The following is a 288,358-nucleotide window of genomic DNA, read 5'->3' as shown; positions in this document are numbered from 1 at the left end:
CTAAAGCATTCTTCAGTTGGTTTCAGCTGTGGCTAAATTCACATAAGTTATGGTAGTTCTTACTTAGTTCCTCATCATCTAGAGTGAACCCATTACACCTCTTAGTTTTCTGTCAAGACTAGGTTTCTACAAAATTTATTAAGATCTGTGGTGAAATATATACCGTTTTCGTAAGGTTCTGCTTGATGGCTAAAAAAATAAATAAATAGAGCACAGAGTAAAATATTATGGTCTGATTAGTAAATATTGCAAACATTTTTATTTTCTTGCTGATTTTTGTTTTTTAATGGTTAATTGAAAGAAATAATACTGGAATTGTCCTTGCTAATCGAGAGTTAGAAGGCTTTAAGTGCTGTAAGGTCTATGCAAAGAAAAATAGCAGTTGCAAGCTTCTTACCACTTCTGGCTATATGAAGAAATACTGAATATGATGGAAAAAGACTCAGCCACTGCTTTATGTTAAAGAAACGCAGACAATCAAATACAAAAAAACGAGCTTGAGGAGGGTGTGCACACAGGCAGGTAACTCAGCTTCAGCCTTTGCACTAGTAGCACACGAAGAGCACATCCTGTGCAAACACAGTCGGCATGGATACAGACGTTTTGCTGATACCTTCATAAAAGTTGTGTTCATAAGAATTGAGTGCCTTCCAGTACCTGATTCTTTTAAGGTACGAAACCCACAGGGTCTAGTACAGAAAAAATAAAATCCACAAATGCAAAGAAGGAGTCTCTAAAAGTTACAATAGAATACATAGATTGGATTCATTCTCTGGTATTTAGAGAGAAAATAAGAGGTCTACAGCTTAGTATAAAACAAAACAAACGAACAAACAAAAAAACAACCAGCCAAACAAAAAAAACCAAACAAACAACAAACAAACAAAAAACCCAAACAAACCAAAACACCAAACAAACCAACACCACACAAACCCAATCAACATGGCTTCTCCAGGTTTTGTCAGATCTCTAAATGAAAACACCCCTTTCACACTGCTCTTTGCCCATTATGACTTCTCAGCTGCCTTTCATAATGTGTGCTTGAAACATGAATCACTGGAATGGCAGCTTTGGACTGGTGTAATGTAGGCTTTATTGTATAGAGCAGAGCTGTTCTTGAACATCACTAAAGTTGGAGGGATTCAGTGGAGAAATAATAACCTCAGACTTAATTAGACTAAATTTCAATTTTAGCATTTTATTTCAGAACTGCATTAACCTCAAAGATGTTAATGTACTGAAATCTGAACACAAGAACATAGTTCAAAGCTGTTAGAAACAATGAACTATGTCAGCAAGTTCTATTAGTGTTATAATAAAATATGAATTTGCCTAGAACATTTCCAGACGGTCATTCTTGTGATAAGGAAGCCAAAGAATGAAATACAGTGATTTAAAGCATGTTCCTGCTGGTTCCTTCACTAGCATCTATTTAGAAGCAGAAACTGATAATGCATTGTCTTCTAATATTGTGTAAATACTGGTAAACAGAAGATAATAATATTGATCTTAAAAAGTGCCCTGTCTCTTATTTGATGAAAGGACATTTCCACCACAGTATTTGGGTTAGATTTCTGAAATATCTTTAGTGATCAGTCAAAATATGTTATGCCTCTACTAAAGCAGTCTATAGAGTTACTGAATTAGGTATTTGTATTAGTGGTAGATTGCTTATGTTGTGTTGTTTTTATTAGGAAGCTTGAAAGAAAATTTAAAGACATTGTAGAGAAGGACTGGTGATCACTCTGTAATGCTAATGTCTTTACAAGTCTTTATTGTAACTTCTACCTTATTAGGACACAATGTTGAAATCTGTTTTCCTTTAAATAAGAGTAATACTGTTTTTACAGAGCTGTGCAGTCCAAAAAAGCACTACTGATTAGTTGTGAACAAAAGGTTTACACTACTGTAATATTCTATCAGATGATTGATTTGATATATTTGGTTAATGCAGTAGTATATCCTCATGAACACACAGGCTCCCAAGAGCTGTGCTACTTCACTGTAGTTGTAGATTTCAGAGAATATGTAATATAAGAAAATATTTTTACTCCCTTTATTCCCTTCCTCTGTATTCATAAAGGCTAGGACTTTTCATTCTCATTAAACTTAAAGAAAATACCCGATTTGATTATGTGAGTTTAAGACCTGGTGTTTTATGACTCACTGTGTATGCTATTTCTCTACTTCTGACCATCGAATAAAATGTGTGCTAAAGCACAGAAACTTAATCTATGTCATGTCAGGTACTAACCGTAGCTGGCTAGCTGATGTGCACAGAGACAAAATCTGCCTATAATAGCACCCGTGAGTTAGTGAATTAATCTAACCTGATGAAGTGTGCCTCCTCAGTGCATAAATCAGTTGGAATAATGTCATTGATATGAAAGGAGGATGTGGAGAAAAAGAAGTTTGAAATGAGCCACAGATGAGAGAAACCTGCTAATGGATAGGGCCTTAATATTAAGTAACTGAGTAGTCAGTGGGAGTCAGTTTTGGCTGTTTGATTTCTTCAAGATTCTGTGGTGTGTATTTTTTATTTTTTAAAAATAATCATATATACTGCCGTATTAAGTGAACCATGATTGCTTTCATCCTTGTGGGCAATGCAAATGTTTTTATTTGCAATACCTTTTAAACATTTCAGTACTTTGAATCACAACCCTTCCTGACTTCAGTTGCCACTTTAGTGTATTTTGACATTATCATAGAATACCTAGAAGAATGCAAACTATCAATAAGAAAATAAATGTTAAACACTTTGGCAATTAAACAATTTATTTGCAACTTATATAGCAAATAATTCTCAGTAATTTACACAAACCTGGCTAATTCAGAACCCTGAATTAGGGTATTTTCCCTACAGAAGAGTTAGAAAATTCAGAACTGTCATGTCACCATGAGGAGTTTGCAGTAACAAAGGGGAAGGATTGCAGAAATCGCCAGTCAGTTCTGTATCATGTTCTGACGCTTTAAATAGTTAATGCATTCCATTCCAGGAAATCTGCTGTGTTACCAAAGCTGGATAATTTGGATACTTTTCTAATTCAGGCCATCATTAGATGTTTATTAGTATAAAGTCATTATTGCTAATTGTTACCTGGAGAATGAATGACCACACAGGACATCAAGTAATTTAATAAATGTAAAATTTTAAACTGTTTTATTCCCTATAGACAAAACCTGATATTTTTTCTGTGGCTCACAACAGGTTTAATGGATACAGAGAGAAGACAGCGCAATAAAGTGTGAAGCAAAACATTAACTGCAAATAAACAGAGGAATTTCTCCTCCGTTATTACAGTTTCAAGCTTTTAAATGGCATGGCATCCTAAATTTATGGGAGCAGTTTAGTGTGCAAAGGTTCTCCAGAGTTCACCCAAAGACCAAGTGGTATTAGAAACATGTATTCTCACAGCAACTCTTTGTGCAATAGAAGCAATATGTTAAAGGAAAAAGGTTTTCATAAAATCCAAATAGGAAATATTTCTTTTTACGTAGTGAGTGACAAAGCAGAATTAGCACTTCTGGTACTGGGTTTTCTCTCAGCTTCAACAGGTAAAAGCTTCTCCTTAGGGCCTGAGGATCTGCTGAAAAGAAGAGCTTACTGGGAGCTACTGATTGTAAAATAAGGTTATAGTTTATAAAAGGGTGAATTTATGAAGATGAAGCAGTCTGCCATGCAGCCAGAAAAAGCAAGGTGTGGTGGGTTGACCTTGGGCAGCTGACAGACACCCACCCTGCTGCTCTTGGTCCCCCTCTTTAGCAAAACAGGGAAAATGAAAAATCAAAAGCTCATGGTCTGAGATAAAGACAGGGAGACTACTTACCAATTATTATCATAGACTCCATGTGCTGCAGGGTAACACCTGCTCTTCCATGGTCTCTCCATGGCTGCAGGTGCTCGCAGGCCTGGAACACCTCCTTCTCCCCTGCCCTTGCTGTTCCAGGGGCCGTTCCTCACACTTTTCTCTCAGTCCGGCAGCTTTTATCCCTCCCCAGAGCTGCTGCCCTTGAGGCATCGCTGCTGCCCTTGAGGCATCGCTGCTCCCTGCCTAGCTCAGCTGTGCCCTGGAACCAGCTGGAACCGGTGATACCTGGCTGTAACCAGCACAGGGCATCCCCTGCTGCTTCTGACACAGGCGGCCCCGCTCCCTCATGCGCGTCTGGAAGCCTACACCTGCTGCAAAAGGTTTTTGGAAATAATGAAGTAAGTTTAAGTTCTTCTATTACGGTATCTGCTGGATTAACATGTGTTACGCTAAAATTACTGTAAGAAGTCTATAAAGAGGTAGAGAATGTAAACCAGATTCAAAATGGCTGCCTTACACAATGGAAACATTGACACTTTTCCATCCCAGTTCAGGGCAATGTGCAAACAAAATCTGAAATACTGAAACCAGGGGTCTTTCTTTTCTGTCACAAATGAAGTGAGTAAATATGATGCTGTAATATTTGTTTGAAATGTGAGATGAAAGGGTAGGTGTTTGGTGCTAGTAGATCCTCTGGAACTTCCCCCCATCTCTGTGTTCTTGTAGTAGAGGTAACTAAAAAAAAAATCACGCTTCATCGCTTTTTCTTTCATCTTCTCATAAAGATGATTAATTTCAAGCTCTTTCAAATATACAGTATTCACCATGCAGGGATAGTAGAAAACCAGGCCCATCTCAGGGAGTTGTTACATACTGGAGAACTTCACTTTTTTCCTTTTTTTTTTTTTCCACCGGTAGGTTCACATCCAAATGACATTAGCTATGCTGTAAATTTCAATTTCCACACTTCTTTCATTCTGTATCTCACTCCCTTTTTCATCTCACCACCTAACTTCCTCAGATTTTAAGTGTAACGAATCTCTAACTCCTGTGAATAAAGGAAAATAGAAAAAGAGGGAACTATCATGAGAGCCTATGAATTTGTGCTTCCCAGGTTCAGAAAGTTGTCTGTGGTTTGATGATATCCAGCCATTTTTGTAGTTATTAGCTCATAGTGATATCCTACGCAACCATTCTCACTGTCCATCAGTAGTTACTGACCCTCAAGATTACAGTGGTGGAAGTGAAAACTAGAAAACTATGAACTGCATAAGGAGTACAGGTTCTGTTTTCTCAAAAGGATTTGTAAAACTGTTGCCACCCTCAGGGTACAAAGTGCTTCTCCACCGAACTTGGTTCAGATCACACCATTTGTATTTCTGTATAATTCTAGTCCAAACAGTTGGCATAAAGCTCATAAGCATTGGTTAGTGTCTGTCAGCTAATTGTTGCGATGTTAGTAAGAATGACCTTGAAACTTCAGTGTAACCTAAAGCATGACCGGGGCTACCTGAGAAAGATGAGGTCTGGCATCTGTATGGCTCACAGAGATACCTCTTATGTTTAAAAAGTTTGGTGAATTTTCTGGATGCTCAGGCAAAAAAGTTGTTTCACAGCAGACTTGTCCTCTGATTGATGTGAAAGCATAATGTGATTGAATATAATTGGTTTTGTTTTCACATGATGATATAATTTGAGAAGCCCTGAAGATTTAAGTTGCTTGGACTGTGCATGTTTTTATGTTTTCAGTCTGAAATAATTAAATGCACAAATAGGCAAGCCCTGTGATACCATTATATAAATGTTTTTTCAAAATAATAACAAAATTGGTTTTTCTGCCTTCACAAGCATGCTGTTGCACTCCTGTCTCCCCAGAAACGTTTGTACAATGGCTTTTCAGCTTTCACTGTCTTTTTAAGAAAATAAATGTTAAAGTTTTGTCTGCAGATATCTGGAACACATAGGTGATACATTTACACAGTATCCAGAAGTGGATCAAAAAACTGAAATGCATGATGTCTCCAGTATTATCCCAGAGAAAGCCCAAGTTCCACAGTGTGGAAGCTGAATTCTGCTGTCCTTAGGCTAGCACTGTGCTGTCACTGGACCAAAGGGCAGAGACCCCAGTTTATTATACAGCACCTCCTCCACCAGGTCATTGCTCCAGGGAAAGCCTCTGTGATGTATTCCTTGGAGGGTGTGTTCCGTATGCTGTCTTCTGTTCATGTGTTTTCAGCTGCATAACCCTGCTATTTTTGATGGTGTTTATTCTTGCATTTGAAGTGGCCATCTTGTCAGGGCTTTTTCCATCTAAAAAAAGGTAGTAAAAACATCAAAATCTTACCATCTGCCTCTAGCTGTTAGACTTCCACAGGATACAGTATCTATCCAAATGTTACCAACTTGCTTTCACTGTTGTGGATAACTTTCCAGATACTGTGTTTGAAAGACAGACATTACAGTTTTTTGTATCTGTATTAATGTATTTTAACCTTAATTGTCTTTTTATCTTCATGTGAAAAAGCCCTGCCCTCCTAAAATCCAGCTTCTGAGTTTCACTGTAATGTTTTCCTACAATGGCATATGGAAGAATCACAGCTTGTGGCCTAGGTAATCAAATACTACAGTTTTTGTGCCCGTCAGTCCTGTATATACTCTTGAAGTTTTAACTGGCAAACGTTAGCCCAGAATCATCTTCATTGACACTTCTGTAAATATTGTGTCACTCAGTGCCATATCTCTTATGGATTACCATGTGGGATTATATATGTTTTGCAGCACTTGCTATTAAATTCTAATGAAAAAAGCGTAAAATCATGACCCATATGTTACAAAAGTTTAGTGGTAATAATTATGAGGTGTTAAAGCTTCATAATGAATTGATTTTTAGTGTAAATATCTGGTATGAAGTTTTGTTTATAATAAATTGTGATGCCATTTGTATATGATGAGTTCTGTTTTGTAAGACTTGCTTAAACCAAACATTATTTGTGAGAAGCAAAAGTGTATTTGTAATGTGCAAGAGAGCAAATGATCTGTTCGTTTTTCGCTGGGGATAACCTGATTCAGCAGCATTGGAAGTGGTTTAACAGATCATGTATTGTTGTCCCCTTGGTTTCCCAGGATCTGTGCGCTCACTTTTTAAATTAAAGTAGCATAAAATAAATTTGCAGTCTTTTTTTGGACCAGAACAACCTCATAAAAATGATCTTGCTTTGCTTCATTACAACACCTGCTTGCAATAAGATGGGAACTTATCTATTTCTGTAATAAAATGCCATGGTCGAGCTGTGCTCTTAATTATCCTGCTAAATAATGGGACACATTTAAAGCCTTTCCACTCCATCTCCCAGTGCTCATTAGTGTCATTTATGAGTTATTTGTCTGCCAGTTTTTGCTTTTCCACAAAAAATGTGTTGAATGCATATTCTGATACAAAATGAATGCATAATTAATAGTCCTTCCTGTATCAGAATTAAAACAAGATCTTTAATAAGAGAAGAAATGCCAGTTGTTTTACTGAAAGGCAATACACTGATAAGTAACCAAGGTATCAGTAATTCAGTGTATCTTCTTGTTGGGGAAAAATGAAGTACCTTGATACAGCAGTTTTAATAGATTAAACAGTAACAATTAGATAATGGTTTTATAACTCCTGTTCACTTGGCATATTGAACAAATGAAGTATTTTTTCGGCTATAGATTTGCATGTGCAGTGCCTGTCAGATAGCTGGTATGGAATGAATGACTGACTAAGAACATGTAGAATGAGTCGAATACTGTAGCTATTAGTCTGCATTCTTAAGCTTGTGATTGTTAGTGGGTAACAGGGAATTAAAACCACTAAACATTTTGATACTAAATATTTTTTATATTCCAGAAACTTAACTAACATCTAGTAAGCTCTTGGGAAGTGTTTACAGTGCTGAGTATGTTAGGAGTGATTGATTAAAACTTCATCAATAGAATGTTAGTATCAATTAAAAGTTTTTAAACTGATAATAGTGTACATCACTGAGCAGTAATCATCAGGAGATGTTAAAATAAAAATACGTATTGGTTTAGTTATCACACTTGAACTGCCTGATATTAAATGACTGGAGGAAAATGTAAAATGGAATTCTGTTAGAGAAAGTATCTAATTTCCTTTAGTACATCGTTCCAGTGTTAAAACTTGCTTAAGAATAAAACCTGCCTTTTGTGGATTGTCTAAACAAATAATGTCACCGGGTTGTGTATACTTCATGAGAGCAGGATGAGATTGAGAATGGTTTTTTTCTTCTCAGGAAGATAAATTATATAACTGACCTAGAAATGGTTTTGACTTGCTCCCAGGTATGTGCATTGTCATAGTGATCCATAGGGCAAATGGGTCAGGATTTCTGTCTGATCAGTATTCAAAACTTACTTAGAAAATAAACAAAAAAAACCCTGCTCTGCAGTCTCAGCAAAGGGCATCACCAGTTCCTATAGTAGTTGGTACCACTGGATCCTATCAGAAATCTGGGACACAAACCCCTTGGAAGCTGACGATAATCCATCTGTGGAAAATCCCCACAAGCCCTGGCAGCGCACGAGTTTGTGTTGACTATGAAAGGTTTAAAGTTAAAAATGACCTTTAAAAAAATATTAAATGTGTTGTAAGCACTTAATCCTGCTATGAAAGACCCTCTGGAGCCTGGCAATATATTGATAAACTGATATCATGAACACCCATCTGAAACCTCAAGGTCTATTCTGTTTTTGGCCCTGTGACACTCAGCTCTTCTTGGGATAAATTTTTAGAGGAATACAAGCTTTTCATCCTGTAGTCTTCAGTGTGGAGGGAAGGAGAAAGCAAGCTAGTCAAAGAGGCTTTCCTGATTTATCTAAGTCCAGAGGATGCCAATCCTGCATTAATGCCAACAGTGAGAGGTCAAGGAAAGCAGAAAAAGCAGAAGTATGTCCTTCTGACTTAGGGTAAATGAGGATCTTGGGCTAATTAATGGCATTATTGTACTAAAGGAGTGGTTACTGGAGTGGCACAGTACAGAGCCTAAATGGCTGGCACCGGCTACTGCATTACCAGCATTTGTCCCATATCAGGAAGGACAAGTTGCTGTCAGGGCAAGCAGCCTGCTGACTGTCCCTTCACATGGCACATTTAGGAAGCAACAATGGCCTTGCCGTGGAAAATGCAGCTAACCTGTGGTCTTGTTAGGGGTTCAAAATCGGATGACGCAGTTCTGAACAGAAAGGCTGCTGAGTTATGTTTAAATAGGTGTCAAGGTCTAGGCTGCCAACTTCTTTGCTGTAGTTCAAACAAGGCAAAAAAGCACCATTTCCACTGACAGCACTGCTACAAAACTCAATTTCCTGTAGGTACTTAAAAGAGCTCTGTTACACAATATAATTTCTATTATTCTGTATAAAATACAGCTTTGTGTTTTAAAGAAGCCAGAGAGCTTTCATATGAGTGTGGTATGTTGTTTTTTTTTTCTTTAACCCCCCCCCCCCCCCCCCCCCCCCCAGTGAACAGGAAAGGAGTTAGAAAAGCAAGAGAGGAAGCAGTGCAGAAGGGAAGGCAGAGAGAACCTCATAGCAGCCTTCCAGTATCTGAAGGGGGCCTATAGGGATGCTGGAGAGGGACTATTCATTGGAGACTGTAGTGACAGGACAAGGGGTAATGGGTTAAAACTTAAACAGGGGAAGTTTAGATTGGATATAAGAAGGAAATTCTTTCCTGTTAGGGTGGTGAGGCACTGGAATGGGTTGCCCAGTGAGGTTGTGAATGTTCCATCCCTGGCAGCGTTCAAGACCAGGTTTGACAAGGCTTTGGGTGATATGATTTAGCATAAGGTGTTCCTGCCCATGGCAGGGGGGTTGGAACTAGATGATCTTAAGGTCCTTTCCAACCCTAACTATTCTATGATGGAATTGCTAGAGGGTGATTGGCCTTTAAGAGTGAATGACTTTTTCTTCATATCTGGTTATTTAGCATTCCTCCAAAGGTGAGAAGATTAACCCTCATGACATGCTGAATCCGGGCTGGTGAGAGGAAAATGGGAATTTTTTCTCTTTTTTTTTTCTTTTTGGTTCTTTAATCAAAGAGATTTGAATCTTGCCGGAAAAAATCCCAGATTGGTATCAAAATGAGTACTGACCACTGCAGACAAACACAGATCTCAGAAACAGAGCCAGGTGACCTGCTCATCATCTTCCTTTGCCTCCCTCTCACCCAAAAGAACGTGACATCGACCTTCAAGAATTACCTGCGTAGCCCAAAATTGACAGGGAAAGAGATGGGACCATTGCAAACCCACTGTTTGATATTCTCTATGAGTCTTAATGCACAAAGTTCCCTGAGCAGAAACAAGTGACTTTAACTCTGTTTTTGACTGTTAAGTTATGCAAAGTTATTTGGGAGGACACAAAGACAAATTGGCTGCAGAGTCATCATCAGTTCAGGGACAAAGGTGGGGATGAGAAGGGAGAAATAAGTAAAATCCTAAATTTTCTGGAAAATACAACTAACTGTATCATCCTCAGGGCTGGGTTAGAATTAATATAATGTAATTTCATTTGGGACTATTTCTGACATCTTTTTGTGACTCCAGTCCCATTGAGATTTTGCACTGAAATCGTTCATTTGAAGTGTGTATCTATTTTGATAAGCTAACAGCATGCTCTGTGGTGACTTGTACTAACTGCCACTTTAAAAACATTCCTGTCTACAATTTGGGGAATTAGCACAGGCCAGAGTTTGTTCCCAAAAAGCAGTTTGAGTATGATCACATGTAGAGGAGTGGTAGGGGGAAAGACATTTGTGAACAGGCCATGCCATTTGACCTAAAGGCTGGACAGCATTTCCTGGCACTGGATAATTTACTGGAACAGACATCACAGAGGGGACCTTCTGGATGTGCTGAAAGCTCATTAATTATGTTCAGCATAAGTAATATTGAACAACAATATGAACACAAATATACTCTAAAACAGAGAAGATGATTTCATATGTGCCTAGTGCAAAGAAATACCTGTAAGTTTTGGAAGTGGAACTAGTGATGTAGATTAAGTGACAAGATCCCAATTTTAGTTGTCTGAATTAATGCTGGGAAAGACAGTGATGTAACCCAGTGTAAAACTGGCAAATATTAGATTAGAATCAGTCTATGAATTCCTATAATTATCGCTTGTCTACTTAACTGAATGTAAGATAACTTCAACTAATTAGGAATATGAAAGAAAAGAAAGATAAGTGTGTACAAACATTACAGCAGAGATTAAAATTCTATTTATATGCTGTTATTTTTAGTGTAGAATTTCAGTACAAAACATTGAAAAAGCAATCTCTTGTAACTTGCAGATCTGTCCTGCAGTTATCTGATTATATATCTAAAAGGATACAGTAAATAAATCCAATCAGAAAACAAAATGCCATAACCCTGGAGACACAAATTAATAGCGCAACATACTACATTTCTATGTTATTTGAATCTGCCCCTCAGCTTTGTGCTTTCAGATTATTAATTTAGTAGAGCACTAACATCTGAAAGAGGATGTGATGTGGAATTGCTTAAGAAATTGATTTAGATGCTTTGATATCTTTAGTGATCTAATAACAGGTATTCCTAATGAAACAAATTGTATATATTTATGTGAATATATCCCATTAAGAAATAACAATTTTGAGTTGTGGGTTTTGGTTTGTGGTTTTTTTTTAATACCAACTGATCATGTTAATGAGAGAAATAAACTCTCAAACATAACAAAGACATTTCACCTTAAAGCAATAAAAATAAATGGAGATGCTGAAAACACTTGGGGATTTACTGTTCTCTCATGCAAATGAGAAGAGCATATCTGAAATAAATCCTGGGTGCATTAAATAATCCTTGCAATAATTATATATGTATGAATAATACAGGGTCTGATATTGATATGTGAGGAAGTAACACCACTGATGCCAGTGAAGTAAATCATATTAAACTTAGAGTAAGAGGAATATAAGTGAGGCCTCAGCATACTAATTGTGCAACAGATGAAAGCTATAAATAAATCTAGACCCATAGCTATGTCAATTAGATGAAAACATATTGTATATAAAGGCCAAACATTAAGAATTGTCCCAGGTCTAACACTTTAGGTTCAGTTTAAGCTCTTCTCCAGTTCTGGAACTGTGCCACCTTCTGGGGAAAAAAAAAAAAAAAAAAAATTAATAAATTATTCAAATTGACTAATAACTGGTCTAAGAAGGAGCTACAGCACTCTGATCTGATTAACAGCAGAGAACTGATTTCCCAGCATGATTAGAAAACATGTAGATTGGCTTTAGAAAAAGAGCTGGTCAAACTGAGTGATCCAAGAGCTGTATTGACTGTATTGTGCCTGTAAAGTAAGTCAGAAATTAGCGAACTAAATACTACACTCACAGGCTTAGCTGTTTTCCCCTCCATCTATCTCTCTTGAATTTATCCTTTTCTTTAAACATTCTTGTTCTATCGTAAGTCTCTGAGAAAGGAATATCATTACAAAGATGTCTTAGTTTTAAAACAGAGTTGTACACTGGGCTGTGAAGTCATAGGTAAATAAGTTACAAATTGCCACAGTATGGAGTGTCAAATTATTTTCACCGCTGCTCCAACAGCTCTAGTGACAATGGAAGACTAAAATGAATAAAATTTTGTCTGCACTTGACTTTAGGTGCACAGTTCAGCTAGAAGAAAAGCAATACCCAACATTATATGATACAGATCTACCATCTATCACAGTATCTAGTAAAAATGCTATTACCATGTTTTGATCATCCCAACTCTATAACTCTTGTACAACTTTCCATATGAAACTTTCCATAATGATTTTAGTACTTTGTACTATGTACCTGACTTACACTGCAGGAACGGGGCTTTGGTTCCACAGGGATTGAATTTGGTGAGCAAGGACTTTGTCTTGGGCATCTCATATAAGTAGTCCATAGATTAGCCTGGAATTATATATCTGAGCATCGTATAAGAGGCAGCTATTTATTTTCTGCTTGTCCTGTATTACTTGATTTCCAGCCAAGTATAAGTGGCCAGCTGTAACACATTTTCAAAATGAGACACTTAATGAACATGTTTAGTGTTAATATAGTTATTTATGCTCTCTCTCACTGTCTTATTGCAGATGATAGGAAAATAACACTATATTGTTGAAAAAGGGTAACTGGGACATGATTTTATGTTGCTAGAAAACAATATTAAATTCAGCAAGTGGGAGTTACTGTTTTAGAAAAATGAACTCTTAAAAAGTATACAAAGACTGCAGGGGGAAAAAAGCTGACAATTAAAGCTTCAAAGAACCATCAAGTACAGTTGGGTGTCAGATATACAGATTTATATGCAACAAAACACCAACAAATAAAAGCACAAAGCAATAAAAAGAGAATTTTGCAATTCTAATTGTTTATTTATTTCATTTTCTACAAGATAGAAAGCACACTTAGAATATATGCATCACCCAAGATACTGCAAAATAAAACATTAGGAACATCTGAATGTAAAGAAGGAATAATCAACATTTTTAATTTCTAAGTGCTATATTATGTGTAAACAAAAGCATATGAATGTGACTGTAAAAGCAGGATAATGCAATTCTTCATGAAAATATCTGAGCTTTGTACAGCAGAGACTCATCTTGCTGCAAAACTGTACTGAGGCCCAGAGAAACAAGTAGCCAAATCCTGTTTGTTTTACTCAGGAGTCCTATTCAGGACTATTTAAAACACAACAGGTATAAGAAGTCCAAAATATATTTTAAAAGCTGTCAAAAATATAAGCTATATTTGAATTTACAAGTAACTACCTGTTAGTTTTTTGTTATTGTACAGTCAAAATAATTTCTGTTTCTGATGCACTTTTCCTTTTTGTTTGAGTTGTTGCTAAAACAACTACTAAAAATAAAATAGGTCTACTCTCAGGGTCATTTTACTAGGTATTTTATCTGACAGTTTAGAGTGGAGATGCAAATAGTTCCTACGTGCTGAGTGTCTGGCTCTTTTAGCTCAAATTCAGAAGCTCTTTCAGGCTCTGAGGCATGTTAGGCCTATTCCCTGCTCAGAGGGTGTGCAGACAAATCCATCATTTATCTGAAGTATGCTATATGATTGTATGCTGAATAATTCTTTTCATTATTTATGATGGACACAAATTGCATGTTATTTTGAACCTTAAAGAAGCAAACCGAGGAAGACCAGGGTATTGAAAAATCGCAAGTTAGGAAGTGGATGAAGCAGGCTGCGTATCACTAGGATGATAAAGCTGAAAACAGACTTTGCTTTGGAAACATAGATCAGAGTATATCAAGACACACCAGAGGAAGTGGTGGGGAGATAACCTTTTGGTTTCTGGAAGACAAATTTCCATGTGATTTAGGGAGGTGATAATATTTGCTGACATCACGTGGTTGCTCTCATTTTGCAGTTGTTTCATGTGAGATGTTACAGTGATGTTCTAAATTAAAAGCTATTTTTTTGTGAAGCAAGGGGAAATTTAATCAATATAATTTTGAGCAGCTGCAGTTCACTAAGTAGAAACAGTTTCATCACCGAAGAATTTTAAATCCAGCTTTTATAACATAACCTGAAGTACATTTGAATATATTCCCTTGGTCTCTGCAGTGCTATAATTCTGCTAAGCTTAATGAAATTTATCTTGTAAAAGACAGTATGCAGTAGATCTTCACTTGTTTATTTCTCAGAAGCTTCCTTTTGTTGAAACATAGGTCATGTAAAACAGTTAAACCTTCCCATACAGGCAAGAAAGATGAAATGTGGAGAATGCAGCACACCACTCGGAATGAAACAGGAGAGGTGCTTCTGTCATTATGATTCAATATAAAGATGCAGTGCTCAACAGCCTTCGCCCTCACTTCTCTGGTTGGGGTTTGCATATAATGTACAAACACCGTATTCAGTCAAGGTTACATGAAGGTTCTCTTCCTCCTTCCAATACACTTTACAGAGATAGGAAGTTTGAAATAATACATGTCATCTCAGGTGTGAACATTGTTCACGAGCTAGTAAATTTCGACAGATAGTTCTGATGTAGCTGGGAGCCTCCAAACATGAAAGATGCCTACAACTGAGCTATACAAGGCGTGTGGGCATCTTGTCTCTATTCAAAACGTATTTTATAGAGGTTCCTGAGTACCTCTGTGGAAACGTGTGCAAGTGTATAGTCCCATATATAGTCCCCAGCACCTGGGCAATTTCCCAAACCTACTAAATATCTTAGACTCACAGAGACAGTATTTTATACTATTTGTCGTAGTCAAAAATCAGAAAGATAATAGAGAAGTAAACCTTAATCTAGTTTCATGTATGATGGTGCTGGGCCGTCTCTGTAACTTATATGAGGAGTTAAAGAGTCCAAATGCCATAAATTGTATCAGTGATGATGCCTTACTTTACCAGTGGCATGGAGTAACAATTACCGAGATACTAAGTCTACTCTGACAACAGCGGTACGTCCTTCTGTCACTCTCTTTGTTTCCTGGCTATGATGGGTTTCTCCTGTGGTAGCACTTGCGCTACTGAATGATTGTTACCAGTATGGCTTTTTTCTGGCTATCAAGCAAAGTTGTTTCTAGGAATATGTATTATGATTAATTTCGGTGTAGGTGTAAATTGGAAGCAAATACATACAGAGTTGTAAATCGAAAGTAAGTAGGCTGTTCTCTGAGAATTTACATGTCAGAAAAACTGTTGTAAGAACATTCATCAGGATCCTGTGCTCTGATTTCCTCTGTACATAAAATTGTTGCTGTAGATGCTCTTCACAGAGCTGGGAAGGAGCAAAGGTGTGGCTTGACGTTATGAATCTGCCTTCTGCACTCAGTCACACATCTCATGATGGTCAAAAGGTGCATTTTGCATGGCAAAACTGAATCCATAGTGAATTGCATATGATTGTTCCAGGTTAAATGAACAACATACATGTTTAGGGCTGAAAGGTCAAAAGAAGTGTCAGTATCACTTTCAGAGTATTTGCAGACTTAAGGTGCAACTGTTTTTTTTCTCACTGTGTGGTTCTTTTTATGCTTCATTATCCTCTTTTTAACTCCGTAACTTTAACTTTGGTTAGAGAGCAATAAATGTTTAATTTTCCTACCTGCTCATTTGCTCCCAGCTTGTGGTTCTCTCCATTACTAATAGCTTTGGTATCATAATGAAGTGATGACACAAGAAATTAAACATTTATTTATTTATTTAGATGGCGATTCTTAGAATAAATAGAATTTAAATAACGTTCTGGACTTGAAAATTGAAGAACACAAAGTCACATTATTCAGGCAAAGATGTTTGCTTTCCCAGTATGTACACCAGTTGAGAATGTAGATTTTGGTTTACCTTTTAGGATCTGCTGAGTTGACTAGATTCTTTAATGAATGTATTAGACATCACCTTCAGATAAGGAATGTTGTGCTTATCTCAAGCTGCAAATCTTAAAACAATTCAGAAGTTCATCTTGGTCACGCGTATTGCTTTATTTACCAAGATGATGGATCTCACTCTGACAGCATCTTCAATTGCTGTGGACAATTTTACCACTGGAAAATGGGTTCCTGTTAGGAAAAAAAAAAATAAAAATCAGCTTTTAACAATTAAAATTGATACGCCAGGGTTTTGTTACACACTGAGAATTTCCTGCACAGAGAAGAGGCTTTGAGATACTTAAAGCTATCACCAAATCAGTATTCTATAATGTAAGTATAAAACAATTTGTTTATTACGCAGAAATTTTCAATACATTTGAAAGTAAACAATTTAATAATTTAACAATTGAAAGGATTACTGAGCTTTAAAGGGGTCAGAGTTCCCACTTACTTCAGAATATCCTTTAGTGTACCTCAGATGGTTGTGTTCACACAGGTCAAGTGTGATTGCATCATAATTAATATGAGACACTTTAATGTAATCTGACCAAAGGTAAAAAAGTCATCTTTCTGACCTTCACTACAGCACTAGTAGCAAATTTTATTTGTTACTTCTCTTTCAAACCTTTTTTTGACTAAAGCTTACACTTAAAAATGTGTTCGAACTTGTATTCAGGACTTCTGCAGCCTGACAGTTAACCCACTGCTATTTATAATTCACTCTAATGAGTAGTGCTATTATAAATGCATCTGACTTCCAGAAACTATACAGATAGTATGAAGGTTTTAACTCAAATAAATATATATCTTGCTTTTAATCATTGTGCTATATTTTTAAAAAATCTGTATGTGTGTTCTGAATTTTTTTTTTATTATTTCCATAAAAACCTCCTATCAGCTGAGAAGTATTTTCAGGTTTCTAAGCTATTTACAAAACACTGGGTATTGTAAGGCTCTACATTCACAATAACTAGATGCCTGTGAATTCTTGTAGCTCAGCAGAAGTCTTCTTGATATCTTACTTAACACCCACATTTTTTTTTCTGTACCAGCAATTTGAATATCAAAACAACCCTTCAAAGTAGATTAAGAAACAATTCAACTTCATAGTATTAATAGGCATGAAATTGGATAATTTGGATTTAATTACATTGCTAAGTTTTCGTTCACAGTTTTATAATTCAAAAAACACCTGTTTATATTAAAATTCAGTACTTTTTTAGTTCAGAATGTTACTCTTTTTCTTTTTTTTTTTTTTTTTTTTTTAATTGTAAAGGAAAAGGAAGGCTGTAGTTATTTGGGATGTTTAGGGAGAGTTTGAAGATACCGAAAATGGTTTGGACAAACCCAATTTATTGTAGCTCTGGAAATGTAAGATCCACTTTACTGCAAATGCAGTCTGAGGAAGGGTATTGGCTAGCAGCAGATTGGCATGAAATTCCCAACTGAAGCAGATAGGGGAAAGTAATTTTATATATCTCCCTTATGTGCATGTGTAATTTTATGACCATTTTAGACTTAGTTTTACAAATTAGTTATTATAAAGTAAGTAAGAAGCTGAACAAGTCTGTGCTCGTATAGAAGAAAGTAATTTATGCCACAGAGATGGGGAAATACACAAGCTTTTTTCCTTCTAATAATATATCTGCTAAAAACTTGTGACTTGACTACATTTCACTGTTATTATCCTAGGGGCACTCAGTCAAGAGTACACTAAATATAATCCCTAATTCCTTATTATGATCTCAGGCAGTGGGATTGTTTTGCTTTGTTGTTCCAGCAGCATGTATGGAGAGTTGAAGGGGAGTCAAGGCACAGTGTGACTGAAAATACAGCAGTTTGTTTAATTATTCAAGTAGATGGGTGAAATTCAGAAGGAAAAATACAGACAATATGAACTTTCAATAGGGCTGTGTAGAAAATAAAAAGATGCTAAAAAAGACATTTGAAGTTTATTTATTCCAAAGTAGAGTCTGTAAAATCAACACCCTTTATCACGAAGCACAATGAAAAATACAGGGATGAGGGCATGAATTAACATTAAAGCAAAACAATTTCAGGAGATACAAAGCATGCCTTGTTCACTGTGGCTGTAGTTTGAACAGTGCTGTGGGTAAAGATGTCGGAACCAATGTTAAAGTCATTCAGGAAGCAATTAGATACCATCCTAGGGGAGCATATGTATTATGAAGGCTAATCCTCTTTAGGCTGAATGGCCTTTTCTCGTATTCAGGATGTTTTATTCACACTGTTGTTGTTCCACAGGATGTACTCCATTGCTTTGCTCTGGCATAAAAAAGTGGTAAAAACAAAATAAAATTTTAGTGGGTTTTTTTCAGAAAGGCTTTTTTAAGTCTTTTTTTTTTTTTTTCCCCTATTGTGTTTTTTATTAACTTCTCTGTTCATATAAATGATTCAAAACCTGTAATTTTTGTATAGACTTAGGTTAAGACATGCAGTGAAAAGGATTGTCATCCCTTTGGGGACAGTTGACACCATCTTCTGCCTCTGTGCTGTTTGTTCCTTGTCAGAATGGATCCAGATTGTTTCTCTCATAATAGGTTTTACCTTGAGATCTGATGCTTCACAATACCAACCCTAAAACTAAATACTGCAGTTTAGAGTAGAAAGCTCAATGCAGCTTCTGTGAGATACCTACTTATAGCAACTTGGAGGTGGTTGGCAAGGCTTTTAAATTTTTCGTTAATTTTATTTTTAGCATAGAAATCTGTTATTCTTTTTTTAGCATGAAATCTTTATTCATCTGTTTCATTCAGATATATCATCAAAGAAGTGAAAAATACATTTTACATTTGACAAGAAGTCATTCTTAGAACTAGACAAGTTTAGATTAAAAAAACCAGGCAAGAGATCACAATCAAACCTTAGATGAGTCTTCTAATAACCTACGGCTACTCCAGCAATTAGATTTATTATTATTATTATTATTATTATTATTTAAGGTGCTTTGGTTATTCTGTCTCACCAACTTCTGTTTCTGACTTTGGTCATGCTATTCTTTGCAGAAGTGGTAAGTGGGTTCTCTTCACCTTCCTTCTCCTTTCCCTCAGCATCTTCAGATTATGCATTTCTGTTTATGTTGTTTGTTTGGGATTTTTTTTAGTGATCATATTCCTTATAGCTAAATGATATCTAAAGGCATTCTTAAAGGACCGCTTAGAGTTCGTGTACATTACATTTTACTCTGTGTACATACATCTTTTTAAACCCACAGCTATGCTTTTAGACGTTTCAGGAGCTCTGCCACATTACAGTCTTTGTAAAAAGGAAACTATGTTCAAAGTAGCTCCATGCAGTTTTGCTTTGTTGCAAATATGCCAATGTAATATTACTTTTATGCTTCCTAATTTGAAATTATAATGGCAATCACAAAAATTATTAGACTGCTATTTCTCGGCTGCAGTTTCATACAATCTCATGGTGATTGCAAATACTCTAGTTTTACAACACTACAATAACACTCATGTCAGCTGAGTTTCTCCAAGCCAACGACAAACACCTGCTCAAACCCATATAGCCCTTAGGGAGGATGAAGGCAAGGGAAATACATCCTGCAGCTCCAATTCAGGCGAGTGAGTTTTCACTGTTCCTTTTTCAGGTACATTTTCTGATCTGGACAATGAGCTCTTTCTGCCATTTAAAATTAACAAAAGCATTTCCTGCTGCAGAAAGCCTGATTTCTGATAACAACATTAGCATTTCCCCAGATTTTAAGACTGTGGTTTCATCAAGCTGTATCTGTTTAAGAGGAATTTTGAAATCTGGATGACTGTTCTCTGTCAGGGCTGAATAACAAGGATCAGAATCACACTGTGTTTATGCAATCCTGTCACCGCAATGGGTAGACTTAAGCTCTAGAGGCAAACAGAAAGTTCATTTTTGGATTTCCTTTTGTTTTTTAAACCAGAAAAAGTCCACCTGGGTGCCCTTAGTAAGGCAGGATGTGTGCTTTGGCTTGTGTCTCTAGATTAACAAGTTTCAGAAAACTCCACTAATTGGGATCAACAGGTATAAAGAAGCAGGTGAAGGAAGATAAATAATGGGGAAAAATGGGATCTGTGGATTGAACATATTTAATACTATACCATTTTAGAAGCTCCTATTTTTTTAAAAAAAAGCAATTCTAAGGTGTTTTTTTTGGAGAAGGATATTTTAAAACTTGAGAGGTTTTCACAGACATTTCATACAATAAGTTTAGATTTTGCTTTTTTAAAAAAAAGAATGCTTAGATGTTACTTAGCTACCTATTCATACGGAGTAATCTTTGGCAGTGATTTTGCCAAGTGCAAGTCTACCTATGCTTACCTATGGAAGTAAGAAATTCAACATTGGACTGTTAAATACATATATATTAGTCACTCTTGAGAATCATGCTACTCCTGTGAGATACAGTGAGTCTTGTCATTGCTTAACTAGGAAGTAAAGCTCTGTGTATCACTATGAAGTGTCTAATGAAATTAGAAACATCTGTTCTTGCAGCTTGTTGCTTCTCCCTTGAGGGGAGAAAGGGAGCAGGATGAATGAAAGAGTAAAGAAAATACATAGCAGAACAGATTTTGGAGGCAAGAGAGCTCTCTGAAGCCTCTTGCTTTCATTTGACTTGTCCTCCAGCCAGAAACTCTTCCCTGCAAGAGGAGAGCAGAGAAAGAAATACTATAAATGGTCCCACAGCACAAGGAGTCCTTGAAAGGCCTTTTGCTGATGTGCTGATTGTCCATGGAAGTTTGTTCTGGCCTGCTGTGAAGGAAATTTCATTGCTCAGGCACTGAATGCTATTTTACCCTCTACAGAGAGTTGCACTGAGCTTCCTGCTGAGTTGACGGGCATTTTCTTATTCTTCATTTGCTGCTGTTTCTGAGACATCCAAATAAGGTTTTCTTTCATGTAGTAATAGCTGCTTCTGCAAGTACTGCATGATCTGCACCCCCTGTCTGTGCCTGGCTAGCTTCACTTGAGCAGAGGTAAGGTATTGATAATAGGCTGTTTTATACAAGCAAGTAACTTACGAGATCCTGATGTAGAGGCTGTTTCTTTGACTAGGTATTGGTAACATTCCGAGTATATATTGCCTCTATCTGTATTTAATTACTACTCTTTACATTTCTTGCATTGCGTAAAAGTTTCCATTGTTTGCCAGGCTCTTATATCAGTAATGGCATACTTCAAAAACTAATTCTCAAGAACAATAGTTGTGGAAGCACTTTTGGATGAAACTGTGGGACATAACCCCAACCACAAGTAAATGGGTATACAAGACATAGTCTGTCAGGCTAATGTTCACATCTAATAAAGCGCCCTTCTATGAAAGTTTGCTTTCACCATTTCTGTTAAATTTTAGTTCCTAATGGGTTTTGCTTGGAATTCTGTTGACACACAAACTGCCCCAACTCATTCATTGCGCCCCTCCGTCTTACTAACTCAAATATGGTTTTGAAAGCCCACTTCTGTTTTTTAAAGGGGATTTAACGTATGATGCTGCCATGTTCACTTGTTACTGATTAATAAATACTGCTTCGTGAAAGGGGATTTACAAATGAATTTACTGTGACGAATAAGAAGGTACAATTCACTAAACACTCTAGGACTCCCTTAAAAAGTTATGCTATATTAAGTATGGAGAGTACAGTTCATCATATATTATACATGGAGATGTGATGGAATCATCGAGCCCAATTTTACAACTGTGTTAAAGCAAAATGATTGATTTTTCAGGAATTCTCATTACTGCAGTATGACAAATCAGTTGAAATCAAACTCGTTAAATAACTGCGTAAACCAAATGTTTATACAAGGTGTTTCCCCCTTATTTAGCATAAGTTCAAAGAATGTTTATTAGCCAGTTTCGCATTCCATGTGCCTTGTGAGTCTGCATCAAATTGCAGGGACATGTGTGTAGGAAGAAATGATGAGGACATCTGCTGACTTAAGAACAACTGACTGGAATGGTAAAAGGAAACAATATGTATTGGAGATCTATGGTTAGGAAAACAAATGAGGATATCAAATGAATACTAAGAAGGAGAGAATCTAGTGTGGAGAAAAAGAGAGAGAGGGAAAGCCAAGGCAAGGCTTTGTATCTGTCAAACTGTTTCTGTCAAAATTGTCAATACTGCCTGTATTTTCTCATGGGGAGGAACTTCAGTCTGAAATGGGAAAAGTTTTGAGTCTGCTAAAACAAAAAAAAAGTTTGGATACTTCCGCAGATTTCATTTTACATAAATATTTAGCCCAATCACAGACTCTAGAGAGTTGAATGTCCTCTGTATCTGTGTGTAAGGTTGTCATAGGTTTGTTATTTTCTGTTTGCAGGGAAGAATGAAAGGTTGGCCTTAAATAGAATAGCTTGTTCTAACCCCATAATCTGCCTTTTCAAACAAGGCTTCACACCACGAGTTTGGGCTGTCTTTCTTTGGTTTCTGGAGGTTTGGGGGTTTCTTTTGATTTCTCCTTCCAGTTGGAGCTTTCCTCCTGGAGTACCTTTCCTGACAGCTTAAGTCTAAGGAAAGAAGAGAGGCTAATTCCTTCCTTACTCAAGCCATTTTCTAGATGAAAAAAAAAGTCCTTTTCTCATTTTCCTCCACATCACCATTGCACATATTTTTTTCTTCCGTAATTAACACACCACTGTGTATTTCCACAACACAAGTGGAAATGAGAGCCCCTGAGGGCTACAGAGCAGTTTCTTGCCCTGTGTGAATATTCAAAATGCACTGCAATAATCAGCACAGGTGTTTCTGAAATTGGGAAGCCATCAAAATTATTCTGTGTTTAATTGCCCTCAGACTCTCCCATCCATCTGTTTAGCTGGTTTGGATCAGTTCATTGGGTGAAACAACAGGTATTGACGGTCTACTGCTAATGGGTCTTGAACACTTCTTTCTTTGTCTCAAGGCATGTTTATGTGATCATGTTTTAGATACAGTTCCAATCTTTTATTGATTCCATCGCTACCATAAAGTGTTTACAAAGCAGTTTTTTTGGCAAAGGAAGGATGGAAGAGGGTAAACCTTGGCCCTTTGTTTTTGTGAGCAAAAATTCCTACAGTATTGTCTCTGCTGCTTTGAAAATCCAAATTAGCATTGCAAATTTCAGTGTATAATTTGTAACATTTTGCAAGTGAGCAAGTGTTAGCAGGGATTCATGGTTTTCAATGTATCAGCACCATGTCAATATGTCAGTACACAAACATGTTTGTGTTTTTAAAGAAACAAATTTATTGACAGACTAATCCTACGTGCCACTAATTGTCTTGGTATCCTGCTATTTCATCGGGGTCTAAGCAAAGTTTGTAAAGTTTATCTAGTTCTAGTCACTAAGTTTGCTTCTTGAATAGTGCTCTTAAAATTTGCTTCTATAGATTTCCGGAACATACTTGTTCTCTCAGTCGTATTTCCAGCAGCAGCTTGGGCAAATTATTATTTTGTGTTGAGTATATCTTGAACACATTTCTTTATAAATACAAACATCTTCTCAAATATCAGACATAGAAATGTTGAGAAAATTTTGAATATATGCTGAAAATATTTCAGACTGCAGCTGCATAGAACTAACACTGAACCTAGTGCTCTGGTATCTTAAGTGTTTATTAGTTCCTTGTAGTGAATTTAAGTGAATCCATGCTGGGCTGACAACTTTGTTATTCCTTTGGGGAGTGAGGGTAACATTTTAGTCTGTGAACCTAGACAAAAACTGAAGCACACTTGCAATGTTCTGCAGTTTTTCACTGATTTGCATTACTTGTGTCTTCAAATGTTTATGTGCAGTTGTCTGATGAGCACATTAGTTATACTGACAATTGATGCAGTGGAAGTTGGAGCATTTCAGGTTTGCTGAACTGGATCAGTCAGATCGTGCAGCTGATAATTAACAAAACCCAAGAAACAGTTAATTCTTAGTAAGAAGCAGAGTTAAATCTCTGTATGGCATATGCACGCCAGAAGCCTTGAGTAAAAATCCCTCTTTGTTTATACCAAAAACCTTTAGCCCTATGATGTTAGACATTTTACTAGAACGCGGCATTTGAAAAAGACTGAGATCTTGCTCGTATAAATACACACACACTCTCTTCTGCATGCAGATATGCTGCAGTATTGCTCGGAAATGCATTAGTCAGAGACTGCATCATCAATAAAGTTTGTGGAGAAATAATGAATGAAGCCTCACGGTATACAAAATATAAACATCTTTATGCACACATTTATACTGTGACAGCTGATATGCTGTTATTCTATACTCAGGAAGCAGAAATTTCTATCAGTGTTTTCAACTTTTGGATGACCAGCTGTCTGCTTTTTAGTTTTGTTTGGTTTTGGTTTTTAAGATGCAATTGTTAACAAGTTATAAATATAAACTGCATTATGGGGTACTGTGTTAATGATACTGGGGCTGTTTGGAGGCAGGACAGAGAGAAGCTCCAGATATAACTAGCTTAATACCAGTATTATTGAAGGGCCCAGTCCTGAGTCCTTATCCAAGACACAGAGATCAAAGAGAATCACACCTCACTAGAAACTTCAAGGCTCAACCAAAAGTAGTTAAACATGTATCACAAACACTGTCCTTGAGTCACCATGAAACTCTTCCTTCATGTGCTCATACAATCAAATTGAGTTTATGAAAAGCAAACTGGCATCTGATAATGGCCACAGAATTCTTTATTTAGCACACCAAACTAAGCTGTTCACACACATCTGTCTGTCTGCTGTTGACTTTCAGCTTAGGAAGGAGACATGACAAGAATGCTTCTATCTTTCTTGTTTAGCTTTTGAACCTTGGAAAAGGCAATAGCTTTACGTTCTGCACTTAGCTGAGGTACTTTCTTCACAACATGTTTTCAGTGTGTGTTGACAGCAACCTTGCCATTCTCACCTTTACATGATGCACCTCCTGGTGCATCTCTACATGATTAAATCTCTCAACAGTTTTTCAAGCAATGATTTACATTAACGAAACTGAATAGTGGCCCCATCAGACCTACTTCAACATTCATTGCAGCCATACAAATGGCACTTGCTTACCATTTGAAATAGGCAAGCAACTTAGATTTTTAGGTCATAGTAATGATACCCAATTTCAGGAAGACTGAACAGCTTTCATTTTAACATGCTAAATCTGTAACGAACAGATTGCAAACATGAAAATAGGAAGCACTTCATATACATGTACTCGCATGCAGACAGTGAATCAGAATCGTAAATGCAGAAGCCCCACACCCTGTATTCTTAAAGTGTAGGTAAGAACTAGGACAAAGAAAGGGTCTTAAAAAAATAAATTAAAAAACAAACAAACAAACAAAAACCAAAACACAAAAAACCCCCAACAAAGCCACCAGAACGCTGTAATGAAGAAAATGACTGCAAGAAAAGATTTCAGCCCCCTGGAACTGGAAGTAGATTTAAAAGAAAAAGTAGGATATTAGCTTCATGCTCTCCAGTTCATACAGGAGAAATGCCAGTGTAATAAATACTTCACAGACTCTTGCGAACTTTAGCCTTGTTTGTGGGTGGTAGCAGGAGAGTGGAGATGTAGAGCCACACATTCCAGTGGTTGTAAACAAATCTAATAGTTTAAAAATTACTATTAGGAGTAACTCCAACAATTAGCTGAGGAAAAAAGAGGAAAATACAGTGTCTGAGTAGCAGTGGGGCAGAAATTCAAACGACCTCAATGGAAAAGAGTTGAAATATCTTGGAGAAGAGGAAGACTGCTGATTTGTCACTCTTTGCTCGAGGGTGTACTTTAGCTTTTGAGGTTTAATGGCAAGCAGACTGGCAGCTCTCCTGAGCATGCAGAGCAATGCTGAATAATAGAAAATGGGTCTGAGGAAATGTGAACTGAGAAAGGAGAGTGGAAAAGGGAGCGAGCAATTCTCGGATCCCTTGTATTAGCAAACACTCAGGATAAAATGCAAGAATAACTCAATTTATGTGAGTCAGGATTTGCTAAGAATTTATGGAAAATTATCCTGACATATCACAAACTGAATATTCTTTCTGTTTTTTTTTTTTCTTCTTTTTTTTTTGGTGTGGCTTTTATTATAGGACAGGTAATGTTGAACAAATGCAAACATGCAACAAATGGCTTCTGTTTGCTAAGTTGGCTTTTGTCTACCCCTCTATTTGCTGAGGTAGTATATATTTTTTCATTTTAATGTAGAAAAGAATAAGACCTGCTCTACTGTGCTTCAGAGCTCTCGAGTAGAATCAACTATCTGGAAAGAAAAGAAATTAATATGTCTCTAAGTTACTTTTACTCTATCTTTGTCCCAGGGTACCTATGGAGGAAAGCCTGTCAGTACTTTCTTCCTATAAGATATACTTTGAAATCTGATCTTCTTTTATAAAGCAGTGTTGTAAGTGGTAGATAACAGTCCTTCAACATAACCCACTGCAAATAAGAGTAAACAGCTGTCTTTGATTACAACTGCAAAACTTGATTAACTGATGAAGTAACCACTCTTCACTGTGTTCCCTGTGGTAAATAAGGTGGATTGTAAGATACTGTTAAACCTTGCCTAGACTATATTCATCCAATCAACCAAACTTGTCAAGGAGCTGAAGGTCAAGAGACTTTGGTATTTTTGTTCGTTTGTTTTTTTTTTTTTCCCTGTCGTCAAAGAAAATCGCTTCCATTTGAAGAGATGTCTAGACCAGCAGTAGCTCTGTGTCCCCCAGTCATTACCCACTAAACTTGTCAGGATTCATGCCTAACAGACACCTTTGAATCATCTAATTTTAGAGCACTTTTTAATAACCATCACTCTTTCCCAAAGAGTACTTGTAGGACATTAGAAATATCTTAATCCTTCTTCAATAATAGAATGGAAGGTAAAAATTTCCACAGCTATCATTATTGGAAGAAATAGTATTATATTGAAAGGATAAAATGTACTTATTCTGTCTAACCCCAAAACCACTTACCGGATATATTTTCTGACACACAGTCTCTGTGACTGTTTGAGCAGCTACCTGACAGGAAGTGTCTAATTTAAGACTGGGTACGTTATTAATTGTCCCATTTTTAGTTTTCCTTCTATGTATGTCAAATAATTGATATTTATAAATGTGAAAAGTGTGTGAGTGGGAAAATACTGGAATTATACAATTAACATCATTTGAATATGGTGTGATTAGTACAGAATGAAGTTTCTGTATTGAAATTCACGTGTTACAAATGCTTGTGTTCAGAATAGCTCCACAAATCCAGTCAGATTTCCAGTTGGAGATCCTCAGCAGATCTCCAACTGTCTCTAGGAGTTAATCTCAATCTCACCTAATACACACCATCTGAACTGTAGTTTTAGACAGTTGTCTGAGCTCCCTCTCAAAATCTAATGCAGACATCTGAAGAACATCATTCCAAAGGACCTGAGTTTAAAAATCTAATGCAGAGAGAAAAAGTAGCTTCTGGAGCTGTGTATGTCTCATCAGTAACTACAGAAAAGACCTACAAACACCTAAAAATAGGCATCTAATAGTTGACTAAGATTGGGTAAAATGAATGTCCTTAAGGACTCCCAAATGCAATTATCAGCACCTCTATGTGAAAAATAAACATGCCCATTGAGCTGTTGGCTGCCTTTCACTGGAGTCAGGCAAATTTGATTAATTATAATTAATTCAAAAAAAGACTGAGTCCTGCAACTCATTAATAATTTCAGAACCTGCATTTTTACACGCTCAGTGTGCTCAGTGCTGCCTGTCCCCATGCTATGTATTTAAAACCACTCCTGTCAAAGATTTATCGAGGAAGAGCATAAACAATTTTCCTTCTGGAAGGCACTATGGTGTGAGATTATAGTTATGCCTTTTAATTCTGCTTCTAGGGTGGCTGGTTTCTAACTTTACCTAGACTCTTTAAGACTAAAATATTTTGCAATAGGTGTGGGCTATGTTTCAAATGAACACCCTTTACATATTAAATAGCGTGAAGCAACGCTCATGGAGGAAGAACTTCATGTATTATTTACCTTTTTTGCATTGTATCAAATGGCTTTAAATCAGATGCTAAATTTTAGATGAGTATTGACATCATTGATATCTTCCATTATAAATAGCTTTTTTGATTGTTCAAACTCCTTGTATAGAACTATGGAGAGGGGCAAGAAATGGACATTTAATTATGTTTAGTTATTTTTCATTATTGTTTGAAAGACATAATATAAGATGTGCTCGGTTGCCTACAGTCTTTTTCAGTGTTGGAAAAGGAGCTCATCACTCTCCAGGCCTGCTCTCGAGATGAAAAGATTATATCCCATTCTATAAAGACATTATTTTACATTTATACAAGTGAAAAGAAAAGCAAGCACTCTATTGAAAGAGAAAGGCATTAAATGATTGATGTTTATTTGTCTAATGTGTTTTGCTTTACAAACTGTGTGTTCTTATGTCTTCAGTAACTAATACATGTTCAAATACATCAGAGTCATGAGTTTATCTTTGTTAGTTCAAAAAATGTGACTGAAATACAGCTAACAAAAATATCCAAACAGACATTACTATTCAGGGGATGATCCGTGGTTCTTCCTTGTTTTTAAGTGAATGATACTCATTTGTAACCAATGATTATATTTGATAATGGCAATAATTTTGCAGAATACATCTAGCAAACCCATTTTGCAGATAACTAAAGTCCTATCACAGCAGGGAATAACTTTTGAAGTAGTGAAGGAAAAAAAGTGGTGAAACAGTAATACTAAGCCAAAAATTACTGTCATGTTCCTTGGCTTTCAATGAACTTTGGAGAAAATTATAATCCTAATCCAGATTTCAGACATTAAGATATTATTATATAAACGCATTACGTTTTCCTCGACTTTAATCTGAACATCAGATGAAACATATTTAAGTATGGTTTATATAATACCAATCAATTAAAAAATTAAGAAAAAACATTCTATTTCAAGAATAAAGTATTACGAGAAAGTCAAGTGCAATCAGAAACAAAAAACTCAACCAACTAACCAAACAGAAAAACTCCAACCACAATACCTACATAGAAATCAGAACATTTGCAACAGAACTTTTCCTCCACAGGGATTTCAGTTTCTTATGTTTAGCATGTGACCTTATAAAAATGATAACAGGAGTCAGCTTCTGAAAATAATACAAGCATCTTATCTGCTGCTTTCTGGAGGCAAACACCAAAATTGAGAGCTGTGTTAAAAAAGTCATAGAGTTTGGTTTTGGTTGGTTTGTAACTTGAGGGAACAGGAGAATATTTTTAGTGTTGAATTGTTTGAGAAGTGATTTTCTTTTCTTTGGCTTTTGAAAAGCATGGAAACTCGGTTTACCTAAGGTTTTCTCTTAGTAACTAGATGTAGAGTCATTTCTTTAATGAACCAGTGACTCTGCTATGGATTTTCAAGGGCAAGACCTAACAGTCTGCCACACTTAATGGAATTTGGTATTTCAGTAGTCTCATGGGTTTCTCATCAGGGTGTGTTTCTAATTTCTGCCTGCACACCAAATATATCCCCTTAACATTCTTTTGAAACATGTGCAGGATACTGTGAATTTGTGCTTGAACTTTTACAATATTTTCAAAGTTATGTGTGTAACAGCATCTTGGACTACATCTTAGCACAGTCTATTCCCTTTCTGCTTCCCTCTTCCCTTCTTCTTTGAGACAAGAACAGCTGTCAGCTACCTTTATCTTCTCTGCAAATGCTATACACTTTATTTATGGCAACAATATTCTGCTTGCTTTTCTTTGAAAGCAGAAGTATTTTTCACCATGGGAGGAGAGTGAGTGTGTGAAAGTATGTGTAATGAGCAAACCTTTTACACGTTCATGTCTTAATCAAAAGATGCAAGTTTGACTTCTCCCAGGCAGAGATGAGAACTGAGATTCAGTTCAAACTCCAACTGAACTGCAAGACAGTCACTGTTTTCAGCAAAGTCAGACCCCAAAACTATGACAGTAGTGCACATGCTGCCGTTTCACTGGGTATGAGACAGCAGTGGCAAGCTGACTGTATTTTGAAAGGATTTGGCATAAACTAAGCAGCTAATGCTTACCAAACTGAGATATTTTTAGGTACCTGCAGGATGAGAACTTGCGTTTTGTAGCAAAATGACTTACGAACTTAAGATGTCCAGAGAGATAATGTACTGCTGAGCATGATTTTAAGGAGTACAACTAAAATAGCTAAAGGAAAACTAAGCCACACTTGAAATGCTATGAGTTCCTTTTTGGCTTTTTTTTTTACCACATAGGGAGCTTGGGGAGCAGTATGAAATTAAGTTGGTTCTACAACCCACATTTTCTACTCGGTCAAGCCCACAAAGCAGAATAAGCCTAATGTACTTTTGTTGAATATTTTTGTGTAAGGATGAACTGTTTTAAAATTGTCATGATTTCTGTGAATATTTCACAAACAGAAAGAAATTTTCTTTGCAAACCATCAGTCTGTTTCAACTTTGTTAAATCCCTGGCATATGTAGATAAACATTTTGAATGAAGTTCTGTTGCTTGTGTTACATATTGTGGATTTTTCAGTATTACATTTGATATGTGTATTGTTCAAGGGTAGCAAGCCAGAGTGAACTTGGCTTTCTGTAGTGGGTGGTATTTAGGAGTATGCTGGCGTACAGACTTGTTCCAGCTGCTTCACCTTCCACTGTTTCCCTCAGTTCAAGAAAAAATCGCACAACTTGCCCTGCAGCAGAGAAAGAAAAATCCTTCTGCCATACAGTCTGTTGCATTTTGTCAGTGGTTTGCATTTAGTCTGTCCCCTTCACCTGCAGTTACATTCAGCCATTTACAGCAGTTGTTCTGAATAATTTGGGACAGTTACTCAGGTTATTACTACCTGACAGAAATTGCCTGGCTTATAATAACATATGTTTTTTTTTATGTTTTCCATGGAATTTTAGCAAATATGGAAATCAGGTGAAAATTATACTATTAATTATCTGTACCTGTCTCCAAATAAATTGAGACAATTAAAATCCCTCGGAGAGATGCAGTGGCATTAAACAGAAGATAATTAGTACAGAGGTGAGAAGAGGTGCTCCTCTTTCTCCAGTTGCCAACCTCAGTGCACAATGGTGCTAAGTTTTAGAGATATTTACTGTCAGATACAATGAAATGTTATATCTAATTTTAGCAACAATCTATTCTCCTAATTAAAAAGTTATTTACAAATTTTATAACATTTTTAATAATGGTAAACCACAAGCTGACATATGGATAGATACCAAATATAACTAGGCAACAATGTACTAGCATAGAAATACGGCTTTGGTATTTGAGTTATTTTTCTGACAAGGCTGGAGAAGATAAGAGGTTCTAAAATAATAGAAAAATAGAAAAATTGAGGGGAGAGTTTTTCTCCCCTTAATTCCTTCTTTCCAAGGGAAGAAGGAGACTGTCAGGGTAAACATATACTTCTTTAGATGAAGCTTTGCTCTGTAGAGCCTTACCTGTCTATGGGCTCGTATATACCTGGTTTGATTTTTGTTGTACTTCTGGGGTTTAGTTTGGTTTTGTTATGAGATCTGGTATGTTATGACCTCCTTTTCAAGATGCTTTTAAAAATAATTCTCAAGTGATTGAGGGCATATTTTTATGCCTGTATGTTGGGTGAATGCATTTTCCAAAAAGGTAAAGCTGGGACATTTGAAATGATGTAGCATTGTGTACAAGACTTCAAGCTGGTTTTAAAATTACTCCATTAGGCATCAAAAGTTGCAGAACACCACACCAATAATACTAGTAAAGTACAGTCTCTTTTTTTCAGAGCTTTGTATGTTTTAGGCAGGCTAAATGCAGTAATTAAAATTTGGTCATGTTTTACATTGATTGACCAAAGTTATTTGAGGGCCTCCGTAATGCTAATGGCTGCTACAGGTTCTGATGTAGAACATCAAGCAGTCAATCAGCTGGAATGATAGCTCAGGACCTTCTGTCAGGGAAAGAAATGTAATAGAAGGACAGAATTAATTGGGGAGACAGTCATCCTTCTAGCTCATACAAGGCTGAGCAGGAAAAAAAAAGAGCCACCAGCTTGTTGTTTTTGTTGTCTGTATGGTTAAGTGAATTGTATTTCTACCTTCCCTTTCTCCATACTGTAGCCTGTACAACTCCATCTTTACTATCTTGGAGTCCTGATTACTATTGGAGTTTTGAACACCAATTTTGTATTTTATTTTAGAAATTAATGCATACCACAAGATTTCTTTTAACCTAAATGAAGATCAAACATTTCAGTGCCCAGGTGGAGTTTTAATCTATTATTTAATGTTTCTGTTTCTTACAGTTGTTTGTAAGTACAGCACTGTGCATATGCTATATGCATACTTGTTTAGTTAGGCTTATTGTTAGTTAATAAGCTTTGTTAGAAGAACCATGTAGGTATGCTGACCTTCCTCATGCTCAATCTTCAACCTGAACTTTGGCTTTTGTTGACTATTTTTGTAGTGTTCATATATGCATCTGAATTCACTGGGTACAACCTTAATAGATATGAAAAAATGGGAATATTTTCTTAAAACAAGCTACTCTCTTACAAATTCCCAACATCTTTTGTTTGCCTGTTGTCAGTTCTAAAGAATTATTATCATTCACTCAGGTCGCGCTATCAGCTTGGAGCTATAATGAAGAAATTGTGCCAGCAATGAATAAATCTTATCCTTTATGGGTTTTTTTTTCCTCTTTTTCTGACGTGTTGAGCAGCATTTCAGATTTATCTGTCCACAATCACAGATACTTTTTTTCTTATTTCTGTTTTGAACTGCTCTCAGATTTTGTGGCAGTTGCTTTGTTCCAGTTCAGAGAAATTTCAGTGTCTCTATAGAGGTCAAAGCTGTTGGTTATTATTACTACATGAAGTACAGGAATCCCAAAGCTCCACTGGCTGCATTAACTCTAGAACTGGATCATCTCATCAGTGTGTGCTTCAAGTTAATGACTGTGGGTGAAGCAGCACTGTGCCATTACAAGAACTGCTGTCAGCACAGAGCTTGTCTTGTTGGGTAAGAAAGGGGTTCTCCATTTCTTTCTCCGCATCTGTCATTTGCATCAGTTCCAAGCTTGCTGCTGTCATCAGATCATCCCAATTTTTTTAAGAATTTGTAAATGGGAGAAACAGCAGTGTTCAAAATTAACTGAAAGTGGCAACTTCAGTAGTTAGTCAGTTACAGTGTACTTTTGTTCTGTCTTCCTAGGTAGCAGGAAGACCAAATAAGTAATAGTAGCATACTTTGTAAAGTGATTGCCTAGTAAGTGTTCTTGACTTCAAGCAACACTTTGGTTTAATTCCAAATGGAAGAAATATATCAAAACATCTAATAAAATATTTTTTGTATTCAAAGGTTCCCAACAATTCCAACAAGCCATTTCCATTTGTGCAGAGTTGGATTGAACTTTAAGAAAAAAAATATAGTTGATTATATTAGGCATTTTGAATTATATTGTCTTTGGAAAACAGACTGGACCATCATCACTTACATGTGTTCTGCTCTATATCTAACATGATTCTTTAATGGACAGAGTGGTGTATTTTCTTCTGACTGCTGGTTGCATTGCCAGGAACTCTTTTCCAGCTTCTGAATGTGTTTCATAACCTAATGCTCTGTGTTTAAATGCTATTGAGAAGGCTGGATATTAAGGCCACAATCTTTAAAGTCTTCCAGAATGTAAGCAGGCCTTTAAAATAGAACACTAAATATTATTTCTAACTCCATGCATCTCACATAATGCTTCAAGTTAATTTACAGAAATACTTGCTCATTATGTGCTGCAAACATTGTATTTCTTGAAGTCTGGGGCCTCATCAGGCGTCTTCTTCTATGGGGCTGTCACATGCCCCTTCCTGCTTTATGTATAAATACTCTAATTTTGCCTTTGTTACTCACTGTGCCATAATCTTTCCTATAGAAGGAATGGAAACTGTCAATAAATCAAGCTAAATTTGTATGTTGTTTTGCAAACATCTGTGTAAGCAGTTTTCCCCTTTTTCAGACATTAAGTTAAAAATCCATACAGTGGTATGACCAGTTGGCTCAGCTGAAGCTTACAGTGTTAGGGGTAAAAAAGGTGGAGATGATGTTGGCTGAGGATAAAGGTAGATGAAAGAAACTGTGGCCAAGACCAGGAATCTGCACATAGCACTTCAGTTTATAGAGGGTGCAATTTATTTTTTTGAAAATATCACATTCACACAGTTTAAGTGTTTAAAGAAATAAATAACATACAGATTTGTGTAATATTTTTTTGTAACAAATTACTGTATTTTTATAGTGCTTACTTTTATACTCTGCTTTCCATTTCTGTTCTTCTAAACATCATTTATTTAACAAAAGAAGCTCACATAATGATCTTGGTTTAATCTTTGAAGTTGGCATATCTTCTTGCCATCTAATGCAACATAATATTCTCTTTATCACCTATTCCCTTTTTCATATTCAAGTTCACTGCAGTTTTGTTTTATACAGAAATCAGTCAGCAGTATCACTTGCAATGCAAAAAGTGATAACGAAAAGCAAGAGATCAATGGGCAGTCTTACAGATGACTTCAAAGAAACAAAGGGTGTGCAAACTAAATCTTTAAAAGCTGCACCTTCCCAAACCACAGGGGTTTGTATTAAACAAAACAAATCAGTTCTTCTAAAGTTCAGCACTGATTAGCACAGATGTCTGTGTTAGTAAGGCACTATCTTACAAAAATGTCTTCAAGAGCTTTTCTTTGGGAAGTGACATACAGATCTTGCTGTTATTTCTCATGAGGCATACAGTGAAATGTCTTATTCTAAGAGCAGAATCAGTTTCAAGAAATAAAGTTTGGAGCCAGACTGTGATCAGAAATCATTCTGATTTGGGATGTGTGTATGATCCAGACTTTGGTTTTCCTAAAGATATCAATAGTTATACAAAATTTAACATCAGAGAGGTTACCTATTTGGTATTCCTTTACAAGATCACTGTGGCTGACTTTCAGGAAACTTTGTTGGTCACGGATCACCACTTAAGTCATCTTTTGGTGGAAAAAAAATGTTAGAGCATTCTGAAATATGTCTTTGTGTTTCTAGAAGATTCAGAGAAGGATGGGTAAAATGGAAAAAGGAGGAATTGAGCACAGGGAAACATTCTGGTTTAGATCAAAGGTTACCCATTTCTCCATGGTCTGCATGGTGTGATTGGTGCATCTGTACTTTGGTAGCAATAATTAGTTCAGTGATGAATCTAAGAGCAACTGTAGGAGAACAGATGGTGCCCCTATTCATCTGGAATTTCTTCCTACTGAGATTTTGTTTATCTCTTGCAGCAGATTCTCGTGTTCATCTCCTTTCTATCTTGAATCAGTGAATCATATTCAACAACTCTAAAACTTATATTGCATTTAATTCAAGACACAATGTGGATACATGGTCAATATAAAAGTAAAAAACAATCACAATTAGTTCTGCAATCTCCTAAGCTTTTCTTGTGGATTTACCTTAGTCATTTTAGTATATTCTTCATCTATGGACTTTTACTTTGAAAGTAAGTTACTAAAATTGCCACATATCTTTTGGCAAACAGTATGCAATTCTCAGCATCACTCCTGATTTTGCCTGCTGATTCAAAACTTTATGTTCAACTGGATTGTAAATGTAGTTTAAATGAAATGTTCAAAATGTTCTAGTTCAAAAGAACAGCTCTAAACTCTGATTATTTACAAATCTTCTCAGTCTCCTAAATTTCAAGAACATCCAGTGATTCACACATGAATATTTTTTGTTAAACAATGAGTTTAGTTTAATGAGTCAGTGAAATTAAAGATTTCTTTTTCTGGCAGTTGGCCCTCCAAATTCAAGGTCATTGCACAGCATTTACATAACTGCAGAGCCAGTCTATCCATATTCTACAGGTGTTGGACATGTTGAAATCACACACGTACTAATTATGTATTTTTAATGTGTAGCAGAAGCCATATTCAAAAGCACGCTTAAAGAAAACAAAGCTATAAGCATATTCAAAGTCACTTTGGGGATATAATTGAGTCATCAAAGCTTTCCACTTTGAGGAGTTCACGTTTACCTTGCTGTTCCGGTGTGCATCTATTTAGCCAAATGCTGTGCTCTACATTTTTGTTCATTAACTGCTTGACATCCTTAAGATTTAAATAATTGCTAAGGATTAATAACTGGGCATTCAGCTGGAATACTTTCAGGATGTCAGCAACAGGATTCATAACTCAAATCCCAAACCCTCTAAACAGCATTTCATTTGATAAATCCTGGGGTTACAGTGTGAAAGGAAAACTCTAATAGCACTAATACAATCAGAAGTGGAAGAAACTAATACAGAAGAATGAGAAAACTGGGAAATCCAAACTTTACTTTGTTTAGAATCTAAAGGTCATGGAAATGGTCCAATTTCTGGAGTTGATGTGCTGCCAAGTGCCTGAGGGAAAAAGCCACCGACCAACCCAAAACCTGAGATTAAAGGAAAAAATAATTTTTTTTTTTAAAAATCCAGCTTTCCTGAAGGATGCAGCAAAGCTGCCTTCAGGTACTTGTGTCACACTTGTTGTAGTGTCACACTTGTTGTATATGTCCTTGTAATGCATGCCTACTCTGTTACGTGCCTTAGCCTTCTAATCGCACAAATAAGGCTGGCTTCTCAAGCAGCATAAGTGGTGGGCAAGCACACCATGTGAAATTAAAGCCCATGGAAACATTCTACTGTAGCCTGGATTTCACTCACCTGCATGTGAGGGGGATCTCCATAATGAGAGAGACGATTGTTTGTATCCTCCTTTGTGCAAAATGACTTTTCACTACTCATAAAGTTTGAGTAGATGAAATACATACTAGGAAGTATCTCCACAAACAGCCTTGGACAGTACTGAAAGTGGGGTACCCTCCTGAACAGATTTCAGTAAGTTACAGAATCATCTCCCAGAGAAAAAGATAGGTGTCCTCTATTACAGTGCATTTTCTGACCTTTTTTTTTTTTTATATATAGTGGTACATAAATCCTTGCAAGCCCACATGCCTGAACACAACTCATGGGGAAGTAAAAACAAAGGGGATTGATCTGGAACTGATAGAAAAAGAAAAATGCAGACATTCAAGGAAAGGAGGTTTTTCAACAATGTTTTCTCTAGAGTTAATAAAACCCCAGTTGGGATTTTTCCTCAGCTGATGAGTTACTTTTGTTTGTACAAATAAGATACCATTTTTAAATAAAAAATATAACTACTGAAATGAATTATAACTGCTGTCATTTTCCTCTGATACTGCTCTTGTGAGCCATTCTGCTCACTATTTCAGTTACCTATGCTTCGTATGTTTCTCATTCATGCATTCCAAGTGCCTAATGTCAGAAATGACTGGTGAATAAATTTGCCTAACTAATTAAAAAAATCTGTGTTTTTATTTGTGTGCGCAGAGGGTGTGTGTTGGCTCTTTCAGCCCACTGAGAGAGTTTAGTCTTTGTTCTTACAGGCAAGGTCTGGGATATTGACTATGTTAATTTTTTTCATGTAAGTGCTTCCAAATGGGTGGACTGAGATTAGAATTTGGCTCTTCAGTATTCTGTGCTAACAAAAGAGCATATTAAATACAGCAGAACATTAATTTATTAGTTGTTCTTTGCTGCTCTTTTTACAATTAAACTTTTGAGCAGAGATGTAGCCAGGTAGGCTCTGATTATTCACTAGTTGGAGGGTACCTAATGTTTCTTCCTTTCCATAAGCAGCTGATAGGGCAGACAAATAGTACACTTGGGGTTTTACCCTAACAAGGACTATGCCTGACATGCAAAGCTGGCCCTCGTGCGTGAGATATGCTGTTGTCCTGACAGTTTAGACACCGTCTCTGTAACAGATGGAGTGTGACCATATTAATGTACAGTGAGGATCTAGTATTGAATTTGACTCCAACTTCCAGTGTACTTCAGCATTATTAAATACAAAATATAATCTAATGTATAATTTATTAATATATACTTTATTTGAAAAGTGGGCTTTTCAAAGAAATAATATATTGTATTGAGCTTCAGAGCCATTTAGAGGTCTCAGGTGTAAACTGTGAATTATCTCTATAGTAAACCATTGAGACTTTCCCTTACAGAGAACCTTTGATCCCATCCAAATTATTTTAACACTATGAGGCCATCTGAACTTTCAAAGTCCTACAGTCTAATAAGTACTAAATTTTCTGTATAACATTTTGTTGGGAAAGAGATGCTATTAAAAATCACAGCCTTTTCATATTTGTATGAGTTATATTCTTTTAGCTCTATCTATTTCCAACGCTAACTATTCTGTAATTCTATGATTTCACAGTAGTTTATATTTTGGTGAAGAAGCATGGCATAATATTTGACAAAAGTATCTGCTTTGCATTCTGGATCAAAACTGGAGATATTTCACAATGAAAGACTTAGATTTCACTCGTTCTTATGTCTTGAGGTTTAGCCAAAAAGTAGCATCCTTTTCTAGACCACTGCAATGAGTTTATATTTTATATATAGACATAATTAAACCTATCCCTGAAGCCTGGTTTTTTTCTTTTTGTTTTGTTGTTGTTATTTATCATGAGTTTTTCTGTGTTTTGATTTGTTTTGTTTTTAATTGGTATAACTCACCTTTTGGGGTTAAAGAAGCGTTGATGTGTATAGCGTCCCATAGCATCTGTTTGCCACCCACAGATTGACTTTCTTAAGATTTCTTAATATGATATAAAATATCATGAGGTTCTGGCTCACGTGAAATGAGTGGCTGCATCTGTTTTTATTATGTACTACAAGAAGTAAGTCCTTGTTGTCAGGCCAAGTGATACAGGTGGGCTTGGCCTTCATGTTGTCTGTGACAACAGACTCTGTATTTCACTGTATTTTGAGCCTGATTGTCTACAAAGGAGTTTGAATACAAGATAACATGTATGCAGCATGATTGATCAGAGGATTAGGATCAGTAGTAAAACAGCAAGTGAATCAACTTGGTAAAATGTATTCACAGATGACGCTACAGTTCTGAGCTTCGCTTTAGCTGGAGCATCCAGCAGTGGTACTAGACTTGCAAATGCCATCACTGGGATTATGGCAGCCCATTTCTTCCAGGCTCATTCTTATATAAGCAGGGTCAGGCAGACTCTAATCCCTAGTTTAAAAAATACACAAACCAAAAACCTGCACTCCTCATAAAACATCTAGGAGTTGTGAGATCTGCTGCATATAATTAATTCATACCTTCAGAATGTGCAGATTTTGCTTATTAGCAGCACAACTCCCCATTCTGCATGTGCATACAGCATGCTTCTCTACCACGTTAAAAGGATAGAGTGTAATTTTCTATTTCAATGTAATTCAAGCAGGGTCATGGAATTAGGTAGTTTCACACTTACACAGGCAGCTAACAGCCTTGAGAAAGAATCTCATCGGCAACACAATTGATTTCTAACTTCTTCCTGAGCAGAGAACCTTCACTGCTTAGATCATGTACAATAAAACTGACATCTGAGGGTAGAGCAAAATATACTCAGCTTTCCTAATCCCTTGGAGGCTTCTGAAATTACTGTCTGAAAACTATAATGAGAATGGGATAATTTGTGACATTTCCCTCTGCTGTTACAAGGTATTGATTTTATGACATTTTCATTTCTTATTATGTATTATGAGCATAAGACATCAAAATGTTAATACCAGATGCATAGAATAAACAAGGGTAGTGCCAGGTAGTACTTTATTTATTTCAATTATTTTTCAGTTTTATGCTGTAGCTATTTTACCAAATCCCTGCAGGCTGTTAGCAGATAAACCATCATTCATAAACTCTGAGAATTCAGAATTAGAGGAGGCAGCCCATACATAAACTTATTTTTTCCATGAAGCCTACCAACCAAGTAAGATAACTTGTCCTCACTATTGCTGAGTTTTGACCTCTCTTGGTTTGCCTAAGACATTAAATTTTTCAGCTGCATTGTCTAATTCAGTCTGTCACTGTCTTGAGGTAGTTGTCATCTTCTTCCTGACATATGAGAGACCTCCTGAAAATGCTAATGCATTCACAGTAAGTCCAATACTGTCACTTGTCCATCTTACTTATCAGGTCTTACTTGTGAGGGCTAAGTTCCCTCTCTTAGTGGTAAAACCATCAAGACAAGGTTATGGAGAAGGCTACCTTGTCAAGACTGTCTTGGAATTCTTCAAGTGTTTGCCTCTTAGCTGTACAATAATAGTCCTGTAATTAGCTTTGCTTACATCTATGTCTGGGATCACCAAAATCATACCTGGCTTTTGGTTTTCTGGAGAAATCCCTGTATATCTCTTCCCCCCTGTTCTTAGTATATCCAGCCCACTCTGTTCATCGTAACATGCGTGATTACACTCAAGGAATGAAAAAGGACTGCAGGTTCAAAAGTTCTGGAAAAACCCTTGGGAGACTATGCTGCATACTGCCAAAAAGGAATGTTATGAATAAGATGTTTGCAGAGAAAAGCACTGTCCAGGATGATGAGTGGCAGCACAATTATGTTTTAAGTAAATGTGTGGCGATAGGATACTAATCGTATGCAAAGTGCTGTTTTCTAGAACTACATTTTTCTGCAAGAAGCCTATACATAAGAGAACCATTTATGATACTATATAGTAAGAGGTAGCTGCACTGTAAGGTGTTAAAAAAAATGTGGATACTTGCAGAGATCATGGCCGGAAGACTGCTGTGCACTGAGGAGATAGTGATCCACATAACAGCTCATCCATGCAGGCCCAGGCCCACTCCATTCTGTTGTGCTGCACAGGTCTCCTGGCCACAGGGTCACCGCTTCCTGCTCCAGGGAAGCTGCTGGCAGCTGCCACTTGATACCAGTGGTCACACCACCCACACAGCCTGGCCTTTAGCTAACAGGGCAGCAAGAAGTTGTGAGAACATCATTTCTGCTGGAGGCTCCCAGCATCTAAACAGGCATAAGACTATCAGTGTTATTCTCTTCTTAATGTATTAGCTCTAATAAATAGCATTACAGAGTCTGGGTGCTTTTTTTACAGAGTTCACAATGAACCAGCACCTTCCAGTGCAAACAGAAATAGGAAGCTATCTGTTACTAACTTAATGTTTAGCTCCAGAATACAGCTGCATGGTATCTCTGGCACATCTCAGTCATTTTTGATTTTTTAATTCCTCCTTGTTTATGAACAGTCTTAATTTAATGTTGGCTGAATCATCACATGCTATCAGATATTCTATTATGCAAATAAGGATAAGACATCATAACCTCCATTGCCTTGTAATCAAAATCAAGACAGCCCCAAAAACTCAATTTTTTTCCCTAATACAATAAAAGTAGTATATTCAAATCTAACCTATACACGTGATGGATATCTCTAAGTTAGCAACTATCTACTTGCAGACATATTATAATCTATAATTATTTCAGACTTATGAAATGTTTCCACTGATTTTAACATGAAGAAGTTATGGAAAGGAACAGATAATCAATCTGAAACCACTCAGAGCTTCCTGACCAAAAGAGAGACACACTCCACAATGTCTGGATCATCTTACCATCACTGTGGGTGTACCCAGTGGATGTAGTGGAAGGAATACTCTTTCTCCTTGGCCATCTGCATTTAAATTGGTACATTATAAGAAAAAAGACAAGCCAACACAGGAAACAAAAAATTTATCCTGTAGTCGATGTGGATAAAATAGATTTTAGTTTGGGATTTGTGGGATTGGGTTTTATTGTTTATTTGGGTATTTTGTGTAAATTCACATTTGGAAAATTAATAACAGATAATGTTGTACCAAAATAAGAACTGAGGTATAAGGGAAAAGAAATTGATCCCTTCATACATTGTGAAGTTGACTACGTTGCAGATATTGTATGTGAACGAGATTTGAATCAAATTTATACAGAGCTTTCTCAAAGAACAGTGTAGTGAAGAGAAGGGAAAAGCAATATCATAATAAGGTCAGAGGATGAGAGAATAACTGAGTTGTCCAGAAAATAAAGTCACACTGGGATCTCAAAAAATGGCATATCATTCCTCTAGGTAATCAAAACCATTCAAAACATATCAGTCCTTTGTGGGAACTTTAAATTTGTCTGAAATAATGCTTTTATAAAGAAAACATTACAACCAGGGAAAAGCTTTCCTTGTATCCCGTACCAATAAAGTCTGAAAAAACGTTATTGAAATTCTTTTTATGTGTACTTCTGAAACAAAATCATTTTGTGTTTCTTTAAAGAAACACAGATTGTGTAGATTTTATCTGATTTATATGGTGTAATCATATTTATATCATAATTTTCCTGGTTTGTAACAATAGCCTTATAAATATTTTATTCAGTTCTTTTTCAACATAAATACTTCCATTTCTGGGGGTCAGAATTTGATCTGAGTGCAAATAGCTTTAAGCAGCAGGGGTCCAAGCCATAGATATATATTCAGATATGGACCCAGCTACTAAAGTGGCATATTTAAATGCTCATATACAGTGTTCATGCTGTTATAGAGCTGGAAAACAAAAGTTATCAAACGCACACATATTCTGCTATACACATTTAGAAAGAGACACAAAGAAGGATGGAAAGAAAACTAAGAAAGAGAATGGTTATGTGCATTTATTAGCTTACGTTTCTCTCTAATATGATACTATTCAGTTCATGCATGTCTTGCACACACTCAGAAAGACATACTTTATTTCTTCTAATTTTTTACTCTTACACAGTTGTCCTTTTCCTACATAAAGAATGTAAGCATACTCCCCTTGTCCTAGCACCAACTCTTGTCTATTCAGGGTGTTTGCCTGTATATCCCTCCACATTCCCTCCACAGACCTTTGTTAGCAGCAGGAATCTCAAGTAAAATAACATTGCTGAGAGTTTCATGAAGATAGGTTAGCAGGACTGGGGGTGGCGAGGAAGGAGAAGAACAGACGAGGTTAGTTATCATTCCAGTGAAAGAATGCATAGTGGGAATTCTTACTTCTTCGCCAGTAGAGAAGCCACAGAGGAAACTTGCATCTGCGTGATGATGGGAAAACCACTTATTAATCAGTGTACCTTTTTTATTAATTGATAACTGCAGCACTCCAAGCATCAATCAATTATACCTCTATTCTGTGATATCTTTCTGGAACAGATGGATGTGCAGCTCTTTAGCTTGGATACAGCAAAGCACAGGGGTGGCTGCCATAGCTCTACTGGAAAATTTCCATGTGTTCCAAAAATGTATTTGCAGAACCATGTCCATTCTTTAAAAAATATTTTTCTCCTTTAAAGAGATTAAAGGCATATGATTTCTGCTGGAAACTATCTGAAAAATTGTTCCAGAGAATCACTCTTTAACTTACAGGCAGATTAACTCGACGCACATTTGCTTACTGTGAGTTTGTAATGTGGAAGTTAAAAGTTTACAGATACAGATACAAAGTTAAAACCCATGGAAAACAGTACTTAATAAAGGATAACTCTTGGATATTAATGAAGTTAAGTAATACAGCTAAAGCTTAAGTGTTATTTGTTTCTCTAATCAAGAAGTATCATTAAACAGTATTTCAAATGACTTAAAAAAATATTATCCTTTGCAGTCTCAATTTTTAGCAGTTTCTGAAGATAATTACATAAATGAGGCTTCTGATGGAAAACATGCAGAAGGCTCTTGCTGCAAGTTATTTTTACAACACAACACTATGTTCATTCATTTACTCTACAAAGCAAGTACATGCAGTTACAGGTTTGTTTCAGTCTGTCTACCATAAGCCATGGATGAAATTATAGAAACCATTTTAGGGCATCAGTTGAAGACTTCTTGGAAGGACACAGCTTGATCAACAGTAATCAACAAAATTTTAAATATGGAGAACCTGCTTTAAATACGCTGAATCCTCTGAAGGTACTATTACCGTAGCCATAGCATTTGAAATTATACATGAAGTTGTTGAGCTGTTTTTTTTCCCTTTTAGGTTTATCAGTGTTTTATATCAATGGTTGATAGTATGAAATAATGAAATAGAACTAACAATAAAACATTAAAAAGTGGCTGAAGGTTAGAATGCAAACAAGTAACATAAGTAATTTTAAATTATAAACAAATTTTCTTCAGCGAGCATCTGCTAGGGTGATGGATAAATTCAAACCCTGCCTTTCTAGTTCAATGGAGTTATCCAATTTTGTGTGTGTGCACTGTTGTGCCTTAGTTAGGAATTTATGTAAATCATGCAAAAGAAGCAGTCTGCTTAAAAGAATCAGTCTCTCATAACTGTTTTACTTCACTCTTATGAAAATCATGGAAAGCAGATTTGTCTGATCCCGCTAATAGTGTGAGGGTAAAGAGGAAGCAAATACTCATATCAAAATATACTGATTCAGTAGTTCCGGATCAGATGTTTATCTGCTTTGGAGACTGTGTATCAGGTCATTTACAAAGAAAGGGAATGCAGCAGAGTTTGACCTTTGTGAGCTGACTTTCTTTTTCTTTGCTGCTTGTCATTAAAATCTTACATGTGACAGGAATACCTGTAAGAAGCAACAGTTGGAAATATTTCTCTATGGAAAGAAGAAAATTAATGGGTAAAATAATTGATGAAATATAGAAATTAAAATGCAAAATTTCCCAGTGCCAGGATAGCTATCTATACATATCCCAGCAAATCTTACCTACAATAGCAGATTACAGGAGTTAAGTTCCATTGAGGATGATGGAATTCCTTAAAATTCACCAAAATCTTGCTTTGAATAACATTTAGCACACTGCTCTCTAAAGCAACACAATAAGCACAGACATTAAGAAATACATCTAGTATTTTCTGTTATTAGTAAATCAAGATGTTTTCAAGTTGTTTACCTGGTGTTTCAAATTTTTTAGATATTCATCTGCTTTAAACCTTAGAGTGTTTGTGAATCATGAAGAATGTTCACTGGCCATGAATGTATTTGAGTGCTCATTGAGAAGGTTTTTAGTTGTCAAAAGTGGATAATCCCATCTCAATAAGATCAGTGGTTCCCAAAAGCCTTAACTGGTGTTGAGAGAATTCAGTAACATTAGGCAGTATGTTATTTGAGGTGCAGCAGCAGTGCATCAAATATGAAGTATATGGTACAGCACAAAAGGAGCCTGAAATTGATGACCTTGGCAGTCACTCTTGTTAGTGCTTATGTTTATAGTTTATGGCAATTGTTGTCTATTCACTCTACTATTTATTTTGTAATAGGAGAAATGCAGAGTATCAGAAGAAACGTATCTTCTCTCTTCACCAGTGGGTATAGCCACATACGTGATAAATACAAGATATTCTACAGCAGGGAAAAATCATCCCAATTTCTTGAGCATAAAGTATAAAATTAGACTTTTTTGTTGTTACTGCACATTTAAAATATGCTTAAAAGTTAAAATTAAAAATTAACTGTCTTAATGTGTTTAGGGACTCTGACTTCCATGACATTTTCACAAATACTTTGAGCTGGCTGTATGTTTTTGGCATGAATACAAATGCTGTTTGCAACAATGACAAGTACTGATCTTAGAATCGTTCATGGCCCTTAGTGGTGTATTTGGGGCTCATTTATTTCTGCTTTTATAACTTCTTATTTTGTTTTATGGATTATTTTACATTATCTCTCTTTGGTTTTATGCCAAAGGCTTTTTTAAAGAAGACATCAATTTTAAGGGAGAAAAGCAAATGTAACAAAAGCAGAGTGTTATTCTTATATACAAAGAGTTGTAAAACAAATGTTCTGATGAAAATAATGCCTATTAAGAGCATAAATATGTTGAAGTAGAATTAGAAAGTGGTGATGTTTCCTCCAGTAGTTGAAGGAAAAAAGCTTTGCCTGAAAAAATGTGACAGGAAAGGACCATGGGGTAGACAAGGGTGGATTTAGGAATTATTTGCTTTCTTAGTCTATTTTAGGGAACCAGCCTTTTAACTCTTATCTGTCTTGATTATTTGAAACAAAATGTTTTGTGCAGGAAATGAAAATAGGTTGATTAAGCATATTCTCATGCTCACCCCATGCATCCTGTATATTGCTGTGACACCCTGTAATGTAGGATAGCTACAGTGCAGAGGAAATAGATGGGAAATTGTTTCAGGCCCTGATGGTTCTGGTGTATGATGATGATACAGGCTAGCAATCATAGAAATTGCTTCTGAAAGTCATACACAGCTCACCCATTCACTGAGCTGCTCACAGAAGTCAGGGGATTTGTGTGCTTCAGCAAAGCATATGTTATAAAAGAGTTATTCATAATGAAATCTTCCAGATGAGTCTTATTTCTTTAACTCCTTCGTGTGGATTATAGCTTGTGAAGACAGGAAAGAAGAGTTATACCAAACTGTTCTGTAAGTCACTATCTTTTCTTGACATATGGCATAATTTCTTCTTGGAAGCAGATGCTGTCAGTGTAGCAGCCTAGCACCGATGAAGACATTGTCACTTGTATGGTTACATTACAGTGGGCACATAATTAGTCATTTTACATCTACTTTTACTTTATTTTGACCATTAGGAAGTTTAACAAGAGAAGGCTGTGGAGGACCTGTGACTTTTCTACTTCAGTCAGAACACAGACTTGAGATTTGAGGAGTATGTACTTCACACCTCTTCCGAGTTCAGTTTAAATTAAACTAGCACTGAACTAACAGGTTCTCTGTATGCTTTTATCATAGATATACTTAAATGTCTGCTATAAATCGAAGTAGCCTGAATGTATTAGATATTAAGTAGACATTTCCTTGAGAGTATCTATGTTTTTTTCTGAAAAGTTTTATCTAAGACATTTAGAAAATATCTAGTACTATCAGTTTTATACAATATTAATGGTAGTATGTCATAAAAAGTAAAATAATAGGAAAGGAAAATAAAACAAAAAAACAAACCAAAACCAAACCTGAGAATATAATGGAAATTATGCTTTGCATATGTTGCAGGCATCTCCACTTTTCTGTGAAAAATATGAAGAAAAAGCTGGCTGAACTTTTCCATGGACTCAGCCTTCAAGCACAGATTTTAGGGGTTTAGAAGTTTGTTAATTATGTTTTCTGACACTATGGTAGCCTGTTACTACTAGCTTAGAACTACCCTTTGCAGGTACTAGGGTTTAATCTGACTTCTGGCAACATCAACAGTGAGGCTCTTTAACAGGAACCCGTGACTGAAATGTGCTGCAGGTGAGTCAGGTGCAGGAAAACCAGAGAAACTTAAAGAACTGAACAGTTTAGTTTTCATCACTGAGAGTAGTTTCTGATTTGGGAAACAAAAGCATACCCAGACCCTCACTTTCTGTGTATCAAAAACTGCCTAGATAAAGAATTTTGCATTATTTTAGAGAAGGTTTTGATGTAATGAAAGTGGATAGAAAAGGCTTTGTTTCTTCCTCCTGTAGTCTGCAGGTACAATGGCCAACATCTAGAGTTTTAAATCTGGAAATAATTAGAAATTTGGGGAAACAGTCAGCTTTAATGGCTGAAGAAAATAAGATTCTCAGATTCTCAACAGATGCACTTTAGACTTCTCATTAATTTTCAGAATGGTGTTCCCAGTTTTATTTGCTATCATTTAAATAGTTATTTACCTTCTATACCAAGCTCCACTTCCATAACCTGGTAGTACCATTATAATCAAAGCAAATCTTCCCAAGAAATTATAAGCTACATATCTGTCTGTTAATGAGGACATTGGTAACTGAGAAGCTTTCATTCTACATATTTTACATGTTAACATCCTAAACTCAAGCTCCTAACAAGCCATCCTTTTTATTATGCAATTCTGCCTATGTAGTATTCAGTATCTTTAATGCTCATTTCAGCTAGAAGATGAATAAGGAGTTACCTAGCAACTTACAGAGATTGCCTCCCTCCCTACTGACAGATGTAATGACTACATAAAGGGAATAAATCCTTTTTTCTATTTTTTTAATTAAATGTTTACAATTTTTTGAACCTTGGAAAACAACTGTGTCCCACAACGACAAACATAGAACAAGATCTATGTTTCCTTTCACGATATCTGTTTGGTTTTGTGTTTGTTTTTTTCTCTCTCTAAATCATACTATTAATGTGGAAATTATTAATACAAACAACTTCAAATTATGTCTTCTTGTATGCCTTCCGGGGTGGTTCATGAGTTCACCTTTTACCAGGTTCATCAAAGTAAAGCAGCACCAATCTCCCATGGAAGCTGAAGGCGTTCATCATTGTATCTGACTATAAGTTCAACACCTCGGTGGCTAAACGAGGGGCAAAACTTTACTCTTTATACTCTGAGAAACACTGTGGCCTTCAGCCTGGCCCTTTTTGCGCTTCATGTGTATGTATGTTCATTTTTGGAGTATTTCCCCGAGTTCCATAAAATAACATGTTTTAAAAAAAACATAATTGAGTCAAGACTATGAAACAGTACACCATTTAGCTTTTGTAGAATATGACATAACAACCCAACAGCACATACTTTCCAACTGCTCCAGTTATTTATTTCAGCCCATCTTTGTAAACATAAGTTCACAAACATTTTAAAGAAGTACTCAATAAGGAGAAATGAGAAGTCAACATTATCTTCATTTAGGTCCCTTTCAGAAAGGATATGACAACAAAATTAGCCCAAGTTGAGCTAATTCATCTCAGTAACTCTTTTCTCTATCTTTTGGCTCTCTGATAGCAGAAGGCCAAGCCCATTGTTTGCTTCACACACCAAGACCTTTATGCGGTTAAAATGCAATACTGAAAATTATAATTAATATAAACATTTATCACAAAAGTTGTGTGTGTCAAGTGACCTGTTTTCTGGCACTGTTTCCAACAGGAGTTTGATTTTATGCAACCCATCTGGAACAAACTCCCGGAACATTTTAACTCTGGATTGCAGTTTTAACTTTGGTCTCCAGATGGTCCAGCTCCTTAGAGTTTTACTAGTCAAGTCACAAATAAAGTTATCTATGCAAAAATAATAATTTACTAAGGTAAGTGCAGAAAAAAAAAAACCCAAACATCCACTCACAGAAAACTGTAACCTCCAGAGCAGAGTGCACTTGATTTTCTTTATTGACACAGACCTATACAGAATTAGGATTAAACTGCATTGTTTGTTTTCTAAAGTTGAGGAGCCTCGTTGGTGGTCTCCTGGCTGTACTCAGACCTGGGCTGGGCTCAGTGGGACTCACTGGGGGTGGTGGACTTGTCCTCTTGGCAATGCCATAATCCTGCCAGCCCACTGGCCCGCAGGTCCCTGTCTGCATGGGGTGGCCCTCCCACTGCTCCCTGGTAGGTACAGTTTTGGAGATGGTTCTCAGAAATCAGTGAGAAAGCATTGTGACTAACAGCTGGAAGGTGAACGACTCGCAGTGTTAGTGCAGACCAGGGAATATATTAAGAATCATGGAATGTATTTTAGAAGAAAGAGTAAGGAACCTCATTGCTGCTTTCCGTTTACATTGCAAAGTCAAATGAAATATCCATCAAGTTGTCATCTTTTGGGATGAAATTCAAATCACTCTAGTTTAAGGCTTGTTTCCTTTATTTTGTTAGTGTTTTAGAACTTGGTCAGCCCATCCTGCTCAAACCCACATAGCTGTCTGCTCAATGAATTTCTGAATTCAGGGCTTCCATGCTGTCTTTCTGGTCCAGATTATGTGCTAATGTGAACCTGCGCAGTTGTGTCCTGGGTTCAGCAGTACCAGTCATTTTTTCTCCTCCTTAGTAGCTGGTGCAGTGCTGTGTTTTTGACTTTCAGCCTGGGAATGGTTCTGATAAGACCGATGTTTTTAGTTACTCCTCAAATGTTTAGTCTGACCAAGGACTTTCTGAGCCTCATGCTCTGCCAGGGAGGAGGGGAGGCTGGGAGGAAGCAGAGACAGGATACTTGACCCAAACTGACCAAAGAAGTATTTCATACCACAGCACGTCATGCCCAGGATGTAACTGAGAGTTACCCAGAAGGGCTAGTTCACTGCGGGGTTGGATTAGATAACAGTTGGCTCTCAGTTGGGCTGGGGGGGGCGAGTTATTGGTTGGTGGGTGGTGAGGTGTTGTATTCTCTTCCCTTGTTATTTCCTTTATCATTGTTATTATTGGTGGTAGCAGCAGTGATCTGTGTTATAACTTAGTTACTAAACTGTTCTTGTCTCAACCCTTGGGAGTTGCATTCTTTGGATTCTCCTCCCCATCCCTCCAGGAGCAGGAAGAGGGCAAAAAGGGGAGGGGAGTGAGAGAGTGACTGCGTGATTTATGGCTGACTTTGTTTAAACTGCGACAAGTTGTCATGTATGTACGGTTGAGGGTAGTGGTACTGCACATGTCTGAGCATCTGCTCTGGCTTGTAACTGAAGTTCAGATGAACTTCTGTTTAGCATCAGGTTTTTTTGAAGTCATTTTTGCATATTACAGTCTAGACTGGATACCTGTTCAGTTGAGTTGTACTTGGAACTTGACAGCTGGTGCCTCCATTCTGCAGATATTGTTACTCCATAGAGAGATGGGAGACTGCAGTTTCCTCAGAAAAAAAAATTAACCTGTGTTGAGTTCTGTGCTGTCACCGCTGGTTTGTTTCCAGTTACCAAATGGATTCATTTGTGGCAGTTTTGGTATCTCCATGCTGCACCACAGCTGGGATGGGAGGTATATCTAATGATTTGAGTGAAACTACTTAAATTAGAAAACTGGTAGATCTGGGGTTTTATATGTGGTTAGGTAAATGCTTTGCAGACTGAAACTCAAATACCTTTAACAGCCCCTGTGTGCACTGGTAAATGGAAAATGAGTGTATTTGTAAAAATCTGTATTTTCATTTAACTAGTCAAAATAGCTGTAGGCACAGCTTTTATTAGACTTATATGTGATTCTTTTTACTGTTTCTTATTGTCCATAAAGATTTGTGGTTTAGACAGAAGAATTGAAATAACTGAAAAATAATAATAATGGTAATTTATGTAACTCCTAAGATAATTATTAGAGAAAAATAAAAGTTGAAATCTTAAAGACCATATATTCTCACATGTGTATGTGTATATTCCTGAGAGATTTCCTAGCAGTTGGAGATTGTATAAATACTTATTCCTCATTTTGGGGAAATAGATAAGTATCTACATCGATTTTTCATTCCTCCCTGAGATTATTTCATTCAAGCTCTCATCGAAGACCTGCACATATGAAACTAGTATCTTTTTATTTCTCATTTTTTATAAACAGTATACTTCCATGATTCTGATGCACCACAGACCACTTAGGTTTAAGTAGAGCTATGTGGTGATAGGGGTGAATTTTCTAACTTCTGCTTGCAAAGGCTGTATCCTGTTTCTTGTACAGCTTTTCATATCTGATGTGCTGAAACAGAGAAGTAGACCACCCCTGAACACGACAGACAGACTCTCCTGAGCAGGGCCTGGTGAATGCTGTGAATAACTGCTGGAATATAAGGGCTGCGGGACAACACTAATGGACAGACCCTGACAGGTTAAACATCAACATTTTATACTACATGTCTTGTAATGTTTTAAAGAAATTTTATTGCAAATAGCTGAATTTGAAAGCTGAGGGAATGGTAGGCTTGTAGTCACACTGGGTATATTGTGGGCAGCTCCTCTGTCTCCCAGGTACTGTATGTAGAACTGTGAGGCTGCTTGAGGTTTGCAGGAGCTGTGGAGGAGGAGGGCATGCTGGCAGCCAGGGCAAGCTGACCCCACTGTAATTCTGGTTTACTGGGGTTTCACTATTTCCTTCCTAGCCAGAGACTTATGGAGAAGCAAAAGGAATAGAAATTATAGTTGAATCTGATCCCCCCCCCCCAAAAAAAAAGGGAGGTAGGGGTGTGTCGTGGTTTAAACCCAGTCAGGTAATTCGTTCACTCACTTCCCCCCTTTCTTGCCCTCCCCCTGCTCCCGGAGGGACGGAGAGGAGAATTGAAAAGAATGCAACTCCCACAGGTTGAGATAAGAACAGTTTAGTAACTAAGGTATAACACAAATCACTACTGCTACCACCAATGATAATAATGATAAAGGAAATAACAAGGGAACAGAATACAACACCTCACCACCCGCTGACCGATAACTCGCCCCCCAAGCCCAACCAAGCACCGACCGATACCTCCTCCAACCCTGCAGTCTCCCAGCCCTTCCGGCTAACTCCCAGTTACATCCTGGGCATGACGTGCTGTGGTATGGAATACCTCTTTGGTCAGTTTGGGTCAGGTGTCCTGTCTCTGCTTCCTCCCAGCTTCCCCTCCTCCCTGGCAGAGCATGAGGCTCACAAAGTCCTTGCCCAAACCAAAACATCTCTATCAGCTCTGTTCCCGAGCCGAAAGTCAAAACACTGCACTGCACCAGCTACCAAGGAGGAGAAAACATGACTGCTACTGCTGAACCCAGGACAGGGTGCAAAAACTAAAGCGCCCCAAAACCAGAAACAGTGAAAACTTTTCAAGTGAACACTTAAGTCAAGCTACCTGTGGAGCCGTACATGAATTCAACTATGAATTAACACTGAAAACAGCCTCCTGAGGTTTAATTAACTACATACAAATGACAGAGAAGTCATAAATTCTGTTTCCATTAGTTCTCCATTCATGAAATATGTGGCTGCTTAATGTAGTTGGATAAAAGCTTTTGAGAGTAAAACAAAGAGATTGTTACTGTGGATCTTAGAACTCTAGTGTGGCCAGGGGACAGCTGAGAGAGAATGGCAAAAGGCTGGCTGCAGCAGTGTCACTGTAAGCCGGAAAAAATCTAAAGCTGCTTTAAAAACAAGCATGGCTTACAGTCTGGATGGCTTTGTCATAAACTCCAACACTCCAAAACATAGGGACTAATATTGTGGAGACTTGCAGTTCACGCTGAGGCTTTTTATTTTTTTCTTTAAATGAGTGTTATTAAAGTGTTTTTAATGAAAACAAAAAAAAAGAAAAGAAGAAAAAAAAACCCCAAACAACAACAAAAAACAAATCCAACTTTTTTTTTTTTTTCTCAGAAAAAGAAATCTTTTTGTTTCTATACCTCATATCCCCATTCATTTAACTTCTTAAATTCACAGCATGTACAGGAGCACACTCCTGTACATTCCCCAGCAGTTAGTGGAGAAAAAATGGCTGGTCACAGTAGCTTAAACACATGACATTTTAAGTAAAAGTGATTCAGAAAAAGACAACTCTCTTTGCAACAAAAGAGAGCAAGCAGCAGAGCTGTCATTTGTTAAATTGGGTATTGTCTCATTAAATTTCTAAGCATAATGTCAGGAAGGATTAGGAGCAGACTGACAGACTTAACTGGCTGAACAACTTTACCATAATCACACAGAACACATTAGCTCAGCAATTAAGAATATATGTAAGCTAATTTCTGACAGACATTTGCTCTTACATGAACTTGATGTCATTGCAGTTCATTGAGTATCCCATCCATAAAGCAAACATAGCTTGCCATGTATTAAAAAGTGAATGAAGATGTAAGATAGGGAGGAGGAGAGAAACTGTTTTCTTCTATGACTTGGTGTCCTGGGTTCAGCAGTAGCAGTCATTTTCTCCTTCTTAGGAGCTGGTGCAGTTCTGTGTTTTTTGACTTTCAGCCTGGGAACAGCGCTGATAACACTGATGTTTTTAGTTGATTCTCAGTAATGTTTAGCCCGACCAAGGACTTTATGAGCCTCATACTCTGCCAGGGAGGAGGGGAAGCCGGGAGGAAGCAGAGACAGGACACCTGACCCAAACTGACCAAAGAGGTATTCCATACCACAGCACGTCATGCCCAGTATATAAACTGAGGGCAGTTACCTGAAAGGGTGAAATCACTGCTCGGGTCAGGCTGGGTATTGGTCCGTGGGTGGTGAGGTGTCATGTTCTCTTCCCTTGTCATTTCCTTTATCATTATTATTATTGGTGGTAGCAGCAGTGGTTTGTGTTATACCTTAGTTACTGGACTGTTCTTCTCAACCCGTGGGAGTTACATTCTTTTGATTCTCCTCCCCATCCCTCCGGGAGAGGGGGCAGGAAGAAACGGGGAAGGGGTGGGGAGTGAGTGAGCAGCTGCATGCTTCTGAGTTACCAGCTGGGCTTAAACCAGGACACTAGGTCTGTGACTGACAGAAATTCTTATCAAACAAACCATTCCAGCAAAATGAGATGTACCTTGAGCCTTCTGTCAAAATCCAAGTCTAAACCAAAGATTAAACCTTCTGTCAAAATCTTGAGTCTAAACCAAAGACTTTCTCAGGTTTCAAAACATCCTTTTTTCTGTCTTCTAGGCTGTCATATCTCCCATTCGTGAAGCGTAGCAAATGGGAATAGGGCAGTACTATTACCGAGGTAGTCAGAATGTGCTCAGGACCAGATTTTCCTGTGACATATTCAGGTTGAATTCAAGGCCAGAGTAAGAATAGTGCCTTAGATGTAAAGTGAACACATGCATGAAATATGAGTGAGTCATACTTAAGCTATGTAATATTTCTCTGTGAATATTTAAAGCTCTGTTTTTTAAGTATATCTAAATGCAAAATTCTTTCATTTTCATTCTGTTTTTCCAAATTTTTGGCTGGTCTTAAGGAAATAGAAGGAGGAAAAACACAATTCTGGGAATAATGTACTTGCTGAAACAGCAGGAGGCCTTGTGCTCCTTTGCGTCTCCTTAAGCAGGGCTGAGGGCTGAGGCAGACTGGCTGACACTGGTGCTGGCATCCCAGAGCCTCCTGAAGCATGTCTGCATGCTGAGAGCTCCTTCTCCCCTCTTTCACCCCCCAGCTTTGTGCTCCCAGGGCTGTCTCTCAGATCTTCCCTCACTCCTCACTGCTAGGCAATTTGCCCTTCCTCAGGTATGGTTTACCAGAGACGTCAGCTCCACTGATAGGCCCGGCTGTGGCTGCGTGTGGTGGGGCTGCTGTGGAGCCGGCTGGAACCGGGTGGAACCAGGCAGCCCCAGCTTCTCCTCACAGAGGCCAGTGCCATGTACACAGCTTTCCTGGGCCAGAGCTGTGGCAATGTCTTCATTTCTCTGAGAAGAAACACATCGTGTTCACAAAGTCAGATGGGAGAAGTTTGGTTCTGTTCGGTATGGTCTCAACTGTTGTCCATTTTCTGCCATAGCTCTCTAAAAATCAGTAGAAGTGAAATGCAAGAAAAGGCTTTTGTGGTAAAAGTGGGTTAGAAGGATGTGAGGCCTGCAGGTGTGTTTTGAAAGACAGCCTGGCCGGGAATATTAAAGTTTGTGTTATAGTATGGGGGCCCTGGGACCTTTCTGCCCCAGTGTTCTTGTGACTTAATACTGGTTTTCATCACTTCCCACTTTCAGCCATGGCTGATGTGGAGTTTGGGGGATTTTTTTATCTTCTCCTGCTGCCTGTCATTGCAGAGAATCAGGCCTGAGTACCTTAGAAACACCAGCTAAGCGCTCTAAAACTATACCAAGGGTACTATATCGTAGGGCTGCACTGCATAGCATTACAGGGAAAGATATATGATATTATTACGTTATTAATAAAATAATAATATATAATAATCTGCCAAAAAAATAGTATAGCTAGAACTGGTTTAATTCCAACAGCTTCTTTTTCTTGGTATAATAAATTTCTTGCACAGGAATTGTGTATGACATTAAGGGATTAAGGTTCCTGAGGCTTGTTCTTCAGAAATGCACATGTAAAACTCTGTGCTATCATAGGCATATCATTGTAGTTCATTATCTGTTGTTTTGTCTTTGGGTATGTAGAATAAGACAGATTGTGATAAATGCCCCCTTCTGCCTTGAAACTGTTTTGTACATTAAATTCCCTTTTCTCTATTCCAGAGTCAAACTTTTACCTGCAGATTTTGTTTCAGTTTAAAACTGAGTGCTTTTCTCACACTAAACATGACCAAAAAAACCTAGGCAGCAGAGCACTAAATCCATGGTGGATGGTACTCAGCATAGCCCTGGGATGTCGGCTTTCCTCAGATAATACCAATTCAGATGAGCAGAAAGTCTGTGCCAGTGCTTAACAAGTTTGAGATTCTCCAGAAATGTGGAGGATGCACTGTCCTTATTTTGATGACTGGGTTTTTTATTACATTAGGAAAAGAAATAAATGCAATAAAAGTTATTTTAAAGCAGTTAAATATTAGAAAATAGTTGTACCCAAACAAGTCTTCTCAGATACGTTTGCAATCAGCTGGCACATTTTGCATGATGACTACATATATGTCAATCTAAATCCTGCACTCTGATTAGCTTCACCCTAGTGAGGGGAAGGGCTTATAGCCATAACCCCAGGCACTGGGTTTGGCTTTTCTTGTCCTGATTGGAGGCACCTGTGCAGGAAGTGCCTGCTATTCCTAATATTGGTTGAACTGGAGGGAGAATTGCAGTAGGAATTTTGCTTGTGGAAGTAGGTATTTTAATACATTTTTATTTTCTTTAAGCATATGGTAGAAGAGGAGCAAAGAAATGCCTCTTTTTTCTTGTAGGATAACAATGTGCAGTATATATACTATCTGTCAGCTTTAGAGGTCAAGCATTTAAGTCTGAAAGTGTTGTTCCCTGTGGGAAAATATGCTTGGTAGTGTATGTAGGTGGAAATGATTTGTTAAGGCTGGAATGTGGTCACAGTGGTATAAATCAAAGATAACCTGGTAGACCATAAGCACCTTTTTTGTAATTGTTGAGTGTATTTTTAATTTAACACTGGTCTGCTGTGAATAGTCAACTGAATTGTCTGTTTGGGTTTTCCCAAAGGTAATGGGAGGAAATGTGGGATTGAATGTTTCTTTATTTAGGAAAATAAGCTTGTTTCTCCACAACAAATCTGTATCAGCTTTTAGGGAAAACAAACTGTATTTTTATCATGTCATTTTCATGTTTTCAACTCACCGCTAGATTCTTGGGTGCAATTGCACCATCTCAGAATTTGTTTCGTAGCTAGTGTTGTATACAAATTGGGGGTTAAATGAGAACACTCTTTTTGCTTAGTAATGGAGGAACAAATTACGCAAGCATCATTTCAACCCAGTTTTCTTTGTGATTCTTGATGAGTTTTGCTGCAACACAGGCACTCATTGTTCATAAATGACTTCATGACTGAAGGCTCTTCTTGGGGTGAGGTCAGTTTGCAGCAGGTTTTAGCAAATTGTAGTTAATGTCAAGTAAAATCAAATTTACACCTTGAAAACCAGGCAGCTGTGCAGTTGTTTTCAAATGTCTATGACTCATCTTGATTCTCTATTTAAATGCTGAAACACTTTTTCAAACAACTTCTGTAAACAAAATTCATTTTAACAAAATGGCCTTTCTTTTAATTGGTTTTAAAATAAATCTGTTTATGTGGGGGATTTTGTGTGTGAAATGGCTTTTAAATAAGATATGGTTTATGGATTTCATAAAATGTGTTTTGTTTTTACTTTTACAAGGCAAAAGGTTTTATTCATCAATGGAAGAATACTACTTGGCTGATAAAGAACAGTTTCTCATTAGAGATAGGGCTTATAATTTAATGTGCGTAGGAAGTGATAAGCAATAGCTCCACTTCTCCAGTAATAACGACAGTTGTAATATACTGTGTATAAGAGAGGATTCTTCTTTTTACCCAAATCCAGAAGCATAGCAAATCTTTGCTAATTTTCTATGGCTAACCCTAAATCAGCTGAGCTGTAAAACTGTACATACAAAACTTAAAGTGCTTGTCTGCTTGTATTGATTTGCCTGACAGAAACCCTTCCTATGTTATTAATTCTAATGCAGAATAAGGGAGGGAAAAATATGATTACCACATGGTAGTGGTACAAAGAAATTCCTCCATAGAAGAGAATCATAGTCAGGGTTGCTGTTATTTTATTGCTGTTCCCAATTATTTGACTGTTTCACAGCAGTCAAAAATTAGATACTAATCAGAAAAAAAAAATATGTTAATTAGAAAAATTAATTCACCAATGGCCAAATCTTCTGGAAAGAGCAATAAATAGCTGTTTACTTACAAGCTGAACGTTTCGGGAAATCTGGCTTTCTGAAAACGCCAGAGACCTGAAAAGAAGGAAAAGTGGAATAACTGGTATTTCTTGACAAATCTGAGTGAGAGCTCATTTGGCCAATTCATACTAGCTTTTTCATCAAGATAATTAAAGAACTTAAAATTCCCATGAAGTTTCTGGAATGCAGAGTGATTCATAAAGAGAAAAAGAGATGAGTTAACAAGTTTTGTTAGTGTGTGTTGCAGGTGCTAGTACCTGTTTTCAAAACAGTGTAGAAAGCCTTACATCATACTTGGCTAGCTGAAATTCCAGGTACCATAGATGATAACCAAAAGATAATTACAGCATCCTTAAAATGCTGTAACCCCAGACCTTTATTTTGGGGTTTTGTTTTTTTTTATTTTATTTTTCTCATTTCCCTTCCTTAGATATTAATGTGTTTAGTAAAATTAGCACTGGTTCTGCTCTTTATATAAAAATTTCCACAGTGAGATTTTTCACAAGGTCTGTCAATAGTTCTACTGGGAAGGTAAAGATTTGCAGAAGAAGCAACTTCATATGGTCATAGTGGGATTTTGGCATCTTCTAAAATATTCATAGATGGTGCATATGCAACTCCTTTAAAAAGACTATAAATCTATTTGTACCTTTCATTCCTTCAGCCTCTAGGTTTAATCACAATTTTTGCTTTTGCACAAAAATCACATTATTTTTGAATGAACTTTTGAGAGTTTTCTTTTTCCTTTTCAGCTTTGCTACTGCTTACTACTGTCTCTATTTCTTTCACTGTTGTTGGCTGGAAGGCTCTTCTGATGCCTCCCCTTCTTTATACAAACTGATTTCTTCTGTTCATTGAAATCTTTCTTTTAAGTTCAGCTCTGCAGCCTCATCTGGTTTAACTAGTTTCCATAAATTTTCACTTTTTCATGTATATTGTCATGGAACTTGTTGCAATGTTGTTTTGGTTTTTTTTTATTATTGGTAGATCTGCATTTACTTTGTGACTTCTAAGCTTACTTCAGTATTTTAAGTAATCCTATAAAAATCTTATCTTTGTGTTGTATTCAAGCTGAAAATTTGGACCTCCTTCCGCAAACCTCCCCTCAAAATTACAGCATCTTAGATCAAAGGCTTCTGGATAGCCTTAACAGCATTATTTGACTTTTTTTCCCCCGCTTTCCTCTAATCCTTAGGGTTGTCTACTGAAGTGCAGACAGTTGTCTTTGCTGCAAGCCAGTTGGGTGAACGCCAGTTCTTGTTCAAAAGCCATGTGGCAGAGTTACTGTGACTATAAGCTGAAGCTGCTGTGTCCCGCCTCTTGGTTCAGGTAAGGCAGATGTGTCTCTGCTAATTTAGTTCTCTGCCTTTTTTTGAGATACAAAGAATTTGAATTGTGTTTGAAGGTGAACTTCTCCAGGACTAATACTATACAATGTGTAAATGAAGTACTGTACACATAACTGAGCATTTTCGGACTGCTGTCAAATTCTCATTCAGGACTTATAAGGTGTTTTTCTGTTTCATTTGAGTATTATCTTTTGGAAATTATGCTTTATTATTTTTATAAAAGAGATAGTTTCCTGGAATATTATGTATAATTTAAAAAAAAAAATTGCTAAATAATGCTTTCAGTTTTGCTGACAAAGTACTGGGTTTAATGCTTGGTTCCTTCAGAAGAATGTGTTTACAGAGTGGGTTCAGTCCTGAATGAATGGAGAGTTTTAGACTTTGATTTCATGGACAGAACTTCTCTGTCACTATGGTCCAAAGACAGATTTTGGTTTTTTTTCCCATTATTAGAAGCAGCAGAGCTGCAAGTCTTCTGGCAATGACAAGTTTAGTTTCCTGCTTATGAAGTCTGATGCAATACTACGGTGCCTTAAGTTAGAAATACAAGGTATGAAGGGTTTATGTGGAGAGAAAATAATCAGTGAAAAACATAACTTGTTGAATTGAAAAGACCTATTTCTGGATTTATACTTAGTTTGTATTTGTTATATTTTAATTTACATTCATGAGAATACATTAAGATGTACATCAATGTTCAAGTAGGGCTCCAAAGTAAGATAAGTTTGGAAACCAAATTGATTTGTATATGTTTAGAAACTTTTGGTCATGTCACAGAATTCTTTCCTTTGGACCTTGAAATTTGTGTTTCCAATTACTGTATGAGAAACTATAAATTACAGCTATACAAAAATAAATTATCACTATGTGGAGGTGAGAGGAGTAATATTGACACATAAATAGACAACATCAGATTTTATTAAGAAGTTAGCAACAGTGGGGGGAAAACTCACTGAATTAAAGATAAAAATCTGTCTGTGGAACTTATTCTTACCTCAAATACATTAATCTTTTGAGACATCTAGCTTTCTAGTTTTGGTAACACAGTTTTCTTTCAAGTACTGATGACATCCAAATCTAGATTGTGAATGGAGCCAGTCTGTTAAGGGAAATACCACTGCTCAATTATGGTATGATAATGTATTAATAAATAAGGTATTAAATAGTTTGCACTCACCTCTCATGTAGGTCAGATAAGGAAGACCTTTTGCTCATGTTATTTAGATAAGGAGAGGAAAGAAAAAGAACCAAAACCTGTTAAATCAGAATTACTTGCTCCTGTTCAGCCATTAGGAAATGCAGCTGCGACAGGAGGTGCATTTAAACTGTCTGGCTGCACTAACCTTAGAGCAGAAACATTCTGACTTTAATGTATGAAGACACAGCCCTTAGTAACTGCTATTAAATACTCCTTTGAAAAATAGTATTTGAAAAAATATCAGGACCATCTCTTGTGACCATTTGCACACCTATGAAATAAAGATGAGGTATAATGTCTTCTTGTACTCCAGAAGTCTGATGAACTGCAGTTCACAAAGTTGTCAACTTTATGTTATTAATTGCAAGTGTCAATATTTAGTCTCATCTGATACACCTTTTGAATTTTGAGAGGATTTAGTATCCTCAGTTCAATAAAGTTATTAAAAGTAAACATGTCCATCCATTTGTGACTTGCAACGTGGATTGCACTAATCAGCTGTGTAGCTCTGTCGATGTAGATTAGTTCTGGTCATGTACCTCATAGGAGAGCACAACTAATTTCAGTGTGTCATGGATACAGTGCATGGAATCTGTCCTGGCACTGGTCCTTAATGTTTATTTTTAAAATACCAGAATCTTCAGCAGATGTTCTGAATGATGAAACAAATCTAAACCAAATGAAATTACAAGATGAAATGATTAAGACTGCCTTTGAAATAGTGCATTTTCACTCTTTAGCTTTATCTTTAAGGAACAGATTAAGATTATTTTATGTACTGTAAAGTATATACATTTTAAGTTAAAGAAGTGAGAATAAAACAGCTTATAAATGGAGTTACCCTTTTAGTAGAACAATAAAGAGACACAAAGGAAAAATTAACTAGAAGAAAACAATCTCCTACATAAAAGGCAATTTCCTGTACTTTTGCTGTTCCAAAATCAAATACCTTCAAGAAATGAGCACAAAAAGAAATATCTAGTAGGTAGATGTTCATCTTCACTGATAATTAGTTTTTAATTTGAAATGGTATCTCAAATTTTCATCATGATTCATCTTGTGCAAGCTTATGAAGATGGTGGAAAGTATTGACATGATAAAGCTAAAATTGTTTCTTCTTATTAAAGAAAGATATATAAATATACGGCTAAGGTACTTGCAGGTCTTTAAGTTCATAGAGATTGGTGAATGATGATTTCCTTTGAAAAAGAGACCAGTTTTAAGTCCTTGAAATTTTCTTCTGAAACTGAATCTGTGTAAGTGGAGTCATATCAACACAAAATTTCATTATGCCACTACTGCATTAAAAATCACATTATATGATCATTATCAGTAGTAGTAAGAATGGCTTGGCAAAAAATTTTACTCTGACATTGCAGAATTCTGTCAGTTTGAACTGTCTTGCAGATTTGTTGATTTCCTGCACTGCTTCTGGCTCCAGAAAGCTAAAAATGATGTTTGGTTATTTGTTGTTAGAAATAATTATAGTTATTAGCTATTTCTATATCATATGTCAGGTTTTGGTTTTAAAGTTTACATGAGTTAATGGATGAAAACATTAAAAACAGTGATGTGGTAATGCCAGAAAAGTGTAACAAAGCGTTCAAAATATGTTTGCAGGAAAAATCCTAAAAAAAACAAACCAAATTGTATTCCCTTCATCTCTTTCATGCTGTCCAAGCAAAAGGCAAGAGGACAGGACAAAGCAAATGGTTACACTGAAGAATTTTCATGCTGCAACCCCATTTTTCCATAATTAATCTCCTGTTCTGTCATGATGCAGAAATAATGAAGAAAAGAGAATTAGTAATTCAGAAGACTGCAGAGATGTAAAGCAGTAGAAGTAGCTTGAAAAAATGTTTCACCCATAATTTAACGGGGTTCATAATTTGAGTTTTATAAGTATGGTAGCAAGTTAGTTGATATAGTTAAGTTATGATGCACTTACATGCTTAAACAGCGTACAGTAAAGTGCTCATTGTATTTGAGTATTTAGGATGCTTGGCTGGACATGGGGTGGGCAGGGGGAATAAATCTTGATTCAGATTTGTGGCTGTAATGCTTGTGCAGACATCCTGAATTATCATAAATAAATGTGGATTTTTAATCACATGAATTCACTGCCAAGCATTTCCAAACAGTGTGGTTTTGGTTGTATATGCTCGCAGAAGCTCAGACTTGGAGTAGTTGATGCCATTTTGGCAATATTTGTCAAGGGGCTTTCATAAGATACAAAGATGTTTAAAAATGGGCAGCTTCAAATAACTTTTAATGGGGAAAACAATGTGAACAGAAGTTGAATAAATGATATTGTAAGGAAACAATTTGTGTGTGCTTGTATATATACATATATATATAATTGCTAAATAGCCTCTTGTGATTAAATTGTAAGCAGGATAATCTCCAAAAATTGTAATGCTAAAGAAATTACTAATATAGACAATATAACCTGAAAATTTTATTCACTCAGAACAGTATGTGATTATTCATCATCTACTTTTGATTCATTAGAAAGTCACTCAAAAAAGCCAGGTCTGTGCTATCAGTGTTTTAGGTAGACAGGCATAAACACTGACCTCTAGTAGTAGCCACAAGGCCTTTTGCTGTACCAAGTTTTGTAACACAAAAAAACTAATAGCTCTTAATCAAAAAGCAAAGTATTTGAATTATTTCCAAGAGATTTCTAAATAATGTGGGTTCTTTTTGTTTGGTTGGTTTTGGTTTGTTTGTGGTTTTTTTTTAAATATTTCTATGAAAGGATGTGGTTTTGACTCCTGTGTTTGAAAGGAAGTGAAGTATTTGCCTCTTTATTTTGAAATGTTCATAATGGTCAAGGGCTTGTAGTGTTAATAGGAATATTTCCAGTTGATTAAAAAAAAAAAACTATCTAATGTTAAATCTTAGGGTTTATAGCAAGACTGTGTCACTTTGGATGAAAGAAAGTTGTCTGCTTTTATAAATTTCTGCATGATTAAATATGGCTTATCTATAGCATGTCCAGGTTTATGTGTATATAAATACACATTTGTATAAAAATAGTACATTTTTCACATTTCTTGCTTCTTCAAGAAATATCCGTCACTTTTCATCTTTGCTGTTATACTGCAGAAATTTGCATAGGCTTACTACTAATAAAACAATCAGTTGAAACCTTTCATATTCTCTAGAATTAATCTAATTCCTTCTGCAAGCAATATATCTTGGATCTCTGCAGCAGTCTATGGATTCTTATGTCGTACAAAAGGAGTCCATTTTTTGTTTTCAATCTGCAGCATGCTAATTTCCCTGCTTGTTCTGGCTTATGTTGTAAGATAAAATGACTTATAGCTCTCAAATTACCTTCTTGCACATAATTTGAGCACTTTATCATCAGAGTTTTTACGCTTGAAAATATGTGTGTGTGCTGGTGAGTGATATTTGTTTCCGTAATAAGAGCAGAAGAGAATTAAATTACTACTGCTATTCAGAAGGAAATATTTTGATTGTTGGGTTCTTATCATCAAAGGTCTGTCACTTAGGCCTGTACCAGAATTCATGAGATGTTTAAATCTCTGGCTCTGGGCATGCATTCAGCCACAGACAGCCAGAAGCGCCAGAACTGGCTTTGTGGTTCTGTTTTGTTTTTCTTTATGGTTGTGCTATGGTCATGTGTATCCCCTGAACTCCTCATCTTTCTGACTGCTTCGCAGATGATGTATAGTTGTAACATGTCATCAGTGTGCCGTGAGAACCTATTATACTGCAATATATCATTAAAGACCCTTCTTTCAAGACAGGATACTAATATATATCATTAAAATGATGGCCGGTAGGAACATGCATCTCAGAGAGGGAATTTTAGAATTTTATATGGGGGAAAAAAGTTCTTAAAAAAAGCAAATAAAAATATAGGTGAGTTGTGGGGGGAGGGAGGAAGAATACAGTAATAGGTAGGAGTTGTAATATCAGTAATATTAAAAATAAGTATTATTTGTAATATATATCTAGAAATAGTTTCTAGGTCATAAAATCAAGCTCGTGCACAGCAGAAAATGTTTATAACTGAGATTTTTATACATAAGACCTACTGTGCTGTGCTATAACTCACTGAGTTATGACTGGTATAGCCAGACTGTGCAGAAAGAAGTCTTAGAACCATTTTGAAATTAAAGGGGGCTGTAGATATTTTCATAATCTAAATTAGAATACAAAATTCACAGTATGAATCTGCCTGCAATGCTGTGCTAAAGCTGTATAACTTCCCCAGTGCCTCAGAAAGAATCATTTAAAGTGATGGTGAACTTGAGGAGCTGAGTACTGAGAGGAAACTGTGGCTTCTTTTCAAACATGGACTCTATAACCAACTGTGCATACAAATACAATTCCCATTGAAGTTGCCAGAAATTAAGTTATCCAAGAAACAGAGTTTGACTCAGAATGTTTTACATACAGATATATATATATAAAACCTCATATATGTAATGACCTTGTTATTACAAGTCTTTGTGAGATTATCATGTTAGAGAGGATTTTTCAAATACATACATATGAACATCTTTCTAATGCAAATACATTTCTTAATTTGAAACAAAAATGTATTGATCCTCAAAAATAATAAAAACAAGGACTACACATCTGTGTAATAAAGATCTGGAATGGGATGCTTTATCTCTTTCCATATCAGAGATGGCATGCTGATGTGGCTGCTGAAAGCTGCTTGTCCTTTCCTGTTCCTCAGTACAGCACGTAGGAAGCTTTTTCCACTGTAACTGCAAGAGCAATGTTTACCTGCAAGCCAAATGGTTCAAAAACAAGACTGCAACTCCATAACACTAATAGCTATCCGTAGGGACTTCGAGAGTTTTATATCTACTGAAACATTAAGGCTCATCACTTTTATACTATCTCTATTAGAATTAGATATTGGTAGATATCTTGCATAATTAGTATTCTGTGATTCTAAAGTGCATAATGCAGACATTACAGAACAGTATTTTGTCTGTTTCTGTACATGCTTCCATTATAATGATGGTATTAATTAATGGCACATTTTTTTGTATGTTCCAATCTGTAGCTTGTGCAGTAATATTTATACCAAAAATTATTTTAATAGTTTTTTAAAAGATTATTTCAGTAAGAATAATTTGCTAAAATGTGATGTTGCCTGTGCCATTTTCACTTCATTCACTGATTGCAGTGCCTCAGACAAAATTAAACAATTAATTTTGTCTAGCAAACCCTCTTCCTTAGGGACATGTATGTTCTGAAATAAATAAAAGGCGAGGTGAAGAGTTAGACGATGAAATACAGTGATTGTAGATAAGGTGCTACTTACATACACTTCTTAACGAGGTGACGCAAGCTACTGTGTCAGCTCATGAGAGTCTGTAAACTAAAGTGTCTCTCAGAATGCACCGTTCCTACCAAATGCATTTTGAATGTCTGTAAAATAATTGTACATTTTTCATACTGAAGTTGTAAGAATGCATTTCGAAATGAGGAAGGATATCTTTCAATTCCCGCAAAAAAAGAGCATTGTAGCAAGTTTCTGTCAAGTATTTTGAAACTAAATGAAAAAAGTTAGTTACTTCTGGTGGGAGTACGGACGAGTTAGTAGAACAGTATTCCATTCTTGCACTCACCTGGATTATTTGATGTTTTGTTTATCACCAGCACCATTATCATTATTTTTTCACATTGGCTCTTTCTCTGAGATACAGAAAAAGATGTGTTCAGACTTTACTCATGTTTACATTACTAACTTCATACGTGCTTCTAAACATCACCTGTCAGAATAAGTATTTAATTTTCTCATGTCTCCATTGGTAACATTATTTATAGTAAACTAATTCAACTTGTGTTATTTAATTCACTTTATAGTCATGACTTAGTTTCACTCCTCCTTTCTTAACATTAGAAGGGGTTTGTCTAGAAAAAGGTGGCACATTTTCAGTTAAAATAGTCTAAATCTATGAAATTAAGCAGAAATGATCAATAAACATCCACCCCACACAAAGAAAAGGCAAGCCCAAATATATTTAGGGTAAACCAGAAACAAAATAAGCAGTGCCCCTGAATTCCGTGAAAATAGACTTTGCACTTGGATAGCTGTAGGTCTATACCAGCAGAGACAGATTAATTTCAGTTGCATTACTCTTCGCCATCACAGTGCCTTTAAGAGGGGAAAGATTCTTGGGAAACATCAGCAGTGTACTGCCTACGTAAGGTTAGGTTCTCCTGACAAGTTTTGGATTCCAAATGCTTCTGCTTTTTTCCTAATTGAGCAATCACCTTATTTGATTAAAAAGGAAAGCTACTGCTACTAAAAACGTTGTCCTAAGAAGTTTGTTCTTGTCTGGCAAGTCATTTCATAGGTTACACTAAGACATGTTTCTTAAAAGGCATACTAAATAAGGAGCTTAAAGATAAATGACAAAAATTATCTTGGGATTATTCTTCCTATGAATGAACACAAGGTAAGCTGTTGCTGTGAAATAATGGTACAGATTGCAAGGTTACAATAGGACTAAAGCTTACACAGTCATTGATCTTGTCGAATTGATAGCGCTTAATTTACTAATGGGTCAGAATGTGGCCTCTTAAAAGTTGTGGGTGAACTCCACAATTGAGTGATAGTATGTTAAATTAAAACAAAAAAAAACAACAAACACTTCAAGAGAAAACCTTGAGGATTTGTAAGCCTAAAATTTGTCATGTAGATTTAATAAAGACCATACCCCTGAGTACTTGTCAGGCGTGGAAGTGTTAAAAACTCAATATAATCTCAAGAGTACTCAAGGAGCCTCAACAATTAGATAGTATAAATAATTTTGGGACAGGACAGGATCCTTTCCTTACTGCTGTCTAACATATTACATATGTTGAGTTGCATCTTCTTTTTTTTTTTTTTTGTGAAATAATAATAGTGTGTTGCTTTTGAAAGTCACTGATAGTGGCAAAGATAAATACTGTTCAAAAAGAACACTAGTTGAAGACTATTCTGACATTCCACTCGAGTATCTCATATGTAAGTCTGACTTGCCTACTTCAGATTAGGGACTTAAACTTGGGTATTTCCCAGGTGGGGTTCACAAACACTTGATTATTACCTTCAGTTGTTTGTGTAGCTGATGTTCACAGGTCCGATTAACAGCTGGGTTTAATACGCATGGAACTAGCAACAGAAAAGAACAGAAAACATAATGAATGAAATCAGTAATGATATTTGTCACTTCACTGCTCTTGGACTTGAAATGCAAGTGTTCTATGTGTTTATGGCTATATGTTTTTAAATTATGACACATTAAGCATCTTCACAGAATTTTGCAGCACCTACTCACCAATAAAAAGCATGCGGTCTGTGTGCTTCACAGGCACAAGAGTTTCAAAGAAGCATAAAACTGCAATAGCTGAACAGCTGGCAGTCATCTAAGTATGCCTGTAACCTTAGCATCAGTTTAGGGATTTTTTTTTATCATTTTCTGTGTTGCTTGCCATCTGGATTAAAACTGATATTAAATATTTGGATGTAGTCTCAAATATTCTTACATTTTTGAAACATCATATTACGTGACCCTGCTACACTTTTGGGTAAATGCTGCACTTATGTTCAGATGCTCTCATTAACACTGCCTATTGCAAACGGAGCGAATGCTTGGTCTTTTGTCTGCTGACTTTATGAATGTTTGTCGCTTTAGAATTTGGACTCCAGTCAGTACTAAGGAAAAGGCTCTTCTTTGAATTGGGCTTTTGTTTAATTTGTGATGTAAAAGCTTAACATGTCCTTGAGTTTAATATTTCTGTGGAACGTCATGAAGTCTATTCGGTAGAGGAGGTTTTATGAGTTCTGTCTCCTTAGGAGCCAAAAGGTTTGTCGAATTACTCTGTCCGGCAACTCAGCAGAAGATACTTATCTGTTGACCCATACGTAGTGAGAGCAACAGGAGAAATGTTTATAAGATCAAGCAATTTCTTGCCTCTTGAATAAAACATATCTTATTGATCTGAGAACAGAAATAGTGTGATAAGACAAAGCTTTTCTGTTTTGTTTGTTTTTGGAAGTCCTCAAGAGAAATCCCCCAGTGTGCATTCCGGGGATGCCCCAATTGGGATTTTCTTTATATGAATTTCTCAAGAGCTTTTTATAAATGTTTTTTGCCTCTGTTCTAGTTATGCCAGATAGGGTTTCTAATGCTTTCCCCTTATGCTTTGTAGGAATTTCCTCAGCCCTTGGTGTGGTTTAAATCTGTGATTTTTTTTTTTTTTTTTTGGGGGGGGGGGTGTAGATTCTTTTAATATATTTTATTTTTTATTTCACACCTGCTTTTTTTAGGTATCTCCCTCTATATTTTTCTCTAATGTTTCCTCTTAATTCCCCCTTTTCAGTCAAGGAACTCTCACCTGATTTCTAGGAACTTTCTGTGGTATTTTTTAGGAATTCTAGAAAAAATGGTACAGATCCTCAGAAACTTGATCTTAATGAAGTTCATGAGTTTTTGTTTCCCTGTCCTTCAAAGAGACTGAGTATTCAAAAAAAGTATAATATTTTGCAAATTATAATGTACTGGTTTAAATGGCTTGTCACCTCTGCCTGTGTGACACACTGTTTATCCCTTAACATGTTGTGTGTTTCTTTTATATTATGAGCTTGTCAGGACAGTAATAATTTCTGTGTGGTACTGAGTTCATAAGGTAGAATTCCTGCCTTTCTTGTCTCTTCGGTGCTATCATCATGATCATGTCTATAAAGGAGAGCAGTATGAGTGTAAAAGCCAGAGGGAAGAAAGTTGTGAATGTGTTATTTGAACAAGTAGCATTGTATGTTTGTAGCCAAAAAGCCTTCAGATTTAGTTAGTGTGACACAAAAGCACAGTAATAGGGATGAAATATTTATTAGGATGGGAAGAGGGTAAGAAGCAGGAAGAAACTTCCCTTTAAGTGTTCACTAGTTATCTGTTTAAAGTATTGGTTATTAATATAAGTAGTAGAATGTACTGAAAACTATTCTAACATTTATGTATATTAATTTTTCCCTTGCAATAGCAATGCAATGGAAGTTTGTAGCCACTTAAAATTAGGATATTAATGCTGTAAACACGATGAAACATGTGACATTGAAGTCACTTCACTTTTTAATTCAGTTAAGTGTCTGACAGAGTGGGACAGTGCTGGTGTTACCTAGCACTAGAGTCCATTAATAAAGATTTGCTTGTTCTTTTATTAATCAGTCATACAGATCACACTAGCATCATTAATTTATTCACTTGGTAAGCACTAAGCCACCTACATCTAAGCACTATTAATGAAGTGACTCTCTTGAGTCAGAAATCTGTGGCGGTGGGGAGTTATAAGGGTGAGGTTCCAAGGATACAGATAGAACTAATTGCACCTCCTACAAGTAAGAGTGAAAGGATTCTGAAAGCTTGTTATGCAGTGTGTTGGTGGAAAGGGATTTTGGAAGGAAGGGAAAAATCAAGGAGGGAATACTCTGTGCTATGCTGTGGAAATAATGTTAGTACAGTGATGTAAAAAATAAAATACATTAATTCTAATATAAGTGCCTCTCTGAACTCCTTCCTTGACCCCGTGTACACATCTTAAAATAATTTATGTGAGCTTGGTACTTTACACAGAACGTAAACTGATAAACTAGGAGAATTGATCCTTTGGATAGCTCTGTGGGTGGTGGGATGGGGGAGTGATAAAAATTTCTTTACACAGCTTCATCCATATGCTTAGCACTCAAAGTGAAAGCTAAACTACTTAGTTTGTGTCCATATGCTAGCAGCCTATCATGGTGTAGAAGGCTTCCAAGTAGCGTGAATGTAGCTAGCCAGAAGATGCTTCTTTGACCTATACTGCTGTGACTGTTTCAGTTATGTGTTTCTTTACTTGCAGAGTAAATGTTTTCCTTTGCAGCAGATGAATGTTGGAATTTTGCTCCTTGAGTCCTGAGAGCTATTGATTGTGGGCTTTCAGTTACCAGCTTGCCTACAGGCCACAGTTGCTTCTTTCCCCACAGTTGCTTCTTTCCTCAGCACACATGTTGTGTGGAACTCATCCAGAATTCTCTATCAGTTGTACTTACAAAAATTGTGCTAAGTTTAAATATGAAAGAGAAACTAGGAGATTATTGCCTTAGTTTGAGATTCTTGTGTATTGTGGATAAAAATTTTCCTCAGTACCCTTGCTCAAATGCCAATATTGAGAAGACTCTGTACTGCACTGTTCAAACATCTCTTTTGCTCAGCACAGCAGGTGGCATTGTTGCTGAAAATAAAACTAGTGTAAGGAGAGTATCAAGAATCACAGATTGCATTTTCTTCAAGTAAAAAAAGAAAATAAAACTTTCCCACTAATATGACATCCTCACTGCATCCTAATGCTGTGACTGGGGCAGGGGGGTTGTGAAGGGGAAGCTTCTAATAGTGATGAAAATTAAAAAGAGAAATTGAAATGTTGTATCTGAATTTTTGCTGATGTACAAATAAGTAGGCTTTGGAACAGATCTAAAATGTTAAGTTCGGATGTTTTTTCAAATACTTCAACAGTAAACAGTATCAATTTAAGGATGAAGCAACAAGAACTCTGAAGCATAGGCACACAGGCCAGTGCCAGAAGAGACTTAGGAATGTTATCTGGTCCAGCTCTCTGTTCAGAATAGAGCTGATGTAGACTGGGTTGCTCGGGGCTGTGCTCAGTGACGTTGTGATGTATCCAAGGAGGAAGAAGTATGAAAATGTTTAAAATGCTGTGCAAGTCTGTAGAGCTGTACAGTGTTTGCTGAACTGGTGTAAGAGGAGGCTGGCCATTACCAGTATTTCACCACTAACCTTGGCTGAGGTGCAAGGCAGGAATTAATGTTTCAGGAAGGGCAGGCAGCATTTCCATCTGTTGACCTCGCTTGACTACTTTAAGCCATATGTATTAACATAACAGCAACTTCTAATAACTTGGGATTTCTAGAAGAATGCATAGCCCATTTCTAGACATTAGCTATGTTGAGCATCACAAAACTTCCTTGCAATATATTCTGCTAAAATTCTAGCTTTGACTATTATAGAGTACCAGGTGAGAAGAATATTAACTCTTGAATATGCATGGATCTACTCAAGTGTATTGGTAATTTCTTATCTCATGACTCTGTATTTTAATTTTACAGCCATCAGCTTAACCACCTTTTGCATATTTCAATTATGACAACAAAAGTGATAGTCAGTGAGTCCATGATGATGTCCAGAGAAAATCCAATCAAGGTGCAAACAAGGATTCAGCACTGCTTATGGGAGTTGACAAAGTGTGCATGTAGAGATTTTTGGATCCATGAAATGCACTGAGGCATTATAAGGAAATTGATTATTTAATTTTTTTTTTATATAGCCTCTGATCAAAGAATCCTTGTGATAGAACAGATCCAGCAATTTTTCATCCTCTGTGTCAATGCTTTGATCTCCAATAAGTAAATGCAAAAGGGAATCTGATGACACATCACAAGTGCATCTGTTTGGTATCTTGAACTACAGACCCATGTTGTAAAGATCTGTCAGTTCCTGCTCTGACACTGTCTGGCATTCCTCTGATGCTTCTTTGAAATAACATGCTGTTGGACATCATAACTGCCTTCCTGCTGAATAGCACAGTCTTGCCAACTGCATAGCAAGCATCCCAATGGCATTGCTTTGCTTTCTATCACCTTTAGTACTGATGTTTCTAGGTAGTTCTGGATTGCTGTCCTTTTTACTTCCTTTCATAAAGACAATGTATGTTATGACCCGTATGTTCAATTTACTCCCAATTATTTTCTTTGTGTGTCCTACTAACTTGAGCATATGTGGATGTTTTGCTTTGTTAGTAAATACTTATGAACTAGAGCAGTCAAATGAGGTCAGCTTCATATGTGTGCACGTCCACTGAGTCTTTAAGCAGTTTTTGTTGTGAAAAGTAAAGGCAGAATTTCTTTAAGATGTAGTTCTACATGGCCTAACAAACGAAGACAGACATTTTCATATCTTTATGAAACAAAGTAGAACTTCAACAGACAAATGGTTGGATATTCAGCCTTTAGTCTCTAGATAAATCACTGATGTGTAATTTATTTAAATTTCCTTTCCAGTCAGTATAGAGAGAAGGACAATTTAGCAATCTTACATTATTCATATAATCTAACTTAGACACTTAAACTCTCTGTAAAGTTAAAACGTGCAATAGAATTTCTAAGACATGTTAGTATGCAGGGGCCAAGAGTACTACACTGCTGTGATTTGAAAGTAACTATAGTTTCTGTATTATAATTGGTACTTTCTAAAGGAGAAAATGTCATTGAGATGGACTTCTGGTTAGCTTGAGAATAAAAATAACCTAGAAGGCCCAGTGTCATCTTTTCCTTTTTATTTTACACTCCTACCTCCATACACCCCATCCCCCGAAGAAATTTGGCCCAAGAGAGCTCTCTTTAGTATTTGCATTTAAGACGGTGAAAACTAACTACAGACAAAGTCTCAGAACGCATCTCCCCTTCACTGTACATACACTACACTATATTTTTGAGTGTGAAAATGTATCAGTTCATAAAATTACAGATGTGATTAAATAGGGTTGTTATTTTAAACTGTTGTCACTGGCTTGGCTTCCACTGCCTATCACCTTCTTATGCTTCCAGAAGTCACGAGTTTTACTTTGCTTTGGACTTTCATTTTTTGGTGGTGCAGAGAAATCACAGATATTTACTGTCCTCATGGGCTTGTTTACAGGTAAATTTTAAAATGTTTTGAGTGTAGTTTCTCATGACTTCCAGAGGCAGAAAGGCTGCTGCAGAAGTGGATGGAGGATGTTGAAGTCCTAAGGAAAAGGAAAATTCCTTTTTTTTCCTCTGATTCACCTTGCATATTGGAAATATTTAATGCACAGACGTGACAGGCTGCAAATTACTACAAAGTAAAGGAAAATAATGATGTTCAGGAAAGCACTCTTTGATAATTGTATTTTAAGATTCAAGCCACTGACTGTGATTCTGATTTTTATTTCTATTTTTTGGTCATTAGTGGAGCAGATTAAAAACAAAACAAAAACATGCATCTGGGAAAGGTAATGAAATATTCTGTTTGATCTAGCAATTTCCTGTTTAACACCTCCACTTTGTGTTATTGATTACTATCCAGGCAATGATGTACAGAAATGTTACAGAACAAAAAAAAAACCCTAACAAAAGAATCAAAACAGTACTTGATATCTCCATAAATCTTAAAACTACTCCTTCCCCTGTGCCCTCCTCCCCCAGAATACTCATGTCATTGAAAAGAAAGGTTAAAATCGGGTTTAATGTGTGCTCTGGGTTTTCCAACATATTCAGTATTCCATATTGAAGATGAGAACAACTCAAGGAAAATATTTACTGTAGTGTTTTGTGCTGTACCACCAGTTAGCCAAAAAAAAACCCCAAAACAGCCTAACATCCTGAAATCTTTCTTTAACAGCATATAACCCTGTTTCCTTAAAATAAATGACACAATTAAAACAAAGCACAAGAAGCCATTTTACTCCTAACTTTGAGACCTCTCAGTGTTTCCCTGGGATTTTTTTGGTAGCAGAAAAGCATACATTTGCGATTTTATTTTTGTATTAATCATCGGGGGGCGGGGGAAGTCTATTTTCAATAAGATGGTCTTTTAATATTTTAAGAGAATAAAAATAGATACTATCTGTATCAGGTGCTCACTCATCCTTCTTTATAATCCAGTCTTTATTCTAGCAGTGAATTCTCTTTAGGTATGTTTTATCAGCTACATACTCTTTCTCAGTTTTTCTGTGTTAAGATTTTACCCTTGCTGTCATGAAGAAGTACCATTTTGTCTCATGCCTCATTCCTAATGTGTGCTTTGCTTCTGGAGGTTGTTTTTCTACAATTTATTGTCGTTTGGACGTTACAGCTGTTCTACACATTACACATTTTACAGAGATGCATTCCATCAGACATCCCTGTGCTGCATGTTTCTGTCAGAATACTTATTGACACGTGATTGCCTTCATAGTTGCAAATTCAGTGACAGACCTGTGGTTCTTAGAGGTCAAATGTGGCTTCATCAATGTAAGTTTGGTGGTGGTGTGGTGTTGCAGACTAATTTCATTTTTTTCCATCTTTTTCCTTTCTTGCTTGAGGTCACTCAGAGATCACAGGATTTACTGGAAGCTCTCCCATCATCTGTGAATGTTTTATATACTGACCAGTAGTATAAAGAGATTAGTTTGACTTTGATGCATCTCTGTACCATGTGTAACTAATACTTACATGAACTGGTTTAACCAAGTAGCAATAAGGGTCATTAATTTCTTTATACATGAGTAACAGAATTCTTTACCAAATCTCTAGTTGTTGAATCTGTTAAATATTCATACGACTGATGCAGCAAGGATTTGTGAGTGCCACCCTCCTCGGTGCTTTTTGTAGAGACTCCTTCCTTATCTTAGACAAAAAGAAACTTTTAACTGTACTTTAGGTCCACAGTTCTACTGTGCTAACTGGGCCACAGGCTGTGTATGAAAATGGATAGCTTCCACACTACTGGGTCATGCCTCCAAAGTGCAGGCTGTGTATGAAAATGCATAGCTTCCACACTACGGGGTCATGCCTGCAAAGTGCAACTGCTAAGTTAAATATATATGAATGTGCTACAGTTAGTGAGAAGTAACATGTTAGTGAGCCTAAAAATTATTAAATATTTTCGCTTCTATGGTGAAGATTAAACCAAGAATGAAGTACATTTTAACAACATCATATAGGGTGGTATTGTGTCCTTCAAAGCACTTCATGAGAGATGACTCAAAGGCATAACGATTTTACTGTCCATGCATTTTCAGTGCGAATTCCTGTACTCTCACCAGAATGCCTGCTGTGGCTGTGCAAGGCTGGTGTGCTCAAAAGAGCAATCACCTTTTCAGAAGACTCAACTCTTTTTTAGTACTGCTTTGGTATAAATTCAACTGTAGCCAGATTTACTGGAAAAAACTGTGAGAAATTAAAATATTTTGTTGAATTTTAGGATTTCTTTCTGTATTTCAAAATTTGGAAGAAAAGAGAGTGAAAGTAAGGAGCTGCTGCCACTGCCTTGCTATCTGCATGTGTTCTATGAATGACGAGGCACAGGCTCTGTTCAAACTTAGGGGTTTTTTGCCTGTTGTAGCAGTGACTGAACCCACAAAAAGTTTATTGCTGTCTTGATGGTGATTACCTCAACTCTTTTTCCAAAATCTCTTCTAGTTGTAGTTCAGGGTTTTTTTACTGGTGTGGAAAATAATGAAGCGGTTATCACTTATTCTTTAATGCAGATTTCTTCTCAAAGCACTACTGTTCAGGATGGCTGAACCAGAAATGGATACAAAAGTTAGGGGCAGCTTAATATCGAACTATTTCTTAAAGAACTTAGAGGTGTAGTCTCAAAATTCACCTAATGCTCTCAGGGATACAAAGCTTGAGGGTTTTCTCACAGGGATTTCTGATGTGAGCAGAATGCTAATGAAAGGGATTAGCTACCTATCTCATGCCATGTTTTTTTTCATGAGTACATATGAAAGCCACTGTTACTGGTATTATTTAGAGTTCCAGTACTGAAGTGTATAACAAGACCTTTTCTTGCAAAGAAAAGTCTAGCTCAAACATTTAGTTCTTAATTCTCCTTATACATAAATGCATAAGGTCCTTCAAATCTCTGTCTAAAATGTTACCTGTACTAGGCTAGTACCCACTTATTACAGGACTGCTGTAGCCTGCCACAGAACAAAGCAAATAAAAGAAGTACACTCGTACATTTTTGTGTGCTTCAGCCACTGACTGTTGGTAAAATTATTTTCCCTAGTTAATGGTGATGAGTGTTTAAAATTAGCCCTTCTGCAACTTAGTGCTAAGCAAATCAGGATTTCTGGATAGTGTGCTTCACAGGAGCGGACGTCCTCCTGAAACTGTAACTGGTGTAAATGGAAATAAGAGACAGACTCAAAAAGAGTATTTGTTTTTTCTCTCACATAGAATCGTAGAATCATAGAATAGTTGGGGTTGGAAAGGACCTTAAGATCATTTAGTTCCAACCCCCCTGCCATGGGCAGGCACATCTCACACTAAACCATCTCACCCAAGGCTTCGTCCAACCTTCGTACATGCACACACTCTTTCTGCTCAAAACTGGGTTTTGAGCTACAGATAATAGTTTTTATTTCTGAAATTAATATTTTTCTCTAAACTTAGACTATTCAAAGAAATAGTAGTTTCTTACTAGCAGATACTTCACAAATTAAGTAGAAGGGAGACAGATACCTTACATAAGATTACTGTCATGTTTAATGTGTCACTGTATGTGTTCCAAATAATAATAGTGCAGCTTAAGATATACCTTTAATTCTTATGTTAGAGTTCTGGATGACTGTGGAGACAGGGTTAACAGAACATCCGTAAACCTGAGTGGTCTGGATGCTCTGTTGGGGTTCAGTGTGTTGTGTGCAGCCTGCACGCATGGAAATGACTACCAGGTGAAAGTCTGTGGCGAGTCAAACCCATAAAGCTTGCTTAGCTATTGAAACACTCTGAAGTGCTTCTGTCTGAAAATAAATGCTGTTTTCCTTTAACTGTATTCTGACAGGGCCTTTGTTTCTGAGTTTAAAAATTAAGGGTTCTTTTAAAGAATCAAATAAACCAGAGGGGCACATACACAAAAAGTGAAATCAAATTCATGTTAAATTTAGGAATAGTCTCCAGTCCGCAAAGGGATCACAGATAGTAGTAGCAGATCTAAGAGGTCTGTTTTCCTATCTGAGCCTTGCATGAATTAAAAAATAACCACTGGATTGAAATCAGATTCTCAGATATCTGCGAATATTTTAATTGAAATAACATGTGGATTAACACTTTTAGGGTGATAAAAATGTGGAGACACACTCAGCGATAGTTTTTAGTGTTCAGTCTTTTCTGGAGCAGATCAGTCATCTTATATTAAAGACTTATCAGCAATCTTGAACTGTCTTAGCTGTAAAACAGAGTCTTATGTAGTGATTATCCTTTCTGTTGCGTGTATGATATTAGAAGTGGAGTAAAAACCCAAGACAAATGCCAGGTAGCCAGCGGATTTGTTTCAGCCAATTTGGCTAACGCAAAGGGTTCAGTATAGGAAAAATATAGGGATATAAACAGAAGTACAAAATGAAGCTTTAAAGAATGCAACTGAGATGTGAGTGTGCAGGTGATAGAAGGATAAAGTTAAATATTTGATGGAGTTTGGGAGCTGAAAAGGGACAGTGTAATGATTCTTGACCACTCACTATTTGCTGCCTGTAACAGGGTTGGTAAAAGCATGGAGAAAGGAATTCAGGCTTAATCATAGCTAATGCAATATATGTAAACAGGCCTTGCCTGTTGAACAGTCCTTAAAGGTTAGGAAAACAGAGTTCAGCTTTTGATCATAGTTTATAGGTACGTTGCTCTGCTTTGGAAGACAGTATTGGAGCTTTAAATAAAAGCGAAACAGCCCAAACCAACTAAAACCCCTCAGTTTCAGTCATTCGTTGAAGGGCATGGCATTTTTCTGCAGAGTGTTTTCAGTTACACATGCGTGTTGAGAATATGTATTGAATGGTGGCCCTGATGAGAAATGAGAATGAGAAATGAGAATGGGAAATTCCTATCTAGATGGAGCACAGTAAGGCTCATCTGTGAATCTGTGGATGCCGACAAAATGAAAAAGCATGATTACATCTGGAGTTGTGGGGGTTGGTTGGGTTTTGTTTGTTAGGGATTTTTTTTTTTTTTTTTTAAGAAAAGGCTGAGTTTGTATAAAACTAAGCTGCTTCTGAGTATGTGCAGGCACCTCAGGCTTTAGCACTGCAAATGCTTCAGGTAAGTCATCTCTTCAGAATTAGGGTTTTTAGAACTTAGGAGCACTTGTGAGAAGTTTGAACATTGCAATTATTTATTTAAGGCCTTTAAAGCTCATTTGTGTCCCTAAATCCTTCTATGAGTTTAAATTAAAATTGAGTTAAAAGTTGCGTGTGTTTTACTTGTTAGACCTGCTTGAAATACAGACAACTAAGACATGGAAAAGTGATAGCTGTTATTAATAAGCAGTTAATAAATTATGCATGTAAATATTTGAAAACCTCTAGATTTTATTTTTTTTCCTGAAATTGATCAAGGAAGCTGTAACAAAATTCCTATGTAGACATTTCTAAAGAAGTATGCTAAATTACTACAAATTGGAGTGCTAGAACAGTCAGCAGAGGAAGGAAAGTAAAAAAGAATTCTGAAGATTCTTCACAAAACAACCAACCAACCAAGGTGCAGCACTTGTTGTCTTTTTAAGTTGGGGACAATGAAACTTCCCATTTCCTTAATAATTCCTTTGTATGCCACAAACTATTTATTCCTCCACTTCCAGCTGCTCAGCATTATGGGCATTTTTGTATACTGAAATTTTTCACAAAATCCAGGCATGAAAACAAGTGTATAAAAGCAGTGTTGGCTGAGACACATGCAGAGATACTGCCTGCTCAAACAGGCCCTATAGGAACAGCTCCAGGAAAATCTCAGAAATTTAGTGCTTAAAACATTCCCATCTTCCACGTGTTTTTCTTGCTGATTACTAGGGAGGGATGGGGCAAAACAAAGTAGGGAAATGGGGTGAGTGGCTGTTAGCTTCAGTGATCTATGGCAGATTCCCAGATACTCATTGCTTCCCAAAAGAAAGCAAATGTCAAAGGAGTAATATTGGAATTACAGCTCACTTTGTATACTGGGCTTATTGCTATAGTCAGTGAGAATTTAATGGGAATAGGATTAGGGTCCTACATTGTACAATATTGTAATGGATACTTACTGGGTGACTGTATTTTGAACTCTGATGTTAAACGAAATAGTTTATAATAGTGCTACAAAATTTACAATAGAATTATAGTCAAATCTAGCTAATTAAGATGTTTGTCTTCATAGCATTTCTTATTATTCACTGTGTCTGTTTCCCATTAGACCGCAATAGAACAGTTCTGCAGCATTTCATCAATAGGGTGTAATTCTTTGTAATAGCTTAAGTGTTTCTAGATTTATCACCGAAATAAAAAACACCACACTTCCAAACTGAAGACATTATAAAAGGAAATGAATGGAGATCCTTTCTACTGCATCTTTCCTTTTACAAATCAGCATTGTTATTAATACCATACATTAATTCCACATGACTACATCTTTTCTTCAATGAGGATGAGATGTTAGAAGTATTGTGTAGTGTAACGGTTCTATAACCAGTCATTCTAATTTCCTCTGGTCAGCTTCCTGTCTAAATAAATTTAATTGCAAATAACAAATGCAATAGTGCTTTAAAAATAGTCTCTCTCTGAACTATGAATGTAAGACTGCTAGGTATAGTAATTCTGAAATCTAAGTGGTGTAACATAAATATTGTATAGAATGCTAAACAGCTAAGAAAAACATCTTTGACCTTTTTGCATAGACCTGAGTCACATCTTTATAGAGTTTACAAGTCCTCATGACCACCATTACAAAGCAGTAGGGAGAGAAGTTGTAATTCAGTTTTATCCTCTGATGGGACATAATCCCATTGTATGTCTTTTTTAAAGTTGGATATATTAGTCAAATCTTAAATAGACTAACGTAGAAACCCCTGTGATGTCTAGGCAACAGGAAGCGTACAATTTGTGCTACTGATATGCCTCTAGGCAATTTATTTTGACCTTTTGTGTATTTGAACAGAATAAAAATAAGACTAAGCCTTCACAAAGTGTTGTTCATCGCTATACTTCATAAGTAGCAGCACTCTACATATATCATGCCTCAAGATTATGTGCAGCCAGACCCATTGAAAATGGCTATTTTTGTCCTATGGATACATTTGAACTAAAAAAGAATGAGTGAGTGCTTGGCCCACATTTTTGCTGCGCTTGACACTCGAGTGATAGGGTAAGCACTCACTATGCGTTTGCACTGCAGGGGGGCCTAAACTTCCTTGGTATTTTTCCAAGCCATCTGTCTTGTGATGAATTGACACTATAAAATGTCATTTTCTAATTAATACTACAGTGCAACCAGTGCACCTTCCACAATCGACTTAATGTTTAAACTACAGAAAGCTTAATTTCTTTATATATCTCACATAGATCTGAAGTTACGACTAGGGAACTGAGGAATTCAGTATTTGTCAAATGACATAAGTATATTGACAAGATTTTCCAGCTCTAATTATTTCAATTGCTGAGACAGTATTCTGAAGTGTATGTTTAGTCTATGAGACAATTACTTTGGACTCTTAATCTGTAGAGCGTATGGATTACATGTATCCTGGATTCAGCTATAGCAGTCATTTTTTCTCCTCCTTAGTAGCTGCTGTGCTTGGGGTTGCAGTAGCTGCATTGTCTGTTGTGGTCATGACAAAATGGTCTTGAGAAAAAGAACTACAGGGTGCCCCAAAGCCTATAGTGGGTTGCAGGGTAGGTGGCAGTTGGCCACTGGAACCAGCACAAGGATTCAGATGTTCAACAAGCAGTTACCAGTTCCATGTCTATGTAGCTCTTTTTAGTTCTAGGTTTCAACGATTTCATTGTAAAGAAAAAACAGTGAAAACCAGGTGTGCTTAATTATCTTACAGACCCTAGCGCTTCTGTTGTGGCACTTGATGATCAGTATAGTGTCCCCTAGTTACCTTGTTACCCATGCTGGGGCATTGATTCAGTAGCGAGTCACTGAAAAGAGAAGAGCTACTTAATCTCCATTACTACTGCCTATAAAAACTGTGTTCCTTAGAGGACTATCACCAACTACTTGCCACACAGAGCACTGCTTAATTTATGAGGCCTGACAGCAAGGCAGTATGACTGCCTGTGCCTGTTTGCAAATATTGGCAGTTTTGTCCCATCTTCTTTATCTGTTAAGGTTTGGGTGTTTTGTGGGCTGTGGTATACTTATTTCAAATGACCTCACACTGAAAACTTTCTGAATCAGATAATTCTGTAATCAAAGAATTAGTGCTGGTCTCCCACTTTAAATTGTTTCTGTACACACAAATAAAATTACTCAGGTAGTTCAGCTTCCTCTTTAGTGGCAGTAGTAAATACTATAAAATTGCCTTGAACAGTTTTATATGGTTTTGAGAGTTTGTGCAAAAGCATCCCAAGAGCATGCTGGAGCAAAGAACGAACTACCTCTAATCCTTCCAAACTTCAATCAATTGGTAGACTATTATATAGGATATTGCATAAGTTCCTATTTGTCCTGTGGAAAGAATGCTTTTTCTTTCCCGTGACAGCAGTAACCTTCAAAAATCCACTCCTAATAAAATGAAAATGCATTGTGTAGTTGCTTGAAGATAGCAATTTCAAGGTATTGGGAATCATACAATAAAGAAGTATACTTAAAAATTAAAATAGTCTTTAAAATTAAAGTATGTGACCTTTGCTTTTCTCTAAGAGCTATGAAAGTCATGCAGTATGAAAGTTTGACATTTCAAATCAGTGCTTTTGTTAAACTTGTTAGTTTAAAGCAGATTTTTACTTGAAATAACGTATACTTTCTTCAGTGCATATTTCAAAAACTATAGTGTGGAAAAATAATGCAAAATATGATGTAGTAATTTTTTGTAAAAATTCCAGAGCACTGGAACAGGCTGCCCAGGGAGGTTTGTGGAGTCTGTCTCTTTGGAGGCATTCAAAACCCACCTGGGCACGTTCTTGTGTAACCTGCTTTGGGTGGCCCTGCCTTGGCAGGAGGGTTGAACCGGATGATCTCCAGAGGAACCTTCCAGCCCTAATGATTCTGTGATTTATTTAATTTTTGGTATATCTTAATTAAAAACAAAGCATTGATTTGCTGTGATCAGTATGAATTTAAGAACAGGAGTAAGAAACACAATTGGTGGAACTGACCTGGCTGATGATCTCTAGGGGCATCTCTAGGTCACTCTGTTAGGGTGACACATTCCACTAGCTCCCATGGGGCAACTTAGCAATGAAGATTGCAAAAATTCTTCCAAACATTCTGTGCGGGAAGTAAAACTGGTGTTGATGCAGAAGTGTAATGAGTTTAGTGCTTGAAATGCTTTTTAGATTAATATTCCCCTCTACTCTGCCCTGGTAAGACTGCATCTGGAATATTGTGTCCAGTTCTGGGCCCCTCAGTTCAAGGACAGGGACCTGCTGGAGAGAGTCCAGCGCAGGGCAACGAAGATGATTAAGGGAGTGGAGCATCTCCCTTATGAGGAAAGACTGAGGGAGCTGGGTCTCTATAGTTTGGAGAAGAGGAGACTGAGGGGTGACCTTATTAGTGTCGATAAATATATAAAGGGGGAGTGTCACGAGGATGGAGCCAGGCTCTACTCAGTGGCAAACAATGATAGGACAAGGGGTAATGGGTACAAACTGGAACACAAGAGGTTCCACTTAAACTTGAGAAGAAACTTCTTCTCAGTGAGGGTGACAGAACACTGGAACAGGCTGCCCAGGGAGGTTGTGGAGTCTCCTTCTCTGGAGACATTGAAAACCCGCCTGGACACATTCCTGTGTAACTTTATCTAGGTGTTCCTGCTCCAGCAGGGGGATTGGACTAGATGATCTTTTGAGGTCCCTTCCAATCTGTAGCACACTGTGATACTGTGAAACAAGTAAAGGCCTAGTCTAGCCCATGATGTAGGGAGTTGCAAATTGTTACTGGTATGGACCTATTGAGTTGCATGTGGAACAATGCACGTAGTTGTGTCAGAATAAAAAAAGATTCCTATAGCTTAATAAAAATGTAATCATTCTGAAGCCTCTTTAAAATTATTAGGATGAAAAAGTATGATGAAATATTGCATAACTATATCTAAGGCCGTGACTCTATTGACAGTAAGCTTTAACTCTTAAACTTTTAGTGGTCTTGCTTGCTATGACATTAATTTTACATCTAACTTCCCCCTTATTTGTAGTTGTTGTTATGTACAAGATTTTGCATCCTTACAATGAGCTAGTGAAAATTTTACACGACACTTTGGCTTATAGTTAAGTTCTTGAAACTGCACTGAAGTGATCGGAATAATGATGGCCACATTATTCCTGTGAAGGGAAGGCTCAGTGGATCTAGCGAGCGACTATCTTTTTCTGACCTTCTGCTTTGAGGGGAAAAAAGTGTAGAGGCCATAAAAACCTAAAATATTAGAGCTAAGAGTAGAGGAGGACGATATTTGGGCAATAGAGTCTAGATCTCGAAGTATGTCATTGATCATCTGTTATAATGCTCACAAAAAGGTTAACAGAATGGATCATTATAATATCCACTTTTTGAACGTGGAAACTAACATGTTTAGTAACATGAAGTAAGCATCTTGTAACACGAGAAGGAAGTACCTTTAAACTGTGTTTCATTCACTGATTTTTTCCTTTTTTTTTTCTCTTCATGGTTTTAATTGCAACAGCAGGATACTAAATAGGAGCTGAAAAATTGCATTGTGTTAAAAGGTCATAGCTATTTTGCAGTGAATACTTATGGTTAACCAGCTCAGTGAAGTAAATTGGGTTATGTTTGTCATTTCCCTCCCTGTCGTATAGATGAGATAACTTATTCCATCTGTGAGCTATGGGAAGTGTGGGGAGAGAATACCTTCGTGGAAGCAATAACTCTGTGCGGGACACCTCTGTCATTTCTTTCAGAACACTCAATTTCTTTGCAGCAAAGAAAGATCAGAGAGCAGTCAGAATTATACAGGAGTTTCTGAGATTGCATCACAGATATTGTCCAGTGGGTTTAAAATCTTGTATGTTTTATCTGATGGTGCCAGAAAACCTGGGGAAATTCCTTTAAAACAAATAAAGTCATGTTTGAGTTCAATCCATCCAAAATTTATTGCAGCTATACTAAAAAAGAAAATAAGATTTTGGATATTATCTGGTTTATTGAGTATGTGAGGGTTGGATACTTCTGAGTGAGGGTATATATTCTAGTAAGTAGAAATAATCTACAACAGCTGCATTTTTAATAGCTTTAGTCAGACCTGAGGAATGACTAAATGCTTTGCTAAACTGGGGATTGGGAGAGTAGCTTCTTCTTGTAGTATTCAAATAGCCACAGTGCTATTTGTATCAGATTTGTTATTTGTGTAAATAAACTAGAATCAATTATGGATAGAAGAGGGAGAAAACTTAAAAATAGGTAAAATTTTGAAAGGAAATTCTGAACTATAACAGAAGTTTTCTTGAAAGTAATTCTTGGGTTAGAATTACATTTCCTGCGTGTAAATATTTTTTTCTGACTTGATTCTCAGTGATTCCCATTTTTGTGTTTGGAAGAGAAAGCAACAAATTAAGGAACAGGAAGGGCTCTACTGCAAGTATGCAATTAGATTAAGAGTAAGCAATCTCCTCAGAGCAGTGTTAGGTTGTGGCTGAGATGTAGGAATGACTCTCCTGCCTCTCAGGTAGAGCATCTCTCCACTCTTGAAGAAAGGTCTTTTTCTCCAACAGTAGTATCTGAAAGAACATGACAATGTCCTTTCATAGCCTGAAAATTGCAGCTTTGAAAGCCCTAGCAATTTATTGCAACAAACGTTTACCTCTATCACAGTAACTTGTATTTCTTGCTCTCTTTTGTTCCTGTTTTTCCTGTGGGGGTCTATTTTTGTTTTTTAACCTGTTTTTTTCTTGTCCCCAACTCCAGGCTGGCTTTATCACAAATGAAAGACATTGCTGGGCAATATTCATTGTCATGATTTATTTGAAAAGATAGAAACCAAAAGTAGAACAAATACCTACTCTTATCTATATTTAACCTTGAGTTCCTTTAGTCTAGTATTCCTAATACATTTAGGAATATTTACAATTCCTAAATCCACTTATAGCTATTAGAAGTGGAGATTTAGAGTTCAAAGCAATGCTATTCTTCTCAGTGTTATCCTAAATTGCAATTTGGTTTTCCAAATCCAGAGCTGATTCATTTGGGGCAGACTGCTCTGTTTTTGTTTCCATTTCCTTATATGCTCTGGTTTACTGGATTTTTCTTTGGGATTATAAGTAGTAAGTGCTTTTGATGGCTCCCAGTGAAGCTATGTACTAAAAGGTCCTAATTAATGCACATTTGATGAAGGCGAGTGACTTCTGAGCAGAGAGGATATCTTCCCTTTGAATCTAGTCAGTATTCAGCTTTTAGCTGTCCTGGATCCCAGAGGAATACATTCATTGCAAGAAGGTACATTTTACAAATATGTTTGGTCAAGTTTGATCTGTGGTGCAACTGATTTACCAGAAAGGCTAGGATGCAGGCAATGGCACTAATTCTTTTCCCTTTCCAGCCTTACAGGACCAAACTCTTCTCCCTCACATTTTGTTGCATACCAGTATTACATGGTATGGTAGGATAGGAAATGAGTTGTAGTAGCAGCTCTTGCAAAAAAACCATCTTGCATCCTTTTTCCTATTGAAAAATTTAGTTTTCATTGTCTCTAATTTCAAATCCTTGTTATCTCAGAAGTATTTGATATAAATACATACGTGCTGTTTAGCCAGTGTCTACATCTTACAGATCTCTACTTCTGCAGTTGCTACTCAAAAGTTGCATCTTGGGGGCATTAATTTTGTGTTTAAAAATAAACAGATGACAAATATTCCAAGCATGTGTTGTGGGTTTCTGAAATTAACAAGTGTGGAACCCTGGTGGTTATTCTGAGACCAAGTATTTTTTGTCCCTATGACTAAGAAAAGCCACTTTGAAATCAAAATTATTGATCATACTTTATACAGTATGCTGACTAGAATAACTTACCTATGGGCTTTTATGACTGCATAGTCACTTCAGAATTGTCAGGGTAAATGTAGGCTTATGTCTTTTATCTTTAAATCAAAGATCCAAGTGCAAAATTTAAATCTCAAAGACATCCTGTGGATTTATGACCCTTCCCAAAGGAATTGTGGATAATAAAATAGTGACTGGATTAGTACAATGAGACTTGCTGTAAATGTAGCATTTTCATGCATAAGAGATAAAATTTTGCCGTATTTGTAATGCCATTTAAGGTACGCACTTTTGTTCAGTCCACTTGTTTGAAAGTTGAGAAGCAATAAAACAGATTTCTAACAGTAATACTTTGTCAGCTGGGTTCAGAACTTGTCATAATATTGTTAAAAAAAAAAAAGGAAAAAATTCACAAATCTCAGTAATTTATCTTACCACAAGATAATTTCTGTGGCAAACAGGCTTAATGTTTCCATATTTTCTGCAGAGGTATTAAAACAAGGTTAGTATCCAGAATTTTCCCAGGCTCAGAGAAGAACAGAAGTGCAGTGTCCAGAGACTGCAGGTGCTGCCATATTGAGAAAAACATGCTGCTTAAAATGAGAATGTTCTGGGAAGTGGAATGGGGCAAGGTGGAACACTGATGGGTCTCATGTGCAGTAATTAGAAATGTTGTAACGCTTGAATGTTCTAAATATTAAGAAAGAAACCCAAAGTTACCTGTTTGTGTTCAAGAATGAACAGATGAACATTGTTGAATGTTCATGTTGAATGTTCATTCTTGAACATTCAAGAATGTTCAAGAATGAACAGCCTCTGCCTTCAGCACACTTGAAGTACACATATGCTATGACATTATCGTTGGGCTCTCCTGTGCTAAGAAATACAGTAGTAAAAACACAGCTTACTTCAGGAGGAATAGGATCAGCTCTATAGTAAAGTCACCTGTATGAAACACAGCCTTTCTTCGGTGCCTCCAAATAATAAAACTGGGGGTAGTAGAGGTTGAATTGCTTTTGTGTGAAGTTATCTGGCATATTTATGTGTGTATATGTGTGTATATATACATATAGACATATGAAGTGGCAAACAGAATCTTGTCTCTCAAGAGATTTTATGTCTTAACATTACTGTTTGTTGCTGATGGTATAATGTATCTGTAAACAGATTCTTGTGTTTACTGACTTGAACATTCTGGAAACCTACCTTTTTTCTTACTGGAAAAACTGTCTTTTGGAGGATATGCACATACCATACATACGGAAGAATGTCTGCGAGATAGGTAAAAATCCATTAAAAATTTGGGTGGATATTGCAATGACTTAACGACTTGGTGGAAAAAATATCTTTGCATATTCTGCAAGTGAATTAGGAGTAAACTTTCAAAATGTCACAAAGCAGACTGTTATCAATATGTATCAACATCCTCAAGCTACTCGTTGGCAATAAATGTCAGTAGAAGTTTTTATGGGTTTTACAGCTTATATGCAATTTTTAATAAGCTTTGTGCATGGCCCATTACTTTATGAGTGAGAACAACTGTCAAATGAAAGTATTTGTAATGTCAGGCGTTTCATTACAACATGACCGCAGGCTGAAGGCTAGGTGCTAAACTGCTGCTGGGTTTATATCTTGACCATACTTTTACAAAAAGAGCCATGTAACTTGCTACTTTCATTACTTATTCTTTACCTTTTTTAATTAATAATTTAACTTACATTTCTTATAGCCTTATTATCACACCACTATTTCATTAACTAATCATTACAGCACTGCAGTTTATAGCTTTAAAGGCAAGGAGAAGTATGAACCAGTAGCTTTGAGTTACGTAGCAAGAGCTCTGATTTGCAAGCAGAGCCTGCAGCAGTGTGAATTTTATGTCATTAGAAATCTTTTCATCTTTTTTATTTTTTTTTTAAACAGAAGAAAAGATTTTTAATTCTTTCTCAGAATGATTCATATCCTGTGGATTTTTCCTATTAGGCAATGAAGCTATGATAGTAAGATTGAGTATATAAATAATTCTCATAATTCACATAGAAGAAAGAGAAATAATTACTTCTGAACACTTCATTATGAATAGAATTCTGTCAAAAACTTTAAGAAGGGGGCATTAATACAAATTAAGGTCTTAGGAACTCATATTTTAAATACTTAATCCTGTATTTTATTTAACTTTTGCCAGACCAATAAGAATTTTTTTAATGGGCAGAATGAATTGCTGTGCTGGAAAAACATTAACTATAAAATGTAAAACTCCTGTGATGAACAAATATTTTATTATTTCTGTCATTGCAGAGTAGCTGAACTTGTATGGCTTACCAGCCCTGTAGACTTGACCATGAACTTTGAGTCTTCAAATTTCATCAGTGTTTTCTTAGCAGAAGAATACAGCTTATTTAAAGTGATTCTGTAGTTTCAATCCGCTTGTCTTTTACATTACGGTCAGGGAAGATTGAAAGATGAAATAAAGCTGTATGCTTTTATTCTTGAAAAATTGTACAACTAATGATAACTGCTGGATAATTGGAAATGGTTTGTTTGCTGATACTTTAGCTTGAAGAGAAATCAAGAGAATTAGAAGGTTCTCTGCTACTGAAAACTCCATATTGGTAAGGACATGTAGCTGAGGTATATTGTACATGCACTTAGACGCGAGTATTATTTCAGCAGAAGTCAAGATGTAGCCTTATTTTTAAAATTTCCTGTTTTAATCATCAGGTTGGGGTCCATAGTTACTATGCTTATTACTTGTCATTGCTATGGCCTGAGCTGCTTTTCAGCTCTTCAAAAGCATTTCTGCAGTCATATAAAAGCATGCGCTTGAACAAAAAATCGTAAGACTAAAGAGAGACTAGCATTTTTTATCACAAGGCACATCAAACAATTCAACCTTATTCTACCAGTGAACCTGTTTACAGAATATATAGCTAAAACTACTGAAATATATGTGGGGTTCCTAGAGAAGTTCATGTAGTATCTTTTCAAACATTTTGTTTAACTTCCTAATAATAAAGTAGTAGTGTGAAGGAATCTCTCTCTCCTTACTCTATTAGTTCTGAGCCAACTTAAGTAAAAGGACTTTTGGCCTTGACACCAATGACATCCAGACAAAGGAAATGCTGCTTTAGATCTTCAAATAGTTTGGAGCTGCAAGATGGATAGAGATTTTTCATTATGATACATCACCTGTGTTGCACTATTATACTTAAAATTACTTGTTAAATTGCAGTTAGTTCTTTAGAGAGTCAGCAACATTTTCCCATAATGAGGTAGAAGGCTAAAACCCTTAGAGATGCAGAACCTTTTCAGTTCTACCTGGGTTTCATTGCACTTTAGCCTGCTGGCAGTCTCAGATTATCCTGTACATGTGATCTGAGCAGTATCCATTGTGATTACCTGCAGAAGGACATATGGGAAAGTGGTGCAAATATAAAACCCTGTTGGTACACAGGCTCCCGCAGCCCTGCTTTTCAATGTGAATAACATAGTCCTATTTGCTGCACACATCAGTCTTACAGATAACATGCCAGAGTTCTGATGTATCAGCATCTTAAATTTGGTTTACCAAAAACCGTATCCTTAATATTTAGAGATTGGTAGTGACTGAAACTCAGAGTTATTTACTTGGAGCTTTTAATTTGAAATTAAGTATTACCAACTTTGTTTTCTTTATGGAAATGTTTACTGCTGCTACGCTTAATCATAATTTATGAGCACAGTCTTAAAAGAAGCACGTGTAATTTGCAGAATTATGGAGCAAAATCCCACCTGAAGATTTCTTGCATCTTCCTCTTCTTTTTAATATTCTGAGGACAAATAGCATGATTGTATCTTATAATTTAGCTGTATGACATTGCTGCTGCCCATGCATTGTTTGTCTGCCTTCTGGAGACACAATCCCTGTTGAAAGCAAAGGAAGGGTAATGTACTGTTTTTGAATTTGTATGGGATGAAAGGGTTTGAAGAAGCTAGTCCCAAGAATTTGTAGGCACTGCCTGGAGGAAACACTCATAAGATGTGCTGCAGTCTTAAAAGACGAAGAATTCTTGACAGATTTTGGCACAGTTTCTTTCTTGTCTGGTCTCTATGAGAAGACAGGAGTTAGAGGTGACTCTTTTTAGTTTTACCCATGTTCTCAGAAAGCATTGTGCAGCTTCTGAACATCTTGTTTCTGACTGAGGCTGTTGCTATCTTGAAGTATCCTAGATGCTGACATTCAAAGCAACTATGATTTTAACTATGGCAATACAGGTTCTTTATCCTTCCTTCTGTTTTGGAGTATTTACATTCTAACACATTATTATTTAGTAACCTCTACTAAAACCTACTTATTTTTTGCACTGTAATGGTGATGTGGCAATTTTTTACAAAAGAGCATCAAATGCATGGTTAGAGTGGCATAATTTGAATGAATAAAACTCTGTTTGCTCCCTTCTTTTTTGTATTGAGTCATTGTGTATTCCCCTACAACATGGCATATGACTTTTCAAACTTAAGATGTTTCCCCTTACCACTGTATAAAATTCTGGCACTCAAAAGTTTATAGCACTGTACACAGTTGTTTGCTACGCCTCAAGAATCCATTAATGTAGTCACAAAAAAGTATGGGCAAAGGCAATTAAAATTATTAAGGAGATGCAGCAGCTGCTTTCCCAAAGAGATACTAAAAAAGTCAGGACTCTTTGTGGAAGGTGGGCATGGAACTAGGTGCTAGAATCAGGGTGCATTTCATCTAAAGCTAGTCTGAGATTGGTTTTGGAATAGGTAAAAGGCAGTAGTTTTCAGTGAGTGAAAAGATGAGGTCTAAGCTTGCAAGTCTTGCTCCTTCCATAATTATGTGCGTATAATTTTTCAGCGGTTTCAAACAGGATGCGAAGGATTGGTCTGTTTCTTCCAGATACTGTAAAATAGTGAGATTTTTGTTCCGTTATTGCACTTGGAGTTGTTTGGTTTTGGTTTTTGTGGTTTTTTTTTTTTTTTTTTTCCTTGAAATGTAAATATCATTGGTAGGCATTCAGAATTGTTGCCAAAGTTCTGCAAAGGTGTGACTTTAGTCTCAGCAGTGAAAAAATTAAGATTAGGAATTGAATGTATGTAATGCTCTGCTAAGAATACTGTAAAAAAAACAAGCAAGCCCTTCTGAACTGTCAACAAAATGACAACATTGCGTTGATTTTGAAGGGAGAAAAAAGGCACAATGGAGATATTTACTAAGATCTTAACATGATTTCAACCTGCAATGAGTCCCTGAGGTACCTAGGTTTCAAGAAACTTTCAGTTGTATTTTCCAGCAATCAATTGATGTAGACTTTAAGGAGCTTATAATTGAATGCAGGATCTCAACAAAAATTGAGATGTGGAACTCAATGTATTGTGTTGATGACCTGTTCAGCTTCTGGGTGTGACAGTGGTTGTTCTGCACTGCCAGGCTGTTCACATTTTTCCTTGTGAAGGGGAGATCAGATACCTTCTTATGTGATCATAGGAACAGTCCCCACATCTTGCAGGAATGTAACAGCATATAGGGGAGGCATAGAAGTTATTGACAAGAAAGAGCTGCTTTTGCAGTAAAAAGAGCAGTGCTGGAGACAGCCCTAAAATACGGGGGATATCCCCAGCTCAGGATACCATTGTTGTCACCCAGACAGGATACTTACCATGGGAGTGGTTCAATATAAGCCCTTGTCTCTTTTCAGCATGACTTTCTGAATTCTAATTTACAGACATTACAATAAAGATAAAGCAATAAAAAGTCATCTGGTGTGTACTTTTGAGACAGATACAATAATAACTGATTTTTTTAAATAAACTGCAATAGGTAAAGCTTTTGTAGTCACCTGCCATAGTCTGCTGATTGATCTCATTCTAGCAGTCTCCTAAAGAACGAAATAAGTAAATGTTAAGTAAATTAGGGACACATTTTAAAGTAGTAGTACAGCAAAAAAAGTTCTTTAAGGCACAGTTGATTTCAACATAGTTTAGCTGTTAGAATGTTCCTGAAGTTTTTCATAGAACAATGAAACTCCAGTATCTTGCCAGATTTGTTTTGTTTCAACATTTAAGAGCTCAGCAGCTATGTTTATAGATATGTGCAAAATCCTGCTTACTGAGATTTTTGGCTATTTTATTCTAGAGCAAAATACTTTTAGAAGAAAGTAACACTTTAAAATATCTCATGCAAATATACTTTAGCTAGCTAGATTGATTTTAGAGTTCAGAATGGGACAGGAAGAATCTTAAAAGACTTTATTAGACACTGTACAGAAGTATAATCTGTCTCAGGCTTTTTTCAGCCTATGGCTAAGCATTTCCCTGGAAGCTTGGGCATAATCAAATTCAACATGAAATTTCTACAAGTTCAAAGAGCTTAAGTGTATTCAGCATAGCTTTATATTTGTACTGCCTTTTGGTTTTCACATTTACAGATGCAGTTTTTCCTGGTTAATCAGATAATGTCACACTACATAGTGCTGTGCAAAACAAAGAAATGTTTTTTAATTATTTTAGCTTATGCTGTAGAAGTACATACTGAAGTATACTTGGTCTGAAATATCTTTTTACCCCTCAGCTGCTGCCAGACTCTAGCTGAACTGGAAAATACTCATTTTCATCACTGGGATTTGAATTTTGCCACTTATCAGTGTCATTGGGTAGTTATGACAAACAGTTGTGACTAGAAGATACACGGCCTGTGAAGAACTCTCATACTTGCTTTGCTTTAGTATGGCTTTTATCATGAGTGGCAAAGCAAATGTACACAAATTAGTGATTAAAAAAAAGAAAAATAAGACCAGAGGAACAAACTCTTTCATTGAGTACTGACAAGGCGCTCAGAGTCAGTTCAAGTGAAACATTTTAAAATTGGAGTGGATCCTGGGCAGGGCCATAGATGTTACCTGTGGGCATGTGGTCTTTGGGAAGAGGTTGACTTCTCTCAGTCTCACAAAAGGCAAAGGGTGATAAGAGTGGCAGCCTGCAACAACTTGGAGAATGGTTTTAAAGCCAGTGAAGCTAAGCTCTACTAATATATATTACTATGGTTACTGATTTATGTTCAGGGATACAATTATTTTAATTTCTTTTGGGCACATAATGCAGTTTTGGATAAAAATGGTTTGTTTGCTTTTTCACATTCACATCTCTTCATTTTGTTAGAAAAAGCAAAGCTGCAAAAAACACACTGAAAAGGATGGCAGCATGCCAACATGGCACGCAGGGGAACAACAAACTTAAAGTCATTGGAAAGCTTTAGGACTAATTCCACCAAAGAACAGACTGTTGAATATGTTCCAGATAAAATCTTGGAACAGATCATGATATTTTCATTTTTAATATGCATAATAAAATCAAAATACAGAGATACTTTTACATGCTACAAAGATTTACTTCAACTGTAATTTAAACAATAACTGAATAGGGCTTGGGAGCATTATTCCTTTTCCCTAAGAAACACGGGTATAATTTTGAAGTTATTAAAACAAGTGTCAGTATATGACAATGAAAATATACATCTGTAGTATTGCAAATCATTAGATTTGCTCTGAAGTGAACATGGGGGCAAATTAATAATCTAGAAACTTGGATGTGCTCTGGGTCACATAAGTGTTTATTCCACCATACGTCCCTTGCATAATAGTACAAAAACACCCAGGAGATGGCCAAGAAGTGTCAGAAACCAAACCCAAAGTCAGCTGAGTGTAAGCAATCTGCCTGGTTCTGTGTTGTGAAAGTACTTTATTTGTTGTTAGCGGCTGTCATGTTTTTGCAAAAAGTGAGAGAATAATACAGTGTGCCAGCACTAAACAACACTTCTTGGTTAAAATTAGAGAGTTATATGGAGAATTAATGTTATTTTGAAATCCAAATTTATTTTCAAACTACAGAGATTCATCTTAATTTGGGGGAATAAAATTATACAGATATAGATATATACACACACAAACTTGTTGAAAGCTGTTGAAAATTTGGATTTTCGGAATCCTTTTTTTTGTGGAGGAAAGAAGGGACTGATGCACAAACATCTGCATTTACATTTCTTCAGAAATCAGACATTAGTATTGTCACGTTAGAACTCGGGAAATGGCACTGGGTATACTTACTCAGGCTTCCATAATAGAAGTACTTGCATCCAAATTTAGCAGCAGAGGAAAGCCAAATTGAGTAGTTGAATGGCGACCATCTATTAAGCATTTTGGTTTAAAAACCAAAGAAACAAAGGCAGGATGACATGTCACCCTTGTTCTGAAATCTGTTTCAAATGCTATTTATGCCATATGGCAAGAAATTATGTTGAACAAGCAAAAAAAAAAAAATTATGTACAGTAAATACAGTAGTTGTCTATCTAATTGTTATATCAAGGTTACGTTTCATGAATGTTGGAATTTGAACTCTCAGAACTGGGTACAGAAATAAATTGAAAAAATTCAGCCTACGTCTTTTTTGCATTGCTTATCAGAGAAATATAATGAAGCATTCAGAAAAGTATAATGAACTGCATCAGTTTAGTCTGGATGCTCCCACTCGGGACAGCACTAGGGAGAGTGCAACCTGGGTAATTTAGAGGCCAGAACTGTTAGTATATTGAGGCTGTTTAACAGGGTCATCCTGCAGAGGCTTTGGTGCACTTTTACTATCACGGCATACTTAACTCCTTAACATTGTTGGGATTGAGACACATTGAGCAATTTGAAGGAAAGTATAAACTGATAATTGCAGTCAATTCCCAAAATTAAGGTGGGAGCTTACGTCGTAAGTAAAATGCTATCCCTAGCATTTTTGTGTCACACAGATGGAGTAGTATCTCCAGTACAGACTGGTGGTTGTAGGAAAAGACCTCTAGTTTCAGCCCTGGTTTTCTACTTTTCTCAAACATGAAAGGATTTAATTATTGGCTTATGGGAGGTTTTCCTGAGAGGCTCAGAGAAATACTGGACAAACTGACACTTCCAAGTGTACTTGCTGTCCAAATGAATGATATTTAGAGCTTGCTGATTTTAAGCAACAGATGTAACTTCTGTTATTTAAAATACAGTTTGCTTATGAAGTTGATTCCTTGAAGTGTTAGTAATGTACCATGGTGCTGTGGTTTAAGCCCAGCCAGTAACTCAGAGCCACGCAGCTGCTCACTCACTCTCTCCTCTTCTTTCCCCCAGCTCCCGGAAGGATGGGGACAAGAATCGAAAGAGTGTAAATCCCAAAGGCTGAGATAAGAACAATACAAAACCATTACTACTACCATCAATAATAAGGGAAATAACAAAAGGAGAGAATATAAAACTAAAAGGGGAAAGAGAGAAATAAACACAAGTGATGCACAATACAGTTGCTTGCTACCTGCAGACCGATACCCAGCGCAACCTGAGCCATGATCTGCCCTTTCTGGGTAAGTCTCCCCAGTTTATATATTGGGCGTGTGACATGCTGTGGTATGGAATACCCCTTTGGCTAGTTTGGGTCAGGTGTCCTGTCTCTGCTTCCTCACAGCTTCCTGTGCCCCTCCTCACTGGCAGAGCATGAGACTGAAAAGTCCTTCATCAGAGTAAGCATAGTTTAGCAACAACTAAAAACATTGGTGTATTATCAGCTAGGCTAAAGTTGAAAACACAGCACTGCACCAGCTACTGAGAAGGAGAAAAACAACTGTTACAGCTGAACCCAGGACACACGGTTAGTGAACAGTCAGGAATATATGTTTTGTTCTACAACATGCTGAACCTTGTTTAAAACATCACAGATCCGCAGCTTGCTTTCCTCAGCTGTAGTCAGAGGAACAAGCTACAGCTAGACACCTTATGAACAGTGGTGTGAATTAGTCATAGAGGATATGCTCAGTCAGGCTTTGAGTGGGTTATTCTAGAACACTGTGGGCATTAATTATCTCACTATTAGACCTAATATAGAATAGAAGTCACTTGTGTATGATATATTTGTAATTCATGAAAAATAGTTTAATAAATTAAAGACTTTGTAAGTTGCCCTTAGTCTTTAATAATTAAAATAAATTTTAATTTTCTTAGGAAGTAATGGGAATAGACAAAGCAGGCAATGGACAGAATAAATCAACATGATGAATTAATTAATGGTTCACAAGGGATCTTAAATTAGGTCACCTCTTAAAATGTGTCAGCTGGTTATTTGCTTCTAACTCATATTAGGAGAACCTAGAGAACTTTTCAAACCTCAGCCTTTCTAGCAAAAGCCACACAGAAGAAATGCAGGGGCGTCATCTAGAAATAAGACTAATAAGAGGACAAAGCTTGCTTAGGTTTTGTTTAGATAATTCACAATAAAGCTATCCACAGCATAGAGCTGCAGATGGTATTACATTTGACTCTTGATTAGTCCCACTTGATGAAAAACTTCTGGTCTTACCAGGCTTTCCAAGTGCATGTCCATCATGGTTTTCCTGCACTTATAAGCCATTTCAGATTAAGCAATACAACTGGGAAGAGCTGCAGCTAGTATGTATGAAGCTTTTAGCTCTTGTCAGCATGTGGCTCCCTTTGGAGTTAATACATAGAACCAGTTTATATTAGAACAATGCAGATGCAGAAGAATCAAAATCCGTTATTATTAATTTCTTTGGATTCTCTTCCATAGGAAAGCTTGCCTTGGATCTATCAATAATGAATTCTAGGAGAACTATACTTGTTAGCATCTAATTAGACTTCTGAGGGTTTTATGTTTTCCTATCCGCTTTCAAAACTGATTTTGAATTATGTTGTCTCAGAGAAGCAGTATGATCAACTACCTGAATGTGATCCTAGCAGTGTAATGGAGAAGCACAAAATTCCTGTTGCTTGGTTATTTGGGTCAGGAGGTTTTGCCTGTAATTTCCTCTCATTGAAGTGAAAGGTCTTTTTTCTGTCCTTGTCCTGTTGTATATGTTTCAGGAAGTGATCTTACACAGGTGCATGTTTCTGTTGTATTATAAAATGCTACTGGCAGTGTACAAATAATGACATATCCTAGATCCTACAGCATATATGTCAAAATCATCTTCATTGGCAGTTATATAGGTTTCTTTGAAATGAAAATAACTTAGTTGAGGAGCCCAGGGCTTGTAACATACGGAAAACTAGGATATAACTTAAGACCTTATGAAATTTGGCTTTCATGGCTGGCAGCTGTAGCAGGAAACTAGTGCATTTCTGTGATTCAGAGCTGAAACTGTGAGAGTCAGGATTGCAACAGCAAGATCACTGTCATGCAGATAGTGGGGAGAAGCTTAACACTGTGGCATGTTAAATATTTGCTTTTGGGAAGCAGATAGCAACTTTTAATTGACTTTTAAATGGTGATTTGGTGCCAATGCTTCTGTGTGTTTTAAAAACTAGAGAATGCTGGTTCTTTGTTAGGATTTTGATACACATGTGATACCATTCTCTAACCTAATATGTGAAGGAGGAGACTATATACTTGCCTCTGAAGTATACTTTTATGTAGATGTAAATAAAAGGAGACCTAGTCTTGGATATAGCACAGAGTTCCTATCACAGATGTTTGCAGCCCATATCTTATAAAGCTTTCCTGCTGCACATGGCAGGAGGATGGGTGCACATTCATATTATTGTACCTGGTCCATTGTTCCAAGCAAGTCCTCTCTCTTTCCTGCCAGATTGGGTTGGCTGTTTGTGAACTGTTACCAGCTGCTAATTGTTACAGCATGAGGTTAAGGTTGCTGCAGTTTGATGAGGGCCTTTGATTGCCAGTAGGTCCATGGAACAGGGGAGCCAACCTGATCGAGTCTTCATCATATAAAGATAAAAGTGTGATTTTAAGAATTGCAATAAATTCTGAGGAGCTATGCCTCTGGTCTTATTCCATTCCTAAAATCTTTTCTGAAGATGTATTACTTTACATCTGTGAAACTGGTGTCTGTTTTCAATTAATTCTGTGATTTTAAAAGCTTTTTACTTGCTCTTTTTTTCTGCTGTAAATCAGTAGTAGTAGAAAATGGTTAATTATTTTGTTTTTTGTTTGTTTTTTTTAATCATTAAATACACTTTAATTTAATCCAAATTCTGTAGCTAATCTCACTCTTCATTAAAAGTAGCACTATCAGGAGAGCACACAAAAGTCTGCTTTATTGATTTATTTCTTTCTTGAAATATTTTTATTAGATTCTTATAAATGGTTTTCATCATAAAAATGTTTTTACTTCAAAAGAATGTAGTTTTGATGTTACTGAAGAGCATAAGAATATCTCAAATGGACAGATGTGAGAAGATGTGAAGGCAAAAGAAATGACCATGAAGTGAAAATGAAGGCATTCTGTAATGGCCACATAGAAATTATTTTTATTTTGTGTAGCTGGGTTCAAGTGAATGAATTGCTCGTTGCCATGAAGAGCTTAAGTAAATGCAGAGTAAAGTAGTTACAAATTATATCCTGGAAGTTGGAACAGAAGAAATTCGACTGGTAAAGACAGGCAGAGCTCATTGTTTTCTGAAAACAGTGGACATAGCACTTAGAAGAATGTACGTGAACTGTGTGCATCCCATTTTGGTATGGGGTCTTGCCTTCCACAAGCAGAGCTGGGCATATGACTTAGAAGCATGTTATAGGGCTGAAAATAGTGTGTTATATAGCATCTGTGTATAAAACTGATACCTACCTTTGGACATCTTTAATACAAGATTACACTGCTGGGATTTTTTTATGGTATATCTTGGTCATACTGCAAAGAGGCTAGAATTAGTTGGAACTTTATAAGGGAGTCAGTATACTTCATGGAGAAATATACTCTTTATAAAGTATACTTTCATGTTCTGGAAAATAGCTATGTCAGAGACTGCTATTCTAAAAGACATTTTTTTATCAGCAGTACTGATGGCAAATGTTTGAGTCTGTGTCACTGAATATACCACTGAAAGTATATTTACATTTAAAACTAGACGTGAATGTATATGCAAAACGATCACATTCAGTAACTTATAAACAGAAGAAAAGGTGCTGATGATTCCTGAGTTACTGGAAAGTAGTTCAAGGACAGAAAGAACAGAAATTTTGCTGCTTGCACATTTATTTATTTATTTAGTACTTAATCATTTGGGATTGCTTTTTAAACAAACTGTTTACAAAAGAGTTGATGGATTAGTGTTCTTTGTTTGATGCAGAACCACAAATGTCACCCTTTTTCTTGTATCCTCCAGAAGGTGGAGGGAGCACTGTCTCAGAGAAGGGAAAGGCAGCTGTTTGTGCTTCAAGGGCGTTGTTTGATTTCTGACATCAAGCAGAGAGCTCTGACAAGGAGCTGGCAGGAAATTAGGTTGGCAGCTCATGATAAGTGTAAACGGAGACAGAATGAGGGCTTGCCGAGTGTGTCATGGAAGTCACTCATGTTTTTGCTTCTGAAGGTGACATCATTCATGATGGCATCCAAATATGATTTATGAAATGAATTATTAATGATTGTCAAGTTTTAAGAACAACAGATATAGAAAGCTGTGGACTCTCTGTAGACTGTGGAGCCTAATGCTTGAAGCAGGAATCCAAAATTCAACGCAAGTACTGCTCTTTTGTGTTGCTAGCATGGCTTTTGGAGAATGGAGATATTGGAGGTTGTACCAGGTCTGCAGGGCAGAGCTTAGTTTGATTGTGCAGGTTACAAGCACAGATGTCTATCTCAGAGAATATTTGAGTGTTTCGTGAGTTTTATGAACTTGCATAGAAACCCTTCCAAATACATGCCTCATTTTGTAGCATAGTATAGCTGCTCACACTGTGGCCATCTGCAGAACAGTTTTGAAAAAGAGCTGAGGAAGCAATAATGATTAATTAAAACTTGAAGAATGAGAGGATGGAGAGGCTGTCTTTGAAGGAATATTTTATATCAATATCAGATTTAATAATTTCTATTTTAAAAGTCACTGACAGGCAAATGTACATGACTTCTATAATATGCACAGTTAAAAAAGCCATCCATGACAAATCTGGAATAAATCCTGATCAAGTAAAACATTGCAGAGTTTTGGCTGAGTTCTGGAATTGTGTTTCTTAAATCCAGAGCCTGTTAAAAAAAAGCCCTTGGATACTCCTTTCCCTTCTCCCAGGTTTTCACATTTCATTCTTGATGTCATTTAGAAATTAGGGGCTGGAATCTGGCCACCGAACTGATGAGTTTTCAAATAATCCTGCTAAAAAAGTAAAAAAAAACCAACCTTCCAGGTGATTAGTAATACATATAAATATGTAATAAAAAAGACCAAATATATTCAGTCTGTGCTTCAGTTAGCTGCTAGGTTGATGGACTCCTTAGTGATTACCAGACGATGGTCAGTAAAAGGCAAAACTAAAAGTATTAATTCCCTTTTGCACCATTCAGGGAAGACTTAATTAATTCTTTCAATTTTTTTCACTCACGTTGGACAAGTCACTACTTTCTTGTAGCTGCTCTAAATGGCATGCTCCAATTACTTCATCTTAAACCCTACAAGTTTGGGACTTTATGTGTCACTTGAGAAAGTATTGGAGAATATGTGAAGCTGTGTAATGGTGAGATTAAGACACATATATAGCCCTATTTCAAGAGGGGTAAATTCACAGCAAGGTAGTTCATATTACATAATGAAGATAGAAGATTTTTAAAATGGGGTATTTGTGCTTCTGGTTTCCCAGTCAGTTTTCAATGGCTATGCTGATTCTAAGCACAGCCCCTTCCTATCCCCTTGCCCTGTTTCTTGGGCACTTCATGTTCAGCTGTAGGCATCGTTCCCGAATGGCACTCCAGTAGCTCCCATCTCCTAAGAGAATGGATCATATTCGGTTTCTCTTCTCCTTGTAAACAAGATAGCTAATTCAGGAAATGGAGTGTGCTTTGGCTTGCTGGCATTAGAGACTGAATGAAAACAAACCAAAATACTTGAGATGTAGGTAGAGTTGTTTGATCATGTGAAAGTAGCAATGGCTGGTACCTCTTCTGTTCTGTATTTGTGCAGCCTGTAAGCTTCTGCAAAACTAATTTTTACCTGTACTCTGCAGAGGTCTGTATGTTTGGTGTTCAGAATGCCATTTCTACTTTCAGATTTTTTATGTTCTTTCTATTTCAGAATTTATTTTTTATGTAACCTTGGCTGAGTCCTGGAAATAGGCAGAATGAGATTAGTAACCTAAGCCTTCTCTGGACCTGCTCAGGCAAGTCTAGAGGAGAGTCACAAAGATGCTCTGAGGGCTGGAGCGCCTCTCATATGGATATAAGATGAGAGGTGGGCTTGAGCTTGTTCAGCCTGGAGAAGGCTCCAGCAGACCTTAGAGCAGCTTCCAGTACGTAAAGGGGCCAACAAGAAAGACAGGGGTTTTTGACAAGGGCCTCTAGTGACAAGACAGGGAGTTTGTTTTTCCTATCTATCAGGACATTCTTTTTCTCTGGCATTTCCATAAGTTTAAAAGGACATGCAGGTGGAGAGTTAGAATTAGGCTGCTTTAGAAGTGTGCTTACATTGTGCTTAAGAAAGTGTACCTCTCTGACCACACTCTGATTTCTAGTCTTCTTGTTAGTCCTTCAGTAGTTGATAGAATACCATATTTCATAAATGGTTTCATATATGAATGTGTCAATATTAATATAAACTTCCATCTTTCAAAGAAAGGTTTTTGTTGCTTTAAGTCTGTTGCATAATCCTAGAATGTATGTGTTGCTGTTTTGATGCTCTCCATGTTTCATGGGAGGGTCTGGGTGAAAAATACTTTGATCTCTCAGAGTTTTGTGTTTGTTTTTTTTTTGCTCCTTGTGATGTTCTGTTTGCCATTCTGGTATTCCAAATATTATGCACAAAGTGGATTACAGGGCATTAGAGAAAAAGGCTGGGGAGTTTCAGAGTAGGAAGTTGAATGAAGCTTACTCATTTGAAAATCTGCTGTTGGAAAAAGCAAATAAAAATATTCCTTGCCCTCATGATATAAATCCCTGTATTTTCTTTCTGTCCATCTGAGACCAGTTGTATGTTGTGTCGATTTTATTCCAGTTAGAATTCTGGGTGTTATAAAAGCTGGTGTTAGTCTGGAAAATTGAAAGAAACCAGGATGCTGAAATCATTTCCTACATTGTAAAAACAAATCGTGATGTCTGACACTTTATAAATACACCTGATATGCCGGATCAGAATTAGACCCCATATACAACTGTAACTGTATTAAAAACAAAAGGGGGGGGGGGGGGGAGAAGAAGTGAAATTGTGGCGGGGTAAAGAAGTTAAATTGAATTCTTAATCTGTTTCCCTAGTTATTCTACCATGGATTGAGATACACTTGTGGTAGCTAAAGCACCACCATATTAAGCACATTTCTGAACATGTGGCATAATGCCCTGAGCTAAATGATTAACGGACATAGAGAGGTTGCTTCATTTTATATTGCCAACTTCCACAAGACAAATGAACTCTCTCCTTTAAATGTTTCCAGTTCTATAAAATAGTGGCAGTTTTCTGGAAATAAGCAGGAAACACATGCATAATAACCAGTAGATGTGAAGGTAGTTCTGTGGGTATTTCTGAAGAAGAATGGATCTAGAAATATAAAGGGAGAAATTTTCCAAAAGTATTCTGTCTTAACCCTGTTTCTGGAAGGACTGCTTCATACAGATGTTCATGTCTGCTGATTTATTCTAAGCATCTGGTTTGTAGTCATTGACCAGATTGCTGGCACCAGGAATTTTGCTTGGCATCACTGTGATGGCAGGAACTAAATGGATTAAATGACCATTTGAGAATTTCCTGACTGTGTCAGCAACTGGTATACAACTCTTCACCTTTGTCTAGAACACTCACTTATCATGTTCCATTGAGCATGTCTTTACCATAAATCACAAAAACTATTTATTTGAACAGTTTTTCAATTAAAAATAAATAAATAAATAAAAAGAACCTTTCAAAGCCTGTGTATGTTTGAGATGTTTCGCAAGTTTTTACTGGTGTTTCCTGATTTGTGTTTGTAGCCAATGGTAGGAAGATTGCACCAGTGAAAGGAGTTAGTGCAAACCATGGAGCCATCTTCTACCCTAACTGCTGTGTCTCAGCAGGCTGACATGGTTGCACAAGCGAACACCCACCCTACAGCAGTGCTGTTAGCCATGCTGCTGTGTGTTCTGATATTTTGTTTTCTGACTAAGAAACCTTCTTACAAATGCAGTAACTGCACAGGCTGTCATTTTGAAAATTGTTTTATGATTGAGATGCCTTTTCAGCATCAGCTACCTCAAATTGCAGTGGAGGTCTTTGTAGCAGGTCATTCTCATAACCCATTTCTACAATACATAATCATCAGAAAGATTTTATCAATTCTTTACTTTAGCTGTTGCTTAGGATTTTCCTGAGAAATGGGATAACCCACATATGCACTTCCATTTGGTTCAGGCTTGCTTTTTGAGGTGTGGAGAACAGAAAATCTGATGCTGGTGTTTCACCATGCTTACTAATTTTTTTGTGTAGCATGCATTTAAGGTGGAGATGTTAATTTGGCCATTCTGTCAGAATATGTTTCTGTGACGTAACACTTCTGACCACCTTTTGTAGTTGTAACGTGGCAGATTAAGTAGCAATAGCACTGAAGCATTTAGTGCTCAATGAGTTGCATCTGAGCTGCCCCAAACAAAAATCATCTGTCACTTCTGCAATGGGTGCACCAGTCAAAAATGTGTGTCACTACAATATTTCTCTTTCAAGTCTCTGTAAGTCAAAACTAGTAGTGACTTTGGAACAAAAATTTTTCAGAAGTAAATAAAGAACAGGATTCATCTATTATTTGAGAGACTGAATTCATATAGTGGAAACTGAATTCAGTTTGAGGTTACGTCATCCTTCTCAAGCAGTAAAACGGTACCTCCTTTGCATTCACTAAGGTGGTAGGTGTTGGAAAGTGAGCCCAATCGGGTGTGCTGCCTTTATAGCCCTGTGTATTTTTATCCATTAGCCTTTTGTACTTCATAATGATTCACTAGTTTGTGTCTTTACTGTTCTTTTTTTATGTGCTAAGAATGTAAACAGATGTCATGAGATGCCCGACCGTGCATTAGGTACTGAATGTACAAGCACTTCAATTTTCTGTGATGTTACTCTTGAATTCTGTAACAGTCAAGGCTAAATCGAAGCACTTCCCAAATGACTTCTGAAAATTCTGGTTTTCCCGGTAAATGATGGTGTGCTTAACCTGGCAGTAGCTTTGTTTCTGCAGTAATGTGTAAGTTACCGCTTCCACCAAAATAGTTATTTTCCTGGGTTTCAAAGTGAGTACTGTAAGCTTTTCAAAGCTGATGTGATTGCTGCCATTCTCCCAGGGAGTTTGCTTTTCACTTCAAGCATGAAATTAGTCATTAGGGTTTCAGTGAAGAGGAAGCCTAGTGAGAGCAAACAGTGGCTATAGCAGAAGTGAGCATGGAGTTAGGAAGACAAGGGTCATACTTCAGAAATGTCATTGTCTCCCAGCATAGAAGGTTAAAACACAAGCTGCTGAAAATATTGTTTTAAATGCTTTTTAAACTCTGAGTTTTGCAAGTGGTACTTAGTGACTGATTACGAAGCAGGAGAGAGAGAAATGGATGTGTTCAAATTAAAAGTAGTCCATTGCTCTAGAATTTATCTGAGGGCTCATGTTCTGTGCAAAAAGAAGCATAGAAGCCTACATTCTTTAAATGCTTAGCAGTGAACCATTTTATTATATATGGGGCATACATATTTACATAAAAATAAAATTACAGGGATCCTGTTAAATTTATCCGAGAGCATAAAAGCGGTCTTCAATTGCAATAAAATGTTTTGAGAATGAGTAATGGTGCTGTTTAGATGAGATTCTAAAACCCTTTAGGATTATCCAACTTCCATTTAAATTATGTAGTAACTGATGAGGCTGCTATCAGAATCAGATTTTTCTCTGCTTACTGATGCTAGACAATTCTCCTCAGCATAGTGTCTTCAAGCTCTCACTTACTTAATGATTCATTGTTCCAGTCAAGAAGAAAACAAAACAACCAAAAAAAAAAAAAGCAAACTACAAAATAATTACCCAGCAGCTTTTTAAAACTAATCCACTTGGGATTTAAAAATTGCCGCAATAAATTACATATTGTAGATACATTCCTCTCCATTTCTACTTGTGCCTTTTGCTGTTGTAACGTTGATGTCATGAGTGATGTAATCTAAGGGACTGAGGTTTGCCAACAGACTTTCTTTGGATGAAGTCTTAACAAGACCCATCCCCTGCTGCTACAGAGCACTTCAGATATTGTCAGGAACCAGAACCGCATTTGAAAAGGTCTTAGTAGTTCTCAATCAGCAGTGAACTGAGCTTTATCTTGAGAGGAAAAGCCTGCCTTATGCTATTTCAATGAGAAGGAAAATTCCTTTTAGCTCCAAAAGAAAATACTTAATTAACTGCATCAAAAATGGGAGCTTCTAGGCCAGACCTCAGAGAAGCTGGAATGGGTTTATGACAACTGTCCTGTAAGTACATGCTAGTTCTGGAATTACAGGAGCTTTGCCAGGGCTCTCAGGGCACAGCTCTGCCAGCTTTGTTGGCTTCTTCTGACCTGGCTCCCTTCCCTCATGGAGCAAAGAAAATGATGGGTTGTAAAGAAAAAAAAAAAAAAGAAGGGCAAACTTTTATTATTATTTTCTATATATATTAAAAAAAAAAAAAAAGAAAAGAACAAAACAGTGTAGGCTTCCTCAAGATCCTCTGGTCTCGATGTACAATTGTCCAGAGGTCATTCTTTTCAAGGATCTGTCTCAGGAAAGTGTCAGAAAAGAAAGTCCACAGGAAATGCCTTTCCATTTAGAATTCTCCAGCACAGAGGAAAGCATATGCTCATAGAAATGCATCAGTGCCACTGCTGAATATCAATAATGCATTGCTGCAGGTGCTGCAGGCTATGATAGTTTCAATATATTTGAACAGTCAGCTTCTGCCTTTTCTGAAGGGAACTCTGAATTATGGATAGGAACAAACCATGCTTTCTGATGGCAACATTTCAATAAAAGAACAAATACTGTTCTTCAGAAACAGAGTCCATTTTTCAGAGTTTTCCAATGAAACCTCAGAAGATGCAAATTTGGATAAATGAGAGATAATTTATAACAAACTAAGTTTTGTTGCCCTGTTTTTCCTTGTTATGACAGAAATGTATGTCAGTATTAATCTTCAGTTTTAAGACTACTTTTTCTCATAACTTGGTCTGCAGAATTCAAGCTGACCAATTTATAACATGGTCAGCAGCCAGTGCATCAATGCTGAGAAGCAATTCACAGCAGTCAGGATGAATTTGTATTACTGTTTAGCTGGAGGATAAATTCCTTTAAAGGAAAAAGCTGCTCTTATTCTTGCAAATGGGCTTCACTCTTTACTAAAATAAACTTTTCCTCTAAGGAGAGGGTGGAGAAAATCCCTTCAGAGAATCAGTAATTCTGATCTATCTTAAGTCACTTCCATTTTCTTCCTGGAACACACACACTGAATTGTGTCATGTGAGTCTTCTAAGTACAGCAGTCCAGGGCAGGGTGCCGGGGAATTGAGAGCAGCACCTGCCTTTTATTCTGTGCCTTTAGTTCTGAGGCTCTATAATATTTTAGAGAGAGACATTTGTTTCGCAGCTGGAGAATGACAAGAATTAAAGACAAAAAGCGGCACTGCAGAGTGTTATTAGGAATAACATCTAGAAATAGTTTTTCTTCACAGACACTGCTACATCATGTGTTAGACATTTCACACTAGTTAGAAAGAAAAAAACCCAGACTAAATTAAGGGAATTTTTTACAAAGCCTTTTTATCAGGACTGAGGATGAAACAGCTCCTATAATCAGGAATAAATAGGAATTGGGTGGTAAGGGGGAAGGGGCGGAAGAGTGGAAAAGGGCAACTAAAATCTGCACTGTGATGTACCTTATGAAATATGGAAGACACCACAAAGATTTAAACAGCTGTTTAATTTCTGTCAGCAACTGTCGCCTTTAGCATGTTTAAAGGTGCCCTATTTTTGCTAATAGCCAAGAATGCATTTGATGCATGCTAATTGTCAGGCTGTCTTAGAGATAGTTGCAGAAAACAGTACTACAGTAAAAAGATTAAATAGAAAAAAAAAAAATTTTCATTAAGGATAGTGAATTTGAATATTAAGACAGCCAAAATGGCTAGTTGGTATGAAGTAGAAACACATACCAATACCCGTAATGCAGCAGCATTGCTCAGGGACTTCATATGCTGGTCAGGGGGACTTGGAAAATTTATCTCCTAAAATTCTAAGTATCTCCCAAATCCAAGGAGAATGAAGTTACTAATCCCATATCCAATTTGAGCACAAACAACTGAAAGAGGGAATTACATAGCAGAAACGCATAAATGAGAAACATGATAAAACTGATATGTTTACAAAAAGTTAATGTGTACAGTTAATATTGGTTTTCTTTGATAAGAAAAGTTCATTTTTAAGAAAAGGCAGTGGAATAAACCTGATCTACCTGATCTTTCTGATGGTCAAAAATGCATCTCTCAGAGGTTTGGGTGGAAAATGATTGGTTAAACAGAAGAAGGCAAAGCTTATATAAATTAGGATTGATTACATGGTAGACAACAATGGTTTATGTTAAAAGGCAGTGTCTTGGACTGAAAGTAAGTTACTTTTTTAGGATCTACTGTATATAATATTTTCTTTATTACCTTGGCTTGGGACAAATGTTGTGAAGCATAACTACAAAGACAGTCCAGAATATGTGTCAGTAGTATTGGGATAAAATGTAATACCGTTAAATATGAAGTCCCCAGTTCCATAGTTATATCTTACAATATAAGTTATCAGTTTCTTTTTTCTTTCTAAAATGCGTAATAATCTGCAAATGAAATAAATCAAAACTATTTTATACAGCTTGAGTATTGAAATTTCTACTATTATCTTGGTTCCCCACTGTAATTTAACATACGTCTCTTGATCATCACTTTCATTAGCAGCAACTGCTGAGAAGAATGAGGGTGAGAAATAACAGAACTCTTTGTATCATGAGTGCCTGTACCAGCATGGAGTTAGCAGGCAGGTGCTGGCTCTGTCGGTGGAGGGAAGACCTTCCAGTCATTGTGACTGAAAGGCAAAGGTTTATAATAATCCATTGTCAGTGTAAGAACCAGCTGGAGTTCAAACTGCTGGTGCAAGGGTGTTTTTAAAGATCGTTGATGAGTTAATGTTTAATAGAGGATAGATGACATAGGCTGAAGATGTTTTTCAAGTGGCATTCTCCACAATTAAAATGAATGACTGACGTGCACTTTGCATTTAGAATATTGGTTCTGAGCTCCTCAGTATGAGAGCAGGAAAAAATGAAAGATGGTATCCAATGCGTTGGCAGAAACTCACTGATTTGATTTCATGATATAGCACTTAGGGCTTTGATGCCGTGGACATTATTTTTGTCCCCCTCTCTCTTTGTTTTTGCAAGTGAAAAATTTTGGTTAGGATGTTTGACAATTTTTATTCACAATATATGTATACATCTTGAAGTACATGTAATCTGTGGTCCTGACAGGTAAGGGCTACAGCCATGCCACACAGCTGAAAGTCAATCAGATGACTGGACACAACTAGTGTATTTACTGAATCAAGTATACTTATCCTTGGCACTTTCTACACTTGGCCATTGTGTAATAGTAGCCGCAGGAGAAACATAAAGGACCAGAAGAACTGCGTTATAATGTGTAAAGAGTGTTTTCATATAAGATGAGGCTCAGTATGTGCTGTCTATTTGTACTGGCTCATCAGAGTTTGATTCTTAAAGGAAAATATTAGTCTCCTGAATGTCCTTTCTATCTTGCAATGCTAGCTGGTTTATTAGAGTATATATCCCATTCTTTCCCCATCCTCAAACAAGAAGAATCACAGGTTGGTATCCTTTTAGTTGTCTTGGAAGAATTAGTCTCATAACAGCATAATAATAAAAGGAATGTAATGATAGTGAAGTTATTTGAGAAATACAGCCAGAATTCAACATTTTGATAGTATACCCCAAAAAAAGAAAAAAAATTATCTTCACATTACTGTCATTTCTTTGAGCAGGCATGATACACTCTAATTTGACCTATTTTCTGATATGCTTTATATATCAGAGTGTTGATACTGAATATTTGTATTCACGGTTTGGCTGTATGACTAATTGCAGAAATTTGTAATCTTCTGGTCTCACGTTAGCATTACATTACATTGTTTCATATTAAATATGCTGCCTCTTTTAATCTGTGTTTACAGATCCTTATTTCTTTTCACGTTCATGGTAGTATTATCCCATTAAGAGTATTTGTGATTTCTTATTGTCTTTGTAAAGGCCATCTCATAACAATATGCAATGCCACGTTTGGCTGCAAAAATGTATTTGTGTTACTAATGTGAAGCATGTTTATGAACTGCTTTGCTGGCTTTTTAACATGCCTGTTGTAGAGGCACTTATCTCAGATTTTTCTTCTAGCGTGGTGGAAGTTTAGTGGTAATAAATATAATGACTGCCTATACTGCCTGTAGGGCTCAACTCATGAAACTTCTGTATGTTGGTGACAATCATTGGTGGGGTGATGCTAGTGGATAAGAAAGGTCTTAACGTGTGTCCTGCAGTCCAGATGTGACTACAGACTTGGCCTGACCTAAGACTGAATTGAGTTTTACTTAAGCCTGCAGACCAGCCTAGTTGGTGTCGAACTCAGCGACATTAAGGAGAGCACCAAGTGCACTTTCTAACTCAGCTACCATCCAAGAGAACCTTGCTGTCCACTCTTAACTGGCAAGAAACTAACTTGGAAATAAGCTAAGGTATTAAACTTTATGTTTAAACATCTTTTCTCTTCCACCTGTTCAGCACAAAGTGGAAGCAGTTAGCACAGTCCTGTAGTGAAGAGGGCTTGGAGGAGCAGTGAGTGTACAGCCATGATCCTGCCCTCCAGCTAGAAGGTAGCTGTGATGATAGTTGCCCTTTCCCAGTACAGACTGATGCCTGGCAGCATGAGCACCATTCCTCTTCCCCTGCAATGCAAAGTTAGCTAAATAGTAGCAGAAAATAGGGGACTGAGATTAAAGGATTCCTATTTGGGAGGAAGGGGGTAAAGGGAAAAAAACACAGTAGCCAAACCAACGAATGTGAATTCTGTTACAAGGGTTGGTGGAAAAGAGATGCATAATTGTGTAATCGTTTGTAAGTTTAGTAAGATCAGAAGTAATTTTTTTTTTTATTACTTCTAAGTTAGTTCAGTACAGATAGCAGTACAGTGGGATATAATCAGTGTAACCAGGAGTGGGAAAATAAGAAATTAGTTAATTGTTTATTTTAATTTCTGGGTTTTATCTCTTTGAAAGCTGTATATTCTTGTTGGGGGAATCTTTGGCATCACAAAAAAGACAATTTTAGAAAGGTGTTATTAGTATGTAAGGAAAAGGAAAGTACTTTTTTAACTTTATTGACACATCTTTCTTTTTGACTACCTTTTGAGTATTGAAAAAGTTAATAGGTATAAACCAAAGAGACTGAAATAATCTAAGACCAATCAAGCAACATGCCACAAGGGTCTAGCCATTCTAGCTCTTTTTGAGAAAAGAAAAGCAAGCAGTGTAAGTAGGAATAAATCATTTACAGTAGACTGTCCCTTAAGATCCTATCACAGTTTTCAGGACAGGAGGTGTCACATAGCATAATACTAATCCTGATTTGTAATAGAGCACACTGTAGGATCTAGGCAAGTATATGCTGCTGAATAATAATCACACATGAGACTAAATAGTCTCGGGAGACTTTCTTCTGTTATCTTCAACAAAGCATATTTAAAGTGATGTGAAAGGCAGGGATTGATGCTATCCTTAGAACTTCAAAAGTTGCTGTAACTTCACATACAAGTACAGCCTAGCCTTCTGTTAGGAATTTTTGTGTAGTGATAAAATTTGCTACACTGTGCACACTCATGCTGTAATAGCACACTTGAACTGCACTAGTTAATTCCACTTCCTCTAGCCTTTGTGCTTGCCATTTGTGATGCATGAGCCCCTTCATCTTTACGTGGGCCTATAGGTAAAACCACATCTGTTTCTTTTCTGTGCAAATACCATAACCCAGGCTTCTTAAGTGTTCTGCATGGGTGTTGACAGTGGAGATCTAAAACAGTGAAATGAGGATGTAATTGGCTTCATAACTTACTACTGGTATACAGATAATTATAAACAATGGCATGCCCAGTAATTGCCATTTTCTTTCTGCACATAAGTAAATCTATTAAAAGGTAAGTAAGCATTGTCATTTTCAAGAGAAGCTTAGCTTTAAAAATAATCTAGCAGAATAAATTTTGAATCTGTCTTCTGTATTTCTCAGGATGTCATGCAAGACTTTGAATATTATAAATGGAACTTTCTCAACATGCACTGAAATATTTAGCGTTTGAAGTCAGGGTGTAACAGATGCTTTATAAAATTAAATGTTTGGGCATATTTCAGAATTGATCAAAATACTGTTAGGTTTTCACTAAATTTGAAGTTTCAGCAGAATGTGATGCCAAGCATTTGTCAGTAAAATTAGTTCAGTGCCACCATTGCCTCTGGGTTTTTTTTTCGTCATAAAGCAGTGAAGACCAACAGATTTTTAATTAGCATTCGTACTTAAATTTGGCCTGAATTAATGATCAGTGAGAGAAACAACTGAGCTTCTGCTCTATTTTGGTACATTACAGAGAGGATATTTATCCATAATCTGTCATCAGAAGTAGACCTTATTTGTTGCTTGGACTCCTTGAGGACTTAGCCATCTCATAATGAATCATGGTCATGGAAGAGATTAGTTATGTCTGAAAATACATGTTGGGAATATTTTGTGTTTAGAGTAACATGACACAACTGTGCTCTTAAATAAATAAATAAAGCATGGCATGTCAAGTGAATTTTCATCTGTTTCTAGGTCAATAAGCATCTAGAAAACATTTTATTTATACATTTAGTAATTATATGGCCTTTTCATTCCTCCAAAAAGCAATTTTAATATCTTCTTACATAGAAGTTAAATATTATAACTACTAGTTTTCATAAGGTTTTGTGCAAAAATATTATGAAGATTGACCATTAGAATGCTAAAGATAGTTTCAAACCATTCAGGAACGAATCTTATGCCAACCCTCTTAGCAAAGCTTTTGTGGCTAGGTTGAGAAGCTGTAGCCTGACATCCTGATATGCATATGGTTTAGCAAAGTTTGTCAGTGGAAGAGGTCTGTGAATTCTGTTGCTGTGAACACTGGAGCTTGAAGCACAGTATCAATAATATGGAAAACTATGAAGACAATTAGCTGCAGTATTTTCAGAGTTAGACATGGGGGTAGTTTGATTTCATGATAGTGTCCTCGAAAGAGAAACACAAGAACCATCCTGGGTTCAGCAGTAGCAGTCATGTTTTTTCCTTTGTGGTAGCTGGTGCAGTGCTGTGTTTTGACTTCCAGCCTGAGAACAGTGCTGGTGAAGCCGATGTTTTTGGTTGTTGCTAAGTGATGTTTACCCTGACCAAGGACTTTGTGAGGCTCATGCTCTGCCAGGGAGGAGGGGAAGCTGTGAGGAAGCAGAGATGGGGCGCCTGACCCAGGCTAGCCAGAGAGGTATTCCATACCACAGCACGTCATGCCCGGGGTGGGGGGTAACTGGGAGTTACCCGGAAGGACACGGGCTTCCGGGTGGAACTCGTTTTCTTGGCCGGTGGTATCGTATTCTCTTCCCTTGTTATTTTCCCTTATCATTGTTGTAGTTGATAGTAGCGGTGGTGATTTGTGTTGTACATTGGTTGCTGGACTGTTCTTGTCTCAACCCGTAGGAGTTGCACTCTTTCGATCCTCCTCCCTGTTCCTCGGAGAGCAGGGAAGGGGAGAGCCCCGGTGCGGAGGGGTGGACGGACCTCGATTGTTGTCAGCTCGGCACCACTCACTGGGAGTGAGTGAACAAGTTACCTGACTGGGTTTAAACCACGACAATGAGCAGTACTCACAGTGCTGGCTTTCTGTTTGTCTATATCTATGGGGCTGTGCTCGAAAAGAAAATGAACTACAAACATGGATTGAGGAGTTTTGGACATGCCCGGGTTTCTCACATTTCTTGGGATACTTGAAAAAGATAAGTGACCTTCATTTACCAATGGTTCGAGTATAACAAAGCAAATGAAACAGTTATTAAACATCATGGGGGTTTTGCCTCTGTAGTCATATTCATACTATAGTAGTCTTGAGTTTGAATAACCTGGAAATTGAACTGCAGTTCACTCATGGACAGCTTTGTCACATAGTGACTTACTTCCTTGGGGTTGAGTTGTTTTGTTCATCATATGCTGAAATAATTCTCTTCTGGCACTTAATATGCTGTGACATTTGAGGAGAAAACAATGTTATTTATTCTCAGGAACAGCTGGGAATACCCTGCTCAGAATAACTTGATTTGCAGCCTATTCTTTTGCTTATGCTTTAATTAGGAGGCAAATTGTCATTGTCTCCCTGTTTTTTAAGGGTCCTTTTGCTCTCCTTGTTCTTTATCAGAACTGGAGGACTGGAGAGCAGGACAACTATATCTTTCCTATTTACAACACATTTAGGCTTCCACCTATATTAATTACTGCCTTTACACTTACAGGTCTTCATTTAAATAACGTGCTTTCTATTGAATCTGTCTTCATCAAATGTCAAATTGTCTTCATGTCCCACATCCTGAATAGATGTGTATTTAGGTCTCTGAAATCTCGTATTTTTCAGCTGAATCACATGTTATGCAGACAGCTCCCTGTTGACTAAAATCTAGGAGGCTCATGTTCCATTGTTCACTCCAGCTGTGATGAACAGCTCTGAGCAGGATTTCTGTTTCATCAAACTCCACTTAAAGGAAAATCAGAGCACTTGGGGCCGGGGCTCTCAGTTACTGCTCCTCTGCTCTGAAACTCCTTCTTTTCCCATCTCAGTCTGATGCATTGTTGAGTTACCCAGTGCTAAGTGCCAGGTATTTTTCTTTCTACAAGACTTCTCTTTGTTGCAGCTACCAAGTGACCAACAGGAGAGAAAAGAGGAGTAACCTTTCCCTTCTGCAATAGGAAAAATGCAGTATATTACAGTGAGATACACATGAAGATCTTATATACCAATAAGATTTTCAATTTGTATGCATGTTGTCTAGGCAATGCCTGCATGGAGATGTCAAATCTGATCAAATTAGTCTAAATTACCTCTTTATTCTAGTACAGCAGTAGACAGGTTCTCTAAATTCCGTTAAGGAATTTATGTTCCACCAAAAAATCAGAAGATTTTGGAAGTGTGTGCGATTAGTTATATAAAATATAAATTGTATAATTTGCTCTTTCATACATCAAACCTCATTATTTTATTTGGTATTCTTGTTATCTGTTGGTAACATTTGTTTATAGTAATTGGATGCCAAGGGGTACATATCTTAAGAATAAGCAGATTTTTTTTAGTGTAGTTTTGAGCTAGCTTTCTTCAGATAGATAAGGAGTTGTGTTGTCATCCTGCCATCTTCATCCTAATTCAGGCTGATTCATCTTACTTCCTTTCCACTTGGGTGGGAATACTTTAAATAGAGTATTTATACAACCTGTCTATCTAGATAGGATAAGCCTGAATATCTGTCTGTATCTCCTATTGCACTTGTGATCATAGGTGCACTTAATAGCTTTGAAAATCAGGCCTAAGGAATTCATTATAATGCCAGTTCCCTTGAAGTATTCTCTAGGAAAGAGAGTTTAGAGAAGGGCTTGAAAATATGACATTTAAAACTAGTCTCCCACTGAGCCATATTAGCATTAGCTTTGAACACAATTGTGGTTTATTTTACGTGTATCTGACAGTTCTGCTCTGAAAGACAGTACTTTGCCTGTGAAGCTGCACTTTGGCATGCTACTAGATACTCCCCTGCATTTTTATATTCTTTCCCTACTCTTCATGCACACAGATTCAAAATACAAATTCAGCATTTATCATTTGCAATAAGAATAATGTCTTATATCACCTCAGAGCTCTTGACCAGAATAATCTTTTTTAGTACCCTGATGTATAGGGAAACTGAGATGTAAAGAGAGAATTCATGAGAAGTCTGTATCATGGCATTAAATTAACACTTGCAATGTGCAAATTTTGTGCTTAAATAAAAAGCGCATTCATTCGGGAAATCCAGAGTTTCTTTTCTTCAGTGTGTATTAGCAGAGCTGTTAGTACTTGGACTGAAATGTGAACTGACACTGTGTTTCTGCACCTTCTGCCAGGAGGGAGAGTAAACTTACTTATTAGAGAACACTTGCACCCAGCAGCCTGGGCACCTTAGGATGCTGCGCAGGAGGATTGAATCCCAGGAGTGACAGTTTTAAGGAAATAGCAGCTGCATGTTTTTGCTTTTCTATTAAACCTAGGTTGGTCTCATGGACTAAGTTGCTGCACCCATGTATCAATGGGTGTGCTTTTGAAGTGATTCTCCTGACTTTCCCCACTTAACTGGGCTTTTTACTTGTTGTCAAGTAGTCCGAGTCCATGAAATGTGGGGGTTTTGGATGCAACTAAAACAAGAGATGTCATCTAGGAATGGCCTTACTGCATTCCAGTTGCAAAAGGACATCCAATCCATGGGAGAGATTTTATTGGTCATAATTCCAAGTTCTAAACTTTGCTAAGGACAATGTCCTTAGCACTGTTTTGTTCTACAGCTTTCCTGTTGGACAGCATGACTTGCTGAGGTAGATATGGCTGCAGAATCTCTCTTCTTTTCTTTTTAATCTGCCTGATGAAGTGATAATACTAGTGTCTTTCGTAGCCATATAGAATTAAAACCTATAATGGTAGTAGCATTTCTTTCAAGCTGATGTATTACTTTAGTCATACTTGGAATACGATGAACTCTAATACAAAGGTATATTGTCTTAAAATGATCTATGACACATATCATTAGTAACATGATTTAATCCCAGCTGGCAGCTAAGCCCCACGCAGCTGCTCACTCACCCCCCTGGTAGGCTGGAGGAGAGAATCAGAAGAGTAAAAGCAAGAGAGCTCAGAGATTGAGACAGTTCAATAGGTAAAGCAGCACAAGCTGCACATGCAAGCAAAGCAAAACAAGGAATTCGTTCACTACTCCCCAAGGGCAGGCAGGTGTTCAGCCATCCCTAGGACAGCAGGGCTCTGTCACACTTAACTCTGACGTGGGAAGACAAACACCATCACTCCAAATGGCCAAACTTCCTCCTTCCCCCAGCTTGAGGATGAATCATACTGAGTATGGACACCCTTTGGTCTGGGATATCCCTTGGGTCACTTGGGGTCAGCTGACCTATCTGTGTCCTCTCCCAGCTCCTTGTGCACCCCCTTGACTCTAAGTGCTGCTCAGCAGTAACAAAAACATCCCTGTGTGATCAACACTGTTTCCAGCGCAAATCCAAAACGCAGCCCCATATGAGATACTATGAAGGAAATTAACTCTATCCCAGCCAAAACCAGCATGGTTAGTAATAACAACAGGAGTCATTTATTCCTATTGTGAAAGAAAGGTATTGTAGGAAAAATGACTGCAGACTTTCTGGAAAATGCTAATCAGCTGCATTTACCTAAAGCAATCTGCAAGCTTGAGTACACATTGACTGAGCAGTTTAAAATCAGGGGAAAAAGAAAAACTTTTACTGAAAAAAATCTTCTATATAATCTTAAATTTTTCATTTTCCACACACTGAAAACCAAATGAACTATATGCTTAAATAGACTAGTCAGATAAATTTCACAGATGTGTTAATTCGAATCCCGGGTTATTTACTTTATTTGATCTGTTAGAAGTCATACCATGGATATGATTTTGTACTGCAGTTGTGTTTACCTCTCTCTGTTGTATTGACAAGAAATGATACCTGATTTTATTTCCCTAAGTTATGTTCTTCTTTTCTTTCTTAATATGGTTATATGTTTCTCCCTTCTCCCACTGCCACAACCTGTGTTGTCAATTAATATCAGACAGGGAATTGAAAACAGTGGAAAGAAATGGAAGAAACAATCAAATATAAAGAGCTTAGGGAAAACTCTCAGGGAAAGTGAAGTTTTCCATGTTACCAAAGGGAGAGGTAAAGCTTATACCACAGACACTAAAGAAGCTTTACGTTGACAGACATGTCTATGTCTTTGGCTGTATCTAGAGAAAACAACCTGCAGAATGCTCTGACTCAACAGAAGACTATACATTATTTGCTGGTGGATAAAATGGATTTTATTTTGTTAAGCGATTTTTTTATCTATACAAATTTGCTTTATTTGAAAACAGTAAAAAAAGTTGGTTTCATCAGTTGGAGAGCTAATCTTTGGTAGGATATTTGAAAATATGAACAAATAGAAAAGTATAGATGCAAACTGATCTCAGAATCCTGATGTTTAGCCCTGCCATTTAGGAAGGATCATGAAACTGAAGTTTTGAAAGTAGAAGATGCTTCTGAAAGGGTTTTTCTACTTAAGGAGTTGATGAAGTTGTACTAGTTCTTGAATTGTCCTATACCAAGCGATTAGTCCACCTAAGGCAATTTTTTAATAACAAAATATTTAGCTATAGTGACTGGTTTTGTGTAATGTTTGTTTCATTACAGGACAGGGGCATAAGTAATTGTATTAATTTATTGGAAGATGCAAGAAATGCTCTACGTAATGAGATGAAAGGTTTGTGTATGCCAGTATGCTGCTCTTTACAGTGGCAGAATGAGATGTGTTGTAGAGGGGAGCACGTGAGCCTGGCCCCGCTCCCTGTGGTCTGTATCTCTACTGACCTCCAGCATTCATGGTCATATTAGGATATAGAAGGATGTATTTATCCTTGTCTGCTCCTTAGTATTCAGACTGGTTATCTACACCATGGAGTTTCTTTCAAGTATCAACAAGATGGCAGACTTGCAGTTTTCCATTTCTGTATTCACTTATGTGAAGACCTGAATTTAATTTGATCCACCGGGCTTGTATTCATGTAGCACCTAACTCGTTACAAGACTATTTTGTTAGCCTCTTGCAAATTAAATATTCAATGCCAGTGAACAACAAAACTAAATAGCCCATAAAACAGAAGAAGCTGTTACTCAAAGCTGATAGAGTTGTAGAAGTGTGATATAGAAGTGTTATGTGTTAATAAAATACAAATATATGTATATAAACTTGATTCCAGATTGGGATCAGTGGTTACATGGCAGATATGTAGTTTCTAGACATAGAATCCAGAACCTGATGTGTCTGTACTGAGTAGCTGTTAACAGGTATCTTAGTTTGTGCTCCAGGAGTTTATTTTTTTTTCTGCCGCTTTCCTTGCATTGAAAGAGGAGCATTACCTCATGCTGGTTGCAAGCTTTTAATATGCAAAGAATGAGGCAACTTTTACAGAACCTGATGGTTTATGACCTATCTGTAAGCTCTTAAATTCAGGGGAGTTAGGACAGTACAGAAACTATGTATGAGATAGGATTAGCAACTATTGAGAAGCAAAGGAAGCTGAATTCAAAAGGTAGAATAGCTTCAGGGTCTGTTACTGTCAAACAGAATGAGAATTATGCCAATGAGTGAGTTTCTTAAGATCTAGGGGAATTAGTGAAAAGCAATAGACCTTCAGGTACCTTTCTTTTCCTATCAGTTTTAAAACCTAGTTAATTTAGTATTCTTTTCTGATCCTGACAACTCTACTAGAGGCATGTTCCACTGCTGGCAGACTTCATAGGTGTTCAAATAGCATTTCAGCGAAGGCTATAGAAACACATAATTAAATGGATAGGACTTGTGGCTAACCTATGTGCTCCTTAAAGACAAGTTCTGTCTCAGCAAATCTGCCCTGTGGCTGGGCTGTCCCTAGGCCAGGTGAACTAGCACAAGCAATGTTACATTTAATTTATCATGCTTTCCCAGTCTGGTGTGTTGTGTTCTCACCACCAGCTGCTGTTTGTCTGCTTTCTCCTGCTGCTGCAAGAAGTAACCTCACTGAAGTTGCTATAACATCTTGGGGGACCTTATAGCTACTGCTGCACAGGCATGCAGCCTTAACTCTCCTTGCTGACAGACCTGCACTGGCAGGGAAATATAGTGTTGTCAGGGAATCACCTGCACACCTAAAATAACCTTGATGTTTCTGTAGCGCTCTCTGGACTCTCCCACAGGGTAGGAGGGCATGCAAGGTCTGACTGTGTTTCCTTACCTTACTTCACTCTGTGAGAAAAATGATACTTTGTTGAAGGCTTGAAGATTTATTTTGTTTGTAATAAATGAGTGGTGTTTTTTTTTTTTGTCTTTTTTTGGTTGTGTTTTTATTTTTTTTTTTTTTTTTCCCTTTCTCTCTCCTGGCAGTTTTTTTTTCAGCATAACCCCAGGCCTGTGTCAAAACTTCATCCTCAAAAGGAGCAGGTTTGGCTTCCCTTAATTTTAATTCTCTATTTTTAAATTATGACACAGAAATCAATTACTGTTGCCTAATGACATTAAAGTTTTTAACTTGGGGAATTAATAAGACTTGTTAACACTGTGAATGAGGACACATCCCATCCAGGCTTCATTGCTGACTGGCTATTTGCTCCTTTACTTGAATTTCCTGTGTAACACGTAGTGTGGATAAGTGGTATGCTCACTGTACAAGAAGATTCTTTATTCCCTAAATCCCTGTGACTTGGCTAGGGGGACTACTATCGCCATGAAAATGTTGCTATTCTATTCTGTCAAAGTTCTTGTTTGTGTTTTGATATGGTTAAACCTGCAGTGTATGCAAATGTAATGATAATCTGCTCAGCTAAAATGCAGATTAGTTGCTTCAATAGATTTGGAAGAGAAATGCATGGTATTTGTGACTCCCTCTGTAAGCCATTGGTAGAAATAATGACTTTATTTATAATTAGCACTCCACAGAAGAATGATGATTTTCCCAATTTTCAAACACCTGTTATGTTTTTATACTGTCATTGTTCTGTAAACTTTATTTTCTGTTTATCTAGAAATCCATTTGTGAATTTACTCTGAGAACTGCAATGAGAGTATTAGGAAAACATAGATTTCTGTTGGATTTACAAAATGAAATGAAGAATAGGTGGAATTTGGACCTTTTGAAATTAACTTTGTAACATTACTGTTTCATTTTATTATCTTCTTTTCTTAGAATACAAATCCAGCACCTCCTGGGTTTTCTGGAAAAAGATCTTTCATGGCGAAGCTGTCTGTAAATAGTGGTGACTTTTCATAATCGTTACCTAGGATAGCTCAGTCACAGTGCTCTCTTTAGCTGTGTCTTGGGAGCCACCCAATTGCTGAAAGACTTACAAATGTTTCCAATGTTGATAATTTGCCATCATGAGGAGGTAGCAGCAGAGGAGCTCATGCTGATAAATAATTTCAGATGTGGTTCACGTGGGGATTTCTACAGGTCTTAGTACTATGTAATAATAGAATTACTGCTAGTATATTGAAATTAATGACTTGTGGTCATAGCTGTACACTAAATGTCTAATATACTCTTGCAGTGGCCTCATGACAAGATAATAACTATTGCTTTTAGAAATATGTACTTTTTCTTACATCTAGAATTATCTTGCTGCTTCCAGCAACCTTGCCTCTGGGATTTGTGTTTTGAATGGCACTGTCTACTGTGACTAGTTCAGGGATCTCCCATAAGCCAGTTCTGTACAGCTGCATATGTCAGAAATGGCAGGAATGCTTCTAGAAGTTGGCATATCATTTTCTCTTTTGATGCTAACTATCTCAGGGATCTTTGCCACAGTGACTTCAATTTCCTCTGCTTGACAGACCTTATCTTATCAACAGCTTAAAACATGTTTACTAACACAATACAATCAGAGTTCTGTGCCAAATTATTCTGTAAGGCATTGATCTTTATTACAGATTTTCAGGGTGTTTCTAAATACATTAGTAATTATACATCTGGGCTGTTGTAGCATCTACTTCTGGGCAATCTCCTTTTATGTTGTATTTGATTGATAGTTAGTTATAGACTTGATTCAAAATGAATTTAAAATCACAATGCTGGCATACAAACCACCTCAAGTTTGCCATTTCAGCCTCAAACTAAGGGGGAAGGACTGCTGCTGCAACAAGGATTATCTAATCACATACAAAATGTACCACTAGCATTCATTTATCTATCCAAGGCAAGCATAAATGTCTGGATTTCTAGTAAGTGGCCATCTGCCTGCTTCCAGGAGCACAGTGTCAAGGAAAAGCTGTCAAGCAATCTGAAAGTAGTAATAATTATGTTATTTGTTGTCTTTGCTTCCTTGGGAGAAGAGGAAGGAATGCATTTATACTACTCCCAAATATTGATAAATAATAGGTTATTTCTATTAAATGTGCTTACTCATATCAAACAGCAAGGTTAGCTATCAAAAATACACATTCAGTTTAAAGAATCCTTTACCTATGAATCTATTTTTTGGTATGTTACAATGGTGAGGAAGAGTAGTTTCCATTAAGGTGCACAAGAAATGGACCTTTAGAAGTTTTGCTTTATATGAGTATAAAGGAGGGAGCAAGGGCATGAGGGAGGCAAAGATCTGTAGACCTCTGCATAGCCCAGATTGGAAATTTTATAGGTGTGATCACCAGCAAGGTCAGGATTTTACAGCTGTAGTGTACCATGCCTTCTGCACCAGGGCACCCCTGTTTGCAGACATGTTCTGTATCAATGCAAAGAAATAAGTGAGGCGTACCCACTCCTGATGTGTAGGTGAATTATCTTTATAATGCTTTGTGTGAAGTTCCTCTCTGTGCAGATTTATTTGCTTAAAGCAGAACTCCTTTTGAAATTAAAATCTGTAATTGGAAGATAGCTCGGATGAAAACCTTGCTTTTTCTTTGTTTGTTCTCTATTATGATAAACCTTGTACAATTAAGTTTAGGTTACATTGAAATGGAATTATAAATTCTGTTTTAAACTAATCTTAATAGTAAAGCTGCACATCACTTTCCCTGTGTTAAGACCCCAAATTAGTTATTGTACTCCTATGTATGTTTAAACACAACCTATGTCCTTCTTTCATGAAGCTGTTAAATTGCTTCTCAATTTAATTTGAAATCAGTTTAAATGCTTTTATATTTTCCTTTCATCTCTATAGTAAAGTTATTATTAGAAAAACCTAAATACAGCAACTTTTGTTTCTCTGAAGACCAGAAGCCATTAAAATTTTAACAGTTTAGAAACAAAATTCACCTGTAGAAAAATACTGACTTGCTTTACATAAAGGTACAAATCCTCTTAAAAGGAGAGAGTATTCCAAAAGGTCATATTACTGAAAATTTATAACTATAATGCATAGGTTTACTTCTTTTATTAAAGTGGCAAAACTGGAAAATCTGGATTAAAAAAAATACGTATTTTCTATGTAAGAAGTTTGCTAAAATTTTTCAATGCACAGGTGCTTTAAAAGTTAGGGCTTTAGAGCAGAAGAAGATTGAGTTTTAGGGGCATGTTGTGCTTATTTAGCACTGTGGGGCTTCTAAGGAAATCTGTTTTCTTTTTGCATCAAGAAGGTATTTTTGCTGGTAAACTGATTAGATTGTTGATAATTAGGGTCAGACATTAATCATCTACTTCTGTTTGGTTTATTTCTTTATGTCTATTCTATGCTTATTTTATGGCTACTTTAGCAAAATTGGGGATGAAATAAATTGAAAGAAAAAAAATAAATGCCTTTAGGCTTTTTGAGGTAACTTCCAGTAAGGTACAGTAAATCACTGCTCATTCATATTCTAAAGGGTATATTCATGCAGGTAAATTAAATAGATCATTAGGGAATTGGAGAATTCTCACTTTGTGAAATCACAAATAACAAGCCTTTTGCTAAATAGATTGTAGGAGTAGGATTTGAAAATAACAGGCATAGAGGACTTAATTTGTAGGTTTTATGCCCAACCAGGGTGTATGTTTGCAATTCATTTCAGTATAAGTTGCAACTCAGCTGCTGGTGAGCTGCCCCTGAGCAAAGGGATTCCCAGAAGGGGCTGGGTTGGGTGAGCAGGGTTCTTGCATGAGGGAGAGAAATTAGTGCTAGGAAACAGAACTATGGAGGTGAGAACTACTGCTTCTTACCATAATGAAATGAAACTTCTTATTGAAAAAAAGCCAAAACCGTCTTTGTGGTGCTGTAAGTGGACTACACAAAGCACAATGTGGAAAGGAGTTTGCTGCAGTGAATCAGCTTGTTAGTGTCAAGATAAAACATCTCTGAAGCTCCTTGAGGTATACATGTTTATATGTGAATATGCCTCAGTTATTCACTGCTTTTCACTGAGGCTTTGAAGTCTGCTCACAAACACTATTTTCAGTTTTCTTTTCCTTTCTACTCCTGTGCTTTCAGCAGTTAACCTTTAATACAGTGTGCTGTTTTGCTTTTAAACAAGGAGATTCTTCAGCAGAAGGAAGGCTATGGGTTTACATATTGTAATACCATTGTCACAACCTTCTCTTAAATTGCTGGTGAGTGAAGGCTGCACCTCCAAGACAGTTCTTGCTGAGAGACTGATAAACCATGTCTGACCCAGTAGATGTGAGACCATTTCCCTGCTTCTAGTGCAAGGTTTGTATGGTATGTAAGTAGAAGCTGCTTAGAGCCTGGCTGGACATGTAACCTGCCACAGGCAGCGCAAAGAGGAGCAACCTCCTGTCTTAGACAATGAACTGTCCAATATTTCTAGAAAGACTTATGGGATAGCCTAAAAATCTTGAAGATGCATGAGACTTCCAGATACTGTAAATACCAGTTCTGTGAGAAAATGTGGAAAAAAGGGTAATGGATTAACTTACAGTACAGTTGGATGCTTGTAAATTTAAACTACATTTTCATTCCCTTTTATATACAAACTACATCCAACTGTGAAACACTATCAAGTGTTAAGGAAAATGTAGTTAACTTTTGTTCTTTGCAACTTCAACTGTAGATAAAGCAGTAAGACTTGGTAGGAAAAAGCAGCGCTTTTGGCAATGTCTGTATGGCATTGTGAATATACAGCTGTCCTTGTTCAAACCAAAAACCAAGCATTTGGGTAACGTATGCATTCTCAAGTTGAATGAAATTTATTAGTAGTCCGTAAGAACATGGCTATTTTCTGCCTCACTGAATGCCACTAAGTTCAAAGTAGGAAGCTAGCCCTTTTCTAATATTGGGAAACATGTATTTTTTTAAGAAACATCCTTATTGACTATTAGAGAAACATGATAGAAATCCTTCACCGTCATGGGTGAGAATATATGCAGGTTTAGAGGCCCATACTTAAAGTTATGTAAAAATACTGGGATAACATACATGTTGCCCATCAGGAATGTTGGTTGTGAGGAAAAAGAATTTTGGAGATAAAAAGGTTTTTGTAGCGAGTTTATTTGCACATGGGATTATTTGCATAGATCAGGTTTTACTGGGTAAAAGTGGGGGTTAAAAAGGAGAAAAAAATCCCAACACAAGCAAACTCCACAGGCTGGTGTCCCTATTCTGTCTATATAGGTGCAATAGATATAAACACTTTTGGTGATAAGGTCTTAAGACCTTTGTGTCGGGTTGACTGTCCAGCTCAGATGTAGCCTCATACAGCACAGGTACCTTATTTTGGAAGCTCTAAGGGAGGCTGAACAGTGTGAATGTCCATTGCTTGTCTTATATAGCAGCTCATGTCCCAGACATACCTTACTGGAAAGCACGTCTTGCTCCTGCAGCTTATACCTAGTGCATGACACCAGGCTACATTCACCTTGACTTAGAATATATGATAAAACAGATCTTAATATGTTTTGCCTTTGCTCAAGAGTAATGCCAGTCTATTCTCTTGTTTTTAAAGCATATGACACAGATGGGTTTTGTTGCAAAAGGCAAGTCTGTATTTCTATGCAATCTGACAATTTCACTCTAAGCTCTCAGGCAGATGTAAATTTCGGAGTCCCCTCTCATGCATTCTGATGTTAAGCTGCTGGGAATCTAGCAGGCTGTATTTCTGGGCAAGAGGGAGGATGTTTAATTGGCCCAGATAACTTTCAGATATTTTTTATAAGTCTTAGTCCTCTTGCTCCATAAGTCAGCACTTTCTTGTGTGCTCAAATCGGTATGATGGAAACAATTCTGAGAGCCAAGGAATCATCTTGGACATAGATGCTAATAGTAGACATCTAACAAAGTCAAGGATACAGTTTGTCTTAATATTGTGTACAGTTATACTTCCCTACTTTTCTACCAAGCCTTTAACTGAATCGTAGAAATTTTACTGTGCTTATTAACAAGCTTGTGGAATTTTTCGGTTTATTGCTAACAGTAATCTTTCATATAAATCACTGATTAAAAATTTAGAAATCAAACTCTTTAACATAAAATCACACTGAGTATCTGCTTGTTTATCCTGTAGTTGAATTAAATGCAGTATAAAACATCTGGGTAGTGAATTAAGAATGTAACCATGGGCTCAAAAAATACAGTTATTCTATTTTTATAGAACTTTGTACGAGCCCTTTATAGCCATTTTTATTTCCCCACTGACTATTTAAACTTCATCTGCAATAAGACTTTTGCCTGTCATCAAACAAAAACCTTCAGTTATTTATGTTTTCATTTATAGTCTTCCTTTAGTTTTGATGGGGAAACTCCTGTGTCTATAGGAAAGCTGGACTTAGCTTTCAAACAGTAACATTTCTAACTTCTGTTGTTCTTAAGAAATACAAACTTAAAATTTATGAGTCAGTTCTGTAACCTCTGTCATTATTTGGAAAGATACTGCTCTGTATCTCCCCATTGTCTGAAGAATTCTGTGTGTTGGTTTTAGGTAACTGCTTTGCCTTAAATGATTGAATCTCTGCCCTGATTTTATGTTTGATATGATCTGTTCATGTGCCTTTCAATGTTGTTCAAGCGTATGGATGGTACCAGAATAATCATAAGGGTTAAAGTGTGTAACACTGACTGCTCATGAGTAAATGTAACTATAGAAGTTTCTGAAATTATTAAATCTGTTTTGCTGCTATGTGGTCTGCTGATAACTACAAAATAAATAGATTTAAACTGAATTCTAAAAGGCTTTCTGAATATCAGTTTTCCAGATCATTAAGACTGCTAATTATTGAAGTTGACTGTCCCATAAAACACAGATGTAGGAAAACAGCATCACATTTTGCAATAGCAGTTTCTTTTTCCGAGTTCAGGAAAGTGCTCATGGAACATGATGGATTGATAGTGTAGGCTTGTGTGGAAACTGGACTTCTGTGCAAAGACTTCAAGGAGGATAGGACATGTCTATGTACTGCTGCTTCTTCATGACATAGGGAAAATGTCATTTTGTTGATTGACTGCTTAAGGTGTAGTGTAGACATTAGCTTTAATCCAAAAAACCCAAACCTACTAGTTTGTTACCAAACACCCTATCTGTTGAGTTAACTTACACTACTACTCTGGTTTATTTCTTAGACCTGTTTTGCCTTTCACAATTAAATCCCAATGTAGTCTTTGACATCTGGAGGGTTTGTGTGTTTATTGCCAGCAAAAGATGCAGTGCCAAGAAACTGGAGTTCTCGTGCAGATGGAATAACTCCAGTGTTGTTCATAACCCTAAAACTACCATATGATGTTGACAGAAACCTGCTTTTATTCTCATTTTTTTCTTCCAGAAAGTGTGTTACAAAGAGTAGTTTTTTCTAGAGGAGCCCTTTTGCATGCTTTTTTGTCTGAGTATTTAATTCCATTTTCATTCTAGCACACAGTTTTAATTTCTTTTCTAATGTGATTATGTTGCAACAGTTCCTCTTCCTTTGTTGTGATAAAAATTTAGCTGATGCTTATAGTATTATTTTTTCTTTCCTGAATTCATATTCTTCTTCATACTGTTTATCATTGGGTTTGTTAGGTATGGTTTGATAAACAGTTACCTATTTACAGTTCTCTTTGCAGAACTTCCTAAATAAAGCAAACAAATAGATTTTTATACTTTTACATGGTTCACAGCAAAAACCATTGCAGAATCTGAAGTTAAGGCTTGCCTTACAGAAGTCAATTTGATCAGCAATAGGTTGTATTTCACTAGTTTGCGAGCAGTATTGCTGTAAATCCTCTTAATTTCAACATTATCCAAGCTTAAAAGTCATAATGCTGTCATTATTTTTAACCAGGGTAAAACATTTCCATTTAGAAAGAAATCATGGGGAAATGTGAAGAGGAATGGCTTTGTTTGTAATTTTTTTCAATATGTCTCTGAAACCTGTTGGAATGGAAATTAAATCACTGTCTACGTTATCCTTCCCATTACTTCAGTGCCACTATGTCCTTGCAGCAATGAAGTTACTGGTTCCATTTACTGAGATAAACAATATTCATGTACCTGGGGCTGCTTTGCTTTCACAGACAAATTGTCCTGCAACATCCTTCTGTATTAAAACTCAGTGCTGACACTAGTGAGCTCTGGTCTCCTATCTCTCCCCGTACCGAGGGAAGTGGTACAGGGCGATGTTAGTTACTATTTAGATGTTGTTCAAGTGATTCTTCTGAAGTTGTTGCTGCTTAAAACCTTTTCAGTGGTTTTTAGTCATAACATCTAGACACAGCATTGGTGTTCTACTTCATCAGGAATGTAGGTGAAAGAGGCCTTGGCACCAGAAAGGACATTCCTTATAGGCTTTATCTGGGTGTAGTGAAAAAGAGGTGATAAAATTGAGACACAGCATAGTGTTCGAAAGTAGGGGGAGTAGCAATTTTGTGGCATCGCTGACCTAAAAATAGTGGGTTTTTTTTTTTTTTCCTGAGAATGATAACTAAAGCTGTTATTAAATATTGTCATTGATAAAACTCTTCCATTTCCTCTCTTCAGTCTGTCTTTTCTTGGTGATAAATAATGTTCCTGACACTCTTCAGTGGCCTTAACTCTGATTCAAACCATTCTTTCCTGTGCTGGAATTCTTTCTGGTTTCATTAAAAGATCCCGAATTCTTTTTTAGATTTCCAGCGGGTTTGACACTTCAACATATTGTTCTCCAGTGTTAGTGAAAGGAAAAAATGGAACAAAAACTTGTGTACCCCAAAGGTTTCAAAAGACCCATTTCTGCCTTAAATATACTGAACTCCAAAGGAGGATGCTGCTCTGAGGCTTTCTATCCAGGAAAAAAATGTCGAAGTTGGATAGTTTGGAATCTTGCACATTTTCTCATCTCCATTCCAAAGTGGAGAAAATCACTTCCCTGTGGGGTTCTTTTGCTTTATTTTTAGATTATTGATAGTAATTTTTCAAGATCTGACATTTATGTGCACATCAGGGCTCACAGATATTCTATGATTCCATATATACTTAAACTGAAAGGATTTCTCCTGTGCTTTGAGACCTTGAAGGGTTTGAAATGTTGAGTTTTAACTTTGCCTCTTCATTCTGGCAAATCAAACTTCAAAAAGGTCACACTATTTGCATGAAATTTTCTATTCTAATGGGTTTTGGAGCCCTGTTCTTCAGTTGAATCATTAAATAAGTACAAAAAGTGAAAGTGAATTTGTGTCTGTTCTATGACCATATATGCTTTCTGAAATGCAAAGTACAGAAATGCAACTGTGTTCCCTCAAGGTCTATGTAAGCAACATAAAACTCGTTGACTTTAAGTATGTTTAAGTATGTGAAGAAACAAGGATGATTTTAGGCCTTTCCTTCCTCTCCTGAAAGCACAAACACAGTTCACAGACACGTTCTGTATGAATCTTAATAGGCCTAGGGCAGTGTAGTGAAATCTTTGACAGCAAGTAGTATAATGAAGAAACAAATAACACAGATGACTAAGTTTTTCTTCGGTTGTGGCTGGCAGTTGTTTGTGGATTACAGAAAAATGGGAGGCGAGTTGCTGACCTCCCTGGTCTGAGTTTTGTAATTTTCTTTAGTTCTCTAATTCTGCTTTCCCTTTTCCGTACACACACAGATCAAAGCTCACCATAGGCAATCTTGCATAAAGTGACAGCTGTTTATTTAAATTACCACAGCCTCATTGTATTTCCATCTTTCTCTGACAGACATATGTTCACTTGGTGCGTTAGAAATAGATGCACATATTGTTTGCCATCCTGTAGTAACTGGGGACTGGACAATACCGCTTGCTCAGACAGTTGTATTATATTTGAGATCTGTGTAACCAGCGTTGTTCTTACTTTTTCTTTTAATCAATTCAGTAGCACATATGTTTGAGTAATCACTGTTTTGTGCTGGGAGATGTGATTAATTGATCATAACACCACATGGGAAACATCAACAGAATGCAGAGTATCAAGTATGTAACAGGTTAAAACTGGCTTGAGTGCTGCAAGAATAGTTTGCAGGGTATACGAAAGTAAAACTATTTTCTCCATTGGAATTTTAACATGGATTTAATGTGAAAAGGGCTAATAGAAGTCTGTCATCTTTTTCACTATGTTGAAAAACACATAGAACCACACCATCTTAAAGGGTTCATTTCTCAAACCAGGTTTGAAAATGTCTATCTTTATTTTTCCTGAGGGATTGGAAAGTGAATGTACTTGAAGGACACAAAGGGAATATACAAGCTGTTTTTACCCATGGAAAAGAAACATAGGCAGCCTTTCTACCACCAGTAAGAGCAGACACAGGGCAAAAGGACTGACCCTCAGAGGGCAAAGTTCTCAAGTTTTCAAAGTAGTGGTACAGCTAATCCTCGATACCTAATCACTGCTCTGGGTAATCCTTCCTGCTCAGCTCCCAGGTGGTGGCATTTGTCCAACACATGTTCCAGTTGCAACTCTCTAATTCTTACAGTGTGGGGTTGGTTCATACTTACACATTCCAAGTTGTATTAACCCAGAAATAAAAAGTCCCTGTACCCTAGTGGAATAAAACATCTTTGCTTGAATCCTCCTTCAACTCTGGGTTAGTCTTGTAATGTCTCTGTAACTCTCATTCTCACTATGAGAACAAATAATGAAAACTGAAAAATTGTCTGAAGCAACAAAACTGAACATATGAAGGGAAGCTTCTTTGATTTCTCATTGTCCAGTCTTTATTTGGAATATTGCCTTGCTCATATTTTTTGTGCCCGTGCCATTGTTGTGTATTTTGTGGGTTTGTTTTTCATTACGGGGCTTTATTTTTTGTTGTTGAATGGGGTGGGTTTTGTTGGTTTGGCTTGGTTCCCACAGAAAAAAGCCCCTACTTCCTAGATATTTCAAGGTGGTTGTCCCAGTTTTATTTTAGATGAGGAAATTGCTCTAATTGTTCTGGCTTTCTTGGGTGCTTTACCAGAAGGACCTCCTTAATGTGTTTTCTTTCTGAGGGCATCAGAAGCTAACTGGCATACAGCCCAGGCAGTTAATAGAGTATTACTCGCCCTGCATATAGCGAGCATTTGAACTGTGATGTTCATCTCTCCTGCTGAAGGTAGCTTGGCTAACTATCACAAATGTTCTAAGAGATCACCATCTTCATGTATGCAGTCTTAACATGAGTTCATGAAGATGGCTTAGACATCCTTTAAGCCTGGAAAGAACACCTATTTTGCTGATTCTGGTGGTGAACCAGATTTCACAATAGTCTTGAAAGTTTCTAATGTGCTGATTCGAAATCAGTGCTATTTTTGAATTAATAGATTTTGCTTTTTCATTACATGTTGTTATAACATTCTGATGATGAGTTAAAGGTGGTTTCTCTTGACAACAGAAAGGCAAACTAAGTTGACTACAAATTTAACAGTGAATGTAATGAATTTAATAATTTATACTTTAATTTTGATGAAAATATTTGGAAAAATATCTTGTTAAATCTTTACATATTGGAGTTATTTATTAATGCATTCCAGCTATTCAGATTTGTCAGATGTAGGTTGAAGTATTACTGAAGTACTAGTAGAACTCAAAATGTATCATCAGTTATATTATTTCGCTGGGCATGAACAGCATTGGTAAATCTTGGCTATGTTAACAGCAGCAAACAATGAAAGTATAGTTCATGTGGGTAATGTGTTAAAGTCCCTCCAAAGCAGTGTGCATAAGTTTAAGCAGTATAGTTAAGTAGGAATCTCTGCTGTGTTTCTGTACATTTCAGAGATATGGATGAACACAAGAAATGCAGGTTGCAGTCAGAAGGTTGCTGCAAGATAAAAAGACTGGTCGGGCAACAGGAGTTAAGTCGAGTAGTTTTCTGTAACCTCTAATGAGTGAAAGGTGGAGTATTTTGTCTCGGGATGTTATTCAGCTTACACTATTATGAAATAAAAGAAAGATTGTGACCACTGGGAAGGATTGTAGGACCTTGCATTATTCCTGCATTAAAGCAAACTATATGAAACTGTCTTTGCCTGTCTGTTGACAGGGTAAAGCAACTTACATTGTGACAGGTATTGGGATCATAAGGGCATCTGCGCATGGCCTCAGGATTTGTTTCAGGCGTTAGAGAGCCTAATTAGGGGGTGTTTAAGTTTCAGGGCTCAACAGTATTCTGTTTGAAGCCATTGTCAGTTGCAGCAGGAGCAATAGGAGATTTGGTAAGTTGATTGTTCAAATAAGCTCTCTTTAAGTCTTTATTTTCTCAAAAATAATGTTATTAGTGATAAATCAAAGTGGTATTAATGTAAATATGTGTCCTTACATAACAATGTCTGGTTCATCAATGGAATTCCCAAATTTTAGCACCTTAAGCATTTACAATTTAAATAGAAGTCTTTCAAGTAATGTTTCATGTTCTGACTGTTGTGCGCTCTTCACTTTTACGTATTTTGCTTTAATTTACAAGATAGGATTGGTTAATGTTGTCTAAAGTTTGGATTATCATGCCCTAATAATCCAGTTTTCATATTTTACTGAGTAAATGTTATGAAAAATGCCTTCCTTTATTTATTTCTATTTCAACGTAGTAATATCAAAACCAACTGCAATAATTCTGAAAAGTCAATGCTATCCATACTTCCTCAAAGGACTCCGCATGTGTACTTTGTTTTTATTTGAATGGCCTGGGTAGAATTCATAAGGGTAAAAATGAATAAAAACTGCTGGAGTTGAACTGTGTGTAATAAAGCATCACTCTTATTGATGTGGGCTACCGAGTGATGCTTGACTGGGAGGAAGTAAAATACTTTTGCAAATTGTAACTTGCTGATTTTTGTGTCTTATAGTAGGAAAGGTGAATATGGGCATAGCAAATTTATTTTGTTTTTTAAACATCCTTTCATTCTGTTACTAACTTAGTGTTATTAAATTAAGTGGGTATAGAAGACACATTTGTGGGCGTTTTGTCAGGTGTTGTAGTGAAAAATACCAAAGAATTGCAGTAAAATAAATAAAATCCTGGATGAATGACATACAGCAAATCAGTTCTCTCTGCTGATTTTGGTAAAACATTCCCCTTTCTTTTTCATTCTCCTTCTTACCGTTTGTTATTAGTCTCTGATGCTTCCTGCTTCCAGTAGCAGCAGAATTTATTAGCTTCAGAGATTACCTATGAATGAATGTACAGGAAATTTTTGGTTTGTTTTCTTGTTTTTAAACAGAAAGAGTAGCATTGGAGGCCTACTGCTTTTGCATTGCATTTCCAGGAAAGCGAACGAAGTTTGATTAGTGTTACAGGCTGCAGAAGGAAAATAGCAGTATAGTGAGGGCAGCATGCTCAATACTTTTTTGCTCTAACCACAGCTAACTAAAGAGCAGTACTGACACTAATGGAAAGAACTTTCTCAGTATGATGAGAAAGTTCATTACAAAGCAAAGAAACAAAGAGAATAAGATTAAGGGGGAAATCTACACAGAATTACAAAGGTTTGCAATGAATGGAAAAAAAATCAATTCTGAAAGCTCCATTTAAAAGACAGGAACTTTTCTGTACTCAGAAGGCCACAGATAACTCATCTAAACACATTTACTGCTTTTTACATCCAGAGCCAACTACTGAAGATAGAGGTTGGAATATCAGGAGAGTCTGTTCCATGCCTAAAAAGTGTATGTGCTTGGGGAACACTGCTACAAACCAGCAGCTCCAAATCATCAAGTTGGATGATCATCATTTGGATGATCCATCCCCTGATATTTTCCTTTTGTTTTTAATTTTTCCATGTGCTTTGCATCTCAGCTTCTGTTAAGGATTGGGAATAGTGTTCCTTTGTATAAAAGATGACATAAGATGACTTAACAGCCCTTCTAGAAGAGATTTAAAATGATTTCTTAAAAAGTCTTTTCTTAAGTGAAACTGATACTTTTTAAAATTCCTTAGAAGAAAGCTCAGTCCTTATTTGGTAGCATCATAAATCTTAGTGTGGCTTGTCAGGAGCCTGAAAAACTTCTGTGAGGAAATGCAGTGACAGAGAATCTCTAAGGGAGGCTGAAAACAATGTTTTTTCTACTATCTAGTAAACTGGCTGAAAAATACATGGAATAACCTGATTCATACCATTGCCCCGGTGTATATCTAACTGGATTCTCTAGTATATGTTCTGCCTTTGCACCATGCTCTAGAAATACTCTAAATATCTGGGACTAATTATTCATCAGGTAAGCTATTCAGAAGCAGTCAGTAATTGGTAACAGCATTTCCTTCATCATTTCAGGTGTTTGCAATTGAAAGAAAAACTTTACTCCCAAGCAATTAGATTTAATATTCATTTGTCCCTTCTTACGGCCTAAAATCTATATCATTTTGGTCTAGAAGAGAGTCCATGAGTCTAGGTAAAGGAAAGGCTTGAAGGGAGAGGAATAAGGAGTTCTGGGAAGTTTGCCCAGTAACATCAATGCTCAGCAGTTTCTCATTTAGCTTTATAGTTTCCAATAAGAAAAGATCTTTTCTGAACAGTGAAATGAATACTGCATATACCTGTCATTTTCCCTGATTTGGTTTTTGCTTGGTTCTCTTGAATATTTATTGATTCCTATATTACCAGTTTGAGACCCTTTCATGCCTATTATGTATACCCTCTACAATTTGATGTCCAAAAATCAATATACTGTAACTAAATAGATGTTTCTGCTTTCTGCTTACAAAACAAAAGCAGAACCCCAGCAAGGTTACAGTGTAAAATGAGAAAAATACAGGGAAAGTTTCAAGTGCATCCTAGTGTGCATCTTTTCTTACAACTTATTTTGAAATTGGTGAATTATCTGTATACTCTGAAGTTGTTACGATCCCCTTTTTAATCAGGAAACTTAGCTTTCAAAGTCTAAATACTATGTACAGTTATACTGAGTTCTTTTCCCCAATATTTTATTTTTAAAGAAAAAATTGGGAAGTTAACATTGTTGAAATACTTCTGAAATGAAACATTTGCTACTTTACTTGGTATTTTTAGTGCTACATGCTTGTATGTTATAAAATAAACCAAAATAATTTGCTTCAAATTAATTTTCTCTAAATTTCCACATTTACTCCTATGTAGAGCCTGAGGGAATTACTCTGGATTCAGTTCTTTCATACTTTTAACCTTGAACGATGGAATGAAAGAGTAAACCTAGCAATTCTGTGGATGACAGTGACCTGGAAGGGCCTGCAAACAATTTCAGGACAAGGTTACAATTTAAATTAACCTTCATAAATTGAAGAAATGATATGAATCACACAGATAACGTTCAATAAATAGATGTGTGAAGTGGGAAATTTGACAAGGAGAAATTAAAAACACAGAAACAGCATGAGGGAGTATTGAGTAGGCAATGCTAAGTGTACAGAGAGATGTAGGAGTTAGAAAGTCATAAACCGAGCAGGTCAAGAATGAATATTTTGTTTGGCTATACATTTAAGAGACATTAGTTCGGAGCCTTTTAAGTAACTGAGGCTGTTTAGTGTAGAAACCAAGCACTAATAGGCTGATAAGTCTTCCGAAATCTTTTAATAGCGAGGGAGAATCAAGTGTAGTTCATGATGTTCCAGAGGAGGATTAATTTCAATTTGCGAACTTTTGAAATAGCGATTATGAAAATCCATATAGCTCAGTAATCATGAGTGTTAGAATAAGTTACTTACAGAAGTTGTGGGTTTGCTGTCAGTGTGGATTTAAGAACAGATTACGTATATTAATGAGAAGGTGGACAAATGACCTTCTGCCTTCCTTTCTAGAGCTATGTCTTTACACAGAGTTCTACAATCTTTAAATTTCAGTCTAAACCTAAATTCAGAATGTCCATAATGTATCGTGGAGCTCTTTGTTCTGTACTTCTGTTTAGTCTTACACGTTTTATTGATAATTTGATACAACTTTTCTGATTTATGAAACTTCCAACAGTGTGAGCATTGTTCATTGTTAAAGCCCTGCACTTAAAATGAGGTTCAGCTCAGCAAGTAAAGCCTCATAATTGCCCCACCCAAATCTTCTTATATTATTTGTTCTATTTAATTAATTACAGATAATGAAAGTAAATTATACTAAAGAAAGTAGCACTCAGTTGTGACAGGCAATTGTACTCATTAATCAGACTTCTGCAGAGCAAAGTAAACAAATCTAATCAAAAGAAAATGAAATTTCTTGTTTACTGTAAAATCATAAGATTTCTAATTATAAGTTTAAGTGATTATCTGACAGGAATATAAAAACTTTCAAATAGTTAGAGAATTATAACTAACAACAACCTTAGATTATAAATATTCTGAATAGAAGTTGTATGAGAGATACCAGTGATTTTTGTCCGAATCGGAAATACTTCCGTGATTTCTGAAGACTGATTCTGACCTTCCCTGCAGCTTAAGATTTTCACTTATTCTTCCATGTACTCCGAAAGCATCAAAGGTGTATTTTAGGTGAAATTGATTAATAATGGATTCATGGTACAGAAGAACATGCGATTCTGGGTTTTCAGAAGAGGTCAAACAATGGCTTTTTCTTTCCTCTGGCTTCTTGCCAGGTTGGATTGTGAGTGATCCCACAATAGTTGAATCCCACTGTTGACGTGTCTTAGCTCAGACCTTCAGCAAAGGCTTCTGGGCCCACTGAAAACCATATGGGAGGTGTTAATATAAGAAAACTTTAAGTAAACTAAATTGGAGGAAGGACCTACAAATCGTTTGTCTCATCTTGAAATGCAGTTAATGCAGATTTGGATCTTTGCACAGAATGGGTGAGGCTTTCGTGGACCTCTGGGGATTGCCAAGTCCAGGTGCTTGCTCTAGCAGGGTCAGCAGAAGCAGGCTGCTCAGAGCTGAGGCCAGTCAGGCTTTAAAGATCCTGGGGGACAGAGACTTCACAACCTCTCTGGGCAATCCTTTTCAGTGTCTGACTGCCCTCTCAGTAAAAAAGTTTTTTTCTACTACTTAGATTTAATTTTCTGTGCTTCACTTTGTGCCCATTTCTTGCTGTCCTGTCACTGGGCACCACTGAGTCTGGCTGTTGTATTTACTTCATACATAGTGACAAGGCCCACCTGCTCCTTAATCACCCGTATATCACTTTCCTGGACTTGCTCCAGTATGCCTAGGTCTATGTTAACATGAAGCCCGGCATTGGGCTTCACATTTCAGATGCATCTCACCATTGCCAAGCAGAGGGGTAGGATCACCTCCCTCACTCTGTCTGCCACAGTTCACAGTGTCATCAGCCACCCTGACTGCATGGACACACTGCTGCCTCAGGTCTTTCTCTGCAAAGTCACTTTCCAGCCTGAGGTTGGTGCCTGGGGTTATTCCTCCCAGTGCTGCTCTCCCCTTTGTTGAACTTCATGATGTTCCTGTATCCTGTCTTCCAGCCTACCAGTCTGGTCTCTTTGAATGGGGAGGAATGAACAAAAGGGAAGGGTGGAATTTCTCACACGGTTAGTGTATAAATAAGACAATTAACTGGGAAATGTTAATGAAGGAATTTGCCGTGTAAGAGACAAATCTTTATTTTACTGTGCATAAAGGTACCAGATGAAATGCATAAATGGCCATGAGGCAAAAATGGAATTTTAGAGTCATCTTTAATGTGCTTTTAAAATACTGGAACCTGGGAAAGGGTAGCCTTTTTACATGTGGAGGGAAAAAAAGTAAAAGAAGCTTTTATGAATACTGTGGTGGCTCCAAGAGCAAAGTTTTAGGAGATAGTAGTTAACCGGAGTGGTTTTTAATGCTGCTTTTTGCTGCAGGCTCAAACTTGTAGGAGTAAACAGATACTCATTTTTTAAGTCAATGGGCAAATTCTTTTCTCCTGCTTAAAGCAAGGAGTTATGAGGCTACACACAGAGATTTGAAACTCCAGGAAACGAATTTCAGCTTTTAACCACAGAATTTGTCAGATACTGTGGTTTCAAGTAGGAATCTTTAAGCACAGTTTTGGTCTAGAATTGTGTTGTATCTTAAGGGGTTTTTTGTTGGTGTTTTTTATTTGTTTAGTTTTAAGAAGCAGCTTCATGTTTGGAACTTTTTGAAGGCCCTTAAAGTTGCAAAGATGATTATTTAAAGGAGAGAGAAAATACTTTTTTTTTCTCATTGAATTATTTATCAATACGACACAGCATGAAATGTGGAAATGGTAATTAGAAAGGTCACTTTAATTAAATTTAACGCTATCTTCAGGCTCACATCTATCTAATTCCCTAGGGACTCAGATTAAATATGGAGGTAATGCTGGACAGGATTTTATATACAGCCAAACACAGGCTACAAAGATAAGAATCACTAATGTGTGCTAATGCCGAGAGCTGTACTGGTAGGAGGATAAGGTTTACTTTTAACTAACATTTTACTTCTGTGACTTTGTCATTGCTTTTTTTTTTTATGCAGTAGTTTAGGTGCTCCTCAAGCAGATAGCTGGGTTCTTAACCCTGAACAGATGTATATGCAGAACCCCATAGTTCTGTGCATGTTCACTTGCACTCACTGTCTTCTTGCAGTGCCCCCCTTTACTCCAGAAGCTTCTACTTGTTGGAGATACTGTGTTGCTTTTAAGGCAAAATGTTTCAGATTTAGTGCAGCTACTAGGATAAGGCTGTATGCAATCTGGACATTTCCTTCCTAACAAAGCATGTATCACTCAGTAAATTACGAACAAACAAATAAAGCATTTTACCATCTATAATACTGATACATTTCCAAAATACTAGCAGCATTTTGTGACTTTCGTTTAAGCATGTATTTTTTCTGAGTTTGTACATATTGCAGATGCTTCCACCTGAATGAACACAGCTAAAACTAGTTCTTATTATTATTGTTCTTAGTAAAATATTAAGGATTTTTTGTATGTGTGCTAGAAGTCTAATAGCACCAAGCAGACTTTCTTTATACTCCTGCCACTTTCAGCCTTGCTCTTTTGAGCTGAAGCTTCTGAATAGATTGCAGACAAGTGATTCTGTATTCTTGAGCAGGGCAGGTCATCATCATTTATTTCCTATTCCTTATGACCTTCTCAGGTTCACTTTGAGAAAGATAGCAGTTCTGGACTGATAAGACCTTGCGTTCAGGAATGTTTTCTCTCACCCAAGCCCAGTGGCAATGAGCTTTCTTGTGGTTTTAACTGGGTAAACTTCATCCTAAATGTAGCAGTGTGGTGTGTTAACGATAGCACGCAGGTATGTAATTACAAGGGTGCTGCAACCAATACAGTAAAAGCAGCAGTTGCTCAGGGCCACACAATACAGCATTGCACTGTAGCAAGCTCTGCTTTCAAATTTTAACAAACAAAATTCCACTTTAGGAAAACAAAATAGCTTGTACTTAGCTCAAACAGCCAGTCTCTCCTGATTAATTTTTTTTTTCCAGTCTTCCTTCTTATCTTGTCTGACTCATGCAGATTAAAAAAATACCTGTGTTCTCTTTACCTTTTATGTCAAATTGTTCTTCAAGATTCTTTATGAAACACAGTGGTTCATTTCAAACATATTCCCTGCTTTTGCTTACTTTTGAGGACACCTCCATAATGCCAACAATTTCAAACCTAAAAGGTTTCCAATACTGAATCAAATCCTAAATGGGATCCAAGTCAGCAAGTGGGGGATTAGAAGGAAGGATTGGTGTTTTTTAGTAAGGTAAGGTAGAACAGTAGCAGTAGATGGCATGATTATAAAATAGTATTTTATAATGTATGGAAATACAAAAGACTTGTTCTAGCCTCAAGACCAAACTCAGATGGCAGGCAAGCAAAAAGTAAATATTAAACCAGAATCAACTAAGTAAAAGGTAGGGAAGGAAAAGTAATAATTAGATAACTTCAAACAATCTGTACCACCCTTGCTTCCTCTTTCTTAACTGAGGCAAACCTTTTGGTGGTGTGGTATTGCTTTGTCCCCTTATATCATCCAGATGCTATTTCCCACTGGTTCATGTAATTTTGAGGACTGGCTCATCATATAAAAGTAAGACAGGGTAGAATGCAGCAGCTAATCCAATTATAGTAGTCCTTGCTGTTCATTTTCAATCTCAAAGTGATCAGCTATATTTTTCATACTTGGGAATAAAACTGTATTTTCCCTCTCCATGGTTTTGTCTCCTCAAAGCTGTTTCAGATTTCACATAAGCATTGCTCATGCGTGCAAAAACCATGTAAGTGGTCCAGGCCAGCGTAGTAAAGTACTGCCCTGAGGAGCCATTGGCTCAAGTCACCAGATTGACATTCCTCCATTTCAAACAGTAGTAAGTAACAACTGCAGTGCTCTTTTTGAAGGAATGTCTTCCTGAGGATTTTAACCCCTGCTTTGCTATGTGTGTACGCACCTAAACCTGCATTTCTTTGCCCAGCAGTTCTCTCTTGTGTTCAACAACCAGCCAGGGTCACCCCGATCCGTTAGGCACATGTCAGTCTGCAGTCTTACTTCAGGGGGTTGCAGGATTCCACACAGTGACCCAGAGAAACAGAGCAGGGTCATGAGATGCTAATAAAACTGGAAACATCTGTTTTCAGATTAGCTGTCTGATGTGTTGCAGTAATAGGAAACCTCCTCCTCATACTGCAGAAAAGAAAGTCTTGAGTATTTAGGGCTTTCTTGGTGAGGGAATTACAGACTGTCCTTAAATAACCACACTGCTAGGAGTCTTAAAAGCTGAACCACAAGGACTAGTACCTTGGTAGGGAGGAAAAGAAAAAGAATTCTGTTGTCACTTTGATAAGATTGCAGTCTTAACTCTCTATTGACAATTTTAGAAGGTTGCTGTGAGAGAGCAGATCTTAGTGCGCAGATGCAGTTGTGTGGGTCATGCCGTTTCAGTAAGTTCTCTTTCTACTTTTGCTGTTTTTAATGTTCAATCAAATGTTGACAGTCAAGAACAGTGACATTCTCAATGAATCATGAATTTCATCTCATACTACTACTATCTTCTGTATATGTTCTCTACGGTTGGGTCCAGTTGGAACATTATTCTCATGTTTTAATTGCTACTCTAGTTAGATGGATAGGTTTTAGTTTAAAAATAACCCACACTCAGTGATTTAAGGAATCACATAAAACATGTAACCTTACAAATATTTGGCTGATATTAATAAGGTGTTGAGAAAATAAGTGTATTTGGTAATATTTATCTTGCAACAAGAATGAAAACTGGTATGTGAAGATTTGCAATAATTACTTTTCAGTGTATTCTGAGTTAACTCAAAGCACTGGGGGCTCTGTAGTAATTCATATTGAAATAACATAAGATCAAAGACTTTTGGAGCAGAAATATTTACTTTTGTAAACAAATCTCGGTTTGCAAGTTTCTGTAGGCTTAAAACCTGTAACAGAAAAAGTTTTAGACTTGAAAAGAAACTTCCGAGAAATATTTCTCTTCATGGTCTCTTGTCTTCTATATGAAGCTTCTGATTTCTAATACAGTAAAAGGGATACTAAATTTATAACTGAACTGCAGCTGCATGCTCCTGACTGTGAAAAACATAATAGTTCAAGCTGTCTTAACCCCTGAACAGCTGAATTACCCAGCCACAGTTAATAAGACTTTTAAAATAAGGGCTATCGAATTAGCATAATACTGTCTGGCTCACATTGGCTGGTATATTGAAAGCTATGCTTTGTAAATTAACTTGTCCTTTACATTAATTGGTACTAATTACTGCTGATCTGTTTAATATTAATGTGTTAATCTGTATATCAGTGACTAGAATTGCACATTAAATTGAGAATGTCAGTTGCACATTCGATTCAGAAAGTCAGCTGAGACTGTGATTTGTAGTTTCTATCATCAGTAGAGTGAGACAACTTGCAAAGGACTCATTATCTGTATGTATGTGTGAGGGGAAAGAGGGAAAGTGTTTTTATTCCACTTCAGTCACCGGGAGTTAGCAAATTTATTTGAATTGAGCTGTTTGTTTCTTTTCAAAATGGAACATTATTTAATGAGTAATTAACAGAATAGCAAAGCCAAAGAAAGTTAGAATTTGAAATTGAGTTTATATCTATGGATTGTTGACCCATAGAAATGTGCAAAGTTGAAAAAATGTAGTGAAAATTGTTATTTGACCTTCTCTAGTTTTGACTTAACTTTGGCAAAGTATGAATTCCGAGTCATTTCAAGGTATGAAATCTGAGGTCAGTTCCTCAGATATGTACACTTCTTCATACCTAAAATGCATATTTAAGCAGAGCTTAAACTGTTGAGAGCTACCTTATCTCATATCTTTAGTTAAACTATATAAAGATCCTTCACGTGTGAGCATATAGTATTCATTACTTGTATGTTTTCACTTAGCTTTCACTTAGTTTCTGTTTTATTTAAATAAACCCTTTAGTGAATTTTAGGCACATTCAAAGAAAATTTGGTGGTGCAGGCACACATAAAATGATGATAAAATACATGCATTCTATAACAAGCTTTTAGGTGACCATAGGTGATTGTATAACATGCAATTTCAGTAGTCCCTTCCCCTCTCCAACCCAAATGATTTGAGAGGGGCAAATGTTTGAAACTCAGTTCCTAGGGATACCTAACCAGCTAGTGCTTGTGACACAATTGTAAATTATGGCATGCAATGTTCAAGAAATATTAAAATAACAGTGTGTATAATTACATTATATGCTGTGCATTCTAATACCTAATTTTTCCACTTTCATCTAAAAACCTATGAAATAAGCTGTTAAACTTTGTGGAGATAGGCAGTACAGTAACTGTGATAAATTGACATTTAGAGCACTGTTGCAAAAACATTAAATCATGGTGCTTAAACCTAGGGATGATCAATAAACATCTATGAAAAAATTGCATTTAAAGTTTTGAAGTGCAGTCTGTATGGACTGCTGAAGCCCTCTCCCCAAAACGCCCAACAAAGGTGTTTCTAACATTTGAACTCTCATCTCAGCTCCAGCACCATGGTTTACTACAGTACTAGAAAGCACTATCCAGAGACAGATTGGAAAAACAAATCAGGATGTTATTTGGTTTAATTGTGTTTTTATTATGTACAGGAAAGCAATGCATGGGAGTTTGTTGCCCTTATAAAGCACCTTTGAAGTAGCTAGGAAATTTCATTGCGTCTTGAAAGCTTTCACAAGTTTTTAGACTGGGCTTGGTGATTACGTTTCATAATTGTTAATGTTGTGTGCTATGACCTGGATGTCCACCCAGGGTTCATTTTACACTAATACAATCTTGCTCTCTAAGTTGTAAATAGATTTACACACAGAGAAAATATTCAGATTTAGTATGTCCTATGTATTGCAGGTATCATTGAGTAAGTTATTTAGATATTCAAGGTGTAGGAAGCCTTTTTTCTCTCTTCCATGGTTTTTTTTTTTCCCCTGAAAATGCCAAGATAATCTTAAGATGAAGCAAACAAAAATTAAAATATACAAAGCCATAGTTTTCAAATAACTTTCTTGAGAGTGCCTTTCCCCTAAACGAAAGCAGAAAAAAAGTTACGAGAATTGCTTAGTTAAGTATTTTCTTCAATGGGATTTGTGTGCGTGGTGATACAAAATTATTTGTAAGTCATTGGTTTTAAGGTCTGGCCAGATTTTAAAAAAAATATTTTCCTGCATGAAAGAAAACTACTATGGAATGTTACAATTTACAGTCTACTAAGAAGTTGAAACTATCTTCTGGGCTTACACAGTTTGTACAGAAATCATAAATCATAGAATCATAGAATAGTTAGGGTTGGAAAGGACCTTAAGATCATATAATTCCAACCCGCATGCCATGGGCAGGGACACCTCACCCTAAACCATGCTACCCAGGGCTTTGTCCAACCTGGCCTTGGACACCACCAGGGATGGAGCATTCACAGCTTCCCTGGGCAACCCATTCTAGTGCCTCACCACCCTAATAGGAAAGAATTTCCTCCTTCTATCCAATCTAAACTTCCCCTGTTTAAGTTTTAACCCGTTACCCCTTGTCCTGTCACTGCAGTCCCTAATGAAGAGTCCCTCCCCAGCATCCTTATAGGCCCCCTTCAGATACTGGAAGGCTGCTATGAGGTCTCCACACAGCCTTCTCTTCTCCAGGCTGAACAGCCCCAACTTCCTCAGCCTGTCTTCATACGGGAGGTGCTCCAGTCCCCTGATCATCCTTGTGGTCCTCCTCTGGACTTGTTCCAACAGTTCCATGTCCTTTTTATGTTGAGGACACCAAAAGCACACAATACTCCAAGTGAGGTATCACAAGAGCAGAAGGGCAGGATCACCTCCTACTGTAAATCTCTTTGAAAAAAGTGGAGGTTTGAGGACAGCAAACACAAAACTTAGTATTGTTCCAGTGATAACCTGGATTCCCTGAAATGAGATATCTAATTTGCTGATTTTTTAAAGAAAATAACTACTCATCTATAAAGCTGTGCATGGGTTAGACGCAGTTTTCATTGTAACTCTATAAAACCAGTATATTAAAAATAACAAGAAAGGTCTTTTTTGGGCAATTTTGCTTGAAAGCAAAATCAATAAAGAAAACTGAATTGTCAACAATGGCTGCCTGTTCATAAATCTTTCTTTTATTATTAAAAAACATCATGCTGATCACACACATCTCTGATGTTGAAGTTCACTTTAGCTAGAACACAGAATTGCTTTAGTCAGGAAAAGAACATAGCAGTTTTATAAAGCAGTACTTGTTTGTGTTCAAGGTTAATTCTAAATGAAGATTTTATAGAGGTCTGCTTTAGCATTTTAAGTAAAACGCTCTTAGGAGTTCATGATGAATGGGAAATGTTTATCCTTTTTTAACAAATAGCTTAAAAATATGAGTTGTATGTCAGCAGGTTGATAGTTGTGTTTGTCCTACTATTTCCGTATTGTGTAAATGTAGCACCTGAATCAAATGTAGCATACGGAGTAATTATACATAAGGTCTAGCATATTCTGGAATCATAGAACCACAGAAAGGTTTGGGTTGGAAGAGACTTTCCAACCTATCATGGCAGGGGCATTTTCTGCTAGGCCAGGTTGCTCCAAGCTCCATCCAACCTTGATCACTGCCAGGGATGGGGCAGCCACAGCTTCTCTGGGCAACCTGTGCCAGTGTCTCAGCACCTTATAGTGAAGAATTTCTTCATAGAATCATAGAATCATGGAAATGTTTAGGTTGGAAAAGACCTTGAAGATCATTGAGTCCAACCATGTCTAATCTAACTCTCCCCTTTCTCAGTCTAAAACCATTCCCTCTTCACCTGTCCCTACAGGCCCTTGTCAGAAGTCCCTCTGCAGGGTTTTTATGGGCCCCTTTAGGCACTGGAAGCTGCTTTAAGGTTTCCCTGGAGCCTTCTCCCGGCTGAGTAAGCCAGTTCTCTCAGCCTGTCTTCATAGGAGAGGTGCTCCAGCCCCTGATCATAGTTCTCAAAAAAGTGATGAACAAAAAGTAAGTTAAGAAATGCAATTTAGCATTCCAGATATATGAAAACTGCAGAGGTGTCAGCGCCACTGAGAAACTCAGGGAGTACATAAGTCAAATTGGTGTGTAAACTGTTGTTTCAGTTGAACAGCGGCACAGCGATTTAATTGAACCTGTCCTTGGCCAAAATTCAAACCGAGGCCAAAAGATGCAGTTCATTGTTTGGCTTGATCTACAATAGTTGGCTTGACTGTTATAGAAGGTTAAAATGTGCCTTGGCTGATAGATCAGGTTTTTCTCATGTAAGCCATAGCAACGGGGTATTAAAAACCTAACGATAGTGGTGCAATGTGTCAGACTGCCACACAGAGCCTTGTTTCACGTTAGGGTACCTTTTTTGATTAACTGCGTTTAGGCCCATTCAGTAGTATGTCAGCTGATAGGTCTGACTGAAGAAACATAACAGCATAATACTTTCAATAGTTACCACTATTGCTGGAAACCTTGGGTTTTTCCTGTCTCACTCTTCCTAGGGACTTTTGTTTGATGATTTTTTGTTTTCAAAATATAGGGGCTATACTTACTTGCACATACATTATTGTTACGTAGTTGTCTTCAATATAGCCATGTAGGTATCTTTTTTGATTATTTTGATTGTTAATTTTTTTAACCATATCAGTCATTGTCTTCCTGAAGCAAGGGTTGGAAATAATGTAAGGAGAGGTACCCTTTCACAAGGTGGCTGTGACTTCATATACATTATTGTTTCCTCAGTATAAACATGTTGCCTGAGCCTAATAAAGGCCCATAAGTAATGGCATTGCATCAGTCTAAAGGCCCAATTCATTCTCTTGTTTCTGACAGTGGCCAAAAGTGGATGTCAAGAGACACATAAGAATTTGTGGAGCAGAGATCTCCTGAACCAGAGGTTTGGTTTATACAGTAATCCTCAGTGGATTTACCTGCCATTCACAGGCTTCAAGTTAGATACCAGAGAAGTTAATGTTTTGTGCCCCCACATTTTGTAAGAAGGCAGCCCCAGCTGAACCATACATCATGTGAATTGTGTCTGTTCAGAATGTGCCATCTATGAACATCTTTGGTGACACCTTATTCTTCTATCTGAAGACAAGATGAGCAATCAATCCTGGTCTGTTCTCTGCAAGTCATTTGCAATATTACATGGATATAGGAATTACTAGAGGGACTTACAGGATAGAAAATTCTGAGGCTCTTTCAGATGTTATCTTTAATCGTTACACAGCTCTTGCATTAAGTTATTCTTAATACTCTTTACTTCAGTCAATTCCATTCATGGGCACTGTCGTATTTTCCTAGTAGATTTGTCTCACCTGACTTGTTCTTTCCTTAACCATTACACTGCTTTGTTCTGTACATATGTACAGTAAAGGTATATTAACAAAACCCAAACAATTGGTTGTTCTTGCTAACTGAGTCATCATTACGAGGCTGAAGGGGAAACATGTATCGCCAGGTATAAACTAGCATTATTTATCTTTAAACTAGTTACAAACTAAGAATTCTTTATGCGGAATTTAGAACTTCACTATGCCCTTTAAAAACAAAACAGGCACAAAAAACTATACCGTTTCTAAACCCCAATAGTGATTATTAAATTTTTATTTAGCACTGATAAGAAAAGTGGAAATACTCTACAGACATTTTTTGGTCTTCGCAAGCTGCAGTTACTAATTCTGAAGCATTTTTAGGTTGTTAGGCTGGCCTAGAAGACACCATGTTTCTATCAAAAAGACAAAAGAGGATCCTTGTAGGAGCTAGAAAAGAGTCAAGTACCTTTGTCAATAAAGAATTGTAGTGGCAGGATTTTTTCACCAAATAAATTTTCAGCAAGTACTGTTAAAGGTCTGTACATTTTCTCGTAAACGTTGTAGCTAATCCCCTGATCCCTGGGGCTTGTATGTAAAAAGAGAAGAAAGTTAAATGAGCTAGTCTATGTTTTCTTCCACTGTTGTTTAAGAATAATACTCAACTTTCTCTCCAGACAGCAGTAGGTCTGATGAATCTTCCCTCAGTAAGAAAGCACCTATTCTTTTTAGCTCAGGTCTGAAAGTTAGTTGACCTTGTTTCCTGTCTAACATGGCAGAAGCTGCTGATCATGAATGCTACTGCATAGATTCACGAACTATGTATGATATCTCTTGTTTGATTTTCTTGTATAAAGCTAGTCAGATAATCGATCTTTTTTGGCTAGATGAGCTGAAGATGACTAACAGTGAAACACAACCCAGGAAAAATAATTTGCAGTAACATGAAATATTTATTTGAAACACAGCAGCATGTGTTTAATTTTCAGGACTTAGGTTTTGAAATCAGTTTAAATGTAAGTTATTTCTTAAGGTCAGTGTTGTTTGAAATGAAAATAAAACTTGTGAACAAACTTTGTGGAGGCTTATTGTTAATCATATAGATATGTATACTTATAAAAATGTTTTGAGCAAAATTGACTTAATTTTGCAAAGATTGCTCATAAAACTGCAAATTTAGTTAATTCGCTATTACATAAAACCCATGTCACTGCCTTCTTTTCTGATTATTTTATTAGGGGCTTTGTGGAGCCCAGATCTTTAGTATTCAAACTTGTCTCTCTCTGCAGCATTTAGATTAGTGGCTGAAACAGTCTCCTAGAGAGTGAGATGTGAATTTGATGTGAACTGCTCAGCACTACCTCTGCCTGAGAATGGGTAAACGTCTAGGCAGCCTGGAGTAAAGGGAGTTTCACCATTCGTGTTAATGGGGTCAGGAATTCATCATGAGCACTTAGCACTGGGAGAAGTAAAAGTGAAATCCTTGAGGGCATACCTCATGGCTACACCTGAAGAAGATGTCGAATTTTCTCCTTATTATGTTGTTTTCATGCTATTAACTGATCCACTCAAAGTAGTAAAAATACTTGGCCTCATGCCCTGAATTCTTGTCAGCGGACTTTCAAGCTTTTGTGTTTTATCTGGCAAACCTAAATCTTTATTGATTTTTTTATTTAATCTCATTTCCCGGAGAAAGCATGGTGACTAAGCCACTAGACTAGGGCTTAAGAAATTTAAGCTTAAGCCTTTTTTCACCAGTTTTTCTCTAAGTCATTTAGTTTTTAGTAGCTCAGTTACTCAAATGGAATAGATAACACTTCACAGTTTTACAGGATGCTTGTAAGGGTAATTTCATTAAAGATTTAAAATCTGATAGTACAGTAAAAAGCCATCTGACTACAATTTCCTACCATGCAAAACTGGTGGGAAAGGAACATTTTTGCCATGCTGATTTCAGAGTCCCCTGTTAACTTACCTGAAATAACTCATCCAAACAAAGACTGTGCATAGGCTACTTGATTTAGTTCTTGTGTATCATGCAAAGCAGATTTGGTGTCTCATGGTGGGTGGGCAGAGTCCTTGAAAATGATGAGATTCAAGCCCTGATGAATACTGTGGCTTTGTAAACAGGGAAGTTGAACAACACGTATGGACAATAATATTTTTCACATAAGATGCTATCTCATTAACTGTTTGACTTCTTGTCTCTATCATATGTTAATGTTTCGTTGTTTTCTCAGCCTCTTATGCTATCTGTGGAGTCATTTTAACAGTGGAATGACCAGAAAGTGGTTTTTATCCCATTAAACCTGTTACTTTTGCTCCAAGTTTTGTTGTAATTCTTGTATTTCAGACTTACTTCGTTCTTTGGACAAAACAAGTGATTAAAAGAAAACAAACAACCCCAAATAAAACCAAACAACTAAACTAAAGTAAAACTAAACATGTAAATTATGTGCATTTAGACTTCCCTGGGGTGACTGTACATCTTACTCCATTGTAGAGCCAGAGGGCCATGTTCAACAGAATTTAACTCTGACTGAGAGCTTATAGCAGATGTAATTACCAGTTGTATCATAATTTATAAACCTTCTGGAATTTAGAATCATCTTAAGATACTGTTTTCTTTGTTTTTAATTAAGCCACTACTTACCCTCAGTCCCTGCTTAATATTTTATTTTTTAAATTCTAAGCATAATAGCTACTAGACACAAAAGAAAGAAATAAAATAGAGGGAAAAAAGCACATATGCTGCCTCCAGCAAGAGGGGTATTAAAACTGAAAATGCCCTGATTATAATTGCAGTCATTAAGCTATGACAAATTTATGAACATTATGCAAACAACTAAACTAAAATATAAAAGACACTTGAAATGGCAACAAAAAAACAGCCAAAAAAAAAGTTTTTGTTAACAGAAGTAAATAGGCTTTCAGCATATACCAAATTCTGAATAACAAGTGGAAAACAAAGCCCAGCAGAGTTTTAATACAGAATCGTGTGGTGGTGATTAGCTATGTAGCTCCTGGGAAATGCAAGGTATGGTCCTCTCTGATCCTTTAGTTTCCAGCTTCAGCTGTGCCCACGGGTCCAAAGGAAACAGTCTTTTCCTATTTCATTCCAACTGAACCATTTATAGAGTCCTTCATCTGGGAATGTCCCTCAGATGGCACTGAAAAGGTCAATACCTAGTCATCACATTGCATTAGTGAGGCTATTAAGTACTGCGATAACGAGTCCTCTGGCTGTTGAGTGTTTAAAACGGTTCAGTGACTGGAAATGAATAGAAGGGAATTATCAAACTCTCTTAGTATATTGACACCCATCCAGACTATTTGATATTCCTTACAGCTCTGGGACATATTTAAGTATAGTCATACGATGAACTGGTCTAATGTCTTGCCCATATGATGTACATCTGTCGTACACACAAAAAGCAGTGCACAGATTTCTCCCTAAATGAAATAGGAGAAAATTGTATTGCTAGCAAAATTTTAGAATATGCAAGGATACCACAAACTATATGTGATATATGTAAGCATTTTGGCATAGAATAAATGAATAATAGATAATAAGGTAGTTCATTACAGAAACCACCTGTTTCTACCTTCCTTGATCTCAAGGGTGGAATTTTAAGATAAATTCATATCTTTCAGGACCACCTTTCTGTGGAAATCAATGTTTTCCAATTGCAAAGCAGTTGTTAATACTGTATTTTAGTGTAATTGAAATACATGGTGGTTATTTCTCAATAAGAATCACTCAAAAGAAAATAGTAAAAAGGGTGGAACATCTTCATTGCTTTTAAATTTTTGCTTCTTGAAGCAATTAATCAATTCTCCCTTCATGAAAGTAAATGCATGGTTTAAATGCTAAGAAATTCTGTACTAAACAGATTTGTAGCATCAGGAATTTAGTCTTCAAAGGTTTTATTTTTTATTTCTTTAGTAGGGAAATAAAGGTTTATAATTTATATTCTGTAAATGTTACCTCACATTCCAGTTGTATTTGTTTCAATTTGTTATTTAAAAGAATGAGGTTATTCTACTTGAAAGATTTGTGTCCTTATTGATTATTTGATTAGGGGAGATGTACATTAAAGATGAATGCTGGAAGAAGGAAAAGTGATTCATACTGGATGGCTTGGTTAAGTTTTAGAAAAGTTTCAAACTTGATAAATAATGCATTGCAGCTACCTTAAAATAGCAGAAATCTAAAGTCTGCAGGAGCAGCCCAAGGCAAACCGTTACAGGCCAAGGCATCAGTGGGGCCCTGATGTTACCCATGCATACATGTAATGGAGCTTGTTCTCCATTGTCATGAGTGGATTTTGTTTAGTGTGACTCCTAGCCTCCCCCTGTAGGTCTCTGCTACTGTACCCTCTTCCTGTAGGTCTCCCTGCCTGGTCCTTCTGTCTAGGAATTTTCTCAGGAGACATTGCAAAATTTCTCGATTCAGGTACTTTTTGTATGGCTGCAAGGGACATAAGTAGGAACTGCTTAAGTATGGAAAGGCAAAAGAGACTACAGGCACTGGTTTTAACTTTAAAAGAAAATATAAAGAAACTGAGAATATGCTGAAAAAAAGTAGAGGAAAATCACTTGTTTGGGTGGGGAAAGCACAAACAGAAAAAAGGAAACCAGAGGAGGTTGGTGCCTGACTTCCATGGCAGGGTACTGATCCAGAGAATTTTCAGTTCTCTCGTGTTTTCCTGGCAGAGAAAGAGGGACAAGGCTCATTCTGCCCTAGTCAGCTCTCAGGAGGAGGCCTGGGAAGCACCGCAGCACCATAAAGCCTGGGAGCGTTCCCTGTGGCTCACTCTCACTTCTGTGCCACTGCGGGACCTGGCTGGGCCATGAGGCTGTGCAGTGTGACTCCAACCTGCTTGGCTTGCCAGCTAGGGAAGGTATACATTAGGGCATGCTGCCTTATGTGGTGCTTTGCACATGGTATGTGAATTACATCATGAGCTGACATAGGACTCTTTCATCTAAGGCTAATAAGGAGGGGAATGTACCTAAATAATATGACAGACAGCTGACAAAGCAGTAATGTTAAAAAATCAGTATAAAGATACGTCTTTATAACGGTTCTATCTTACTATTGTATAGAAAAAAAAAATTCCATGGACAAAAAAAAAAACAAATCAATTAAACATTTTTAGTGCAATGAATTTAAAGAAAACCAAAACCAGTGATCAAGCAGAGAAGAAAATGATATAGGTGTGGAGAAAATATACATGTAATATTTACCCATGAAGGAGAAATGTTCCCCATAGACATTGTTAGTTCTTGTCTTGCACTCTGTTCATTAATATGACATAAATCTGTTCAACAATGGTATGATTCTTATGTAAGACTAAGCTCCAGATTTGAATGGCAGAGATACAGAACATTTTTACCCCTCACAAGTTGTATTTTACTTCCTCCCCACAAGTAGTTCACAGTATTTTGCCCTAACCAAGGGGTAAGGTAACAAATGCACAATATTCTCTCTGAAAAACAGGATGTAGCAATGCATACACCTTACCTCTGAGACCTTCCTCAGCTGAATGGTTGGAAGAAGAGGGAGGAGGCAGCATTTTGATGATCATAATGTAATAGTTTGCATTTGCATAAGCTGCCTTTGAAGTACATAAGTTTTGTCATAGTTCAGCACTTTCATAAACTTAGCAAGTAAACAGCTTCATCTGCATACAAGGCATTAAGGTACTGCTTGCTTTTAGACATTTTAGGCATAAAATTAATATTCTGATTTCCTTAAAATGTAATTTTATAAAGTCATTTACTATGAGTGATTTTGAAAATACTCCTTGGCTAATTGGCTTCCTTTAGTAAGAGAGCTATGGGCAGGTGGATGAAGAAATAAAAATAGGTGAGAATTCTGCAGAAAAGTCTAACAAATATTCTTCTATGGAAGCACAATTGTTTGGAATGGAAACTAAATTTTAAAGAGAATGGTTTTATGGGCAACTCAGGGTTTGTGAGCAATATGGCCATATAGCACAGAAAAGGGGATGCAGGCTGAAGAATGTTACAAGGATCAGTCAATGTTTTCCTATAAAAAATACCCCAAATATTATAATTTCTCCAATCTGTTTCTTGAGATTCAGTTGCTCGTTGACTTTAAGCTCATTTTATTTACTAATCACAGTGGCTGTCAGAGTTTGTTTAAACACCTGTACTTGTCATGCCGATGTAACAAGTATAAACATTCACACATTCTCTATATGATACTGATGAACACATGATGGTATGTTTAGTAAGAGCAAAGAAGCGTCATATAGCTTGCATTGCACAGAAATGCTTGAATATTACAGTTAAGCTTGTCAGGCATGCTATTAACATGTTCTCCAGCTAGGATTTTTAACAATTGCTTAAATATTCGAAGGGGTTGCGTGACAAACCTTTGGAGCATTCAGCCCAGGTGCTTTGTTTGGGCTCTGTTTCTGAGCTGAAGCAATACTGTTGCTTCCATGTAGAAATTTCATTTTTAGCAAAGTACAATGGAATCTGTGCTTGGATGCACAAAGGTGTAAGTTACTTTGCTTTTGCAAATGTTATCAGCTGTTATTAGCAATTAGCTTACAGAGGATCTTTTTAAATGCCTAACTAGCAAAGTGATATATTGTGTGTTAAAGAAAGGGAAATTTGGAACAAATGTAGGTCATCTTTGAGCAAAATTAGCATTCAAGAAAATATGCCTGTTAGAATTTCTCAACTTTGGGAAGCCAAGCCTATAGACTTTAAAAAGTGGTAAGATGCTGCCCTCTTCTGCTTATTCCAAACTCAGTTCTTTAGAGAGTCCTCAGTGACTCTGAGCAATCTTTATTCTGTGTGAAAGACACAGAGGATAAGTCAGATGTTTAAAAACTAAAAAATAGTTTGCAAGATCACTTGAGAAGTAAGCGCATGCTTGATGTTGATACAGCATGTAGGAAGAGTACATGGGATATTTTAGCAGAAGTGTTTGATATATTTTATGCATTCTTTTAATTAGGTTAAATAAAGCAAAAATCTTTCAACTCTCTTAAACATGTAATGTGGAGGAATTAAAGGATACAGCTGGAATTCAACCTGTATGAGGATACTCATCTGTTTGTCGGATAATTAATTTACCCATTATCCTTTGTGTCCTCTTGAGAAACCTGTCCACTGTGAAGCAGTACTGATCTGCAGAATGCTGCCAAAGAACTGAGCAGATCTGTACTATAGATTGTAGTTTGTCTGGGTATAGACGTGGTGCTTTTACTCACAGCATTAGCACTGAGTTCTAAGGGTCTGGGCTTAATGTTTTGGGTTTTGTTTGTTTTTTTCATTTAGAGAGAGCACTACTTTCATTTTCACAGGACAAATAACAGCTTTACTGCTTATAACTGCCTTTTAGCAGGAGGTTATCCTTAATAGAAATGTGCTTGTGCATTTAGTTCAACTCTCCTGTAGACAATATATCAGGCATTGAAAATTATGGGAATGAAGGCAAGAGAAGTGGTAAGATAAATTCATTTGTATTTCGTCTCTGCATTACAAATTTGGGAATTTGAATCTCTTAACAGTTTTGCCACTCAGATACAGTTCTAAAAAGGATTTCTATTAACTGTCATGTAATGGACATGGAAATATAGTGCATCATGAAAGTGCAATGTGATGCTTTTCAGTTATTAGGAATACCTTTTCCAGGAGACAGCTTTTTCAGAACAAAGCTCAAAATAAAATTCTGACGTTGGCAAAGACAGTTTCACTCCCTACCTTCAGAGATGTTTCACATTGCAAAGATTAGAATGCTTTCCCAGGGGACAGATAATGTTTTTATGATAATTTTGCTATTGCTAAACAACAGGCATTGTTTTTCCCTTAACTCTATATCTAAGCTTATGAGAAAGCACTTACTGCAGAAAATAATAGATTGGTAAAATTCATCTTTGAATCCAACACCATGTTTTCTTCTGCAGTACTTCCAACAAAATGGTTATGATTCACAATCCAGTCAGTGTGGCTTTTTGTAAACATGGTCTTTCCACATAGTCTGTGACATTTCTGTAATGAATCATCAGGAATGAAAAATGAGCATTGTCATAGGCTAACACTGGTAGAAGTCACTAAAGGAATAGGTTGTTATTGTGATTGCCATAAAATGGAGCTGGTTAAAGATGTCTCTGATTTAGAATATATGCTGACAAGTATATTTATTACGGTATGTCATTTCTAGGATGTTGATTCGTTAAACTGTGGAAGTTCATAGGAAGTGTAATACTTGCAGCATGAGGGAAATTTAGGTATCAAAATATTTATTCAGTGACTCTTACCATAGTAACAGTGCTTCTCTGACTAGTGCTGTAGCAAGTATGTCTGTCCCACTTTCCAGCATTACTTCAAAGCTGATGCAGCCTCAATTTTAAATCAAGTACTTCTTTCCAGACTAACAACAGTGTTTTGGCAGCTGTAGCTGCCAGCCCTGAATTACAAGCAAGTTTGAGAGAAATGGTAAAGGACAAGTGCTTAAACTGATGAAATTATCCATTTGTGAAACAATGGAAATTCTTCACAACTTGTTTGCTCAATACTGAGGTGTTGTCTTTTCATAGCTATGATTCAATAGGAACTACCTTGGAAATTACTGGGGTTTGGATGGTGTGCTTGGTAGCACTTATGGACTACTGCTTATAATCTGCTGGTCTTCTGGAGATACAAATTAATGGAATTGCTGCTTTTATGGGATTTTACTATTTGCTCAGAAGTTCTCAGGTAGGGACAAGTACTTGGGAAAAAAAAAACAAACAAACAAGAAACCCAAAACCAAAAACTATAAACAAAACCAAACCAAAACTGAGAACATGAATGTATGTTACTCTTGGGAAAACTACTGTTTCATACAGCTAATAGAAACTTCCTGTTCAGTGAAGGGTCTTCCACCACAATTAAGAAGCTAACTGAATAGATACAGCTGAGAACATTATTTATTATGAAGCAGAAAATACCATAACTGGCAAACATATTAGGGTAACTAGTTGTGATCAGTTTTTGCATGTACAGTTGCTGGAAAGGTTGCTACAGAGGAATGCAATAGAATTGATAGGACACGCCATGCTTATTACCATGGAAATCTAGATCTCACTTTTGTAAAGCTTTAAGTTAAAAAATTGAAAGTTGCCCTAATACAAGCAGGATGAAATAACAAGTAGGTTGCTTATAGCTTTACATATATGTACTCAGCAATTGTGCAATGGGAAATTATGGAATTGAAAATGAAGATGAGTAGGGTGCAGCATAGAGGCTTCAGCATGGATCACCAGTCAACGAATTCATCAATAAGAGAAGATATTGGTAACTCTAGGATACATGAAATTTAATTATGTCCAGAGCAAGTAAGAAGGCTTCCATCACAGAAGTAATAAATAGGCAGATGTTTCTTAGCTTGCTGCTGGGTCTTAATCTCTTTTAATTCTGTTCTCTGCTCCCCTGTAAGGGAGCACAGAGAATACTAAACTCTGAACATTTCACTTTGTTTCTCTGTATATAGTGACAAAAATCTCAGATCTTATTCCATGAAGTCTAGTCTCGAATATCTATTCGTGGACAGTGACATTTCACTCAAAACAAGATTTTTATAAACTCCCCTCAGCACTGATATGCCTCTTCTTCATTCAGATCAGTTATCAGAAATTACCCTGTCTTAATGTGATGTAAATAGTTTATTTTATAACACAGCAGTAATGACAAAGAGACCAAGCTCTGATTTTCTGTGTCTGCAGAGGCAACTCAGGTAGGCAGAAGAGGCTTTACCTTTCTCCTGCTGTCACAGAGTGACTTTGTACACCCTGAGCTCTCGGCTGAGTCTTTGCCTTTTCAGGTGGCAGCCAGGGATTCCAAGGATTGTCTCTGCCAGTGAACTTTCCAGTCCTTGTTGGTTGGACAGCATTTAGTAACACTGCTACCTTAACCAAAGCCAAGTGCCAGCTTGTGTTCTTAAATGATAGACATTAGATAAATGTGCTGTAAGCTTAAAGTGTATTTCCATGTATAGCTTCAAATATGTCTCAGCTGTTTACATTTGTGGTTTTGACCACAGTTTCATGACCACTCTTTCATTTCTGTGTGCAGTCTGGAAGATGCCCGTGTATAGTATTTAACCTTCAGCTCAGCCTGTTGCTGTATCACCCTGGACAACGTGGGTGGTCAGATCCAACACGGGGTGTCAGCCTCTCTGAGGCCACCTTTTGGGACAGCTTTAATTGAAAAAGAAGGCAGCTCTACTGCAGAAGCCAGCTCAGTATTTCTGCAAGGTTTTGCACAATACTGTGAGAAGATACCAGGTCTAGGCAGCGTGGGCTGTGGATAATGCACAGTGAAAATACACGTAAGATCTGTTGTCTTAGTTGATAAGGAAGTTTTGGGGAAATATTATACTATGTGAAGATAGTTGGATATTGCAGTGAGGACAGCTATATAAATACTTAGATAAACGAATTTCACAAGTTCGTGAAGGCAATTGTCCAAATTTGGCAAAGTATGTGAATAGTGTGACTGTGAGCATAAAAGTAATCCCAGTATTGGTCAGTGAAGTTATTCAGTTGTTTAACTTAAGCATACCTGTAAGTGATTTCCTATTTCTTAATCTTTAAAACCTCACTCTTATGAGGACTACTCGGTGATGAAAAGTACCTCAGAGGCACTGTTTCTCTTCCCCATGCGCCTCAGGGAAATCACCATCTCAGTGGAATAGATCTGTAAAAGACCATTAGAAGTAATTTAAGGAGTGGATGCTAAAACTGCTCAGCTATGAATTCACTGAATTAAACTGGTTGATAGTGTTATAGTGGCTCTTAGAATCACCACTAAAACCAAGACATTGTTCTGGCATTAAGATTGATAGAAAGACGAGGTCCCAACCAGCTGTTTATTTGTTGATGAGGCTCATAGTGGGGACTTTTGATTGTGGAATTGAATTCAGGAATGAAATGTTTAATCAAAGTAAATCAACAGTGTTTTGAATGATTATGCTGTCATCAAGTGTCTACTAGGACGTTGTTGCCTTTTCCAAAACCTCCAAGGGAAGTAAATGAAATGTATCAGTACAGTTTAAGCCTGTGGCTACATCATACTATGAACACTCAAGGGATGTTTCAGAACATAACCACAGAAAGCATGCAGCACTTGCCAAAGCAGTGCTAATAGTCTGCCAGGGAATGTGCATCCCCACTAATATGTTGGTGACAGTAAGAAGCAGCTAATATTTCTGAGTAAGAAAAAACACAATGGTTTTAATAACCATGTTGAGTTTTACTATACCTGAGATTTTACCACGTATGATTTATTTTTTATTGTTATTTTTGCTAAGGTCAAGTACCTCACTGTATATTTATGTTGCCAAGCAGGAAAACATACTTGCATAGGTAAAACTTAAGAGAAGCTAAAATGTTTGCAAATAAGAAAAGATTGTTTATTTTAATCTAAGTAAATATAAAGAGTTAGCTATTCCAGTATTAGCAGTAAATTTTCTTTGACTTCTTTCTGTAGAACAGAGAAAGAAATGCAGGAAAACTATGCAGAAGAGGAGAAAACCAAACCATACATTCTTTTCTTCATGCCGCTACCTAAATTCATGTTTAAATCCTGCTTGAACTTCTTATATTGGTTGATTGAGGTGCAACAAGTAGTTTTCATCCTAGAACAAGGAGATAAGTATGGGTATAAAACTGACATACATAAACTTATGGGTGTCTAGAGAAAGGTGAAAGCAATTAGGATCATTAAATGAAACCCACAAGCATCGGGTTCAAGCCAAATAAAAGGAAATAAATCTGTGCACAAGTCACTAGCAAAACCACAGAACTCCATTTCTTCATGTTAAAAATTGTGATCTTTGCCCCACTTTATACTGAGGCAAAGTCTTTATTAAAAAGCAAAAAAGGGCTAACATATGAAAACAAGTTTTATCTTTCAGAGCACAAAGTACTATGAAAATAGAATATGTATGTGAATACTGTAAAGTTACAGAAAAAAAGTGTTCTTGACATAGTTGTATCATTTTGGGTGACATGGTGTGAGGCGTCCCTGCCCATGGCGGGGGGGTTGGAACTGGATGATCTTAAGGTCCTTTCCAACCCGAACTAGTCTATGATTCTGTGATTCTGTATAAAGCAGCGCTAGTTTACAAGAAGCATTTGTTATCCGTTTCTTTGAATCTTAGGTATGTGTTAAAGACAGTTAAATATTTTGTATGTTTACATGGCTCATTTCATATTCCAGCTGCATAAACATGACACTACTGGTTAAAATTGTCACAGATTTTATCTGAGAAGCTGCAGCACTGAAAAAAAATATTTTACTTTTCTTTTTCCAGTAGAATATTCAGGTACAAATCTTAGTTCTCAGGCAAGAGAAAATGTTAATGAACCAAATCCATGGGGATAAGTTGTTGTTTTCTTCTATGCAAGATTTTTCTTTTGCCTTTGGCTTCATATTTTGGGAGCATCAAATGATCTGCAGGTTAAATAAAGCTGATGTCTCCTTGTGGTGTGTTAACCTTGGCTGGCTGTCAGCCACCCACCAGCCTGCTTGCTCATTCCCCCTCCTCTGATAGGAAGAGAAAATAAGATGGAAAAAAAGCTCATGGGTAGAAATAAAGACAGAGATCACTTGTCAATCACAGTCACAGGCAAAACAGACTCAACCTGGGGAAAATTAATTTATTGACAGTCAGGATGGTGAGAAACAAAGACAAATATTCTATGTATAAATTGGAATTTCATACAGGCATAGCATATAGATGTACATATGAATGTGGAAATTGTGCTTTAAAATCAGAGCAAAAGTGTGTTTTACTTTCATTAGGAAACATGGGCAATTTATTTGTAATTTAATCTTAATGTTAGACCTGTTAATGTGAAATACATAATTTCATATTTAAATCACAAGTCACACCACCAGCAATATTTCTAGATTCTCCCTTTCCCCATGAGTGCTTGTGCATGCTCTGTGTTGGTGAAAACATGTCGCATAGATTTAATTCTGTGCTCCTGCATGCAACACATGTGAAGCTGTAGAAGGGCTACAGACGTCACAGAAGTTTCGCTGTGCTTGCCCCTTCAAATGAACACATTTACGTGAACACTTTTCTGAAAAGTGTTTCTTACCTCCTTGTGTTAACATTAGCACCACATATTAACATCCCTATTTCAAATAAATCAAAATCCTATCTTTAAATTTTAGGAAAGACCTTTGAAGTGTATTGGAAAAGGCTTTACCTTTAAAAGCCTGGTATTGGTACAGACAGGTTAAAGAGGTTTTGAATTGCAGATCCCTTTAAGAAGGGATGTAAAATAGGTTTACAAGCAAAAAGAAGTTTACAATCAAACTACTATGTTTTAAGGTTTAAAAAGACCAAACAAACAAACCTCCAAATTAAACAAACAAGATCCCAAAACAGAGAGTAGAGTTAATTTAAGGATGCCAAGCCAGAAATGAAACAAATACAAAGATCAGCAAACAAATTAAACCCAAACTGCCTGACTCTGTCAGGTCCATTCATCTCTTATGATGAATCATGTTACTGAAATGAGATGATCAATATTTTCAGTATAAATACATTTTACATTTTGAAGGTGTGTGTGTTTGGTTTGTGCTCCCTAAATGTATTTTCAAGTGAGTTAAAAGGTACCAAAGAAAGCAAAGCAAAAAAAACAGCCTTCTAGATCTGTGATGTAATATAAAGTCTATGGGGCTCCCTTAGCTGGGAGACTGACATCGAGCTTACTGTTACCAGTTTGCAGTGTTCAATTCTATACAATTGTGAAGTGATAACTTCATGTTGGTGCTTAATCCATTGTAATAAAGTTCTCAGAAATGATATAATTATAGAATAACCCCCAGCATACAATACAAATTTTCATTTTGAATTGTGATTGAAGGTACCTGGCAATGCTGAAAGTCAGATGCTATAATCCGAAAGAAAGGCCAGAAAGAAAGTGTGGTGCAGTAGCGTGGGGCTGTCACGTCTGATGTGTTGATCTCTGTTGTTTTGTTGATGTCCTGACTCTTAATCTTACCCATATAATGTAGGATTGTCTTTGAAAATGTCTTCAGGTTCAAATACAAATATTGATGAAAGATGAACAGCAGTTCAAGTGAGCAAATCAGCATGAATATAAGTTCATGTATCTGCTGTTCAGGATATCATACATAATTAGTAGCAATGTTTCGGCGTTTCAGTTTATCTATAAGCAGTAGTGCAAAAAACAAAGGAACCTGATTGAATAGCAACGTGCATTTATAAAATCTCTTTAAATAACTATGAAAGCAGTCCTGTGAGTTTCTACAACAGTGCAGTGGCTTAAACAGTTTTTATTTACATTGTTGATATAGCTGAAGACATTGACATAAGGTGTAATTTAAGACCGGAACAGCTTAGATTTGCCCATATTTGAGCAACAGTATATTAAAATGGAGTAGTGGTGGTATGATGTAGTACAGAATGACTGTAGTAATGTGTCTAGTTGTGCATTGGCTTTTCTCCAGAATTTTGTTCCAATGAAAGAGCTTTTGCTTTTTCTTGGAAGCTATGTCATTAAAGCCGTATGTTCAAAGCTTGGTTTGTATGACTTTTCTTCCTTTGCATTCCTCAATAAATATTGCTATAAAGGCTTAAGAACAAAGGGAGAGTTACAGGAAATTATCCAGGCCACCTCCTTTGCTTTTCTTCCCTCTTGTTGGAGGGTGAGAGAATACTAAACACTATTATATTATCTCTCTGTTCATTATGAACATATGAATAGAGTAATTTCCTTATTCACACATCTTTACAAATTGCTAGCTTGACTTTCTGTCATTTAAGACTACAAATGTGTTTAACAAAGAAAGTAATAGAATCATTACAATTATTACAGGCATTAGGGTAATATGAAAAACTCACTGGCTTAATTAAAAGCTGATTACAAGTAAAGGTCTAGGTTGCATTAACTGGAAAGTACAAGGAGAAAGTACCCAGCAACTTCACAGCATCAATTTTAATTTTAGACATGTAAGAAAGCTGTTACTATTTTTAGTTTATTCATATTTATGATATTTTCATTTTAGTTTATTTTCCTTATTGAAAACACCAAAACAACACAAAAACCAACCAAAAAACAAACAAACAAACAAAACTGCCACATAAAAACTGCCCCCAGGAAAGGATGGATGTTCAGATGACTGAGCACTCCCAATGTAAATGCTGCAAAACAACAAAGCAGACACTTGATGTTAAGCACTCACATAGACCCATCAAAGTCAGTAGAATTAAGTGCTCAAAAATAAAGCATCTGTGTAAGTGCTTAGCTGATTTTCCCTACAATTAAAGACTTAGCTCAGCAAGCATAGGTGTAAACTTTAAAGTTGTATGTATTTCATTAGTCTTCTAGGAGCCATAAAATTAATGAAAATTTGCCTTAGACTGAAGTTTTATTAGGTCATAGTCAAATGATGACAGATCCCAGTGGCACAGTTGCTTGAGGTCATTTTCCAACACTTCACCAGGGGCAGTTCAGCCTAGAAAGGATTATACAGACTTTTATAGAGACAGCATGTCTTACAAGACTTATCTGCTGAGCAGTACCATTCTACCTACGAAAGATAATACCAGGAGGATCAAGACCTCTTTGAGGTGACTTTGGTTATTTACTTTCCTGTAGAGGAGGTGTCATTAAGAGTTCATGTTCAATAAGAGTGTACAAGTTGCTTGGGATATGAACACAGACTGCACAGGAATTTGGATTATTTTCTTTTCCTCACAGGTTCAATATTCTAGAAGTTTGTCTTTCGGTCATTGTCGACATTCTCTTGCTAAAGACGTTCTTACGAGCATTATAGAATTCTGAATTAGATAGGAGCGTTTCTTGCACCTTATGGACAAGCCAGGCAAGCTTGTATAGCTGCTGTGTAACTAATTGTTCAACTAATGTGTGCTGCTTTTCGAGACATGGGTTTATATGTGTTTCTGCTGCTTCTCAAAGTAGGTTGTAACAGGTTAAATTACCTTCAGTAGAGGCTTATGTTACATATCCTATTTTACATTAAAATAGACATTGAAGTGTTAATATGGAAGTGTGTTAGCTAATGAGTTGAGCTCTTTGACAGGCTTCAGCTTTTTCCAGTAAAGCATGTGTTTCGAGGGAACAAAATTTTTTGCAGTGAAGGGGACTGAATCAGTAGGAATGTTAAAAACACCTATTTCAAACACCAAGTTCCTTTCTGTAATTATTGCATCTTCAGGCCATACCTCATTCTTGAAACCTCATGGGTTTTGAAGAGCCTTCCACAGCAGCAATTAGTGGATAACTAAAATGGATATGGACAGTCGCAGATAGCTCAGAGAAGCAAATGGAATGTTCTTGGCTGAGAAGATAATGGTTTCTGCTGCTTGCTCTAGGTTGTTTCTTTCTCTTCCATGTGAGAGTGCATTCCCATTTTAAGAAACTAAGGATTACTGCATAGAGTTTTCTGCTGTAGAGGCAGCCTTCATCACTGAAGTCCTCACAAGCAAGGAAGTAGTGGTTTAAGGCAGGTAATGGGCATAAGGGAAAACGTGCACTGGAGTTACAGAAATTTCTCTGCTGTAGCTGCTGTGATCTTAAAGTTTGCCTGCTTTCTCCTCTTCAGTAATGCTCAGCACCACCATTTCTAGCACCACTATTAATATTCAACAAAGTGATTTTTCCGAATCAACTGAACCAAATGGCCAGAAGTATGAAATTTTTGTCATAAAACCTCAGAAAAGCACAAAGATGTAAGTTGCTTTTGTTACACTTGGCCCTTTCCTCCAGAGAAGCTTTTTCCTTTTCTTTTATGTCCAGAGCTTTCTAGTGCTTTCTGCAGTTCTCAGCTGATCTGGGTAATTTTGTACATCTGGTTGTGGTGATTTTTTTTTTTTTTGATCAATTTTCTCTAGGTGAGTGCTCAAGATATTACAGTGATACAAGATTATGATCTTGTTTAGATTAAGATGTTGGTTATAAATACATGAATTTATTTCCAAGTTTTAACGTTGCTATTCTACCACTTGGTAAAGATTTTAATCCACACCTATTTTGCTTCTGCAGATGTAGCTGTTTGAAGGTCTTGTAGCAGTATCAGTCAAAATGGACTGTGTAGAATCAGTAGGATCAGTCAGAGCTCGCAGCTGCAGTCTGTGGGGGTGTCATTTCCCTTTATTCATTCACCTTTCACTTAAATGGAGTAATAACAGCTTATGCTGGTGATGTGGCAGCTCAAGAACGGGGAAAATGTTGTTATCTTTTGAAAAGCAATAGGAAATATTACTAATGTGGTAACTGAAAAGGATTTCCCACAGTTTATTTTATGTACAGATTAAATAGCTCTTTGGTAAAATGTGTTCTGGAACATGGTGTTTTATATAATGAATGCCCACTATTTACTAGTAGTATTAACAGTACTTAAAATTTTGCTGTCAAAGAATGCTATCACAGTTGCAGGTATTCAGTGAACACCTGGAATATTTATTATTCCATCTCTTATATATTTTATAGGAACTTACATAAGCTGTCATTATAATCAGTGTCCATAATCTGTGATAACTAAGAAAACATCATTATTTTCTGTGGAAAAAAAGATTAAATATGCAGTTACCAAACTTGTCATTATGGAGGGGTCTACATCAACCTGCAGTATTCAGAGGCTTTTGCTTTGGTCTTCTTTTGATGTTTTTTTACTTCATGTTTTTAATCTTTCCTCTCCTCAGATGTAAATACCTACAGTGTAGAAGTCACTCTTGTTAGGCAAATACTTGCTAACCTGTAGTATAGGCACATAACTATTCTCCCCAGTGAGCTAGTTTTTATTTGTTTCTATTCCTCAATTGATTACCTCTCCTGGAAATGTTGTGTACAACAGTCAATTCTGCCAAAATTCATAAGCAAGTAGCTGAGTATCGGTGTTTGGAAGAACTGCTGTTCAATGGGTTTGGCATCCGAAACAAGTAGCCATGAAAAAATTGCTTTGCAATAAGGAGAGAATGGGAAGAAATAATAGGGATAGAAAAATGAGTGCATATTTAGGGTCATCTTTCTGCTAACTAGATTTTGAAATGTGGCTTAGCCTTTAGTAGTCCATAATGTATTTCCTATGACTTTACTCCTTATGTCATTCTATAGCTGAAGCTTTTACAAGCGAAATTCGTTGGCTTTTCAGCTTACGGAAATTAAAGGCTGGACACCATGCGAAGAATTGTTTTTACCAGTGCCTCCGTCCAGTCTAAAATGCAGGAATGAAGTTAGTACTTCTCACAAAGCCCTCACTTGTCTTCTCTACTGCTTCTTATTCTCACAGACTCTAAATAATACATACAATTCTTCTACCTGTTTTAGTGACAGCTGCCTGACTGTTGCTTTTTGGGGAGGGAGGGTTGAGGGGGGCAGGTCAGATATTAATTTTGGTCAAACAATATGCAAGATAGCAGCTACTGGGCAAGTTCTTTAGAACTGCAGGGTGCTAAATAGTCAAATTCTTTCAACACAAGGAAGAACCATATATGTTTGATACACTTTTTTGTCTTTTCTCAGTGCCCATCTGCGGCTGCCTGTTAGAGACAGAATGACACAAAGCCTTGGTCAGGTCTAAAAAAGCACTTCCTATGTTCTTACACTAGATTCCATAGATGACAATTTCATGCCTGTTAATAGAAAACCTCTCAGAGCCTAGAGTCTTCTTTCTATTTCAAGGTAAGATTTCCAGGCAGAGGATGTTCTTTCTTACTTTTCTATTTTTTCATTTCAGGGAGGACTTAGAGCAGTTTTCAGTGCCTAAGGGGGCTGACAAGAAAGCTAGAGAGAGGGATTTTTTCTTTTTTTACAAGGGCATATAGGGATAGGACACGGGGGAATGGCTTTAACCTGACAGAGGGGATATTTAGATTAGACATGAGGAAAAAGTTCTTTGTGAGGGTGCTGAGGCACTGGCACAGGTTGCCCAGAGAAGCTGTGGCTGCCCCATCCCTGGCAGTGTTCAAAGCCAGGTCTGACAGGGCTTGAGCAACCTGGTCTAGTGGAAGGTGTCCCTGCCCATGGCAGCGAATTTTGGAACAGGATGAGCTTTAAGGTCTCTTCAACCCAAACCATTCTGTGACTTTTTTGTTGTGACTTTGTTGGGCACTTCATAGTACATTAGAAAGAAAGTTAATAATAGATGAGAAAAAAACCTTCTTATATGCAGGTGACAGTGTCTCCTGCGCACTTGGACATCTTACTTAGGAAATTCTTAATAAAAAATCTGAAAATTCTCCAGATTACTTTTACCTTAATAAAGGTCTCTGCCTACTGCTGTTTAGGTTGTAACTCTGTGTGTGTGTGTGTGTGTATTGGCCAAAACCACATTTTTAAGCAGAGTTCTCATATCACTGTGGCAGACTGTAGAAAACCTAAATAACTCAATTGACTGATACGACTTCTTCTCCAGAGGAGATTTAATGAACTGGTCTATTCTAAATCCAAGTCTCTTCTGGAAGTAGAACAATATCAATGCAATCTAACTGAATTCTAGAATAAATATACAAAATTCTGTAGATTAAAATTATATCCTTTTAATGGTTATTACATTTGTGTGTAGTTATAAACTGAACTAAGTAGGAAGGGGGACAAATACAAAATAAATTAATGTACAGAAAAGCAACAGTACTTTTGTTTCCACTAAATGCCCCACGTGTTTGATGCTAGGCACTCTGTTGTAGCTGTGAACTACGTTTAATGGCTTAGGAAGTAAAATGTGTTTAAATATTATGGTGATAAAATCTATCTAATAAACCAGCTGTATTTTTGGCAGTATTATTTTTTTATGATTTCAGTAAAAATAAAAGGAAATACAGAAATAATAAATGAGCAAGCGATGGTTTAATCACTTTGTAAGTTGCTAGAATGATCTTTGAATAAAGATCATTTCACTAATTCAGCTGTATCAGCTATTATAGGGAAATTACAGTGCTGCTGATCAAGCACCTCTGAGAGTCCTCCTGCTCCCCCTCCAATTCCCCCGCATATGAAATCTTCTAAATGTCTTTACTTGCATAACCTTCTGAACAACTGGTGCTGCTTCTGTCGTGTTTCAACTCTAACCACTAGCAGACAGTCTGAAACTGTCATGATCACAGAAGGCAGAGGTGGTGCTGAGGACCGTAAGAGGTGGGAACGTGTAGGGAAGGATGAGGGATCAGGGGCTATCCCATGGATAGTGTGTGTGAAGACTAAAAGGAGTTCCAAGTAGTGAAAATGCATCCTCAGGAAATCTGAACTTTGTTTTTTTTACCAGTCTGTTTCTGGAGCTTTGGGAGAGCAAAAAGGCTATACTGTAATTTTGCAAAGCTACATGAGCAATACTGTGCCACCAGGGAAATAAGAGACCCACAGAACAGCGAGCATGCCTGCAGCTACTGGTCACTCTGGATCAAAGGCACTGGTGCAAGTACTGAAGAGGGAAATGGGAAAAGTCATACAGTCTCTGGTTTGAAAACAGCCCTGGTGGCAAAGATATCTACTCAACAGTCCCGTGTGCCTTTCATATTCTCTAAGACATGAACGGCTGGCTTTATAGTGGTTGGTGTTGACAAGAGGGATTTATTTAAACTGAAGAGTCCATGAACACAGACTCAAACTCTGCTGTTGGACGTCCCCGTGCTCTGGGCTGGAGGAAGAAGTCGGGGATGAGGAGCAGCTGAGCCCTGGCTGCAGCCAAATGCACCTTATCCCCAGGCCACATTCAGGTCAGGGTCAGGAGTGCATATGGTGGTGAATGCTCCCCAGGTTGGTGTAAGGTGGATATATCCCTGTGAGGATTGAGGGAAATCATGCAGTGCCTGACCCTTTCCTGGGTAATGTTACAGTTCTTGTCATGAACTAGATCTGTCTTTGTCAGGAAAAAGGTCTCAAAGTATGCTTTTTAAAAACCAGAACAGAACACTGCCCCAGACAACCCCAAACCAACCCCCAACCTAACTTCCCTCCCTCCAAGAAACCCCCAGAAAAAATAAAGCCACATTTTTGAACTAAAATGTCTAGAGAAATGCTGATATAACTGCAGGTGTCAGTATCAGTCATACAGGTTTTGTGGTGTCCCATTTTCAAGTTCATATATGGCCTTTTCCAACCAGTATCTTTTCCAGTAGATATATATTTTCTAGGTGTAAAATGTCTGACGTTCACTTCTTGAGAACCAGTCAGAATTATTTCAGTTTTCTAAGTTATTTCCTTCTACTCTTTGTGGTATCTCTCTGTTTAAGCCAGCGTTCTGAGCACACTGTCTTTTTACTTTACCTTATCATGTTTACTGTGAATATTGCAGGGGTTTGTTTGTTTTTAACATAGCTGCATTTTTCCAACAGAGCTGTCACACTGCCTTGTACTGATAGATACCCTGACACGCTAAAGTGTCCACCCTGTTCTGTAGGCTGACATTTCTGTGCAACTGAATGCAAATTCATGGATAATATTAGCATCAGTGCTAAGGAAAGGGATATCTAAAATCTAGGTCTCTGCTAGTAGACGTAGCAGCAGTAGTGCTGATAGGCCTGGCAGGAGAACTTTAAAATTACTTTTTGTCATCTATGAATCACTCTTTATTTGGAAAACAGGGGCCTAGAATGCAAGATCTGGATTCTTTATATATATATCTATATATATACACATATATATATAAAAATAAATAATATATGTATATAAGATTTGTCTTACTTTTTAAGGAATTAAGGAATTAATTTTCATTTATTATAGCAATGGTATGTTTCCTCATTAACCTGTGACTTTATACCTCCAATATTGTCTCATAATTGTTATTATTTACCGTGATATGTGATAGTATATACAGTGTTTGGGGGGGGGGGCAGGACAGATGAACAGGACATGGACAGGCAGTATGTTTGATGAAAATTCTTCTCTCACAGCGGCAAAAAGAACAAAAACGCATTTTCTTTACCAAAGCTAAATTATTGTCAGCTAATATTGGTTTTGTGACAAGTCAAAAATGTTCTGTCTATGAAACACATTGAAAGTAGCTGGGAGACAATAAAATGGCAGGTTAATGTTTGAGGGAAAATGTCATCCATATAAAACAAAGCATGCAAATGGGAATAATTGCATCTGAGGCTTTAGTAAATCAAATTCATAAAAGGTCATATTGCAGAAATTCTGAATACAGGTCTATATCTCATCAGATTCTCAGCGTAAGAAATAATATAAAATAAAAGGTAACACTTTCCTTATATAACTCACTTATATGTAGCTCACTGAAAAATACACAAGAGCTATTTAGAGGAGCAGAATTTTTGACCGCCTGGTCAGGAGTCCAGACTAGTTTTGCAAGGCGAAGGATGGAGAAAATGGTGTTACTGAAGACTAGTTAGCCTCTTAGTTTGTGAAGTCTGTAAATATGAATTTTTCTGTCTGTCTTTGGTGACAGACTGTATTTTCTGGAAGTACAGTCTTGACATATTAAATGTTTGGGTCCAATTGAGAGAAAGCCACTGGGCCTTGGAATAAGGTGGAGATGTGGGTTAACTTCTGACCTAACTTGTGAGGAAGCCCAGTGAAACAGATGCATGGACTGGAAAGGAAAGCATAGGAAAGAGACTGCAGCAGAACATCCAATTTAGGAAAAAAGACCATTGATGGGTCATCTAAATCGTGTTCTTAAGAGGCACTCAGGTTAGATTTTGGATGCTTTTTTAAATCCCAAAGAGAGAAGCCTGAAAATCGAGGGCCTTCAGAATTTTAGTGTAGAAACATTAAAAACTGTGTACTTTTCCTTATTTAAAATATTTCTTTCTCCAGAAAAGATTATGTAGTTACTAGTATGTTATTCACTGTCTTCAGTTTTTAATATACAGAACAGGGAAATTAAAGGGAGAAGGGGATAAAAGCTGAAACCATGTAATTAATTCTTTACTTTCTCAATTAGGATAAATCCAATAATGTAAAATACCAAAGTCATAATTATAGTTAATGGTATAGCTGTGGAATGACTTCACTTCCACATTTTATCATTACGAATTGACAATCATTTAAGAAATAAGTGGCACTTAAGATAGAAACAGCTGGAGCTGTCATCACCTCTTTCCTTTGTGTTAGCTGTCAGCTGGTCAAATTCTTATTTATGTTTTTCCACTTCTTATGACTATGAAACACTGTCTGGTGGCCAGTTGTGCCTTTAAGAGTGGTGTTTAAAAAAGCCCAAATAAATAAAAGGCTTTGCAAAAGATAGTATGTCTTTAGGATTGGGAAAAGAGTGTGTGAGTGTGAAGGGAACATCTCCTGAGCAGCTACGTTAGCTTTCACAGGACACAGAAAACTGTTAGGTTCTTCAGGTCAAGTCTCAGTTCCCATCTCCATGAAAAGAATACTATAAGTTGCTATATTATACCAGGTAATATTATTTATCTATTCTTTTTTTTATTATAATTTTTCCTTTTTCCAGTTGTAAAACAGTTTGGTTAAAGTTTTTGTGGCTTGTGAGAGCTTGGGTATTCTATAGCTATGGAATTTCAATGAACACTCTGCTGTGAATAAAACAACTAATATTTTCATTAATACAGCACCATTTATTTAACAAGTATCTCAAGAATAAGCATCTCCTTGTTACAGGGAGGATAGCTTCCGGATGCTGGTTTCAAGTTTTTAAAGTGAACAAGAGTGAAAATGCCATAGATTAAGCATTCTGTAGTGCCAAGCTAAATGAACTAAATGAGTGAATCTATTCAGTAACAAATCTGACAAGTGCAGAAAAATTCATTGTTAGTCACTGATCCTTCTCACAATCCTGAATCTGTTCATTGCTCAAACAACTCAAGGCACTGTGGAACATCTGAGGGAATGGAGGAGATTGGGTTTGTTTAGTGGGGTTTTTCAGGACCTTTCAAGCTCAGAATGATATGGTATATTAACTTTTTCTGTTACCATTAATCTGTTCACATTCTTTCCATATCTTCTATGTTGTTCATTTATTTCTTGAGATAAATGCTGAATGGGACAGTGCAAATAACAGGTATTTTGGAAGGTAGGTTTAGACAATATTGACTGGACAAACAAGAAGCAGAAAAGGGATCTGGGTTGATACCTACACATTGCCTATGACTACAGCATAGATGCCCACAACATACTAAGTTTGTGGTGACTTAGTGGGTGTACAGTTAGCAATCCCTAATCTGTTCTATAGGTTAATATTCTAGCCTACTGTACGTGTGTGCCTGTGTGTGTATATGTATCTTTATACATATACTCACCTAGTAATCAGTATATGGGCTTACAAGGTTGGATGGTAATCTGCTGTTGCTAAAACATGTAGCATAAACCCAACAGTTTTAACATGCTGCTATGTAAAGGGGAAAGATAGCATTATATGCTGAGATTCTGCAGTAAATTACTGTCCCAGGACAGTACTTTAGACATTTCTCATCTGTTAGAGGAGCCGACTGGATTGAAGCACATCAGCAGTTTATGGAGAGACCAAAGCCTCATCTTGTTGTAGATCTCGTCAACATATAAAACCAGCATGCACATCGATGTGTTATATATATGCCTCTTTTGGTTTATCTGTAGCTATTTCAGTAAAAATCCGATGCAGATGTGGTTTGCTAATTCCTCTAGAAATGTTAGCTAACTTCTTAAAGACCTCAGAATTGCCTCTTACATATATATGTTCCATATAATTATGCATATTGCATCAGGAGGCATTTCTGAGGCCAAATTATAGAAAAATGAAAAATCTGCTTTTTATTTTTTTTTTTTTTTTTTTGTACCACCTGAAGCTGTCCGGAATTGCACAAAAGCTATTTAAAATAAAATTGTTGTATTTTTAACTTAGAGAGAGCTAGAACTGTGATTTCCCCAGACACCCATAAACTACACAGATTTTCATTACATTTTTTTAACCTTCCTTTGGGTCTTTTGTACTACTCCACTTTCAGTGTGTTGATGCTCAGCTTTTTTTAAAAGGCTATATCTGAATAAATACAAGCTAATAAAGGCAGGGTGCAGTGGGACTTGTTGGGTCATAGAGCTCAGTTCCCTGCAATTGGAGGCAACCAGATCATAGAAATACATTCATAAATTGTGCTTGTTTTCAAGGTTTTGGCCATTGTTTTTACCCTACTTCTGTTAATTTGTTAACATTCTTAAACCCTTACTGCTTGGAACTGTTTACCAGTCTGCACTAACAAACAGCCAGGTTTTGTACATGAGTCTTTCTTTGTTTGATTACTTCAAGTTAAGGTAAAAGAAAAAAATACATATTCAACTTCCAGCTTTTATTTAGGGAAATTGCACTTTTTAAAAACTATCCAAGATAGAAAATATTTGCAATTATCTGCTGTGATTAAAAATCACTTTATTGTGATGATTAGTGGTCATAACCTTAAGGTCTGACTGGTCTTTTGTCAACAGGAAATTAATATTTTACTGTCTGACTGGAATAATTGTCAGGATTGTGTTTGTGAGATTCAGTAAATTCCCCAGACATAGTGTAAAAGTTACCAGTGGAAAACAGATGAAGTGCATCTTGCTTTATCTAGCATGCATTAATAAGAAGCATGATGGAAAAGGCCCCAAAGTAAAAAAGGTAGTAATAGAGCCACCAAATTTCCATGTAAAACTATGTTAATTTAAGGGTCCTATCTCAGGAAAGATTTATGTTTGGTCCCTGCAATCCCCATGTATAAATTTCTACATGGGTGGGGAAAAAGGTGTTTTATCTTCTTACAACGTTGTAATCATAGTCAAATCTCAGCAAGCAGTGAGTTTTGCACTTTAAAGCATTCCTTTTTCTCCCCAGAAGAAGTTTCCATAAATCGGTAATGTTCATATACAGTTTACTCATATATATCTCACACAACTGAGTTAAATTTCCTTGGTTTAACCAGTAGCTCTCCTTTCCTTTCTAGTTTGTACTTTTTTTATATCAATTTTGCATCACATAAGTAATTTATAGGCCTTTCAAGGTTAAATGCACATTGGGATGCAATATAAGTGATTTCAACTTACCCTTTTAGTCCATAGAAAAAAATGAAACAGTTTCTAAAACAGTAGAATAGGAATATATTGTGAAACCAGATGTGTATTATGTCTGCTTAGAAAGTTTAGCAGAGTATTTTTCATAACTGATAAGTAAGTCCTAATAATTGCAATGAAGAAAAGAATATTTCAGTGAAAAATACTTTCAAGATTGTAAACCTTCAGGGATTTAATCTTTCATCCTCAAAACTTCTTTACTGTAAAGATACTAACTTTGTGAAGAGTTTGATATATAAAAGAATTACCATTCTGACAAAGAACCTTAAAAAACTCACAAGAATTTCTGATGAAAGCATGTTAAAACATTTGATGCAGATAAATAATACACATGCATATTCATGTTTAAAATTATTGCAAAGTTTGATAAGACAGCAGTGAAAACAAATAGCTAATTCAAGATAAGATTACTTAGGCAAAAGAAAAATAAACTTCAAGGTGAAATGAATACAGTAACATAAACATAAAACAGATCTACTGGGGAATATCTGTAGGGTCAGTAGCAATAAATACAGTTACCATCTATTTATTTCTTAATCTCCCAGATCTGATTTCTTGACATATTTGACCATTATTATCTATACCTTTTACCTGTATTTTGTCATCATGGCTATGAAAGGTCTGTCTTTGAACAGAAATAATATTCCTTCTATCAAAGTGAAAGATGCTAACATTTGTCGTCATTATCCTCTTGACTATCTTGTCATCATGTTCTCTAGAAACACAACCTTTTTATTCTCATCTTAATTACAGTCGAGATGCAAATTCTGCATTAACTTTCACAGTGAGAATCTTTTTATGAGAGAGGCAACATGTTTTTATGTGTTTGTAATCAAACCGGGACTGTGGATACTTTCATCTGCATGTTCTGAAATGCAAAACACCAATAATTCTTCATGCACTGTCAAGAGAAATTGAAGACTAAGTAGTCTGTAAAGCAATAATTCCTCCTATTCCTCCTTCCTCCATAAATTCATATTCTTATGTCCTGTATTATTAGCTTCTTTTATGATGTAACCTGGAAAAAATGCTATTAAAACATCTCTTGCCAACATCCCCAAATTCAGTATGTCCTCAGGGAGCAGTGGATGGAAATGGAAAGCATCAGTACTACTATGTAAATTCTTCAGTTGGAAAGCTCTTCGATGTACTACATTCATTAGTCTGGCTCATCTGCCCTTGATACATGCAAGTGAATTGCTGCTGTAAATAAGAGCACCTTCTGATGAACAATACCAATTTAAAGTAGTCATTACTCTAAGTAATAACTTAAATTAGTCATCAGCTGTAATGTGATCCTGGATTTTTTTTTGTGAATTGAAAGGTCAGATGCAGCAGAAGCGGTTAGACCTCTAGTAGGTGGATTAGTACTGATACCAATCTTTGTGTTGAATATTACTCCTTTGAGTACTAGCTCTCTACTTGTAAGTACTATTCATAGCTGATGACAAAAAAACAAATGCAGTAGCATATGTACTGATCACATATATTGCTATTACCAGTGATGTTTATATGCATGGAATTGAATAAATTACAGTAGCACAATTTGGCATATGGCACAGAACATTTAGATATGATTTGAAGATCTGGATCTTCTGTAGGTACGCAGTGTGTCATGCACAGTCTTCTAAGCTTCTGAATGTGTTGCTGAGCTTGGTCCTTTAAAATAATTGTCTTTATTCAGTATTTGCATCTGATTCAAAGCAACTGTTCCTTATAATTTAGCCTTTTACCACTTGCCTAAAGAGCTACCCCTGAGCTAGCATGAAGCTCAAACAGCTCTTTATGTTCCACTATTTGTGATATTTAGACTTGCAGGGGGAGGGAAAAGACAATAAAAGTGCAAGTTTCAAAGCTCAAGTCCTTCATATCAAACCATTGACATTTTTCAAACATATCTTTCTTGCTTAAAAATTATACCCTATAATAATACTTTGGTTTAGAATAGATGCAATATTATATAGTGCTATGACTGTTCAGTCGCAATTCAGTTCTACTGAAGAAATATATTGACTGGTATTGCAGTAAGATGAGCTCTATCAGAAACAGCAGTTTATAGTATCTCAGAGGAAGATCTATGATTTACCATTCTCGTAGTTTCATCAAAATCAGAATTGTTCAGCTGTAACAACAGGGGTAACAGACAGTTGTTCATGCACATGTTCCATGTTTGTGGTAGCTGAAAAACACAGAACCCTGTATTCTTAATTTTCCCTTACATAAATTTACACATAAATCAGCATACATAGAAATACAGTTAATAAAACTTAATCTGATGCTTTTCTCTAAGCTAATATGCCTATAAAATATATTATCTAGGATATTTTGAGAGTCTTCATTAAAGGCCCAAGGAAACTAAGTGAATCTGGGTTACTGTCATTACGCAAAACTGAAACAACCAAGAATTTTCAAGAATCACTTACTGTTACTTTTATTATATTGATACACAAATGCCTGCAAAGCACATGAAATCCAGTATAGGAGCTGTGAAGCATTTCTTACCTCTGCATAAATAAATGTCTGGTTTTCCCTCTTCTCTGCCTCTTGTGCTTCCAAGCATATAGCAACATTTATTGGGCAGAAGGGATACCTCTGGATCTTGCTCTATAACTTGAAGGAAATAGCTATATCACATTTTTTCACTTGTCTAGAGGGCTCAGTTCTCTAGATTACTACCAAATACTGGCCTGTCAATGTCATCATCAGTTCTAACAGAGTTGATGGGCTCAATTTTCTCACCTATAAATTAAAAAAAAAAATATATATATATATATAAAAAGAAACCACTGTAAAAGAACTCATTTATACATTCATTTTGTGCAGGAATGCTCATCATATGCCAATCTGAACTCTAATGATCTTTTCTGGATAATTTACAAAATACTGTGCTTTGTTCCACGTGCTTTATAGAACAAATTGCAGTTGCAGCAGCCTCTCAGTGCCAGAATTGCACCTTTAACCTTCTTTTCTGCCATCATAAAATCAAGGAAATGTCAATGTTTTGAGAAAATAAAGAAGTCAACAATTAAACAACTTCAGCTTTATATATATTCTTTATCAATAGCACACAGGCATAGAGACCTTGAAGGACTGGCAGATATTGTCTGTATGGCTTTGCCATTACTTTATTTGCATGTGGAGCTCCCATGGAAGGTGAGCTGCTTTCCAGTGTGAATGGGGTAACGCATAAAACCATGAGAGTTTTAGGTCAAAGATGTCATGCAATACTAGAGCTATGTGATAAGTTTTATATCTAGGGAAAGAATGTAAACCATCTAAAGACTGTTTGTTAGTTGCCCAAACCCTTCCTACTCCATGTTGCTTAGCAGTTTAATATAGAAAATACCCATCAACAAGATTACAAAGAAAACCACTTTATGCTGCTTCAGAAGAATACAGTTTTTATAGTATTGCCACACTTTTTGTTAACCAATATACATGCATTTTTTTTTAGAGATAAATTCTATCTGTACCATGGTTTTTGTTTTAACATCTAGGTTTTGAATAGCTGAGCATTCCTTACTGTCTATAGGCTAAGATTATGGATAGAACATTAAAAAGAACAGTATCTGTGCATGCTTTGCCAAATCGGTCTTCAAGAAAATTAGTCTTCATCTAGTACCTTCTAGGTTGATTTTAAATTTTCAGTTCAATACCAGGAGTTGAACTCAGCCCTGTAACTGGTAAACTGCATTTAAGAGCAAAACTTCACTCCCCGGTTTATTATGCCGCAATGAAATCAGTAAGATCTTGTCCGAGAGTGGCGTGGTAATAGATATTTTCTCTTGGAGAAAAGTTGCTAAACATGTTTTCATAGGTTTTGCAGGTCTTTGGAATGACCTCAGAGGGCAGTTCAAAAGGTCTCTGCATAACAAAGAGTGTGTTTAAATACACAAATATCTTTTTTTTTGTACAATGCTGCTGTCATTTATTTCTAAGTACTCTTAGACTTAAATTGTTCTTTCACATCCCATTGCAAACAACGTGTTCTGTTGCTAACCTTTTTTATAATGACAAAGCACAAGGTGGTTCTGATGAAGATTCCTGTATTGATTGGATTGTTTTCAACTGATACCAAGTTGCTTGTGTAAAAGGGAACTCAAAAAGTAAGAGCCAAACCATTTCATAAGTGTATTTATGTAATTATGAGCTGCATTACTAAAGTTTTTTTTGGCATTTCTTCAGGTTGGTGTCTGAACAGCAATTTTCAAGAACTGTTCTATGTACTATTTTAGCAGTTTGATAACTATTGGAGTTCTTTAGTTTTTAGAGAATGAAAATAATGTTTTCCATAGGTATTTGGCAAAGGAATTAATTCAGTCCTCTAAGACTTAATTGTATCATTTACTGCCTTTTTCAGCGAGTCATTTGCTGGACAGTTAAAATTACTCTGGTATTTAATGAATCTTTGTGCAAAGACTGCTTTTCTCCTTGACATGGCTAAGTGGAGTTGTACTTTCTGTAGTCCAGATTTACTGTTGCTTTCATTAGGTACGTGAATTTTAGCCAACTGAAGTAAGAATGGGGTTTTAACAGACTACTTCTGAGTGTTTAGAAATTATTTCTAGATATAAATTTCAATGAAAACATAATATTCTCATTGCTTTGTCTTTTTAATATTTGGGTGTTGCATTTATATTTTTCTGAAGTATAAATCAAAGGAGCTCTGCTTCGTGCATTCCTGTTGGCCCATGGGTTTGTCAGGGCAGCTGCTGTTTCACTTTTTAGGGTTTTTTTAAAGAATTTGATCCAGGAGCTTACAAGAGAAAGAGGGTCTCTCACTTCATCTTCTCTGTCTCTAGTTGCCTTCAGAGCAACCATCCTCCTCCTCTTCATGTAGTTTTATACTACAGGGAAACCTTCTAAGTGTCCCTTGGCCCTGCCAAGTCTGAGATTCTGCTGAGACACACATGAACTCTTTGTCAATCACAAAGGCACTCACTGAAACCTGTGTCTGTGACCAGTATCATCCTCTGCTCCTTAAAATACTTTGGCCTGTTACACTCGGACTCTTTCCTAGCTTTGCTGCTTGTGCCCATGGGGGCAGCAGAGAAGCTAGGGGTGGGTGCGCTATGGCAGCAGCGCTTTCAGGGCTGTCCAGATACAGAGTTTCCTACAAGTAGTAAGAGCTGTATGAAGTTACGGAAAAGGAAAACCAATTTGGGAATCCCCTTACAATGCTCCTAAATGACATATATCTCATAAAGAAATCCCAGCTGTGACATTTTGTCATAACAGAGGAAGTAATACCCTGATTTAAAAGCTTTATCTTGTTGCCAACTCTGCAGTAAAGACAGGCTGCAGCCCTTCTGTTGTGTTACAAAATATTTTCAAGTCAACCTCAAATACTGAATAGCCTTTCCCAAGTGTATCCTATCGAGGAGCCTCTTTTTTCTGTTTTCCAAATCTTTTGTCATTTTAGTGTATAAAAATGGTTTAGGTGTCACTTCTGAAGAAGAAACCAAAAATATTATACAACCTCTCACTGTGATCAACTCCTTTCCCACAGGTATATTTCACCTAAGATGTATTAATAAATATAATAATAGTTCATATATATATGTAGCTATATATATATTTATATTTATATATAATATTATATAACAACAGCTCATCACCTTTGAAGGTGAAGGAAATAGGTGGATCATTCAACGCCCTTGTCTTGACGGCAATTTTCTGAGTCAAGAGAAGCGTATCGGAGCTGGAAAAGCAGAGAAATACCCATTGAGAACTACAGGGGCTTTGCCAGGCCGTACTGAGATGCAATTAGAAAAGCAAAAGCTCAGCTTAAATTGCAGTTGGCCAGAGGTGTCAAAAACTACAAGAAAGGGCTCTTCAGGTAAGTAAACAACAAGCAGAAACAGAAGGAAAGTATCGACCTGTTGTTGAGCAGGAGAGGTGAACATGTCACCAGCAACACTGGAAAGGTAGAGGCTCTCAACACTTTCTTCACCTTTGTATTTACCTGCACTGTTGAGGCCCAAGCCTTGGGAACAAAAATCCAGGTTGATGCAAATACAGACCCACCAACAGTTAAGGAAAAGTTGGTATGTTGAACTAGTAGAGGAGCTTGACCCTTACAAATCAATGGGTGCTACCAATGTCCACTTGAGGTTCCCTGAAAGCTGGCTGACGTCATTGCGAGGCCACTTCCCTTAACCTTCAAAAAGTTGTGGAGATCAGGTAGCGTCGCAGAAGACTGGAAAGAAGGCTAATGTCACCCCCATTTACGAGAAGGATCTGGGAAATTATAGGCCCATCAGTCAAAAATTGTCCTCAACAAGCCTAATCATCTTCTAGGACAAAGTAACCTGCTTGGTTGATGTGGGCTGAGCAGTGGAATACTTAAATTTATCCAAGGCTTTTGATACGGTTTCCCACAGCCTCCTCCTGGAGAAACTGATTAATTATGGTTTTGACAAGTGGTCTGGGCTGGCTGACGGACCCCACCTAAAAGGTGGTGGTGAATAGCTCCTTTTCAGACTTGCAACATGTCACGTATGGGGTCCCCCAGGGATCTATATTAGGCCTGAAACCATTTAATCTGTAAGATGGGATCAAATGTACCCTGATGACTTTTGTCAGTGATATCAAACTGAGTGGGGAAATAGGCACTTTGAAAGGGAGATCCACCCTGCAGGAAGACCTGGATAGGCTGAACTAGTGGGCTAGCAAGAACCTTATGAACTACAGCAAGGACAAGTGTAAGGTCTTGCATCTGGTTAAACACAATCCAGGAGTGTAGCACAGGCTGCGATCTGCCCAGGTGGGAAGCAGATCTGTGGAAAGGGACCTGGGGTCCTTGTGAGCACAAGCTCAATAGCAGTGAGCGGTATGTAGCTGTAGCAAAGGAAGCCAACAGGATGCTGTGTTACATATTAAGGGCAGCACCAGCAGAAATAAAGATGGCATCCTACTTAGCATTTCTCAGGCCACACCTGGAATACTGTGTTGAGTTTTGCTCCCTGCTGTGCAAAAAGGGACGTGGACAGCCTGGAAAGGGTCTGAAGAAGGGCCACAAAGATGCTCAAAGGACTGGGCAGCCATGTAAGGAAAGGGCGAGGGAGCTGGTCTTGTTCAGCTTTGAGAAAAGCAAAACTGGGGAGACCTTGCCACTGTATTCCAGTATCTGCCTGTGATTCAGGCACTCTCCATGTTATCTTCTTTGTTCAGAAGAAACATCATAAAAGATTGATCATATCTATTTTTGAGTCCAGATACCTTTTTAAGGAAACTAAAAATAATTTTAGTGAGTATTCACAGTATTTCTATATACAAAAATAATAAAATAGGGGCAAACCCCCCCGCTTTATTTTGTAATAGATGTTTTTAAAATCATTCTATTCTAACATATTTTTCCTCTCTCTTCTTGATGAAGTCAGAAAATACGCCAGATTCTTGACATAATACTTGCTAAAAAGTTGCATAACCAAATAGCTAAACCCCAGCGGGAAAATTCAGTTCTTTAGAGACTCATATTGTCAATACTTTCAATTTAGGAATTAATATATCTGGTTACAAGGATTCTAGCTCTGTATTTTTCTGAGGTATAACATTGGTTATTAATAGAATTCATCAATTTATAGACTTTGAGTCACTGTGGAAATGGTCTTGTCTTTCCTTCTCTATTTTAAAATATCCATCTTATAAATCATCCTCCTTTGCCACTTTATCTACTCTTAAATTTTCAAATATGCAAATTATCTGTTAATTTGTAACCATAAAAAGCATTTTATTGTTTCATTTACCTGCACTGAGAAAATTTGCCCCAATCTTGAGTTATATGACCTTTAGATTCTTTTGCAAATAGTGAAGCAGGTAGTTGTTTAATTCAGGCTTTTAGTCAAATCTAGCTCATCGGTCTGTATGTATTCTTGAACTCCAGTCTTAATGTTGATTGAACCTGGTGCTGTTATTGATTTAACAATGTAAATTTCCAGAGAGAGTCTGTACTTAACTGCATAAATAAAGTACAGGGAGATACCATCCCGTTTTCTAACCATTTGGCTGGGCATTTGATTGCAAAAAATTATATTCTATATTAGACACGAAACTAAGGGAGCTTTTATAAATTCAAGTACCAAATACGCTTCTGAAAGCAGGAGTGTGCTTAAAGATAGACATATGCTTAACTGTAATGTTTTCCATCTTTCTCCTAAACTCTAACAGTCCATTTCCCTTTACACATTTTTAGAGAGACCACAGTTCTGCCTCTTAATAGTGGAAGTGACCCCTGTGAAAGAGGTCAAAGAACACATGTATCCATCTAACTCCAATATATGTCTACAAATACTACTTCCATACGGAGACTGACTGTTTCAAATGGTACTGAAATTCCTTATTGACCAGTGATTTATTGTGTGGAGAACTGGGCTTTCAGTTCTTGAGAATGAAATCAGAAGTGATTGTAAGGCTTGAAAGAATAAACAGACATAGCCAGAGATTTTTTTTTTTCTGTAACATACTCAGTCATGTCCCTTATGTGCATGGCTTTTAGTCAGTAGTATAGCACAATATGTTGTAAGCTAATAGCAGTATAATATTTCATGAGCAAGGTGTGTTTGAAGCCAATTTGTAAACTCTGCAAGTCTTTTTACATTTACAGAAAAGGCATAAGCCAAGCTGTGATGATTTAGATAAAGATCCTTGGTACTGAATCAGCTCAATGGCACTGCAGCACATTTTGATTAAAGCTCTATTTATAAATTAAATGGTTTGGAAAATTCAAAGCCATCTTTATCATTTTTTCTTTTCCACTTTTTCTATTCATTTTCATTTTTACCATGCTGCTTGTCATCTAGCCTATCTAGGATAGATCTTATTATTGGATTATATTCTGCTTTCCTAAGGTCTTTTGCGGAAAAAATTCTTCACTTATAAGAAAAATCAGTATGTGACCAAGATAAGGTGATAAACACTGTTACTAGGAGATAAATTATTTACAGATCCAATTTTTTCTCTAAAGGGTAGTGGTAAGAAAAGTGCTCAGGTTACTTGTAGGATACTAGGTGGCAAGATGTCGTATTGCACCTATGCCATGGTGATGTTGCACTGGCTGTTGAAGCATGTGAAGTTTACAGTGTTATTTCTGTTCCTGCTATCAGTAAGCATGAGCATCACCTCTAAGGGTGGCTTGTGCCTTAGATACCTACACAGTTGTATATACATATATCTGATTATAAAAAAGATCTATGTAACTGAAAGAAGACAGATTAAAACAGAGAAAAAAAAAAAGATGAGATGCATAATAGCATCTTAAAGTTAGATAATCTGTGTAGTGAGACACAGCAACATCTGTTTCAAAAACAGAATTGTAATGCCCTTCCAAAAATCTGTTGACCTTATTCAAGCCATGTACCTTACGTCAGCCAAATCTGTGTTAGGTTGTCTGCTGTCAATGACAACATTTCAGCCACAGCTTTTTCTCAGTAAGCACCACACCACTGAAGTTTTGCAGTAGTATTTCAGTTCAAATTTCCTGGATCCAATTTGCTTAGTTAATGAGTGTCTACGTGCAGTAGTGGAGTTGAGCTCAGCTGTGCTGCCTGAAACAGAATCTGTCCCAAAGTATTAATGTTGTCCATGCAATTTCCCTCACTTTACAGGGAAACAGAAATGGGCTGTGCATATAATCCAGGAGAAATGCTGTGTTACTTGGTGTAGTAATATGCTGTGTAATTAAGTGACTTCACAGCTAAAGTGAAATTCATCTCTGTGCAGACAACTGTAGTGAATATGGTTGTGGTTGGAGCACGTCTTTTTAAGGAAGCTATTTGTCTAAATGTTTTCTTGAGACCTTCTCTCATTCCCATCTCTAGACTTTTAAAATATAGGTAATAATGTCATTAATGTCTAGTTGATGATATGCTGCAATATATTCAGCTTCTGATGAGAATAGATACTTTTTCTGTTTCAAAAAAGTCTGCATGGTTTAAAAACTGACTTTAGGTTTATACATCAGAATCGCAGTATCCTTTTAATCTGTTTTATAAACTTTATTAACATTGTATGCTTTCCGATAAAGTGTCTAAGTTACCTGTAAACATTACTATGTTTCCTCTTTCTTTCTCTTCTCCCACCTTCAGATTAGGTAGTACATTTTTAATTAAACTTGCCTTGACATTTTAAGGACACTGAATATCTTTGTCATTTACACAACAGATAACAAAGTAATCCAATTTTCTGGCCTCCCACAAATTATCCCTTCAAAGAATACAGCTCTTGCTTCCCATGTTTAAAATAAGCATTACCCTTAGCCTAGCAACCACTGTCAATTACTAATCTTTTATTATTGGCTTCAGGGAAAGATTAAAGGAAAAGCTGAAACATAGCTGACAGTTTGGTTATCGCATCTGGAGTAAATGAAAAGCATGGCCTGAATCCATCAGGGAAGATTAGGAAAATGTGAGAAAATTACTGATGTCCTTTTACACATGTAACTTCAAACTCATTCAAAAATTGAGGTATCTAACTTTTGACACATCTCTTCTATTGCTTATTTCACTTAGGAGTGATGCAGTAGATGGCAGAGATAAAGAGGAAAATGTATTCTCGTCAGTGAAACAAATGTAGAACTGTTGCTTTACTGTGTGTCTCAGGAGGGAGGTGAACATGCCAACGGTGAAGAAACTGTTCCAACTTTTAGCCACACTTGAAACAGGAGTGGTGTGAAAGAATACTTTCTCTCTGTCCTTAACAAAAATAATTAAATATTAATAGTTGTAAGAGGAAAGTTCAGGTTCCTTGTAGAATCTGGTTAAAATCTGTAAACTTTCTACAAAGATTTAATACAATTGCACAACTTAGTAAGTGAAATACAATCATTGTTTCAGAATATGTTGATGTCAAATTAACTTTCCAGGAATTAAAATGGTTAGGTTTTTTTTTCAGATTATAGGATAAATAATTTCTGATTATGTGTGTGCATATCCTCTGAGTTGATGGGACACTAAGGAAGGAATTGTTGCTCTGTAGAGTATATAATATCTATTCAGGATGTATCAGTGGTTCACAACCTAAATGCCTTCTTTCGGACTTCAGATCTTCTATCTTGTCAAATTGATTTTTTTTTTTCTGTATTGGATTGGATGGTAGGTTTATCTCCTGCAATGTGTATCTAAAACCTCACAGTGCATAAGGCTACCATTGAATGAACAAGGTAGTACTTTCAAAGAAAATAATAAAAGAAAAGTAGAATAAATTGTAGTGCAGAGCAAACACTATTCTGGAGGAAAGCTGGTAGCACTATGATGGTAATTGTGAATGACTGCAACCCTTAAACTTCAAATGATCCCTTAAGCTTAAATTTCACGCAATCCATCTGTTAAAAATTAAGATTCAAACATTAATCAAACATGGTAATTGAGCATTAAATTTATAATATCACCCAATTATGATTCTGTGTTGTTGGCTATAGTCATTGGTGGTTCTTCATCTTGGACATGGAGGTAGCAGAGACCAAGCTTTAGGCCCTTCTGCATAGGAAGCCACAGCTAAAGTGTTGTCATCTCTCAGGCTTCACTGTGTGTCCATTTTCATTATGGATTAAGACTACTTTGGACCAAAGGATTACACTTCCTTTTTGTATAGATCCGTGCCAGTCTTGTGTGGCTTGTCCAGAGACATGTTAACCTTTTGGGTGCTAATCTGTCTTTACCAGGTCAGTGGAGTGTCACCTGGTCGTTGCTACCTGGGTGGGTTATCTGATACCTACCTTAATTTTACAGTTTCTGTGCAAGCAAGCAGGTAACACAAAACTGTTTGTTGCCTGTGGTCTTGTGATATGTGTATGTGCAACAGAGACATGCATGCTTTAGAAAGAAGGCCTTATGCTGCAAGACATTCCTATCCTCATATTCCTGTAATATGAATACCAGGATGTGGAAAAGTGGATATTAAATGATGCAGAAACAAATGGAATGCACTATAAATGTTTGTTTAATTAAAAATTCTTTACAGAGGCTTTCAAGCACCTGTCTTACCCATTCACTGCTATGTCCAATAAAAATAATGAATGTAGTTATTTGTATCAGGAAGCTGTAGGGCTTCATTTCTGTTCCTGGTTAAAGGTTTCCTTTACTCTGTCATATCATATGAAACCTGTCATTATACTTAATTTCATTTGCCTTCATAAGACAACATGGCAGTAACTTTTTCTTTACTGTCTTAATTTATTTTCTTAAGATGAAGCAAAAATCGTATTATGTACAAATGTTATTATGAATTAAGGTTGTAAGAACCTGACTGCTTCATTAAATGGTTCAAAAATAGGCTGGATTGTTAATAAAGCTATGTCTGGGTTTTATATTGGAAAGGTACAGGCAGTTATTCTGACTTCTGAGAAGTTGGCACATCAGCAGGACACTGTATAAAAGCATGCAGTCTTATGCTTTTGGGGTTTTGTGATCCTGCCCGGGCTGTGGATGTTCTGGTTAGGGTGGTCAATACGAAAACCAACACAGGAACACAGCTGAATATAGAATCTTGAGCTACAAGTAAGATGGAATTATCTCTTTTTTTTTTTGCATATAGAATTTAATGGTATAGTATAGAAGCATTTTACTTCAAACCTGATGCGATTTAGATAATCTTAAGTTGTCTTCCTATTTAATATACTTTAAAAGTTGAATTTACACAATTTCGGTTATGCTTGTGGAGGGAAATTAATTCAGTTGTATGTCATCTTTCAGTCAAAGTATTGTAGACAACAAGGAATGAAAGCTTAATGGAAGAAACTTTGATCTTAGCAGGTTCAGAGTCTAGAAACTCCCCAAATGGATTTAGTGCCTTCATGAAAGCTTGCTTTCTCACTTCTTTTTCAGGGAGTTTAAGGAGCTCTAAGATGATAAGACCTGGAGATTATTTCTGTCAAAGATAAATGTGTATCAGAAACCCAGTATAACCTCAGCTCAGAGGTTACTTTAACAGGCTTTAACATCAGAAGTTGTTACATTCTAAGCAGTTTCCAAATTCCATGTATTCATCATAAATCAAAGAATGCTCTATTTCAGATATCCTTGATGCTTAGGATTTTAGTAAATACCTATTTTTTTGATTGGAGACGGGTTTTTCCTATTTAATTCTTTTCTATGTGTGCAGTTTATGCATCTTAATTCTTTCAGAAACATCGTTCTGTCGCAAGGACACAGTATGCCTTTGAAGCAGCAGTCTACTATTTCTTAGTTTTAAACTTAAGAAAACTTTCCTTTTCTGGTAGGCTAGTCTGAATTTCACAGGAAAGTAAAACTGCAAAATTTGTCTTTATTATCTTGAGGTCTCAGGAAGTCCTAGTACAGGAATACTCAAGTGATGTTTCTGTTTTCTTGATCCTGACCCTAACATGAAGATGACAGATACAGTACTTAGAAAGAACTGTGCAGTGGTGAGAAGAAATTGCTTAACTTTGGTATTAAAAATGGCCTATTCCTTTAAGGAAGCTTGTCAGACAGAGGGATTGAGTACAAATACTGGGTTTCAGAGACTCTTTAGTCTTTGAATTTTCAAAAAGAATGTCTTGCATTCATTTCAGTCAAGGTTGCTGACTAAGGATACCAAATTCACAGAAAAACAGGAGTTACCGTGCAAAGAGTACCATGCTCCTTTTACTTTACAAACTTTGTTATGCCTGTTAACTTTATATATAGCTTTCAGAGGAAATCTTTTTAAATGTTCCATTTATTTTCCCTAACTTTCAATTTCACTACAGTATCAAATCCTCATTATTCAAGGTTTAGTTATAATATTTGGGTTATTAAGAAGAAATCATAGTTTAACTTAAAGGAGTCAATATGTGAAGTTTTAAAACAGCAACAAAAAACCTTAATTACAGGTTAAAAACCAAACTTACTGAGAGATTTGAGGTTTATAGGTACTCCGTGGCCAAACAAGACGAGCTTGGAAATCCAGTGATGTTTACATCTAAAATTAATTCCCAGCTGCAACGAGTAGTGTTGATCTGAAAATATTTATTAAAAAGTAATAGGCATCTAAAATTGTCTTGCAAAGTAGAATTAGAATCACTGGAATCCTTAGGAAAGAATAAGTGGTGACTGAAGGATACTGTAAAATTCGATGAGGACAGTAAAATACTTTGACGGGATGGTTGAAGACCATGTGCTCATACAAATGGCAGCAATATTTGCTGATACGTTGTTAACTTTTTTTTTTTTTTCATCAAGACATGCCATTTTTTCTATTATCCTGGTAGAAAATCTTGCCAATATTATAATCTTCCCTTCTGGTCTTCCATACCTTGTTTGCTACGAGACTTGAGGATCTTGTGGGATAAATTCACAGGAAGAGAAATTTGAGTTTCCTTCACATAATTTCATTATTCCTACTGAAAAGGGACACACAAAGTTATTTGGTTTCTGTCTGTAAGAATCTTTTCCTACTGAACAAAGGCCTCCCCCTCTCATCTTTTAGGAAAGAGGACCAATCTGGTCACACATAAATGTGCACATTGGGAGCAGCCTCTTCTGTTGAATCTGCAAAACCCCAGTTTTGTTTTAACTGAAATTTTACTGCATTTAACTGCATTAATAGTTAATTCCAGAAACCATCTGGGAAGCCTTCCAAACTCTGCACTGTCTCTCTTAGATGTGTTGAAGGTTTGAAAGCTGACAGAATAATGGTTCATTCACATCTCGGACTACAGATAAAAGGCAGTTCTTCAAGGTATGCAGACTGATCCCTGTCTGACTTTTACTGCAAGAGCACACCTTTTAAAATGAGTTGATAACTAGGCACTCAGCTTTTATTTGCAAATTTAAATGATCACCCACCATTTATTTCTCTTAAAGGAGACACCACCACTTGAATTTATGAATCATTTGCTTTAAAATGTTTCTGAATAATTTGCAATGTAAGAAGATGAATGCAGAAGTCACAATGTTTTTTTTTTTTTATTCCCTGCCTTCCTGAATGCTTCTCTTTCCTGTTTCCTTCTTCCTAAAGGCTTCACTACTTAGTGTTTGATTATTCCATCCTGAATGTTTCAGGCACCAGACTCCTTTCTGGCTTGCTTTCAGCCTCCCTGTACTGCCTACTGATTCACTTTCAACAGTTGATGTTAAAATGGCTTTACATCCCCTGTCCTAGTGCCAGAACCCTCAGCTGCACCAGAAACCCCCATATAAATTATTATAGGAGGGTCAGTCAACTTCCATGGTACATGTAAAGGAAATCAAGTCAACATCTGGATTCTTTGTATGGATTCCACCAAGACTGTTTTCCCTTTATGGTTTCCGATTTTGTTAGGTTTGCTCACTCCAAAAATAAATGTAGTGCTTTCTTTATTAATATATGTTGTGCTTTGTACTGTTAATCTGGCCAAAGCAAGTACTCAAACTGCTGTGCTACAAGCTTTGCCCATCTGAGGAGTTTTCGCTGTGGGGAGTGGAAGACAGGTTTATCTTGTCCTTCAGCCTTCAATCAGCAACATTTTGTCAGAGAGATTCTGCTAATTCTCTTTGAGTCTCCAAGTTGTCCTCCAGGGCAGTTTTTCATGAGATGATGGTAACCCAAACAGGAGCCACTTAGTAACACTCAGTCTTAGAGCCTCACGCTGCCTGCCTGAAAAAGCTGCTTAAATATCCAAGTTTCTTTTGGCTTTACTAAAACATTATACAACAGCTTTGGAACAGAGTGCGTGGCCTTCATTCTCAAGGAAAGGAAATAAAAGCTTCTGTTAAGAAATATCTATTTCTACTATGTCTACAAATAAATGGTATTTCACAATAAAGGAGAAGTATTTAATATTCTCCTGGAGAGAGTTATGTTTCCATGTTCTACATTTCATATTTCTTCTCTTGGTCTGTGCCTGTGGTTTTAGAGATCTCAAAAGCAGTGGCAAGAGAACAGAGAAGATTGTGACCAAATTGAGAGATGTTAAGAGAAATAAAAGATAACATATTTCATTGCTTACTTCTTGTTTTGTGTTGCATTAATATCACATTTATTAAGGTTTACAATCAGGAAACTAAAGATTAATAAGTAAATAATAGTAATTAGTCTGAGGAGAGAAAAGCAAGAGCAAGGATAGCTGGACAAGGGAAACGCAATTCAAAAAGGAGAGGGAGGCAAAGAGGACATGAAAATACAAAGACAAATCTGAATATACTACGGAATCACTATGCCTTGTAATTACTGTCATAGTGCAATGATGCTGCATTCTACTTCCTGTGCACTTATTAAAAATGATGCTATTTTTCGCTTGCATTTCTCTGTACATGAATGACACCTTTTTCCTGAGTAGTGTATCAGTTTGCTGTCTGTAGTGTCATGACTGTGTTGAGTGTGTTATTACATGTATGAAAGCGTAGCTACACCTTGTGCTCAGAGTAGGGATGACTGCTGGTTTGTGATCTTAGTCTGTGGGCTGTCAACGACTTGGTTTTCCTTTGCTGTCTGCAAAATTATCTTTGGAAAGTTTGCAGGACATTGGAGGAGGTTACAGTATAATTTGACCTATGCTGAAAGTAGTTAGGATTTGAACCAGTTTTCATTCCCAACCAACTTGGGTTACTAACTCCTACTAAGGAGTCCTGCCACTCCGTTTGTGCATCTGCTCTCTTGGCACAGTTGGCCTTGTTGAAGTACTGCTGACAAATCTCTGGGCTAATCATTTAGCTGTGTGCATGACACGCACTGTTCACCTTCCTCTAGAGGCTACCTTGTCATTCAAGCCTAATAATTTTATGATTGACATCTGTTTATTAGTTCTTTAATCAAAAAACGTGATGTTCATTGAATATCTTTGCATTCCTTTCTCCCTGCTTGCACCCAGTATTTATTGTTTATTCATAAACATCAAAGGATCGTGTCCCTTTGAAGTAACTGCTGTCAAAACTTCAACTATTTTTTTGGTACTGACATTTTGTAGAGTATGTTCTTCTAAAAATTATTAATTTACTGCTAACTTCTTGCTTGGATTCTGGAGAGCTTTATCTTTTGTGGGCTTTTTTACCTATTCAGTTATTCCACTGAGTTTTTTCTGATTGGTTTACATCTGTTTGGTGTCAAACAGTTGCTCATACTGAGAGAGTATGGTTCAGGTCATGTTCTTTCAGTGCCTTGATTCTGGTTATACAGGTAAAGAGTGGTTAACTTTTTTCTTATCTTTAGTAACAAAATTGAACAGGCATCTTAGAAGAGAAATGATGAATAACCCGTATCTATTATCCAGTTCAGCGTGTTTCCTGCTAATTAATTACTGACATACTCTTGGGATCTTTGAGCATGTAAATAATCATAATATAAGCTGATTTGGTTTTGACAAAAAAAGGTTTTCTGACATCTTTGTTACAGTAGCTGAAAAAGTTTTGGAGACTGATGGTATAGCTATAAAACTGTGAAAGATTAAGGGGTTGTGTCACATTTTATTTTAATTTGTGGATAAAAGCATCATAAAAATAAAATGTACAATAGTTGTTGAAATATCTCATAGCCTGAAGTAAAGTTTAATAACCAAATTATAGAGACTGAAATTTCATTCTCCTTTATCTTACGGAGCTAAGAATCTATGAACAGTGCAGTACAGTCATAATAATTTAAGTATGGGACATTGAAGTTTTTTTCTGCAAAGTGAATACGCAGTGTGGAATACTGACTGCTGTTTATGTGTATCTTAACTGTCAGCTTTCAGCATCCCCATGTGCTTTGCTGTCTATTCTTTAGGATAATTTAATGAGCTGGGCTTTTAACTTGGATGAGTTATAGCTGGTTTGTAGCTGTTTTATTCTTTAATATAATGAATTGAATATACAAGAGGGGTTTTTACATAAAAGATTAATAAAATTTCCACAGGGTAGTGGAATTAATGTTTGTATCTTGCTGATGTAATTGCAAGGGAGGGTTTTTCAGTTATTTATAATTTGAGGATAGCTGTAGCAGTGAGCATTATTCAGAAAAAAATGAAGCATTCTGTAGCAGCTGCACTACTGTTGACTATTTACTTTGAAATTAAATGTTGCTTCACTTATAAAATATTACCACAGAAATCCAGCTCACATAATATGTGACTCCTGGGCTTTATGAGAATATTTTAATCACAAAAATAATGTTATCGGTCATATGCTGAACTGTACACCAAACCTAGCAGTGTAAGCCTGCTGCAGAATTTTGCTGCAGGAAAGATGAAGCTTCAAAATTAGCTACGTTTCAGGGTTGAGGATCTAAGGAGCAGAAACTCTGATCTATTTTCCCATGGAACCTGTTCATTCTTTAACTGAAGTAGGTTTGGAAATCTATTCCATACAGTGTAAACCTTAGTAGACCTTTAATGAGAGGATTATACAGGCAGATATGAACAGTTCTGGTGAGACTCTGTCTAGTAATGCTTTTTTAATGGAGAAGGAGGCATAGAAAGCATCAAAGAAATAGGGAGAACAATTCTGCACATGATTTACCTTGATTTTTTTGAAACAGAAATTGATTTTCACACCTTTTCAAACTATGCTAAAAGCTCAAACTTACAATTCCCTTCTCTCTATGTGATTAGAAATTGAATTGTTCTCAATTAAAAAAAAAAAACACCTAAATCTCTGAGAAATTTCTCCATCTTGATTTTTTTTTTTTTTTAATGGAAATTTGCCTGGCTTTCTTAAGAGGTAACTCTCAAGACTGTCAGTGTGATATGAGGTAAAATTTGTAGGCACTTATTACAATATAGGTCAGAGGGTTTACTTTTTACTTCTCGTAAATCATCCTGTGAGCAACAATGGAGAGAAAATGATATAATAGAATTTCTTGAATTCGGGTGGCTTTGCAAAAATGTCTGCCTGTCTACCTGGTTGTCTGCCTGTCTGTCTGAATTGAGCCCTTCTCAAAAATTTAACTTAGAACATGAGCAATGCTGATTTTACTGATGGTGATAGATACTGATAAGGTGATGGATAATGAATTCTGTTCTTATAGAAAACAGATTCTGCACATTATGAATAAAACAAGGCAAGTAGCGCATGACTAAAACCTGATCATTCTACCATCCATGTAGATGTAAATCCAGTAGAATGGATTAAATTGAGTTAATTTTTATTTATTTCAAACTGTACCACCTCAGAATTAGAAAAAAATCAGAATACTTAATGGGATTTTTTTATTTAGAAATTTATCTCATAAAACCTGTGATCAAGTTATAGCTGCAGAGCAAACAAATGAATCATTTGCGTTGGTAGTGGCTGGAGTAAATAGCCAGTTCTTAAATCAAGTGCAATCCCAACCACGCGTTCATAAGGGCCTCTCTCAGGAAATGTGTTGTTTGTAACCACAGAAAACAAAGGAGCCATGTATTCCACTGAGCTGTGTTTGAAGGCTGCTTCTTGAGTATTTGTGTACAGCAAAGTGACTGATGCTTCTCTGGAGTAAACATGTAATGTTTTCTTTATATATTGCATGTAAGATAATACCCTATATCCTACTTGTTCTAAGGATATTTTTTATAAATAATATACATAACAAAGGTAAAAATACCTATATAAGCAATATGCACATGCATAATGTACGTGAGCAGGATTTTACAGAAGCTTATTGACTTTGAACTTTGCAGTGAGAAAAAATACTCATGTTTTAGGGGTTTTGCCACTTAACAAGGACAATGGAGACCATCACCATTATGTGCAAGTGCATAGAAACAGTAGTAGAATAGGTATGATGTGGGCATCCAATTAAAAAGTATATTTTATAATAGCTGTTAGGAAAAGTTGTGCAGTACAATTGCTGTTTAAACTTGGTTTTCAAATTTATCCTTGCTATCCATCAGTTAGGTCTTGTTTCAAGGAGGAAATTCTGAGTGTATGGAAAAGGATATGTGTAAGACATTCTTGATAACCTCTTTAAGAGAAGAGGCAACTGTTTAGTACAGAGAAGAAATCCAGACATGGTAGTAATTCTTAAGGAAATGAAATTCTGTGGGATACGTTATAAATCTATCAGAGAGCTAAATTTAGAAAAAGATTGTTGTCATTGCTGTGTGCTTGTTTGCATAGTTTAATATTGTGACAACATTACACAGAAACCTCATCAACCATGACTTAGTTTGAAATACACCAGCTGTTTAATTGCTTATCATAACACTAAATGAGACTTTAGAAAATACAAAAAAATACCTCATCTACCAAACTCTATTAAAAATTGCTGATTTTGTAGATATTATCATTTTTAGAGACCCAGGCTTGTGAGAAGTCAGTGGCATTCCTGGTTTTCTGTATAAAAGGAGAAAGAAAACAATCTGAATGAGGTAGCAAAATTTTAGTTTTTTTTTTAATGGACATATTTTAATAGAAATTTCAAATTTTATTTTGATGAAATGGGAGCAGATGTAATTTAGGCCACTGCAATAACATAGGTGTAGCCTGTGGGAAGGTGCCCCCATGGATCTATTTTGTGCTTGCCATTTGGACTGCTGGTGTAACAGTCATCCAAAGGAGAGCTCCCAGAGCACCCTGGTATTCAGAGCTTCTACCAAGATCAGTTCTTATTTTTCTGAGTTAGCAATTCTGTTATGATATTATCAGGCTTTTTTTGTTTGTTTTGTTCATTTTTCCCTCTAGCATGACTGACGGATTTATAACAGTACAGGTAGAGAAATTAGATACCAGAAAAACAGTGCTAAAATACAGGCTATGAAAAAATCCAAAGCACTCTTTTACATTGTTAAAAAATGTTCTTTATATTAAATTTTATAGAAGTAAGTATAGGAAGATTCCTTTTTGGGGGGTTTGGGGTTGTGGTTTTTTGTTTTTGGAAAATGACTGGCCAATATTTTTGTTTGCCTTCGATCTTTTTGTCTTTTACTTGCATCTTTGCATGGGCATCAAAGTAAATTGCTGACAATTTGCAGTGTTCTTAAGTTTGTTTTCCCCCAAAAAAACCCAGTACTTGTGTTGTGTTCTACAAGCTCACACCTGTGTTTGCTCTAAGATGGTGATCACCTGTTCTGATATGTAACCTGCTTTACTACTTACAAGGGGAAAAATATATGTAAAACTTGGCCAAATAACATACACAGTTCAAACAGGCAACAAATTCACCTGCAAAAGGATATCTGCAGAGCATCCAGAGATCATTTCACTTTTAGATATTAAAGACATACTGATAATGAAGAGAAGAATAAACACCTTAAAATATTATCATGTAAGTCCATGTTTCGTCTTTCTGAGGTAATCTGAAAAGTTTGTACTTTTCAGATGTGTGAATTCAAGGCATGATAAGCAAATTCATATTTTACAAGTCTTTTGCCCAGGGGCAAATAATAGCCAGTCTTTTTATAATTATCTTAAATGGAGGTTTATTATCTTAAATGGAGTTGGGGGCAGGTAGCATTTCTTTCTGCTGGAGAAAATGTGTCCATAATTGGCCCAAACAAATGTAAGAGGGTTATGGACTGCAGCATATGAAGAATTAGTTTCTACCTTTTAAACATATTTTGAGACACAGACAAGCGTGTACAGTTTCTGTTGGCGTCCCTGAGATAATATCTCGTATTTATTCTAGACATTCTGAATTAGTACCTGCAGTGTATGGCAAGAAATAACCTGTCCTGGCTTCAGCTGGGATAGAGATAATTTTCTTCCTAGTAGCTGGTACAGTCAAGGACTTCCCAGTGTCCAGTGCTTTGCCAGTGAGGGGGGGCAAAAGATTTATTCCTTTAATAAGGTAAACATTTAAACTTTCCCATTTAGGATGTCTGCATTCACAGGCCCATTGCCAGCTAACAGAGGAGCACATTTACAAGATTCAAAGCTCTGTGACTTATTTGTGATAAGCATTTACATTTATGAAATTTGTTAAGCTGCTGTTCCCATATGTCATATTGCATTCTGAAAACTATTATGTATGAAATTAGCATATAAAAATTCTTTCTAAGCAAAATCAAAGTTGCTAGCAAGGTAAGAAGTGATTCTATGGTTTACGTGGCTGAACTGAGGACCTGGGAGTATGTCCTACAGTTTTCTGAGGTAGTTTCAGGGCACATCTATGTGTGCATTCCCTCTGAGAGAAAAGCAAGGGTGCATGTGTAGGGACCGAGCTGGACACAGCGCACTGTGGGTCCTGCAGTCTGGACATCAGCTTTCAAACTGTAAGGGTTGGGGCAGCTTTTCATCTAAGGAACTGCTTGATGGGCACTTGTCAACTTAGTTTACGGTCTCAAAAAAGGGAAACACTTTTCACCTATGGACAAGTAGGAGTATACGTAGCATCTGTAAAAACATATGGACTAATTAGGTAGCAGACATGAAGGAGAGATTTCAGTTTCAAATAAGTTACTTATACGAATCTCATTTAGTAATGGCCATTGGCCCTTGCCTATATATTCTGCTGTTGGTAATTTCTCTAATTAAAGGAAATGAGAGGGTTGAAATTAGGGATCTGTAATTGCTCTTTATGTAAGGATTATTCATTGTCATACTAAAGAATGTGGTATGGAATGGAGCACTGGCATGCCAAGAATGATTCTTGAGCAAAACACAACCACGTTAAGCATTTCTAAAGACCCTACATATGATTAATCCACCTCTGAATAGTAATATTCTTCATCTGCAGTGTGGTGTTAGTCAGGAATTATTGCTGCTTTTCTTAATGAAGTTTTACTAAAGCTTTTAAACTGCTAAAATTACCTGAAAATTCAGCTCTACCGCTCAAAACATGGAACACATTTTACTTTGTAAAAAGACATTAGATCATGTGTGTGTATATGCATGCCTTTATTATGTGTCCTCCAGTAATAAATGAAGAAAAAAAGTAAAAATAGTATTTTCCCCAGTTTAATTCAGCAGCTTAAAAGTAATTATCTTTATAAATAACGTGTAGTGCTGTTAAAAATGAATCATTGTCAGACACTAGAAGTATCCTTTTGTAAAATGAAGGGTGAAGTGGCATAGAAGCAACAGGAGTATTCAGTGCTGTTTGTTATTGCTGACTTTGGAGAAGAACCAGCCTTTTTCAGACACATGATATATTTGCTTTCTAAAGTTGCTTGCATTGTCTGGGGATGAGGATTAAGGCTTAGACTTTTTATGTTTGATCTGTCTGTGTCCAGGAGGTATTATTTTTATGGTATGGGATTTAGGACATGATTCGCATTTCCAGAAGGAATAAAATCAGTTGTTTTCCATAGGAAAACTCAGTCTGTGAAGAGGCAGAATATAAAATTTTATACAGTTCTTTGGAAGAAAAAAAAAGAAGCCTGTATATGTAAGAGCTTGTAGTTAAACTTGACAAGCTAATTAAATGCTGTCCAACTCTTAATTACTAGAGCTGTGGTAGAAAAACTCTACTGTGAGTGTTTTATAAATCCATATTTGACTAGGCAATTTTATTTTTAAGCTAAGACATGTTTATGGGTTTGTTTTTACTATTAAAAAGACCCTAAAACCTGAGCAAATTCTAGGAAAAATAAGTCTATTAGTACATGAGATGGCAAAATGTTGTATTTTTGTAATATAAAGCTCTTCAGGGGTGGAAATCCCTCTTTCAAAGGTGAAATTCAAATTCGATGAGACTGGATTAAATATGTTGATTGGAGGAAAAATGTTGAAAGCAAAAATCCTTACTCTTTGGGCACGTAGTGTCCTCCATTGAAAACACTGAAAATTTTTTCTTCGGTCATCGATGGGCTTGTTTGTGTGAAGTGTCTGATTTCCAGTAGCTGGACACAGCCCAGGTTCAGCAGTCACCTCCATCCTTGCAAGCCCACAGAAATAGGTGTCTGCCAGCACTTTGTGTCTGAGGTGGAGAGAAAATGCAAAAACTTGTCCCAGTTGCCACCCGGTGAAACATAAAAATAGATTATAATAGGATTATAGCAGGGAACCCTGGTATGTAGTTTGATATCCACTAGGGACAGGAAGAGAAGCATGCCATACAAATGACTATTCCAAATGGAGTCATGCAGATACAGGAAACGATGGGAGATTTTTGGAGCTGTTCCTTGTAGATACGTGTTTTGCACAGGCAGGATTATGCAAAAGCTTGGTAGGAGGTATTGACTTCATCAGTTTGACACATTTGTTGTCTGTATGGATACACACAGAACTGCTGAACCAAGAACAATTGAGAACATGTTTTTTCTTTGAATATATAGCTCTTCTATAAATGTAGTTACCGATTTGTAGATGTGATTTTGGGAATATCCAGCAACATCCACCAGTAACGAGTATGACAAAAGTTAAACAGGTAATTATTTGAATAGTTTATGTATATGTTGTTGAACAATAAAACTAGAAAAAGTATTATACCAGTGATAATAGTGTTCACAGAAGAGAAAGAATACTTTTCATTAATGGAATCAAAAGAGGTCAAATACTTGAAGCAAAGTAATAGAATGAAGTATAACTCAGTTAATCTTGGCGCTATTAAAAACTTAAAATATTAGGAAAATTCTATAAATTATAGCCTTGGAGTACCATTCTTTTTATTCAGTACTGTTTCTCATTTATCAGGTTTCTGCTAATGGCCTTAGAGATTTAGAGAAAATAATCTGAGTGGTGTGCTTCCAAGGGAACTCAGTTAAGTCTGCCTTTTGGATTATTGTTTTGGGATCTATATGATTTAAAATGAATAAAACCTCCCTGTATAGCAATGATAAAGATTATATGGTTAGTACAGGCTCTTTCAAGGTACAGCATTTAGGGGAATCTAAGAGTGCAAATTCCTCCAACATTTGTAATGAAATGAAATAAGGATTTAGATCTGGTCATAATAGGAAAAAAAAAATCAGCTTTTATACATTTTTTAATAAAGAAGAGCACTTTGTGCTCTTGCAGATACCCTAAATGAGTTACATTGTATGTTTTTGTCAACATGACATACTCACGTTTGTCCTAAGAAAATAAAAACATTTCAATGAAAAAATGAGTTTTCCAAATATCATATATATATATAAAAAATGACATTTTCTGAACGTCATTATGTAAAATACACCAACTTTTTCAATCTAGCTCCTAAATTACTCTACCAGTTACTGATAATTTGGGATTGTAGCATCTTTAGAGAGTAAGTCAGTTAACTAAGAGCTGTGAGAACAGACTGGGCAAGCTATGGTGTGTTTAAGCGGCCAGGAGAAACACCATTCCAGTACGGGAATGGGAATACTGGGAAATTTCACTATTCTTGACTGGTCAGGTAGATAGATAAGTTACTTTCGTAGTCTGAAACTTCTTGGGAATATGTAAAATGTTTGGCTTGGTGTCAGTTTTGGGCTTGTCTTTCTTAGATGCAACTCCTGCAGTAAGCTGTTCATTAGTGTTCTGTATACAGCATCTTTCAAAGTATATTTCATTGCCAGCATTTGCCCATACATTTAAGTGCAAGGAGCAGCTTTTACATGGTGACTATTCTGAAGGTAATGAATAACAGCATCAGGAAGATTTGGTTTTTTTTCCCCTAGGTTATTCACCAGAGGAAATGATTGTTTGTGCAGTCTAGTACTCATATCTTTTAAATATTTAACGAGTCACATGCTCCCTGGGCTGAGATAAAGAAATCTTTGTTTCTCCTCCCTTCCTCCTCCCCCCAGCAAATAAAGTAGAAAATTCAGCAGTAACTTTAATCAATCTGGTGGTTGTTGCACAAATATGCTTTACAAAGTGCTTCCAGTATTTTGCCATTTACATAGATGTTTCTATCCACTGTAAGTGCTGTAAACTCTTCTCAGTAAATAGCATTACTTTCCTTAGGTAACATAACTAGCAGCTTTCTTTTTGAAGTGTTTAGAGTGCTATTGTTTATGATACAAAATAATTTCTAAACATATTTACAAACCACAAAGCGACTTGAAAGCTTGTTTTGATCCGTTTGAGGTTCTTATTCAGAACTGTGTGAAAATTATCATATATGACGGGTTCTTTGGCGCCAGTGACAATATATTATGGAAGAGCTTGAAATGCTATGAAAGACTGTCTCATCATGTTTTTGTACTACAAAAGGCTCTCAATTCAAGCTTAGTCTCTGAAAGTTTGCCTCATCCTGTGCGTCAACAAATTAAAGCTTACCTTCTTTTCCCTGCAATTACTTTATAATTCTTTTGGTATACAGCCTCTTGTAAAAGTATATAATCTAATTTCAAGCCTACTTTGCTTCTAATTATCTGTTTATCAGAAACTGAGACGATTCCTTTTTTCTCTTACAAATTTTAGGTTTTGGAAGAGAAGCACACCTGGTATTGAAAATGGAATGTATGAATTATATAGTCTCTAATACATATGAATGTTTAATTTTGCCATATTTTAATAACTGTCAGAAAATAATTTATTTGGAGACTGCAGTTCACAAGTGTTGAATTTTCCTCTTAAAAAGTTGGCTCTGGAATGGATGGAAATTTTATGTGTTTGTTTCTGTACCATAAATCCATTCCTTGATAGAAGCTGTGACTAATTCTGATTTTAGCAAGCCAAGCCTCTAGGTATTAGTAGGAAGGGTTTTCCTTGATCCTTCTGGTGGGCTGCTTAAAGTCACGGTGTTGCTGAATTCAAGAGGTGTGGGGGTTTTGTTGTTCTGGGTTTTTTATGTGTGACAGTCACTGTGCACAAAAATACAATAATCCTTTGTAATATTCTCCCATTTTATTGGAGAGTTGGAGTGCTCTATCCCCTGGTTTTAGTAAAATTTCCCACTAAAAGTGAGTCATTAAAGACTTATGTGACTGAACTGCATACAATTCCGTTACAAAGCTCTGAAGTGCCAAATCTGAAAATCATATCTGTTCTTTCTGACAGATTTTTATAGAAAACACTTAAAAATATTAAGGAGTGAACTTTAGATGACTCCGTAAGTAAAAAATGTAGGGTTTTAAGGGAAACATTTTGTAAAGATAAAGTTGTTGCTCTTGTGAAATCCTCATTATAAGCTCTACTTTAGAAGGGTGAAAAGTCTGTGCTCAAACTTTCTCTCCTTTCTTAGCCTTGGCAGCACTAAAGCAAATTACTTGCTTCATAATGTTTCTGAGAAGTCATGTCAACTTCTGACATGATTTTGGAGAGTAAATGCACCTCTGCTTTCAGGAAAGGAAAGAGGGGGAAAAAATAGTAAAAAATGTGCAAAATACAATAGTGAAAATAATGTAGAGGCAGTCAGGTTCTCAGAGTTTTACTGAAGTGAAAAGCTTTAGTTGTAAGTTCTCTGAGATTTCAGATCTTATCACTTTATATATATTTACTGGCCACATATTTACTTTAATATATGTATATATTTACTGGCCGCCACATCTAAAATTAAAGTATCCTCTCTATTTTAGCATTAAACTCAATTAAATAGAAAGACTCACAGTTCAATAGGCCAATGTTTAGACAAGATTTGAGTGTCAATTAAAGTAATAGACTCATTATCACAGATAGACTTCTTGGATTTTCTGCCATTATTCAATATATATCTTATATTCCATTATACTGAATGCTGCCATCAAGTTATTATTTTTAATGCAACCTAAGATATTGGTTTCTTTTTAACTTTAAAGCATTAAAATAATTTAATTCATGTTTAATGGATATACTTGTCATTGTCAAAATCTTGGGGATCCTTTCACCTCTGCCTTTAAAGCCCTCACTTGAAAAGCAAAGCACAAAGGCACACAAAGCTGACCTGGACACATAGTTATCACTGTCAGCAATGAATCCTGTCTGAATAGCAGTCTATTACATGGTCTGCAGGAACCATAATGCCTTCAAGAGCTGTTCTGGGGGAGAGGGAAGATGAAGGGGAGCAGAGTTTGAATGGCATGTGAGCTAAAACGTGCCAAGTGATTTCAGTTTACTCAGAAATGTATGCTCTGAGACAGAAATCAGAGTAGAAGGAAATCTGAGACTGTGTTCATGTATTAAAATGGATGCATGGAAAGAGAAGAAACAGTAACTGCAGAGGCAAAGTGGGTAGTACCAGTTGTGATTTTCAATGCATTACTGAAATCTAATGTGCTGATTCATATAAATGGAATATTAATGAAAATTAAAATGAGTAACTCACAGAGCCATGTAAAGAAGAGATTTGGAAAGGTAGTTTTATGTCAAAGGAATCTTGGTTTCTGGCATGAAAAATGAAGCTCCAGGGAACACAGCAGTGAAATCTTTAGGAAATGGAAAATAATGCATGGAAAAAGAGCTGGGATATCATTTACCTCTGACTGCTAATACTGAAGGACACAGAAAATGGAATTGGAGGAGGTATCTGAAAATTTATGAAGTTATGCTTAGAACTGACCTTGTAAAATAACGAAGATTAAAGGACGGAATATAGAGAAAAAAAGTTAATATTTACTTCTGAAAGTCCAGAAACTGTGCATCCTTCAGGTACTAAGGAAATTAGCTAGAAATACCCTGCTGTACAACTGAGAATTTCTTTATGAAAAGCTGTGTTTAACCAGAAAGGTAAGCAAATATTAGAACAATGCAAATGAAGTGACAATTTTCAGAGGACAGAAGACTGAACCTGGTAATTAAAGGTAATTATTTTTAAAAGACCAAGGCTTAGTTCACAACACACATTTCAAGTATAACTGAGGCAAAATATAGGCATTATATGAGAGAAATGTAGTCCTTCCAGTTTCTGCCTGAATGTGAAGAGACAACAACCAGCTAGTGCTTCCAGGTACCCCAAGAAAATTTACCTGAATTCCGGTCTTTTTTCGTATAAAACGTACTACTACTGCATCTTGCCTTAGGTGAGATCTTCTGCCCAGCTATTCCAGGTACCTGCTACCTGGAAGGAAAGAGCAGATGTCCTAAGACCATACCTGATAGCCTGGTCCCCTGCATCACATGAAATAGATACAGATTTCTGGATGATTGTAGTGTCACCATTCCTAAATGAGTTCAACACAATTTGGGTATAGGGGAAAAAAGACTGTAAACAGAAAACTGGAGTACAGTAAAATTCAGGGTTTATACGGTAACCAGACAGTGAAGTGAGAAGAAAACCATAATCATCCAGGCAGGTGAGGGCATCCTCAACTAAACAATCAAACCCACAGACAGAAAACTGTGAGTTATGTTCAGAGTCACAGGCATTTGTTTTGGCTGCTCTACACAATTCTTAGTAATTATGAATGTGAATACAAGAATGAAAATTATGCATATGTTCTTGTGATTTTGACAGCAGCAGCTTCCACAATAGCTCTTGACTGCAATGACTGATTTTCCCTGTGAGAAAGCTTGCCTATGAGCCCAGGTTTCAGAGTTGTCATGCACGAGACAGTTATTCCCTTGGCTGTTGAAGGGTGAGCAACCAGCAGAGCCAGGATTCCTCACTTCCAAGGGCCTTCACTGATTTTCAGAAATAATTGTCATACTCTGCCTAATTGTGATTTCTGAAATCTTCATTTTCTTGCATCATACTTCCACTAGGAAGAATTTTAGGACGGTACAAAGTGCTGCCTAGAACAGCTAGAAATGTACATTTAAATCAGATAACCTTCTACCGTATCGAATATGTTTTGACTACAATACTTCTACATAGAGAAAATGCCATTATCATATCTAGATTTTTAAGATATATTGCCATACTTATGCTTTCTAAATAAAGAGGTGGACATTACTGCTGGTTATAAATTCTGCATCCTGAGAGGAGGCAGAGAACTCTTTGAAGACCTGAGTTTAGTATGTAAGCCTCAAGAGTATAGACCACCTGTTTTCCTTCAAAATTCAGATATAACCATTTTGTTTTTTCTTTGTCAATACACCAGAAGCTGAGAATACCATTCTGACAAAAGAAGAAGGAATCAAACCTTGAACCAACCAGGCAAACGATGTCTGAGAGTGTAATTTCAATATGTGAGATTTGCGTACTAAGGACCTAAAATATTCTGTCTATATGGATGTGTGATCACAAGCTGACAAATATGCTTAAATTATATTCAGATTTCTGCATTTCAGGAGCAAAAGAACAAGGTGGTTACAGTGTATGAACAGGTTCAGAGCATGGAGATTGAGTGAAATGTCATTCAGGAGCTCAGATATAACTGAGGATATGTATTTCCCGAGTCATAAATGATGACATGATTTCTTTAAGAAATATTCATCATTTCTTGGAATTAAGCATAAAATGTAGTTCAAAAGACTGTAGACTGCAAAATGATGTATTATTCATGTCAATTTTCCAGAATTTATATTCAGGTCATAAAGTATAATGCCATAATAAAATAAAATAGCAGTAAATATCAGAGACATTTGTTAGACCATCTCGATAATTAGAGAATGTATTCCTATGAGAGTAGAATTACTGTAATGTATGCTAGCAGGATGTTTGAAAACAACCCTCTTAATAAATGGAGTTGACAGAAAATACACTGCGAAAGGATTATTGGCAAAGGCATGTAAAGTAAGAGATTTGGCAGGAACTTTAAGAACACAAATATGCATCACTCAAGGGAGAAGATTTCTATCCAGGGAACAAGCTGTCTTTGTAAACAGGATTATACCCATAGCGAGCATCTAGAAAGCATGTATGAATTCCATCACAGAAAAACTATATCCAAGAGAAATAAGGGACATAAGGAATATTCCAGTGACAGTAACTTCAGGTTGTTACTCTAAGTAGTTAAAATTGTAAGATAGGTTTTATTAATTTTTATATTTATTTAATTGTTACATTAACCAGTCACTTTGCTTCTCTATCTCCATAACAGATGTTCATTATAAACACTGAATACATTAAGATGATTACATTATTCAAACTCTTTGATAATTCATTTGTATTAAAACCATAAGACTCTGTTGACATTTCCCTAGGGTACATTTGGTGAGGTTAAGCAGGATAAATGTCACAGCTAGTAATGCTGTTAAGATAAAAACCTTGCAAAGGAACTACATATTATTTCTCTGCTTTATGGTGCTTAACAGCAACTTTCAGAGCTATATTTCCTTTTAAAATGATGCATTATACCTTGAAAAGTAAAATGAAAAGACCTGAAATTATGATTCTTACTCATTTCATCAGGAAAAAAATGACTAGAAGGAGAAATCTTAAAGAAGTATGCATGATTTTTTAATTTTTTAGTTTTGAAACAAAAATAATATGGTATATTTAAGTATAATGGCCCTGATGAGATGTGGTATGGAAGAATTATCATAAAAAGAATGTAAGATGTATATTATTGTCAGTGAAGATGCTTACAAATAGGAAGTGAACCATAAAATCACTAAGATGCAAATACAATCTCAAATACAGCACAGACATCAATATTTTAGGAATAGATGATTATATAGCATCATGTAGCTGGAATTGGAGAAAAAAAATATGTTGGGATGACACATAGAGGTCCCTCACTTCAGCCTCCCACTCAAAGCAGGGCTGAGTACCAGCATTAATTTAAAGAAAGGTATGCCTGTGCAATTTATATTAATCAAATTTTAAAGGTAATTTTGGATTGCTAATGGCCTTCTCCAGGGAAGTTCTGGAGAAGTGCTGGAATTGATAATGCATGCAGACTCTCAAGGCCAGTGGTCTGATGCTTACTTTTTCCCTTGCAGCTAGCCCACCTGTCCATTGTAGAGGCCTGTGACAGCCACCTCCTGGTTCTTACTGTGCCTCTCTGGCTGCTGTCTCTTTCTGCCTTCTCTAAGGCTCTCCTTTAGGCATATTCTATGTAGTCAGTATTCTCTAATATTAACAGAATTTAATCCTTTTCATTGATCTAAAGGCTGTTGCTCAAACTTGTGTAGTCATAGTAACAGTTGTTTGTTTCGGGTACTGAAAGTTTTAGTTAGGTCATTATTGAAACACATTAAAAAGGTAACTAAGTATATCTTATTAAAGAATAAATTGTAACAAGTTGGCAATAAGCTTAGATGTATGTAGAAGAATATAAAATGTTTTGCTTTTTTACTTCATCATAGAGTCATAGAATCATAGAATAGTTAGGGTTGGATCAAAATTAACAAGAAGCTGCTTAATAATGAAAGTTAATTTTATACTGCTCATCTAGTTACAGTGGCGGTCTTGGTTTGGTTTTTGTATCTGGGTCAAACCTGATGCCTGGCTAAAGCATTCATTATGAATAGTAATGATTATCAAACAAGTGACAGTTTTGCAGTTGTCTTTAATCGCAATGTCTTTGACTATACTCAGGTTAAAAAGAGTTGGTTCTGATAATTTCATTATTAAAAAAATACTCATAATGCATTATTTTAGGAAAAGGGAGGCACAATTTCAGAGGCAAATGAACAACCAGCTGTGAACTCAAAAAAAAGGAAATGCAGAGTTGTAGAATACTGAAGTTCATCTAGTCCAAAACACCTGCTCAGAAAGCAGTCACCTAGCACAGGTTGTGCAGGGCTGTGTCCATTTGGGTTTTGTGGATCTGGAAGGATGGCAACTCCAGAGGCTCTCTGGGCAACCTGTTGCCATGTTTGACTACTTTCACAGTAACAAAGCAAAAAGCTGATGTGCAATTTCATAAGTTTCAGTTTGTGCCCATTGCCTCTTGTCCCTGGATACCACTGGGAAGAGTCTAGCTCCATCATCTTTCCTGCCCTTATCAGGTGTTTATACACATTCCTATGATTCCCCCTCCCAGCCTTGGCTCCTTGAACAGTTCCAGTTCTGTTAAGCTCAACTTGTATGAGAGATGTTTTAGTCTCTTAATCACTTCATGGCCCTATGCTGGGCTCCCTCCAGTGAGTCCAAGTCTCTCTTTTACTGGTGAGCCCTGTACTGCACGCAGCACTCCAGAGGAGACTAATGTAAGGTTAGACCATTTTTACCCTTTTATTTCCCTCCGTACACACACACACACGGAGTTGTTATAATTTAAAGGTACTGATTTTAATTATTTTTTTTCTGCATTATAATGCTAAATGACATTTTCCACACTTACATCATTGGCTGAAAAGTGCTTCTCTGTGATTGATCAAGGTCTTGTAAATAACCAAGTTTAAACTGAAGAGGAAACACCATTTAGAGAGGAGTTGCCAACTGTCAAAATAGAAGTGGAAACTGAATGGGGCTACCTTGAGCCCTGTTGCTCAATATCATCATAGATGACTGGAAGATAGAGAAGGGAGTACACATATTCATTTTGTGCATGACATAAGGCTGGGAGAAACTGCAAGTAAGTCAGGGACGTGGTTCAAAATGAACCTGATGCAATCTGTTAAAAGATGATCTTCCACTGGACAAGAAAAATTGTCTAGATAGCAGGGTTTTGGGTGAAGAGTCTGAAAACTGCTTATGACTTGCAAGCTAAAAGCAAATAGTTATGGCACATTATTACCAGCAAGGCAACCTGTACTGTGGCACGTAAGAATATGAAATTGTGTTTTGTTGGATGCAAAAAGCAGCCTTTTTCCTGCACTTGGCTGTCACAGGGGATCAGCTCAAGGTCTTTGCCCATATTTGGCACCCCAGGAATCATTTTGGTGAGTCAAAAGGAAATAGCAAGAATGGTAGGAGACACAACAGAAGGAAAGATTAAAGGAGTTGTGATTATTAGGGCTAAAGAGGATAAGATGAAGCATGTGATAAGAATTAATGTGATAAGAATTTTCAAATGGAAAAAGTTAAGTTTGATATTTTCTGTGAAAACAGAAATAAGCTATTTCTCATGTTTATCCAGCATAGATAAAAAATAATAGGTCTTAACTGCAGTGAGAGATTCAGATTCGATATGAAGAAAACTTTGTTAGTGGTAAAGATGCTGAAGCATTGGTATAGTTTGCTGACCATTTCTGGCAACATTTAGGAAAAGGTTAGACAAACACTGGTAATGGGGAAGGGAAGAGATGACCTTTGAAAGTCCCTTCAAGCTATATGATTTTTCTCGTTTACAGATGCCACCATAGAGTTACAAAGGGACTGACTGTTAAAAGCAATGGATAAAAGAAAAATCAAGTACCTGTCTCTTTCTGTGATCTACCCTTCTCTGTTCAAGAATATCAGTCCTGATTCAGGCTGTTTTGGTTGTCAGTGTTATTGCTTGCCTTATCTGAATGTTTAATTTCCAAATCTATGTAATATTTTAGAGATCTGTGGATATTATCTAAAAAAGACAGAAACTGAAGATGTTGCTGAACGTTTGATATATTTCTATAATAACTCAGCATTGTTTATGTCAAAAAACCCATTCTAAGATGCTTGTTTCTTCTAAAGTGTTCTGAAAAGCTAATGTGAATAGTGAAATTGAGCCTTCAGCAGTAGCATCAATATTAATTGAGCAAACCGGAGTTTTGATACTTACCTAAGATATTAGTCGGCATTTTCTGGCAAATCCTTGAGTGGATTTTATTTTTCAAGCATAAACACACAGTTTCACTGACTGTTAGAAGGAGTACTGGGCAAATCAAATGCAGTACAAAGCATAGGAAGACACCTACAGTAAAAACCTGAGATCATCTCTCACAGATAGGGCTATTTCAAGCATATGGGGAATGCTTTAAGGACTATTTTGATGTTTTCAGTGGCTTAGATGAAAATTTTTTGATAAATTCTTTAGTAACCATGGTAAGTAGCAAAGAACTAAGTAAACTGAGATCAGCGGAAGTGATCACTGGGAAATAACTGAAGCATCTGTTCTTACAAAGATAGTGGATAACAACTCAGATCAGGAGGAACAATTTAGTTTTATTGTGAGAAACTCATAGATATTGAGAGAAAAAGTAGTTCATTGTTTTTCATTAGTAAGCTTTCTCTAGAGGAAGCTTTAAAAACAAGGCACTGATGACAAGAAATTGTCAAAAACCATGAAAGGATCTGCAGAAAAAGGCAAGAAATGCGAGTCGTTACAATTACATTTGCTAAGCAGTGTCATAAAATTTCTGAATTATTAATTCAAAATCTGTCCTTTTTTTTTGTTGTTTTCTCTTATGCCAGAGTTAAAGTTGACTGCTTATAAATTAATAAGTAATTTGAAAAATTACTGTTAGGTTCAATTGGTTTTACAGATGTCCAAATGCCTGAATATTTTAAACTTTGAAATTCGGTGGGGTTCTGTGCTTCAAATATTCATAACCTGTGTGCAAACACCCACTTTGTGATTTGTGCGCTCTTCAAATGGACTTTTTCCTTTTTTCTTTTTTCCAGACTGAGTTCTATTGCATATAGGGAAAGGAGACCTGGGATTTAGTTCATTTCAGAAAGGTAATAACTGAGATAATTTGCCAGTGGTAGGGTCTGATAATAGGGTCTGATAGTAGGGCCAGTGATGGGTTTAAATGGCCCACAAGAAAACAGTTCTGAAAGATTTGCTACATTTTAATTACATTGACATAGAGGATTTTGCCAAAATTATCCTTTAAAGTACATAAATACTCCAGGTGATTGTGTTTTGAGATATTCCAAGACTTCTCACAGCATTTTTTAGTGCTGCCTCTAAATCTCTTTTGAAAGAAATCGGCATTCAAAGAAAAGGAAATTTACGGAAGACTTAATGATATTTTAGGAGTCAAATCTACATTGTAAATACAGACACGTTATCTGTGAGGGGAGTTCAATCCATGATGCTTTTTCAAGCTCAGTGAGTTGCACAACGATGAATTACAGAAGAGATTGTTTTCCTATTTTGCTCCTATTTGTTTCGCCAAATAGAGAAATACTTTGGAAAGAAGAAGGGGAGAAGGTCATATCTGTCTAGTCAGTGAAGCCTGGGAGTCAAATATGGACTTTCACTTCATCTAAAAAGCAGTTTATGACAAAATGTGACAAAAAATATTTGTCTGTAATGGTGATAAAGCAGGTACAGAGTATGCAAAGCCTTAGATTATAGAGGTTTGACATTTGTGTGGAATACACAAAGCTGTTCTGATTAAGCCTCATTTCAGTGTCATCAATAGCTCTTTGAACTGTTGTGGACATGCCTAAAGGAGAGCATGTTACAGACTACTTTTGAAACCTTAGCGTCTTGCAGAAAATCCTCCGTATAAAGAATGTCCTTCCAGGCAATAAACTAGTAGTGCAACTCTTCATTACTTTTCTTCCACTTCACAGCAAGTCTTAAAAAACTGAAGAGGAAGTCTGTAAATCTCAAGCCCTGTGAATCCAGAGGATTTTCAGTTCCATACAGATTTGCAGTAATATAGAGTGGGAACAAGCAGATGTACGTGATAAGAGAATCTCTCATGAAAAGACAGGACTCCTGGATGCATCTGGGCTGATGGGGTGATGTGTTAACTCCGTGTCTCTCCCCTGATTTCTGTAACTTCATTACCGTGTTACTTCATTGTGGTTGCACTTCATATGCCAAAGCCTAACAGCATTCATGAGCCATGTCAGGTCCCTAGTTTCCTGGTGTCAAATTCATTCTGCTGTACAGGCTGTTTTATTCCATAGCTAGATTGCAGATCAACAGTAGAGACCTTACTGTCAAGTAGGAAGTTCTGCAGATTATTTTCATTACAGAATGAGCCTTCATAGTAAGTGAAATGAACATTGCCTTTTCAATATACTTATTCTTGGTTGTTATTAATAATTTCCAGAGAAAAAAGGTATTTCACAATGTGCACTACACAGCTTTTTATCAAAACCCTGCAGCAGAGGCAAACCTGTCCAGTGCAATCTGTGGTGTGTAGACTGGCTGGCATAGTAGGTTACAGCTGAGGAAGAAAATGTAATGCTGGCTATGCAAAACCGCCAACCTACATGTATCTTGTGCTTTGCAGGTTGTTTAATTTTAAATCTTCTTTCAGCATGAGTGCACTGCAAGTTTATCACTAATTTCTGCCTCTCTGGATAACTCCTCTGCATTACAGTTGTATAGGTTTAATTAGCTGCTTCTGCTTCGATTTGCTCATGTCATGTTGTCTTTTTCATTACATTTCTCTTCTTCATTTGTGTTAGATGTTTGCACATTTCTTAGCTTTAAGCAATGTGGGCTATAATTGGGATCTAAAGTTGGAACATGTCTTCAGTTACTGTTTTGTTAATTCCTTTTATTTTCCTGTCAAAACCGTATGGTATCATGTATTGCTAATGAAGTGAAAGAGAAGTCAAAGGTAATCCACATCAGCTTTTTTGCTTCTAGCCAAGGTTTGCATCTTTAGATTTTCTAAGTGTTCTATGAAAGTACCCATGCTATTTTCATTTTGTTTTCATAGAGGCTATACACAACATTGTTACAGAGTGCTGGAGGCTTTTAAGCTTGTAAAACCAAATGTATCCATGATGTAGTTCTCACAAATTCTCTGCAACTCGTTTATCGCTCTCTTTTTCTGGCACATATAAATTTGATTTTTTTTATAATATTAAGCCAGTATTGAATTAGTGTGAACAACTGACTTGAAACCCTGCTGAAGTTGTTCAGTTAAAAGGGGAAAAGTATTAAATAGAAAGCAGAAGTAGCAGACTGGAAGCTGGAGAGCAGGGCTAAAACCAGAAAGGGCAGTCCCAGCATACAGATAGTTTTTCAGATGTATAGAACAGGCTTTCTTTTTCCCTGTGATGTTTGGAATGACTGCGGGGACAGATTACACTTTGATTTTGGACAGTGATATTTTGGGGTGTAAAGATGTGGAGACAGCAGTCTTCTGCACAGCTCTGGTCTTCAGATGCTGTAATTCTGGAGGATTTAAATAAAAGTAGTAATAGAGAGCACACTGCAGTTACATAAGGGCAAAATAACATTCTACTTTGAAAGGATTGTTTTCATCAGGTTTTCAGGTAAGATCTGTGCTGTTGCAGTATTTGAGGTTGAAGGATAGGTGATTATTCTGCCAATCCAAAAATCAAGCAACTTGCAGAAGTAAACTAGAAAAGGAATTAGTAACCTTTTTCCTCATCCATTCTGTGCTATTTTTCATGCAAAAATGTGTTGTCAGCGTAATAAAAGGCAGATTTTGGCTGTGTACTGTTATGAATTTACCCAGGGTGCAGTGAGCTTCATATGTTTACTGCTTGCTTCTGAAGTTCAAACATAGGATTCACTGGTCTGTTTAACACACTTTGTGACAAAGCTGTTAAAGTTCACTTAGCTGAAGTTAACTGCACCGTGAGTTATTAAATTCTCTTTCTCTGTTAGTGCTGCTCATGGCATTAATTTACTTATTTGTTATGTGCTGTGGACTGTAATTAAGTAAAATCTACAATTCAAAGCATAGAGAAATTCCTGAAAATCTCTGCTGCTGTCATGGTCGTGCAGGATGACACGTTCTTAAAGTTGAGGATTGAAAATGAAATGGCATTACAAATGGAAGATACATTTTCAGTTTTGTGAAGGGTTGAAAAGCTGGTTGTTAATTTACTGTATCAGAAGCTCTGATCTTCTGGAGTGCTGCTTAAAAGGAGTGTGCTGGATTTTGAAAATGTGGTCTTTTTGTTGTTGTTGTTTGAAACAGTGATTAAAATCAAATTACATGCAATGACATGCTTGCCACTGGATGGGAACTGAATCTCAGCAGGCGTTTGAGAATGCATTTTGAGTTGAAAAGAAACTGAGGAGTCAATGTCAAGTCCAGGTCCCCAGTGTCTTTGTGCACTCCTCTTCCCAATTTTGACCAAAACTCAGTACAAGAATAATTCTGTTCCTATGATTTCCAAATCTGTTGTCTTCTAAAGCTGTGCAACAATTCTTACATTATATTTGGTTCTGCCTCTAACTAGGAGGTTTTAATTGGAAGGAATAATTAGTGTTGTTCAATCAAATAAAATACTAGAAAAATAGCACAAATATCTGTTGAATACAAATGCAAAGAAAATTATGTGAGAAATGACAAAAAATGTTCAGAGGGATGGAACACCTCTGAACAATACAGGGTAAGAATCAGAAAATCACATTGAGAAAGACTGCATGAAAACATTCTCTAAGTCAGTGTTTTGTTCTGCTCCAGTTTCCATGGACAGATTTAAATAGATGCAGAGATTGTCAATGTTATGGCAAGAGGAATTCTGCCAAGACCTGTGTCGTTACAGTAGACATTACACTTAGACATATCGACTTGAGCAAGTGCTGCCAATACTGAGAGAAACTTCGTACTGTCAGATGTATTAGCCATTAGATTCCTTCACTCTCAATAGTCAGTGAACCAACGGGAGGGCATACTATTAACTGGTCAAAGACAGTGATCTTGGAATGAGCATGAACTGATAGATGTTCAATTAAATGGATAAACAAAACCACATTACTAAGGTTTCTAATTCCAAAAGAGCAGACTCAGAAATTGCAGAAACTAATTAGTGGCGTCAACAAGATTTAGGTGCCAAGGAACTTAATGTGAAGGAGCTTTGGAATCTGAAGTCAAGCTTCAAAGTCTATCTGAACTGCAATACAAACAAGGGAGCAGCAATTTACAGAAAGTGGCAACATATCTTCAGTATTTACTTAAAAAAAATGATCTAGAGGGTAGTAGACATCAAAAAGATAAGATAGAATTCATTTTCAAAGGGAGCTCTTTCTTGATGGTAGGCCAAATTATGACTTACAAAGGACACTCTGGATAGTGGATATTAGCCATAAAAATAAAAAGCACAGGAAAAGAAATTAGTACTTAGTTTGACAAAGCAGACATAGATTATTCACGAAGAAGATATTCCAAATGCATCGCAGGAATCAGTTACGCTTTGAGGCTAAGTTCAATGAGAATAATACCAGGTTTGAGAGATCCATGCCTTTCTGGCCTCGGAGCTGCCTGTTAAGTCTCTACTCTTCTGTAAACATATAGCTTTGGCAGTCACAAAAATAAACTCCTTGGTAGTCAGAACGAATTCAAACATTTTTACGGATAACTTTTACAATAAAAGAACAACTGTTGGAGAGGTTTGTGATGTGCTTTGTACATTCTGATGAGTGGATGAAGGTTTTGTCTTTACTACTCTAATTTTTCCTTTTTTTATAATTCAAACACACACAGTTTAACAAGTGTTGCTTTTAGAGGGTCTTATTTCTTAAATATGAACAGTTTGGGTTTGTTTTTTTTTCTCTCTGATCTCTCTGCTTTATGCATAAGTATAAAGCTTGATGGATTTTGAAGTTACCATGCTAGAAATAAGGCAGCTTAACCATAAATACTGTATTGTAATGTAAGATGTGAATTCATAACCTACTTACCCTGTCTTTACAACATGTAATGAGTAATACATATTTTGGCATACATATCTTAATCATAAGTAAGCTTTTAGCATCTATTTTAGGATCTTTCAACAATTTTGTGAATTTTCCCTTATGTAGCCGGCTAGTTTTTGGGGTACATTTTCTCCAGATTTACAGTCAATTCAGTAAAGTTGTCACGATCAGCAATTCTGAAGCAGCTATTGTAGATATAACGGAAATTGCTGAAGCATCTCATATATCAGGTATAAAAGGAATCCTTCATAATTTGGAATTTTAATATTTTAAAGGAGTATATTAGGTCACACATTATTTAAAGTACCCAAATTTATTACATTCATGCATTTTCTTCCTGCTATTGAGTTTCCAAAGAGTATAGCTTCTGCTTGCAAACTGTATTTGTTTCACCAGGGTGCAGAGCTCACCAGAAGGCTTTATTAATTTCAAAGAAACATCACTATTTCTGTTTGTTTAAAGACAGAAAATAGCAGTGATTGCTTGCAGAAACTGTCGTTTGGTTAAATTAAAATAAATAAATAAATAAAAAGGTCTCCAGCAAGAGAAGAGAGGACAATGATTGCGCAATTTAGATTGGCACATAACTATTCTTTTCTGGTTTCTGGCACAGATGCACTTTCTGACCTTACTTAATGAAGATGCTTATTAGCATATTCGGGCGGTACTTCTTGTGTCTTAACCTGTGATGATTTTCCACATAATTAATATGGTCCAAGCTATTTGGAAGCTGTTATTTATCATTGAAAAATAGCAATTTCGAAGTACAAGGGGCACCTGTAACTCTGTTTTCCACAGTGGAAATGATGATTGAATTAGTTTGTGATACTGAAATTTTGTAACAATGTATTAACTCCTTAAAGGCTTGATTTGCTTGAGGCTGTCTTACCTATATTCAGACCTCTTTGCTCCACAAGTCTCTTAGTCTTTTAAAGCCTGAGACCCTTTCTTGACTTCTTCCATGGTCTCAAGTTTTCCAGGCTCCACATAACTTCAGAGACATCCTGCCTTGCTTGTTTGCTTTCCCATTGCTCAAGAATAAATAAAATAATGTAACTCTGGCTTTTTGGTCCATAAATGGAATTTTGAAGAAATTTAAATATTCTTATGTTTGATTTTCTCATTTAGGATTGGTTTCTATTTTTAAAGATATTTCTGCTAGCACTTACGATAATACTGTTACTGAAGATGAATGTGTGACTTTAAGAAATGTCCTAATGATGCTGATAAGAATTAGAAGTTAATATTTTAATGCATGCTCTGCAATAATATGTTACATTAATTGAAGACAAGAGGTTAGAAGGAAAATTCTGTTTTGATTGTAAATAGTGTTTAAAGTAGTTGTACATAGGAATAAAAGGTATTATTAAGGTATGTGCTTTGAGTGGGAAACCACTGGCTAGAGCTCAACTAAGTATTCTGCTAAATCAGTACCATTTAAATGAAGTATTCATTGCATTGGCAAAATAAGCTGAAAATTAATAAACAGTCCTTGGAATCTGGGGAGATGTTCTGGGGTGAAGAGGTAAAGACAATCAAGAGAACTTCCATCTATATTAGCTGTACTCTTTTTCACTACTATTTCCTATTATTCTTCATGCTATATTTGGAAAGAATGTTCTGTAGATCCATTGAAGAAGCAAGGCAATACACACGTTTTAATCCAGCTGCAACCATTTTTCCTGCTACGATGAATGCAAAATCTAAGTAAATGTTAACCTGGGGGCAAATCTGGCACAGATCCTAACTTTTTACTTTTTTCCTTATTTCAGCTCATGGTGTAAGAATTCTTCTGAAAGAAATTAGTGTTCTGTTTAGATGATGACCTTGAGTCCTCATCCAAGCCAACAGCCCACAAATGCACTTTACTCCTTAACAGAGAGTGCTGAGGTACATCATCTCCTACTGCTATTCTAGTCGCTGTGACTGCACCTTGCTTTCTTGGCTATGCCATTATTATGGCTGCCCACACAGTTGCACAGGATTTGATCCAAATTAGATCCCCAATTAGGTATATATGTTTCCAGACAAGTGAATACTTCTCTTAGAATATTGATTGAGCTATTCTGTAACAGATTTATGAAGGTTTACCTTTCTTCTCAGATTTCTTAGTAAGTCCACATAAAATTTAAAAAGTAGGATGTACTTAATGGAGTTTGCAGTATAATAGTAACGTATGCTTAGGAAATTTTCTATCTCTCTGCCCTCTTCTAAGAAGAAAAGCTTTAATATCTCATTAACACTTGAAAGAGTACCAGGCTATAGGGGGGAGAAAAATCAAGGTTGGACAGTGTCTGTGGCTATTATTAATCAAATTATTACTTATTACTTTAGGAGAAAATAAAAAGGCACAGATCTGTAGTTTTTAAATTGCTAAATAAATGGGATTATTCTGCCCACTGGGGCAGCAGCTAAATACCCTTGGACAGTAGTATTGGTACTATTCTGACTGTAGGTTTTGTCTTAATGGTAGCACTGAATGCTTTATGGGTTGCAATGCAGTCTTCCTCTGCATAATAAATCACTCTTCCTTTAGTGCCAGCTCTGACCTTTCCTGATTGAAATTGTAACACATCATCATAAAATAATGTCAATGTGATAGAGAATCGTCTTCCCCATGAAGAGTGATTCTACATACGGATCCTTAAAGAGCTAGCTGTCTCTGATCATAATGGCTCCCAGTTACGAAATGGTGACACTAACCTGTCAAACTGTCTTGAAAAAACAGCAATACACTGCCCTAGAATAAATATGTGCTTTCAGGAGTTCTGCTTCTGGAAGTTTCTCAGAATACAAAGGAGGTGAGCACACACACTTAATAAGTGTTCTCAAAGGTAAACCCAGGAGCTTCTCTTCAAAGAGATTCTGTTGTCATTGATGTTAGTCAGTATGACTATTGAAATGAGTTCTTTCTTTAAAGATATCAGTGTTTTTCAGATTGAACTGCTTTGAAAGCTCCCCACTGCTATACTTGCATCACTTCTTTTATATAACAATGTATTCTGGACAAAATGCTTGATTTCATTTTTCCCTCCTGAGTCTCTGGAAAATTATTAGATTTTCATATAATTTTTATCCACTTTGAACAGGCAGTAGGTATATGAAGAAGTTCTTTGGATTGGATTTCTTGCTGTCAGATAATTTATTCTGTTCTTTGTATACTCCTTTAGTGTATGACTTTTCTACAAGGTAGTGACTCTGTAGTTGTTCTATTTATTATGAATTCCAGATAATAAATTAGTTCTCTTTGAAGAAGAAAGTCAAGTTAGTACATATCTGTATTTGGATTCCACGAACTTGTATGGTAGTATTGCCATTTGCTCTTCAGTTCCTATGTGTATGCATAGATATCTTTAAAAATATTCTATATGGCATGGAAAGAGAGAGAAATAGAATACGAATCTCTGGGAAGGTACATGCACCCCAACAAAGCTGTATTTTCTTATGCAGAAATAACTTTCTTTAACATCTACTTAAAAAATTAATATTTCTACCTTCCTTCCATGTGTGTTTCTTTATTAGTAATTTCTGACATTTAAAACAGGCTGTTGATTCTCTTTGCAACTTGACAGAACTCTCTATTGCTCTATGCGTATATATATGATCCACATAAAATATCTGTGACTTAAAGAACTTGTATCTATGAGTTATGAAAAGAAGCACACTGAAATTTTTCCTTTCCTTTTTTTCCCTGCTCTTATGTCATGCTTGCACTTAACCTTTACCTGTTTAATCCCACTTTAGTCATAATTGCATGCTCTCTTCTCCATTCACTTGGCATCATTCAATTTTGGTGTGATCTTCATATTTTGCAGTATTGGAAAGTAATCTTAGAAAAGTTTTAAATGTTTCTTTTACTTGCATTATGACACAAGAATAAAAAGTATCACCAAGGAAACGGTAGACTTCAGAGACAATTTATTCTTTTAAGTCAGACCAAAGTTTAATTTAGATGAAAATCCTGGAAGACATATTTCCTCACAAAGCCAGTAATGTTCTTCTCATTACCTGGTAATGATAGTCTAATTCTATCAAAAGGAATTTTTAATAATATAGCTGCATGTCTGAAACTTCACAATTTAGAATGAAGATGACACTATCCAAAAGCTTAAGAAAACACATTAACTGAAGCAAGAATAAATCACCAACAAAGAACATTGTCATTTTCACAGCTAATATTTCACCCTTCTAGCCTCATCTCAATATAACTTTTACATTTTTATGTAGTGGCAAATAAGTGATCAGAACATCCATGCCCACAGAAAGGGCAGAAGAGGTCACAGAAGTTTGCTTTAACGCCTAGCATTCTGTCTTGTTTTCTTTGTATCTGTCCAGTATTCTGCTTTTCTGTGCAGCTTTACCATATTGAAGTCGGCATTATTAAGAATGTAACAAGAAGAGCTAATTCCTGGAGATGGTGCATGGTCCTTCATGCAACATTTGTATATTGTCCATCACAATGCTTCTCACAGGTCACTGCAATTGCTCCGTGAGTTCTGATTAAACTATGTATGTGTAATCAGAGTTCACCTGCTACTGCAAAGTAGTCATCAGTGGCAACAATTTAAAAGAGCTTTTACTCTGTGTTCATGTTCAGGTGATGTACTGAGTGAGGGCCGAAGTAGCTGGCTATCTTACAGGTTTTGCTGTATTGTCTTTGTATGAAGATGTCAAAAGTCAGATGTAATAGAAATGTATGGTACTGCAGTGATGAAATCTGATTAATCTGTACAGTAAGCACTGTTCAAATCAACATCTTTTATGCAAGCAAAGGGGGACGTGAACTTGCTGTATAATAGCATCAATAAAAGAACACAGTACATCACCATAGTGCTAAAACGTACACCACTGTAACCTTTCTATAGAGTAGAATATGAAAGCCCCACTGTATTTATAAATACAGACTTTCAAAACATGCTAAAAGGGGTATGCTCCTTTTTTTGTTCATTGGAATGTGGGAATACTCAAAAGCAGAACCTAAAAGTTAGTCTTGTGAATTCATTTGCTACTCAGACATGACTGGATTTCAAAATGTTTGGCTTGAATTTCAGTTTATTAATTTATATTTTTAACTGCATCCGTAGAGTACAAAATTTCAGCCTGAGTTATAAAAAAATTTCAGTCTTCTGTAAATGCTAAACCACACTTGGAAAACCACAGAAATCTATTAAACCTTTCATCTTCAAACCATTAAAGTAGTATTTGGCTTTTAACATTTTCTCCTTTATTATTTCTTCTCCTTTCTTAAAAGCAGAATATGGCAAGGAAGTTCCAGTTCTTACATGCTTTTTGATTCTTCTTCCATACACTGAGTTAATATGAAAAAGACTGAAAGTTAACATTTCATTTTACATTCTTCTAATAGAGAAAATAAATTTTGTGATTTATTTTATGGGCCCTTAATAGTGCTACACATACTGGCTGCAGCTGAGAGTCAGAGCTGATTTTCCTTTAGAATCACAGAAATGCAACCTTACAATTTAACCTGTTATAAGCAGATTCTAGCAATATTTGTTCTGAAGCCTGGGTTTTCATGTTAACTTCATACAGTACCTTGCCAGCAAAACAAAATGTAATTTAATTAATTTAATTAATAAACTCCTGCCAAGGCATTTGACTTTTTTTGACGAGTTATTCGGACCATGTTAGTCTAAACTTTGTTTGCCATTAATGTAGTCTTTATTCATTCTCTGCATGATTTAAATAAGATACAGACATGTTTGTGTTTATACAAAGCGTCTGCATCCTCTTGTAAGTGGAGTACTCAGACTATGAAGAATGTCTGTCCCTTCACTTCAAAATGGAATAATCAGTAATAATAGCAACAAAGAAGGAAGGATCTATTTAATAATGATAGCACTTCATGGTAAGTATTTTGTAGATTTGTAGGTTTTAGTGATAGTGATAGCTCTTCTTATATTAATGACTCAAGAAGCCTTGATCACAGGATAATTCTTTCATAAGGCACTAACTATGTATCTCTGAAAGGCTGCAGCCTAAACATCTCCTGAAGCCTGTAAATTTAAGACCTGCAGGACTGATGCTGCAATTCTTTCCCTTTATAAACTCTTATTTTCCATATGTTTAGAGATTGTGACTGAAACTGTGCTCCTGTAATTATGTATAAAATACCATGGATGAATGGCAGGGTTCCAAGTTGTTTATGAGAGCACTGCTTAGGGGAAGATGTAAAAGAAAAATGATCCAGTGGACTGGCGGTTGCATGTAGTTTATGCATAAACTTCCATGAGGTGAAATTTTAAAACCGATATGGCATGGGGAGGCATGACACATCTGTGTTTTGATTGTAGCGTTACTTCACTGCTGCTTTTCAAACAGTCCACGCTGTTCATCCTAATAGTCTATTCTAGATATCTGCTAGGAACAGTGACTGAAATTTGTCAGTTAGTGTATTTTGTTCATTCAACAGGAAATTTGTGTGTTGATCTTGGAGTGCAAATCCCAAAGAAATGCGGTTTACATATGTCAGTTGGGTTTGATTTTATAGGAGCTGGAGTTCCTTGTGAGGTCATTACGCTGTCTTAAATGAGCTCCTAAGAGGAATGTCTTGGTGAAGAAGCTGTTACAGTTACTACACAAGAGATCTGTTTCTCCCCAAATGAAAACAAATGCCGTACAGTTTGGGCGCTCTTTGTTGACACACAGTGCAAGGTCCTGTTGTGTTATGAAACATTCATTCTGGTTAACTTTTAACGAATAATATACAGACTAAAATATCAAGCTATGGAAATAATTCAGTGGATAATCTTGACTAGCAAGAAATAATTCAGACTATAATATAATCATTCAGTGACCTGGAAAAAAGCTTAGTTCTCAGTCTCACTGTCCTTTCCTTTGCTTGAACACAAGTGATACGAACTTGGAAACTATCACTTTTTTAAAGCTGTGAAAGTGAAATTAGGATTGTGCTAAATTTTGCAGGCACAACTGGGCCATTTGGGGTTTTTTGCAACATTATAGATATTTTAGTTGAAATAAACAGTGTTATCTGAGGGGATCGTAGACATGGCAATCATGGGGAAAGCAATCAGAGAGGTTTCCAAACATCTATGATTAGTAGAGGACAAATCCATTTTAAAGGACATAAATCTAAAAGGAAGTTGTTGTGAAATGAAAAACTGCCTTAATAGTAATAAGTTTGGAAAATCTACTTTGGATTTGTTATAGTTAAAAACCGTAAGGGCTAACACGCATGTGATGCGGGGAAACTTAGCAGCTCCTTTACTAAGGGACTTGAATACAAATCAGTTCAGGAGCATTAATCTGGGCAGAGCTGAGTTTAGTTTCTTTCTGAGGAAAAACTTCTGAATTAGAGGACTTAAACAAGTGTGAGTACCTGCTCATTTCACTGTGAATTGCATAAGGTTGTATAATATAAACTGTTTAAGGACCAAAATATCTTCGATAACGTTAAATCTCTGTGGACAGCATTGAGTCAGCACATTCCTACGGGATACAAATGCATTTTTGTAAACATCTCTTCTACTTTCTCCATGATCTGCTTAATCAGCTAATCTTTTCTCTTTCTGTGAATGTGAAAAACAGAATATATCATTTTAATGTTATAATTGACATCAGTAATGGTTACTCTCCAGTGCTTACTAAGCCATTGTGTTTACAGTGCCACAAGTAAAAATTGGCAGGTTTGCAGTTAAACAGTAACTGTCCTAAACACCACATTTCATAAATTTTTAGTGAATCTACAATTCTAGTTAAAATTATCTCAAATGTTACATTCTCGAAGCAGTATAAAAAAGAAACAGAAATATTTATTGTCGCTCTTCAGCTGTGTTAGCAATCCTTCCTGTTGTTTTTGTTCACTCTGATTCCTTTTACAATTACTTCCAGAAAATTACTCAAGGAATTGCTCTGTTCTCAGCACTTGGAATCCAGAAATGTTATAAGAATTTGCAGTTGCATCCTTCACATGTTGAGGCCTCTTAGTACTTTTGGTATCACCTCCAAGTAATTTTACCCATTTTCACCCATTGTTGGGAACTCTAAATTTCTCTCCATCATCAGTTCAATGTCTCTTCCTTTCAATTCTATTTAGCTCATCTTTCTTAAATTAGTCTTGTCAACTAGCTCATATACAGCAATGGGTGTGTTTTTAGTGTGCGTCTCTGAAAGCAACATAATTCCAGAATGTGGACAGGGTTTGTAGAATTCAAAAGTGGGTGGGTTTGTGGGTTTTTTTTAATCATTCATGTGTTTAAAGCATAGTGGGATGATAAGGAGGGAATTCTTTCCTGTTAGGGTGGTGAGGCACTGGAATAGGTTGCCCAGGGAGGTTGTGAATGCTCCATCCCTGGCAGTGTTCAAGACCAGGTTGGACGAAGCCTTGGGTGACATGGTTTAGTGTGAGGTGTCCCTGTCCATGGCAGGGGGATTGGAACTAGATGATCTTAAGATCCTTTCCAACCCTAACTATTCTATGATTCTGTGTTTCTATAAACCTTAGATATTTCTGTGGTTTAGACTTTTTCTTATTTGATTACTTTGAATTGCTTGTTGAGCATGGCATTACAGTGAACAAAATAATTTAGAATTATCCACAATGAATCATTTGGAGGTATAGTAATTTTGGAAATGGGGAAATTAATGGATAAAATAATATACACTATACCCTTTTGCTTAAGGGTGCAATGACATGGAGAAAGGTTAAGATAGAAGAATCTAAATGAAAATGCATGAGCTCTGCAGCTTCCTGGAGAAGAATGCAAACAGAATACTGAACATTTTCTTTCTGGAATCATGTGTATTTCTATCCCCACTAAAAATGTGTCTTTTCATTTGAGTGCAGTACTTCAGAATTTGGAAGAGCCTTTATAAAAACAGTAATTTTTTTTTTTTTTTCTTGATTGAGATTGGAATTGAAATCTTTTGCTCTGACCTTTCAAAATATGTTGCTCTCTACGTTTGTGTTTAGGTTTACTATCTTCCGGAGCAAGAACTGAAATATATCCATCACAAATCCATAGCTGGTTAGCAGTTCTTGTCTTTGTCATGCCTCTTCAGCAGACTTGGCCCATAGACACATTTTACTAATGACTGTAGAAGTTTCATGTGTTCAATTTGTAGAAAAGAAGGTTTTTTTTATTAAAAAAAAAACAAACATGATAAATGGTTGCAAAATGAATTATAAATTTCAGGCAAGATTTGAACTTTTTAAAAAAGGCTGGTTAGGAAGGAATGTCACAGCAGCATACCAGACATTTGTAGAATCATAGAAAACTTTAGGTTGGGATTGGAGACCATCTGGTCCAACCTTCTGTTGAAAGGTTATCCCTGTCAAGCTGAGGCTAGAATATTTCCAGTGAGGGAGATTCCACCAATTCTCTGTAACTTATTCCAATGTTGGCTTTTTTCTTGCAATGAATTTTTCTTTTTTCCAGAGCACAGGGAAGCACTGCAGCTGGTTCCATTTCACTTGGATACCTCAAGTACTGATGTGTCGGCTAAAAGATGTTTCCTTCCTCATTTCTCTGAAGGAAGTCCCAGTATTTTTGACTCAATCAGAAAAGTATACTGGTTTAACTCAAATTATGTCCACCATCCCATTGCTCATTGTTGTGGTGGAGGGAGTGAGAGAGCAGCTGTGTGGTTCTGAGTTACCGGCTGGGCTTAAACCATGACACTCATCCAAAAAAAGCCCAAACTTTAAAATCAGATTCCCAACAGTAATGACCTTTTACTTTGTCATATCCTAAGAGGACCTCCAGGCCTGCCTTTGGAGACATAAAATTTGCCTATGAAAAAAATCAGCTTATCATTATAAACATGTCTGAAGGCTTTGTTGAATTAACCAATACATTTCATATTATATATGATATATATATCATCCCTTTACTTAGATTTGATAATTAATACTGGATGCCATTGGGGTTTTTTTAATGATTTTAAATCTTCTTTAGTAGTTGGCTAAAGAAAATGAAGATTTATTTATGTATGCTATTTACCCCCCATTGTATGTAACCTTCACACACTAATCAATTCTGGTAGGACTATGGATCCCGAGTCTAACACTCAAAGGTCAAAAGTAAGAAAAATTGATCATCTGCTGTATACCTGTATATCAAGATATATAGTCTTTCTTCAACATGCCTCTCATTAACATTTCTAGAATAACATTCATTTAATAGAGTTTTGTCAGCTGAAGTGTGACATCCTGCCTTTTTCACCAGAATTATACCAGAATTTAAAAGGTACAGTTGGAAATTGCAGCAAGCCATTTTTACTATGAGAGGAACCTGTTAGTTACAGAAAGAGAAATCAACCATTATGTCATTAGAAGTTTTTACAATTAAAAGTTTTATTCCTAGAGGAACTGAAAGACAATTAAATGAAATGCTAACAACAAATTAAATGCTTTATAGGTCAGTCATCCCATTAGGTCTCTTTAGGGAAGCTGTTCTCATATAAAGCATGCCATAACCTATTTGCATAATGATTCTATCTTAACTGTGCCTTCTGCTCTTTTATGGTGTGTTGTTTATCCTAGTGCATGGCTGATATAGTAGAATCTCACAAAGAAAGTAAAAGCTGCTATTTATGGCAGACAAAACATTGCACCATTCATATACATTATGCAGGACAGTACCCAAACTGCAAATATGATTTAACACACAGAGTCATTATACTTCGCTCATTGCAGTGGCTTAATTGTTTGAATTATAGACAGTGTTAGCATCATTGTTTTTATAAGATTATACACACAAAAGCAGTTCCAGCTAGAGTATGTGGAAGCTTGTGAAAGAAAACACGAGCTTTCTAAAGACAGCACTATTGGTCTGGGCTCATTTGAAAATGCAGAACCCTTTCCAGAGGGGGGGAAAAAAAGGCTTCAGAGAAATCCTGATCTCCAGTGCACACCGTCATGAACAGTCTGTCACATTTTGGGGGGAAAGAAATTTCATGAGATGAGTCTTGATTTCTGGCTTTGGATTAGAGCCTGGTTATTTACAAGGTTGGCTTTGTCTCTGTGGGCAGAAAGTGAATGACTAAAATCTTGGCATGCAGTCACAAAGCTATTTCTTTTTTTAAATTTGGTTTGTTTGTTTTAACTATATTGTTTTCAAAAGGTAGGGAAGAAATGGGACTAAGTCTGTTAGCAGCATTTGAACTAACAAATGTTGCCAGACAACACCCTGTTTGACATTCCTGAAGTTTATTGTCCTGTAAACCCAATTTAGTCACTCTGGCTTGTGTATAACCTTAGAAAGCTAGTAAGGATCTAAAAGTACAAGGTGTCTGCTCCACTGTAAGAAAAGAGCTGCTTAGATCTTAATGCTGTCAATTGCACATGCAAGGTACTAGATGCATCTTTTGCAGGCTGTTTCAAGACTGGCTGTGATAAAGCCGTGGGATCAGAAGTCCTTAGTGGCACAAACAACAGCCTCTTTTCTGTTAACTACAGAATAAATCAATTTCCAGTTAAAACACAAGGGAAGAGCAGTCAACAACCTCCTCTTCCAGTGGTAGGTAAACATTAGACACGTTTACTTTATCAACAAGCCATACATCAGTCATAGCAAACTGACTTGAACAAGCTCTCCCAATGTGACAGGCTGCACTGCAGCAAAACATCCATTTAGGTGTTCACAGATGTTCTGTTCCTTTAAGTATCTGACTGATTCCTGAAACAGGACTTCTTTTCTGTTTGGGAACTTAAAGAGAGTGGTTAAGTTGTCAAAAAGGCCAGGTACTCAACAGTGCACAGCAGCTTCAAAAATCGATATTTTAAGAAAACAATAAAACTTGACAAATGGCTTTACCGAGGTGACTACTCTGATGGTTAAGACAAAAGATATTAATTCCTAACTTCCTCAGTATCAAACTGTGCTTAGCCTTTCTGCTCTTGTGTTTATGCAGCAATGACATCTAGACTGTCTCGAAGTGTTATCGTTGCAAGCACAGTTTAAAACTATATTCCGGCATATGCTGTGGGCTTTTGTCTCAAGTGTCTTGGTCCCTCAGTTTGCCGCTTTTTGTGGACTTGCCCAGAGTCTGGACCACTGTTGATCACACGATTAAACTGATCCTACTTGTTTTACTACTGAGGAATCTGGATTTTGCTTTGTAGGGAAGTTTCTTCATGTGTGTGAACCTCTCCTGCTGTTGGCATGAAGTCTTACCTCTCTTTGCCAGACCTTCTTGAGAGCATGTCATCCACACTACAGCCAAGCAGTGCTCAATATCTATTTCAGTTGAAAAACTTCAGCACTGGATGCAGAAGTATCAGACACAGCCAATATCTTTGCTGCTGTCGGCCAAAACACACATCTTAGTGTGTATATATATATATACATATATATGTATATATATATGCATATATATACATATATATATATTCTGCCTGAGTATTGGCAGGATTTGGACCTTTCTCTGTATAAGATCTCTAGAAGTTGAGAATTAACTTATACCCTTTAATGAATTATTCCCTTCCAACTAAATGTGTATTTCTCAGTGTGAATATGGCAGTAAATGTCATGCAAATGAGTTAAGCAATTTCCTCTAGAGACCTGAAATAACTTGCTTGTTACTAAGGAATTTCAAGGAACATCCTCTGGTGGACCTTAGCAAATTAAAAAGATCCCTTCTGCTGTTCTGGTGTCTCAGACCTTCTTCCTCTCAACCTATGTACGATATTTACTGGGCCTCTGCATAGTATGCAAATGCTTGCCACAATTTTAATCTTAAAAGAAAATAAATCACTATTCTATAGAATTAAATATGTGACCTGTGGATGAGGCTAGGGTATATATTTAATGTGAAACCACTGTGGACTCAATCTCACACTGACAACTACTGTGACTAGGTGTATTTTATATACATCTGTTCTGACATTGTATTCGAGTGCAAAAGGCAGAAAGATTGCTGCTATTTAAACCTGTGCTGTAAAATGCTTAGGTTTCTGTGATGAACTGTTTCATACTTTGAAGCATGTACTACATATGTTAATTCAAGAACATTCATCTCAGTGATTTTCTTCCATGGAAAAGAAAGGTTGTGTGTAAATTGTTCCCAGCATTATTTTGGGAACAAATATATATCCAGGGGAAATTTCTAGTCATGGCTATAGCTACTCTACAGAGTTCAATTGTCTTCATTTTTCTTCAGGTTAAGTGCATCAAAATAAGGTTTCCCATATTTCTTAAGCTCATGTACAGCCAGAACATTTGTAGTGTACCTGAAATAGATCCTGTTGGTTTGCAGGTACCTTGCTGCTGTAGTCCAAACTGTTAAGTAATGAGCAGAGTATCTAACTTGCTCTTAAATGTCTTCAGTGATAGAAGGTCCTGTAATCATTCTATCTGTAAGGAAGCATGTAGTTTTGTCAAGGATGCTAGACTGTGACCCTTTATGTTCTACTTTCTGGGTGATGCTGAGTAAGTTATATTTTCAGATGTTTAAATAAATTTAGAAACTTTTTAATAAGTTCTAGGGCATACTCAGTGTTTAATCCAATTTCTGTCAAAGGATTTAATGGGTTCTTGCTTATGAATGGAAAATTTGGGTGTCTAACAAGATCAGGTACTAAAGATGTATATTTTGGAGTGACATGTTTCATCATGCTCCTATACCAGCAAGCCTTAAGCTTATACTGTAAAGTCTGCACATCATGTAACGTTGTGGAGGAAACTCTCATCAAATTATGAACAGCGAGGGAAGAATGCTCTTTGGGATCACTTGCTTCCATGTTATCCAAGGTACACAGGAAATATGGAAGAGAACATACTAAGTCAAAGTCAGGATTTGGGAAGATACAGTAGGAATTAGGAAGTTTTCATTATAGCGGGGGGTGGAACCAGGTAATCTTTAACATCCCTTCCAACCCAAACCATTCTCTGATTCTAATTGTTCAGCATAATTTTTTTTCCCATAAATGCATCATCCTTTATGCTACTGAATTTTTGCATACTTATTGTACTTCTTTTGTTTGTTTTTTTTTCTCTTTTTTTATCAGAGTTCTCATAAAGAAAACAATTGTTTTTACTACAACATGAAACAAAGGGCAAAGCAGGAAGATGAATTTCCCTACAAAGTACAGGCTGGGGCATATTCTTCTGGATTATGCATCTTCAAAGACCTTCTCTGGAAGTAACATATAAACAAGACTTCTGCCAGGTTAGTGATCAAAATCCTATGTACACGATTTTTACCCAACTAGTTTAAAATAAAGGATGCTTGTGCTTGCTGAAGCCATGTTTCGCCTACATTATGCTGCTTATTTTAGACAATTATTATTATGGAAAGCGTATCAGAATTGATATCATCAGTCACTGGCTTTAAAAATGGGTTGTCTAGCAATTAATTATTTCCAGGCTATCTTTGTAGCAGTACATGACACCAAATACAATCTATGCGTGAGATATCATTCTAGAAGTATGTCCGAATGCTTGAATTTACTTCATTTGAAGACAGAAATTTGTGTCGACACCTTGAAAGTTTGTAATGTTATGGCTGGTATTACAAAAAGAGCATTCTGCCAGGTTTTGATTCATCATTATGAATGCGTTCGAAGCACCAGGGTAAAAATACCAGGCCAAATGTTCCAGAATCATAACGTTCTCCTCTGTTGATATCAGCAATGTCTTCCCAGTTTTAACACACTTCATTAATGAACACCCCATGCCAGATGTGCCCCTGTTTAAATGCCTAAAAATAACTCTTGTTCCCCAGCAAATGCTAAGCTGACATAAAGATAAGCTTATGGCAATTATTATATTGCTGCCTTTAAGGTTTATGTTGCACTTGCAATTGAACACACAATTTGGGATTTTTACACTGAGAATGGTCTTCAGGCTACTACCTTGGAATATTAGGCAAAAGTTATAATGTAGAGGCATATAATTAATTTTGCCTAAGAGTTATACTTAAAGTAGTGAGCAGACGGGCAGTTTTTAAATCTGAAAATCCTATCACTTGCCAGCTGTAGTATGTCACATATAGCATGTCTGGCTCCAATACAGAAAAACATGACTTGAAAAGTTAGCAGGAATCAGGAATATCTGCCACTTCTTTCTACCGTTGCTGGTTTTAAGAAAATAGTACATAGAATGACGGAAAAGTGGACATTTAGTCTTTATTCAGGGAAGAGAGGGAGAAAATCGTGTGGAATTTAACAAAGCTTTACTTAAACTTCCTCCTTGTGCTGGTTTTGGCTGAGATAGAGCAAATTTTCTTCCTAGTAGCTGCTGTAGGGCTGTGTGCTGGATTTGTATTTAAAAGTGTTGATCATACAGGGATGTTTTAGTTATTGCTGAGCAGCGCTTGTGCAGAGTCAAGGCCTTTTCTTCTCCTCACACCCCTGCAGTGAGGAGGCTGGGGATGCACAGGGAGTTCGGAGGGGATACAGCCGTGACAATTGACTCCAACTGACTCCAGGGATAGCCCATACTATAGGGTGTCAAGCTCAGCATGTAAAGCTGAGGGAGAAGGACAGAAGCAGGGTGGGGGATTAGGGTGGATTTGGGGTGGGAGGGTGTCCATTCAGAATGCTGGCATTCTGTCTTCCTGAGTAACTGTTATGTGTGATGGAGCCCTGCTTTTCTAGAGATTGCTGAATGTCTGCCCATGGGAATTGCTGAGTGAGCTCCTTGTTCTGCTTTGCTTTTGTGTTACCTATTAACCAGTCCTTATCTCAGACCACAAGTTTTCTCACTTTTTCACTTCCAATTCTTATCCTGCTGGGGTGAGGTGGGGGGGAAGAGCGAGAGGCTGTGTGGGGCTTAGCTGAAAGAAATGCGGGGGGGGTTGTGTCTGAATGTGCAAAGAGGTCTTTTGGAACAGCTTGGATAAACAGGAGACTCTTATGTTTTTTCCTGTTTATTCCCAGTATTTCCACAAATCTGGGAAGGAAATTTTAGCACTTGCAGAGAGCCTAGATGTCCTGTCGCTAATTTAGACATCTCATATCCCATGTGTAGCCAAGGATTTAAGAAATGTACTTCTGAATTTCATCTTGCAACTCTAATATAGATATTGCTAGTGGTTACATCAAGCTGAATTTAAAGCTACATCAACCTACATGAAAAGTTTTTCAAGTTACTCTTACTGCCCAAATACTATCCTTACACATGCTTTCTATCTTCCTATTAGCTCCTGTAGAAGAGAAAGTTGGTTCATTCTCTGAAGACAATATTACTTTAAGTGATCTTCATTCATTCTTGTTCAGAATAATTCTGAAGATTTATTGTGACAAAGCATAGTTAGAGGTGGTCCGGTCTGTTGGCTCTTTGAAATAAGAGTGAGAAAACTTCAACTGTTAAAAAGGGAAAAAATACCAAACCCAAACCCCAAAAAAGCTATTTTTCTCCATGTCTTTCATTACGTGAGAAGATGGGGAAAAACATCTGGAGTTATCTCTGAATTCAAAGGTGCAACCTGAAAATTCCTCTGCTGGCTCATTACACCTATTAATTGTCTTCATCTGCTGCCCTTTTTCAACTGACTCATATACTGTTTCCTTCTGGACTGCTGTTATTCTCTGCTTCATTAGCTGCTAATGAGTTGCCATACAGAACAGCATGTTGTCTTCCTTTATTCTTTCCTAACGTTTACTGAGGTGCTCAGGGCTTTTTTTTTTTTCCCTTTAGGTAGAGAGAGGGCTGGTGTGGGTTGAGAGGGAGAACTACAGATATCAGTAAGGTGATATCCAGCTTGGTACTCACAGGTTTAATTGTGCCTATAAAAGAAATTTTGGTGAAAATGAAATTTATCTTCGTTCTTTCAAATCATAAAATCTATTTGCTTCTCTCTTTAATGAATCTTTTTTATTCAGTGCTATAATATGTACGGTGTTATAATTAAAGAATGATAATGAAGGTAAATTGAAGTATTAATTTTTAAACCCTATTCTGATGTTGACTAACACTGCGAATGATGATTCACACAGATTCTGAGTGTCTGCTTACAGATGTGACATTTTAGTTATTTATAAAAAAAATATTTAGGAAAGGATTCTCGAAGGGAGTGAAGGTTTTAAGGTTTTGGTGGTTTGGGGCTTTTTGTTTGTTTGGGTTTGGTTTTGTTTTTCTTTCTTTTCCCAGTTTGATTTTCAAGGCAGGAAAAAACCCCAACTGTGAAGTGCATACTGTCTTCTAGTCTCTCCAAAAGGGAAAGGTCGGTAAGGAAACACACACCTTGTAAATTCTGGGACTACTACAGAAAAAGTAACCTACTCCTTCTGTAGTTATGTAGGTAGGTTCTACCAAAATGATTTCTTAACTGGGAGCCATGGTAATTCCACAACAATGACAAAACCAGTAAGGCCCTTGGTACTTTGGAAGCACTGACTCTGAAACAGTAATAAATTTCAAATGCAGGACACAAGACTATGACAATATTTTGAAAGCAACTTAAAATGTCCAGTAATGTCCTTATTATATCAGAAAACTATTCAAAATTTAAATGCAACTAATTTAAAGGTAATTATTATATTTTAAAATACAAAAAGATGTAATTGACTCTTAATATAATTAGTAATTCAAGTTGAACTTTCATGGCTGAAATTCCAATTCATTAAGTCTGTTGAAAGGTACAAGTTCAATACATATGCTGCAGTACGACCAGATTATGAACCACACCAACCTTTTGATTTTGGTCAGCAACACTGACTTTTTGGGTGATTACCTTTTTTCTGTTCATGTGTTTCTGTGTCCTGGGTTCAGCATTAGCAGTCATTTTTTCTCCTCCTTAGTAGCTGGTGCAGTGTTGTGTTTTTGACTTTCAGCCTGGGAACAATGCTGATAACACCAATGTTTTTAGTTGCTGCTCAGTAATGTTTAGTCTGGCAAAGAACTTTCTGAGTCTCATGCTCTGCTAGGGAGGAGGGGAAGCCGGGAGGAATCAGAGACAGGACACCTGACCCAAACTGACCAAAGAGGTATTCCATACCACAGCATGTCATGCCCAGTATACAGACTGGTGGGGGAGTTACCCAGAAGGCCCAGATCACTGCTCGGGTCGGGCTGGGTATCGGTCGGTGGGTAGCGAGTGGTTCTATTCTCTTCCCTTGTTATTTCCCTTATCATTATTACTATTGGTGGTAGCAGCAGTGGTTTGTATTATACCTTAGTTACTGGACTGTTCTTTCAACCCGTGGGAGTTACATTCTTTTGATTCTCCTCCCCATCCCTCGGGGGGGGGGGGGGGGGGGGGCAGGGGTAGTGGGCAAGCAACTGTGTGGTTCTAGGTTGCCGGCTGGGTTTAAACCATGACGTTCTGGAAATACATGCATATGTGTTCTTAGCCAGAAGTCACCTATGGGCATATTTTTTTTCTTTTCTCCTTAAACTTCGTAATGTGGTGAAACAATTTTTTAAATGCATATTTTCTCATGAAAATAAACACTTACTGCTTTATATCCCCTGCATAGGAAGTGATGCTATGTAGATTTTGCTGGGATTATTTATCATAGAATGGTTTGGGTTGGAAAGGACCTTAAGATCATCTAGTTCCAATTCCCCTGCCATGGGCAGGGACACTTCCCACTAGACCAGGTCACTCAAGGCCCTGTTTGTTTCCTTTCCAATAGTGATGTATAGATATAAGATCAAACTTTAAGTGTCATCTAATTGTATAAAATAACATTTTATTTGTTTCAATGTATGTTTTACTGTGAGCTTTTGGCAACTCCATATGCAAATACTACATGTGTTGTCAAGCCTAAAAACCCAGCTCTGGGCTGAGAAGGCATCTCTGATGCAAAATTCACCTTCAGGAAGATAAACATAACTTCCATTTACACCTGAAGTTGTCCTTTTGCTCTCGTCTTGTTAACAAGTGAAGTACTGTACTGTGCAACTGCATGTCTTTGGGGCTGTGAGTTAACACTTTCCTATATGTCTTTTAATAAACAGTATGGAAAGAACACATCCAGACATACCAGTCTTGACCTAAACTTTGCAACACGTAGGCACAATGAGACTTCTGTTCTCCACTCTTCCGATGTGCAAAAATAAGTTCCAATAATGTATTGCAGCTGAATCACATACCAAGAGAGTAGGCCTCAGACTTGGAAAGAAACTTTGGAAAACTTATTCCCCAGGTAACATCAAAATTTCTCTTCTGAAAGACAAAAGAAATGAGGCAAAGAAATCACTAGATCTGATTTGACAGAGGGATGAAAATGAGTTAAAATAAATGGAATAAAATCTGAACATGAATACAAAGAAATAGGAAATCATTATCATAGTGTCTGCTTAATTTACAGACTTGGATATAGATGTGCAGCGAATCAGAAAAGGAGTTGTCTGGGAAAAAAATGTGAAAGGCTAGGCGCAATAAAATGTTTCACAGGTAAAATTTGAAATAATCATATTAAACCAAGGTGAAAATGGCTTTAAATCTCTCTAAATAAAATGTATTTGCAAAAAATCCAAGGAACGGTGGCACTGTGAGTCCATGCACATATGAAATGTCACTAAGTCTGGTGTATGAAAGATCACTTTTTAAATTTTGTGCTTTTTACATCTGCACTTTTTATCTCTCATCATATTACCAGGTTAAAAAAAAATAAATACATATCTACCCTTCTTAAAAATAAAACAATCAATCCAAAGATCACCAATTTGCCATTAATTCATCATGGCTCTGTAGTACGTAGTGCAGGATTTTATCAGTTACATGTCCTTATGGAAATGGTTGGGTCTGTATGCCTCACAGAGGAAGAAAAAAAATGAAAGTAATTGCCTTGAGGAAATTATTATGTTTTCTGCTCACCTAAGTTCCTTTTTAAGGTTCTGCACAATGCTACTGGCTGAAGACTTACAGTGGTACCCAGTTTTGAATGTTCAGCTGCTCCTAGAAAAATAAAATGGTCAAGTAAGAGAAAGAAAAAAAAAATATTGCCCATCCTTTAAGTAAAACTTATGTTTTATTTTACTTTAATCATTTACATTGCAATTTATACTGAATCTGTGACTACATGTACAGGTCACAGTGCAGACAGAAGGAAGTACAGTATATGCTACAGCTGAAACAAAATCCTTTTTGCCTCTGTCATGAGGTATCTTTCAAAAAGATATAAAAGAAACTGTACTCAAGCAGCCAGTAGAATGCTGTTACTCATTACCTGGTAATAGACAGCACTAAGCTTAAAATATTAACTTTGATATTAGATCTTCCCCTTAAAAGAATTTGAATAATACAATGTGATAATTTTCTATCCCATTTACTATCAACTCTCCTCTATTTAATAAACAGTGCACAAAAGAATGGCACCTGTGTAGGATCCAGGAGCTGGCTTTTTTCCTAGGAGGGCATCTAACAAGTTTTGACACATAGGCTTTCAATGCCTACTGGTGATGATGAAAATTTAAGTGCTTTTATATGAAAGATTTAATTTGAGTTTCTGCAATACAATACCTGTGTGAAAGTAGCTACACATGTCTTTGCCTATCAGTATCTGTGGATTGAAATGGGGAGTAATTTTTATGAAATTAGAAAAAGATACCACCAGTACCCTTTTTCTCCACAGTAAAGACCTTAAAGAAGAAGGAGCAAGCCTCATAAGCACGCTGGAAAGAAAAGAGAGCATCCAAAATTTATGAGGATTAATAAAACAGTTGTAGTTAATTTGTTATGTGAAAATGGGAGTGGAAGAAAGATTTTTAATACAGGGATGGTTGCTCCTGTGTTATTGCAGGGCTCCTCCAGAAGTAAGGCTCACAAGGTTTAGCGTTGTTTCCCAGTTATCTGTGTCTCAGTATCCCACCTACTGGTAGTGGGATGTAGCACCAAAATTTGTGGATCAGAAAGAAAGAAAAGAAAAACTGTTAATGAGGGGTGTTTGGGAGAGTGGCTGTTAACTTCATACACTGCTGCATAAAGCACTTCTGTTGCATGTGCACAACATTCAAGATATTAAAAATTTAAATTTTTAAAAGACTTATTTGGAAAGTAAATATGCATTTGGAGTGTCAGTTTCCTTCTATAAATATATATAATAATGCTTTGTTTAGGTTTGCAACTCTTCTAACACTAAAGAAAAATACAAATTAGGACTTTTTTAATATACGTCTCTATGAATGTGAGAAGCAATTTTGTTTGTGCTGGTAGAGATACTTAGAAGCTGAAAGAGGTAACTACTACTGGCATCTCATAAGTATCTTATTTCCCTCAAGGAGCTTTTGTCCAAGACAGCCACTCTTCTGATGCACTTTGTAAAACCACAGCAGCACAATCTCCCATAGCCCTAAGAAGAATTTTCACTCCACACGTTCAAGATGACCATCCCTGCGTAATTACAAAACCTACTCCCTGTCACATTACATTCCCTTTGCATCCAGTCATTGCAGGCAAACAGCCATCATGATATGAAGATAAGCAGAGGGAATGTATTTAATGTTATTTCACAGCAGCACAGATTATTGTTTTGATGGGCAAGGTTCAGTTCTGCTTTCTTCCCTTGATAAGAAAGTGAATACATGGAGCTCCTTGCTACCATAACAATTTAATTAAAACCCCCCTCAGCCTGAAAGTAAAAGTTTTTACATAAAGTTACTTGCACTCTCTGGTGCTGGTTTTGTGGCCATAACAGATAAATCATTACATAAGATCATGGTTCTGCTTCACCATCATGGTTCTGCTTATGAAGTTAAAACTAAAAGTTGTACTCAACAAAACTAGAAGGGGTGAAAGAGGTAAAATAATCTTAGACTTCCAGTGCTTCTTAACTGAAAAAAAAATAAAAGAATGCATTGAGATTATCATTAATCTACCTAAACCTGAGTAGAAGTAAGTAGGTATAATCCCTTAGAAAACAAAATCACAGAGATAAACAATACCAACCACCTGTTTCACTTCTCTGCATGCTATTTTATCTGAGTCAAAGAATGGGTAACTAATTCAGTATCTTCCACCCTGTTCAGATTTCCTTTAGCAATGTCTACTAGCAATCTTAAAACTGGTAGTTTTCCTTGGCTCACTTGGCAATTAGTTAGTTTCAGTCTCAAAGAATAATTTGAATATGAACTTTAAGCAAAAATTATTCATATATTTCACCCTGGCTTGCCATTATGTTTCAAAACATCCTTTTCAGCAAATGGAAAAGGTATATGACACATGCAGAAAGAAAGAGCTGCAGGTAATAATACCAGTGAATAAATCATAAATACAATAGTTGTAAAAAAAATAAATCCTGATCATATGCTTGCTGCTTGCTGAACAGATAACTTCTTTAAATTTGTATATTAATTTCTCCCATCTTATCTATGTATTTGAAATTGTCATTAGTACAGAAAATGGTATGCTTAAAACCACTCACACTCTTTTGAAATCCCCTGTTAAAGTTTAATATAATTTAGAAATACTGCATTTTGCAAAATGTGAAATAACGCTGTAGAGAGGGAGGCAAATGCTTAGACATTAAAGATGAAGTATTATAATCATGATGAAGGAAAAACTGGAGCTAAGAGAAGTTTAAATTTTTAAGGTTTTTCCATTCAGATTTAAATGAATTGTCACATGGAAAGCTAGATTTATTTCCTAGTCTACAATGCCTAATTTCCTTGTAAGAAACAAAAACTTCAGACTATTCTATTAAAAATTTAAGCGAGATAGTTTAATTCTGTAACAGGTTCAGATCTATACTTGCAGTCAGATTTTTCCTGTAGAAGTTTTTGGCTTGGTCTCCACTACTAAGTTTAAACTCCTGAGAAGAAAGCACTGCTTAGAAATGAGTGACCTCAGAAAGAGGTTTGGATGGTCTTTTGGAAGCTCAAGCTCATGAAATAATATTTCTTTCTTTTTTTAATTTAAAAAAAAAGAGGAAAATTTTGTCATTTTACATTAATTTGATTTCAGTTATTGGAAGTTGTTTATTTTGTCCTTGGTTTTGCCAAGTTGTAAAGTTATGATCTTTGAGCTCTTTAAATGCTATGAAAACACTTATTTTCTTTTATCTCTATATATTTTATAATCAGTGAACATCAGCACTGTCACATCTGTATCATTTAAAGGCTTATATTCAGTCAGTCACAAGTCAGTTATGTGACCCAGCCCTAGATATTGCTGCTTTCCACAGACTTGTAATGATAAAGCTCATTTTAATTTCCAAAGATTTACTCACTGTTAATCAACTCTGAAATTCAGAATGAGTGAAATGCTCCCATCAGTATTTACCCTGGAAAATGAACAACTTCGAAAAGGAGCCTAAGCAGCCAGAAATATGCAGCATAAAATATGCAGTGAGTCAGAAGAGGAAAGAAAAGCAATAGCATTCTTACAAATTCTCTTAGCCCAAGGGCATCAGTGACTTGTAACATAAGCCAGCACATTAAGTGCTTTGTTTTGACAATTTATTTATAAAGAAATTTATATTTTCATGGCTTAGTAATGGAGCACTAGGAACTCCAGCTTTGATTTGTGTATCTCCCCTTTAACCTCTACCAGTTGTAGACATGCCAACTCGTGACTGTTTCATAAATGGCATCTTGTTCTGTAATCTTCACAGCATCTCTGATTTACTGAAAACATGAAAAAACATATATATGTGCAGATGACATAAAAATTGATAAATTGAGGCATAAGAAACAGAAGAGAAAAGAATTGTAAAATAAATACAGTTTGCTCAGGCAATGGCTGTATTTGCTACCAGAGATTTTATACTCTGACACAGGATTGCAAGTGACAACTATAGTATGTATTCCTGGCTGTGGAATGGTGGCACTCTTTGAGCTTTGGGGTTGGTACAATTAATTCAGTGTTCTATCAGAAACAAAAACCTGTTTATTTGATGGCTTTACACCATGCCTCAGGAAATTCATACTTTTTTCAAGAAAGGTATAGTTATGCCTTTCAAATTAGAACATTTTTTCTAACCTTTGGTCCTATTTATCTGTCTGTTATTCAAAATTTCAGCTTTTCTTATATAGTGGATGTACAAAATAAAAAAGAGCAACTATAAAAAAAACCAACACAAATAGAAATTGAGTCTGATAGTGTTTTTCTTTGATTGCTTTTTGATGTTTCCAGACCAGAGTCATTCCCTGCCTTTGGTGAGGTAATGTCTCTCTTTCTTCCTGTGCCTTAAGCACTAATAGCTCATTGCAGATGGTCTGACTTGATGATCAGGATATCAGAAACACTTTAACTCTAAATTAATCTACAGTGTCAGCCTGTCACTGTCATCTGTGTCACCACCAACACTTCTTGTGGTTTGCCAAGAGCAGTAGGACTGCTGCTGTGCCTGTTTATCTCAGTGGCCTTCAGTCTTACCAAGAGTTAAAAAGGATGCTCTTCAGAACTGACTTTATTGCAAAAAAAACCCAAACTGAACGGTTTACAATGGCCCTTTCCAGTCTGAGGGTGGCTTCAAATCTGCCAGGAGAGAGTGCTAATGATTTATCCACCTGGTAATGGTTTTCAGTCAGGAATTCTGTGAATTTTTTGGTTTGGGTTTTTTTGGTTTGTTGTTTGTTTTTTTTTTCCTAAGGTTATCTGTTAAGATCCGGGAACAGATACATTAGAAGAGTTACTACTTAGTGTTATTTTTTTATTAAGTATATCATACCTAGACAACACTGATCTTACTAAATTTTCACTGTGGATACTGAAGTTAAACATATGCATCACTACCAGACCGTTCTGGTTATCAGAAGACAATAATAAACTGATGTTTGTACTTTTATTTGCTCACCAATTTGTACATAATTGTCATTGATATTGCTCTCCTGTATTGCTTGTGTTTTTCTATTGAGTTTTTACTTTATCAATAATGTTTATTTTAAGTACTATTGAGACGGATGTTTTGCTTGGTTGTTTTTTCTTTCTGAAAAGAGTGTTTAGATCTGGGGATCTGACATTACAACTTAATTTGAATGTAACTTTTTAATTGGAGAATCCTTGCTCTAATATAAATTGCAAAGTCAAGTCATTAACTTGAGTTTCTTTCCCTGCCTGACACCAGTTAAAGAGTTAGGTTGGGTAGAGAAATTTTGGCCTCAGTTTGGTAGTCTCTAGTAGGGTAAGGAACACTATATAGCACAGTTACCTTGCCTTTAGAAGAACTACTGTTCTATGAAGCCTAATCTCAGGGAACAGTATCTGGTTTGTAAATATTTTATTTTATAAAAGCAAGGTTGGGAAAAGTGAAGCAGAATTACTGAAAATAAAATAAAATTAGAAATTATTTGCCACAGAAAAACTGTACACGTTGTAACAATTGTGAAGTGTTTAGTTACCAGTTTTCGACATGATCAGGTTTGGTAGTGGCTCAGCCAAGTTAAAACAATGTGGAAAACTGGCAAAGTGCAACCTGGTTGAATAGTAGCTATCTAAGTTATGAGGTTGTCCCGAAGCAGAAGAGTCAACAATAATAACGGATCTTACAAAAAAAAACTGAGAGCTCTCATTTTGTAAATTTAATGCAATGGTAAGAAAGGAATAAAATCTGCTAAGAGTTAAATGGTAATTTCAGGTCAATAATGGTATGGCCTCTTCCAATGAAACTACAGATTTTTAAAGCATTGCTGATATTTAAACTTGTTTACATTATGGTAATTAAAAGTTCTTCTATTCCCGGTGTTCAAGTCATAGTAGACTCATATTCAGGTTTTCTTGTGTGTCCAAAGCCTGTACTTTACTGATCACTGTGGCTTAACTTTTCTCAGCTTAATGAGATTTGGGTCCTCTTTATGCTTTCTGTTAGTAGATCTACTTTCACAAGGTACATAATGGGACAATATAGCAATAATGGCTATGGAGGTAACTGGAGGATTTTGTGATTGAGTTTACTCATCTGGGTTTGCCTTGTTTCTTTACATATTTGCTGACTAATCTAAGCTATCATAATTCCATATATTCATTTTCTTCACATTTATGAAGCTTACTGCTAATAGAAGTCCACTGATTTTTAGCCCAGAAGTGGCTGTTCTTCAGTAATGTAGATGTGATGCTGTTTTGGTCTCGGGAAAAGCATCACTGAAGAGGTAATTGTATTTCTGATTTTTACTCTTTCTTAGGAAATGTCTGTCTTTGCTTACACTCCTTTATTTAGGAAGGACTCTGAAGTTCTTTAGGTTGATGCATGGGTAGGGCTTAATAACAAAAGAAATGTGATTTATGTTTGCTGCTTAGAGCCATAATATTTTCAAACAACAGCAGCATTGAAATGACAACTAAATGTACAATTTATTCTTGTCAAACAGTGTGGGCGTATTTGAAGTTGACAAGGCATAAACTGTGAAGTGGTCTCCCTTTTAACCAATGTAGCACTAATATACATTGATATAACGTGAAGGGATAATATAGTCTTCCGTGAATTGAAACTGCAAGAATTATGTAGAACTTTTAGAAGTTAATTCTACTCTTCCCATATGAAGTTTTACGTTTATGTCTAAGGAGTTTGAACTCAACTTTTGGACATAAAGTTATGAAGACTAATAAGGAAAACAATTCATTGGCAGACACAAAAAGATTGCTAAAATGCAAAGATGCAATGGGCGATGGAGCTAGGCACTTGCATACTGTCTGCAGGAGCAGAGGGCCATAGTCCATTGCACCCAGACCCTGGTGTGGCCCTAGGTCCGTCTCCTACCAGGCTCTGTGGACATCATCAAATCACCCTGATGACCTGGTTATGCCCGATGACCTGGTTATGCCCAATGACCTGATTATCTTCCCTGTTTTTGTTTTGTTTCCTTTGGAATCTTATACCGCTCTATATTGGTGTTTTTCCTCTCGCATCCATGGGCTACTAGCAATCTTTGGCTGAAATTTTGCCTTCCTCATCTCACAACAGACTATTTCCCAGCACTTCCAATCGGGGCAGCCAGTCCTTGTACACAGGCACCAGGAGCTGCTGAGAAAAAAGGTTGTAACAGGTATTAACATTTCTTAGGGTATAGGCCTTGTTAGTGGACTGGCACAGAAAAAAGTAATTTTGTTGTCTTGCCTTCACACATGTGTCAGGCTACAGTTTGTTCAGAAAGATGCTTTGAAAAATTGATATCCCCTTGAAGCTTCTGGATGTGAGTAGTTAGACTAAAGCCAGTGGAAAAGAGGTTCCATAATTGAAAGACCCAGCGTTTCTTGTCTTTAAAATGCCCTGGAATTGTGATAGATCATACCTTGGCAGCCAGTCCTAAAAAGGAGCAGAACATTCAAAACTGTTCTATTGTTAGATCAAGCTTTAGGCAACCTACTTAAGCTATCAAAACAGAGATTAAAGTGAGGTTACCAGTTCCAGTTCTTTTCCAATGCATAACTGCAAATGCAAAAAAGGAAAAATTAGAAATTTCCTACATTAAAACATTGGTTACCTTGGGTCAGGCTTTTCTAGGAAGAAGGGGCTTTCCATCTAGGCCTCCATAAATAATGTAAACCCACAGCTCTCATTTTGCATCCTCAGTAACTTATGTGAACTTAATGCAAAACTATCTTTGAAATCATAATCAGCTGCATAGTATTTTGCAGAAAATAATCATTTCTGCAGCCTGATGAAGTAATAACTGTGGGTAATTCACAGAGGAATGCAATGGGAAATATTTTAAATTTCCATCTTTTTTTAAAGAAAGTTTTATATCTTATTTACTCTGAAAATTCAAAAGAGAATTATATAAGTCATCAAAATTTAACTTATTTATAAAGAAGTAAATATTTACCAAAGGAAATTGTCTCTTCTATATACTATACGCATTGGAATAGAATAATTAAGGTCTGTACATGTGGTAAGTATTTGTTGCTTATAAAGAATATTAGGAGGTGGTAAAAATTATTAGGAAAATAATGACCAGTTCTGAGTGTGTTTGTCCCTAACTTCTTTTACTGCAGCGTACATTTCAATGCTTAGCTTAATGCCCAAGGATACTGGTTTTAATCAGAACTTGAATCCTGACTTATTAAACTTCTTCCAGTCTTACACCATAATCTTTAAGCATTAAAATTTAGTTGACTGCTGTTAACAGAAGTTTTTTTCAGTACATAATAAGGGCTTGCTGGATGTGCATAGGTAGAAATTCTTTTCTTTTACAGGAATGTGTCTTAGCAACCATGTCCTTTTGATTCCTTTGGGTACACAGGGAAAAGAAATTAAACTTTCTTTCTAATTAATGTAATACAGTTAGTCCAGATTGATGAAGGGGTGGCTGTACGTTTGTGACTGAGGGAATAAACCAAATATGTCAATTTGCATGAAAAAGTAAACATCGTGTGTTTGGCACAGAATTTCAGATTAATTGTCAGCACAATAATTATGTAAGTGTAATTAATGTTCAGGCTCTGAAGTCACTGGAGTAGCAAGAATGCCCAAATACAAATCTGTAGTGTTGTCAACATTTATGCGAGTACAGGAATTCTAAGGGTGCTGTTATATACAATTAAGTCAGCAAGCTGCCTGATTATCAGCTAAATAAAATGATTAATGGTTATGACCCTGCTAAATTTCTGACAGTCATCTCTTTGAGTGTAACAAGGCTGTTTTCTGGAATGGTGGATTTTGATTGCATATTGTCTTGCCACTTGTGTCTTTGCTTTCACCTTGCTATCCAGGCACCTTCTCCATCTCTGGTTTACAACTTAAACTAAAAAGGCAGTTCTTCTATTTTTTCATCATTAGGTTTGTTCTTGCTGCAATGATTATGTGCAGATTCTGTAATTTTTAATATTAAGTCAAGCTCTACAATTTTTAACATGTTTACTTAAATCTGAATTTGTACACTGAGCTGGAAGGGCTTGCAGGAGAATTTTAGTCCCAAGTATTATTTCCATGTTTTTTTAAAGAATATGAAAGGCACTATTTAGTATGCTATTTCATTTCTGTTGTAATAATTTTTAAGCCCAAGGCAGAGGCTATGTATTGAATTTGTTGATAAATCACATTTTCTCAATAGTAGTGGTGGGAGAAGCAGAAAGAGAGGATGCAGTTGGAGATTACACTTTGAAGGAGCATGGCTGAGAAGTGTAACAGAGCCTGCTCAGCTGAAATGCATTACTAAAGAAGAATAAACCAAATTGAAAGAAATGAAAGAGACTGAATCATGAAGGCACATTCTTCTAACTCTAGAGGAATATGGAGTATTTTTTTGTTTGGTTTTAAGTCCATCAGACAAGGAATAAAAATTTGGAAGAGCAGAGAGAAAACAGTTGTCCTTGAATACTGGATTCTCTTTGAAATACAGCTTGCATTTATCTTTAGAGATGACAAGATTTTTGTTTTGTTTTAAATAGTGTTATGGAGATGAAAGCCCGAAGACTCAGAAACACAAAAATGTGAAATAAATTACATTAATTGAGTCTTATTTTTCCTTTCAGAGGCTGTCTTTAGTCCACATGCCAACTGCATGTAGGTCCTCTAGAATCCAAGGACTTGCTTTTGAGGACACTGGACTTTGATCAGCTTGTATACAAGCGCCTTACTGGATATAAATTACTTCCAACTGCTGTGGAAAGTCACCCCTTCTTTGCAGTTCTCAAAGACAGCCCAGACAGTGGAGAAAATCTTTATGTGCTTGAAACTCCTGTTACTTATTTCACTGGCCTCAACACAAGGTATGGCTGATCAATGTGTTTTGCAGTGCACAGGGATTCCAGATTACGTTTAACTTTGTGTCCAAATTGTGACAATATTAAAATTTTAATTTTTACTCTGAAATTTGGCCTTAGTTTAGCACAGCTGTTTTACATTTTCAACTTTCATACTTGTTTTAAGTATTCACCAGCTACCATTTATATAGTTTTACAGTAATTTTTCAGTAATAGAGAGAATATACAAATATGTCATTTGTTAGAAGAAAAATGTTTCTTGTTTTGTTTCAATTATGATTCACTTGAATTCAGAGGATCAAGAAATAAAGATACTTCTAGCAATTTTAAATACATAATATTTCACATGAACAAGGGAATTGGGTAGCAATGTCATAGTTAAACAGCAGAGAAGAAATGTGTGACTAGATGTGTGTCCAATATTATGTATAGGTCAGTGGAGCAAATTAAGACAAATGTAGTTCAGTTGTCTTAGCTTTCTACTGCAGTTCGACTGTCCGTGTGCTCTCTGTTTTATTATAGTGAAGAATTACAGCACTTCTGCACATTTATCCTGTGTATCCAGGCATCTTTTTCATGGCCTTTTCAGTGTTTCTGATTTTCCCCCCAAATATGTATATTCTCTGAAATGCTTTTGAAACTGCAAGGTACTAAGCCTTCACCTGTACTTTCCTTGTACTGTCACTTTTTGTATTGTCACTATAGGATCGTGCAAATAGTTAATATAAGGGAAATGCAGAATCCCATTTTTCATGAGATGTTTGTATGGTTGGACATGGTAGAACTGATTCAGGGAACTGTCAGTCATGCAATGGAGCTGTTGTATGCAGAATCTTTCTTCCTAGACCTAATTGCAAGCTTCTCCACTAGTCTCCTATGATCCCAGACTTTTGCGTGTGTTATTTTTAAGGCTTGGTAGGGGAGTTCAGTTTTCTGTTAAACGGCATCATGTTTTCTGGAGACCTGAGAGATCTATCATGCTATGTACGTCTTGTTTTCAGCCTAGTTCTTGCTGTTTGAAGTTTTTTCCTTCCTGGCCGATGTTTTTTTTCTCCACCACTATACATGTGGATTGAAGCATATTCTTATTTACATTTTGTTTCTATGTCTTCCCCATAAATGTAACAATGACTTTGGATTACTGAACTTTGTCTTAGTGTTTGTAATTTGATATAGTGACAGAGGTTGCGTTGGTTTATACACTAGTAGTGCTTTTGGTAGGGTGCTGAATGTTTGGGTTCTTTTATTGCCTAGTACATTCTTTCCACTTCCACAGTATTCTTTTCTGACACTTGAGGTCTTGAGCTGGTCCCTGTAGGAAAAAGCACTTTTAAACCAGGAGACAGAGACCTGCTTTCCTGAGATGTCTCTCTGATGGACACCTTGTGGAGGCAAAGGTGCCCAGATGCTACTGGAACTGCTGACATGACAGCTCGGAAGATTTGGAGGTCCACTCTGAATTTCATTAGATGCAGTGCAGAAAGCACTACTTCAGGGACAAAGATAAAAAGCACAGGTATTAAGAAGAAGAAATTATATTTGGATTTTTTTCAGTTTGCAGACTGTGTTTCTTTAGACATTATTCAACTATTTGCATGACAACAATAGGCAAGATCTTATTGTCTCAGAAAAAGCTGTTACTGATATCCTTTCCAGCATGAAGAAACAGTGAAATTCCATCTGTGAACCATCCAAACAATTCTTTTATTCATGTTTAAGAGCCTGACTCATTTCTCCTTGCATTTCAGATTTGAAATGTGTCTCTGTAGATAATAAACAGCAACAATGAACACTATAAATAATTTAGTTGGTAAATCCAACAGATTTGTTCACAGAAGCAAAGGTGATGCAAGGATATGACAGTTCAGAAAAGCTATAGGAACACCCTTAGCTGGTTGAGTTAACTTCATTATGCTGCCAAGAATAACTCTGGAAATGCTTTGTTGCTTCCAAAGGAACACACCATTCCTCACTGCACAAACAATTGTACAAATGCATTTAATCTTTTATTCACATGGTGGCTGGTTGTCAGTCGTGCCTTAGCTGTCTTTCAGCTTCCTAATAAACTGTTTAGGACATTCTCCTCTGTCATTTTGGATGTCACTTAAGCCCTGCATTACTCAAAATATGTTTTTTGTTGGGGGTTTTTTTTGGGTTTTTTTTTTTCCCCTAAAAGCCCTAAGATGCAGTATGTCTAGATGTAAATGGTGCTAAATTTCCACCCATTAATATACACAGAGGTACATTATAAATGCCATTATAGATGCCTGCTATCGTAATTGCCTAAGGGTCCACAAAATACAACTGGTTATACAAAGAACAGGCCAGATACAGCTAGGCAAATTTTGCCACTTTCTTCTTGTAAAGATTATATTGTGGCAGGCGTACACAGTGAATTGGGAAGTGTTTTTTTCAGTAAGTGTGTATAGGCAGAAAACAGTCTTAGTTCAGTCTTTTGCACATACACATGGTTGTGTATTCTTGTCTTTTCTACTTTCAAATGCTAACAGCCTATTCAGTTGACAGTTCACAACTGCATAGCACAAAATTTTGCAAAGATATTAATAAACTGACACTAATTATTAAAGAATATTATCCTTCAAAAAGCCCATACAGGATTATACCTAGTTCTTTATTTAATGAATACATTAAAGCATTAGAGCCAGCAAGGACAAGGACAGAACAATGTTTCCTGAAGTTAATGCCAGTCACCAGTACAAATACAACTTAATGACCAAATTGGTCTTCCCTTCCATCTGTGTTTGTTTTCAGAAGAAAACAATCATGTTATTAACAACTAATACTTGCACTGCAGACAGTCTGTTAACAGAGATGGTGGAAGCCAGGTGATAGATGAGAACTTCTTCATATTTCATAACCAGAAAGATTCTGAAACATAAAAACCATGGAATTAACACCAGGAAGCTTATCTAGTACCCAAACTGGAATGGTCTCACAGTCTGTCATGGCTGCAGGGGCCTGGAGCACGTCCTTCTCCCCTGCCCTTGCCGTGCCGTGCCGTGCTCCGGGCCATTCCTCACACTTTTCCCTCGCTCCTCAGCGCTGCTGCCCTGAGGCACCGCCGGCTCCGTGCCTGGCCCAGCCGCGCCTTGTGCTGGGATCGGCTGGAACCGGTTAGACCTGGCTGTGACTGGCGCAGGGCAGACCCGGCTTGTCCTCACAAGGGCTGCCGCTGCTCTCAGAAGCTTGCTTCATGTGCCCAGCTAAAGACTTTGAGCCGGTATTCCATACTTGTAGGTGATGCTTGGCATCCCTACCCTGAGACTGCTGGCTGCCTGGGACATGAAGGAGCACGAACATTGGTTTGAGGAAGCCATCCCCAGGGCCCTGAGGTACCTGCACATCAGGAGGAAACAGCAGTGGCAGCCCACCCAGGTGATGGGATTCTCTGCAAGCCACATATTACTAGTTTCTCTGAATATTTGACTACAAGAATGCCCCAAGAGTTTACTATAGGTATTTGAGGGGGGAGCAAACAGCACTGCTGCCTGTTGCAGCTCTGCCAGTGCTGTTCAGGTGACCCATCCAGTCTGACCTCTGCTGCCTTTCCCTGGCAAGAGCTGGTTTTCTGGGTTATAGTACGTACGGCATGTTGTTAATAACCAAAGAACAAAGAGATAAAAAGTATAGCCAAGGCTGTTGTGTTTGCACCTTGTACTGCTTCCAAACTGGAAAGGAAAAATGGGGATGTTCTAAAAAAAGTAAAAAGTGCTTAAGAGAAAATACAAAATAAAGCTCTGAATAAAAAACCCTCTCCAGATGGTCATTAAATATGTTAAATGGCAGTCTGCTTTCAGCCCACCAGGCACCAGTTTTATTATTCTAATAACATCTTAAAATGAAAAAGATAAAGTCTTATAAAAAGAGGCTGTTAACTTTGATGGTGTTTAATCCGGATAACTTTTAGAATACACATTAATGTGCAAAGATACAAAACATATATTCAGCAACAAAAATGGTTCTCTCCTGAAAAGCTCTCGTGCAGACATCTCCAAACTTCTCCTGTAGGCCTTTGCATGCAGATGCTTAAACCCAGAAATCCTCAAAGGAAAAACTTCGCAAACACCATGTTTTAAAAACAAGGCAGTGATTTATAGACAAGTCAAAATTATGAATGTTGAAAGTTCAGAAGAGTAGGAGAGACAGTTTAGAAAGGTTGTTCCACTTGCAGTCTAAGCATTAGATATTACTCCATACACATGTTTACTAACTTTTGATACATGTTCTACATACACATTAATAGTATTTGCTCATGCAATAAACCCTGTACTTGTAACAGTAATTTACAAAGGTGTTCATTTTATGTGTAGTGGCTTGGGATTTCTGTATTCATTTTGACACAAATATATATATGTTTCAGTTTGGTATTGTGTAAATATCAGGATTACTTTAGATTTTCAAAAATTGAAAACTGAATGCTGTAATGTCTGTCCACTTACTTTATTTGAGGTATCTGGATGTAAAAAATCTGAAAGCCTGGAGTGCAAAACCTCCTTTTAGAAATTCCCCAAGTATTTACAGTATTGTTTCAACTGAAGCCTCATTTCTGTAAAGGTATTTTAAGATACTCAGTTTATAGAAGATTCTAATTCCAATGCTGAGACAATAGAACCTTCCAGATTTAGATATTTAATAAGATTTTTATATTGTTTTAAAAGTGCTGGCTCAGTTTTATAGTGCATCCAGAGAAGTTTTGTGCCTTTTTTTTCGCATGCTAGATATGATTGCAAATTTTTCATACAGTCTTTACAACTAATTTATATTATCTATTTTTATGGCATGATGTAGTTCTAAAATGTTGAGGAAAGTATTTAACACTTCATGTTCACTGGATAGGATAGTTCCTACTAGCGTATTTATTTATTTCAGATGTTACTTCCTCCTAAGTATTCTTTTCCAAGCAGTTCAGTTGTCATGTTTGTCATGACAAACCCAAAATGGCAGAAGATAGGCTTTGCCTCATTGTGCACATGTGAATCAACTTCTGTTAGTAGCAGTTATTGAATAATTTTAAGGAAACAGACTTGATGGATTTCTTTCAGTGGTTATTCTAATCCAGTGTCCATAATCTTTGTTTTCTGTCCTTGTTTTATTCATCTCATACCAGTCAGTTGTGTAAGCTCCTTGGTCTAAGTGATCATCATACAGTTGTTAATTATAATCAAGTCCTTTGTTTTTCACTGATTTTGAAAACTAGCTTAGAACAACATAGAAAGATGGTGACAAAATTAACTATTTCGCTTAAGTGGGGAAAGCCAATTTTTATATCCCTTATGCAAAATAGCCTTTAAAAAGTCGTAAGTAATCACTTTTGTTCTATGAACTAGAGGAATATAATCTTATTGCAAGCTAATTCTTTCTGAACAGCAGTTTCCGAGTGGAAGGGATTGAAATATAATGCTGATATTAAGGATTATGTAAGAAAAAAACTTTTTAAATTTTTTTTTAAGGTCTTTCTCTGCCTGCAGAATTTTCCTTGGTGAAATCTTGGAAAAAGATTCCCACTTCTGTCCACTGGAGCACTAGAGAATCATCTGTAGAATATTATGAAACATATATTTGAATTTTGATACCAAGGAAGCTCTGCATAGTGCTGTACTATAGCTACAGTATAGCAGTGTTCACTACAGTGCAGAAATGGAAATGGAATAATAAGAAATTTAAAGCGGTTGGAGATAAATGGATAAACAATCCAGTAAAGTTTATGTTGGAGAACTGCATTCTTCTTCCTTTTTATAGTAGAGTAACTTGTAAAGAGGTTTTTTTCATATTGTTTTCACTGTTTTTCAAGAGGAATTGACAGTAGAAACTGGTGTGATTTTTGGAGAGCATGATTCTGAAGCACAGCGCGAAAGTTCCTAAGTATCTACTCTTTTAAAAGTTCAGATTTATTAGTTGAGATGTCTTCTGTTTGTAGTAATAATGCTGATGTTAAAATGTGTACAAAATTGCACAGTTGTATGCTTGACAAAATTCTAAACTGATTAATAGTTTTAATTACATTCATAGAAGCAGAGAATAGTTAGGGTTGGAAAGGACCTTAAGGTCATCGAGTTCCAACCCCCCTGCCATGGGCAGGGACACCTCACACTAAACCATGCCACCCAAGGCTTTGTCCAACCTGGCCTTGAGCATTGCCAGGGATGGGGCATTCACAGCTTCCCTGGGCAGCCTATTCTAGTGCCTCACCGCCGTCACAGCAAAGAACTTCTTCCTTATATCCAACCTAAACTTCCCCTATTTAGGTTAGATTTAAGGAAGAAGTTCTTTACTGTGCATGAGCGTTTCATGAGTGCAGGTGTTACAAGTGAAAATTTAAATTATTGGATATAAAAGTAAAAGGCAAGAATACAAGCTTGCATCTTTGGTATCATTCAGTGTTACCTAAAACTTACAAAATATTAACAAGTTGTTCTTAAAGCAAATTCTAATTTCTTTCATGTTCAGCTTCATTGCAAGTACAATCCCTTATGGTTATTGGTTCTGATGAGTGTAATGTCAGGTCACAGCCTTGGGGTGATAGAAGATGAAGGAAGGCATGAACTTGTTCGCAGAGTTAGCATACAAGTTGGAAGGTTTCCTTGGTTAATAGAAGTTCATGTTTTCAATCATTATATACTTGATTTTCGTTTTCAAGCAGGAAATGTGTCAAATACAACTTTTATTTTTTTTTTTAATCACTAGGGCTTAGATGAAGCTTAATTTATTTCAGTAGCTGAAACTTGTCCTCTTAGTCATTTTCAAATAATGAAATCTTGCAGCAGTCATGTATTAGAAGGAGAAGCAAAGTGTCATGTTGCTTAAATTTCAGGGTTGTGTATCGCTGTTATCACCCCAAAAAGGGAGCAAATTTTGCTTATCTAAACTAGTCACATGTTGAGATTCAAATAGAAGTCACATCAGAATGTAGTTTCAAACCGTAAGGGTGTTATAGAAACAGCAGACAATACCTTCATATCCTACACTGTCACTAAGTAACTCTACCTTCTAAGCCCTTTGAAAGGGAGTCCAGAACTTGAAATTTATGTTTAAATAAATATGTAAGGCATCATTCAAAGTCTGCCAAAGCTAATGCATTAGTAGGTGCCAAAACTCTAATCCCACTAAGGGAGCCAGACAAGCCAGTCTACTTTTGTTACAGTAACGCACTGAAGCCTGGAGTATGCTGTTCTCTAGTTGATCTCCAAGTAGTTGCTAGACTCTCATCTCCTATTGTTACAAAAATTGAATTAGTCCTTCATGATGAGGGAAATAGGTGCAGATGATGTTTGATATTCTGCCTCTGGCAGTGGCTAATATTACATGCTTCAGAGGAAAAACAGAATATTCCATAATACCACTAAGTCCAATCTGCAATGCTGGATGTAAGATAACATGCCTTCCTAATGCCTGTAGGGCTAAATTATGCCTTGTTGCATGAGACTAAATTAATCTTTTCTTAAGCAGTGCTATTTCAGATATTGCTATTGGTCAATTATGCAGCCCCTCTTAAAATTCCATGCTCAGCTGTTGTACTGCATAAATGATTATTTCCTATTGGGTATTATATGTCTAGTAACCATAAATCTTTGTGAATAACCACTTGGTTTTTTGTTCTGACAGGTGCTTCCAGGGAATGCTTGTTAAAAGGAAGAAGTACTTCTGTCTGCATCTGGTGGTCAACCCCAAAGTATATGAAATACTAAAAAACACTGGCCAGAAACTGTGTCCTGATGCTCACAGGTAATCTTTCCTTTTGTAGTGGCAGATGCTTAGAAAATCACTGTTTGAATCTACTGTGCTCACATTCTATGAGAATTCTAGTGTTTGTTTACTGTGGATCACACTAATTTAGAGCTAAAGGAAAAAATAATGGTTCCAGGACTTATACTTCGTAAAGTGATTTTGCCAGTGGCTAAGGTAAGGCACGTCATATGATAATGAAACATGAAATATTCTGTCATTCTTTGTCTACACTCCTACTAGTTTTATTAGAATTGAGAAAAAAAAAAAACATAGTATAGGGTGTGGAAGACATATCCACTCTAATTTGAATAATTTTAATATCTCAATCTAGACCTTTTTAGATCTTACCCCTCTTCTGATATGTCTTCTATATACTGGTGGCGCAGTGCCCCCCTTCCATTTCTCACAGGACTGTAATTTTCATTAAGCAAAAGGCATGCCAAAGAACGTACAATTTTAGCTGGGCGTCAGTCATCTTAGAATTGGTCTCATATCAGGTTCCAGGCAAAGCCAAGCTCTTGTTGGAATGATTGAGAAACAATAAAACAAGGATAATTATTTATCTGTAAGAATTTAGAGATGATGGGAACATATTAGGCTGTTAAATATTTCATCTTTTCAATAATTTTGCCACCTCTCTGCAAATCTGATTTTTCAGTTTTCTTTTTCTTATAGTCAAGGCCAGAAAAGAACTTAACTAAAAGAAAAGCACAGCCTCCTGCTGCTAGCAGACTCTGCCTGTGCAGAGATGACTGAATAGAAAAAAGACTTCTTTTGGGTTATTACTACTTCTACTTGAAAAAAAAACAACGAACAAACAAAAAAAAACACAGCCAAAAAATCCCCTGACAGTTGCTACCTTTTCCCTATACTAGACAGTTCTTTGTAACACACACATACATTCACATGCCACTGGCCTTACTGCTGGGTGATCATTACTAGTTTAGATGATCAGCCGAGGCCAGAGTTTTCTATCCGCTGGTGGTTGTATGCCCCCACACCATTTTGCAGCTTTCTTGTTCTTTACTTAGACTTGCTAAAAGAGAAAATGCTCCTTACCCTTGAGCCCAAACCATTTTTACTTAGAGCTACCTTTGCAGGTACAGCAGTGTATACAATACACATGATAGACTGCACACTGCTTTGCAGTACCGATAGCTTTGCTGTATTTTTTCACCCCCGGCAAAAAAAAAATTGTTTCATTTGTTTTGAGCACCTCCAGAGCTGAGGAACTGGGGTGCACTGAGGACACCCTTTGTGATGCAGGTGCTCTAGATGGGAGTTGAAGCAGAGTCAGCAGTGCTTCTGTTTGGAAAAACCTAGAGAAAGTACCTCAAGGCTTGGTCTTAACTGAGTTTTCATGGCCAACAGCTAAGGAGGTATCAAGACACAGAGGAGAATGGGAGTTCTTGGTATCCATAATGCACAGCATACACAGCTAAATCAGGCCTAGCCCTAGTCTGTCATTTCCTGTCTTCACACTATATTTTCCTACCTATTGTTTTTTATCCAATTTATTCTGTGTTGTTTTCTTTTTATTTTTAGAGGGTTGGTTTATTTCCCCCCGCTGTTCCTTGATGTCTCAAACACCACATCTCTGCCAGGCGAGTGAAGCTGATTTCTAAAGAGGAATGTCAGAAATTCAGTACATAAATTTTGCTGTTGAAGAGAAAATACTTTATTTTCAGCAGCCTTGGGGTCTTCAGTTGTGGTATTTTTAATAAGGTCAGTCTTCATAAAAAATAATAGTTAAAAATAAGCTATTCTATTTTACTATAAAATAAAACCACTTCACCTGTGAAGGAAATGAAAGTGAATGATCATATTAAGAACTGGAGAAAAAGGAATGGACACTATGGGTAAATGCTGCTCTGTGCACCTCTGCCACAGTTCTGGATCAGACAAGTGGGACTGTAAGAACCTGCCTGCAAACTGTGTGTTTTCATCTGTGTTTGAAGAACCTTTTCAGATGTGCACTGCAGGAGTGCTTATGTCATTGCATAGCTCCTGACAAGTGATCTAGAGAGAAGAGAGTAATTGAATGCTAGCTTGGAGATAGAGATCATCAGCTGATTTTCCCTCTGAGATTTATATATGGATGACAGAATGGGAAAATAGAAAGGGAAATTAGGGTATTTTGAATATATTGAAGTTTTCTGCAGCTTCGTAAAAGTAGGGCATATCTGAAAAGGAGAAGTGCCTCAGACTTGCATATTTGGCTTTCACTAAGCAGCTAGTCAGTCCTGTTTCTTTGCTGCAGTTAGAAAACTCATGCTTTAATAATTATTCAATACGTAGTACTTAATTATTTATTAATTAATGCGTCTTGACTTTTGATTTGGCCCAAGCATATATCAAGATACTACTGTTGCACACGAATTCTCTTAACTGTGAATAGAAGTTATGAAACCATGCTGATTAATAACAATGTTGAATTTTCAGAGCATATAAATTCATAGTAAATTAACAATCAAAATACAGACATCCATTTTGTAGAGTAGTTAGGTTTTAGTGCAGTATCTAAATGCTTAATTCTTTCAAAGGTTAAATGCAAACTGGAAATGAGTAGTGTAGATATTGACCACAGTGTGTTTTTACACACAGATCTTTTAATTTTTCTTTTTTTTCTTTTGTTACATCAGATGTTTCATATATTGGATTTTGGTAATCATTCACCTGAAAAAAAAACAACAAAACACCAGCTGAGAACTGTGTAATTGCAGAAATAGAAACTACATTCTCTCATATGCCACAATTCAACCATGAGGATTAAAAACATTCTCCAAGGCAAAAAGTTGTTCTGGGAGAATGAGGTCTCTTGTACTCCTCAAGACATAGTTACCTGGAAGCGTAGTTTTCATTCCTGTCACAGTGGTGTCTGCCTCTATATAGTTCCTCAGTACTCACACAGCTCCCATTACCTTTTAGCTGGGATCCTTCAAATTTTTAACATCGTAAGACTATAATGGTTCATAATTTGTTTGTTTGGGGTTTCTTGAAAGTTGTCTTATTCAGATGAAGGAAAACACGTTTATTTTGGAAAGCAAAGCAAAAAAGTGTTGGGTGGACATTATACATCCAGAAGTTAGAAAAAACCTTACCCTACCAGATGTATCTTTCATTCAGCTTGACTGAAACAATTCTATTTTGCTGGGGAAAAAAATAATATTTCAAACAATTTGCATGTTATTATTGAATACTTATAGACATAACTGTGCATGGGGAAAAATCTAAACATTTGATCTAAAAAAAACAAGAGAAAATTAATAACATTGGAAAGGCCATTGTTTAGATGGAGTTTGCTTTAGGAATAGTTATCCATCTATAAATATCAACGATAATATATGCAGAAGAATGAAGTACCTACTGTGTAAACTGGCAAAAAAGTTAAAATGCACCATTAAATTAAGCCAAAGAGAAAAGTAGAACTTTAAATATTGCTTACTTGTTTTTAAATACTTTCAATATCTCTTTCCATGGCTCAGATAAAGCTATAATTTACAAAGGAAGGTAAGGATGCAAGAGGGTACATTTTGGGTGCAATATATGTTTTGTACAGTTTTGAAATATATACAGACCATGCTTTGCTCCCTCACTTTAACTGTAATTTGGCAGCTAATAAAATTATTATCCTTCATTGAAATTCCGGAAATTACCAGTCATCAGCCAGCTCAGAGATTGGGTATATAGCCAGCGCTATGGACTAAAAGAGGATTCTGGTCTGTTCCAAAGTTCCATCCTTAGTTATGACAGTCCAAATCCTATTCCCTTCCTTTTTTTTTTTTTTTTTTTAATGATATAACTTCATTTTTGCAATATGTGCACATTAAAGGTGAACCTGTCAACCCCTCTTAATTTTCCCTAGGGATCTCACTTCTTCCCCCCGCTCCAAGATTCCTTGAAGATGAGACCTTCTGTATGGTCTGATGCCTAGAAAATGCTTTATGAGGGAAATTTTTTACTCTAGGTTTGTTCATATTAGGGACTTTTGTATAATATGGTGACTCAATTTCCATCATCAAAAAAGAGATTTTTAACAATGATTTAATATTTATCCTTTTGTTGGATGGGAAAAAACTATCGTTGATCTATGGGGAAAGAGCAGACAGGAGTGTTGTTGTAAAGGAGATAGTGCCCCTGCAAAGGGCAGAAGGTAAATCTGCTTGTCGTGTAGTGTAGCATTTCCTGACTCTGAGCCATCATCATCTTAGAGCATCAAAAGGTGGGGGAAGAGCTCCAACTTCTTAATGTGAGAAATGAAAGGAAAAAAATTACATGTGTGCTTAATAATATTTCCTCCATTAGGAACAGTTAAAAAACCTGTCTCCTCCAGTTTGTTTTTTCATGATTTATTATTCAGAATTTGCTCATTAATCTATAATGCTTAATCTAGTTTATGTACTATGATATATTTATTTAGTAATTTTTTATATTGAGAGGCTGATTCTGTCCTTTATATTGTTTACTCATCTCCAAACTACCAAAAATTCTAGGGGCAAATGGATTATCTCAATGTTGCAGAGAAAATGCGCAGTCCTAGATGTTGTAATATAATGAAGATGAAATTTGGCATTCTTTGGTTTTACTAGTCTGCAGTCTATCACTTCAGTATATGAGAGCAGACATTTCTTTCTTTACTATTTAATCAAGTATCTAAAGATATTAAACTAGAATAAGTTAAGGGCTTTTAATAGACTATGAAAATGCAGCAATTTCAAGATTGCTGTCAAGTCCACATTAATTATTCTTTAATTAAATGCAGTATTTTTAGCCTAAAGAAGTGCAGACTTTTTGTTTGAAATAGGGGGTAGGGATCTATAGAAATCAAACCTATTAAAAAAGCTTGATTTGTAGTATGGAGAGGGGAAAGAAGAGATGACCAAATATGTCATACTTGAAGCAGAGATGAAAGAGAACTATGTGATTAAGAAGAGGAATAGAAAACCAACAAATCTGTGATTTAGGAAAAGGCTAGAGTGAGATGACTATGCCAGATTTAGGTGTTCAGACAAATCTAAGGAATTAAAAGAAAAAAGGCAAATTACTTTGTAAAGGCAGTCATGATCTTGTTTTTTTAGGTTTCATTCAGCATAAAAGGTTATGTTTCATTAAAGCTGTAAAAGTATAAAACAGTATGTATGAAGACTTACCTTATAGAGACTAAATCCTTTTGTACACCAAGGTTTATACAGTGGTGTCACAACCTTGCTCTGAATATTCGAGTATTGCGTTATAATATACAGCATCCAATCATATAGGTGAATGTGAGTAATAAAACCTAGGGCTCATAAACTCTCTGACTATGTACCTGTGTTGCATTTTAATGCCATCTCTCTACTGTCTGTATCATTAAATCTGACACACCAAATTTTATTCCCTTTAGTGCTGGTGTTAGGTTGACTGCCTACTAAATATGAACCCTAAGTGAAGATGACTTCACCTTGGTGCCGAGGTTTCTTTGCTTCAATTACCTTTAGTACCTACCTTGCTTCAATTAACTTTGCAGGATCTGTGAAAAGGTCCTTCTAAGGAAGGAAAAAATGTATTTGGGAGTACACAGTGATACAGAAATGAATTCAAAGAAATGCCATCTTTTGGCAAGTATAAGTTATTAAAGGCCATATATAAGTAAAAATAATTGTTATATTTTTAGTCCCCCTCTCATACCTAATTCTCTTGCTTAACCATCTATAGACTCAGTACGAAAGAAGTATCTTTGCCTGTCTTGTTCCTGTGATCCTTGTTTATTTGAATTTTATTTCAGCTTTCTCAGGAGAGTCAATCATATCTTTTTGGTATTTCAGCAGTAAATATATGCCTGATTTCTACTGCAGATTTATTATATATACAATGGTATCTGAATATTAGCAAAAAAGATAAAGAAATAGCTGTAACAATAGTAATTTGTAATATCAGATTAGGAAGATTATAACCAAGGTATAACAAAGGTAATGATAAGGAGGGTAATCTCTTAAACTGCAGTATCACTTAAGTATATGTGTATGTACATGAAACATACAGAATGTAGGTGTTTTGTCCCATGGGAGACAAAATCGTGAATTGAAAAAAGCGGCTTTATTTTACTGCTCTGCTGTAGGCGTTGCTGCTTGTGGGAAGTTTGAATCGAAGTATTGATTATAGTGATTTTTGTAATTTTGGTGAGAGAGCTGTAGGTGTATGAGAGAACTGTGTCTACAGCATGAGTGTGTAAACATGTTTTGAGGCCACAAGGCTGAAATATGAGAAATAATTTGGAACCTATAATAGTGACATGGTTTAGTGGTGGGTGTGGCAGCCCTAGGGTAAAGGTTGGCCTTGATGCGACCTAGTGGATTCTGTGATTTTCTGAATTCACCAAGAGTGGCCATTACTGCCTTTTTGAACAAAAGTAATCAAGTAGCAGAAGAGTTTAATTATATGCTAGTTTAAAAAAACAGACAAATTTTTATGTAATTTTCAGAATTTATGCTTTTATCGGTATTACTTTATCCTACTTCCGTACTGATATTCCGTACTGCATCTCATTTGAAAAGACCTGAGGTTTGGGTTGTTTGGTGTTTTTTTTAATTGATTGTGGTTTTGGGTTTTTTTGAGGTTTTTTTCATGGCTTTTTTTTTTTCCTCAGATGAGCTTTGATATAGTTCTAATATATAGCCATGAAAGGTGAGACGTTCATCAGCTGGTCACATATAAACAGCTGGTATTCAAAAGGGTGGCATCTCCTATTAGTTCCAGGGTTTGCAATTGTTTTTTTCAAAGTCAGTGTTCCCACATTCTCTCAAGAAAAATGTTTGGGAATTTGCTTTGTAGATTGTTTTGCACATTGCTTGCTTTTTCTTACTGCGATGCAATGTCCCTCATAAATCTGAATAGTCTACTAATGATATGTGTCTTGTAGTTGGTGCTGTATTTCATGGAAGGATTTATTGTTGTTACAGCTAATGCAATTAGTAGTTGTTATGTTTGCTAATCTTTGTGAGTCTTACGTTTCGTTGCCTTTATTCGTATTTCTGGAATAATTTCTTTTGCTTCACTAAAGCAGAACATGTACTGTATTTGAAATATGACCTCTCTGGAGCAGAGTTGGCTTTCCCTTTCATGATAATTAACATTCAGTGATACATTCCTGAATGGTCAGAGCACAAGCTATATAGTCTTGAATGAACAACTTTGTTTTCCCTCCTGTACTAAGAAAGATCAACTATGTAATTAATGTGCTCAAGTAGCTGTGGTCTAAGAAAAGAGAAGTCCATCCAAACCTGTGTTAAAAGCTTCAGCTTCAGTTAATTTTCACCAGAACTGTCATATACCCCTCCCCAGTGGCCCAAATACTATTGGAAATGGCTGTCTGTGTATTTTTTTTAAATGAATTGACCAGACTGAGAAATAAATGGGGAGACTAACATACAGAAATCTCTATTAAAATATAACCATACTGTTTCCCCTATGCTATATCTGATCAGATCATACTTAGAATGCTGATGTCAGTCAGTGCTCAAAATGAAGACAAAAAAATATGAAGGTGATAATACTTGGTTTTGTTTGTACTATAGATTTTGGCAAATTATTTTCCTGCCAGTCTGTTAGCAAGCAGTGCATAAGATTTGTTGGGTGCTTTTGCTTTAGAAAGCGTAGACTGTGTTGGCACTCAACAGACTGTTGTATTTCAAGAAACAAGTGACTTGCTTGTAATGGAAGGAAATATTATAGGACAAGCAAAAAGTCAAATTTTATATTGCTGTCTCTATGACTCCCTCAGAAACGTAGATGCCCCTTTTTGGAGAAAAGGTTTGATGTCTTTATCTGCCTGGGTTCATTGTGGTCTTTGGACTTCTCCACTGTTGAGCTACATCTTATTCTTCATAACTCCAATTTAGGAATATAAACCCAAATGTATGATGTTTACTGACTTCCCTTTCTCTTAAGTAATTAGCCATATGTTTGAACCTGATCTCTGATCAGGAATATTGTTCTCTGAACTTAATTTCATAGACTCATGGAATAGTTAGGGTTGGAAAGGACCTTAAGGTCATCAAGTTGCAAACCCCTGCCATGGGCAGGGACACCTCACACTAAACCATGCCACCCAAGGCTCTGTCCAGCCTGGCCTTGAACACTGCCAGGGATGAAGCATTCACAACTTCCCTGGGCAACCCATTCCAGTGCCTCACCACCCTCACAGGAAAGAACTTCTTCCTTATATCCAATCTAAACTTCCCCTGTTTAAGTTTTAACCCTTGCCCCTTGTCCTATCACTACAGTCCCTAGCGAAGAGTCCCTCCCCAGCATCCTTGTAGGCCCCCTTCAGATACTGGAAGGCTGCTATGAGGTCTCCATGCAGCTTTCTATTCTCCAGGCTGAACAGCCCCAACTTCCTGAGCCTGTCTTCACATGGGAGGTGCTCCAGTCCCCTGATCATCCTCGTGGCCCTCCTCTGGACTCGTTCCAACAGTTCCATGTCCTTTTTATGTTGAGGGCACCAGAACTGCACACAATACTCCAGGTGAGGTCTCATGACAGCAGAGTAAAGGGGCAGGATCACCTCCTTCGACCTGCTGGTCACGTTCCTTTTGATGCAGCCCAGAATACTGTTGGCTTTCTGGGCTGCAAGCACACACTGCCTGTTCATGTCCATTTTCTCGTCAGCCAAGACCCCCAGATCCTTCTCTGCAGGGCTGCTCTGAATCTCTTCTCTGGATTTCACTGCTTACCAGTTGGGAAGCATGTGAGTTACCTTGTCCATCCCACTGATGTGCCTCTCTCTAGAGGTCTGAGACATGGCAATGTAAAACTGTACTTCACTTATTGTAGTCTGTACAATTCAAAACAGAATAAATGGGGTTTGGTATGAGTATTTCCTGACAGTCTAAAGTAAACAAGAATTACTGTCCAGGGAAAGTCTTGCCATGTTGTACGTGGCCTCACTTTGTGTTCCTTATTTGCATTCATATTGAATGCCACTGGTGCCAGACAAAACCTGGGATCCAGTAAGCATATGGTTCTGCAACTTCATACAGGGACAATTCTATTGAACAAGGTAAGTTTATTGATTTAAGCCATTTTAAGCATAAATGTTTTCTTATGACTCAGAATTCCTTGAAAAACTTGGCTGCAACTGCATGGGCATTTTGGTTCACACAACCATGCATTTTGAATCAAATCTCCTAGTTTCTTGTTTTATTGCACATTGTTTTGATTTGTAACAATGACGATTCAGAGTCCTGAAACTCAATGCCAGCACCAGTGTTGAGAACTTTGTTGAAAGAATTTAATTGAAAAAGACCTTATAGCAGTATGCCATAAGATTATATTAACTCGTAAAGTAGACATACATATTTAAAACACAGAGATTTTAGGTCCTGTATATTAAAGTACCGCTTCTTGCTCTTCGAACACAAAGGCTTGAATGTGAGCTTCCCCAAGAGCTCTTTGGGTAGAAGATGTTTGGTGTGCAGAGAAAAGATGAAACAATTTTTAAGGGACAGATTAAGTTAGAAGTAAAAGTTTCATTGTTCTTTTTGTTGTTCTTTCAGTATTCTTTTTGTTGAGGCTAAGTTAAAGGTACTCTGCAGTATCAAGAATTCTGTAGTAAATTATCCAATCCAGAACATACTTTCAGCACAGAAGAAAAGCCTCACAAAAACTATTAAGCTGCAACCAAGATGACGTGTAAGAGCAAAGATGAGATATTTGTGTGAAGGACTGGCATACATTCCTAAATACTTAGACCTGTGAATTTGCAGCTGCCGAATGACTTATGAAGAATAATAAATAATGGGTATCATTTCAGTCTGTTTACTTCTTGCAGCTGATACACAGCAGAGTTACAGACTTCCAGTATAAAGGTGTTGTTTCTGCGTTGAGGCACTTATCTAAGCCCCCTTCTGCGTCTGAGCCCTGAACTGGTCACCATTGCTGTAGTTCAGCCCTGTCTGAGAGGACTGTGAAGTGAGTGTCCACTCAGGAGTGGACATCTACAAGCACAGTGCAGAGCTCTCTGCTGTAGCACAAACAGTAAACCTTTTTCTTCTTCTTCTGCCAGAGCAGTTAGTCATGATTTCTGTGCTTAAAAGCAGGTTGTAGACAATACATGAGAGTCTTCCCATTTCAGAGCTAGTAGCCAGGGAGATGTGCTTCGTTAGTCTCAATAATTATCAGAAATAATGATGAAAAATAATCACCAAGGCAAGAATAAAGGCACTCATCCTGCCTCCAGCCTTGCTGTCAGTGGTCGTTAGAAAGTTCTCCCACAAAGAAAAGTGTTATTCTTAGTTTATGTCTCTTAATTTAATTCTCTATTGTCCCAGTATATTCAAATGCTTAGAAGAAAGCAAATAAGCAAGAGAAAGCTTATTTATATGTAAGCATGATGTTTTTACACTAATGCCAGATGGAGTATCTTAATAATGCGATAAACTAATAGAGCTGAATTACTGCTTAGTAATTTCATGTTGCAAATCCAAACTATGTTAAATCATACGTGGGCTCAAACGCAGGGAGCTCTAAGCTAAATGGATGAATGCTTTTGCTGCAGCAAGTGAAATGAAATTGTTCCAACCTGCTAATTAAGATATATAATAGTGATTTTTGATATTAAACAAAAATAATTAAACCTACAAGGGATATGTTTGCTTTTCATTTGTACATTAGATGTATTCCTGTCAATTTCTCTGTCGATTTAAGTACAGTCTGTGGGATGGGAGAAAGGCTTCTGTTTTATCCTAGATGTAAATTTGAGATGCTTTAAGTGTCTTCAGTCTGTGATCTGCTAATGTCAAACATCCTGAATACATGAAGGCAATTTGATGTAAAGTCATGGAATTTAAGGTTATTTCAATTTTTTCTTTGCCTTTTTTCCTCCCTTTTTTTTTAATGTGTATGTGTGTACTGTTCTGTATTATGAACTGCTACAAAAAGCCAGGGCATCATTCGAAGTCCTGTTATGGAAGAAATAGGTTATTTGCCTCATAACCTTTCTGTTTTTCCAGTAGTTCTAAATTAGGTCCCTTGGCTTGCTCTTCAAGGTGAGTGGCTTTTTCATTAAGTGCAGAGAGCCTTAGCTTCTTCTGAGTTACTTAAATTCCCTATGCTCTGGGCCACTGGTTTTAGTCTTTGCTTTCGATGGTGGGTTTGGCCAAAGTTAATACTACAGGCTGTACATGTTATCAGCTTTTTTGTTAATTTTCCCTCCCCCCTTTTCTTTTTTTCCTTTTTTAATCTGTCATCCTTTCTGTCTGAGGGATGAACCTGCATGATTGCTAGAGTATTAAGTCTTAACTCTGTCATTAGCTTTCAGTAGGAGGAACATGGGTTGCGCTACAGGCAGAGTGCAAAGGCTGCAAACTGTGTGTGTGGGGTTTTGACTTTCTTTTTGATATTGCCATTTTTATCCGTTAATACCAAAAGGACAGGCCTCTAACGTTCCTTTTCAGAATACAACCTGCATCATTAAAAATTTCTAAGCTCTACGTATTAGGTTGGTAATCTGATCAGAAGAGTGTATCTACAAAATAATAAGGATAAAGTGTTTTGTATATATAAATTGAAATTATAAAAATCATAACTTCTAGTTTTATGCCAACCATATGCCAAGTAAGGAACTTCTGTAATTCTAAAAAAATGGTATTTGCTGCAGACTCTCAAATAAATACTTGAGCTACTTTAGAATCTCTTATCTCAGCTTTTTGTTTTTTTTCTATTGTGCCCTGCGGTTCCCCTGCATGGTAGGTCCCACTTACCATTTCCTTTAAATCAAGTGAAACAGCTTAGGAAAACACATTATTTTCCTCAATAATGTGTGATAAATAAATGAGAGAAGCAGAAATAATATCCTGCTGTTCTGACTGTAATACTGTTACATTTCATGGCTTGTAATACCATGGGAAGGAAGATCCAACACTTTGTCAGAGTGACTAAGAAGTTGGAGGTGCTGTGTTAATGTTGAAATCTCTCATAGGATTTGGTTTCACTTGACAATTACATTCAATTAGAAAACACCCCTAAGTGGCTTCTCAAGGTTGTGGTTTAACTTGGTGTGATTTCCAAGAAAACCCCTGGAGGAGATATTATTAATTGTACTTTTCATAGCATATCCTAAGGAGCAGCCAAGGTCAGTGCCTTTTTCCCAGGCGCTTTGCAGAAGACTGACCAAGAAATTCTGTAGTTTAAAGAGTTCAGAATCTAAACAGACAAGCAAAGCAAATCACTCCAGTAAACGTCATTTCATTGAGAGGGACAGAGTGAGAGGAAGTTCTCTAAAGAGAAGTATAGGGTGATGCCAAGAACAAAGTTTTTTGGCAAAAAACTTGGGTGAAGCTCCGCTTGTTCTTCCTTTTCTATGTCACAATTTTTGTTTTGATGGAAGTGCAGACATCCCTCATACTCTTCTTGCTCACTGTGGTCTTTTCACTTCGGACTCTAAAGCCTCCTTGTACTTGTTTTTTCAAAAGTAAAGACCTTGCTGGTAATGTGATGTTTCAAGGCACCAGCTGTTCACAGAAAGACCTACTGCAATTCCTACCATGGGTCTTACAATGCTTAGCTTTTTTAATCTTTTCAAAAGTATTTGTTTATATATTAATTAAGATCAGGTTAGAGAGAAAGTTCAAATGAAAATGATAAAGACTAAATACACTTTTCAGACATCATCTTTAGATAGTGTACCCTTACCTTGTTGCTTGCCAGTGTTCTATAGTGTCTTAAATCTAATTTTCAAAGCCTCTTATTCTGATAGGAAGAAAAGAAGACACTGCTTAGTTCTACTAAGTCGTCTTCATTGTCGTTTTGTTTCTTTTCCAAGCAGCTGAGCCAAGAGAACAAGTGAGTCAAGTGTTCAATTTAGCTTGTAAACTGCAGCCTGCAGGGAGCCATGGAAAGCACCAGACTATATTTACTTTGTTCCTACGCTTCATTCCCTAAGTGCCCACTTCCCACTCTGAGGCAAGAGTCTCCTGAACAGATCTTCCCTCCAATGTGGTCTTACATTCACCTTTACTGATGTTCACTCACCACCAGCAATATCAGACTGTTAATGTGGCTACTTAGTTCATTTGGACTGTAGGTGGCTGAAGTTGAACTTAAAAATAGTGCTTTAGTTCAGCAAGGAAATTGAAAAGTTTTAAGTGCTTGCTTAGAAGAAAAAATTACATATCTCCATCCTACAGTACTGGATCAGGTTTCCCCTTTATTTATCGAAATCTGCCATGAAAAATAGCAATCCTTAAGTGTCAGTCAAAGAAAAAATGGTTGGAAATCAAAGTATTCATTTTTTACAAGTATTCAGATAAAATAAGATAATCTGAGATAGCTGGTGCTGCAGGAAGAATATAATTCCAACATAGGAGAACCAATGTAAATTTCATGGTAACGGAAATTTTTCCTAGCTGTTTTCTCCCAGTATGCCCTTGACAGTGCTTAGCTCTGTCTCTGTTTAATGAAACTGTATGACCTTGGCCTTGCAATCCTTCCACTCAGTTCACTGAGAATATGCAATTAATTAATAGATATTCCTATAATATATCCAATAATTAGAAAAAAAAAGGTGATGTAGAAAATAATGCTCGTTCTCCCAGCTTTAGGTAGAATACTGCTACACCTCATGGTTTCATTTGATTTGTTAGAAACAAAATGCAGTCTAGGTTTCAGAGAATGCTTCAGTACACACTTAGCAAAGTAGTTCAAGGTCAAAGCTTTGCCTTAGCAGGATGCAACATAATTTATTTATTAAAAATTATCATATTTTTAACCAATCAACAGTTTGGGGTTTTCACACAGATTAAGCTTATTTTTGTAATTACAAGTAATTTTCTTGGATAAAAATGGCCTAACAGCACCATCTTCTGACAAACTGTAATTTCTGCAGTAATGTTGAAAAGCTCTTTTAATCCTTTGAATGCATGTTTTGGTTGCTCTCCCAAATAAAACAGAGATTCTAGGGGAAATAAATGTAAGTGTAACCCCATGTATTGTAACAGAAGACATAGCCTGAGAGTCCTGAGCAGCCACTTACTTTACAGTTTCTTATTTTAACTTAAAATAGTGAGAGAATTTCATTCAACTGTAATTGTGCCTGAAATTGTTTTTGATAGGTTTGCTGCAAAAACATCTCAAAGGTGTATTACTGTCAAATATTTGGAAAGAGGCAATCTATATGTAATTTGAACAGTAGACAGTTCTAACAACTTCAGGTATATTGTGACATTACTGTGAGCGTAGAAAGATTATATGTGTCCTGTGTTCTTACCCAGTGTTTCTGTATTTATACAGCAAAAATTGCTGTCACCTTTGTAGTGAATTGCTCAAAATAAGTGCATATTGATAATTTTAATACATTATGATCCATTTAGAGCAACAATGGTATTAGGTGATTTCATTTTAGCAATAGTGCTTTTACTCATGTTTTCCTGTGTTATCTGTCAGCTCTTGAACTTGGTCACTTACCATGAAATTACAGGTTATCAAACAGAAGCAGCACTGAGGTGAGTGCATGTTCCCACCTGCCAGAAAATACCAGGTAACCTAGCTTACCCCAGAAGAATGAGGTTTCCAAAAATTACCTTGCACTTGCCATGAGATAAGAGAGCATATTAGTATGGATTATCTTATCCACAGAAGTTATGCCATGGAATACTGATTTCAGGTTGGATATATTCTTCAATACTCAGCAGCACAGTCAGGCGTCGTGCTGGTAGTACGATCATTTATGTCACTGCTGTTTACATCTGAAGGCAGAACTTCACTGGAATTCCTAATAAAGAGCTGAGCCTGCACCCAGGCTCAAAGCCAGTTCAGAGCAAGAAGCAGAAACCAAAGGGAGAAGAAATGGGAAAATCTTACTGGTTTTGCTTATGGTCTCATGCCAGACTTATGACTGGAATTTACAAAAGTGTCAGGTTCCTAAAAGCAAACCCAAGGAAACGACAAAATCACCCCAAACAAAAACCAGGTTCCCCCAAATTACCTGGCTCTTAATACTCCATTTTGTAATGGTTTCTTGTCTTGTGGTTCTCGGAACTCATTCATTGGTCTTAGAGAGCAGCCGAGGTTTTTTTAATAGACAGGAGCTATCTGCCTGCTCCTCTGTCTTGTTCCTTGCAGTAAACAACATGAAGATGCGTGGACTTCTCAATTCAGCTTCTGACTCTTTGAGATTGATCCATCACTTGTTCTCCTTATTTAACTCTCAAAATGACGACTGGCCATTGTTGATGTTTTTGGTTCTTGGGTTTGATTCACCTTGAATTTAGTTCCAGTCTTACTTCTTGAAGCTTTGTTGTAGGTTAGGCTCAATATTTCAGTCAGATGTTGTATTTCCCAGTCAAAATCCACTCATAATGTAGAATCTAAATCATTTATGTGTACATCTACAAATGTTAAAAATTCATATTTTTCGAGTTTGAGTTAAACTTTAATTGTAGTAAGCAGTGATATTCTATGGAAGATGCTTTACAGTTGTTTAAAGGTAAAGGATTTAGGGTTTGGAAAGTTTACCTGCTTTGCTACAAGAAGGAGTTTTAGTTTGGCATAGTAAACTCATGGAATGTAAATATCATTTAGCAATATTAGATACACTTTTGCTGATGATAATAGATGCAGCTGTAGTGAGTGTTTGACAAGTTTTGATAAAGAATCATCCAACCCCCCCCAAAAAAGTTATAATAAACACAGTACTGAAGCAATTTATGGAACAGCAACTTTGCATCTCAAGCGAACGAGCTCTGTTTCATATTATTCCAAGTAATTTGTGAACATACACATTTACATTAGAAACCTGCAAGGTATCTTCTTAGGTAATCACTGTTTTCATATGTATTCATGAGTTTTTAGCCAGATAACTAATCCCTGTACTCATGGTGAATTACATATTCACACATTAAAATGTTAGTTGTATTACCACTGTCTTAGTGAGGGAATATATGCCCTACATTGCTGTAATGCCTAGAAATATGTAGCAGAAATAACTGGAAATATTTAAAAGCTGTCTTGGAGGAAATTTTTTGTCATTATTATTTTGGTGATTGTACTCCAACATCACCAGATCTATAACGTTTGATATGCTGGAGCAGGGCTTACCCACATAAACCCTTAGAGCTCTAAAAACATGTAACAGTAAAAAAATAGTGGTTTAGTCCATAAATGAAAGTTTAGGAATGTTTTCAAATCATTGCATCACAACTTGAAGACAGTAGTGCCTTACTGTTGCAGCTGTGTACTTTGCAAAGGTATTGATTTATAGTATTGATTTTACTTCCAGAAAAATTTATTGTACTTGTAGAAGAAAGCAGAGTTTGACATTCGTAAGTGTGCTCCATTTTCATATATACGTACCAAGGGAGGAGAGCTCTGGTTATAGAAGTCAAATCAGTTCTAGCTATCTGTCACTCAACTTACAAATATTTCTGTTATATTTTGAGAAGTCAAAAGTTAGGCAGTATGTTGTATTTAATTTTAAAAAAGGGTATTAAGAGCAAAATATTGATGAACATCTGAATAACTGCTGTTTTTTTTTCTTGCTTATGTTCCAAAAATCTATTACTTTGAGAAATATTTGCTGAAGTTGGCCTGTCTAAGAATGACTGATATTTATCCTTGAATGAACTCAAGCTAGAAAATTTGATTACTTGTCAGGTTTTGGAATAAGATTTTCCCACAGCAGAAACTCTGGAATTTCTTTCTTGATGTCCTGTTTATTTAAATTGCATAATTTAATAGTAATTATAACCAGTACAAGTTCTTACTGATTTGCTTCCCTTCAGTAGGCAAGCATGAAATACCTGAATGTCAGTTGGGTTCATTCACTGAAGACTAAAAGTTCAGCAAGAGCTTTGGCTTCTTAAAGACAGAAACCAAGTCATTCATTAGAGAAGGTTGTCCCTAGTTACTTTCAGGCAAGCAAAGGTTCAACATCCCTTAAGAATACAGTATGGAGTGACTGGTTCAGAAACAGTTATTTTTGATAGGTCATCTTGCAGATCTTGAAGCAAGATCTGTCCTTCCTTGACAGATGGGATAAAAATTAAGGAATGGAGAGGAGAGGCATAAGGAATGATGCTTTTCAGTATTCTGATTTTACAGCACTGAAAAGGAAAGACAGAAAAAGATGATGGATGGTAGGACAATAACAAGCCCTTTTTAACACTCGGACATAGACATCTTCCCTCACATATCTCCCCCTCGAATAGAGATTTGCTGGCTGCTTACAGAATGCGATTCCTGCTGAAGCCCTGTTTTTAATGGCCCAGTCTTCCAGTGACTTCCCCAAAGATGAAGCAATCCTAGCCCTTTTTTGACAGTCTGCAGTCATTGCAGCTGCAGGAGAGATGAGCTTGAGTCTACTGCAATGTCAGAGGGGTGAGGACAGGAAGGAAGGAGGGGCTTTTATATACATACACAGGTTTGTTTGACAAATTGAAAGAAAAATGTGCTGTCCTTGAAATGTTTGAAGAGTAATGGCTTCAGGTAAAACAAGTGAGAAATAAATACATTAGACTGCATTACATCACAACAATGAATTTGATTTCTCCTAGGTATTTTATTTATGCTAAAACACATTATTTGCTGTCTTTTTATTTCCCTTACTACTTTCTCATCTCTTTATACTTGTATGAAATGCAAGTAAAACAAAACACATAAATCAATAGACCTAATTATAAGAGACAAGAGTAGGTTGTATTTATTTCCACTGTTGGAGCCCAAGACTTTCAAGTTTGACATGTTTTCTGACGACTTATTTGTTCACATCTTCTTTAAAATGCAGAATCTCCTGAGACATTCAAGGCAAAAAAGATGCCAAGAAATTATTGTGTTTCTGAACTTCTTTGAAATGACTCAAAATATAGTATATATTAAACTCATGGGGAAAAAGAAAGAAACAAAACCTAAACCTTTATTGTTAGTGGCCACAACTTAATTCACTTTTTCTGCATTTAAGCGTAAGTACCAGAAAAAATGGAAAAGGTTGTATGTGACAGGATTAGAAAATACCTTGCAATTTTAAGTAATTAGATATATTAATCCCAAACTGTCACTTTCCAAATTTTTCTCTTTATTCTTCATAACAGTATGTCATGGCCTACTTATTTCTTTAAACAATTCAGTACTTTGTTGCTAAATGTTTTAATTGCATCTTTCCTGGTGAGAATTGACAGTCTCCAAGCTACAGTTGGTATGTAGGCTTCTTGTGTCAGATATTGAGGCCTTACGTCAGATACAGATGGTGGGTAATTCTGAGGACACTTCTGTTGTCTGATTTGCTTCCTTTTCCTTGAATTATTACAAGTGTTAACTCTGTAATTCTTTTTTCCTTGTAATGTGTTAAAAGTATTTTCACTATTTTTTTCAAAGGAGGTAAAATTTCTTGCTTGTCTTCTCTGTGATTGCCTGTGATGCTGGCGCATGTTTGATAAAGACATCTTTCATATCCCTTTCTTTAAGAAGAATACTACTTACACTCTTTTTGGATTCAGTAGCATACAGGATTGTAGTTCTTTGCAGGCAAATTTGGTTGACTTTAACATACTTAAGAAGATGAAAAAGAAATGTCCAGCTGGACGCTATATAGGTATGCAGTAGTATGTGGTAAGATCCAAGTCTGCTAGCCACGTACTTCTACCTGTTCTTCTGACAATCTGTTTCCAGCAGAAATAATACATTGTGGGAATTATGTACTCTCTGGAACATCTGGGTAAGCTATGGAAAACAGCATGATGCTTTGCATAACCAGACAGATTACATCAAGACCAAATCAGACCTGGGAGGAACGGCGGACTCCTGGGTATGTGTGAAATTGCTCTTTCACCTTCTGTTGTCATCTTTTCCTAGGAATTGAATAACTCTCCCAGATCACATGGCTATAGTTTTTAGACTTGGATCCTACCACAGTTTCAATGTCTGTCTTCATGATGCTCCTTTCAATGTAAGGGAGAAAATCTACTTTTCCTCCATAAATTATAACATTTTTTTTGGTTTTGTGCTTCAGAAAATTAAAGTAATTGATGCCATGTCTATACAAAAAGATTGTAATAGCTTGTTATTTAAGTAAAAAAAAACAAAACATAAAATAAATTAACAGTATTCCTCTAAAAAGTCATAGAAACACTGTTCTCATGTATATGTGCCTGTTAATTTTAGTTTTGAAAGATAGCTACCACATCTCAGTGTGTGTAAATGATAACTGTTGCACCTGGTCTTTAAAAAGGTAGGCCTGTAAAATCCTTTTTCATCTCTGAAGATCTCTATAGTAAACCTGGATCTCTATAGTAAACCTGCTGAATGCCGTTGCTTTCCTGGGTTTAAGTTAGACCCCTGATATTATTTGACCATACAGTACTTTTTTAGTATGTGAATGTTCTTTGGTTTTGTTTTTGTTTTTTTTTTCTCCTGGAGTTGGAAAACAAGAGTATAAATCCCAGTGGCGGAACTTGAAAAATTGGGTTTATGTGGTTCAAATCTTTTGAAAATTCTATAAAGCAGCATGAGACATTGTTCTATTCAATTTCTAGCTATTGATCCAACTGAATGCTTGTTTGGAGATTGCCTTTGCAGCTTTATTTGAGCAGAAGAAATACTTTTCTCTTTAGAGATAGGATGTGTGGGGATTTCACTTACAAGGGACACATTTCATGTATACATATTTCTCATGCTGAGGGCAATAAAATGGTTTTGCCCTTGAAGCTGAGCATTATACCTCTTAACTTGCCCAGCTTCCATGTGTGTTAATTACAAAAAAACATGGTGAGCAACTCACAACTGGGAGATGAATGCTTTGGCTACCAGAGGAAAATAGTTCTGATTAAAGATGTGACAACCAGACCAGCCTGTTTCTGTATCAGGCTCCCTGTGATAAAGCCATTGTTGGCAAGAATTCAGAACTGAAACACTTGGATCCTGGGCCCAAAGATACCCAAGCCTACAATTATGAGAGGTGATATGAGTTGGCCTAATTGCCAACTATCCTACTGACATAAAGGTCATACAGATGTTCTTATCCAAAGGTCTTTGTTCGTTTGTGCACCTGAGATGTAAGAGGTTTTTCAGAAATAAATACAAATGCTAATTACACCTACTTACACAATGTTTCTTTTCTTTTTTTTCTTTCAAGGTAAGGCAAATAATCTATGATGTTCCTATTTCTCTTTTCCTCTGCTCCACTATTACATTTTTTCAAGTCATGCGCTTTTATTAAATTTCATTTATGTTTATATGTCTGTGTTTTATAAATATATATGCTGAAGTTCTATGAGCTAAAAACTGTGATACAAGAGCAGAGATAACACTATAGTAAATTGGTTCTGTAAAACATGTTCAAGAATCAAGATCCTTTCTATTCATGTGAAAATTCAGAGGTAGACCAGAGAGAAGCATTAAAGCAAAAACCTAAAATGCCACTTCCTTAGTTGACTTAGTTATTTTTGCTTTGTGTAAGATATTAGATATGTCAGGAACAGTAAGCAAGTAAGTAATCATTACACCTAAATAATGATCTGTATGAATGGTCCCTGGAACAGTGAGTTCTGGCTTTTGTGTTTGTAGCTTCATCCATGGTATTCAAGCTGCATATGAACATGACGACATTTCAAAGGTATCCTGCTGAGATCCCCAGCAAGTGTTCCTCTGTGAATGCTTTCTCCGACATGTAGCATAGGAAACGAGTGGGCTTTTTTCCTTTTGAAAAATAAAAGTTGTCAGTGCCTCATATTGTCACATGATTTTCAAATTTACCAATAATGATGATATTTTGTGCAGAACTTCCCTGTGGGGATTTGCATTTCATCTTTTCTTCTCTTATTCATTTTGAGGTCATGCATGAATGGGACCTGAAGGTCTGTGGCTCTGAATTTGAAGCTTCTCATTTGAATAATTTAAGTTTGTATTAGCTTAATCCTTTAGGGACTTGGGGGCTTTGGAAGTTTAGCTATTACAAGGCCACAAGGGTCTTTTTGGGGCATCTTTCAAGACTCATGTAAACTTTTGGCATTCAGTGATTTTGGTGTTGCCCAGTCCTTGGCTGAATTAATGTTTCTTAAACAAAATTTCTAACCCTCTCTGGTACTTTCAGGGTTATTTCATGTACGGAATTGCATTATATTACAAGCATGATAAATATACAGTATTGACTTAGTGTTGTGTTTCATACAGTCTTATAAAAAGGTATTGATCCATCTTTAGTTCCGAAGGTCAGCATAAAGTTTACAAAGAGAAGTATATGAGGTTAGGAAACATTACGCAGTAGTTGAAAATTAAAGTATTAAAATGTGACCTGCTGTTGCAGGAGCTTTCAGCAAATTTTTTACTATCCTCATCAGTCCCAAAATGCATACATATGATCTAGGTTTTGGCTAATAAAAATTAATACAATATTGTACTGATTAGGATGCTTTGCACTGTAATAATCCTTTCCTTAGAACAGCTCAACATGCATTATTACACCTTTAAAGCATGCAGTTACTTTATTATAGAGTAAATCCGTTACCAACTTGGGAATGGGAAACATCTGATTCCGAGTGTCTGTTTTTCTGCTGGTAGTATTTGGTTCTTCTTTAGTGTCTATGTCCTTTGCCATGCTTAATAACTTACGTATTTAGTTTCTTGAGATAGGGGAATATAAATAGACACCTTGAATAAGAAATTAAGTGAGAATTGGAAAGTACTGCATGGAAAGTAAAACTGTAAATAGAACCCACAGCTGTGAATTTGTAAAAGATCACTGGGATTTAGTTTGAATAGCTTTGGAGACTGTTGTGATCTTTTTATTGAAGAGAGATACAGTTGTGCTTCTGTATAAGGTTGCTTCCCTGGACCAAAGTTTCTGTGATATGCTCACTGAGTGTAGACAGTAGAAGAGGAGGGATAGATGAATGGTGCATCTGTGCTAGTATTTTAGTTCAGATTGGGAGCTTGCTTTTGGAGCAAATCTGGTCATCCCTATTTATGGCAATTTGATAGTGTCATGAGCTGCTTCCTGCCAGATTAAGGGAAGATATTCTCTAGTTTTGGGGGTAGCTATTTTTACTTTTTTATTTTCTAATGTTAATTTCTCCGATAGAAATTCCCTGTTACAAATATTACAATTTTGATGGTCAATGTAACAGAGGGAAAAAAGGGAGAAAGAATCGCAGCCTCCAGCATATTGACAAGATTTTTTTCAGAATAACAACAAAAAATCACATGGAGAATAAAAGACTAAGTACTTTTGCAATCCCTAGTCAGCCATCAATAAGAAAGCTTCTCTATGAGAGCTCAGAGAAATTGCAGTTACAAAATATGTATTACATTACTTATTTTGCAAAGAAGGGAATGGCTACAATAAAAATGGGAATGGCAATACAGCAGAAGTCAGCTTTCAGAAGTAAATGTAAAAATAGTTAGATATCAGAGGGTACTTTGGAGCTGTATAACTTTATAATCATGGAAATGAACATATTTGTACCTGTAATCATACTGAAGGCAAAGAAATAAGTATCATGCCTTCAGACTAACACTGTGGGTTGGAAGAAGTATGAGTCTTAATCTTGCTTCCATTTGGAATGCACAGGTCTTACGCTTACTGCTGAGGTACTGCACTTCAGTGTTACCACCAGCTATGTCTGTAAAATGAAATGAGTTGTGCCACCCACCTGTGTGTCCTGGAGATAACTGTGTCATCTACGTAAGTCAGTAACAGTGCAACTTTCTGGGGTTTTTTGCTCAATTCTGTGTAGTCACATATCCTGCTGTGTACCTCAGTAACAGTTCAGTTGCTTTTCATTTAAAGGAGTTTTCAGATGTACAGACATTCTGTATTTTCTTTTTTTGCCTATATGAAATCAATATCCATAATTTTATATATATGGGGTTATTATTAAAAAAATCAGTTTCAAATATGTGTTAGAAATAGCTCTCATGAGATACTGAAACTATAAAAATCTTTAATTCATGGATGAAAGGTATCATTATATATTGTAGTCTACTATTTATACTTAATATTCCTGGCTTTCTTCTTCTTAATAAACTACTGGTTTACACAGTCCACGGGTAGTTTAGGTTAACCTTGTGACTTCATTTCTAAGGTGTTATTTCCATACTTTAACTTGATAATTTCCAATGAAAATTTTTCATATATATGTTATGTAAATGGTAGATAGAGAATACAGTTCATTAAACTGAAACTTATCTTTTACATTACAGAATTCTCTTTTTGAATTTATATATAATTTATAAGCATAAATAGTGAAGTATATAAAAATTTAACATTTGAAAACAGGTTTATGTCTGCTTCTGAAGATTGGAAACAGTATTCCTCTTTCACATGAGTCTTTAAGATGTAAAAATTCAATTCTCTTTTTTAGATCTGTGCCTATTTACCTGAATACAGAGGAAAAAGTGTTCCCCCAGAAAAAGAAAAATAACTCCTGAGAAATTTCTCGGATCATTGGAACTGAAGTATATAAGGTATGAATTGAATGCTTTGCTTATCGACCTTCATGAAACCAGGGCTCTGCAGAACAAGAACTTTTTATGAAAACAAGTATATAAGAGCATCTCTGAAAGTTGTTAAATGTTTACAGCAGCAGTATACGTTAGTGGAATAGTATCATCATTGGCATTTTACTGGAGAAACCCTGTATTTTGGCAGAATGATAACAAGTTGGACGTGTTTATCAACCTTTGCTGATCAAAAGTAGCATCAGCTGAAACCAGTGCAAGATCGTGGGTTGTGATATTTAGTTCAAAGTAATACATTTAGTAAAAGCCATGCTCCATTTTTCATCGTTCCTTTTAGTTCTAGTCACAACCTTTACTCAACAATTGTTTTTAAACCACAATATCCTCAATAAATGGAAAGGGAGAGATTTTAGCAGTCTCTTTCCTATAAACATATATAAAGTGATGATATCTGACTTTATTTTAAAATTTCAATGAAATAAAGATATGTAAGTGAGATAGGGAGCTGGTAATTCCATCCTACAGTTTTCTGTGTCTTAAACTTCCAGAATTTATCTCAAATGATTTAAAAGGTGGCTTGTGCTTGCTTTTTGGAAAATTTAGATTAATAAAATGGTTTATAGTTGCAGAAGATGCTATATTATTTGCCATTTTTGTATTATGTTTTAAAGAAAGTCCAAATATAAAATCTAAACTGTTAAATATTTATCTAAGCTATTAATAAACTCTCTTAAATATAAAAGATTCATAGCAGAACAAGGTCAAAACTTTTATAATCTTTGACTCTGTTGTCCTTGTAAAGGACACATGAGAGAGAATGTCAGTATATTGGCAGTGTTGTAATATTTTCATTCATCTTTTCCTTGGTTACATGATTTCATATTAAAACTGATTCATGTTGCCATGCTTCCTTGCATTACACCTACATTTTAGTGTGCCTTGTACAAACGTATATTTGCCAAATTAGCCGCGCAAATTTGACCCACCCCCAGGTTTTTCACATAGAGTATAATCCTGTGAGCCTAAAAGCATGAATTCTTTGTAAGAAGGTAAAAAATTAAATTGTATACAACAATGCTACTACCTTTTGCTAATATTTCATGTATTATTATGTGAACTCATTATGTGACTATAATTTAGTCACTGTCAAGTTCCCAAGAAAGCTCCAGTCATCAGGATGATTATTTCTTTTCTAAATTTCATTGAAGATAATGCAGCAGCAATGGTCTTTTGGCACTACTGTCACTACTCTCTTGCTTGCCTATAGAATTTCTTTTTAAGGAAAATTTCACTTACAGTTGGTGAGATGTTTCCCATACCATGTGTGCTATATTTTTAAAATGGATTTGCATATCAACCTTCAGACATCACATGAATTGACTGTTGAATGGTATTGGTTTGTTCATTACTTGTTATTTCAAATTATCATAAAAATCTATGTTAATAGTTCAATACTTACAGATGAAAAGTGTTGGCCAGTCTCTTCTTTATGAAAGACTGTGCAATGAGAGAAATTATATGATAATTCCAGACATCATAATATTAGCTCAGGGCATAACTTCTACTGTTACTGAAAATGAAAATCTCTTCTTTCAGACATTTAATTTGGGTACTACTGCGGTGGGGCATACAGAATATCTTGCTTCTCATTCTTCTTGAAAAATGACATGCTGTTGTAGTATGTAGTAGTATGTATGCAGTATGTAGTAGGAGCTTTGAAGATCAGTACATGTGAATAGCAACCCTGAGTGACATGTTTCTGGAAGAAAACCCAGACATTTCCCTGGATTTCTGAGGAGAGAGGACAAGCAATTCCTGTCCCTCTCCCTCTGTGTAAACCATGAGTGCCTTTAGAATCTGAAGTATTTTCCCTTTCATTTTCTATCCCTCTCTCCTTTTTTTGCTCTTAAACTCAGTTTTACTTTCTTTTAGTATAATCGCCACAGTCATATTCTGTCTGATTTCAGAGCTCTTTGGAGGGTGTGTGTGTGCTCTTTTTGTTTTCCTTTCCTGAGTGTTGGATACCAGCAGTGTCCTAGATTACATTTTTGTAAGTATGGCTGCTATATATATGTGCCTATATATATATATATATATATGTCTATATAAATGTGTGCTATATATGTGTCCTTAACACTTACTGGTGGAAATATGTTATTTTCCCTACACTTTTGCAATAACCACCTTATCATAAACATCATAAATATGCAGCACTAATTTTTTAAGTTAACTGGCAATCTTAGGTCATCTACATGGTGCTGTGTTCATTTTATTTGATGACAGAAGACTCAGTCTTGCCTTAAGGAAGAGTAATCTGAATTGCAATTTTTCATTAGCCAGATCGTCTTTCTGTGACAGTGGGCTCTCTCTTTATGGTTCTCAGAGTTGTAGACTCTGAAGGCAGGCATGCCCCTCTCAATCTCATAGAATGACATTTAAAGCTTATGAAATGTCTTAAGAATACATTTTTTATTTTTCTGTATTAATTGGTAAAATTGATATTTTACACAGCTTAAATGCAAAAACAAAATACCAAAAACTTCAACATTATTAACGCTTTTGCTCATGGCAAAACAGGCTTTGACCTACAAAAAAGTATTCAGATAAAGAAAAGTTGCTACACTGGAGCCTTTAAGATGGCTGGAAATTTGATCTATTACTTTAAATAGACTGGCCATCAGATACGGGCATGGTGCTGTTTAGTATGTATTGGACACTGGAATTCATGGAGGTCTGTGTACAACAGAATCAGTTCATTATCTTAATTGCATGTCTCCTTTTAGCTTACTTTCAAAAGAGTTTAAAGGAAGTTATGACATTATTTATTTATATCTAAGTTCAGAATGTTTTTTACAAGGCACATTGTCAGGACAAAACAACAGTGAACAATAAAAGGCAGTTTGCTGTGAAATTACATTTATGTTAAACCATATATATACTGACTTCAAAGACAATGTCTGTCCTTCTGAAGGTATTTGGTGTCCAAACATTTCAAATTTACAGATGTGCAGTGTCTGTAATAATGATATCAAAGACAAATCCTTAGCTCAATACATTAAAAATGGATGATTACTGGATTGCTTTTTTAAGAAAAAATGCTTTCAAAATAAAATGTTAATTATCTATGATCTTGCAAACATGAAACAAAAAAGCTTGACACCGTGGTTGTAGCTGCTTTGTCATTTTAGTGGTCTGCGGTAATAAAGCTGTAGCTGTAAAAGAGCAAGATAATATTCCTAATATAAGTGAAAAAGTTTGTTTACTGACAAATTGAACAAAAGACAAAAGAAAATTTTGATCTTCCTTGGCTTAAACAACTTCTGTGCATAGGAAATTCCCTGTAATGTGCATTTAGTTCTATAATAATATTCTCTATATTCTATATTCTAATTCTATATATATTTAATTCAGAGTATTGAACTTTTTCTGAAAATTCGAGGAGAATCATGTGTCAGCCCTTAGTTGTTCACAGAATGTTTCTAAGACAGTGTGCCATTCCCAGGAGTGTAGTTGGGCTGCTTTATTTGTTTAAGAAAGACATACAGAGATCAAGATGGCTTCAGAAGCTACGCAGGGCTTTAAAATTGCTAGAGGGGAACATTGCCTTGAAGGGGAGTGTGGAGGCAATATTAAATTTTTAGCTGGCTGCCCTGATAGAGTTTTTACAAGTAATAAAAAATGTTACACAAATATGCACATCCATAAATCCATCTTCATCACAGAGAACAGTTTTGTATTACTAGTGACATAAATAGTACTCTGATCTCTTTCCTCCACCTTCCATTATAGCTAATGCTTAAGATTTATATATTAAGCATGTAAGGAAGTGACACTATGGTCCAGGAATGCAGCATCACATACCAATTCGGAGGCGCAGGGCTCCTGTGGCATCTGGGTTTGTAGGGACTGTTACCTTTTGTTGGTACACAAAGGATAGAACCTCTTCCAAAAGCAGGGAAGGCCCAAATATTTAGTCACAGCTATTCACTTGTACAGTTGCCTCTGCAAGACCTAGCACCTGTATTTTCAGGTATGTTTCTGGCTAGGTTCAAGCAGAGGGATGGTAGGATTGTTCTTTCCTCCTTTCCTAAAGTATTGTGGCTTTTGCTTTCCTTAAAACTTTATTTTCAGAATTTACTTCTATTAGCAAATATTTTTATGAAAGCTTATGCATTTAATTGGCATATAGACAAGGCTGTGAACCTGTCATATTTGACATATGCCGTGGTTTAAGCCCAGGCCTTAAATCAGAACCACTCAGTCTACCCACCCCACACCCCCACTCCACCCCCTTTCTTCCACCCACTCTTGGAGGGATGGGATGGAGAATCGAAAGAATATAACTCCCATGGGTTGAGATAAGAACAGTCCAGTAACTAAGGCATAACACAAATCACTGCTGCTACCACCGATAATAATAATGATAAAGGAAATAACAAGGGAGATAATATAATACCACCCACCGACCAATACCTAGCCCAAGCCAGCAGTGATCTCGCCCTTCCAGGAAACTCTCAGTTTACATCCTGGGCATGACGTGCTGTGGTATGGAATACCTCTTTGGCTAGTTTGTCTCTGCTTCCTCCTGGCTTCCTCCTGGCAGAGCATGAGATTCAGAAAGTCTTTGGTCATACTAAACATTTGAGCAGTAACTAAAAACATCGGTGTTATCAGTGCTGTTCCCAGGCCAAAAGTCAAAAAAAAACAGCACTGCACCAGCTACTAAGGAGAAAAAACGACTGTTACTGCTGAACCCAGAAAAACATAGAACAGTTACAGTGGGTTTATGCTATTAGCCATCTAATAACAAGAAATTACAGGATAAAGGTGGGGTTTTGATAATGTGGTATTGACTGATGTTGAACTGGTGTTTGTAACAGATACTGTTGATAATTCATGCGAAGTTGCAGTTAATGTCTTTCAGACTTTCTTATGTTTCACCTGTGATAGTAGACACAGGTTTCATCAATGTCAGAGAGAGACGCTAGAAACCATTTCTCTATCAGAATTTGGGTGAGTGAAGGTTGGGAGCTGGCACCTCTGGCACTTCAACAGCTCTGCAAAGGTACGTCACTGGTAGACCTTGGACTTTGAGGAGTACCTGCATGGAGCAAATTTCTCTCCCTGATAGTGATATGTCTTGAGTAGAAATCCATATCTAGGCCACTGGTACTGGAATGAGAAAGGTAGATAAAGCAGGAAAGGTACTTTCACTGTTCATGTGTGGTGATATATGCAAGTGCTATCGAATCTCACTTTTCTGCCAGGCTCCCAGTGCTGTTGTGAGGGTTTTTGTCATACTGCAGCTATGTTTTAGGTATTTGTCACAAAAACAGATGCATGAGCTGCCTAGTTTAAAAACAGCATAATGATCTTTTATATATATATATATGTATGGCTATATAAAGTGGTCTTTCTGATTGTGATTTAGTGAGAAAAAAGGAGATAGAGGATATCTAGGAAAGTTGTACAGAGGACTTCCATGCATAGTTACCTCTGGACTTGTCTCTGAGGGGGTTTGCTATATTCAAAGTTTGTTCTTCTAGCTTGACTAGTTTAAGTGGTTTTGTCTTTTATAGTTATTAAGAAAATGTTTACAGTAGTTGAAGATATATTCTTAGTTTGTCTTTTAAGTATGAATTTAGACCTTAGTATGTTTAATAGCTGGGTAATTCTGGATCTGAATTCACTGATTCTGGTTAGACAGCAAACATTTCTTAATGGCAATTATTAACAAAACCTCTCTATGTACTTGACTTTTTTGACACTGCCAATCAAAATTTGTCTTCCCTTTGGGCATGTCTTATGAGCTTCTCAGATTCAGAATAATTTATAATGAGTAAATCAAACAATTCTCTAACATGTTAATGGCCTTAATTTCCTCCTTCTCCTCAAGGTCTAAAGATTTGATTGCTGTGTTGAGAATATAAAAAAGAACATTATAAATTGAAACCTGTCAAAGATGGTCAGAATGAGAAAAGTGCTGATATTAAAAAAATGTTCAGGGTGCATAAAAGAAGACTTCTGTCTCTTGCTAATGTCGTGCCTAGGAAATATCTTTTCCATTTATATCATAGTAAATACTATTTATTTTCATGAAATGTACACTGTACGGCACTGAATCAAAGAAAGAAATTATATAATGGATATAGTATATTCTAGTATATCTGGAATAATTCCTTTTGTTGTAAAGGTATTTGCTTGCATTTTGTCTGGGAGGAAAACTGATGATCCGAAAGAAAATTATGAACATATGAATGTGTGTCCTGGCCATATGCAGGGTTTAGTTACAGCTCGTAATACAAGCAGTATATCAGTGAAAATAAAACTGGTGTGTAAAAGCAGTTGTATTATGGGGCTTTGTCCTGTAATTTTCTATTTGCTACAGTTTGTATCACTGACATTTATGCCACTAGTCACTTTAATTTCATTTTTTGCATCAGCAGAATATTGCTTTAATTCTGGCTTGGAAGGCAGTCTGGATGCCATCTTTTCCAACCTCTTGTGTCCCTCACACACCTTGCAGCAGTGCAAATTAGATCAGGTTTTCCAGCAAGTTTTGAATGTCTTCAGACATGCCAGTTCCTCAGCACCTTTGATTCACAACAGTGATGTATGAGCACAGTTGTGGTAGGAAGAAAAAGAAAAATCCTAATATTTCATCAAAATTTCCTTTGCCCAGTATTTCACATTGCCTTTGTCCCATTGCTGCACACCTCTCTTGCCCACTTCTTTACAGTGAATAATTGTGAACAGATGTAAGATCTCTCACCCTCCTCCTTCTGTTGGAATGAATCCACTTTTCTCAGACTGTATGCAGATGTGTGTGGCCATGTGCTCTGCCCCCCTTAATCATCCTGATGCCTTCTGTTGGACTGGCTTGAGGATGTCCATGTCCTCCCTGTGCTGGGGAGCTGGAAAAATGAAATGCTCTTTATTTCTATTTCTAACTCTCCATCAGTTTGTTTAGTATGCTTTGGGAGAGGTGAGTGACAATTTCTTGAATATCAACATTTAACTAGGAAGCTTCGTCAGTGTCCATCCAGTCCTGTGATTCCAACATCATTTCTGGAAGGAGCTGGTTCTGATTTGTCTCATTGAATTACCCTTCTTGAAACTTGTACTGATGAGGATCAGAACATGCATCCCCATTATGAAAATCTTCCCTTTCAATTCTTTTTACTGTCATTTCAAGTAATCACAAAATAGACGCAAGTTCAGTTAACATCTGCGATTTTCACATCTCATGAAAACTTTCTGTGACCCATGTACTTCCCCCCAGCCTAACAGTAACGACACAGTCATCTCCATAAGATCCTTTTTGTTATAGCATCATAGGAAATAGCCTGAAAAAAAAATCGGTTCCAAAATTTCTTTTTTCTTTCCTGAGGCCTTTTAAAGAAGACTGAAGAGTTGTATAGCTCTTAAAATAAGACATGGTTTTAACTGTTTTCCAATAAAAGTACTAAAAGTGTGTTCAAGGTAAATCAAAAGGAGCTGTTAGATATTTTGGATAATAAAATTCTCCTTCAGCAGGGTGTTTATGTTGCAGAGAGTTTCTTTTCCAGTTTACTGTTGTATAACTAATCTGTTTCCATTTTCAACAAGGTACTTCAGCATTCTGTTCTGCTGACTTCTTGCATCTGTGATAAGCAATTAAAACTTTATACTAAATACTTTCTTACGTCCTGAAAAATTAAAAATGGGGTAACAAAAGACTGTTTATAGCACAGGTGAGTTAAGAATTACTTTAATGGCAATTTAAGTTTGTAATATTTTTAAGAAATCTGTTTTATTAAAGTCCAAAAATAAATGAATCTGACTAAATTGCACGACAAAGAAAAGTCAACTGAATAGTATTCTATTTCATCTTCACATATAAAACTTAGATTCAAAATTTTATGAGTTTATAGAATTAAAGCATTTGGGGGGGGGTTAGTACTACCATTATTTTGAGACTTTCCATATTTAGAAACAGTTTTGTGAGCAGCAAAGCTCATGACATCCAGTCCCTCATAGTTCATTTTTTTACCAACTCCTATGATTACATATTTTTCCCCAGTTGAAACAATTTCTCGTCTATTTTCCATGTTGGTACTCTAGCATTTCAAACGCCTAGCCTTAACCTTCTCCAAGGGAGACACAAATAGTATCTATCTTCCCTATTAGGGGTCCTATTTCAGTGGAGCAAATAGGAATTGAGCGTCTTTGAAAGTGTGGCCACGTTGAACCCGACCTATGCATTGAGAGATATGTAGGCGAAGCAGAATGCTCATGTGCCTGCACTCTCACAAAGTAAAATCTTGCAGATATTGTTTATATTTTTATTTATAGTTTGCTGCGTTTTCTAATATCCCCCCAAAAAATTAGAAGGTAGTGCAACAGGCACAATAATGCTTAAATAAAGAAAGATATGTTATTGATGATTCAATATTCTTTCAATATTCTTTTCAATATATTCAAATATTCTTTGTAATTTGTTGGATATATTGAGGACAATATTTCTGCAACAAGCCAAAGGTAAAACACATTTTTAGAATTTTCATAGCATGTTCAGATATTCTTTCAAAAAAAGCAGCAAGACTACTACAATTTAAAACTGAGGGATTTTTCTAGGTTAGAATCTGTGCTACATGAAGTTCACCTTTGACTTTAACAGAGACGAATGGCTATGCATAAAGCCAGCTTCTTCCAGGAACTGGATAAATAGGGAAGAGTAATTACTTCATATCAGATAAAAGTATTTCTCTTTAAACTAGTTGCCTTTTCTGCTATTGCTATTGCTGATGTTAAAATGTATCTTCTTCCTCCAAGCTCTTTGACTTCAATAATAATACCATAACATTTTCTTTTTACTTCCAACTGATTTTGAATTATATATGTGGCAGTCCCTTATGGATAAATAGAGGTCACCAATAAACATTCTTTGCTAGATTTACTCTACTATATATCTTGAATTCTGGGAAATTTGTATGAAAGTTTGAGCACTCAAGCTTTTCCCAAATCTACACGTATGTACTAAGCATCGCGTGCTGCTACTGAGGATCTGTAGTGTCGTCCACAAAATACTATTTAACTTTATTTAAGTCTTACAGGATATAGGCATCTGTATTTGGAAACTTCATTTTGACACTTCCTTTTTGTATATTCAACATAGTTCCTCACCGGGTTATGGAAGGCATGATCCTCTTTCATTTCTTTGTGTTCCTTATATGTGCTCTTAGGGGGTGTGTGTGGGAAAAAAGTTCCTCAAAGAAGTTGTATATTTAAAGTTCTTTGGTTTGCCACTTAAGTCTCATAGCTCCAGTTTGAGGTGATTCACATGTATCTGTTATCTTTATGATCTCCTAATTATTTCCAATTATTCTCTGATGTGTTCCTCCGAGTTCTTGAGAGGAATCTAGGTCGCATTCTGTTTCTTTGCATTTCCTATAATCGATACTTTTTGACAGTATTTTAATGGTGGAGTTCTTAGTGCAAGACATATTGATTGAAAGTGTTAATGTGGTGAATTTTGTGTGCAAAGATTTTTTGGATGAAATGGGATTAGATCTAGAATCCGGATCTGCTGGTCATGGAATTCTGAGTCTAATGGGACCAGAGGTCACCTTTCCAGATAATTCTCACAAGTTCTTCAAGAATCCCAAGCTTACTCCCATCAAAATATTTCCATGCCAGAGAGATAAAGTTGAACTCCAGACATGAACAAGAGGCTTTCAAAAAACTTTTCCAAACTTTATTTAAATTATCACTGAGGAGGAGGGAGTGAAAGGAGAGGGGAAAGAGAGGTTTCTGCATGCATGAGTGTAAGTAGTTCACAAAATGCTCCAGTTCCAGCTGGAGTTGTGGAGTCATGGCAGTATTAGCATGCTAACAGCAGTGTCATCTAAATTATCTACTTCTGTATTGAGTGAAATGTACATCTTACATCTTTCTGTACTGTATTAATGCTTTTTAGTTGTGAGAATATACTAAGATTACTTACCCATGTCCTGCTTCCTCTTTTGTTTCTGTGAGATTCCTTTACTGGTGCTTGTCAGAAACCAGTTTCAATGGTTGCTGTATTCTGCTTTCATATGATAGTACTTAGAAGTCTTGCAATGAGGATAGAGCAAGTCAAAATACTGTGTTAGGTGGGCATTACAGTGCAGCTATCACAGGGCAGAAGTTGCTTTCGTAGAAATCTATGCAGAATCTCATTTGAAGTTACTATATTGCCATTACAGTGTCAAAGCAGTCTATAAGCTACTCCATGGAGACCACATTATTATGTCATGACAGGAGATTATGCCTTTGCGCTAAATGGTTTCAGAATAAGTCTACAGAGACCTAATTATATTGCCATTGCTGCTTGAGAAGCTTGTTTAACACTAAAGCGTTTTCTGTGGAAGCTCACTTGCAGTGACAAAATGAGATGAAATTGTGACTATTTTCTTCTAAAGAAAAAGGGAACAAATAAAGCAAAATTAAAACGTACATAATAAATACTGATTTTACAATCAACCCAAATTAACTCTGATTTCCTGTGACTAAAATACAGAAATAAGGAACAGTTGTCTTTAAATTCCCATGGCAAATAACTGAATTGTGAAAACTGGTTTTATTCACACAGTACCACAGTAACTCTTTAACAGTCAATCTTATGTTCCTGTAATAACAGTGTGATGGGTTTCTAAAGGGCCAGCTCCTGTTCAAACTATTGAATGCATCTTATGTTCCTAAACAGAACTTTGGAAGAATTAAGTGGTCAGTAGTAGTTTAAATTATATATTTATGCACGGTTCTTAATGTATGGCCATTACCAAATTAATTGTATTATCTATTTTCTGATCTTTCTCCAGATCGAGCACAAAGGTATTGCAATGAAAATTAGATTAATATTAATAACAGTCTACACAAAACATTTCCCAAGACAGTAGGTAAAAGAAAGATGAGATCAATTCTTGCAAATGTTTGTTTAGAGTCCCTCTCAGCCTATGAAGATGTTATTCATTACCTGTTCTATAGATGCAGTGTCTCCTTTAAATTGGTATAGAAAATCAATGCTCTGAGTTGGAGAAAAGACACTCTCCTCTATAAATCACAAGTATAGACTTTAGTGCTATAAACTTAATTCAGAAACAATGAAAATAAAACAAATATCTCTTTGCCATTTTTTAGTTAATAAAGTGTAAAGGTTTTATAAAACAGCATCAATTTGAACTCAACCAAGATTCAGATTATCCTTCAATAAAATTAAAACCTAGGATTAAGTTTATTCAATAATCATATGCAGGCATGTACCCATACACAAACATTTAAATAAATGTATTTATATGCTTAAGCAAGTTTCAGTTCATAAAAACAGTTGACTTCTGTTTTTATGAACTGAAGTCTTCTGTCTCTGAAGTCTTTATCACCTAAATGGAGGAAGCTGCACTGAGGCACAATTAGTTCTACAAATTGAAGAGTTGGAGAAAATTGGTTAGAGTTAATAAAGCTGGGGTTTAGAGAACAGTAAAGGGAATATAATACTCATCAAGTAATCAATCAAACTTAACACATACAGTGCTAATTCTGTCTGTCTAATATATCTATTTTGGTATTCTTAATCTATCAGTGTAGTATCAACATACCTTGTGTCAGATTTAGCAAGCTTCATTAAACATACTATATATCTTAAATTCAAAATAAGGCAATAACAGTTTTCTGTGATATAGAAATTCAGTAGTAAAGATGTGAACCAAAGAACTTCTTTGTAGTTATCGCATATGAAATGCACATGACTTCATTTCTTGGTCAGATACTGAGTATTTATTTATTCACTTATGATATTCTGAAAAATGGGATAATGAAGCAATCTATTACCTGTAAAAGTAATTATTAAGGCATAGCCAAGTGTCAGTTTTACAGCTGTAAAGCTCTGCTCAATATAAGCTGAGTTAACCAAGGAATGTAAGGATTTACTAGTAAGCTCCTGATCACGTTGCTATTGCATAGACTGACAGATGACAGGGAACAGCATTACTTGTATTAAGAGTAGGGTTTAGGAAGGCTGTGATAGTTAAAGATCTAGTAACCAAGTTTACGTCAAGGAAGAAGAAAGTATGTGGAATATTATGGAAGTGTTGGGAAGTAGATGTTTTTACCTCTTGTGTTTGAGATTAACATAGTTGATGAGTAACAGCAAAATCACTATCATGTAATGATACGTAGGATGTCACATAATGGCAATGTAAAGACTACGCTGTTCTTCTCAAAGGAGTATGGATGCAATATTGTCACTTTAATTTGAAAGAAACAAACAAACAAAAAAATCAGCTTGCCTAAAAAATTGGAAGCTGCCCTTCAGGGACAAATTTGGGAATGGTCAAGAAGAGACTTTAGAAGCGTCCGTCCTTTAGCCTGTTTGCAGCAATGTATTCAGAATTTCAATGAATGAAGATAATCTCCATTCTCACTTAATGTCTTAGAGGAAAAAAACCATGCTAAGAATCACTTGACATCTTTTGTGTAGGACAGTACTATCAAAGCAGCTGGATTACTAAAAATATTTATATCTGCAAACGTTAATTTTTACAAGAATTTCTTCTCCATCATCCTCCCCTTTCTCTAATTAGCAAAAGTTGTGTTAAGGACTATATCCTCATAATACATACGCTGTCATTTCAAACGCTGTGATCCATACAAAGATTGTCAAATGTTAGCTTTTTACAGCCTCTTCACTTTTACAGATAAATACTTTGCTATACTCACTTATTTGTCACTTGACCCAAAGGTCCTACAGCAAGTAGTCATCTGTGCTTTGCTGCTAATAACACCTGAGATACATACCTAAATGATGAAGTGGTACTTTCCATGTTTGCAGTCTCCGTTTCCAGTACCCACACAGAAGTCGCATCCCATCTCCCCCAGATCTTGCTAACTCAGATCCCCTTATGTTAAAATTACTGATCCATCATGGTTTGATACTTCCAACATTCAGGACATCTATGCTTAACAAACTGAGATGTAAAAGAAGCTAAGAGTTATTTAATCCATTACTCTGCCAAAGAGCAGAACCAAGAATACCAGGTTAACTGCAGCCAGATAAATCCCCTTGGTACTGTCAGAATGGAGACTATGTTTTCTGACTTTTGGTGGTGTGGGCTTTGCCACTGGAAGGGCCCAAAGCAAATTGGCAGTCTTAAACAGAATGCTTTACTTTTGCATTTGGAAGACTAGACTGGTCATTAGATAAAAGGCAAGATATGGCAGTTCTTCCGGTGTTGAAATAATACTGCTAAATGATCATACAGAACAAGTTTAAGGAATGCCTGCTTCAGCATAAAATGTTTATTTAAGAGCTTATGTTTTCTCCTTATTTCCCACCTATAACTGGTACTGTACTATGGCAAATGGAATTTTGCTTATAAAGCATCCTTCACAAACCTTTTAGGGTATTATAAATGTTCAGTAAATATAAAACCTTTGTAATTATCTAATTGAAGTGAATCATTGAATGCAGTTATTCTATGCACATTTTTCATAGAATGACTTCATAACTGAAATACAAGAAACTAATTTTGCTTCTTTACAGTTGTTTCAGTCATCAGAACTTGCTATTACTTCTAGATCCAAGAAGTTTTCCCATGCTTTGCAAAGTGTGCTCTTCCTGCACATGGTGCCAACACTTTTCACTGACAATATGAAGCTCTTTGGATTCTGAGAAGAGAATAGATTCAGTTATCTACCAAATCAGCAATTATGAGCTAGAGAACTACTGTTCTTCACTACAGAAACAATAATGGCTGGTCACGATATTCATTAAGATATGAATCTTTCTTTAATATGAAAGAATTCCTGCCAGGAATCTAAATTTTACGTTATTTAGTGAAAAAATACTTTTGTTTGATTTCTTGTTTCCTTTTAAAATTGTCTTTGGCATCTCATAAACTGAATTAAATTGCGCAATAAACACATTTTTTTCAAGACAAAAGACGTCATAATGATCCTGCAGAAATAGTCTGATCCTTACCTCCTGAAATAAATAACCCTTCTGAAGTGTTCAAAATTATTTTAGGAAATTATCATAATCTTAGAAGGCTATGCATACAGCTCACATGTAAGTTACACTAGAAAAGACTGCAAGGGTGATGGCAGAGAACTGAGAAAGTGCTAAAATTAAGGTTACTCACACAAATAAATTCAGCCCAGTGTTTATTTGAATGCAGTAGACTTTATGCAGTGCATTTAATCCTATAAGTAGTGATTAATATAAGTTATCCAATAATTTAACTCCTTTATTCATAGGCTCAAGGTTTGACCTGAGTTCTATTATTTCCTACCTTTCAGAAGCTTCATTTTGCAACCTGATAGAATGTTATTTCATGTTAGATGTGAATGTGCTCTGAACAGTCACTTGTTTATTGGAAAACCTTAATTGCATAAATAAATGTCTGGCCACTAAACACTAATTCCTGCAGAATAAGAAGGAATCTACAGGGTTGGTACCTACTGGATCTGCAGGACAGCTTTTAGAAATATGAGCTAAAAAATGCAACTTTCTTACTGCTTTCAATATGTGAGAATATAAACTTTGGTGTAATTGATACTATAATTAGATTTTGCCCTAGTGTAATATCTATTCACGTTTTAAAATGTACTGACTACTCCAAACTACTTAGAAAAATCTTCTCTGGGATCAATGAAAGACATACTGCATCAATTCTAATATACCTGCTCCAAAAACAATCTTACAGGAACTGCATATCTGATATGAACTCTGTCCAACCTCAGCAGAGACGGACAGCACTATTTTGGCATCCATAATGTTGGCTAAGTCAGAAAATCTCTTGAAAGACAAAGAGAGCTCCCCCCCTCCGCACCCCCCCCCCCCTTATGTATTAAGGTATTTTTTATTTTTTTTTATTTTATAATGTTTCATACTTGAATAAAAGCTATTGAGGATGCAGAAGCTGTGCAGGCAGAAAATCAGTTATCTGCTAAGGAAATTTTAACTATATTACCCTTGAAATTTTATATATTTTAATGCATCGCTTTTAATACGGAACTCTTAACTTTACCCATAAAAGTCTAATTTCTGCCTGATAAACTCAAATTAGTTTCAGATAATTGCTTTTTTTTTAGTCTTCTCACATACATCTACTGTCAATTTTTTACAGCTCACTGAGCCGTTTCAGATTATGTCTGGTGTGTCTTGCAAAATAAAAGTGAGTGATTAAAGATGTTAAGTGTTTCTGTAGCCAAACCTTTGTTTTTTCTGTCTTACAAATATTTTTCATTTGACTTTTTTCATATATAATGTTGTCAGAGGTGTGCTGTGCTACACATTATGTAGTGTTTACATAATGCTTTTAGTATTGTTTGAAGTGTCAGTTACACTTTCAGACCTTGCCCCCTCTGATCCACAGTGCCT

The 288,358-nt window shown here is 36.5% G+C and overlaps 1 long non-coding RNA gene across 1 annotated transcript; it reads left to right on the top strand.

Moving 5' to 3' along the window:
- The first annotated feature begins 59,268 nt into the window (after nucleotides 1-59,268).
- LOC130607761 (uncharacterized) lies at nucleotides 59,269-243,285 on the top strand. The gene is made up of 4 exons (XR_008974331.1): nucleotides 59,269-59,405; nucleotides 226,274-226,434; nucleotides 241,564-241,800; nucleotides 243,071-243,285. It is a non-coding gene; the product is annotated as an uncharacterized LOC130607761 (long non-coding RNA).
- The last annotated feature ends 45,073 nt before the right edge of the window (nucleotides 243,286-288,358 follow it).

Source organism: Pezoporus wallicus, unplaced genomic scaffold, assembly GCF_028554395.1.
Source record: "Pezoporus wallicus isolate ANWC-B61680 ecotype Strahan unplaced genomic scaffold, APGP_CSIRO_Pwel_v1 scaffold_6445, whole genome shotgun sequence".
Taxonomy (NCBI): domain Eukaryota; kingdom Metazoa; phylum Chordata; class Aves; order Psittaciformes; family Psittacidae; genus Pezoporus; species Pezoporus wallicus.
This window is presented reverse-complemented; position numbering and strand designations above follow the sequence as displayed.